General features: G+C 42.8%; 10 protein-coding genes, 3 long non-coding RNA genes and 1 other non-coding gene across 28 annotated transcripts in view; 10 read left to right on the top strand and 4 right to left on the bottom strand.

The window, feature by feature from the left end:
* KPNA2 (karyopherin subunit alpha 2) overlaps nt 1–5761 on the top strand; it is a 7583-nt gene extending 1822 nt beyond the window's left edge. The window contains exons 1-11 of one of the 2 annotated variants that reach the window (XM_018073109.1): nt 207–318; nt 648–760; nt 856–993; nt 1426–1514; nt 2034–2302; nt 3373–3467; nt 3557–3820; nt 4422–4655; nt 4739–4921; nt 5029–5178; nt 5288–5761. In XM_018073109.1, coding sequence (XP_017928598.1) covers nt 689–760; nt 856–993; nt 1426–1514; nt 2034–2302; nt 3373–3467; nt 3557–3820; nt 4422–4655; nt 4739–4921; nt 5029–5178; nt 5288–5380 — 1587 coding nt within the window. In that variant the 5' untranslated portion in view covers nt 207–318; nt 648–688 and the 3' untranslated portion in view covers nt 5381–5761. Of the gene's footprint in view, nt 1–206; nt 319–647; nt 761–855; nt 994–1425; nt 1515–2033; nt 2303–3372; nt 3468–3556; nt 3821–4421; nt 4656–4738; nt 4922–5028; nt 5179–5287 lie in introns of those variants that run through there. The other variant, XM_018073108.2, reaches the window with a different exon arrangement.
* Nucleotides 5762–38927: 33166 nt separating this feature from the next.
* Nucleotides 38928–77625, top strand: SMURF2 (SMAD specific E3 ubiquitin protein ligase 2). Of its 2 annotated transcripts, XM_008921885.4 has the most exons (20): nt 38928–38953; nt 40115–40267; nt 45319–45357; nt 46943–47051; nt 52919–53052; nt 53213–53278; nt 56626–56710; nt 57983–58066; nt 59559–59761; nt 59982–60066; nt 62107–62265; nt 66200–66410; nt 68167–68270; nt 69182–69296; nt 69702–69880; nt 70383–70520; nt 70747–70867; nt 72185–72386; nt 73426–73501; nt 73785–77625. In XM_008921885.4, exons 2-20 carry the CDS (start codon nt 40132–40134, stop codon nt 73882–73884), a joined length of 2346 nt encoding a protein of 781 aa, XP_008920133.2. In that variant the 5' UTR covers nt 38928–38953; nt 40115–40131; the 3' UTR covers nt 73885–77625. The 2 variants fall into 2 exon arrangements, with proteins under 2 accessions (XP_008920133.2, XP_029816001.1); XM_029960141.1 differs by lacking the exons at nt 38928–38953; nt 40115–40267 and adding an exon at nt 43687–43832 and having other exon boundaries at nt 46943–47055.
* Nucleotides 77626–78650: 1025 nt separating this feature from the next.
* On the bottom strand, nt 78651–93299 carry CEP95 (centrosomal protein 95). The gene is made up of 22 exons (XM_018073114.2): nt 93255–93299; nt 91802–91930; nt 91440–91547; nt 90868–90978; nt 89780–89888; nt 89229–89338; nt 88376–88498; nt 87709–87908; nt 87221–87290; nt 86512–86600; nt 85212–85333; nt 84763–84895; nt 84473–84584; nt 83966–84114; nt 83599–83691; nt 83059–83209; nt 81804–81964; nt 81285–81359; nt 80682–80834; nt 79524–79670; nt 79359–79430; nt 78651–79283 (listed from the first exon to the last, which is right to left on the bottom strand). Exons 1-22 carry the CDS (start codon nt 93292–93294, stop codon nt 79107–79109), a joined length of 2634 nt encoding a protein of 877 aa, XP_017928603.2. The 5' UTR covers nt 93295–93299; the 3' UTR covers nt 78651–79106.
* Nucleotides 93300–96577: 3278 nt separating this feature from the next.
* Nucleotides 96578–103961, top strand: DDX5 (DEAD-box helicase 5). Its single transcript, XM_029960030.1, has 13 exons — nt 96578–96618; nt 98106–98271; nt 98419–98515; nt 98612–98745; nt 98869–98934; nt 99378–99519; nt 99597–99757; nt 99938–100110; nt 100299–100409; nt 100619–100680; nt 100771–100830; nt 102084–102308; nt 102796–103961. Exons 1-13 carry the CDS (start codon nt 96611–96613, stop codon nt 103179–103181), a joined length of 1791 nt encoding a protein of 596 aa, XP_029815890.1. The 5' UTR covers nt 96578–96610; the 3' UTR covers nt 103182–103961.
* A 2088-nt stretch (nt 103962–106049) lies between these two features.
* Nucleotides 106050–111655, top strand: POLG2 (DNA polymerase gamma 2, accessory subunit). The gene is given in 10 exon segments (XM_029960093.1): nt 106050–106407; nt 106410–106443; nt 106445–106593; nt 106928–107054; nt 107204–107309; nt 107686–107859; nt 108863–109003; nt 109847–109927; nt 110469–110569; nt 111452–111655. Coding segments are annotated over 10 exon segments (1437 nt in total). The 3' UTR covers nt 111618–111655.
* A 1584-nt stretch (nt 111656–113239) lies between these two features.
* On the bottom strand, nt 113240–117351 carry MILR1 (mast cell immunoglobulin like receptor 1). The gene is made up of 7 exons (XM_018073209.2): nt 117274–117351; nt 116156–116443; nt 115634–115918; nt 115035–115148; nt 114518–114607; nt 113666–113728; nt 113240–113334 (listed from the first exon to the last, which is right to left on the bottom strand). Exons 1-7 carry the CDS (start codon nt 117311–117313, stop codon nt 113282–113284), a joined length of 933 nt encoding a protein of 310 aa, XP_017928698.1. The 5' UTR covers nt 117314–117351; the 3' UTR covers nt 113240–113281.
* Nucleotides 115556–124627, top strand: LOC108639803. Its single transcript, XR_001920743.2, has 4 exons — nt 115556–116464; nt 120617–120809; nt 121194–121360; nt 123206–124627. It is a non-coding gene; the product is annotated as an uncharacterized LOC108639803 (long non-coding RNA).
* A 311-nt stretch (nt 124628–124938) lies between these two features.
* Nucleotides 124939–156737, top strand: PECAM1 (platelet and endothelial cell adhesion molecule 1). Of its 8 annotated transcripts, none has more exons than XM_018073201.2 (16): nt 124939–125219; nt 125362–125388; nt 126509–126802; nt 127502–127801; nt 127914–128183; nt 128567–128827; nt 129741–130022; nt 131522–131803; nt 132210–132317; nt 133105–133132; nt 136653–136723; nt 137409–137465; nt 138660–138728; nt 150007–150213; nt 150433–150455; nt 155184–156737. In XM_018073201.2, exons 1-14 carry the CDS (start codon nt 125186–125188, stop codon nt 150192–150194), a joined length of 2271 nt encoding a protein of 756 aa, XP_017928690.2. In that variant the 5' UTR covers nt 124939–125185; the 3' UTR covers nt 150195–150213; nt 150433–150455; nt 155184–156737. The 8 variants fall into 8 exon arrangements, with proteins under 8 accessions (XP_017928690.2, XP_017928692.2, XP_017928691.2 ...); XM_018073203.2 differs by lacking the exon at nt 150007–150213 and adding an exon at nt 143652–143708 and having other exon boundaries at nt 124940–125219; XM_018073202.2 differs by lacking the exon at nt 137409–137465 and having other exon boundaries at nt 124940–125219.
* Nucleotides 156738–158076: 1339 nt separating this feature from the next.
* Nucleotides 158077–168319, top strand: LOC108639804. Its single transcript, XR_001920744.2, has 4 exons — nt 158077–158232; nt 159386–159651; nt 161334–161459; nt 168152–168319. It is a non-coding gene; the product is annotated as an uncharacterized LOC108639804 (long non-coding RNA).
* Nucleotides 168320–170585: 2266 nt separating this feature from the next.
* Nucleotides 170586–214301, top strand: TEX2 (testis expressed 2). Of its 2 annotated transcripts, none has more exons than XM_008926300.3 (12): nt 170586–170697; nt 187279–188933; nt 194959–195159; nt 196350–196686; nt 197829–198076; nt 199414–199563; nt 200913–201012; nt 204820–204952; nt 208607–208729; nt 210944–211153; nt 211360–211480; nt 212280–214301. In XM_008926300.3, exons 2-12 carry the CDS (start codon nt 187305–187307, stop codon nt 212397–212399), a joined length of 3372 nt encoding a protein of 1123 aa, XP_008924548.2. In that variant the 5' UTR covers nt 170586–170697; nt 187279–187304; the 3' UTR covers nt 212400–214301. The 2 variants fall into 2 exon arrangements, with proteins under 2 accessions (XP_008924548.2, XP_017928732.1); XM_018073243.1 differs by lacking the exon at nt 170586–170697 and adding an exon at nt 175158–175248 and having other exon boundaries at nt 212280–212452.
* Nucleotides 214302–215209: 908 nt separating this feature from the next.
* On the bottom strand, nt 215210–215338 carry LOC112841106. The gene has a single exon (XR_003212744.1). It is a non-coding gene; the product is annotated as a small nucleolar RNA SNORA76 (small nucleolar RNA).
* Nucleotides 215339–225651: 10313 nt separating this feature from the next.
* Nucleotides 225652–247834, top strand: ERN1 (endoplasmic reticulum to nucleus signaling 1). 3 transcript variants are annotated; one of them, XM_008926312.2, is made up of 21 exons: nt 225652–225758; nt 233178–233211; nt 234193–234265; nt 235381–235453; nt 236510–236632; nt 237064–237165; nt 237619–237880; nt 238502–238580; nt 239224–239386; nt 240155–240273; nt 240651–240842; nt 241418–241673; nt 242419–242509; nt 242783–242972; nt 243383–243482; nt 243931–244130; nt 244333–244480; nt 244953–245080; nt 245660–245783; nt 246033–246100; nt 246307–247834. In XM_008926312.2, exons 4-21 carry the CDS (start codon nt 235450–235452, stop codon nt 246511–246513), a joined length of 2556 nt encoding a protein of 851 aa, XP_008924560.2. In that variant the 5' UTR covers nt 225652–225758; nt 233178–233211; nt 234193–234265; nt 235381–235449; the 3' UTR covers nt 246514–247834. The 3 variants fall into 3 exon arrangements, with proteins under 3 accessions (XP_008924560.2, XP_017928651.1, XP_017928652.1); XM_018073162.1 differs by lacking the exons at nt 225652–225758; nt 233178–233211; nt 234193–234265; nt 235381–235453 and adding an exon at nt 236094–236163; XM_018073163.1 differs by lacking the exons at nt 225652–225758; nt 233178–233211; nt 234193–234265; nt 235381–235453 and having other exon boundaries at nt 236528–236632; nt 237045–237165.
* A 701-nt stretch (nt 247835–248535) lies between these two features.
* LOC103759950 (sterile alpha motif domain-containing protein 9-like) lies at nt 248536–256761 on the top strand. Of its 2 annotated transcripts, none has more exons than XM_018073161.2 (4): nt 248536–248805; nt 249963–250098; nt 250541–250585; nt 251127–256761. In XM_018073161.2, exons 3-4 carry the CDS (start codon nt 250582–250584, stop codon nt 255788–255790), a joined length of 4668 nt encoding a protein of 1555 aa, XP_017928650.2. In that variant the 5' UTR covers nt 248536–248805; nt 249963–250098; nt 250541–250581; the 3' UTR covers nt 255791–256761. The 2 variants fall into 2 exon arrangements, with proteins under 2 accessions (XP_017928650.2, XP_029815996.1); XM_029960136.1 differs by having other exon boundaries at nt 249960–250098.
* LOC108639793 lies at nt 249830–260722 on the bottom strand. Of its 2 annotated transcripts, none has more exons than XR_001920732.3 (3): nt 256781–260722; nt 250228–250458; nt 249830–250079 (listed from the first exon to the last, which is right to left on the bottom strand). It is a non-coding gene; the product is annotated as an uncharacterized LOC108639793 (long non-coding RNA). The 2 variants fall into 2 exon arrangements; XR_001920733.3 differs by having other exon boundaries at nt 249830–250000.
* Between the last annotated feature and the right edge of the window lie 3180 nt (nt 260723–263902).

The following is a 263902-nucleotide window of genomic DNA, read 5'->3' as shown; positions in this document are numbered from 1 at the left end:
GTGCTCCGCCGGCAATCCCTGCCGGGGCTCCCTCCGGAGCCTCTAGTGTCTCTGCTATGCTGACAGAGCCGGTGCATCCTGCTGTATCTTTGTGCGGGCTGTTGCTCCGGCGGGGTTGTGGCCGCAGTGGGTCAGGCCGGGGCTGGCCGAGGGGCAGGGGTTTGCCTCGTTACCCGTGTAGCCGTTGCTGTTTGCTGCTGGCTGCACCGGCTTAGCGAACGCCCCTGTGCTCGCTGTGCTCCCTGTGCTGGCCCAAACGCTCGCTATTCTCTCCCAGAAGGGTCGGGGTGGGGCTGGGTGGGATCCTGTGCGGCACGAGTACGTGACACAGCGAAAAAAGCGTTCAAATAGCATTTAAATGTGTGTGTGCTCTCCGAGGGAAGGAAGACCTATCTTGCTCCCAAAAATAACGACTCTGATAATATTTGTGGTTGAAATTGTCTTAACAATGTAAGTGTGTCTTCTGCTTCTGTGTTGATGCTAAAGCTTTGCTGTAACATCGGGCTGTTTAAAGAGGCAGCTGTTGTCCAAGTCAGAGGCTGTTATTGTATCTAATACAAACAAGTGCCTCTCATTCTCGAGTGTTGATCTAAATTTTTAATTTACTTTCGTGGAGTAAACTTGCTGTTTATTTGCTCTGTTTTCAGGCTTGTCTTTATCTGCTCCTCTCAAAAATCTAGCAAGCAAGATGTCTACTAATGAGAATGCCAATACACCTGCTCGACTGAACAGGTTCAAGAACAAAGGAAAGGACAGCACAGTGAGTATTCTGGTGCAATTAGTGCTTTAGCCAGCCATTATCTATTTAAACATGAATTGCAAAAGCCAAGAACTTACTCAATGTGTGTCCTCCAGGAAATGAGAAGGCGGCGCATTGAAGTCAATGTGGAGCTGAGGAAAGCTAAGAAAGACGACCAGATGCTTAAAAGAAGAAATGTGAGCACTTTACCAGACGATGCAACTTCTCCCCTTCAGGAAAACAAGGGCAATCAGGTAAGCAGGTACTTGGAATGGACACACTTGGAGTCTTTCAATATGAGCTCCTGCAGCCAGGCCAGTGTGAATCTCTTCTTGGAGGGGACAGCACTACTACCTGTGTACTAACTACTGGAGTGTCTGTACTATCAACTCTGATGGAAAGCACTCAAACACAACTGGCTGAAGCTACACTTTAAGCTCAGTGTAACTGGTGTGAAACACTTGATTAAGAAAGCTTTCAGCAGTTCAGATAACTTCAGGTGAAGCTGTAGCTAACAGGCTTTTGGAGTATCACATGGTGGTGATAATAAGCAAATTGGTTGTAAACTGGGGCACATTGGTGCCATTGTGTAAAAGCCCTCTGTGACTGGGAATACACATTTCTCTCCCAACAAAGAATTAACTTTTTTTTATTATTAATAAATTTATTATTATTTTATTGTACAGGTTTTGGCACACTGGTCAGTTGAAGAAATAGTCAAAGGAGTTAATAGTAATAATATGGAGCTGCAGCTACAGGCTACTCAAGCTGCCAGGTAAGCAGTTAAGAGGGACCTAACTCAGCTGTGCACACCAGTAACTAGGCAAGGGGAGAGCATTGGCTAAGTGGCTGCATGTGCATATTCCACCTTAGAATACTGTGAACTGTAAGATGACTGGGACTTAAGTATACCAAGTTTCATTTCTCTTTCCAGATCTAAAATATCCTTTAGCAAGCTTGAGTATTGCTGCAGTGCTGCTTCTGGCAGTCATTAACCTCTGCTGAGAAACCTTCAGCAATTCAGATGTATTATGACTCTTGCAGGTCTGCTTTATTTCAGAGTCTGAACGGAACCTCTCAAGTAGTAAAGACATGCCAAATTCTATGTTAGCAGAGTCTTAGGAAGCTGGTGTTCAGCTTCTCTGCATTTCTCCTTTGTGCTGTGCTGTGTTGCCTTCTTTGAATGTTAAGACAGCACTAAACTTTTTTTTTAAATATGCTTCTTTTAAGACTGTTTTGCTAGCAGAGATCTGAACAAGGTAAAATAATGTTTTCTGTTTGCCTTCCTCCCTAGGAAACTCCTCTCAAGAGAGAAGCAGCCCCCAATAGACAACATAATCCGAGCTGGTTTGATTCCCAAGTTCGTGTCCTTCCTGGGCAGAGCAGAGTGCAGCCCCATCCAGTTTGAGTCTGCCTGGGCACTCACCAACATCGCATCCGGCACCTCGGAGCAAACCAAGGCAGTGGTGGATGGAGGGGCCATTCCAGCCTTCATCTCCCTGCTGGCCTCCCCCCACACCCACATCAGTGAGCAGGCTGTGTGGGCACTGGGGAACATCGCAGGTATGTCCATGCACACAGCTCTGATTCATCACCCCTGCTGTGCAGGGCTGAGCTGTTTGGGAGCTCTGCCCCGGTGGTGTTCAAGTAATGACATGCTCTGCTCTTCAGAGCAACTCTTTGTCTTCAGACCTGGTGTGAGATGGCTCATGCAATGCCTGGCAACCTGTGGGCATTGCTTCCAGATCTCAGTCCAGGTTTGAGAGATCTTTAAATGTGCTACAACACAAACCTTTTTCGTGTCTCTCACTTAATGTTTTTGTGATTTATCAATCAGCTGTGCTCTGTGTGTTGACTGGAAGGGGGAAGGGAGGAAGCAGGTGACTCACAATTGTGTATGTAATGGCCAATATTCCTTGCTTTGAAACAGCTGCTTGCTGGTGGGGAAAGTATTTATATCCTGAAGTTTCTCGTGCTCCTCTCAAGATTACTTGATCTGCTAGCATTGGATCCATTCTTCAAAAACAGTCAAAATAAATAATGTAGTTAAATATTGTATTTGCTGTATTGTGGTCTGTAAGGCACAGCTGTTGGACAACAGTGAATCCTCACACAGAGAAAATTAACTTGATTAAAAGACATGTTTGATTGGAGTTTTGTTAAAACTTGTCTTTAAAGCTTTAAACTCAATTGTGAAGTATTTTTTATACCTTGCAATACTGACCTTTCAGTCAAACTGACATTCCATTAGCATTATACTGCAGCAGTCAATCATGCAACAGATGATTATAATGCATTTCAAGTCCCATATTGTGGGGGAAGCTCTGAGCTAGTGGTAGGGCTGAGGTATGTTTCCAAATAACTAAACAGAGATTTACATGTTTATGAACTCCTAAGAAAAGATGTATAGAAAACATTACCTCTTCTTCCTACAGAAAAAAATCAAGCTCAGTGGCTTGATTAGAAAAACACATGCTTGTCATGTGATTTAACCATGGCAGCAGTCCCTTTGTCCTCTTATTTCTTCTAACCTTTCTGAAGCAGGAGAAGAACTATTCCACTAACACATAATGATTGTGTGCACATGTCCCTCTGTTCTGGTCTCCACTTGGCTGTTTTTTGTGTTTTCCCAGGGGATGGCTCTGCCTACAGAGATCTGGTTATTAAATACGGTGCAATTGAGCCGCTGCTGAGTCTCCTCGCTGTTCCTGACCTCTCCTCCCTGGCTGTAAGTGTGCAGTGGGATTCACATTACAACGACTGAAGTCAGTAAAAGCAAATTAAACCATTTCTAACCCTTCCTTTCAACCCCTGCAGTCGGGATATCTGCGCAACGTTACCTGGACCCTCTCAAACCTGTGTCGCAACAAGAACCCTGCCCCTCCCATCGAAGCCATCCAGCAGATCCTGCCCACCCTGGTCCGCCTCCTGCACCACGAGGACCCCGAGGTGCTGGCAGACACCTGCTGGGCCATTTCCTACCTAACAGACGGTTCCAATGACAGGATAGAAGTTGTTGTGAAAACCGGGTTGGTGCCACAACTTGTGAGACTCCTGGGGTGTAGTGAACTGCCAATAATGGTAAGTTGTTGGATGTGCAGGTTGCTGTTGCTTTCATGGATAAATCAAGTAGCATCCACATAACTGAATGATCCTTTTCATACCTAAGTCAGATCCTTGTTCTAGGTTTTGCATTGGTGAGACTTGAGTTCTGCCTTATGTAGAGACTGCTCCACACAGGGCAGCCAGCTTTGTGGTGGTGACTGTCAAACTGCTTTCTGTAATCATGGATTTAACTCAGCCCAGCACAGCAGTCAACATTCTTTAAAGCTTGCCTTCAAACTGCTGTTGCAAATCCGACTTCTAGGGACAGTGTTTACAGTGTGCACAGCACCCACTTGTAATTACAGTATGATAAAGCTGCATTAGTACTTAGCAGGTAGTTTTCCTGAGCTCTGTCCTGGGTGTTTGTTTGCAGATGGGCCTTGGAAGGTGTACAGTCTTAGCATCCTTAATGTCTGCCTGTGTAATGCTAAGTAGGAACCTGAAACTCCTTGTACAGAGCATATCATCTGTTAACTGGGAAGGTTAGAGTGGATGGGCAACAAGTATGGCTGTATCTGGTATAATATAATCTAGTTTTGAATGAGTTTCCTAAGTACTACATTCATCTTTGTTTCAGACTCCTTCATTAAGAGCCATAGGAAATATTGTCACTGGTACTGATGAGCAGACACAGCTTGTTATTGACTCAGGAGCACTTGCTGTCTTTCCAAGTCTCCTTTCCCACCATAAAAACAACATTCAGAAAGAAGCAGCCTGGACCATGTCCAACATCACTGCTGGGCGTCAGGATCAGATCCAGCGAGTGGTGGACCATGGCCTGGTGCCTTATCTCATTGGCATTCTGAGGAAGGTAAGCAAAACCTATATTGACCATTTTTAGGCTTTTTCTCTTACTACTGTCTGTGTTCAAACACTCTGCTTTTACCTCTGCAGGGGGATTTCAAGTCTCAGAAGGAAGCCGCGTGGGCTGTGACGAACTACACGAGCGGTGGGACAATTGACCAGATTGTGTATCTTGTTCAGGCTGGTGTTCTTGAACCACTGCTGAATCTTCTCACAACTAAGGACAGCAAAACTGTGCTGGTTATCCTGGATGCTGTTTCCAATATCTTCCTGGTATGTGGGTGCAGTTTACTTGATTGTTGTCCAAGCTCTTGTTATTGGCTCTCCAGTACTGCTGCCACACGTCCTTCCCGAGGTGATTCCATGCTTTTCTCTCACAGGCTGCTGAGAAGATTAATGAGACTGAAAAACTTTGCCTCATGATTGAGGAGTGTGGGGGTCTAGACAAAATTGAAGCTCTTCAGTCACATGAAAATGAACAAGTGTACAGAGCCTCATCCACCATCATTGAGAAATATTTCTCAGCAGAAGTAAGTGGCTGCAGGGTTGGGTTTTTTTCCACTTTCATTTTCTATTCTAGCACTGGCTACTAGGTTAAAATGCTACTGCTATTTCAACACTCTCTTCTTTTCCTTCTAGGAGGAGGAAGACCAGAATGTTGTACCAGACACTACTGCTGACAGCTACACTTTCCAAATCCAGGGCAACACCCCCAATTCTTTCAACTTCTAGATCTTGTAGATACTGCAGCTGCCTACAAGTGGTTTTAGCACATAAATGACTGCCACCTCTTTGTCTTAATAATTCCTCTTGTTTTTACTGCCTTTTCTGTGTCCTGTAGCACTTTATCCAACTGAAACGTACTTGAACAGTTCAAACTATATATGTCTGTGAATTCCCAACTGTAAATGTCCTTCTCTGAGGTCTGCTTGTAAATACTTCCTCTTTCTGTCCTTGTCAGGAGTAAGAATGCAAGTGGAGCAATACAGGCCTCTGACAGAGCATGAGCCACCACTCTGCAGGCCTCTAACCTTCTACCTGACCTGTTGCTGTACAACACACAACAGGCTTTTAAAGAGGATTTTACTTGAAGTTCAATAAAGTGTTATCAGTACATCCAATTCAGCTGTGTCACTTGCTCTTTCAAGGGCTGATTTTGATAGGGTAAGTAAAACTGGTCAAAAGTAGATAATGGCATGAAGGCAAGTCTTAATTGTGAGAGATTCAATGCTGAAGATGGTGAGTTTAGAACAGCTTGACCACTCCAAGCTCTGACTTCTACATACACCTGCCTTCTATTACTGCAGGACCAAGGAATTGCTGCTTCTCTCCAGATATTTCCTATAGAAATCTGATTCATCTTACCCTGTTCATAACTGAGCTAAATTAGCTCCTGCCTTTTGGAGAAATATTTAAAGACCCAGAAGTGCTACTTAATTGCAGGTAATAGTGTGGAGGAGGGGTAAGTACAGCAGTTTAACCAATTGTACAGATGTTCAGGATAGAGTTTAGGAAGGGCTTTGAAGCTGTTTCCTGCTCTAGAGGGCAAAAATGATGGTATTTTCTTGAAATTTCTTGTCCCTTCATTTGTAAAGTCATTACTCACAGGAACCCATTCTCTCTCTAGAGGTGGTTGTGTGGGGTGGGTGGTGAGTGGAGAGGAAGAACTGTAGTTCTGTTTTCCAGCTTTTTGGAAAAACTTGGATCGAGCTATTTAACTGGAATCTCCCAGGAGTCAAATGCATTAGAATAACTGTATTGTCTCAGCTCTCTGAGCTTCTTTAGCTCCAGTGATGGTGCAGGAGAGGACAGAGTTCAGGGGTAGATGTTTTATAGGCATGACTTAATTGGACCATATCATGCAATTTTATTAATAAAAGGTAGAGGGGGAAAAACCTCATATGTAGACATTTCTCCCAGAATTCCCATTGGCTTCTGTCTTGATGCAGGAGGGGAATAAAAACCCCAAATACAAAACAAAACCCTCTTTTATTCTCCTAAATGCACCTGATGAAAGAATCTGGTTTTGTCTTGTGCATTAGTCACCTGCTGAGTGCTTTGCTTCCAAGTCTGTTTTGAAGTGCACAAGCATAGAAAAGTGGATCTGGGTGTAACTCTTTGGCAATCCATGTAGGATCAGGTGTGCTTCATGAAGGATTCATTCCTGTGTATTGCTAACAAAGGTTTCTTTTGAGTTACTGTGGATGGTGTCACTCCTGCTTTCATTAGTGTGGGGCAGATCTATCCTCTCCCACAACTTGCTCCCTGTCCCACACTTGCTGGCAAATGGCCCCCTCCCTAACTGGAGGCTGGTGATGACATCTGGACCATGTGCCCTCTGTGGATCTTGGCTATTGTTGGACTGTGACAATGTTACAAAGGGCAGCAGATAATTTGTCTGCATCTACAGTCATATAGATCTCTTTGTTAGCAACAGTAGGGTTTTGTGCAGGGCCATCACTTGTGAGTCACTGCCCTAATCATAGTTCTGCTGGGCTATTTAAGGTGTGATCCTCCATCCAGCTCAGAGGGTGGCCTTGGTGACACACACATGGGGGTTGCAGATTTTACCTGTCACAAAGGAGACTGCCTTGCAAAAACCCCACTATCCTGGACTGATTAAAAGTGATCTTTGTACTTTGGACTGTATCATGTTAACTGTTTTTCCTTACACCCCAAAAAAGCTGCAGCTGTCTCTAAAGGGATGGAACTGTGGCTGTGGTGTGTTCCCAGCCCTGCCTGGCCCCTGTACTGAGGGATGAGCTGCCGGTGGCACCCAGAACCTCTGGAAGCAGCTGGACAGTGCCAAAATGAGGAGAATGGTCTGACACCACAGATACTGCAGCATCTTTGGAACTAGGGTTTGGTATTTACACAAGTTCTGCTAAGGGGAAAGATCCACCTTCCTTGCAATGCTTAATCCTTTGATGTTCTGAGAGGAAAAACCCCAAGAAAATCAAATAGGGCATCTACACATCTGCAGTGAAGCCTCCTCTGTCCTTGGCTTTGTTGTCAAACCTCCAGCCCTGACCTAAAATCATCAGCTGTAAAATCATGATTTTCTGTGTAACTGCAGGGAACTGAAAGAATTAACCTATAGAAAACAAATTGTGCAAAGTCAGCTTTAATCAGTGAATCATTCCTTCCCCATGCTTCGTGTTTGTGGGTTTATACGGGCAATGACATAACTGCTTGCGAATTTGGAATTCCCAATTTTTGCAACTGTAAAACACGGCCTGTGCCGGCAGAGGGCGGTGCTGGCGCCTCCCAGTCCCGTTTGCTGCTGGATGAGGTGGGATAATCCCGCCGGGAATACTCAGGTGGGATCTGCTCCCTTTTCCTGTTAAAAACACAGAGGTAAAATCTTTGTAGTCACACAAACATCTATGTGCTAACTTCCAAATATTTAAACAGATTAAATATTGAATATAAGATATAACCTTTTAAAAACCCCTTTAAAGTCAGGGTACTGTTACTTTAAAACTCCAATCCTTGATTTAATTGCTCTTTAGCATATGTGCAGTAACTTTGGCTTTTCTGTCTCTGTGTGTATATATCTGAGAGTGCAGGACACTTGTTCAATAGTATTATCTTTTTTTTTTTCCCCCTGAATTAATTGTTTCAGATTTATCTAATATATTGAGTTAAGAATAGAACATTGCAAATTCTTCTCCAGGTGCCTGGCAACTCAGTGGCTTAATAATTAACTTTCTGGGGACTGAGACACTGTTTTTATCCAAGAAAAATGTGTTCAGCCTGTCCACCAATGAGCCCTGTTGGCAGCACCAATTTCCACAAGCAACAATCTACAGTGATTATGAGTAAGTGACTGGGGTGAGTCACTCCTTATTCTAAGAAAATGCAAACTATTTCTGAGGTTGGGATCACAGTCACCCATGAGGCTGCATCTCGAGCTTTAAAAAAAGTGGTAGGAGCAAAAAAGGGAGAGGAGAATTATTGTAGCTCCTGGTTCTTAGTTTGTTGGGTTTGGGTTTTTTTTTTGGTCAGATTTAAGAGCTTGTGTCCTTCATTTGTCAAATATCTAATTCAGGACAAGGGCTGAAATAAATGTCTGGGGGCCTGTATGTCAGTCTGCCAACTCCTCTGTGCTGAGAGCAACAATAACAGACCCCTGCTGACATCAACTGCCTTGGAATGCAGTTGTTGCTAATGCTGCTTCATCTGTGCAGGGATGGCAAGATTTTAGTCTGAGATCTCAAAGGTAACCACCTCTGAAACTCTGATGCCAGCAGATGCTTCTGGGTGGTTGCTTCCACTTGCTGTTCCCAGAGGTGCCAGGCTTTGGAAGAAGGGCAGAGGCTTTGCAGTCCTGTGGTTCAGTAGCAAGTCTGTTCGTCCACTAGAGGAAGAACAGTTTAAACAGTTAAACTGTTTAAGCCAGAAATGGTTAAATTAGCAGAAATTAGACTGAAATATTCTCTTAAGCAAAGCTGCTTCCTGCTATTCTATCCAGAATGACTTAAATTGCACAGAACTACGGGAATACCAGCAAAAAGGAACAGCTGTAAGTCTGCAGGAGGAGGAATTCACTAGCCAACAACATTTCACAGCTCTCTCCTGTTCCTAAATTTATTTTACAGCGGAGCAAACTGAGACATAAAGTTATCCACAGGCGTTCAGAAAGCAGCTGGCAGAATTCACCTGGAGCCTGGGAATCCTGATGTCCATTCCTCCAGTTAACCCACAGCACCTCTGGTCACAGTTATCCTTTTCCTGACTATAGGATTATCCCAGGAGTATTGAAGCTCTTCTGTGACAAGGTACGATATAGACTTAAGTACAGTCTAAACTTTGGAAGAGCGTGCAATTTGGAGAAGAAGCACTGTTAGTCAAAACAGAAGTAATTAATGAAGGTTAATTGTGTCTGGTGATATTTGACCTATGATGGAAAATGTTGGGACTTTCATTTAAAATCTAATAGGAAACACATTAACCCTTTGGCCTTCAGAGGAACCCAATAGGAGAAAAGTCTAACAGGGAATTAGGGAACCCCTCCTCAGGTTGGGAGGGGTGTACTCCAGGCAATTGGAAATTTCAGAGGACTTCAGAATTTCAGCTACAGGTGTGCAAAGTGGAAAATCTCATTGATTCAGGGAATGGCACTGACATGAGTTAGGTAGAAACTCCTGTGTGGACACAGCTAAGAGAGAATTGATTTGCTGGGAGTTTCGTAGCACTTCCTCTGGATTAGGGGTCACTGGATTCCTGTTTCTGACTGCAGAGCACTGTCTGTCTCAGACTGGCTCCAGGAAATGGACGCTATTCCGCAGAAGCCAGAAGATTTCGTGGAAGAGCCGTGGCCTGTTTCCAGATTGCAGTTCACCCACTGCCCTGGGGAGTGTCATTAGTGGGAGGGAAGTGGAGTTGGGATTTAAAGGCATGAGGAGAGGAAAGAAAAATGACAGCAGGATGGAGAAAAATCCTGTCAGTCCTTACGAAGGTTTGACACTTGCTTGACCACATTAAAACGTTGTGCTGATCATCTAAATAAAACAATGAGCCAGCTCCAGAAGTGATGTGTAAATCACATCAGGGAGGGACTGACACGCTGAAAGCAAAATCAATGGCACTGGTTTCACTGGGGAGGAGGCTGGAGCAACCTATGAGCTCAACAAAAGAGGTGCAGTGTAGTGAGGAATTGTTCTCCTTTATTTCCAGTCTTTCTCTAATTTGCATAGCAATGTGAAATGGAAATCATGGGGTCATCTTTCAAAGGTGGTGTTTATATATTTTTATATATTTATAAGTTGTGGGGTCATACACATAAACACATCTAAAAGAGTGGAAAGCTGCCTAATTTGTCCTCTGTTCCAGGTTGCTTTGTGTGCAGGTTCACAGTGGTGAAATAGCTGTACCAGCAGGAGTGTGTAACAGTGCTCTGTGGGCATGTGGAAGACTGGAGGTACAAAGTTATCAGAAAATCTTGAGAAATCTCCAAAGCACATTTCCACCGTCCCAATCACTTCATTTTTACCCACTATATGAAACAGATGTAAAAATAGCTCTTTCATCAGTGGATTGCTACACATATTTGGGCTGCAGAGGCTCAATTCTGTTCAAAGTAAGGCTGTGAAATCATTTGCAGAATGTGCTGTTAATCAGAAGCAGCAATTTAATGTTATGTATCCGTCTCTCCTCCCACCCCCAGCTCCCCTTCCCAATTCTGAGCAGGAAACGACACTTGGATGGAGCTCAGCACTCTGACTTTCTGGATAGACTCTCTAGGAATGAGGAGGGACTTGAATTCTCTCCATATGTCATTTCCTTTCCCCTAATGACTAAAAAAAAAACCCCATTGCTGCAGTTCGTATAACTTACAATAGAGAGAACATTCCCAATACAGGGAAATCAGGGCAGGGGGATGGGGCAGACAGGACATCCACATTCCACTTCTGAAGAACTGCTTTGGAAAGTTGGACTTGAACTGAGCAGGAATTTTTCTTCCTTGTAGAAATATTGTTTTATGTAGTTCCTAAAATTGAAGCTATTACCCATCTGTACCTAAGAGTATATCAACACCTGCAGTCTGGGGCCAGACGTGGATTAGGGAAGGAAAACATAAGTAGAGGGGGAATGGTAACAACTTTACAAGATGTAAATGAAGTCAGAAAGGAAAAACAGAGGGAATTGAGGAAACCTAACAATGGGGATCTAATAATTTCTAAAAAAACCCCAATTTTAACAGCAAATTATCATAGGACTTACTTAAAAAAAAAAAATCAGTTTAGCCCACTCCTGCAATCAGCTTTTGTCCAGACTACCTTTAAAAACTTTTCTATTTGGTGCAACCAAGAGCATCTGCAGATATCCCACAGTGCTGCAGAACACAAAACTCGATCTGCTGTGTTGCACAGTGGATTTGCAGCTGTCAACAGAGTTCAGTGTGCTGTAGTTACAGACAGAAAAAATACCCCAGGAACAAACATGACAGGAAAAAAAACCAAGAAAACCCATTTTAACTAAATGGAAAGTTTACTTCCTCATAGCCAGCCCACTGTGTATTAGACCCAAATTGGAACATAATGTCTTTCTAACAACATAATCCAAATGTTTGTTAAATTTGTAGCAGCCAAAGTGTGCAATGAGCTTTGCAGAACAAATGAGAGATGACATTTACTCAAAGAAACCCTAAATTTTGCCCTCAGTGAATGAGTTACGTGTGCACAGAGGGGCTGGATGTGTCTGCTTGCAGGATGATTATATCTGATTATACCACATCTTTCATTAGACACATTGCCTAATTAGACATGTTACCCCTCAGTCCTACTGCTAAAAAGAAAAGGAGAAATCCACCTTTCCTCCAGTTCTGTTTTAAAGGGTTTCAAGTGTAGAATAAAAGACTGATTCAAGACATATGGTGACAGATTTTGCTTTAGGTTACTTTTAGCACTTCACTAGACCCGCTAACCTACTTAAATACCTGTGCTGTTCTTATCTGGCATGAAACCTTGCTTTGTAATTTCTAGAATGAAATATTTCAGAGGTATTTTTAGAGAAAACTTTATCTTAAATCCTCCCACATTGATTTCACAGTGGACTCGTTGGTGACTGTTAAAAGAAAGCACAAAAAAAGCCAGTGCAGCCTGTGGACAGGTTAAGTATTTCTGCACTTCAGAAAGTATTAGGAATTAGTGGGGGTTTTTTAAAAGAGAGATTGCTGCGTTTATTGAACCTGCAAACGTTTTTGTGTCGTGATTGAGTTTATTTATGGATTTAGTTTTCACATAGCATGTTTATAAATGTCTCCAGAACTCATGTAAGACAAAGCAGAGTGTTTCCAAAGCCAGATAGCCTGGGCTCCTTTCAGCAATTCCCAGAACTGTGGGGAGATGTGGTTTGCACAGTCTGGGACAGCTCATCTGACTCTGAGTGGCTGCTTCCCCCTGGCAGAAAATAACCATCCCATGGGGTTAAGGCTTTGTGAGCTATTTTTGTCTTTGAACCTTGCAGATTCAGCTACCTGTAGAAGTACATGATATTGCCATAATTTGATAAGTTTCCTGGAATTAATCTTGCCTCTTGAATGGAAACCTTTGGAAGCAACTTGTATGAGACACATGGAAAAACTTCCACTTGCTTGAAAAAACAGAGCAAATCAGCATTACCAGGTGAGGGCTGTTTCAAGTGACTTGTGCTGCCCCAAGGTGCTTTCTCTGCAAACATTATATGGCCAGAGGAGCCTGCTGCTTATCTATATTTGTATTTATCTCTGACAGCCACAGTCCCTGCAACAGATTGGAATGAGATAATTTAGTCCTCTTAAACCTCATCATAACCCCTGACATGTGGAATTCTGTAAAGCTGGAAATGTTAATCCCCGAATATTTAGATAAGTAACGATGGCCAATGAGAACCAGCTAATTGTGCCAAAGTATTAAGGCTTATCAGATAATGCTCTAGGGTTTTTGGGGAGCCAGGAAAGCATCTCTGCTTTCCATGGCTGCGTGGATGGAAGGTGCATCACAGAACATTTTTTACTTCTTCCAAAGCATTAAATACCCTGCTGTGGCCCAAGCAGGGTGTTAACTGGACAAGAGGCTGGTTTAAGAAGGCAGCTAATTCCAGAGTATCCCTGTTGATCAGGTACCTGAGGGGTGAGTTTACAGCAGCAGGACTGAGTCAGCTCCTGGCACCCCTTGCTCTCTGCATCACCACCATAATTAAAACTCAGAGAGACAGTATAGGACATTTTACAGCTCATCTCTGGCAGACTATAAAGTCATAATTTCAAACTGATGCTGGGCCACGGGGGATAAGAAAGATTAGAGAAGGTTTGATATTCCTTTAGTGGCTAAATAATATGGCTTGGTCAAAAACAGTGCTGTCAACTCTCCTAAATACTTGTTTGGGCTGAGAGTCTTCCCAATAACACTTCATTTGTCTGAGCTGTGTTCCACTGGGACAACACACACCGTGACCAGTTGAATCAGGCACTTTCTGCAGACAGATGTTGTAGTACAGCAGTGAAGCAAATTCTTGGTACATGTCACTCAGAGGAGACTGTCTCCAACTGTCTTGTCCTATAAAGTCTTCTAGGAACCTCCTTGTAGCAGCCCAGCAAACCTAAGGATGAGATTCTCCAGTTGCTTCAGTCACAAAGCAACATGAGAAAGTCCTGCAGAGCAATTGCAGGAGGGAACGTGTGGTTCCTCAGGAAACCTTGGCAATTTCAGTTGGAATATTTAGCATGTTGCTCTCAAAGCACTTGACAAAGTCTATTCATGTTGTGTTCAATGCCTGTCTCTAAAATCTGCCTGTTCTTCTTTCTAAAATTGCACTGGGATAGCACTGTCCTGCAGGACATGATGAGGAAACAACGTGGCTAAAGGGACTGCATGGAATATCTGTGCATCAGTTACTAATCCGTTCTGGATGGATGGACTTAGAAGTTATCTTAGTGACTAACCACTGGAAAATCCTGTGATATGGGAGCTCATGCATTTTTCTGTAGCCACAGCTGCAGTCATTTCCCTTCAGAGACACATCATTTCCCCAAGACACATCCTGTCTCAGAGGGCCACGGTGTCTCTGCTCCAAGCTCTGTCCCCTGTCGCAGGAGCCAGAGTATGGGTGGAGATTTCCTTCCTAGTTTCTTCTCCTGAAAAGCTTCATCTCCAGCTCCAGCTTGAGAAATGGGTTGAATCTTGACCTCTTGCATAAACATTGTCTCTGCGTGCCAAAGGGAGCCTTAGTGAGCACCAGAGCCCCTGTCTAGACATGTTTCTTCACCCCAGCACTCCGGTAGGTACGTCTTCCACGGCGGGTGAACTCTCCTGCTCTCAGAGCAGCCACAGGGACAGAGTAAAAGCAGACTTTTAAACATGTGCACCTCAGTGCTTTAGTGCAGTTTGTTCTGTTCACCAGCAGCGCAGACAATGCTCCAGTCTGACGATTTTCATAATCTGCAAAGGGGAAAAAAGGAATCTTGTACAAAGGGAAACTTTCTGTTCCCAGTCTTTATTCCCGAAATGCAGGAGCACTTTATACGTGACCGCAGTGGGGTTTGATCCTTTTGTACAGGGAAGGCAGCAGAAAAGGCATCCCCACAGAGGACAGAATTCCATTCAGGAACAGGACAAAAATGTGATGGATCTGCAATGAGTTTAGGAAGTACTTTAGCCATGGTGAGAAGTTATGATTGGCTTAGAGAAGGCTTAGAATGAAAACCTGTGCCAAAGAGGCAGACTGGGAGAACAATGCCCATTGCAAGCAAAGGTGTTGATGGAGCAGGAAAGGGAATGAGTTAATCAGGCAAATTAAGAAACAGGCAGGGAACACTGGTGGTAAAAATGTTCCTCATTCTTCACAATTTTTTAAAGAATTTATGTCTTGGTTTTGCCACATTAACAAAGCTCTACAAAAAATGTGATAAGAAAGGGAAAATAATTTTGTAAACATTTCAAATGTATTTATTTTTAAATTAAATTGAACCTGTTAGATATATAAATCTTCGTGGGGCTGCTTAGGTGTATTCTGCTGAAACACTTCTCAGAACTACACCATTAGGTGGCAAAATAGGCATTTAGCATTGACAGTTGCACATACAATGGAAAGATGTTGTAGAGAAAAAGAAAATGGAAGTGTAATTCTCTTCTGATCAATTAATCTTTAGCTCCATGATCTCTAGGGGTGGTGTCTATATAATTTCAACCAGGACAGGCTCTGGGAAATTTTAGTAAATGAAGACAAGTAGAATGAAATACAATCCAGGTAATTTTAAATATCTTTATTTTTAAAAACTGCCTCAGGAAAATAGTTTTAATCTTTCAATTTACTCACAAAAGCTTAATAGGGGCAGAACTCTCTTGCTCTCTTGATAACATTACAGAAGCTGGGGAAGAATGTGACATAACACCAGCCAGCTCTCGTTACTGCTGAAGGAATGTGCTGTGATTAAACCTCTATACAGAAAGAAATGGAATGTAATTCTTAAACGTTGATTTGCTTTGAACACATACCACATGCTGAGCAACGAGTTTCCAGTATATTCTTTCAGTTTCTAAAGATGGGGAGGACCTCATCTCCAAAAAATTAACTTCTCCAAAATATTCCTCTTCTGGAAATGAACACTACCTGGTTGAAGGTGTTTATTCACATTTCCCAGCGTCCAAACCCACTAAATCCTTTGAGGACTATCTGTGAGTGCAAAACCTTCTTTTTCTTCCTCTTGGGAAATTCAAGAAATCAAAGCCCTTTTTTTTTGTGCAGCCATAGAAGAAATTCTTGTATTTCTAAACACTTCTTCTTCAGAAGTTTCACTCGTGGGACACCAACTATCACCTTATTTTGTCCTCATGGACTCCTCAGCAGCCCTGTTGGTGTCCTAAAGATGCCTCCACTTGCCCCTTCTCTGTGTTTCCTCCAGTCCTTTAGCTGGAGCCTCAGCTGTGAACTCCTGGCTGAGGAAGGCTGGATGGAATTCCTTCCTGAGCCCAGCAGCAAGGCTGTTATCCAACAGTGAGCTGTGGGGTGATGCAAGGCACTCCCATCCCTCTGGATCCCAGCTGGCTACCTCAGCTTGAAAGGATTTGTTGCTCAGTGATATCAGCCTGGAGTGAAACCTGGAGCACTTGTCAGCAGCTAATGAAGGTTTTTGTTTGTCCCTCTCATAGGATCTCACAGGATGAAACCTCCTCTCACCCCTAGAATGGAACTGCATAAACACAAAATTCACCTTAAGCTCTTGGCTTCTGAAACCTAAAGCAGGATCAGCAACATATTGGGTAATTTGAGAGTATTTTGAGAACTTGGGGGACAGCACTGGCACAAGAACCTGTGGATCATGACATTCCTGTAGAATTCCCTTGGGAAAGCAGCGCTTTGAACCATCAGGTGCTGTCAGCACATTTGGTCCCCCACATCTGCTGCAGTTCCTGGTGCTTTGAGAGGCTTCCTGACCTCTGCTCACTGCAGATCTTGCACTGAATCCCTCATGGAGCTGCTCATCTCAAATCCTGCTTGGCACTTCTACTAAGGGAAGGGGAGCAATGGGTAAAAATCCTCGTTTCCCAACAGGATTGGGACACAAACATCTGTGGGACACCCAAGGCACTGTCATTGTAATGCTGATATAGAGAAGGGAAAAGTGAACTCTTTGCATCTGGTGCCTCTGTGTGTCCAAGTGCAGCCTGACCTAGGTGGTTCTACCCCTGTTAGGACCCAGTCCTGACCTAACTGGGACACAGACCTGCCTGCTGGAGCCCCTCTTCTCTCACCCTGTCAAATACACACCTACTGTACAGGACTGTCACTGATACATCCTGGCTGTATCAGTAAAAACCCTCAAGTCACGTTGGCTGTTTAAAAATAAATAAATAAATAAATAAAAATCAAATATCCTATCTATTAAAAAAAAAAAGAGCCCAGCAGTAGCAGCAATCTTGCAGGCAGCACATTTTGTACAGTGACCCAAATGCAGGGACTGTCAGTTAATGCTTTCACACTTGTAACAAATCACAGTGTTTTCACTCAAAGGTGAGCAGCGTGTCCCAAAATCTCAGAAAAATTTATAGTTCTCTGAAAAGCAGTATGAAACTAAGTGTGCTTCGTGACCTCTAAAACCCACTTTTAATGAAAGCATTAAATGTTCATAAAACTACTGAACAATGAAATACTGTACTTAATCCCAAAGTTGTGTTTTTTTTTTTAATATTGGCATTGCAATTAATGTCTGACACGCTAGTTATCCATTAGAAAGAAATCATTAGCAAGAGTTCTGTGTTTAACATAACATTAAATACTTTTGTCAAATTATATCAGAATTATTGAATGCTGGGTCCAGAGAGCACTGCAAGACCTCAGAAATGAATAATCATCACATGTTAGGAAAAATCTAGAATAACCTAGAAATATGTGAAGTATGTGAAAAGTAGCTTTATATTTTGTTTTTCTATTCAGTTCAGCAGTGGCCAGGTAATGTTGCAATATTTGCAAACCATCAGCCACTTGCTTTATATACTTGGTTTGAGAAAAGGATAATGACCTGTCTATGTGAATTTGTAACAGATTGGAATTTAATAGTATGACCTTCAATTACAAAGGCTGATTTTATTTCTGATTTTTTTTTTCAGTGCAGGAATCAGGACACCTGGAATGTCTTTGAGGTGTGTGTGAATTTACAGAACCACGACAAAGTAACTTTTTAACTGTTTCAGTGCAACATAAAGCCACAAAATCAGTAGACATATTGTGCCTGTGTTTTATACTAAATGAAGTTTAGACTTGGTTTCAAATTCTCTTTTTTTGAAATAGTGGAGAAGCAATGAATCACTGTTTTCTCTTGTGCTCTGTCTGTGCTGTGAAGGAGGTTGGTGTCCAATATTTGCTAGTTTTGTGTTAAGCAGGTGATGGCAAAGGCAACAGACATAGGCCTGGGTGAGGAAAGGATCCCAGGTGCTGATCCCAGGACTGTTTTGCTTCCCAGACATTGGCACCACAGCAGGAAGCTTTGGAAATTTCCACCTGGAAGAACCTGGCCCTTTGGGAAGAAGGGGATGTGAGTCTACATGTACCCACTGTGGGGAGGTGTCCCATTCTATGGAGGAAAAGCTTTAAGAACCACATCCCACTTCGAAGGCCTTCAGTGGGAAAAAAACAGTTCCTCACCCCAGGTTTGAACTAACAAGGCCCAACTCTGAGCTCTGTCAGGATGGGATAACCCCAGACATGTTACAGCTCAGCTTTGTGTCACTGCAGGAAGGAAACCTCCTGGGCTGTGTGGAAGCCACATCACGAGCTGTGTGAAGCACAGGTCATCTCATCCCACATGTGAATCCTGATCCATAGGGTGGATCCTAATCTCTGACTGCCCATGTGATAGTACCTTAGAGGTGACCTCAGCAGGAAGGTGCCAGAGCAGTGACACATCTGAACGACTACAGGTATTAGTGGGGTTGTTCTACAGGTATTAGTGGGGTTGTTCGTAAGGAAAGGTGAGAGGTGTATTAGCTCAGACTCCTAAGGGAACCTTTACTGTGCCAACCTTCCCAGCTTTTCCAGGAGCTTTTCCCAGCCTTGAGGCCCCTCTGGCCCTGCAGAAAGCTGTCCATGACTCTTCTGCAGCGTGGAGCTCCCCTCATTTGAAGTGTGTTGCAGTGCTGGGAAAACTCTGGAAAAGAGTCCCCTTTCCTGCAAGATGGGAGTTAAACTAGGCCACATGGTTACAAGGCATTTTTGTACTTTTTATTATTATTCTGAGACTGGCAGTTCACAGAACCGGGCTGCTGATTTCTACACAGTGCAGATAAGAACTAAATTGGTCCAAAGTTTAACAGTTTCCAGGGCTGGTCTGTCACACCCTGCCCATGTGGAATACTGCCCCAGCTCACAGCACCCGAGTGTGACCACGCATTTCAGCCTGGCTTCGAATTCTGCCCCCATGTCTGTACCCCTGATTCTCCTTGTCCCAACTCCCCACACAACTTCATTGTCGCCCCCCTTTCCCACTCCCTCCTCTCCACCACGGCCATTCTCCTCGTCCTTCCTGACCCCCAGCTCCCCCCCCAGGACATGGTCATTCCCTCTGCCCTCCCTGAACCCCAGGACATGGCCATTCCCTCTGCCCTCCCTGAACCCCAGGACATGGTCATTCCCCCAGTCCTTCCCAACCTCCAGCTCCCCCCCCAGGACATGGCCGTTCCCTCCACCCTTCCTGAAGCCCGGCTCCCCCAGTTCATGGCCGTTCCCCCCATCCTTCCCGACCTCCAGTTCATGGCCGTTCCCCCGCATCCTTCGCGACCTCCAGGTTCATGGCCGTTCCCCCCCATGCCAGTGCCCCGACCTGCCAGCTGCTCCCAGCTGACGCCATTCCACCGATCCTGCCGCCCCGCATCCCTGCCCTGGATCACCCCAATCCCCGCCGCCACATGCCGCGGTTCCGCCCTCCATCCAGCCGGGCCGGCCCGAGGCGGGGCGGGGGCGGGCAGGGCGTCCCCCCGGGCCGGAGGAAGGGCCGGGAGCCTCGCCGGTCCCATGCCCATCCCGCCGTCCGTCCGTGCGGCCCCGTCCCGGCTTTGTTGCGCTCGGGGCCGGGGAAGCGCCGGGAAGCGCAGGGGAGCGGAGGGAAGCGGGGAAGGCTCCCGCTCCTCCTCCGCGGCCCGCCGGCCCCGCTCATGGCGATCGCTGGGCACATGCCGGCTCTCCTCATCCTCCTCTCCTTCCTCCTCCGGCGGGCCGCCGCTGCCCTGAGCGCCCGGCCCGGCTTCCATTGCGCGCCTCCCCCGAGCCCTTGGCGGAGCAGCGGCGGGGGAGCCCCGGCCCGGGGCCATGGTCCAACGCCGGGGGCCCGGCGGAAGCGGGCCCGTCAAGCCTGCGGCTGACAGTGAGGCCGGCGGGGCCGGGCTGGGGCGGCAGCGGCGGCTCCGAGTGGCGTTTGAGTTGAACGCTGGGCCGGAAGCCGCCCCCCGGGCCTCGGGGGGAAAGGGGAGGGAAGGGCATGGGCCGAGGGCTCCCTCGCTTCGCCCGGGCTCGGCGTGTTCCGGGCTCCGCCGCCCGCCCTGGGCCCGGCCCCGCCGCCGCCTGGGCGAACTTCGGGCACCGCACCCCAACTCGGGGGTCACTCTGCCTCCTCTGCGCGGGTGAACTCGGGAGAAACTGTCACGGTCTTTGTTTTGGTCTCTTTGTTGCTGTCGTTGTTGTGCCGTTGGGGATTTTTAACCGATTTGCTGGGCTGAGGTCGCCGGGCACCGAAGAGGCTCCCCAGGGCAGCGGGCACGGCCCCGGGCCTGCCAGATCTCGGGGAGTTTGGGCAGCGCACATGGAGGGGTTTTGGGGTGTCCTGGGCAGGGCCAGGACTTGGGATGGATGATCCTGGTGGGTCCCTTCCAGCTCAGCGTATTCCCCGGTCCTGTGGTGGTTCGCAGTGCCTTGTGCTGCCCTCTTCCACAAGACCACTTGACCCCTGATATTTCAAAATACCATAAAAACGCTTCACCTGCTTGCTGGGGAGGAAAACAGTCTGGTTTTAAATACTTAAAACTGTATCCTTTCCCGGATGAGAACCCAGGGAAATGGGTTTAGAGGAAAAAAAATATTAGAAATCCTGCTAGAGCTTTCTGTATTAAAAATACAGGACACTTTGAACTAGCTCTTTTCTTTAAAGTATTGTAAGTCCTCCAGCAGATAAGCGATATTTTGTGTTCTGAAGCATCAGTACATGAAGGTAAGGAATTAGGAAAGAATAAATAATACTGTAAATACTCATCTCTACATATAGGGCATTTAACCAGCTTGCAAAGCAAATGTTTTTAAAAATACTAAAAGAGTTGATACCTTTACTTTAGGTGAATGAGAAATATCTCCAGTTTAATGCCTAATAAAGAGAGGTGTTTTCATACTGATTTTTCCAAGTGTGTTGTTTTTACAGGGAAAGTAAAATGTGTCTGCCTATGCTTAACTTTGGAAATACTTGGACTAGATTTGTAATCCAGTTTTCAGAGAGATTTGTGAGTGTCTATATATTACAGTTGGAAATAAAACTCTTAAAATGAGCTGCTGCATGAACAGTGGTGCCTTGTTTTTACAGAGTGTTTTGTAGCCTTCTCCTCAGGTTATTGCTGTATTGATGCAGTGCTTTAATACTTTTCTTCCCTGAGCAGTGAGTGCTCAGACTTGCTTATCTTTGGAACATTAAACATGGTCTGTAGCCTTATTTAAGAGCATGGAAAATACTGTCTAGGGAGTTGTCTTTCTCACCTCTGTGTTTTGTGTTCAAATTTGTTTCATATTTCATTTTTATTGAGGATTAAGCATCTAATGAAATCGTGCCTGTGACAATATCAGTGTGCTGTGGGGAGTGGGATTGTACCAGAACTGAGTTTTAGACACTGAGTTTCACTCTGTGGTCGGTCCCCAAACCAGGCAGGTACAATCCTAAGGAATGTTTTTGAGGTTTTTGGCATCTTGAGCTCAGGATGAAGTTAAAATGGTCTTTCTAGGGGCTGTTCCAGGGTCAGCAGCTCTTGCAGTCGCTGAGGACCAGTTCTGTTATTGGAAGTTTATAGGAAACATTGGCCTGTTTCTGGAGCTGAACAGCTCGAGGTGTTTTCTGCTGTAGGTAATTGTGAGTTGTTTCACATAAGGTCATTTGTTGTAAGGAAGCTTTACATGTTTAAGGAAAACACTGAATCTTATTAATTCAGCTTACATGTTGTCACTTCTTGCCTAGGAATAGTTTTAAGTGTTCTGTGTGGTTTTGATTACCCTTTTTGATTGGAAAAGCAGTTTGAGGGCTCTTGAATTCTGAAACTGTTAGGAACTAGAAGAATCTGTATATCCAGTGTTTTTAAAAGTTTATTCTCAAACTGACAAATGCTATTTAATCTTAATTTTCTTTGGCTCTATGAAACCAGCAGTCTTCTGTTTTGGCTCGAATGTTTATAGGATTAATTCTGCAATCATTGTTTTAATGCTTATCTTTTCTGTTCATTATCTCTAAATTAGATGGTATAGATTAAAAAATGGATTTCAAGAACTGGATTCAATTAGCAGTTTTTCAGGACATAAACATTAAAGGTTTAGATGGAAAACATTGTTTTGACTGACTGGATAAATGACAGGGTAATGTTTGATGTGAGTCCAAGAACTGATCTGGAGCTGGTGCCCAACTTCTCAGTCCATCTTGAGGAGCCAAATAAAATATTTAACCTAGGCCTCATTTTGCAAAAAAGGTTGATTCTTTGTTGGGACCTTAAGAAAGTTCTGAGAAATGTTTGGCATACCTTTACACTAAGTGTTTAACAGTTTATTTAGGTCTGGGTTCCATAACAGACACAAACCACAGCGGTGGCACACTTCGAGTAAGTTTTTATTTAGTTTGCGGTGCATCTGTGTTATACATTTCTTCTGAAGGGTTATTCTTCTGCTTTGAGGTTCAGTTGTCTGTTGCAAATATCACCTGACTCTTTAGGGATACACAGGTCAATACATTTGCATTATCTCGAGCTGGAAAATCACTGCATAATTGTTAAAATCCAGATGTTATGGTTTCTGATGATCCTTCTAGCAGAAGGTGTAAATCATTGTTTCTGATTAAAATATAGGCAATGTAAGTTAAATTAGCTGAAGTCTAGTATTGCACCAGTCTTCTTAGCAGCTTGTAATAATAATATCCAGGGAAGCTGTAGTGTAAGGAAAATTCTTCAGCTCTCACATATTTACCCCCACTTGATCTAGTCCTGAGTACATCTGAGTTCTCCAAAAGCTGCAAGTGCTGTCACCTCCTTTCATTCTTGTGATTTTTCTCAGTCTTATGTTGAATTTGTGGATTTGTCAATACCCTGTCAGACAGAACATACCATTATTTCTTCCACATTTTCTCTCAAAATGTTATATTATGTTGATCTCGTATTCTTAAAAAAATCGAGGAGTATTGCTTTCAGTGAACATTTTAAGTCCTAATTTGTGAATTATCTAATGTTAAAAGAGCTGCATTTTATTGCTTTCACTTAGGAGATCAATGGCAGGTGTCTGAATGAAGCCCATGAAGTTGTTTTTGTCAAGGAGATAGTTTTTAAAATCAGTTTGAAGTCTGCAAAGGTGTGAGTGCTACAACATACAGAGCTGGGTAAACAACTCTGGTAAAGTTGGGTAAAAAGTGCAGTTTATTTAGTTCCAGGTGGTGTTTGTGTGAGAATAGTTAACAAGGAAAGATACTTCCACAGCCACAAAGCACAGTCACACTGGGCTGGAAAAAGTGGTAACAAATATCCCAGGGATAAAACTGGAATGAGCTGGAAGAGTTTTGCTGGTGCAGAATGAGAGGTAGGACCAAAGTGGTGTTACATTTGTTTTTCCTCCTTCTCACTGTAGGATTGCAGCTTTCCTGCAGGGTTTGCTGCTCAGGGAAATAAAAGCACTGGGTGTTGTGGTGTAGAAAATGGATCAGCATCTCCTCTGCTGTCCCTCTGTCTTGCTGGTTTGCTGTTTCTTCAGCCCTCACTCTGCCAAGGTGGGACTTTCCAGTAAAGTTACAGTGTTGAAGGAAGAAAGTGCTGCTGTTTTGTCAGTCCACAGAAGCTCTTGTTGGGATGCAAATAATACTTCTTGAGAAACATACGTATTGTTTGGAAAAAGCCAGAATATTCTTGAGTTTTGCAAAACAGTGTGGAATCCTCAGACCTGTTTTTTTGCAGTGGGTGAGTCTACCTGCTAAATTAATAGAATTGAAGACAGCAGTTAACCTGAATCCTAAATTTTCATCAGTTGTAGGATGAAAAATTTTCATCAGGAAGCAGGACTGAAGTTCATGGATAGCAGAGCCTCATAGGAGGAACAGCAGTCTGATTGATTGATTGATCAATAAAGTAGATCCCTATATTTTTAAGGAGCAAGGCAGTGTTTTTATAGTTGACTGAAATCTTAGTGCCATTTTAGGTCAGCTTAAAATCTGAGTGCTGTTTCTTCTTTCTCTTTGTAGTCCCTGGCTTCACTTTCTGGGCCCTCCCTTGTGTTGACTCCAGCAACTCTGAGATGAGCTGAAAGCTAATCCTACCAGGAATAAAAATGGGGTTTTGTATTGGAGAAGAGGGATGCAGACAAGAAGCTGAAAAGAGGGCAGGACTGCCTCTTTTACCAGCAGCCTGTACTTAGATAGGCTTTGGTCAACAATAAAACAATGGGGTTCCTTCATGTAAGGTGTATTTGACTTAAGTACTGGTTTTTAGTGAGCCATGTGTCATTAAGAAGTCCCAATCAATAAATTACATAGTAGGTGGATTAAACTGGTGCAGTCATAACAAAGTCAATAGATGTCTCTGATCAGAGGTGCAGGGATTGATTGATGGCTGCTTGGCCCTCAATATTTTCATCAAAGTATGCAGTGTGTGCGTGTAAATATATGCTTTTTATGTACATAGTATATAGTTATAGATATTTATATACATATAAATCAGTTGTGGAGCATACAGATGCCAAAGGATTGTAATAAACATCTGAGCAGCTGCATGGAGCACTTTCAGCTGTTTGTTTCTATGAAATCAGCTTATGTGACAAAGTTTTATTCATCTGGGTATAAAATTAGGTATGTGTGTTCAAGGGTACAAAATGGGTTATCATGGCAAGGGAAACGAATATCAGAGAGGATTTGGGAGAGGGAGTCATAGTGGGAAAACAGTTCTGTGGGGCCTTCAATGGAAGGATTCAAATTCAATTTAAAAAATCTTCACCTTTGGCTGTACGATCAGGAGAGCATCACATAGGAGAGAGTGGAGGTTTTACATGTGTAGGGAACATGTGGAGCATATCTAGGAGACATATGGGAAATCTACAGGCAGTCCTAATGGTAGTGTTTAAAAAAATAAAGCTCTTGGGTGAAAAAAATAAGAGAAATCCCAGGGGAGGAAAAATAAGGAGCGATGTTTAGAATTGTTCTTTTCAGTCACATTTAAACAGTTTAAGCTGCCCCAGAAGGTCTGTCTGAGAAACTCAGCTAGTGGGGACAAATTATTTTCTGTTTTCTTTGTTAATCACACTGAAAAATCTGATCAGGCCCTAGATGAAGACATTTTGCCTTTATGCCCATAAGGTGAATGGGTTGATGCCTGACAGAAGACAGCTTTTAATGTTTTGTTCTGGTTTGTCTCATGGCCTTTGAAGTGTTTCCTTGCTTTGCCATATCACTTAAAAATGACATCTCACCACTGGGCCAGAGTTTCCTTGCAGTGTTTAGAAAGGTGGGTGATTTCTTTGGGTGTTTTCTCTCCTCACAACAGAACCATTCCCTGGATTCTGACTCTGCTGAATGGCACGAGAAGGTTACTGCACAGTTACTACCCAGCTGTTACATGCAGGTTTAATGTACAGAGTGTAAATGCCCACAGCACGTGCAGTGTCTGACATAATTCTGGTGGCTTCTCAGAGCTGGGAAAGATTCATCTCAGTGATGTCAGACAATGCTTATAAAAGCAGCTCCTGTGTGTGTCTGCTGTTAGCAAAGCATGTTCCGGGTTGGGAAAGAGGATCAGAATCCCAAGGGACATATTCAAGGAAGCAAACTGTTGACTTTTTCTTGCTGCTTAATCTTTAAATACTTTCAATGAAAGCATAGATAAGATTGCTTGTAACTTTAAAGAAATCTTCATGGGTAGGTAACAAAGCTCAGGACAAAACTGGCTGAGCATTATCCTCTGAGGTGAAGGGGGAGGCTGACACAGGATGGAGAATAGACATGCTCAAGATCATAAAAAGGATAAACCAAGTAAAGCTGGGATTTAGAGCCCCTACCTTTTGACTTTCTGCCCGTGGACGTTGTTTCCCTTGAGTTTAAATCCACAGAAAACATGGATCTGTTTTGGGCCTTCTGAGACTGCATTTGAGGTGATTTGGGTTCAGTTATCTCTTACGTGCCAGATTTGCAATATCAGCTGTGCTTCAGCATCCTGCAGGCTCTTGACAATTACCTTTTTTCTACCTCAAAATACTGGTTTTGTTGTTGCTGGGGCAGAGCAGGAGGACTGATACCCCCCCAAATGAGTATGAAGTATTGCTTAGTTGAAGTGTTACTCACATTTTCAAAATTCTGAAAGTGAAAGAAAAAGCAGCAGTCAGGGAGTTTATGTGGCTGTATCCTGGTGGTAATTTTCTGGGATGAGTCTTGGCCAGCACATATTTAACCCAACTTCCAGGGCTTGTTTTCTTGCAGGAAGGGAGAGTGACTCCAGCCATGGCATTGTCAGTGTAATGGGCTCAGTGGGTCCTTTCTGCAGCACACTCATTTGAGTTCTTTCAAATATGCAGAGAATGTCCAGACTATGTAATTTCCAGGTCACAGCAAAACTATGCACCCAGATTCTACCATTCATGCTTAAATTAGTGTGTGTGATGCCATCTTGCCACAAACACTGGAGTGACAATGCCAGGGGAAAGCTTTCCAACCCACAGCACCGTTGTTAGGGATGGACATGTCCCTCTGCTCCATCCTGTGCTGTCACATGAGGGATATATCCAAGTAAAAAATCCACCTCTTCCTCTCATCCCCCTTTTTCAGGTGTGTGCACAACAGAGGGCCCTTGGCTGATCACGTGGAGTAGTTTGAAACAAGTGACATATACTCATTTTCCTTCTGCCTTGACCCAGATTTTGATATTACCAATGGAGTTAAATGGAGTCATAACTAATTATATCTGTCATGATGCTTCTTTTTAACATGCTTAACCATTTGATTTGGAGTTTATATATAGGTAGTACATAAATTCAATTAGAGATGCAGTTGAACTGAACTGAAGGTGGGAATCTGCATTGGTAATATTAGGGGCATTTGCTGAAAACTTGAGCCAATTTGGGGATTTCTTTCTAATGCAGATAAAGACCAGGCTGTGCACTTGTGAAATTACATGTGGCAAAACTGCTTTGTGTGTATCATAGGACATGAGGAAAGTAGATGGAGTGTACTTAGTAATTTAGTGTTTCATTTTAGTGAAATGCAATCTACCAGATGCAGGTATTTTTCATGAAAAATATGTAGATGTACTAAAATTAATCCACTTTTATTACTGGTGGGGGAGGAAAGATGTATCTGGGTTAGAGTACTTATGGACATGGCTGATTTAAAAAAATTAAAATAAAAATGAAAAGGAATGAAACATGTCTGAATAAAATTCATAGAATTACATTCATGCTTAACTGTCTGGGATTAGAAATTCATGGCATTAATTGTACCAAGCATTTAGGTGTCCTTATGACAAAGAGTTCTTCAGTTCAACTCTTACCAGAAAATATTCACTAGATATTGTTCTGAAATTATTAATTTATGATACATAGAATTATTTATTTTCAGAAAAAAGCTCTCACTGTGTTCCCTGATGGATTTATTAAAATAATGATTTATAGCTCTGTACAGAAGACTGTGTGCAGGACTAAATGAGTAATAGAATTGTGCTTAAGTGCAGTAATACTAAGGTGTCCTCTTCTTTGTTTAGCAGCAGAATAAGTACTTCTGTCTGAATTTATAAAAGATGGTATCAGATATGATATAAGAAACTTTGTAGGGTGGAGCTTCTTGGTAATTAAAGCTTGTGAACAACCCTAAGAAGTTGTGCCATCTTTCATAATTTCAGGCAGGTTGTGTATGTGGCATTTCTGAATGTCTAACTAGTAATTCTGGGTGTTTGGTGAAGCACAAGGTGTTGGTGAACAGAATCTTCAAATGTGTGTGTGTGTATATATATATATATACACTGTTATAATAAATTGATGGTCAAGGATGGATGTTTGAATAGGAAAAAACCTCTGTTCAAGCTCATTTATGCTGCTGCCCAGAGGAAGTGCCCCTGCTTCCTTATAGAAGCAAATGCTGTAAATTCCATGCAATAATTCCAGTTTTGCCTTAAATAGTTGGGTATCAGCTTTTTGTTTAAAAGTCAAAGGGGTTAAATCTTTGTGATGGTCCTAATGAGGGGGACAAGGAGGGTGAGACTTACCCTGAAAGCTGTAACACTGTGGCCCTTTCATGAACATCTTCCCTATTTAGGATTTCTACTTTAAAACTGTGTTGAAAGATGATTTAAAATGCTGTTGGCTTCTGCCTCCTCCTGCAGCAGGAAAAGAGAAGGCCTGCAAGGAAAAAGTGACTTGGAGTACTTTTCAGGAGTACGTGCGTCGTGCCTGGCCTGTCATAAAATATTTGTGTGATTCTCCTCTCCCTTCCTTGAGCAGTTCCCACAGTTCATAATGTTCCCTCAGTAGCTCTTACAGGAGGTGGTAAAAGGAGGTTAAAAGTTCTGTAGCCCCATCTGCAAGGACAGACAGTAAAGTTCTTGGTTCCCCTCCCAGCAGCAAGTTATTCTGCCTGGGAGTAGTACTATATATTTATATTTGTCCGTGTCTCCCTTGCTCATGAGGCCAAGAGATGATGAAGAGATTTCAGTTCACGTGTGAGATGTGAATGTGGCATTGTGAATACGTGCCTCGGATTTCCTCATTACAATATTTATCATTTTTCCTGAAAGTTCCTTTCCTCTGGTGGATTGTTCATCCTGTAGAATAAGTCAGCTATTTCCTGTGCATCAGCATAATGTAACTTCATCTGCACTCAGAGGGCTTTGGACCCAGTCAAAAGCTTTATATTTTTGGTAAGTTTATGGAAATTTAGGAACTAAAGTCTCAACATTTCAACAGTTCTTCCCAGTGTGGTCCATGCCTGGAGATGCACTTGTTCTCCACCCCCTCGTGTCACTGTGGTGGAGTGGCAGTGAATGCACAGGAAAATTGTCCCTGGTCTCCTGACCCTTGAGTGTCCCTTTGGCCCTTCAGTGCTGTGGGAGTGCTGGGTCCTGCACTTGCTCCTGCTTCGTGTCGTTTGAACACAGTTTTGAATTGCTTTGTCTGAACATCTTTGCCTTTTATTTGCCACCAGTGGAATTTATAACTCTAGTTGAACTTGGAATACCAAGCTGGAGCTCACAATGCCAGCTCTAGTTAGCACTTCCCATCCTGACACGCTGTTCCGTGCTTTAACAGCCTAACACAGTTTTCATGCTGAGGAGCTAAATCAGACCGAATTTATTTTGGGAACATTCTGTTCAAATTCAACCAATTTCAAGAAGGGGATTAAAAATACATTAGACATCTTTTAGAAATCCTTGGGTCTTGTGAATCCTTTCTTCTCGGGCAGCAGCTCAAGCTGCGACAGGGTAATGGGCAGGTGTGGCTGTGTCTGCCAGGTAAGGATTGGGGCAGGTTTAGTAAATAGGAGGTGATTTCATCCTGTTAATGCTGAGCTCAGTGTGCTCTGGTGTGAAGAGAGGCATTAACTGGAATGCAGAGGGCTCAAAAGCTGGATGAGGGTGGAGGAGAAGGGAGTGACCTGGAACAAGGAACTGTCCGGGGCAAATGGGCGGCTGGTGGAGAACATTTTTTGGCAGGACAAGGTGCTGGGGATCTGTTGGTGCTGGGCTGTGGTGCTGCAGCATTGAACATGGCACAGGGTCATGGAGGCAGCCTGGATTCTCCTCTTCCAGGCTTTTTAACACTTGGATTTGTAACCAGGGAATGTTGCTGGTGCACATGGGATGTTTCATTAGTGAACTGCATGGATTGCTCGAAAGGAGGGTCAGGACAGCAGAGGTGCTTTGTAAGAACTAAAGATGCATAATAAATGCAAAGAATGTAAGTGGTCACAGTTGGAGAGAGGCTACAAGTTTAAGAACAAACAGGAAAAAACACCCTCCCCAGAACTTCTACCATCTGTTCCTTTGCTCCCCATGTTTATCACCTTGATCCTATAGAGAAGAAATAGGGAATTGAGGACTGGCTTCTAAGTGGCCATGATTCATAGCAGAATTCTGAAAAGGCTCTCAGATAAGATCAGGGTTACTCCTTATGTGTAGAACAAAAGGAATTCTTCAGCTTTTAACAAACCTGAGAATTTTTTTCTATAAAAACCCTCGAGTCTAAGAAATTATGTGATATCTTGGTCACTTCATTAATGTTAATATTTTCTTCAGAAAACTGGTTGTTCATTATGATAATTGAATTATGCAGTTGTTAAGTTTCCTTGGCTAATTTACATGCCACCTTTTCACACAGGTTTGGGCATTACAATTAATTTTATTTTCCAGAGAAGTGAAAGGTTTGACCTTTTTTATTTAGAGTCAATGTTAATATGTTAAGTATCGAGTGGACAGAGAAAGCTATGAGCTGTGACAGGCACAATTTGTGTTCTCTGATGGATCTGTGTGAAGATTTCTGTAATTTTACAGTTTGTCCCCACTGGATTTGCACCTTCCTGTGTCAGGGGTGGATATAACACACTGTCCTTTGTTTACGCTGAGTTGCCAGTGGAGTGAAAAACTTTGATCTTCACTCTCTGTGTATATTAAACACACACCCAGGAGCTGCAAAAGAGTTTAAACAGTGAAGAACAAATCAGAAATTCCCTGTACTGGGCAGGTGTAGCTCCAGCACGAGACAGGCAGGTATTTTAAGTGGAGTTTCTTGTAGAGGCCTGTGCAGAAAATCTCTGTGTATGGACAGAGTGAGGAGAAGTTACTGGTGCATTCAGGTGGATGATTTCTTTTTCAGTAAACTAAAAATAAATGAACAACGTGAAACTGCAAGTTTCATTTTAAATAAACTTAGTATTGTCTAACTGTGGGAAAAAAAGAGCTTTTAAAACCGTTTTCACATTTGTACAGTGTTATTTGTTGCTACCTAACAGTGCTTCTCTTTCTCCCCAGTGGTTGGTACAAGGCTGAAGAAAAGTCTGCCCCTGTGGGACTTGTTTTCCAAAAAGCTTTTGGCAATTATAAAGCTGTTAAATAGTTGATTTTGTTCAGCTGATCCCCTTTATCATGATTTAAGGTCTGTGAGAGCCTTGATTGCTTCCCAGGGGGTTGGTCAGGATCAGTTTGGTTTTCAGGCACACACTACACACATCACCTTTGTGCTGAAATAAGGATGAGTTTATCAGCTTATTAATGAGTTGTCAGAGTTTCAGAGGTTGGTGTATCTTTGTTGTTCTAACACTATTAAATAGCTAAAGAATAGAGTACAATTTCCATCAGATATGGTGTTACTGTATTTCATGGAATTACCTCTTTCTAACGAGATGTTTTGTTATTTGCACACATACACACATTTGGTGGTTTGTTTTTATTTGGAGGGCATGCTTTCTTCATTGTGTTTGGCTGTTTTTTTAACTTTTTAATTGAAGCATTTACAATATCGTTATTTTTGTTATAGTGAACCCTTTTATTGTTTCAGAAGTGAATGAATCATATATTCTGGGTTATTTTTTCCTGGCAGATATTTTTCTTTAATGGTTACTCAGGGCTCGCTTAAATTATACAGATGAATAATACTTGAAATGCAATATCTGATTCATCATTCATAATGTTACAATGAAAAACCTTGTGAAATTATATATATAGGTCTCTTTACTTGCTGGAACAGCACCTTTAAAGGGGATATGCTGGCTGGGTAGCTCTTGTAGGGTAAAGATATAGTCCTGAGGTTCTGTTTGCTCTGAGTGCATCTCCATTTCCTAAAATCTTGTTTTATTTCCCAGGTTTCTCTCCTCTGTCCCACCTGGAAGAACAGGTGCTGGCCCTGCAGCAGGGTCCAGATCTGTGCTCCCTTTGCAAGGACAGGGTGTTTTCAGTGGAGTGTTGTGTGGGTATTGTCATGAAAAGGTGTTAGAGGGGATCCTCTGCCAGTCTAAAAGTAGCCAAATATAGTTAAATTTAATTTTGGCAACGAACAGAGCAGGAAATAACCACAGGGTGGTGTGGAACCTGCTCATGGTAAATGGCCTTTGCCTGTCGAATCCCAGTTTCTGTCGAATCCCAGTTTCTGTCGAATCCCAGTTTCTGTCGAATCCCAGTTTCTGTCGAATCCCAGTTTCTGTCGAATCCCGGTTGCGGTTGAATCCCAGTTTCTGTCTGGCCTCCTGGGCCAGTCCCAGGTGGGAGAGTCCAGGTGTACTTTTGGACTGCTCAGCATGAGTTAAACGCCCAGATCTGAGTGATAGGGATGAGTAAGTGGCCCCACATCCCCCTGAGAATGGAAGAGAGGGGTGTCAACGCTCTATATTTTTGTTAGCCGTGTGCATTCACCTAAATTCGTTCATTAAAGGAGTTTTAAAATCTTTAGAAGCGTAAAAGTATCACAAGAGCATCTAATCCGTGGGCGTGTGTTTCTGTGAGCACAGCGTGTGTGAAACCTGGAAAGAGGGAGTCTGGTTTTGTGCATCTGTGTAACTGAGTCACGGCATCTGGAATGTAAAGACTTAATTCTGGTGGATTTTGTTTGGTCATACACAGATTGTTTTTTCATATGCTTCCCAGATTCGCTGCAGGTAGGTTTAAAAAAAAGGCAAAACCGACGGAAATAACACCAAAAAAACCCAAATCTGCCCAACTGCCCCGTATTTTCTCTGTTGCCCCTGCACAGAGCTGCTGTCCACACAAGTATTTATAAACAGCCAGCAATGCAGTTTCTTTTGCATGCACAGAGCCCTGGGGAAAGTGAGGAAATGTTTTAATATGTGTGAGGCCTTCAATACTTTGCTTTGCTCTGCTTTATCTTTCAAAGAGCTGGGGAACCTGCCTAAAAAACTAGAATACACTCCCTGGGAGCTTCTATTACCTTTGTTTGAAACAGTCAAACCTCTGCTGCTGGAACTCGGGAGAATCCACGGACAGAATGACTAGAACAGCAAATATGACTTCAAAAAAATGTGGTTATTGGACGAACTGGTCCGAGTCCAGCTGCGGTGGATAAATTGCTTTTGCTGTTGCTTTAAATCCCCGATGTGTTGGTATTTTGGCGGAGTAAGAAAAACAAGGGTATTAGAAAGTAATTTACTGCGTTGGGATTAACAGCAGAGTGTTGTGTTTGTGAGTGGGGCAGCACAGAGGGCCGAGATGTGTCTGATAAACAGGACGAGGTCTAGTCTGACAGCTGGCAACAATAGCCCCTGCTCGAGTCAGGTGTACTAAATTAGCAAATCTATTACAAGGCACCAGGAGAAATCTCACAGAAGACAAGCCTTGTAGGCAGAAGTGTTGCCAAATGGGAAATGATTCATCGTCTCTGAATGGGATGAGCACTGAGCAGAAGCAGTTTAAACCTCAGACTGCTTTGGCTCATAAACCACCAAATATGTGATTAACACTTTATCTTCCCCAATCCCGTGGGTTTCCTTGTCTCCCGAGTCTGTGTTTAGGGTCAAAATCAGTGAGACTTGTTTGGTCTAATATCTCTTTGTATGTTTGGACGTGTTTAGGTGGATTTTTTTTGACTTTGCATCCTAAAAACATTCCCATCCTGTGACCCTTTGGGAATAGCACCTTTTAGTGAGGGTTGTTCCTTGTCAGGGGTGCAGGCACAACTTCCTGAGCTGGCTTAGTATAGTTTATTTGCTTATATTTAGTGCAAATCCACGATTAGCTGGAGATGCAGTTTAACACAGGATGCCAATTCCAAGGCGCTCGCTGCATTTTGATTTTTAGTATTTAAAAAACTTATACCAATTTAACTTTGGTAATGCCATTTGTAGTTTACAAATGATAAACAACTGAAAGATAAACAGGAAATATATTTGTGAATTCTTAAATTGAGTTAATGCAGAAAGGAGGTACAGTTTACAAAGCCAAATGAGGGAATGTAAAGAGGAAAAAGTTCGTACCATGTTTGTCTCTTCATATATTATCAGAGTTTTAGCGTGTATGTGATCTTATTTCAGTATAAATTGTCCTCTTGGGTCTAAGGTACACAGATTATAGAGACAATAAAGGAATTAAGTCATTGGGAGGTGTTTAGTATTAAGTAATTGAGATTGTTTTACAGTTATAGGAGGTAGTTGTGAGAGGAAAAAATATTGTACTTGGTAAGTTAATTATTTACTAAACAGTATATTATATTTGGGTGCCCTTGGATAGCACTCAGTTAGCACTTGAGATATCCGAGGAGCAGTGTGTCTAGGGAATGAATGTAAAGATTCCTCTGGAAAACTCTGCCTGCTCTTGTCTTGCATGTGCAGCCATGAAAGAAATGGTAGAAATTACAAGTGATATTTAGTGTAACACTTTGTGAGAAGAACTGCAAGAGGCTGAGTGTTTCCAGAGTGAAAGGCTCCAGGGAAATGAGGGCTTTCCATTTGTGTGTCCCCCCAAAATCCCCCTCGTGTCCCCATGGACTGTCTGAAGTTGAGACCTGGTGTTTGAGATCAGTGGAAATACTTCTGTGCTCCTTGTGCTCAACACCCATTCTGCCTTTGGGGGAGCCTGGTAATAAAATGTTCTCTAACTTGTTGGGAATATTCCCCTGGATTTTCACCCATTTGCTGTACTGCTGGGAGTGTTGATTCACAGTGTTACACTTTTTGCATTCATGTATTCAACTTTAGACTCCTCCTTTCTGTCTCATCTCCTTCCCATTATCTTACTTAGTCTTCACTCTGCTGCTTAATATCTTCTACTCTGTGCTCCTCTTTCTTGACAAAATTCTTTTATTTTCCCTGCTTGAGCTTTGCATCTCCCCAAAAGATTTCTGAAGTTTCAGTTTAAATTACATGGTAAATGTAAAATTTAAATGAAATTTAAAATTTAATTTAAATTTTTGCACAAGATCCTTTATTTTCACGTATCAATGAGCTATTTCATCTGAATCTCTTGGTGTTCTGTTTCTTTAAAATCCGTGTTATATTATTTCTTACAGTACAATATAAATTGTACTGATTTGACCAAATAATTTAAGCAACTTGTGTAAGACCAAAGTAAAACAAGAAAAACAAAGCTTTCCTGTAAGTTGAAATAAATAGGATTGTTCATCCAATTATCTCATCTCTGTTCAACAGCAGCAGCTTCTTAAACTGTTTGGATTTGTTCTGTAGGACACATCTGTTTACACAGATATTACACATGTTAAAGGAGTACAATAACTTAGCCAAATCAGTTTATAAATTGTGTAGTCTATTGATACAATAATCTCCTGGAGATGAGGCTTCAGGGGTGTCTGATGGGGAACAAGAGTGGACATGAGAGTGATGTTTGAGTGGTGACATTGCCTTAATTTTCCATAAATGCTGCTTTTAAACAGCTGGCATTTTCCTCCCTGACGTGGTGTTGCATTTCTCAGGTACAGACAGAATTCCATGATCAGGGGCTTAGTAACCAGGAAAGGTGTGTACAGAATCCACACATCTCCCTGCTGACCCTGCTTGATTTTTGGCAGAAGCCAAACCGCCAAGTTCCAGAGAGAGGCAGCTTCCAGAATTGAAAGCATTCCACTCAAACAAAATTTTTCCCCAAAAAAGTAAATCTAGGGACATTGTGTTTGAATGTTTCAACTGTACTAAATGAGAAAAAGGCAGGATCCACAAATTAGCGAGGAGACAGAATGTCTGAGGTTGGGGATGTTGGTGCTCCTGCAGGAGGATGTGAGAGTCCATCACTCATCTGTATTGCCCCACAGAACATGGTTTGAGTACATCAGGTGTGTAAATCGTGCTGAACTGGGAGTTTAGATTAAGGGCAGATGCTGAATTAGTGATTTTTACTAGTGATACTATCAAAATCATGATCCTCCTGAACTCTTTAAGTTTTATTTATTAAGGAACTATTTTTTTTAAATTACTGAAATAATTCAAGTTACAGATTTGAAACGCCAGAATTAATTTTTTTTCCCCTAACAAAAGTTCTCCCGTTTCTGTCGTTGTGTCTTCCTTACAAAGCAGCTGATGATCCTTTTGTTAGTGTTGACAAAACGAATATTTACAACATTTTGCTGAGGAGTGGAAATTACTCAGGGAGGGTGAATGATGCTTGTGCTTTTGGGGGCTTTTTTTTTTTTTTCCTGGTTCTTTTCCTTCTGCCTCTTCCCAGAAAAGCAGTGGCATTCCCCAAGGATCATGTCTGCAGCAGAGACAGAGCTGGGAGAGTTCCTGGTGTAAATGAGGCGTGTGGCTGAGTCCTGCCAGGGACGGCAGCGCTCCTGGAACGCTGCTGGGATCCCCAATCCCGGGCACCCAGGAGTCCCACTGACCTGCAGGTGCCTCTTGTCTGAGCCCTTTTGGAAATCCAGGGCATTTTTGTCTGGTTGGTAATTAGATCATGGCTTTCTTTTGTTGGTGTCTCTACTCAGACTCATTCAGAGGGTGGAGAGTTTTACTGCAGTGAAACAAATCCCAGGGCTCTGCTCCTTGTTGCCATGTTTTCCCCCGGCACCTTTCCAGAGGTGCACAAAACACATCAGGCAGAGCTAGAATTTGTTTCTCCTCTTAGCTTTTCCCCCTCAACTCCTGTTCCTGTCAAAAGAAACTAAGAAATACAAGGGCAGATTTCCATGTTACCTTATTTTTTACCCATCAGAGGAAGGATGCTGTGCTCTCTTAAGTATTTTGCAAGTTGGTAATTCTGGATTGGCTGCTTCTGTTGTGGTTAAAATCTGACTGCTGGGATTGCAAACAAGTCTTTAAGGACTGAGGTAAGATTTTAAGAACAATGATTCTAAGGGTTTGAGATGAATTTGCCTGAGCTCTTCAAAATTATTTTATTCCTGTATTTCTTGGATAATTGAGTTAATGCTTATATTGGAGTTTGCTTTACTCACACTTGAATATAATAACCACCTCTGCAGGTTTGAGATTAGTTAATCTTGGTAATGTTACTTTAAATTAAAGCTTTTTTAACGGACTATGTATTTAATACTGCAGGAGGGTAAAAAAATTGAGAATGGTACAGCAAATACAACAGCAAAGCTGGTGTTTCCCATCCTGATTTTGTTTACTGGAATACAATTTTATACTTGCTACCAATGTGAGAAACAGAAGGGATATATTTGAAATTGGTCTGAAAATTGATCCTTGACTACTGACTCTTGGTTTGAAAGTCTTCTGATGGCTGTTGATTTAAAGCTGTGTTGTTCCCCCCAGCCCAGTTGACCAGCCTGGTCTCTGTGAGTGGTGTCTGGTGATGACTTCATGGCACAGTAGTGGTTTTTCAGATGTTGAAAAATGGGCAAGATGGGAGGGTTAGGCCCTTTTGGAGTAGGGTGGAGAAATGAAATGGAATTTCTAGTGTATGAAAGTTATGCATTAGAAACATCCTGGCTGGTCTGAGAGGCTCCATCCACGCTGAACCAGGAAATGCAAATATTCCCAATAGCCTTTGTTTTCTTTAAGTTTCCCACGTGTTACTTCTGCTCCTTTCTCACTGAGCTGTGGCTGAAACCCTGATTTACACAGAGCCCTGATGGGGATGGTTCATCCTGTATCATTCACCTGTAACATGAACATAATATAACTAAAAAAACCTCCAACCAAACCCAACTATTTTTGCACCTCCTTATTCCATTTAACTGCTTCAAACACGAATCTCCAGAAAAGAAGACTTGCAGACCTTCCTGGGAGGATTTGCTACCTTCACTGCAGAAGTGGCAGCATAATTTCTTGCCTTTACCTCTTGCCAGGCGTGTCAGACACCCTGGACACATGAATAGGGAGGGTGACGTGTGTGGCACCGAGCCCATCGCCGGGCGAACCTGGGAAAGGGGAATGCACCAGTGTCTGGGAGGAGGAATTCAATGGCGTGGGGGGAGCTGGGGGTTTTGTTTTACTTTTGGCTTGGAGTGGAGTAAGGGAGGAGAAGTGGAAAAGGAAGCCTTTTGTTTACAGTAAAACAATACTGTGAAGTAGACATGGTGATGTAAAAGCAGGAGTCTAAACATGGCAAATCCAGGCAGGCTCCATCTGGCCCCGGCCATGAGTCCCCGAGACGTCCCCGGCACAGACTGTTGGAGTCTGGAGTCGCTGCCGTGTCGTCCTTCCTTACGGGAATTTAAAATAGCCTTGGAGACTCTGCCCCAGAATTTTATTATTGCATGAGAGGAATGATTTATTGGCTTAACCGTTTCTGTTCAGTGGTGCAGTGCATCTCTGTGAACCTGAGAAATGTGTGGTGTTTTCGGTTGGAATTTTAATCTCTGTGAGTTGTATCCCAGGCGAGCGATAAGGGTCTAGAATTCTAAATCTGCTCAAAGCACAACCTGTTCTTTTAGGCAGAATTTAATGGAGTGAATCTGTTGGAAAGAAAAAAATGTGCTGTTACTCTGTTAGTTTCTGGCATATTTTGCAGTGGTTTAAATGATATTGTGTTATTAAGGCATTTGTCACTTCTGGATATCCGTGTTGCTGTTTGAATGCAGGTTATTGTGGTTTTGTTTGTTTAGTCCCAGAGGAATAATCTTGGGTTGTTGAGACACAGATTTCTAGCTGACAATGCTTATAAGCAGGTGCATGTGATCCTTGGAAATGGGTTTCATTTTACATGCAGTATATTAAGGATTTAGTGTCTGGCTTGTGTTGGAAGTTGAACTTACAGAAATGTGTTTATGGGACAATTTAGAATTTTAACAATTATTAAAGGAAATTCTTGTTAAAAGTTCTTTTCTAGTACTATGTTTATCCTAATGCATATTTTAATAGAGTTTATTTTAAAGCTGTCTACCTTGTGTTTGGACATAAGCCTAGCAGTGATGCTTTTATATGTCACTTAGAACTAGTGTTTGAATATTTTTTTTCAACCTGTTCATATTAAATAGCACTTTAAAAATCCATTAGTGCTTTTGAATTGTTCTAACACATATTCTTAGTAGAATTAGTACACGATTGTAAATTGGCATTAGGTTTAAATGGGATGTATAATTCTGAAAGAGAATTAGAAATTTGTTTCCTACCACTGAGAGGTCTAAATGTACCTGTGAGGTGGCTGTGCCTGTTGGAGAAGTTGCCATCCCTTCCAAGTTGTCCTGACTCCCACAGCACAGGGACAGAAAGGATCATGTTGTGAGGTTCCTAATTCACATCCAGCCTCTGTGCATGTGTTTTGTACTGACTCTGGTTTAGAGCTCGTTGGGTTATTCTGAATTTCTGGTGCTTTGGGAGCCTGGGGAAGAGCAGCTGTCCCTAAAACAGAGCAGCCTGGCAGCAGTTGTGTGTACACTTGCAAGAGAAATGCTTTTTTGTGGTTTAACTCTGCTCTTTGGGAAATAGAAAACCCGAATGTTTAAGGTGAAGATTGTGTCTCTGAAAGAGGATTAGAAATTAGAGATGTCTCTGAAAACCTGAGGGGTGTTAGCTGGTTATTTTGGTGTCCTGGGGGCAAAATCAAAACAGAGGCAAGAGGAAAAACTATCGGTCTGTATTAAAATGAAAATATTGGGGGGTGTACTTTGTTTTTAGAGCTGAAAAACAATGTAAAGGTATGGGGTGCACCTCTCCAGTGCAGCTGTGTGTTGCCATCAGAAGGGCAGAGTGGCTGATCCTCCCTCCTCTGCAGCTGCACAGGTTTGGGGATGGTGTGACTGCAGGGGAAGTCAGGCAGCTCTTGGAGCCAATGGCCAACTAATCCATCTCCCCAGAAGGTTAATTTTCTGTTAAGCCAGTTCAGCTTCCTGCTCTACCTTGGCATCCCTGGGATTGTGGACCTGCTTGGAGGGAGGAACAGCTGCAGCCCCGTTCCTGGGGGGTGCAATATGAAACCCATCCTGGTTGGGATAACGCTCAGCTGCTGCGTTCTGACCCGTTTCATGCTGCAAACCCTTCTTTACTCAAACCCCTGCACACCTGTAAAACACATATTTGTTAGGTTTACCTGTCTTTGTGTGCCCCTTCTTGACGATAATCCATTGCAATCTTCCAAAATGCAGGAATTTCATTAAGTGAAAGTAAACTTTTAGTTTATGATCGCGTCCTGTCGCTTGTTCTGTCCATCTGCAGAAAAAGCACCTTTCTAAGGAAATGAAACCTTAAAAAAAATGCTCAGAGAGATTAATTGTAAAATAAAACTTAACGTGAATAGTTGGGATAAACATTTTTGTTTCAAAACCTTAATTGAGGAAGTTTTTACCTCAACAGCTGGATTTGCAAATCCGTGTGGTGTTATTTACAGCTCTTTGTTCAATGAACAGTTGAAGACCTCCTGTTTTATATCTTCCCGTGTGGGAATTCAGGCAGGTCCAAGGAGGGAATGCAAGCAGAAAAATATAAGTTTCTCTGGAGCCTGCCAACAATGGAAGAAACCAGTAGGAATTTGTTCGAAACGTTTCAAGTATTGAGCCATCCTGCTGGAACCTGTGCCTGTCACAAATGCTTTTCTGGGAGAAGTAAGTGAATTTACGAAGAGTTTTGCACAATGTGGGGAAAAGTCCGTTGTGTCAGCCATAGGTTCAAACACCCAGGCGGTTTCTGGGTCCCAGGGGCACCCTCCGAAGGCAGGAGGGGGGTGTGTGTGTGTGCCTTCATTTACCTCCCTCCCTCTCCCTCCCCCAAGCAGGCTCATTCCAATCAGCAGTGTAATTGGAATGCAACCACAGTCTGGAGGAGGAAGGGGAATTTTTGGCAAGGAGAGGCAGAGCAGTTGGGAGCTTTATTCAGATTAAAGCATAGACGACCATTCATTATCAGTACAACACACATTAGCAACAGCCCAGCATTGTGTTTCTACAGCTGGGACCGATTTCAGTGATTGTATTGCACTGCACAGAACATGCAAACAACTGGGATCTGATCACAAACCCAGCACTAATGGCTTTCCTTAAAAGATGCTCTTTCTGTAGGGGGAGAAAGACTTGTCTTCCAAGTGAGCTCTTGTGGTAAAAACTGATAGGCAGCCTGTCCTTCTGCTCGCTCTCCCACGTGTTACATATGTTCTGGAACAAGCACTTCTTCTGGGAGAAAAACCCTTGGGGAAAGAAAAAAACCAACAGGAATTATAACGTCAAAACTGTTGGTTGGGTTGGGAAGGCTGAGCTTGTTCTTCTGTGGTGATGACACGTGGAAAGCCAGAAGATTAGTAAACATAATCTTAGCTTTGGAGCGAGTCCTTTCCTTCCCTGGAACCTCAGGGCTGGCTGTTGACACAGTGGTGGTTCTCATGGATGGCTGACATGGGATGGGGGGTTTCCTACTAAGTTGTGTAATTTTAAATGTCTTGATTATGGGTTTCCTTCTGCGCTCGCTTCCATGGACATTTCTGATTGCTTTTTATTTTCTTACCTGTCTTCCCGTTACCTTTCACCGATCATGTCTCAAATATACACACATTTAACAATTATTTACTTAAGATAGCTCAAGCAATGTTATTTTTTAACATAGAAATTTTAAACTCAGTATATTTCTATTGTGCTTGGCTACAGCTGTAGCCCTGAGGTGCTCCTACCTCAAGCACATTTAAACCTGGTCATTTGTCATAAATCAAGAGACATGGTGTTATTGATATACTTACTACTCTGCATACTTTTTAATACTGACATAAAATAGTGGTAATGTATAACATAGGATGCCTTCCACAACAACAGCTTGATGTCATTAAAAATTTGATTTTTCTGTAAAAATGATTCCAAAGTAGAAAACAGTTGTAACAAGAGTTCTTCAAAAAGAGTAAGAAGAGTTCAGAAAATGAGACAAATATTTATCTTTCTGTAAAATTCACCTTTTGAATATTCATAGTTCCTGTCAATTTTTATGTGGGTTTAACTAGTTATTCACACCCCCCTCTGTAATTGCATGTAAATTTTGATAGCTAACACATAGATGGCAGGAATTTGGGGATGTTAAATATTTTACATTTACTTGCAATAGTTAAATAACTTTTCAGTAAACCATTCTTTGTCAGTCACTGGAGTAATAAATCAAAAAAAGGAAATTGGCAAACGTGAATCACTTAATTCTTATTTTTGAGTGTTTTGTAGCAAAGCTGTCACAGAAGGAGACTGGGTAGCTTATAATATAATGCTCTTTTCAAGTTTCTGTGAGCTGACCTGAGTAGCATATGTTAGAATGAGATCATAAAGCACGATAAAAAGATATTTAATGTATGTATAGTATGTACAATTGATGTGCTGTTTGTCTTGGCACGTATGTATTGTTCCTTCATATTGGAATATTAATGTTCTCCTGTCTGTAGACTACCCAGGAAGTCTGCAATAAACACAAAACATAACTATCCACTGACTCACTGATACCCTGTAATAAATACTTTATCTACAGATGTGTGCTAGAAGGCATTAATGTCATTTGATGATGCACTTACAACACAACACTCCCCCTTTTTTTCCCTGAGCCCGTGCCAGTGTATCCAACCATTGATTCGTGTTCTAGTTCCAGTGCAAGTTTAAACAGCTTAACTTCTTGTTTTAAAATAATTTCAATAAAAAGTGCCTTAAAACAAGCACGTACAAATAACAAATAACCCCCTCCTGTGCCCTTGTGCCTCTGGAGGACCTGTTCGTGGTAGATCTGATAATGACGTGGGTTGGGTCCAGAATCGTCAGCGTTTTAACTTGGCTTTGTCCAGGGAAATAAATCTCCTTGTGGCTCTTTCTGCTTTTTGAATCTTTAGCTCAAATGGAACATAGGATGGAGGACTCAGAGATAATGAAGTCCCATGAGTTTTCTGAGAATCATTGCCTGGATAAAGAGGAGACCCAGGCAGGGACCTGGAGGGAGAGGAAAAAGCTGCAGCAGGAGATCCTGAGTTGCCGGAGCACGGGAGGGTCTGTGTGGGAGAGTGTCTGTCTGACTGCTGGGAAAAGCCTCAGCTATAGCTCTCAGTCAACCACAAAACATAAATCCATAGGAAGCCAAACTTCCTTAGTTTTTATTCTCAAGGAACTATTAATCAGTTGGTTATCAGAATATTCAGAATAGGTTGAAATACGGTGTTGAAACTGTTAGAAAAGTGGAGCATAAACTCTGGTGCTTTTCCCACCAGCGTTGTGCAAAAAAAGTCCTGAGCTAGATTAGAGCTCTGTGTGTGGAAGGAGATTGTTTCACTTAAAACTGAGCTGGGACCTGGGCTTTTTCACCTAAAATACCTGGCACAGAGGGTGTTGTTAATGGAAGGCTTCTCAGCATCTCTCCTGTTTTGTTAACCTGACAAAGCCAGAGTGGGTTGACATCTGACTTTCCTTAAATGTGGTTACTAGAGAGGGAAATCTTGAGCCAAAAATATTAGTTTGTTCACTCCTGGCTAATTGCTGGGGGAGCAGTTATTAGTCTGTGTGCTGTGCATGTGCCTGATCTTATAAAAATGGGACTTGGGTTAAACTACACTGGCAGGCTTGCTGTACTTTTGAAAAGGAGTGTTGTAATTAGTTAACCTTGCAATTTGTCTCTCAAAAGATTAGTCAAACCTCTTTTGTCTTGGACATTATACAGTCCCAGGAGCACCCTGTATGGCTCACTGTGCTATGGATGAATTTTGACTTAACTATTGGATTTAAAGCCTTCACCTTCATGTGACACTTCCCATTACTTGTAATGGTTGAAATTGTGACAGTAATTTTATCTTTTTTAGATGTTTAAAAAAAGGGGCCATTTATATAAGCATCTATTTTGCTTGAAGTTTTTCACCACTACCCGAAAGGTTGCTGGTGAGCAATAACCTCTTGCAGTTCTTGGGCAGGTGGTTCTCAGGCTGAGAATATTCTTGTAATTAAATCTTCAGGAGCTGCAAAAGCAGTTTGCTAGGTTTGTCTTATTATCTGTTTCTTCAAATACATTTAAGTTGTTCTCAATGGTATGAATAGAGTAGACTTTAAATTGCTGGACACATGGAATTCTTTAGTAACTGTGGGTTCTTATTACATCATCCTAAGGACTTCATTGGAATGTTCTGTGGAGTAGATGGTGGTGTGACAGTCTTTTCTACATGTGCTTGAACTCCAGGTATCAGAAATACCTAAAACATTTGGCTCTCCATTAGTATTTTACTGCTGTTGACTGTTTGGAATTATTGGGTGGAAATCCTTTAAATGGAGCCCTGCTGCTGAATGGAGAGAAATTCTATTTATTACTTTTACCGTCTTTAAAACAACCCAACAGCTGACAACCTGGAAACAGGCAGGTTTTTTCCTGGTATTATTGTTAGCAGCCCCTTGAATCAAAGTTCCTGGGAACTTGTGTGTGCCTTTCCTGTGGAATATGTCAAAGTGAGAGGATTGTTCTGTGACTACCTGCAGCCATTAATAGGTGTCACCTTCTGTTTTGACTGGAGCATCCAAACTCCTTAGACCTGAGCTGGATTTTGCAGTGCTGAATTCCCATGGAAAAAAGTTCCATTAAAATCTACATCTTTATGGACGTAAAAATGGGGAAAACACGAATTCCATTGATTCAGACTGTTCAGGGGGGTGATTCTGTGCCCTGACCATGGAAATCCCCATGAGGATGTTCATGGACCTCTGCCTGCTTTCACTCGGATGCTGCAAAAGAAATTAGGGAATCAGGAGCCCTTCAGGATCGATGTGGGGATACTCTGGGGGGGAAAGCAGGGCCAGTTCCATTTGGGTTTAGGTGATGTCTTTGGGATGGGATTATTGGATGCACTTTCCTGTCTTTGCATTTCCTGGCAGTAATAAATATTGGCGACCTCATTGGAAAAGCATCCCAGGGAATTGAACAGCGAGGAGCCTCCTGCAGTATCAGTTCCAACCAAATATCTCTCCCCCCTCCCCTGGTTTTAATTTTTTTTTGTACTGGCTGTGGGAATTTGTGCTTTTACTCAATCCCCAAGAATCCTTTTGTGTTATCAGTAAATATTTTAATGTTTCACAGGGGAATCTAATATTTCCTGCTTATTAAACCTGTGATAAGAGATAAGCCTTGAACAGTATTGCAGTTTGTGAGGAGAAGCCTTCATTGTGTGCCTTGGCATCTTCATATGAAAGTTGTCCCCTTTGACCTTTTATTTATTTATTTGTTTATTTAAATTTATTCTCATAGGAGATTGTTTTCCCCTTGGTATTTTTGGTTGACAAATGCAAATGTTCCTCCCCTTTTAAAGCAAAACAAACCAAAAAAAAAAAAAGCCTGAAACAATTATCAACTTCTACAAATAAAAGATATCTTTGGAACCATCAAAACTCTGGCCTTAGAAGTTAGTCTGCTCCACCCAGATATTTTTCAGGTAAAACCTTTTATTTATTACCATGCAGGATAACAGAAAAGCCTTGGCTGCCTAATACTCTCCTTTTAATGATCAGGGAAGCTTTTGCTGGGCTGTAGAACAATATAAATGATGAAGGAGCACAGTTTTCATTTATATTCATTTTATTTTGAGCAGGATTTTCTGGAATGCTGGACAGGTGAAGTAACTTCTTCTTTTCAAGTTGGCAACCAGTAACTTAATTTTGTATTTCTGTTTTTCTTGCAGTACTGTGTGCAAAAAACCTGGTGAAAAAGGATTTTTTCCGTAAGTAGCTGTTAAAGTTTTATACATTTATTTATAGATGGGATAAATATTATGCAGGTGCTGTAGCCCAATGTTTGCACATGATCATTGTATTAAGATAATTTTGCAATAAGGGAGGCGAGGGCTTTGATGTTTTCACACTGTTTTATTTCAGGGCTTCTAATTTTTTCTAAAGTGACACTCACCAGATTCATAATAATAATTAAAACACTGACACACTCTCTCTGGTTTTATGGGAGTGGGAAACAAATGTACCCACTCAGGCAAATGACATGTTTTTCAATTAGTGTCATATATTTATTAAAATGTTTTTCATGTAAGAACTTTTTGTCAGGCAAACAGATGTGCTTCTTAATTATTAATAATCACCTCATAATACCAAGCTACTCTGAAATTATATTTTAATTAATTTTAATAATGTTTTGAAAGAAGTGCTAAGAAGCAGATGAAGGAGGCAGAAAGGAATGTTATTTTCTGTGTCTGCTCACACAGATCACCTGGGAGCAGGAGGAATTCCAAATATCAGACCTGAGCTTGGGAAACAACTTGGAGAGGGGATGATACAGTGATTTGTGATACTTGTCTTTGATCTAGATTTCTGTATTGATTGTATTGGGTGTTTGACAGTTTAATGGTGCCTGAAAATAAACCCAAACCAACTCAAGATTTGAGCTCTGTGATGCTCTTGAGTGCTGAAACACAGATCCCAAGGTCCTGTTCCTCCCCTTCCCCACGTGCCTTGTCGTTATCCCACGTGCTTTCCCTGGCACTTGTCCTGCCCAGCTGCACCTGAGTCACCTGAGGAAGTGGAACTGGGCCTAAATTGCTCTACAGCAAATGGGATTCATGTTTTCCCCCCTCAGTTCCCCCACTGAGTCACTGAGCACTGGGGTGAGGGCAGGAATTAGGATGAGGGGGAACAGGGACAGGATGGGCTGAGCTGGGGGCAGCAGTGGTGGGACCATCCTTGGGGTCAGTGAATCCCTGGGTGGAATCCATCAGTTGGTTGTGCTGATTCTGGGCTACTCCTGCTGCTTTTCCATGCCCAGCTGGGCAGTCCAGCACCATCTTAGCACTGATTTTTGTTGTTCACCTGGTCCTGTGTTCAGTGTTTCTGAGGTGCAGAGCTGGCAGACAATGAAGCAGAAAGCTTAGCAGGAAACCAAGTGCACCTCAAAAGCAACAATAACCTGTTACAGGCAATTTTCTGTGATAGCAATATCAGCCAAAACCATAGTTGTGATTAATCTTAAACATAGGAAGAATGTAAATCTGTTTTCTCTGCCTTTGTATACTGAGATTTTACTCACCCCTGAATTAGGAAGATTTAAGATGTTCAGATTTTTTTCCCCAGTGTGTTTGACTCAGACAACTTTTTCTTGGTCCATATCAGTGAAATAATCTGCTAATTTACCATTCCCTGTACCTAATATGTCATGTTGTTCCCATCCATTAAATATGGTGCTCATTTATTAACAAAAGGCAACTTGAAATAAGAGATTAAAAAGTGAATTGTACAATGATGCAGGTCTTCAAAGCATCCTGAGCCATTTGCCAGTTTTTTTTTTTCTTTTCCTCCCCTCAGGACTTCCTGATCCCTTTGCCAAGGTTGTGGTGGATGGATCTGGCCAATGCCATTCTACAGATACTGTGAAGAATACACTTGATCCCAAATGGAATCAGCATTATGACCTGTAGGTGGTAACAGTGATAACCAAAGGTTTGAAGTGAAATCCTCTAAAGTACCCAGGCACTGTCAGATGTTCATAGAACTGTCCTGTGTCTCTGGGAAGGATCCCAGAGTTTGTTAGTTGGAGTGAAAAATATATGTATCAAAATTCCACTTTCTCATTTCGAAATCTGAACCCTACATTTGTTTTCCTAGTGGTGATTTCTGCAGCGTGCTTCACGTGTACCACAGCGTTATTTCATTGTAATATTTTCATGTTAACACTTCTGTAAAATGAAGCAAATAATTGACAATATTTCCCTCTTCTCTTGGTGCTGTTTTTGTCTGTTGTGGTGCTACAGTGTCTTTTTCTCTGTGTATCAGTTTCCTCTTCTATCATTTTCTGTCCCAAATGTTCTTCTCACCAGGAGTTGTTGTTACCATCACTTGAGCACCTTTGGGTGCTTTTGAGCAATATAATCAGTATGGCATGTACATGTCCTGGTTTTCCTCTGTCTTTCTAAAGCATAGAATATTGTGTATAATACAACTTATTAAAGCTTTTATTTTTATGTAGGTCTCTTTGTGGATGCTTTATTTTCCCTGTCTTTTAGTCTTTTATTCTTTATCTTTTTTCTTGGGGTGGAAGATGAGGAAGAGAAGTGAACTGGTTTAATTCATTATATTCTCCTGTTCTGATCTCTGACTTTATTCCCCTGGCTCCATTCCCTACCCTGTATTATTAGAAACTGTTTGAACATATTTATGTGAGCTTTGACCATCACCAGACCTGCAGCAGATCAATTATTTGTGCACAGAGAATTTCTTGTCCCTCCTTTTCCAAGTGAAGAAAAGCAACTCGATAGGTCTCTCAGCAGAACGTGGAAGGCCTGGTTTAAAGTCATATCTTGATCTACTCTTTATCTGAATATCCAAGACTAAATATGTGAAGTCATTGTTCATAATGTGCAGGATACAGAACATTTTCATTACTGCTTAACAAAATATCGTGGCAGTTTAGTGAAATAATAGAATTATAGTTTTATTATCCAAACTCAGTCCAGGTTTAGGTTCTGCATGTGAGACTGTAATTCATATTCATTAGAAAAATGGATATAAAACAAATTTTTAAGTTCATGTATAAGAAATGGATCTTTATATTTAAAAAATTCTAAGTTATTTTGATTTTTTTTTAATGTTATTAAACCTATCAAAATGTTAATTGGTATAGAACAGAGATTTCAGACCTCTGCCCTTCCATGTCCTCTCCAAAGATCAGTCCAGAGCTGAGGAACAAGCCCTGAAATGGGAGCAGAGGCTTTGATTGGTTTTTGGTTAGGTGGGTCCATTAATGAGCATTACTGCCCAGCTTTACAGGGATAAAAGGTGGGAAGTGCTGCCAAGGTGGCTGAGGGTAAATCCCTGTGTAACCTTTGTCCAGCTGGGAAGGGATACTCCTGCCCAAGGAATGATGGGCATGGTTTGGAGTTAATCTGCTCCAGAACTCTGTGTTGGGAATGTCAGCGATTCCCTGTGTCTTTCCAAGGATCTGTCAGTCCTGTCTGGGGGTTTGGAGTGTGTGGGACAGTGGATTTGACTGGGATGGGTTATAAGGGATGCTCTGTGCTCCATGGGCCAGTGATTTGATTCCCTCCTGCAGAAACTGAGGAGCAGAGGACATGGGAAATGAGGGAGGATGTTGATGTGCAACCAGAGGAATGGAAAAAAATGGTAAAAGCTTTAGAAAAAAATTCCTCTCTGGTTATGATTTTTAAGGAAGGATGAACAGAAGGTATTTTTGGGTTGTTTTACAGAACAAGCCATGGTTGTATCTGGATCCTGTAGTTGTCTCAGCATTGAAGTGAGACACTGATTGCATTATAAAAAGCAGAGATAGCAATGGGGTTTCTGGCAGAATGTTCTCCTCAGGCAGATTTGGGACATCTCTTGCTGGATTGAAGGAATTTAGACCTGCATGAAATATTTTTTGTGGGTGATGGTTTTTTTTCTTGTTTGGGGAAGAACATCCCTTAAAAATTAGATTTTGTTTAATCAGTGTATTATGTCCAATATAAATTACTTGTCAGGTAGGGGAAAACTACTTTGCTTGATTCTGACTTGAATTCCCTGGTGACAGAAGTATATCCAACATTTCTAATCCAAAGTAAAAGTTATGTCAGGCCTTGTAATTTGAAAATAATGCTTTCCCTCTCCAAATTTTCTTCATAATCATTTAACCCTTTCTATAGTCTTGCCTGTTATTCCAATTAAAACAGCAGTAAAAGTTGAGATCTCTTTGGTACCACAACTCACTGCCTGGCTTTTATCTTAAGGTAACTTTTAGTGTGATATACCCAGTGTAAGGTCTCAGCTTCCCATCTGCACCAGATATTAAGATAATTAACTTTTATATTTTGGGGGAAAAAAAAGGGATAGTAACCATCCTACTGCAAAGCACCTGATGACAAACCTCAGGGACTACAGGACTTAAGTCTTCTTCTTATTCTTTGAAAATAACAGGGATTTTAAATGTCTTAATGTTTTCCCTCACAACACAGCATTGCATGGGAACACCAGTCTCTGCCACTGTGTTGGGCTGATTGAAGTGTCCCCAGCCTGGAATTTTTAGCAGGTTAACATGCTAATTAACAGTCTCATCTGTCATGTGGTGGCAGATGCAAATGGCACAGTCAGGTGGAGCTGCTGGGATATATTTATGCAATAATGTCTGAGCTAAGTTGCTAATTCCCATGGAATTTTGTGACTCCTTAACCTGATTCAGCAGAATAGGTGTTCTGTTGTATGAGAATTTTTTTTTAAACACTTCTGCAGTGTTGTAAAGAGAAAAAAAAGGGTTGGCTTTTGCCTGCCGTGGTTCTTAATTCAGATCTTGGTGTGAAAGGAAGTGGTTGGATTAGTTGCTTGGATTCCCCAGCCTCGATGGGTGTGTGTGGAGGGGGGGAATCTGGGAGGCTTTCCAGAAAGAAATTGCCAAATAGTTGCTGTCTGGATGTAGTTTAATGTCAGGAAAATACCATGCTTGCCCTGGATGTATTCCCTTTCCTTATTTTCAGTCTTGTTTGTGTTTTCCCTACTGTGTTCAGGCCTTTCCTCAAAGCTTTGCAATAACCAGGTTTAACATGTTTACAGACTTTCTTGCATTCAGAGCTAAACTACCTAAACCAGCAGGTCAGAAAATGAACAAATCCCCTTTTTCTCTTCCTTCCCCTTCTGTTCAGTGATAGCCTGATCTCTCCAGCAAAGAGAATCTTGTTTAGGCAAAATAACAATTGCCCCTGTGTTTTTAATTTTATTAAAACATTTTAGAGGTTTCCAGTATGGCATGTACTTGAATTTTTTTTTTTAGAAGTGGAAGTGCTAAGAGTAGGGAAATTGAAATTTCTGAACATGCAGTTCTTATCCAAAGCCCTAATTTTACAGATTCAGAAAGTATGGAAGTTAAGAAAATGTCTATGGAAATTGAATGTCTGTGTTTCCACTTCATTAATACTAATGCTGTTATCTCTATTGAAGCACTCAAGCTGTGAAATAGAAATTGCTGATAGGACAGAGGACAAAAAAAAAGAAAAATAAACTCCAAAAACTTTAATTATGAGGAGGAAGAGAGAGTCATCCAACAAAGCAGGGGGGTGTGGTTTTTGTTTCTGGTTTGGTTTGTTGCACTTTTATTTTTTGGAACATTCTTTTTTAATCAAAAATAAAATTCCTAGCTGAGGCTTTTATGTTGGAACTTTATTGCCAGATGATGTAAAACAAATGTAACGTATCCACCAAATGAATTGGAAGTGTCAGCTTGTCCTACTGTCACTCTCTAAATGCAACCATGGGTTTTCATGCCTGAAATTATGCAGAAATGTAGATTATTTTGCTATAAAGCCAACTAGAAGTTACTTAACTATTTCTTTCTTCCTTTATATATATATATACACATATATATATATAAAAGCATTTTTATTTGGAAAAGACAGCTTGTGTTGCTTATTTCCTTTTAAATATGTGAACTAGCCAAATTTTAGGATGCAGAAATCAGAGTAGGTTATAGTAGGATATGGAGTCCTCACCTATTTGGTGTGGATGGCAATTCCCTGCATCCCAACCATGGGAACCTCACCCTGAAACAGGAATTCTTGGAAACTGTGTTGTGTATTCAGCTGTTCTACGTATTATTCAAACTGCTCTGTTATGAAATTGTGTTTAACCATCTACCTTTGACTTTCTTAAAGCAACAAGGAAAACTGGAAAATTCAAGACAGGTCATGATGATAAGTCTCTATTTTTAAGTGCACCTAATTTGTTCTCATAAGAATTTATTTTAAGTACATAAAACATTGTAGACTGCAACTGTGCACGTGAACCCCCATCCTCATCTCGTTTCTTTATGCAAAATTGGCATTGTCAAGGTTGTGAGGCCAAAAATCTGACCTATATTGTACAATCAGTTTACCATTCAAAAAACTTGGGTTTTTTTTTTTAATATGAAGCTTGTGTTTTGTTTGGGTGCTGGGGCGTTTTTGTTGTTGTTGTTGTTTAAATGTGCAGTGGTTATTTGAAACCTTCAGGCTTTTCTGTCTCCTTGGGTCGGTCCGTCTCTGCAGGTGGGGGAAAAAGAAGTTGTCAAAGTTCTGCTTTTTGGAAAAGGAAAAATGGGAGAAGTGTTAACCTGATCACAGCTGGAATTTTAAACCATGACAGTTAGTTCAATTATTTGGTTTGCCAACCTTGACAGTATCATTTCTGTCTTTCTGAAAACATTAAGATGCTTTCAAACCAGTAAAGCCATGGTCAATGGGGAGATGTATTTAGACATGGGTTGAGTGAGTTTGATCACTTTTCATCTAAAAACAAACAAAAAAAAAGCACTTGGAACTAAACTAAGGCCAGAATTTGTGGTCTGGGAAGGGAGAACTACAAGCAGTTCTTGGGATCTAAGCACAGTTACAAATTCATTTCCCTCAACTTGAAACAACTGTAATAATTCAGTATTGGCAATTGCTGATTTATCTGGAGTGTTTTGAAATTGTCCTCTGGAAGTTTTGAAAACAAAAACTAGCTCACAAACGTAATTGCCTCTGAAGAACAAAGCTTCAAACAAAAAAAGAAAAGCACAAGTAAAACAGCCTGCAGTGTCCAGGTTTTCCCAGGCCAGTGGGATGCAGATCCAGGTTTTGCCGTGGGAATGCTGTGAGGAGTCAGTCCCATGTGAGCAGAGACAAGGGGGAAATGTGGCACATGTCAGCTAAACCTTTTGGCATGGTCCTAATATGTGATGTATGTCACAAGCATACATTACTCCCAGTAAATCAGCCCCCCCAGAGCTGTGGGAGCTGCAGGTGTGGCCCCAGGTTTGCCCTGTGTTTTTCCTGCTGCTCAGAAGGGCTCTGACAGAGGGTGGTGCTTCCCTGGGGGTTGGAAGAGCAGCCCCTGAAGTGCTGCAGGAGGATGCTGAGCTGCTGTCCCTGCTCCCACTGCTCCCAGAGCCTGCTGCCACGAGCATTCCATCCCCTGGGGTCGGGCTGAGCAGGGGCATGAGGCTGAGCATGTTTGTAGCTGCTTGGAGAGCTGTGTCAGGGCCAACCTCAGCCTGCTGTGTTGCTGTTTTAGCCAGATTTCACAGACTTTGGGCCACCTGAATGCCTCCTCCCAGAGTCAGGCTTTCAGACCAGTCTGTATTCCAGTGAGCTCCTTCATAAGACATGCTTCCATCCAAGTATGAAGTGTACATCTTACCTGCAGATGACTTGCTCTCTCTTGCCCCGTGTGACATTTTTAATGGAGTGGTTGATAATTCCCCCCCCCCAAAGGTGACTTCTGGAGCCTTGTCCAAGTATTCAGTGAGTGCCATTCACAGGGCTGTTTTCCCACGTTTTTCAGGTACATTGGAAAGTCGGATTCAATAACAATCAGTGTGTGGAATCACAAGAAAATCCATAAAAAGCAAGGAGCTGGTTTTCTGGGCTGTGTGAGGCTTCTTTCAAACGCCATCAACCGCCTTAAAGACACTGGTTGTAAGTAAGCTGAAGACTTGTTTCTTCTCTTTCAGACCAGACTTGCATGTACAGACTTTTGAAGAGTGACAGTTTTTGCTGGATTTTGTGTTCCAACTGGTTTGGTAGTTTGTGGTGGTGGTTTATTGTATAATTTACATTTCGTGTCCTCCTTTTGTAGACCAGAGGTTGGATCTGTGCAAGCTTGGGCCAAATGACAACGATACTGTTAGAGGACAGATAGTAGGTAAGTAAAGGTTTTTATCTTTTAATTCTCTTGGAGCTTAATAGTAGCTGTAGAAATAACCCTTCCTAGATGTCACTTCTCTGTATTGAATTCTTCAGTGTCCACTGCCAGAGCCATTTGGACCTCAGGCTGAAAGTATGTTTGAACAGAATTTAAAAAAAAAAAAAGCACAAACAAAATCCAAACCAAAATGCTCAAACCACACACACAAATAAAAACCAAAACAAAAATATTTTAATAAGTGTTGGGGCAAATAAGACCATAGATGATAAAAAAATTATTGAAAGTTTTTAATTTCACTGTAAAGAATGGTAACATTTTGAGCCTGAACTCCCTGTGGAAAACTGACTGCAAAATCCTTGGCCACTGAGAGCTTCAGAAATCTGTGCTTCTTGGAAAAGGGTGAAGCATCTTGCTGTGACAGGAGGGAATTGCTGTCTGGGGTGACTTGGTCAATTCATTTTGTGTTTTCACGGCTTATTAACAAGTCTGTCACCAACCTCAGTAGCTGGGCTTTGTCATTCTGTGAACTCATAACTTGAGAATTAAAAAGAAGGTGGCAAATTGGAAAACAGGTATCCACAAAAAACTTCAGAAACATTCTGGTGCATTCTCAGTTTTGTGAAGGCAGTGTTTCCAACAGGTCACGTAACTTGGTCAGGATAAGGAAGGTCTTTATTTTCATAAAACAAGGTGCTAATGAGAATGTTCAGGCATGGGGCAAAGGAAAGTGAATTTTCGTGCTCAGTTTTATGTTCAATTCATAATTCAAATGATATCCAAGCAGCACTTTCATCAGCCAGGTAAAAACATTGAAATATCAGCCAGCAAACAGGGGCTTCAGCATGCTTGTTTGCTTTCCTCAGAGTGCTCTATTGAATAATACCTCTGACTTTCCCTCTTTATGTTGCTTTATCCATCTGTCTCATCTGATCTGCCAGGGCTTGCACAGCACTAAGATAAGAGTGTGATGGCACAGGAGGGTGAAATGGTGGTAGAAATGTGGAATTGTCAGTGCACTGCTGATGCTTCAGGCTGTTCTTGAGTGTTAAATTTTCCATGTGAGCTTGCACAGAAGAGTAAAGGATAAACCAGCCTCTTTTGTAGGGTGTGTTCTGTTGTGGGTTTGGTTTGCTTTTTGGGTTTGCTCCAGTGTTCTGGTCCCCTGAGCAGCCAGAGTGGGTGGGTGAGGTTTTGGTTGTGGGGTTGCTTTTGAGAGGGGGCTGAGCCCAGCTGACAGGAGAGCTGGTCCAGGGTGTGTTGGGAGCAGGGAGCTCCTCTGCCCACACCACAGAGCAGGGACTGTGCTCCCATGCTGCCCTCCAGAGTATGGAACACACATCCTGATCATCATCGCTTGGGAATGCTGGCATTCATTAAAGGAAAGAGAAAAACCAAACCAAAAACCCCACCCCAAAGCAGAAAGGTCTCAAGGCTCCTGGGATACCAGATGGGAAGCCTGGGGCAAATGCATTGCAGTGTGCAGTGGCCAAGAGACTTCAGAGAGAACTGGGGAGAGAGAACTGTCAGCAGTGTGGGCATGGACTGGACTGATGGGTTGGCTTAACCTGCTGTGCCCACAGAAGGTGGTGTGGCCAGAGCAGCACTGGCTCTGTAGGAAATCCCTGAGCAGCAGGAGCTGCTCAATCAAGCACTGAACCCAGGGAAAAGCACCTTGTCAGGTTACAGCAGAGACCCAGAGCAAATCTGTGTGTTCTGCTTCCTGCTGTTCTCGTCAGAAAGGTCAGGTTTGCTCAGTCATGGCTCTGGTTTAATTTAATGCATCCTTGGTAAGATTCCAGGGACTCCTGTCTTGTTTTATTTAAGTTGTCATTATTAATCTTCTTATATTTTAATCTTTCTTCATGAATGCAGTTTGTTGAATGGGTGAATTGAGCCTGAGTAAAACTAGATAATTCCGCTGCAGTTGTTAGATGGTGGAGAAATCTAGGTTAAAAATAAGTAAAAATATAGAATAAGTTTTAAATAATACTCTCAGTTCTTCAAAGGATAAACTGTCTTAAGAGACTGTACAAGATTTGAAACCAGTACTGTAATTGATACATTCAGCAGATGATAACCTTGCAAATCAAGTGCTTGCCTACATGCAACCATGTGAACTTGTAATGTGTGGGGTTCTTGCAGAATAAATACATCATCTAAAATTTTGATTTGGTTGAAATTAAATTGTCTTTTTCTCCATTTTGTAATATTAGTATACATGGAAGACTAAGAGTTAATTTGGATTAGGAATGCAGCAGGTACTGCAGGGCTCCCTGGGTTGGTCTCTTGAATTCTAAGCTTCAAAACATGTTGTTGTTGAAAATTTGGAGACTCAGGCAAAAGCTGCCAGTTCTGCTCCAACTTTTGAAACTTTGTGATCTTGACCAAAGTTTGGTTGCATCCAGGTTAAGGCCTGTAAGGTCATTTCACTGCATTTATAAATAGGACTTGAAGACAGTTGTCCAGAGGTACATTAGTGCCTCCTCAAGAAATGTGGGCCACAGCACGTATTGAGCTTTGTAAGCAATTGTTTTATTGTTAAAGGCATAACAAAACATCAAAAAACCACCCCAACCCTGCAGGAACACGAGTGTCATAAATTATCAGATTGGACACTTGCAAATTGTGATATTGGGAACAAAAGCAGCCTAAAAAAAAATAAAAATCTTTGTTTTCATAATTGCAGTACAAAAGCTTCAGGCATAAATATCCATTACAATGAATCATGTAAAAAAAAAATAAAAATTAAATTAAAACCCCAGTGAAGCAGTTTTGCTGAGGGCAGTGAGGGCTTTTTAGGGTGCTTTGTGTGGGTTGCATTTGACTTCTTACTGCTGGTGTTAGAAATAATAAACCAGATATGCAGTGCTTCTAGCAGTTACATTTTGCCTGGTTCTTGTGTTTGCGTGGATGTGGCACACAAAATACGTAAGGAGGAGTCAAAACCAGAGAGAATTCCTTATTTTAGCAGTTCTCCTGACCCTGTCCCAGCCGTGTGTGAGGTGAACCCTCTCCTGCCACCAGTCAGGTGTCAGAGTCCACCTCATATGGAGAAAAGTTAATGACAGCTTCAGATTTCACTTCTTTTTCTGCCTTAACTTGCATTCATATTCTTTCATTTTTAATATTCTGACTTTTTTTTGGAAGTGAGATGTATGTTTTCATGCATGGAATTCTCTCCACTGTTTCTGTATGACTGTCTTTGATTTTTGTGAGAAGGAAAAAAACCATCCAGAGCATGGCTCAGCTTAGTCCTCCCGAGTTGTACCGATTCTCTTTCAAATGTAAACTGTCATTTGCATTCAGATGTCATATCTTTAATAATTCTTTTATTATCTTACTAGTAAGTCTCCAGTCCAGGGACCGAATAGGCACAGGGGGACAAGTTGTGGATTGCAGTCGGTTATTCGACAATGATTTGCCAGATGGGTAAGCAGAGATCACTGTGATGTGAACACAAATACAGCTCATCCAACACACTGCTGCACTAAGGAGAAGTCAGTGTACAAATAAATCACTTTGCTTTTGTTCTTGCCCTGAGAGTTCTGCAGTTTTGCTTTCAGGAGCAGGAGCTAAGCCAGCTGGGACACACGGAACAGTTATCAGTTAATAGGAACGTGGCTTGTGTGAATAAATGCATTGAAAGACACACTCAGCTAAGAAAACATCTTTTCAAGTTTTAAAATTGATAAATTAATATAATGTTAGATCACAGGCAGAGAATTGACTTCTCCATGTAGTAGTTTTCTAGCGAGGAAGTGACCACAGGGCCTGGCTGCCTTCTGTTTATCATATTATACACTGTGATAAACATGGATCACATTTTATTCCATGGGTATCACAGTGAAGAAAACATGATTAGAAAAGGTCTGCACTCAGCCTGAGTTCTCACTGTGTTTACCTGCCAAAGGCTGGGTTTGGGGTTCTGGTTTGTCCCTGTGAGAGTTAATGACATCATTATCACCTAAAACAGTTTTGAGAACGCAGGAAAATGCTCTGGTTTAGGTTCTGGTGCTGTCAGCAACTTCTTCAGAGCAAACACAGGCCTTCTAAATGTGATTCTTGGCAGGTAAAGACAGGAGAAATGGAGTTTTCAGATGATGAATTTTGAAATGCAAATTAGCATCTGAGCATTCTTTTGTTAATTTGGAGTCCAGATAAGTCAAAAACATTTTTGAAAATGCTTCTAAATCACCACTTCAAAATGTTCCTTGCATAAATATTGCTCACTTAATTGTGTGACTGCAAAGCTTCCTGTACAGTCTCATGTGTTTTGGAGTGCAAAATTAATAATAATTAAAAAGTCACATTATTTGAAGCTGACCTTTTAATGAAAGCAAGTGGTGCGTGAAGATGCTGTGAAAGCACTTGTTAGAGTCAGTGGTCAAAACAACTTAAATGCATTATTAAACATGCTGTTTTCAAGAAGTTTCTTTATGTGGCTATTTGGATTTAATTAGAACTCAAGCAGTTATGGAACATGAAGGTGTGATATTGTTAATGATGTGCCTGGTTCCAAGGGAAGAATATGTTAAATCATTTCTGAGTTCAGCTTTCAGTTGTTTCCTGTTACCTTGTTCAGCCACCGTGATTCATAACGGTGCAAGTCTTCCTGAGTTGGCATTTGTGTTGGAAACATTTTGTGCCCTGGTTTCCTGGAAATACCACTCATTGCCTTATCTCTCCGTGCCTGGATTGCAGGTGGGAGGAGCGGAGAACTGCTTCTGGAAGGATCCAGTACTTAAATCACATCACACGGACAACTCAGTGGGAGCGACCGACACGGTGAGGGATTTTCTGGGAGACTGAGGCTGGGATGAGTTTTGCTTGCTGGGCACTGGTGATTCCAGGTGGCTCTAGCAGGGGTATTGGCCATTCCTCCAAGTCACTCTGCACAAGGTTGTGCTTTCCTTCTTTAGCATCCTACTCCTTCAGTCTGCCTAATAGTTAACTCACAAGATCATTCAGAGTTGATTTTTTTTCCTCCTCTAATAGCAGAGCATTTTGGTTTTCTTGAAGAAATGAGATCATGAGTAGCTGTGAGACATTTGCCTCTGTCCATGCCATGACCATGTAACCCAGAATAGTTAGTAGAGCTGATTGTTACAGAGCATGTTTCAAAATCATTTCAGTCACCTTTTTTGATAACTGTAGATGTGTGTTGTTCCTCAGTGTTGTGAAGCTGTTCCTCAAACCACTTCTGCTGTTACCTGAATTGCAGGCAGTGTCATTGCAGATTTTTCAGACTCTTCTGCAGACTCTCTGTTGCCTGCAGTGTCTTTTCCATTCTCAGTGTTACTCTGGTCTCTGCATGGATATGTTTGACTTAAAATAATCTGTACTGTTAACACTGCCAGCTCTCATGCAGTTTTGGAGTGAAGGGATTGAACAGCCTTTTAATTTACCTATTTTTATTTTTCCTGGTATGTTAAAATACCTGCTCTAAGCTCCAGACACATTAACAGTGGAGAAACAAATGTAAAATGTATAATTTGTTTTGGGGATTTCAAGTGACCTTGTCAATCCCCCTTTAACCCATTTTAAATCCTTTTGGGAGCAGCACTGAGAGATGAAATCACACAGTTCAATGTTCCCTCTTGCAGTCGAGCTCTCAAGAGCAACAGCTTTTTCTCTTGCTTAGCCCTTTTTCAGCATCCTCTTCTAATAACCTTCCTTAAAAACTGGAAGGAATAACAAGGCCTGGTCACTTCCTGAGGCATATGAAGGCAAGGTGAGAAAGTTTGGGGGTGAAGAGGAGATTGAGGGGAGACCTCATTGCAGTTACAGCTTCCTTGTGAGGGAAGAGGAGGGGCAGGCCCTGAGCTCTGCTCTGTGGGGACAGGGACAGGACCCCAGGGAATGGCTGGAGCTGTGTCAGGGCAGGGTCAGGTTGGATCTCAGGCAAAGGTTCTTCCCCCAGAGTTGTTTGGGCACTGACCAGGCTCCCCAGGGCAGTGGGCACAGCCCCAAGGTGCCAGAGCTCCAGGAGGGTTTGAATGAACCTCTGGGACACAGATGTGACTCCTGGGGATGGGCCTGTGCAGGGCCAGGAGTTGGACTGGATGGTCTTTGTGGGTCCTTGCAGCTCAGCACATTCTGTGATTCTCAGTGATTGCTCTGGTGAGCCCAGAACAGCAGCTTTGCTCCAGTCCAGGTGTCCTGCTCGGCGAGGCAGCGGCTCCCGCAGAGCTTTCCCGAGAGCCTTGAGGTGAAGCTGCCACCAGGTTTGTCCCGTGGCCCACATCCAGTCAGGGTGCAATGTTCCCCTTTTCCCCAGGCCAGCATCCGAGTACTCCAGCCCGGGCAGGCCCCTGAGCTGCTTTGTGGACGAGAACACTCCGATCACGGGCACCAACGGCGCGACCTGCGGGCAGGCGGCGGACCCTCGGCTGGCTGAGAGGAGGGTCCGGTCCCAGAGGCACAGGAACTACATGAGCAGGACACACTTGCACACTCCTCCTGATCTACCTGAAGGATATGGTATGAAAATCAGAATTCTTTAATGTGGGGGGGTCTCCAGAAACTGGGAAAATGGGACGAGTCTTCTCCTCATACGCGAGATCCTTTTGATTCCTCAGTTTAGGGAAATTGGTCTTTGTGAGCTTTCATACTGCATGTTTTTGTTCTTGCATTGATTAATTCATTAGTTTTCATGTTGTATTTTTGTTCTTACATTTATTAATTTGGCTTGACTTCACAGAACAAAGGACAACTCAGCAAGGTCAGGTCTATTTTCTGCATACTCAGACTGGTGTCAGCACGTGGCACGATCCAAGAGTACCCAGGTAAGAAATGATAGAAGTACCCCTAAGGTTTCACATAAAAATCATTGCTCTCCTCTGTCTAATATTATATTTCTGATTCTTGGCCCTTAATATGTCATTTTAACAAGTCATTCATCAAAATCAATTAATGTCTCTTCCTTGGTTCTTCAAGTTGTTATTTTAATGAAAGATGGAAAATGAAGAAAGAAATTACTGTGGTGTTTTGAAAACAGGTATAGTTCACTGATTCTAGATATTGCATGTGAATTAGAGCCAAGTCCAGATTTTAATACTCTGCAAAATAATGAAACAATAGGTAGAATCTGAACACTTCCAAAAGAAGTTTTATTGAGATACTTCAGTGAAAACTGGGTTGGATTGGAACAGTCAAACTGCTATTCCTGTTGCAGCTCTCTCAACACTTGGGAGAAGATAAATATGAAGTCTTTTTTATTTAATGTCCTTATTTACATGATACACATGTACACATTGGTCATTACTGTGCACGGGATTATTTCTCATGTTTGAAAGGATAATAATGGAAATTATTGATAGCTTCTGATTGTTCTTTATATAACCAAGAAATCCTGTTGAAAACACTTGGCTCTTAAAGCCTGTGGATGGTGGTGTGAGATGTGTGTGGTTTAAAACTGGCAGCCAGTGCTGGCATCTGTGAGAACTGCAGTAACTTTGACAATTGCTGATGTTCCTTCCCATGGAAATGGGTGTCCCAGGAAGGATGAAATGCCTCATGGCCACAACTTCATTGTGTTTGGAATTAGTCTTTTGTTCCTGTTTCTGTGTTAGGAGACTATCCCTTGCTTTGATGTGTTACCTGCAGACCTGAGGCTGCAGTTGTGCCTTAGGAAGCCCATGGCTTGTGTATTATCCAAAACCAGGCGCTGGAAAAAAATATTTGAAGAGTAATCCTTAAGTCTGGGGTGTGATAGTTCTGTGTGCAGCCTAAGTTAGCTCTGCCCTGAGGTGTGGCAGCACAAACTGCGTGAGCGTGTCTGAGAACAAAATTTGGCTGTTTGCATGAGGGTGGAATTGATGTCATTTCTGGGGAATATTGTATTTTTATGCTAATAGCCACAGTCATGTAGTCAACAAAAATGAGCCCTGTGGTCCAGCAGCAGTGTGTTTATGGGGAATAGCAGCAGGAGTTCAGTCCCAGAGCTAATGTTTCCATTAGTGACTTTCCAGTCTCTGGAATCCCTGCAGGTGGCACCTTTTTAGCCATTCTGTCCCTTGGCTGTTTCCTCCCTCAACTCCCAGGACACTGGGAGAGCTGAACCTTTAGAAAGAGCTGCCCTGGACAGTGTGAGGGATCTGAGGTGTGAATTATGTCCATGAATAATCAGTGAGTGGACATTTTTGGAGACCAGTATTTCTTTTCAGTGAAGCTCTGGAATGAATCTGCGTCTTTCTAATTTCAGCAGAATTTTTCTTGAGACCTACTGAGCCACCTCTGCATTGCTTGGGGCAGAGCTGAGTCACTGTTCAGATAATACTTGATTTGAAATACTTTGTTAGAGAGCTGTTTGCTTCCCGCCAGCACTTGGGGTCTGGGGGCAAAATTGCCAGTGCCATAGAGACCCATCCCATGTGTAATTCTTCATGGAAACTGTAACTCTACAGAAATATAGTTTTGTTTTGTAGGAGTTTATTATAAAGTGTGATTCACAGTTCCTTACGTGACTAATGTTGTTTTAAAAATGCTTTCTTGTCAGAACTGGTGCAGAACTGCAATTCCATTTTGACAAATATGGCAATGGTCTTTATTTTTGTTTGAAGCCTGTATTAATTTAACAGCTGAAGTTGGTTTGTAAAAATGAGGGTTATTTGATAAGGACTTTTTTCCCCACGGCACGTGTTCTGGGGCGTGTGTTTTTGCTGTGGTGGGCTTGCACCTTGGGAGTAGAGATTCCAGCTGAACAGCTCAAGTTTCTGAAACAATACATTTTCTCAGACTTCATGGAATTGTTCTGTTACATTTACGCTTGTTTGGCTCGGAGGCCAATTGCTGAGGTATTTTTCATTTTATATTTGTTTTCACAGGGATCTTAGCAACATCAATTGTGAGGAGCTTGGTCCACTGCCTCCTGGATGGGAGATCCGAAATACAGCCACAGGCAGAGTTTATTTTGTTGACCATAACAACAGGACGACGCAGTTCACAGACCCGCGGCTCTCTGCGAACCTGCACTTGGTCTTAAAGTGAGTCTCAGGTCTTAAACTCAGTCTAAAGTCTCTGCACGTGTTGAGTGCAATGGAGAGAAGAAGGTGACACTGAGGGGTGCCGGGTTTATGTCAGGATTCATTCTGCCGTTCCGGGCGATTTAAGGAGTGTTCTTCCACAGCAAAGACCAGTTTGGTTGCTCTTGAAAACAAATCTCAAGGAGCATTCAGGCAGGAATGTGGCTGGTGTGATGCAGAGGGGGAGGGAAGCAAGTCCCGTTGGAAACATTGGCCCGTGGATTTCTTTTTTTCCTAACAGCAAGCGGGACACTTTGTTTTCTTTATTCTTCATTCTATTTCAGTTGTGGAGAACTTGTTTTAAAATATGAAGTTGCATGTGAGCCGGTGGTGTGAAATACCGATGACTTGGTGCACAACTGCCCAACCATCCTCCTGGAATAAAGGAGGAATAATTCAGCTCCTCCCTTCAGATTCAGAGCAGGCCTAGTTGAGATGCTCTCAAAATAAAACCCCAACAATTTAAATCGGGTTTTTTAAGAAAAGAATAAAATAGAATAGGCAGCGCATTTTTTCTGCCTTAGTGGTTCGATATCACGTTTTCATATCTCAGTTTTCAAAAGAGAAGGGGAAACTCAAAAAGAATTCTGGCTCTTGTTTTATTCCCTGGGCACTCGTTACACAGTGGGGATTTTCTACTAAAAATGGAAACCAAAAAGAAACAAACACTTCTCTTTTCTTTTTGCCCAGACGTGGCTATCGGCTTGGCCAAGCTATTTGGGAGTTTTGACTCTTTTGTTTCTCCTGCTGACACCTTTTAATACTCCTGGGAAACACCTGTAAAGTGTTGAGTGGGTGTTAAGTGGAAGAAACAATGAAGAGCTGGTTACGGGGAAAGCCCTGGGCAAGGAGTAAGTAGGAGGAATAGTCCTTTAAGGAAGTGAATCATTGGCAAGAAAAGCTGAAGGAAAGAATAATGGCAACAGGCACTGAAAAGACAAAACCGAGGAATGGAAAGTAATATCCAGGAGTCAACATGTCCTTTATGCATTACACAAAAGCTGTCTGGCCTTTGCCCAATATACACTTGGACTTCCCATTTAGACAGAGTCTAAATATTGACAAATACATATTTTTGTTTAGAGAAATCAGTGGTTATGTATGTGTATGTTACAGGACTTCAGTAAGCTTCCATCATCCAGCCACTCTGGCAATTTTTTTTTAATTGAGAACAAAGAAATCACTACTAATTTAAGCTTAATCCGGACTGGTGGTTTGAAATGAACGTTATCTTGGAAAAAACTTACCACTGGAGGAGCATGTTCATGTTTGAAACGTAGAAAAGTTCCTTAAATCAATTCAGATTTAGATATTTTACTTGAAGAAATCTTCAGACCCTCTTAGCTACAACAGTGCTCTTCTTAAACTGTAGAAAATTCAGCCAGCTGGGCTGTCTTTGACAAACTTCACAGGCAGGTTCATTGGGAAATGACAGAAGGGTCACAGTGGCCAGTTGTACCTGGATGGTGGAGGACGGACACAGAGCTGCCTTTGTCATCTGGAAAATCCAATTTGACTTCTGATTTCCAGACTCACAGAACCATTTTGCATTTATTTAAACTTTAAGTGCTCCTGCAGTGTGCTGAAGTCTTTTCATTTGTCCATCTGTCTTTCATTAGAGGAGGATTTCAGAAACTCACCCATCGTTGTCATCAGCCAAGTTGCTGCCTGATAAATCATCTCGGGTGTTTATTCTTTTATTGCACCAAACAGGATATGTGAAAGCTTCCCCTGCCTTAAACCCACCTCCTTGTTTGTTCTTTAAAAAAAAAAAAAAACAACAACAACAAAAGGAATTTGCCTTGGGCCTGACATTTTGTAAATTTTTTAAGAAATAATGTAGTACTTGGGTGGGATGGTGTTTTAGGTTCAAAGGCATGAGGAAAAGTTTACCCTCAGTGATACCGACTTTTCTACTGAGCTGAGTAAAGCCCTTTGTTCCTCCAGGGATGACATTGTAAGTTATGAAAACAATCAAACTTGTTCTGTTTTACCAGTTGTGTTTTAAAATATGGACCGAGAGAGTTTGTGATAGATTTTGATAGTTGTGGCACCTGAAAAGTATTTAGTTGTATCCTTAAAGCACTGTATGGAATCAAGCAAAGTCATTCAGCTGTGCAAACAAACTGAGAAATGAGGTTTAATGACTTTAAGCACTGCAGATTGTTTAGCTAATACTGCACTAATTATTTGTAGTCTAATATGAAGGATGGCATTTTATTTTTCTCCTCCTTGTATTTCCTTATTTTGGGAAGTACTAGGAGGAGAAACATAATGGTTTAATTTGATCCATAAATCCTAAATTTATGCTCATTTCAGAGATTAGATTTCCTTTAAGACTGACTGGCTTTGTACTTGGGGGACTGTGTCTTTTTACTCTTAAAGGCAGCAGGGATGATGCTCACTTTAGGATAGAAATATGACCTTCTCTGGTAGCCACATCCAAGGAATATTTTCCCATATTCCTCCCTATGGAATTAGAAAGTTCAGAACAGAGAATAAAGATTTGGCTTTAATTTGCCTATCAAGTAAATACAGTTTAAATGAGATTCATATTTAAACCTAATTCCAAGTGAACATTGCCATGCACAAATGACACAGAGCCACAGTCTGGAACCACAGCAAGTGTGTGTCTCTAAATTATTGTAATGACTTGGTTTTTCAGGAAATAAAATTTAAAATAAGTGTAGTTCATTGTTAAGACCAATGTGTTCAGCTTGCAAATAAAGTTGAGGTAGCCTTATGTAAAGAAACAACACCAGAGGCAAACAGAACACTGAAAATAACAACACTGAGCTGACTTTGGAAGTTCTGCATCCCAGGACATGGTAACAAAGTAGGATTTCAGTGTATTGTTCCCTCCTGAGAGCCCAGGATTAAAGAGGTGTTATTATTGCTAAGATGGAGGTGAATTTTGGTTGGCCAGGAGAGTTTTCAGCTAAACCTTGTTTCAAAACAGACAGTAGGCTGAAATTATAAAATATATTCAAACTGTTTGATTCCCTCTAATATTTTTTAGTCTCTGTTGAAAAAAAAAAAGTTCCACTGGAGAGCATTCTGAATTGTAGCATTTCTTATTTATGCAGTAAATTTAGGATATTCTAATGTGCTCCACACAGAGATATTCTTCTCGTGGTTTAAGGAGAATAGAGTTTTTATCCTGTGTTGTTTATGAATGCCATACTAAAAACTGTAAAAATATCCACTCACTGTGTGCAAGACACAGAGAGCACATCTCTGCAACATGATCCATTTACTTTTCCTAGTAAGAAGACAGATTTACAAAATCTCTTCGAATTGCTAGTAAAAATACTTGTTTATCTGTGCCAATTAGTTCCATGTGAACTCCCACATTCCTGTGGTCCAGACTAGGCCAGGTACAAGGGACAAGGTCCTTGCCAAGCTGCCAGTACAAACATCTTTTTGTAAGCTTACTCTTTTCCAGACAAGCCATGTAAAACAGACTATGGTATTGACTGGAGATTAGAGGCAGAGTGTTTGGCAGATCCCTGAATTTTAAAATGGAGGGAGGGAAAACACGCAAAGGAAATATGGAAATGGTATCTGAGAAATTCGGTGTCAGCAGCTCAGTAGTAAAATTGTATGGATAATACCTTATTGTCTGGGCTGTAACCTTTTACATACTTTGCAGAGTAGCACTAAGAGAAATAACAAGCCCTAAAAACAACAGATACTTGCCAAGAAAGACAGAACTACACGTCTTCAGTCAGGATAAAATCTCTCTGAATTGATCCTTTACTGGCCTGGGCGGACGTTTTTAGTGCAATCACCGTAACAATCGCAGTAAATTGAAAGTGTTCAGATACAAAGCTTGCCCTCTGAGAGGAGAGGGGCATGAACTGAGTGTGTGCAGCCAGTGTGTGTGTGTTTGCAGCCGGCAGAACCAGCTGAAGGACCAGCAGCACCAGCAGCAGCAGCAGGTGGTGTCCCTGTGCCAGCTCCCGGACGAGGCCGAGTGCCTGACGGTGCCGCGCTACAAGCGGGACCTGGTGCAGAAGCTGAAGATCCTGAGGCAGGAGCTGTCCCAGCAGCAGCCCCAGGCTGGGCACTGTCGCATCGAGGTCTCCAGGGAGGAGATTTTTGAGGTAACTGGAGGTTTTTGGCCCCTTTCTTACCGCTGAGGGAAGGGCGGGAGGGTCGTTCGTAGCGTTCGCTGGAGTGGAATCTCGAAGGCTGCAGTTGAAGCTGGAATTTTATGAAAGAGGAAGCATTTCTAGGGGATGTGGGTTGTGTAATTAAAGTAAATTTAAGATTAAATAGGGCACCTGGAGAAAAATCTTGGAAATCTGGGAAATCTGTCAGCTGTCATGTGCTATGTGTGGTTACTGAGCCAGTAAAAAACTACTCTGATTTCAGCCTTATCTCAGCATGTTCAGAGATAACTTCCTTCACTTAAACTAACTTCACTTAAACTTGTATTTAAGATTAAAAAAATGAGACTCCATTGCAGAGATTCTCAGTGTAGGAATGCATTGGTCTACAAAGTATGTATTTACCCTATGGAGAAGAAGAAAACCATGGGGTGCTTTCTCTGTGGCTGAAGATGCAGGGCCTGTGGCAGGGACTGAGGAAGGAGTTCAGGCACTTCATGGGTCTGAAGATCCTGCCTCACTTCTTCCTTGGATGTATGTCTGTTCCAGAGGGGATGTTACAAATTGAGCACCAAACAGTTATTAGTGCTCTGTGATATATGGTAACTGAGGTAAAATTACTGTTTAATAGGATTCCTCTTCAGCCTTTGGATTACTTAGTATCAATCTCAATTCTAGTTGATTTTTTTTTTCCTTTTTGTTGTTTTCTCCAGAATCAGACCAGTTATATGAACTGTATGGGCATCTGAATGGCCAGAGGTGCCCACTGTGGGATATCTGCATTCTGGGTTTGGGGCATTATTCAGCAGAATCATTTCTGTTGTCTTGATTAAACACAGTTATAATTCATTGGCCTTTCCTGGAGAACAGTTTGTCCTTTTGAGAACTTTCACCTATCCCACCCATCCCTGTTGCATTTTTACCCCACCCACAGACTTGATCACCCCTCTGTGTTGTCACAGTTTTTCACAGCCAAGAAGGATTTGTGTTGGTCTTCCCTTTGGAGACAGTCAGACCAGTTCATAAGCAACTGAAAAAGCAAGGGAGGGAAGGGGACAGCACTGGGAATTTTGTGTTCTTGTTCAGTCCAATGTGTTGGGTCCCAGCACACCCACCTGCCTCTCCTGTCCTGCAGAGCCAGAGGTTGGAGCTGATACTGGATATAAATAAGAACTCAGCTTTTTTTATTGTTTAATTCCTTTTTAAAAATGAGCATTTGTTCTGCCTTTCAGCTTTGTTTCTGTGTTTTCTTGGTGAGCTCTTACTGATAGAGGAGTAACTGTGTATTTACTGGGATGGCATTGCTGTTCTTAAGGTGCTTCCTGATGGTTGGCACGTGTGTTATGCCCAGAGGAGAAGCTCCTCTGTTACTTTTCAGACTGCAAAAATTACAAGCCTTTATGCAAAACAAAAGGAGTTTACTGACACAGATTTTAATTTTTTTATGAGTTCCATGAGAATGAGAGAGGGAATGTTCTGCCCACTGTTCACCTCTGGATACTGAACAGGGGGTGGATCTTCTCATCTCTCTGTTTTATTTGAAAATTACACTGTCCAATGTTATCACATTTTTAGAAAATGAAGTAACAGCCTGTGATTTGAGAAACTGGTTGGTATTTAGGAAAATAGTGTCCCCTTTAACAGTATCCCTTTCAGACTGATCCTGAGACTCCCTTCACTTCCAATACACAGCAGTAGCTTCCAGCCTGTAAGGAGCAGTTTAATGAAAGGAAGTGTTGTGTGTTTACAGGAGTCCTACAGGCAAGTCATGAAGATGAGGCCAAAAGACCTGTGGAAACGATTAATGATCAAATTCCGTGGGGAGGAAGGCCTTGATTATGGAGGAGTTGCCAGGTAAAGTCACTCCTCTGTCTCTTCCCTGCACCCCAACCCCTCTGACAACCCCTGTGCTTTGAACCCTAAACCAGCCTGGTGTCAGCCCTGGTTCTTTGACATTATCCTTATTTATATTTATTTCTGCAACAGATTGTATTTCAAAGGAATATATAGCTTTAGATAGTCTTTTAAAAGAAAAACTGCATCAAAAAAGCACTGATTTATTGGAAATAAATCAAAACACAAGTTACAGATCACATCAGACATCTGTGACACAGGTTTTGGTATCTGTTGAAATTACTGTCTTTGGTTAGTAAAGTTTGGGTGCCTGAGAATTTATACCACTAAATGTTCAGGTTTGTGGAACAAATTTAACCAAAAAATAGGTTTTCTTGCAAATCATTGCTGCAGTTTGAAGCAAGATGTTAAAAACCAGCAGTTGGTGGGTGATAGTCTGTCAATAGTCTGAGGTTACTTTTCACTTATAAAAAGTGACATTCCCAATTCTCAGACCATTATTTATTGATTTGTGATTATGTAACTAAAACTTGAACTAAATATATTCATTACCTAAAGGTGGTTTATATTAAAGGGTTTGATTCTAAAAATCTGTGTAATATGGTCAAGTGAATACGTGGTGTCTTGTCTTGGTGTGTAATGGATGAAGGAGAATCACAGTCGGAAACTCTTGGAAATAAGTAACCTGGAGAAAAATCTTGGAAAGCTGGCAAATCCATCAGCTGTCAGGTGTTGTGTGGTTACTGAGCCAGTAAAAATAATTCTGATTTCAGCCTAATCTCAGCGTGTTCAGAGATAACTTCCTGCACATTTATGTTTAAGATGAAAAGAGTCAGACTCTGTTGCAGAGATTCTCAGTGTAGGAATGCATTTGTATACAAAGTACCAATAAATTGTTTTCTTTTCTCCAGGGAGTGGCTCTACCTGTTGTCCCATGAGATGTTGAATCCATATTATGGGCTCTTCCAGTATTCCCGAGATGATATTTATACCCTGCAAATCAACCCCGACTCCGCCGTCAACCCGGTACGGCGGGGCCTGTCCTGGGCTGAGGGCTTTGGGACTGAATTAAACACATCTGCAGAGGCTTCCAGGCTCAGGAGCCAAATTCTGACACTGGTGTTGCTGGACACTGGATTTGTGCAATTACATGATAATTCAGTAGTGATCAAAGACACTTCTCAAATCTGTTCCTAATTTTCCGTAAGATGTCGATTTATGTTTCCTTTGGGAGAAATGAAGTCTGTTTTGATTCTTGCTGGTCTGACTTCTGGACTGGGAGCAGGATGTGTGTGAAAACAAAACCAAACGCTCTGGGTTGGGTTTGGAGTGTTTTTTTTTTTTTTTTTTTTTTTTTTTTTATTGAAATTTTACCTCCTGCTCAGCAGCCATGAGCTGGAGGTCTGACTTTGTCCCTCCTGTCCCTTCCAGGAGCACTTGTCCTATTTCCACTTCGTGGGCCGGATCATGGGCATGGCTGTGTTCCACGGGCACTACATCGACGGGGGCTTCACCTTGCCTTTCTACAAGCAGTTGCTTGGGAAGCCAATCACTTTGGATGACATGGAATTGGTTGATCCTGATCTTCACAACAGCTTAGTCTGGATACTGTATGTACTCTGTAGTGACCCTCAGGATGTTGGAATGCTTTCTCAGTTATGTGATCATGGTCTTAAATCCAGTGGAAATGAAGTGTGTTTTAATATCTTGCTCAGGCAGACTTAAGAAATATCTGTCTTGCACAATTCAGCTTCTTTAAGGACAAAAATGATCAAGGCATTCAAATTCGGGGGGCAGGAGGAGAGTTGATAAATTTTAATTTATTAATGTTGCCTATTATTAATTTTACCATTATAAAATGTTATATTTTATTAACAGTAACATGTTATTAAAATATAACACTGAATAACATGTTATTAAAATATAACATTGAAACTCTGATAACGGTTTTAAAATGCAAGACATGAAAACTGCACATTCCCCTTTTGCTTCCATGCAGCGCTTTGAAATGGCATTGAAAAATGAGATTGTGCTTCTGTCAGGTGGATTATGGCTGTGATACATTTGCAGGACGTGTGTTCACTCAGTCCTGTGCTCGTTCCTTCCCCCCAGTGAGAACGACATCACGGGAGTGCTGGACCACACGTTCTGTGTGGAGCACAACGCCTACGGGGAGATCATCCAGCACGAGCTCAAACCCAACGGGAAGAGCATCCCCGTCACAGAGGAGAACAAAAAGGAATATGTCAGGTACAGCAGGGGCTTTCTCCTGGTTTGGTTTTTTTTATATTTCCTGCGGTGGGGAGGAATTTTACTTGTTGCAGTAATAGGTGGTGGTGTTGGTTTTTCCTGAGGGGTTGGGCAGTGCTGGAGTGTGTGATCCTGTCAGCGAGGCCAGGTTTTTTGGGGCTGGATAAGTTGCAGGTTTATTGGATGTGAAACATCTTCCCCCAACCCAATTTGCACTTTTTCACAGACTTTATGTGAACTGGAGGTTTTTACGAGGAATTGAAGCTCAGTTCCTGGCGCTCCAGAAGGGATTTAATGAAGTAATCCCACAACATCTGCTGAAGACATTTGATGAGAAGGAGTTGGAGGTCAGTGCACGATGTTGTCTTGTGTCGTCAAGTGTAACAAGTGAGAGCCTGAGGCACTTGGAGCCTGAGGAACCCAGAGCTGTGATCCCAGTGCTCCTGGGGCTCCAGGTGTGCTCCCACAGGGAACAGGGGCAGTGTAAGGGTGACCAGGTCGGGCAGCCACTGAGGCTGTGTGTCCTTCCCTGAGAGCTGTGGGGTGTTCCTGAAGGTGCAGGTCCCTGCAGTGACCTCTGCTGCTGCAGCAGAGTTCTGGTGCAGAGTTCTCACGGTGCAGTTTTGGGATATTTAATTCAGTGCTGCCAGGAAAACAGTCTGTCCCTGCCTCCCCCCTCCCAGCACTTGCTCCCAGCCCTTCCTGCACTGCCCTCACTGCTGCCAGGCACATGGGGGTTGGCAGAGCTGAGGTTTGGCCCTGTAAATCCAGCAGAAGGAAAGGTGCTGTCACAGACAAATGTGCTTCAAAACATCAGGATTGGCATCTAAACAATATCCTTTGAAGGCAAATCCACAGATCCCAAGCTTGCTTTAAACTGGAATCTCATTACAGTCTGCCAGCTGTGGAGCTGAGGGTTTTGCCATGTAAAGTGGCCACAGGTAAATTATTCACTTGTGCTTCTGTTCCTGGATGTCAGTGATTGCTCCTCCTTTATCCCAAATATTCTCATTCCCAGCAGTGAGCCAGCCATGCCCCTAACCCAGAATCATTTTGCAGCTGCAGAATAAGAAAGGGGAAGGGCCAATGTCCTTAGTCACAAGCAAATGTCTTCAGAATTATAATCACATCCCTGCTGAGTTTAACCTGATCCACTGTGGATCTCCAGGAGCACTGAAGGCTCTGTCAGGAAAGGCTGATCTGTGTCACGTGTGTGCTGTCACAGGAACAAGATTCCTTTGGGGATCCAGAGTGGCACCAGCCAAACTACACCCTGAGCTACACTCAGAAAGAAATACTGAGTTCAAATATGAATTATTCCTGCATTTTCATTCAGGGGTAGAATCCATGCTTCTGTTATTAAACTGACAGGCCAAGGCACTTCTGTTTAAGCTTGAAATGGCTGTTTGGGTTGTTTGTGTTTTTTTAATTTGAATTGAGGCAGTTTCAAAAATAGTTTATGTACAAAGGTAAAATTAAAAAAAAAAAAACCAAAACAAAAAAGTTATATTTCTGCATTGCTTAAGATGAGTGAGAGGTTTGCCTTTGGTATAAAATCTGCCAGCTTTTTCCAATCAGTTCTTCATCATTTGGCTGCCTCCCAACCCATTTTTATACTGATCAGTGGTGAAATACTCTTAATAATTCTCTTTTAAAATTTACAGCTCATCATTTGCGGACTGGGAAAAATTGATGTTAATGACTGGAAGGCAAATACCAGGTTAAAACACTGTACCCCAGACAGCAACATCGTGAAATGGTTCTGGAAAGCTGTGGAGCTCTTCGACGAGGAGAGGAGGGCGAGGCTGCTCCAGTTCGTGACCGGCTCCTCCCGAGTGCCCCTGCAGGGCTTCAAGGCACTGCAAGGTAACACCGGGCACGGCTGCAAACGGGGCTGGGGGGCTGCAACGGCGCTTTTTCAGAGCGATTTTAACGGTCTGATTACAATCACAAACGGTCCTTTTTTGGGTGTCTTTCTGTTACCTTGTTATTCAGGTGTAAATGGCTCTTTTGTTTCAGTTCTGCGCTTCCTTCTCTGGCAGGAGTTCTGAGCAGCTGAGATCTTACAGGGGTTCTCCTTGGGGTTGTTCCACAAGCCTGGTTTTTAATTCCTGACTTCTACAAGCCCTCATCACCTGCACAGCTCTGGGACCAGATAACACCTCCTGCTTCTAACAGACCAGATAATACCACCAGTCTTCTTTTAGGCTGAAATGCAGTCACACAGCACAAGCTCAGACTCTTATTTAACAGCAGAGTCCCCATGAGAAACACAGACCCTGTGAATTGTATTTTTAATGTCTGTCTGCCCGGGCCAGGATTCCTGTTCTGCTCAGGTTGGGGCATTTGTAACCTCTCCTGTCCTTTGTGGCATCTCCAGTGCACACCAAGTGTGAAGGATTGCTGTGCTGCAGTCTTCTTTCTTTAGCAGAGAGATTAAAGGGATCTCTAATGGTCAGATAAATTGAACAAAATTATGAGGAATTGGTGTTGTGGCTCCTCTATGGAATTTCAGTGGAATTGGGTGATATTCAAGACCTCTTGTAAAACAAGGACAGGTACAGCTGTGCAAGTTTTGTTGTCTACAAAGAGTGAGAGAAGTTAAATTAAAAACTTAGAATTGTGCATTGCACAGTGTGAAACATTTGATTTATTCTTCTTATCAGTGCTTTGTTCTTTATCTTTCCATGGTTTAAATAACTGCAGGGCTGTCTGTCTGGGCAGAGGGGAGAGTGTCCCACACCACTGAGGGAGTTTGTTTGGAGTTTTCCTGCCTGTTAATGGTTTCACCTTTCTTTGTGCAGAGCTTCTCTCAGTGTTCTAGTTCCTTTCTTATTGCTGCAGTGCCACAAAGACATTTCATGTTGTGCCTCCCAGTAGTGAGATCTCCTCTCCTGCATTCCAGGTGCTGCAGGCCCACGACTCTTCACAATCCACCAGATCGATGCCAGCACTAACAATTTGCCGAAAGCTCACACCTGGTAAGGCTTTGTCAGGTCTCTCTTGTGATCAGTAGATCCAGACCAATCTGCTGTCTGTTTATTTTGAGCAGTCTTAGTTCTTTTTCCCTTTGTCATCCCCTCCTTTTGTGACATAAACTGTCCCTGAGGCAGCAGAGAGAACTCCACTTGCTGGCGTTGAGCTGGAGGTGCGTTGGCCTCGCTCGGCCCTGCTGCCCCTGTTTGCAGTTAGCTGAGGTGGGACAGACCTTTGCAGGTGGTTTTTGGAGCTCAGGCAGCTGAATCCTGTCTGTTCCCCCCTCAGCTTCAACAGGATCGACATTCCCCCGTACGAGAGCTACGAGAAGCTCTACGAGAAGCTGCTCACGGCCATCGAGGAGACCTGTGGCTTCGCTGTGGAATGACCCTTCCCAGCCTCTCCCAGACTCTATTTATACTCCTGTCAGCCAGACAGCCCTTCCTTCCCTCAGCCAAGACTCAAGAAATGCTTGAAATACAGGAAACTTTCCCTTTTCTACACTAGGACACTGGGAGGGAAAGGACAACCTTGGATTTTTTTTTTTTTAATTTTTTTTTTATTATTATTTTTTATTTCAAGAAAATGGGTTCTGTGGTTCCTGCCATAGGATCATTCAGCTGCTATTAAAAACTAATATCTTGAACATACAGAATGCTGACTTTTCCTACATTTCAACAGTTAAGCAGTATTCTATACTTAAAGACTACTACTATTTTTGTAAGAGGTAATCTATTATATTTGCCTACCTGATTTCTATTCTCAGATACCAAGACACAACTTCAGCAGTCGGTACAAGTCACGTTTCAGCCTGTTTTAAATGTATGATACTGAACAGCATCTATACCTGCTATTTTTGGAAAAAAAAATATTTTGGATTATTCTAACTTTGCATAAAATTGGCTGAAAGAATCATTAACCTTTTTAATTAAAGCCACTTACATGTTAACTGCATTTTCTTATAGTAAAACATTATATTCTGCAATGTAAATTCAAGGTAAATGTTGCCACAAGGGGGTTTTTTATATTTTTCAAGCATGAATTCTGAACGTTTTGGGGTCCTATTTATATCACTTGTCAGATTCCTCCAGCAGAATTTCTAGTGGGAGTGACACAGACTGTGTTTGTACAGTCCTGGTGTTAACATGTGGAATAACCTTTTTTAATGAACAGTAGATGTTTGGATTTTTTTTAAAAACAGCCTTTTTTCTAACGAGTCTGTCAAGAGTATTTTTCGTTGCTTTTGACTTTAAATTGGAACACTGCATTTTTCAGCTCTTGAAGAGCTGCTGGGCTTTGCCAGCAGAAGCCTCTGGGCAGTTCCTTTCAGAACCCACCCTGTCCAGTCAACCAAAGTTTGTTTGAATGCAGCCAAATCATGTTCTGTATTTGTTGATGCTAAAGATTTATCAGGTAAAACACGTTGTAATCTTTGTCCAGCTGCTCATGACACGTGGGTTTAAGTTACAACTAAGGAAAAATGGTGTATTGACTGAAATACGTGTAATGTGCTTCGGAAATGGGGTTGTTAGAGCACATAATTTATTGATTGTAGGGATGGAAGTAAGTATATATATGAATTATAACATGGGTTGATCTCTTCAAAGGGGAATAAAATGCACTACCAGTAGAGGGAACTGAACTTTGATGTTAGTTTGGAAATTCTCAGTTAAGATCTGTCTGACCTGCTCGTGGTGTGTGGATAAAGGAGGCTGCTCAAGAGACGGTGCCATTCTCCTCTCAGCCATGAGGACATTTGGGATAAGCAGAGGGTTTTTTCCCAATCAGCGTTGTGGTTTCGTAATTCAGGTTACAATTCATCACCAAACCTGCACTATTTTTACACGGCCAATGAGAAGAAAGTCAGAGGTGTTGGAAATGCTGAAGGGATGGGATGGAAGCAGCTGTTCCATGTTTGCAGTGGAAGTCACAGTGAACCAGCTCATTTTCTGTTTGTTCTGTGGAGCTTGAGCTCAGTTTTGTTCTGCCAAGTCTGACTGCCACAGTGAGTGCACTACTGCTGGATGTTGTGTATTAGAATAGTGGGCAAGGGACTGCTTTTGTAGACTTGTGGTGAGAATCTGGTGAGCCAAAGCCACATGTTCATTGGATTATTTTTTTTGTACAGCTGTTGCTGGCAGGGTTGTTCTGAGGGACTTGTTTCCCATTCCGGGCTGGCTGCAGGGTGAGGCTACTTAGGGATGTGAACAGAAAGCCAAGAGACTTGGTTTGACAGCCAGGTTTGAGATAGATCAGAACCTTTTTTTTAATGTCAAGGGACTCTTGCACTCCTGTTGAAGGGCTGGTGGTGGTTTTGCATCCACGTTGGGCTCCCTAATTCACAACTTCCAGGTAATTCTGGTACCAGAGAAGCTGCTGCTGTGTCAGTCCAGGGGCCTGGGAGAGCAAAGCAGGTGGTTGTTGCCCGGTGTGTTCCTCACTCACAACTCTGCCTGTGGTTGGGAACAAGCTCCAGACCCTCCCAGAGCCTCTGCTCACCCCCTGCACGTGCTGGGGTGTGATGGAGTCACTTCTGACAGGCATTTTACAGACACAGGTTCCTGTGACTCCCCTTCCCAGGACACTCCAGTGTTGTAGAAGTGAGTTTTGTTTTTATTTTCCCCTGCTCTTGCCGCTCCCTGGTCAGGAGAGACATCATGGCAGATGTAAGATCTGGTTTGCTCCAGCTTTTGGGAGAAGTCGGGGCCCTGTGAGGTGACTCAGGGGATTTGTGCCAGACAGCTCAGCCCTGCTCTGTCCCTGCCCTGTCTCCTGACCCCTCCCAGGATCCTGCTCCCTGTTGGCCCCTGAGCCTGGTGGGTTTATTGGACAGAGTTATGGCCACCCTGATGTCATGAGAGCATTTCTGAGGAGGGAGGAGATGAGCTCTGCAGAACACAGACCCGAGGCCAGCCGATGGTTACGTTCATTTTCACAGCAGCCTTAGCAGTACATCTGTTTTTCTACCAAACGTTTTCTTATGGCACAGAGAATTTTTTTTAACTGCCACAGATAAATATTTTAAATTTAATATATTATAGGCAAAGCTAGACAAATCTACATTGGACTTTCCATAGCTGACAGATGAGGATGAATATACCAAGTATTTTGAGTGCCTTTCTACCTTCATAAAGTCTGAGAGCTTTAACTAAAGCACCTCATCACCCAGTCAGATGTTCATCTGAAAATGGTAAAGGGTCGATTCCTTTGCAAAATTTTGTTTTAAGATCACATCAGCTACTTTCCCCTCAAAAAAGGTGCTAAGCCTAATATTGCATTTTAACCTTGGACTTTCACCCCATGATTAATGTGAATATTTATTTCAATGTGTCCCTCTTACTGGGTTTTACTTTATCCAGTCTTAGTTGTTTTAGAGAGATGTCACATCATGGTTTTATGCTGTTGCTTTTCATGATGAATGTTTAATTATGAACAGTGACTTTTGTAGATTTCAAATATACACAGTTGAGTTTCAGAGGATTTAATTTCTCGGTGTAAAGAGTTTTGTAATGGTGCTTTGTACAGTATGTATTCTAATTTTTTTTTTTTGCACATAGTTTCAGTTTCCCTAAACTGATTTATTTGTACCAAAATTTTTTGTGTTGTACTAAAGTCCAGAGCACACTTTTTTTTTTTTTTTTTAAATTGCTGGTCTCCAACACTACATCTGTATTGAACTTCTGGTGCATTTGAACTGGCTGCATTGATGGAAGTCAAAGCTTTGCTTCTCTGTCATCCTCCAGCTGGATGTAGCATGTTCTGATGGCTTTGGGTTTGAAACAGCACCACACCATTACCAGGTGCCACTGGTTGAACTTTACACTATGTAGTAAGTCCTGGCTCTACCACATCCTCAGAGCTTTGTCTGTAGTTGTAATTAGTTTATCCAAGTGTAATTACTCCTCCACAAACTGACAGTTCTTAGTTTATCATTTCCATTGTATTTATTACCGAGTGTTTTAGCGTTGGTATCATTGTATTTTCACCCAGCTGTTACATGAGCTTTAACAACAACAACAAACAAAATCTGTATAAAATGGTTTTTAAGTACTTAATGTATGTACCCATGCAGAAGTTGAGCAATAAATTGTATGCTGTTTGCACTGTCACAGCATCAATGGTTTTAAAAGTTTGAAGTTTTTATTAATTAAATCTTTCAAATGTAAAATGTCATTTTTAAGTAACTCAACTTTGTTTCAGGGGAAAACATGTAAAACTTGGTGTCTTTCTGTGTGCTGGTACCTACAGAAAGGACTCTCTCAAGAACAAGAATGTTCTAGACTAGAACAAGAACGTTCTAGTCAAGCACAAGGTCTCACTTCTGGCTCTCATGTCCTGGCATTATCTTGGCATTGGTGAACAGATGGCTCCTCTCAAAACTCAGCAAAGCTAAATCACCTTCCTTCAGGGGAAAAAAAAGGTAAATTTGGTAAATACTTGCTAAATTTCATCAGCTTAGTTGGTAAGTGTTGTCCCTTAGAGACTTCAAGTCAGCCAGGCTTAAAGCAACTCCCTGGAAAGGGTTGTAAAAGGCAGGGTTTGTGTTTCTGGGTTTTGCTGTGTGTTTTTTGGGTCTGTATTTTTGAGGTGAAGTATCTCATGCTCTAACTGCTGGCTGGTGTGTTTAATCTGTAAAAGAGGCTTCTCCAGCTGCTGAGGTCTTTTTTTTTCCTGTTTAGTTCTTTTTCCTTTCAGTGCACGAGTCTGAATTCCCTGAGCGTGTTGTCAGTTCCATCAGACACCACCTCATGGCAACCTTCAAATATTGTGAGTATAATGCAATTAATAACTATATCTCTGTCACTTCTCACACAGCAGTTTTAAGCAAGAACTCTCGTGTTTAAAATTAAACTTTAGTACATCCTCATTACCAGGATAAACTACTTAAAAGTCTAAATTTTGTCAGGCAGAGGAGACTGTATCAGTAATGGTCACAGGGTTCAGCTCTTGCAGAAGCTCATCTTTTACTGCTTTAGAAGAATCTTCATTGTTTTCTATTTCAAACTACTTTTCTCCCAATGCATTTGTAGCATGGGGGGAGTATTTTATGTGCCTTTATTTTGTGCAGGCCAGCAACACCAACACTGCAAACACAGTATTGAATGGAAGAAGTAATGGAATAAGAGTCAGTCCTCCCTCACTTAGTGTATCTGAGTCAGGTTTATTGCAGCCATTCTCTAACTTGGCCTTTCACAGGAAACTTGAACCTCTGATGTTCTTTTAAAGATCTTCTTGTTCTTTGTGAGCTTTCCAATCTAGTAACTTCTGGCTAATGGTGTTAGTGTGGCTTAGCAACAACAGCCCCAGCACAGGTGCAGAGGAGGCTCAGCATCCAGCTGTTCCACCAGGATAAAGCACTCTGACTCCATCCCTCTGCCTTTGGGTAGAGCTCAACATTATCCCAGCCTTGCTAAGAAGGTAGAAAGTACTTCAAAAACTTTATTGGTGACCATAAAAGTGCTGTGGGGATCCCAGTTCCCAGCAGCTACACCCCCGACAGGTCAAAATGACAGACCAAATGTTCTGGAGAAAAAAAAAGCTACACATCATCTTCCCATTACAGCAGCTCAGAGAGTTTCATCATCTTAGCCAGTGACATTTACCTAAGTCTTAAAAGAAATGGCCTTGGCTGTACTGGAAGGAAGCCATCTGAAGTCTAGACCTCAGTCTGTCTGCTTCTAGTTCTTGAAAAAAGGTGTCATCATCATTGTGCATGATTGCTGCTTGCAGTTGCTGTATTTCCTTTTCCATCTTTGATCTTAGCTCTCTTTTTGATTTCTGTAGCATCTATAAAAAAACCCCCTGACATTAGCCACAGCATGTAAAAAGAAAACACAACGAGACAAAATTGAGAAGACTTACCTGTGCTTGTGCTTTCTCCCTGGTTTGGATTTTTTGGAATTCTTGAGATATAGCTTCTGCTAGCATGGCAAACTAAGCATAAGACATGTGTGAGTTGAACCAATTAAAGAAAAGAAAGACTTCTGATGTAAAAATATGAGCTGCCTGAGGCAGATCAAGCTTTACCTGACCCTTGTAGTAGTTCTCCATGGACTCCAGCTCGTTCTGGTGTTCCCTCCGTTGCTCATCACGCTTCTCCTGAGCGTATGCTCTCAGGTCCCTCAGTCTTTGCTTCTGAATTTCTAAGCCTTCTTCAAACAAGTTTTTAAATATCTGCCAGCAATTAAGAAAAGCAAACCTGAAACTTTCCCAGAAACCTGTAAGTATACGGTTACAATTTTCAGCTGCTGCATCTCCTGCTGGAATGGTGATCACAGGAGGACAGGCCACTGCCCAGGAAACAGTCCAGTTGTGCAGCTAGGAATGGTGGTGCAGATACAGCTGGGCTGGGTTTGTATTACTCATTTAGCTGAAATTCTGGGAGATAAAATCATTTTTTTGTGTCAGGTTAGTCATATGACCCGACAGCACAAGCCAGGGCCTTTGAACATGCACTGTGATTTACAGCCCACCCTGCATTCTGAGTCTAATTTCAGGACCTTCATCCAGATTTCCAGCAGCAGGAAATCCACTCTGGACTCAGGCTTTCCATTTCTACACAAGAACACTTACCAGCTGTAGCTCACAGCTTGAGGCAAACAGTTCCCAAATCACTAACAGTGGATTATGCACTAAACTTCTAATCTTTTATTTTAAAAGGTGACAGTTTTGTATCTGCTCTTGCAAAGTCTAACAGCTCTCCTTGCTTTCCTTCTCCCTGATGTCCAGCCCTAATTAGAGATCATATCTGTCACAAAGTCCACTTTGTTTAACAAACACAACTGAATAACAAAGTTGCTGTTTGATCATCATCTTAACTGAAGATTTAGATTGTTTTCTTTGGATAGTAACTATAGGAACAACTTCTTAATCCTACTATTTCTGAAAACTCATTTCCCCAATTTCTCACGTTACCAGCCCTGTTTTTCCATACTAATACTTCACCTTCCTCTCCTTTTAACCTGAAGAAGCTTTTCTTATTCCACAGGGATTTGCCCTACACTGTATCCATGTTTCCAGAGGAGGAACTGTGTCATCAGTGACTGACCAACCACTTAATCCTGGCTCTGCTCTGGTCACTTCACTTGTTCTCTACTTGTAGGATTAGTTGAGCTACTGGATGAAGGGTGCTCAGCACTGGGGTGCAAACACAAAGGAATTGCAGAGCAGGAATCTTGTCCTCACCTTCTCCTCCCGTGTCCTGGCTCTCATCAGCTTGGCCCTCAGCTGCACCCTGTAATCCTCGTAGTATCTCCTGGCTCGAGCCACTTGCTGCCGTTTCTCTGTCACTTTGTTCTGAGCCCAGAGCTGGCGGGAGATGCGGGTCTTGAATTCGTGCTAAAAGGAGAACAAGCAGCTGTAAGACCAAACTGCCAACAGGTATTGCTTTGTTAATCATTGCTAATTAATTAGGGTTCTTCCCCACACCCCAGTTTTACACTGCAGTTGTGGTTTAAAGCTTTAGTCACCACTGGTGTAGCACAGTAGAGGCACTACAGAATTTTGGAGTCAGTGCTGCCGTGGGAGCTGCAACACCCAGAGCCTCAAGGTTCTCTTCCTTCTAGAATTTGACCTTTTAAAGCAACAATGCACTGTAATAAAAATAATAGTCCATTCCCATGACCCCAGTAGCCACACAACAAACATCACATGGCATTTGAGACCACAGCTACTCAAAAGGCATAAAACTGTCATAAGATAAAAAGCCACTTTCCTGACCAAGGAATATGCATTCTAGGTAGCTCACCATGAATGTATTATGTAACAAATACCCTCCAAAGAACATACCAGTCTCCTGCTGTGCTCTTGATCTTTTTTAATAATTGCAGCAAGAAGCTGTTGCTTCCTCAGGGCTTGTTGAACCTGGAGGTTTAAAAAAAAAAGCTGATTATTTCCATCATTCTGCAGGACAAGCTGTTGTATATTGGAGGTTTAAACATTGCCCCTCTGCTGTGTTTTGGTCTTTATGTTGGGAGTTACCTCATAGAAGTTAATCAACTTTTGTATCTCACAACTAACCTTTAAACTAAGACTGTTCAGAACTAGCACTTGAAACCACAAAGTGCTTTTAAAAAGGCAGTAGCAACCCCAGGCAGTACTAGAGAAACAAGGATAAAAAAAAGACTATTATATTCCAGTGGCTGATAAGTTGAATCCATGTCTCTAAATTTGTGCATCCCTGTTTAACCCAGCTCAGACATCCAGCCCTTCACGGTGTGCAGGTGCCCTGTCTGTGCTGCACATGGCTGCTGATGTTGTGTCAGGATTTCTCTGCTGACACTCAGCAGGTAAAAGGAGAACACTCACTTCATTTAGGAGTTTGGGTCTAGGTCTGCCAGGAGCTGCCTGCAGGTGCTCTGTCTGTGCAAGCTGCCGCTCCCACATTTTATTCAGGGTGCGGTGGGAAATGTGCAGGGAGGGAAACTCTTCCAGCAGCTTCACCAGGAGGTCATTGTCCCTTATCATCACTGTAAGGTAAAGACAGATGCAAGCAATAAATTCCTGCAGAATACATTTAGTGGTAAATTTGTCCAGACTAAGTTATGAAATATTTTACATTCAATTCTCTATAAAATACCATCCTGCTGTTACAGTGTCAGGCTGAACCCAGCAGGACATAACATCATCCTGCCAGTCCAGCAGCAGAGACTAATCCCAACCTTCTGTTGTTTTTTCTGAAGAATTGCTTTTAGAGCTCAGGTGTTATTTCCCTCCCACCACCACATACATTTAAGACATGTATCCCCCTCTTTCTTCATCTGGTTCTGACCATTACTAATCAGTGATTTCTTCAGCTGTGTCTCTCTCTCTGGTTACAGCAACTTAAAATAATGCCAACACCACAGGAGTAATGACAGATCCAGGTCAAGTAAACAAGTGCAAAATAAACTGGTTTGCAACCAGCTCGTTCCCAGTACATCTTTGATCTTTCTGGCAGGAAAAGATGATGGGGAGATGAAACAAAAGGGTATTTACCAAGTACATGCCCTTTAAAAACTAGAAAAAAAATCAGGCAGCGTAGCTGAGCAACACCCAGGCATGTAGGGGATCCATAAGCACACACAGTGCTGGTTACCAAAACTGAGCCTGGGATTTGCATCCTGGCTGTTCTTGGAGCATCACCTGCCCAGCAAAACCAGTGGCAGCATTAACAGCACAATGGCAGGGTCCTGACAGATCCTCCCCTGTTACCTGCACGTGGCTCAGCTCAAGCCAAAGGCCCAATTTTAAATCTGATACATGCCCAGAAAAAGAACAGAAGGAGAGCTCAGACTGTAGTGGAACAAGCACAGGAGTAGCAGTAATGGAAACAAGCCCTGAAAATAATCCAAAGGATTTTAAGGAAGTAGCAAATGGGTCACAGTTTGATTGTGCATTGATGGCTTACATTTACTTAGAGCATTATCTTCCCTAACAAAAATCCAGACATATAGAGGTCAGAAGAAGGGGAAAATGCTGCAGCTGCCTGGTATATGTTGGACTGGTGCCTTTATTCTTGGAGTTCAACACATGCTTTCAAAAGATGCCAGTTTTCCACCAAGTATAGTTTTGCAGTTCTTACTTGGATCTGCTTGCTTTGGCTTCATGGCCCCTCGTTTTGGAATCCACTGGCTGTATTTGGGAATCCGAGGTGTGGTTTTTCTAGAATAAACTTTCACTGGCTGAGACACTTTTGGAGGTTCTTTAAAGATGTTTTCTTTGTATTCTTGTTCCTTAGGAGCAGATGTAAAACAGATGGAGAACAGGTATGAAAAGGGAAAGACTGATAGAACACAGTTTGGCCTTCAGAGCTTAAATGTCTTTGAAACTTTAGAGTGAGAACTTGGACATATTGCACTGGGTTCTCCAGAAGGCCAGAATTCACCAAATGCAGGTCAGGGTTCAAATAAAGGTTAAATATCATTGTTGCATAACCTCAGCTCTTCTGCAGCACTTAACACTGCTAAGTCACTACTTCAGTAGTACACAGTGCTGTAACTGTGACAAGTTACAAGGGGTTTTTGTACCCAAAAGTGCCTGCACAGATCATCCAGGCAGATTTGAAAGGGAAAAAACTAACCAAACAAAACACAACCAACAATCCCCACAGTGCATCACCTACAATTTCCCTGAGGACTTCTCTGAGCTTGCAAAGTTTAAGCCTCTCCTTGGCTTCATAAATCCTTAGTTCATCTTCATAAGCTTTATTGACCACCTAGAAAATAAAAACAGAAGGACTTGTCAGAGGAAATAATCAGTCCATACAACCAGCTCATTAACTTGTGTGCTGTGTGGGTCAAAGGAGCTTCTTCCACTTTAAACTCTCTTTTTTTGCAAAATTTGGGGTTTAAAGTCTCTTCCTCAGCAGGTACAGATACAACAGCATATGATTACTAAAGGGGTCAGATTCTCCATCAGGTAAGAGCATTTTTCATGGGTTTAGCATAACTGTTGGTAAGAATTACCACAAAGTCTAACCTAGAAATTACCTTTGCTTTCCTTGTTCTTTCGTCCCTTTCTTTTTGCAGCTGGCAGCGGATTGTCTTTATATGTTCATTACCACAAAGTTTATCTTCCTGGTGCTGATATAAACGTGAGGGTGGAGAAAGGGATCGAGGCCTGTTTGGGTACCTTGGAGCTAATTTGAGACCAAAAAAAACAGTGAGGTGTAATTGTGAGCAGGCCCTCATTTCAGAACCACAGTCCTGGGAGCTTGTATTCTGTCCCTCCCCCCACTTGGTGTATGTTTTTTACTGCAGCTGTGTTTGCCTTGTATTTTTGGTACAGTTTTACCATAGCTATTTAAGTGTTAAATAGGAACTTGGTTGTAATTCTGTTAGTGTTGCTCAGGTTTGGATCAGAGACAAAATATAAGTGAACAAACAATACAAAACTTAGTAATCGACTCTGAGTAATTCAGTGTATCAGCTTTACATGGAAAGGGGTTTTTTATATTCTTTTCCACCCCAATACTTAACTGGCATCAGAATGGTTACCTCTCCCAGCTGTCCTGTGGCCATAGTCCATGACACTGTCACTGTGCTGGGACAGGTTGTCTTCATCTGTCAGCTCCTCTCTGCTGCACTCACCCAAAGCTCTCTTTAACATCTAAGGGATACATGTTTTTTTGAGGGGGGTCAGGTTCAACAGACAGTTCTAAATTTTGAATGAACTAAAGCCAGAGTTAGCTGTGGATTTTCATTTCATCCATGTTAAATTTATATTCTTCTCTCCACTGTCATGACTAAAGCCAGCCTGCTCAGCCCAACAAAGAGATTTCACTTACTAAATCCAGTTCGTTGAGCCTGCGAGACAGGTTTTCTGATGCTTCATGAAGCTCTTGCTCAGGAAGCTTCTTCTGTGCTGGTCCCTGGGAAAGGGAATCTTCAAATGAATCTGTGGTAGAATTTTCATATCTGCTAAAAAAAAAACCAAACCAGATTTCAATTCTATACTAAAAACTTGAAGATAAGCATTATCTCACCCAATTCCCATTCACTTTTTGCATAAGCACATTTTTATAGGATTAAGTAGAAGCTGGATGTGTAAGTGCCTATAACTATATTTAAGAACATGAATATATGTCAAGAGAAACAGGAAATCTTTCTATTAACATTAATCTTTCACTGTCACACAGCCAAGGAAGAAGAGATCTTATTCAAAAAGGAGAGTGGGGCTGGATGGCCATGGAAATTAAAGTACTAGTGTGGTTCAAGACCAAAAAATTGAACTTGCCTTGATGTTCTAGGCAGGTACCTGGATTCAGGTCTTGGAATTTGTGTTAATTGTTCAGCATGTAGTGAGGATTTTTCATCTAAAGAGGACACAGATGTAGAAGGCTCAGGTACTAGAGGAACCTAGGAAAAGTAGTAAATTGATATTTTATTAAAATCTTATAGATCACATGAGTAGAGAGATGATACAACAGCTTTTATAGAATCATCTCAAACCCTGTGGATACAGACATATAAAAATAGCTATATTTCCAGGTCCCTGACTGAAGATAGTGTGCTTAAGAGAAATAATGTTTAAAGCAATAGAGCAGCAAAAATGTAGAATATCAGTTCAAGAATCATCTACAGCTCAGCCAGTGAACCAGAACAAGGTCTAGGTTAAGTGGTGAGTACCCCTCATTAGCCTGGGACTGATGCCAGGCAATGGAAATAAGCTGAATTTCACTGAGTACAGACTGAGCTGCAACTCACAGAGAGCCAAAAGAGAACATTTGTGTCCTTGTGCCACTTAGTTACACTGGTTTGGTACTGCCTGGTAACTTCTCTGTTCAAGCAGGAGCAATTTGGGGTTGCCATGCATGGACTTGCACAGGCACCAATGGAAAAAGAGTTTCAAACAGAGACAATGTTTTAAACAGACAATGCAAAAGTAAAAGCTGTTGAAACTATAGGAACAAGTGGAGTCTGTGAGTACCTCTTGTGGTTGCAGAAGGCAAAAATAGTGTTTCCAGAGCAAGAAATTTCCTATGCAGACACATTTCTATGGGCACAGAATGGCATCTGCTGATCCATTTGTGGGCTTTGCATTATTCAGTTTTTGAAAAGCAAAGGACAAAGCAATAAAATGAAATGAAACAATATAACCAGGCAGTACAGTGATCTTTATAAGGGAGTAAATAAATCTAAGTTTTATTGGAGGTTGAACAACCCCAAAATCCTAAAATTCTTACTAATTTAGAATGCTGATACACTTCAGAGAAAGGATGTGACTATACTCTTGTGTTTTGTGTATTTTTGATTAAAAGGCAAGATAACTAGTGACTGGTTGGTTGTGTTAAATTAGAACTCTCTGGGTGTTGGCTCATGCACTTTTTGGAACAAACAGCTCCAGAAAGAACTAAGAACTGATGTGACTTACAAACTGTACATAGTCATAGTCTATCAACACTGATTGTATATTGAGGAAAGCAAGACTAAAGCAGGTTTGAAGCAAGCCCAGAAGTGCCACAAGATACCAGGAGAATTAAGCAGAAATCCAAAAATAGTGAATGAACTTCCATAACTAAAGATGCAACATGTACCTTTATCACACTGTCCTCAGCATCACCTGATCCCACTGCAGCAGATGACAGGTAAGTGTGAGGTGATGCTTCAGGCTGCACTGTGCCTTCTGATGGGGGGAACAAGGTAAAACAAGGTGTGAGCCATGGCCTTTGCACCCAAAGAGATATTCAAAGAGATACTCAAAGAGAAGAGAATGACAAAGCAACAGTGGTGACACAGTTGTGACATTCCTTTTGGTAATCTCTGAGTCCTCAGTGCTCGGTGTCATGGCAGTGCTATGGAAACTGGAAAGGTAAGCAGTGTTTCCCAGGCAACAGAGAAAATGAGTCCTGAAAAAAACCAGCTTCTAAAGCTTTTCTACAATAGCAGTTCATGGGGTTTTTTTGCTTAGAGTTGAAACTGGCTTGTTTGGTCCATGTTTCTCTGCTCAGAATAAGCTCAGCCATGGGAGTTATGTGCTGGAAGAGATTTCTGTAGTGCAGGCCCATCTTAACGGGATTAACTAAGAAAGGAGTTGAACTGAGGACATGGATTACTTTTTTCCAGCACAGGGAAAAGATTAAAAGTAACCTATTTTTGTTTCTCTATAAAACAGAGATAGAAATATGAACTTGTGGCTGCAATGCACTACTAGTTTCAAAACCATGTTTCTTGTGGTGCCAGTAAAAATAAATGCAATGTTTGATACTTAAGAGTTCCCCCATAGGAAGCAAAATTTTCTCTCACCAGGGGTCTTTCTTGATAGAAGGAGACTACCAGAAACAACATCAGATTTTTCAGTAGGTGACTTTTCAAGCTGAAATAAAAAGCAACATGTGTTCTATAAATTCACAGGAGAGTGCTGACAGGAAGGTCATACATTAGGTTTGTCTGCAAATGGAAACCAATGCTGATTTTATAGTAGATAAAAATCATCATAATTATTTTGTTTGCTATATTGTCAACTGTGCAGTTACATTGATTATGGGGATGTGTATGTATATGTGTATAAAATAAGCACACCCCTCAAAATAAATTCCTCTCTGGACACTTAGTGAAGAATGAATCCACAATCCAAAATTCTTTGAACTGAGATAAACTCTGGCACATTCAGAAGTGTTCTTCAGAGACCAACTACTCCCATTCTGCAAGTGAACTAGGTTTTAAAATGAAAGCAGTATTGGTTACTAAAAAAAAAAAATAAAAAAATAATCAAAGGATAGGTTTTTCCTTACAGTAGGAATTTTCACTCCCTGACTGCTTGCCAAAGCTGCTGCCTGTCTGTCTGAGCTGTGGTAATCTCTCCATCCAGGATGTGAAGGCTGGAAGGGGGGGAGCAGAGGAATGGCTTGCTGGATGGGCTCCCCCAGTTTTGTAGCACTGGCACTCAAACCCTCTTTGTGAGGCTCAGCAGCATGAACAGACTCCATCCATCCTGAAGAGACACAAACAAAGAACTTGAGGTGTAATCTGTGAAAGCAGGACATGCTTTTGTGTACTGTCTATAAATTTTAAAGGGAAGTATCTAAATATCTAATGTTAGCTGCCATCTTAGATGGTATAGGACAGTACTGTAACATTTCTATGCCTTTAGAACACGATTTTGGATGTGAGGATCTTCCACTAGGACTTTTTACTTTCAGTATTTTTCTTACTGAACCACAAAAGAAAAAAAATCCCAAGCCACAATTAAAAAAATCCTGGCTGAAGCCAAATCCCAGCTAAGCAGAAATACCCCAGGATAATGAAACTTTGCATGCTCTGGGACACTAAAATATCATATTTCTGAGAAGAATTTAAGTGTTTCTATCCATTACTAAAGTTCTCCTCTGCACTACCTTAGTTCCCTACACCTATAAGTCAAAATCAGGTGTATGAGCTGTCAGAACAATCAATACTCACCATCTTCCTTTCCAATCTCACCTTCAGAGAACTGCCTGGGCAATGTTGCAAAAGCCTCTGAGCTTTTAGATTCTTCCACCCCCTTGTCCTTTTCTGCCAGTAACAGTATAGGAAACTGAAATTCTAGAAGTGAATGTTGAAAAAGATTAAATTAAGATCTATAAAGCATCTTGAGATGGACAATTTTCTTGTCTGCTACATTAATTACTTGGTGTCAGCAATCCATACTATGATCAAAATAGGTCTGTTAAATTCTTACTTGTAATTCCAGTCAATGAAATGTTCACAATTCGTAATATTCCTTTATGCTTCTACTTGAAGAGATTAACCACCAATAAGAATAGGAATATTGTTACAGGAAAATAGGAAATAAGAATGACCTCCCTTCAAGTTGTCTTTATATTTTTTGTTTCAGAGCCACCCACAGTGCTTTGAAGTGGCACCCACACTCCTAACAAGTCTTCTTTGAGAATGAACTTTAGTAAGTCTTTTTACAGTCCTAAATAATCTTATACTGCAATAAATCAAATAAAATCAAGTCTTCAGAATTCTCCTATTCTACTGAACAAGACAAAATGCCTTTGGAGCAGAACTGAACTAGAAATCAAACAACAAACCTTTATCCGAATAATGTGGCTCAGGAGTCATGAAAAATAGTGTCTGGAACACTTACTTTCAGAAATTTTAACTTCAGCAAGATCAACTACAGGTATTATGTTTATTGTGGGTTGGTAAAATAAGAATTTAAAACAGTATTTGCCTGGAAGAAATAACTTTGAAAAAAAGAAACAACAAAAAAAGCCTATAAGTGTTACTAGAGAGTGGTCTTAAATGTTTTTTCACCCAAACTCACCTTCCTCTCTCCTGGAAAATGAATGAGCAGTGTCTCCAAGTCTAATCAATTCACCAGTAGATTCTGAGCCATCTGTATCACAGGTTAGAATGAAATGTTCTGACTGGGACCTAAGGGGAACATAAAGCCATGAAATATTTACTCTCAAAGTCTCTGCCCCTTCAGCCCACGAGATGGAGCTGCAGAAGAGCTGTGACACCAGACAGTGGCTGTGACAGTGTGGGACAGGAGCCCTCCTTCCACAGGACAAACCAAGGTAGGAGTGCCCAAGACAAACCAAATTCAGTGTCACTAAAATACAATTCTTTAGAACTGATTAAAGTTTGTAAAGTAAACTTAAGGGAAACAAAATGCCATCAGCACTCTTCCAAGAAAAGTTCTGGATCTAATTTTAGCCCTCTTGCTGCCTGACCAAAGGAGAGTTACCTCACATTCCATTTGATATATGTAATCAGTGTGTTTCCACACTACTAAAAACTTACTAGTTTCTCTACAGGTACACAAAGATGGTCAATCTCTATGTCAATGCAAATATTCAGATGTGTTCTTACCCTCCAGCTGATGAGACTATTGAATGTTCTGTAAGTTGACCAGCATTGCTTTCCAGCTGCTCTTTAGCTGCAGTTTGAGTTTCATTACTGGACAGCACATTTGCCTCAGCTGTTAATAACCAAGAGGTGATTATTTTCAGGAAAACTACTTCCACCTATAAACTAAGAGCTATTAGTTCCAACATCACTAAAACAGTTTAAAGTAATGAAGCATTACAATGGTAATATCTAAATTGCCACGTAATGCTCCCTCTTGGGAGGGGCACAACTTGCATGGTGAGTTTTGAAAAATTACAGCACTGTCACATATCCTATTGTTCCCATTATAAATAAATCTTCCTTCTTCCTCAAAAGAATTAAGTCCTGTACTTACAGCTAGAAAACTGGAGCCACTAACAGGGTAACAGCAGTGGCAGTCTGAGGGAAGGGAAAAGCAGAAGTACAGGCACTGAAAATTGCTACTGTCCTTTTCCTGCCATCCACTGTGGGACAGGACAGGAGGGAATTGTCTCAGCCACCAAGGGCTCTCCCCTTTTCTCACAGGGTGCAACAGCCAGTGGTGACAGTTCTTATCAGCCCTAAGACAGGGAGACCAGTGCTCAGGCTGCACTAAATGCCTCTGCAGGGCTGAACAGCTTCTCTTCCCATTCAGAATTTTCCTCAAAATAACCCCTGCTCTGGGTTTACTCCCAAGACCCACCTCACTTGTCTGCCAGTAAGTAAAAGAGACATTTGCTCATTGTTCCAATTAAAGCCAACATTTCCCTCCCTGAATCCTAATCCTAAATCATTTGACTGACAGGCTGAAAAGCAGCTAACAGAGGATGAATTGTCTAGAGTAGGTTTCTGCCACAAGAATGAAGCAGAAAGATAACGTACTCCAATTCTTAACAAGTTTTGGGGGAAATTATTTTGTTATTGTTTATGAAAATAAGGAATGCAAACACTCAGTTTGGCCACTGAAATTTCCTCCCTCATGGTCAGTTTGTCTTTCTCCTTTTCTGCATTGTCAAGGTTATAAATAAGGGAAAAACACCAAATAAATCTTTGCTACATTGGAAACACTTTGGGTTTACATGTCTGCTCACCTCCAGTGCCAGAAGAAGATTCACTGGCTTCTGTCAGATACTCTAACAAACCATCAAATATTTCAAGGAGATTTTTGATAGATTCCCTCTCTCCTTTCACAATGTTCTCACCTGAAGAGAAGGTAATGACACATATTAATAATTAGTACTTCACAAAAGAAAAATTCTCTAAGTTTTCTGGAGGAGAGTGCTTGGGAATTCTTGTGAAGGTGTCAGCTCAGAAGACAACTGATCACTTGTTTATGTCTACACATCTAAGCTGGTATCTTTTAGCATCCTAAATTTGCATATTTTCAGTTCTATTAAGTGAAAGTTTATTGATGCAATAACTGCTTCCATGCACAAGAAAAATATTCAGGGAAATTTTCCTCTTATTTATTCTCTGCTTGCTGTTTCAATTTATAACCTGATGTCCAAGGCAAGGGTTCAGTGTTCTGATGACATTCACTATGGGACAAAGACCTTCATGCAAGTATGAAAGCATGCTGTATAACACGTGGTTCTTGTAAATTATTCCAATTAAACCACACAGATACTCAGCTGGTGTTTGTCTCATTAAAACAAATACTTACCAGTGATGTGAGACAAGCTGACCTGCAAATAGTCCAGTGCCAGGGAATCTATTACTGCTTGTACATTATGTGCATCATCCTCTTGGCTCCTGGGAGTAGCTATGAAATCTGTTTTAAGAAATAATAGATTTTAGGCTATCCAAATGGCCAGCTTATTGCAGGTACTTTAATTAAACTACTCTAATTTCTGCTTACAAATTAGTATTTTTTTCAGGACCTGGTACTTGGTGAAAAGCCCAAATATCATATGGTTACATGAAATCTTTCAAAAATACGAAACACAAACTTTTTTCTTTTTTTTTTTTTTCACTACAGAATCCACAGAGACAAAAATAAAAAGATTTAAAAATTATCATTCCTACCTGGTACTTTTTCTCCTAAGATTGACTCGTAAAGACAAACAAACACGTCAGCACCACATTCTGAGAGATGCTTTATGTGCAGGTTTATGTGACAGCTCCTTAAAAGATCATTGGCAACATCAACCCAATCTATTAAGAAGTAAAACATATTAATGTCAGAACTGAAAGACACAGAAATAAGGACATGGTTAGTTAAAGATGGAGCCCCTGTAAATGTCTTTGACTCCACCAGAGGTGGTCAAACTCAGCCAGGCCATTCCAATCACCCAAAATATTGAACATATTGTACAAGCACAGTCACAGCACAACTGGACTTGGGAGCTGAAGGGCACTAAAGTACCACAGGCTGGGCAGGTTATGTTTTTCTTTCATATAATGGAAAACAAATTTGGATGTGGCCTCATAGCCAGGAATTCCAATCCTTGAAGAATTTATGAAGCTTTGATATGCTGTTTATCAATAATCAGAAATGACATGTACTCTCTTGAAAAGCAGGAGCTTCTCTTACAAGCCCAGGTTCTCTAATACTCTTAGGCAATGATATCACTGCGAATGTAAATATTCCCCAGGAAAGCTAGATTCTAGGATTACTTTTATTAGTTTTTTAGGGATTACAAGAACATGGAGCTGGTCCCACCAACTTCATTCTCTGACGAGTACAGTGAGATGTGCATTAACAGCCTGATTTTCCCAAAACTTTGAGTCCTGGATTCAAGGTGCTTTGAGGTACATGTATGCTCTGCTTTCTTCCTTGTCACCCAGTTCAAACATCAGCTTAAAGACTTTAGTTCTTCCATCTCCCTTAGCCTGTGATCTCTTAGAGTTGGATTCCCCCCCCCCCATGCTGCTTTTGCAAATCAGTGTGGTATTTTAGCAAGTATTAAGGACTTTAATTGTTGGAAAAGGGATCTGTCATCTTTGGAAGGAAAAAGTATACAGTTACTACAACAGAGACTAGCTTGTACAGTTTTTTCTCTTCTTTATATAGAGAGTGTTACTTTTCCATCCATTTACTCTTCCATCAGTTCCAGACATCACTTTATTTAAGCATGTTAATAATTTCAGGTGGATGAAAGGTTAAAGTAACATCCCCTACAGTTCAGGCTGATGTCCTGGAAGACTCCACTTATTGTTCATCTCCAGCTTTATTAATTTAAAAGCGCCACCGGGGAGAGGACGGAGAGATTAACATAAAGAGCTTTAAAAACCACAACACAAGGAAAAGACAGCTGCAAGGGACTGAATAAACCAGTGCCAGTGATGCGAGCAGCTGGAGGGCGACGAGGTAGAGAGGAGGCGGCTCCCCGGCGCCGCGGGACCGGGACCCGCCCCATCGCAAGGCCGCGCAGCGAGGGACCGAGCAGGGACACGGCAAGCCCCGGGGAGCAGCAGTCGGTGCCCTCAGGAGCCCTCGGGGAGCGGTGGTCAGTGCCCCGAGGGAGCGCGGCCCTACCTGTGCCCTCAGCGCTGCCCATGGCGGCACCAACGGCCATCCGCCCCCGCCATTTAAATCGCGTCCCGCGCGCTCATTGGGAGGGCGGCGCAGGAAAAGGCGGGGCCACCCGCCACGTATGCCAAGGGAGGGAGCTGTCCCGGTCCCTGGGGTTGTCCTGGTCCCGGTTCCTGTCCTTGTCCCGCTCTGCGGGCGGTGTTTTCAGTCCCCTCACAGCTCCCCCCGATCCCCTCCGGCCGGTGCCGCAGCCCCCTGAGCGCTCTGCGCAGGACCAATCAGCCCCGGGAGCGCCTCTGGCTTCCGAGGGCGCTGCCGCTGTAAAATGGCGGCGGTGCGTGTGGGGGGGGCCCGGGCGGTTCCGCCTCCGTCACCTGAACCGAGGCGGCTGTGGGCGTTTTCTCGGTGAAATAGGTGGGGAGAGGCCGGCCTGGCGAAGGTTCCAGCACTTGACCTTTTGGCCGTGGCCTGGGGCATTTGCCGGCCGGTGTGTCTATTATCGGGATTTGGTGTTAATTGCCAGGTGATCCAGGTTTTCATGGCTTCTGTGCATGGAAAGAGTGTTAAAACCTTTATTAAAAACAAGATTTAGAACGGTTTGCCTAGTGAAACTCACTCTATTAGCTGTTAGCATACAGGTTTTTGGGAAGGCCGGATGGTGAAAATGTGTTATCTTCCTCACTGAGCAACAGTATTCCACATGCTTCTTAAGAATTCTGGAATTTCCGTGTTGCATCAAGTCACGCAAAGCTAGGATAAAACGGTGCCCTTTGTCCTTAAAGTCCTGGAGCATGAGAGAAGCAGCTGAGATCCCAATTATGGCTGTGAGAACAATGACTGGCAGCAAATAAACCTCAGCGATGTGAGCTCCAGCAGCCCCCGGGTGTCATGTGTAGATATAAATCCAAATCCACACATCATCTTAGGAACACAAAAGAGCTTTTGTGCAGGTAAGCAAACACATCAGTGCTATGACGCTAAACTAAACACGGATTGCAGTTTGATACACATACAGCTCTGTGAAGCTCTGTTTTGTTTCCATATATTGGCTCAAATTAGGAAGAGAAAACAGGAAAATCGATGGTGTTTAACTTGGGTGGAACAGAAAAATGAGGAAGTTTTTCACAAAGGAAATCGAAAGGAGTTCCTTGCAGACTAAATGCTTGCAGGCAAGGCAGAGGCGAGGCTTTTGTTTAGTCTTTTCAATTCTTTAAAACCTTAGAAAGATTAAACAGCACAGAAACAGGAGCCACCATTATACACAAACAAAAAAAATCAAATTAGCTGTGTTAAAATAAATGTAATAGAACAAGAAAAACTCAGATAATTTGTTATTTTTGCAGCCTTTGCAAAAACCTTTTTCAGACTCCTCAGAAACAGGAAGTCTGTAGGGTCAGTAGGCATAGAGTGTTAAGCATTTTGGGGAAAAAGTCTTTCAAAAGCCATATTAAATAAGTAAGTCCATACTGAAAAAAATTGGAGAGGTTCCTCTATTAGAAATTTGCAAGGATAGTATTAACAAAACTGGTCAAATTGGAGTGCTACTAAGAGAAAAAGTTAATTACAAGAAAAAGAGGTGGAATTCCAGATTACTGAAGGGCGAACAGCTGTGGCTATTCATAAACAAAGATAAGCCTGACTGAAGTGTTATGTTCGAGGAAGATGTCGTGGAAACATCTAGTCTTTGCAAACCTCGCTCTATTCTCAGCAACAATCAAAAAAAAAAAAAGAAAAAATTGTTAGAAAATAATACAGAACAGATCAAAAACATCTTCATTCTTTCATTATGTAAATCTATATGGGGTCCAGACCATAAATACTGTGAATTTCTTGTCAATAAATAGAAAATGGCAAGGATACTTAGAAGTGTGGAATTGCTTTAAAAAGAGGAAAAATTAGACTACAGCTTTGGTCTGTAGAGAAGGTAACTTGCAAGATATTAATGTCCACAAAGGGTATAAATAAATAGAAAATTATTACCATTTCTAATAACTCATTTTGATTTGTGTCCTTTTTTCTTACGTGGCAATATGTTGAAAATGAAAGTAAATGTTTTTCAGGTTGCGTACAGTCAAACTGTGAAACACATTGTCATGGTATCTTAGAAGCTAAGGGCATAAATAGAACCAAAATGTGAAGAAATGGCCATCGAATGCAGTTATTTTTGTCTCAGAAAAGCCTTATATCACGGATTGCTAGAAGGTGGGAGGATATAAACGGAGAGTGTTGTTATGGCAGTTCTTCCTTATGTTGTTTTGGTTTTCATCCCTCTCTGCCTGGAACAGGTGGCTGCTGGTGTTTATACTTCAGCTTTTGTGTGTGTAAAGCCTGAGGTACCCGGACATTCAGGTTGTTCTTTACCTGGCAAAGCTGGGCAGGTGAAAAACTCAGTGTCCACTGGGAGTATTGGATGTTTTTATCTGCCCTCTGCCCAGCACAGCCTCCCCTCAGCGCAGCACCCCGAGTGACCTTTGAGTCGGGTTACTGGCCCTGCTTGGAATTCGAAAAGATAACACTGTGGTAACTGTTTACAGACACGTATATGTAACATTTATAAACAGCAACGGGTAACAGCCTAAAAGAACTAGGAAGCATTTAATGATCAGTTACTGTGAGTCCAACTCGCCATGGTGAAGATCTGCATATCCAAGTCCTTCCAAGAGAGAAAGTCACAGGTGGGCATGTGGCTTATCTAACATGAAGTATCAGTTATTAGTTAAAAGCCCAGGCTCCTCTCGACCCTGAGCTTTATGTGTGGAAGCCCTTTCAGGATTTTCACAAGCAGTTCACATGGACTGTATATGGATTTATAAGAACTCGAGGAGCTGCACTGCGGGCGGAAGGTTCCAGGTCTGCCCTGTCAAAAACTGCAGGAGGAGCCAAGCGGCGTCGAAAGGCTGTCGAAAGATTGCAATTATGGAGGGGGAAATCTCGATCTTCTCCATCATCTCCTCCATCCCCGACCCCTCAGGCCGGGACCCCTGAGCGAGAACGAGGCTCCCGGGAGGGAGGGGGCGCTGCGGGCAGTGACGTCAGCGCAGGCACCGCCCCCGAGGGGAGGGGAACTTCCGGCCGCGAGCTCAAAGCCGGTCAGTCGGGCGAGCCGAGGCCGCGCCCACGCGGAAAAGGGCGGGGCCTCGGGGCCGCCTCGGGCCACATATACATAACGGCGGGGAGTGGGGCCCCGCGTGACGTCACGCGCGCGGCTTCCCGGCAGCCCCTTCGCACCCCCTATATAACCGGCGTCGCGAAGGGCCGCGCGCCACAGTGAGCGGCCCCCGTCAGCGGCCGCCCCGATCGTAACAACTCTTCGTCACCGCTTAATGACCTGGGATCCGCCTCGCCACCGCACCATCGCCATGCCCGGGTATGTCATGCGACAGGGACAAGAGGGTGAGTCGCGGGGCCCGGCCGGCGCCCAGCCGCCGCCAGCGTCCGGACTCTGAGCCTCGCCCGTGCGGGCTCCAGGGTTGTTTTTCAGCCGTTTAGAGAATGGCGGCGGGGGCGGGGGTTGGGACCCTGAGCTCCTTCCCGTCAGCGCTGCCGCCCGCGAGAGCCGGCGGGGGGAGGGACCGTGCTTTTTTAGTGGCCAACGCGAAGGTGGGCCGGCGGGGCGGTCCTGGGCTCGGTCTCCTCCTACCTCAGCGCAGCAGGCCGCGCCAGTCGTGAGACCCTCGCTGAGGGGGACGCGCGGCCGTGGCGCGGTGAGGGTATGGTTTTTAATTGGTGAATTTCTAGTGTTATTTTTTTTGTTTTTATGTTCGGGGAAGAAGTAACTGGCGACCGCGTCGACTCGTCGGGGACAGACCCACTCGAACACGGATGCCCGCAAGCCCGGTTCACCAGCCCGCGGCAGCGGCGGCGGCGGGAGGTTTGGTGTGGTCAGTGGGTTTGGCGTGTGCCGGAGGCCCCGGGGAAAATATAGCGGGAGCGTGCTCGGGCATGGCGGTCCCCTCGTTCCCTTCCCCCTCCCGAGGCTCGGGCTGTGTGCCGGCCAGGAGTCCGCGGCGTCCGGCTTTTGTGTTGTGTAAGCGGCATGTTAATGGCCGGCCCCGCCATGCGGTGGCTGAGGGGAATCAAAATGCCGGCTGTGCTGCTGCTGCCTTTGTTCCTCCTCCTCCTCCCCCCGCCCAGCCCCGGCTCTAAAATGGCAGCGGCTGGAAAATGTGGCGTAGACAGAAATGAGAGACAAAGGAAACAGCGCTGGCAGGAAGCAGCGGCCGCTCGGGGAGCGCTGTGTTGTGCTGGGAAGGATCTCGCTCCCGGCGGCCGCCCGGCCAAAATTGGGAAGCGATCGGGGCAGGGGAGGGAGCCCCGCGCTCGGATCCAGCGCACGGCTCCGAGCTGCGCCTCGGGGCGTCGGAGATCAGCATGCTTCCAACACAGGGACCGAACCTAAAATGCTAATAAAACGTATGGCCTTATCGTTGTTCAGAGAAGTGTGTCTTCTGGGATACAAAAAAAACGGTCTATGGCAAAGTTATCCCAGTGTTTCATAACTGCCCCTGCCCGCTTTCAGCAAAGGGAGTGTCACCGGGGTGGGAATCCATTTTGATCACGGGGTAATGCAAAGGTTTTATGGCCTTGCTTTACCTGTTGTAACTTGCCTTTCGATTGCATTTTCTGGAAAATGCAAAGACGTGTTACCTTAGCTTTTTAATAAGAATCGTAGCAAGGCAGGTTGTGGCATCTGCAGCTTAAAGTATGTTTTTTAAAGTTTCAGTATATTAAAGTAGGTAGGGATTATACATCCAGGTTGTAAAGTTACAGGGTGAACCACAAAAATGGTGGTTAACTGGTATAAGAAGACCAAAATGTTTCTCTTGGATTCTACATTACATTCTTTCTCCTTAGGTTTGGAGCCCCCCGTTTTGGAGGAAGTAGAGGTGGACCTCTGTCTGGAAAGAAATTTGGAAACCCTGGGGAAAAACTTACAAAAAAGAAATGGAATTTAGATGAGCTGCCCAAATTTGAGAAGAACTTCTATCAAGAACATCCTGATGTAGTTAGACGTACTCAGGTACGTACCTGATCTGACTCCAGCAAAAGTAAACAGAAAGTGCAAACACATTGAGGGTCATGAGGCCCAGCAGGCACACATGGGCTTACTTAAAATATAACCTTGGTGTCAAAGCTGATTTCCAATAATGGGCGTTTTGTTTTGCAGCAAGAAGTTGAACAGTACAGAGCGAGCAAAGAGGTCACTGTTAGGGGCCATAACTGTCCAAAACCAATTATCAACTTTTATGAAGCTAACTTCCCTGGTAAGTGAAGACCAGTTTACTGTTTCACAGAACTTCTTGTTCTTCAGGCTGGATTAGGGCAGCATCTAAGTTAATATTTTCAATTTTCTCTTCAAGCAAATGTTATGGAAGTAATTCAGAGGCAGAACTTCACTGAACCAACTGCTATCCAAGCACAAGGTTGGCCTGTTGCATTGAGTGGATTGGATATGGTCGGAGTGGCACAGACTGGATCAGGGAAAACTCTCTCTGTAAGTTTTGATTGTAGCCTGGAATACTGCTGAATTTCAGCAGTGACAGTGTGGCCTGGCTTTAGTGCAGGCCGAACACTTCTGGGAAGAGACTGTAACGAGACTTTTCTTTCTTCCAAACAGTACTTACTGCCTGCCATTGTGCATATAAATCACCAGCCATTCCTGGAGCGAGGAGATGGGCCCATTGTGAGTATTCCTGAATGAAAGGGGATCTTAACTTCTAGGGAATGTGACTGGTTTTTACAGTCCAAATTGTCCATGCTCATGAGAGTGCATAGCTGCATTGTGTTCCTGTAGGTGACTAAAGTGGTTCCCTGTTATGTTGTCTTCCAAGAAGATTCTATAAGCTCTGATTGGATTGTCCATACAATAGTGTAGAACAGGGCTAGATGTTATATTTTGGAAATTGCTATCCCCTGGAAGCCAGGGACTTTCAACTATCTTTGCACATGGCATAGGTCAGCGTTTGGTGGTGGTTGAGATGCCAGGTAACTTGGCTTGCTGGTTTGGCCTCTTAAATCCAGTCATTCTGGCACTGAAGGAATATGTGACAAACTTTCCACTCAAAACTAGTCAGACTCCCACCTTTCAACGGGTGTTGGACTAAAAGCTGGGCATGTTGTTTCCAGTGTCTCGTGCTGGCCCCGACCCGTGAGCTGGCCCAGCAGGTGCAGCAGGTGGCTGCTGAGTACAGCAGAGCGTGCCGCTTGAAGTCCACGTGTATCTATGGAGGTGCTCCTAAGGGACCACAAATCCGTGACCTGGAGAGAGGTATGGATCAGTCCTGGTGCACATCTGTCTGAGGTCATGTGAAAGCTGCTTCAGCTGACTGGACTGCTTGATTTTAGGTGTGGAAATCTGCATTGCAACACCTGGAAGACTTATAGACTTCTTAGAAGCTGGAAAGACCAATCTCAGGAGGTGTACTTACCTTGTCCTTGATGAAGCTGACAGGATGCTTGACATGGGATTTGAACCTCAAATCAGAAAAATTGTGGATCAGATTAGAGTGAGTATAAATAATTCATGTATTTATCATTATTGCATAAAAAAAAAATGCCCCTGTGCTTATTAAAGTAAGGACAATGCAATTAACTCAATTAACTTTCTCATGCTTGCCTGGGGTTTTTTTTGGTTTGGCATTTGACCCGACTATATGTTGATCTTTACTGACCTAATCCTTCTCCAGCCTGACAGGCAGACTCTGATGTGGAGTGCCACATGGCCCAAGGAAGTGAGGCAGCTGGCTGAAGACTTCTTGAAAGAATACGTGCACATCAACATTGGTGCACTGGAACTCAGTGCAAACCACAACATTCTGCAGATTGTGGATGTGTGCCACGATGTAGAGAAAGATGACAAGTAAGCAGTGTGTGGGGGCAAAGCATTGTGTTTTCTAATGGTCAGTTTTAGTTTATGAACTGTGAAATGAATTTGTCTTGATGGATTTTTGACACCAGTCTGAGACTACTAAAAATCTACAAATCTGACTGTTTAAACTTGCACAGTGCAAATCAATCTGAACTCTAACCATCATCTCTTCATAACAGGCTTATTCGTTTGATGGAGGAAATCATGAGTGAGAAGGAAAACAAAACAATTGTTTTTGTGGAAACCAAAAGACGTTGTGATGATCTCACCAGGAAGATGAGGAGAGATGGGTGAGTAACAGCTGGGACTTCACTGAGCCACCTTGACCGGCCTGAGTGGGCTCTTGATTCCTAACTGTGGTATCAAAACTGTCAAATAGGGACACTGGGTGTTAATTGTGAAGCTCAGATTAACTTTGCAATTTGCCAGTAGCCCTGTCTTTGACTACAGAACCCACGTGAAGGGATGGTCTTGGGTCAATCAAATTCTGTATTTTCAGGTGGCCAGCGATGGGTATTCATGGTGACAAAAGTCAGCAGGAGCGGGACTGGGTTCTAAATGGTGAGTATTTCAGCAATTTCTGCAGAGTTCCTGCAAAGCATCTTCTGTGTGTTACTGAAGGAAGGAACTGATTCATTTCTTGTGTTACAGAATTCAAACATGGGAAAGCACCAATCCTGATTGCTACAGATGTTGCATCCAGAGGTCTAGGTTAGTACAACTCGTAATGCCAGTTGCCCAAAGCTTTTAAAGAAAGTCTATTGCTTTCTTTAACCTCTGCATTTTTCTAAGTTTTCTTCACATAAAGGTGCAGTCTTTGTGGCAAGGCCTAGGCATGACAATCGGAGGACTCGAGGGGGATGGAGGACTAGTGGAAATGATCGGCTGGCTGCTTCCAGTCAAATAGAGAGGTGAAAACTGAGAGCATTGTGTGCCAGTAATCTTCAAAAGGCAAAGATCATCCTTTAAACTACTACCCCATAAACTGTTCTCTCATGAAATAAGCAGTTTCATTCACAGTTCACTTTGCCCTGGTATTTCTCTTCTCTCCATGCTTTGCATGATTTGCCATGGTGCAGTACTGTTAGTTTTGTGCATACTGTTTGCTGTGATCTGTGGGTCTTTGAATTTCAGTGAGTTTTTTTGAAATGTTGAAGGACATAATTTTAAACTTCAATGTTCAATGAAATTTTTTTCAACCATGAAAATGGAGAGAGCAGCTTTAAAACGTACTAAGCCTTGTGCAAATTGGTGAGTACTGGCACATGAAATCTGAGAATAAAAGTCCACCTCTCACTTTAACAAGTGGGGCAGGAAAGCAATGGCTTTTCAATGCCTTTGAAAGTCGGAGTTCCTCCACCTATACATAGTCGTCATGTCGAGACCTGCCAGAGAGAGACACATTCTCAAGTGAACCCTGGCTTCTTGGAAGCGCTTGCCTAGACGAGACACAGTGCATAAAAACAACTTGGTGACTTTGGGGGGACAGGTATGTTTTTCTTGCAGCTGCGGTTCAAAGGTCTTGGCAAGACGAGCAGTGTGGCCCATTTTTTTTTTGAGCTTCTAATGAGTGTGTATGTGAAGGACCTTGTATGTTTTTACTCTAAGGTCCTCAAATGAGCACATGAAGAGGCTGCTGTGAGATTTAGTGGCCCTACTGCAAAGAAGCTTTCAGATGTCACTTGATGATTTGTAAAGGGGACTCTTGAGTTGGGAATGACAAGCAAATGCATACTCCTTATGGTAAGGTTTTGGCTCACAGGGTGGGTGATGAGACGGGATCAGACGGAGTGTGCATTACTTTCTCTTCCACAATACTCTTGCAGAAATGGATGATTCTAACACTGTTCTTTGCAGCCATTATTCCCTTTTAAATACTCTTGTCTAATGTTTATCTTCGATTTGGCTGTTGTGGTGTGCAAAACTTTGTACTTCGCCTTTTGCCACACTGCAACACTTTACAGATGTGGAAGATGTGAAATTTGTCATCAATTATGACTACCCTAACTCCTCAGAGGACTATATCCACCGAATTGGACGAACTGCCCGCAGTACCAAAACAGGCACAGCATACACATTCTTTACTCCTAACAATATTAAGCAAGTAAATGACCTCATCTCTGTGCTTCGGGAGGCTAATCAAGCCATCAACCCCAAATTGCTTCAGCTGATTGAAGACAGAGGGTCAGGTAAGTGCTCTTCTTGATCTAAGTGTGCATAGCTTTCCTCTGAGAACAAAAAGGAAACTCCAATTCCACCTCCAGCCTCTCTCCAAAATGGATGTGGAAGGTGGTTTAGTTACCAGTTATGGTGACCTCAGAAGGTATTTAGAAACAGCAATAACAAAAAACAACACCCAGATGCTCCCAGGTCGTGCTGTGGAGCACTTATGGCTAGCGCTGGCCAAAGAGGCACTTCTGATTTGGTCAGAAATAAAACACTTTTGGGCTCAGTTTTGTGGCCTTCTCTCCCACGGTTTGGAAAGGTGGATGGACCCAAGTGTCCTGCTGGCAAGGTGAAAGTGCCATTTTGCCTGGATGCCACCACTTGTGTTACAGGGAGAGCGTGTGACTGTCCTCAGAGTAGATTTGCATTGCTGGGCCAGAAAAGGAAAGGTGATGAGGTGAACTCGGGCAGCCTCTGTAATCCATGTAACTGTCTTGTCTCTCTCACTAGGTCGCTCCCGAGGGGATCGCCGTGACAGATACTCTGCGGGCAAAAGGGGTGGATTTAGTAGCTTTAGAGAGAGGGAGAACTTTGAGAGAACCTATGGCGCGCTAGGCAAGAGAGACTTCGGAGCCAAAACTCAGAACGGGGCCTACAGTGCCCAGAGTTTCAGCAATGGAACTCCCTTTGGGAATGGCTTTGCAGCTGCAGGGATGCAGGCTGGCTTCAGGGCGGGCGGTAACCCCGCAGGAGCGTACCAGAACGGCTACGAGCAGCAGTACGGCTCCAACATTGCCAACATGCACAATGGCATGAACCAGCAGCAGTACGCCTACCCTGCCACTGGTGCTGCTCCTATGATAGGTTACCCCATGCCCACAAGTTATTCTCAATAACTTAGTGTAATTTAAATGTCTCAGTTTTTCATAATTGCTCTTTATATTGTGTGTTATCAAAACCAGGATAGTTATTTAAGAAAATGGGAAACGCAGAAATGACTGCAGTGCAGCAGTAATTATGGTGCACTTTTTCGCTATTTAAGTTGAATATTTCTCTACATTCCTGAAACAATTTTTAGTTTTTTGTACTAGAAAATGCAGACAGTGTTTTCAAAGTAAATGTACAGTGATTTGAAATACAGTACCAGAAGGCAGTGCATGGCCTTCCAATAAAGATATTTGAAGACCGAATTTTCTTTCAGATGACAATTTTCTCAACATGTGCACAACTTTACATTAATGGAATGTTAAAATGTTTTTATATTAAATTCTAGAAAGGTTTCTCAACTGTGTCTGATTAAACATTTAAGCTTATACAAAAACCAGCCTTGCCTTGATTGGGCTAGATTGCTTAGCATGGCAGGCTCTGCTTCGATGGGGAAGAAAATTTAGGCTGGCTTCTAAGAAAGTGTTGGAAACAGTGTTCTTCCTTGTCTCACTAGCGTAGGGCCAGTTCTTGGAGAAGATCAAAACTCTGTAGTGGTGTTGCTAACGAGCTGCTACGAGCGTAGGAAGCTTCTGCAGCACAGTAACCGTCGCCTTCACACGAGCATATGTGCAGACCAGGCTTGAGTGTCGTGTACCCACAGCTGCCAGGCCTTGTGAGTTAGCATGCAGGCTTCTGAGCTTCAGAGAAACGGGAAGATCTTAGTATTAAAACTTCAAATTATACTTAAACCGGTATTGAGCAGTGATTTCTTTATGGAAGCGGGCGGAGGGAAGTGGGCTGTTGATCCATGAATGTGCCTCATGGATTTTTTTTTTTTAAGACTTTTAATATGTGCAAATGACTCTAATCTCAAAGCACTGCCCATGCTGAGTGAAGCAACAGCGTTTCCTTGATGAGCAGAGCTGGAATAATACTTGATCTCGGGGTTAAAGTGCTTAATGCTTTCAAGTACAGTTATTAAAATTCCAGTTAACACTAACTTTCAGTTCCTTCCTCTCACTTGTTTACCAGTAACAGTGATGAGTTTCAAGTTTAACAATGCTTAATTACAGCTTAATGTGTGCAAGTTGAGTCTACAAGATTCTAGGTTACTTTAAACCCAAGTTAGACTATTTCTTTTACACTTAAAATCTTTTTTGATTAGTCTATGCTTAGCCCTTGGTGATTGTTTCCCTCTGAGGCTCAGCTTGTGATGTTCTTTAATACAGCCTAATCTGCCTCATAATTGTTTCCTCCTTTTCTGTGGAGTTCTGTCTCTTGACAGTATTTTGTGATCGTTTGCTGTTGTGAGAACTTCAGCTGGAGGCTTGAAACTACCCCACCTGACTGCAGTTGGCAATGTGTTGCTTTAGTTTTTTAATTGGCTCTGCAACATTGCCTTTGCCCAGTGCCACCAGTGTCGAAAGACAAGGAAGTAGGTTACTTATCACTGAAGTATGACTTAATCCTTAAGTTTCCAGGTCAGTGGCCTGAAACAAAATGCATTTGAAAGCTTAGTTTTGAAAATTTCAGTATAAAGGTTTTTTAGTATTAAAATAGTAAATTTACAGCTTGTGATTTAAAACTGACAGATTAGGGTCTTTTAACATTGATGCAAAACCTGAACAGCCTCTTTCCACTTGTATTTTTTACTTGTCAAATGACGATCATCTGGGGGAAGTGTCAGGTGGGCACTCATAACATTTGCACATAAAATGATGAAAAGAGACGAGCTCTACTAAACAGCTTTGCTACTCTGGTAGAACTGAGCTCATGGCAAATCTGCCTTAGATATAAAATGCCTTGCAATACTTCTCCACCCAGGAGCAGCAGCTCCTCCGGCTGACCCAGTGCCCTACTAATGCGTCTTTTCAGTCCTGGGTCCTGGGGTGGGGGCTGAGCAGCAGAACCGGCGCGGGGATTATCCCAGCCCGAGCCTTTCATGACTCCAGCCCGCAGAATGGTTCCCGTCTCACGCTCCTCCTCCTGGCGCCGCTGCGAACTCGTGATGCAGCGACTATGGAAATTTCCACTGCGCTGCCTTTGCTCTGCCAGCGTGAACTCGAGAGCCCCGAGGAGCGAAGGGGCCTCACCCGCCCTCTTGGCAGGAGCTCTGCCTTGCTGTGCCTCGGGCCTGTGGCTGCCCCGGGGATGGGCTTTTCCCCTGGAATGTCCCCGGGCAGCTGCCCCGTGTTCCCATCACAGCAGGGTCTTTCCCACCCCACTGCCCCTTCTAACCCCTCCAGAGATTTGGACCTCCGTGTCCGAGAGGGGAAGGTGAGATGTGACCCCGTGGCAGCTGTGGCCTTGTTGCCGATTTTAGGTGCTCTCTAAACACAGACACAGTTTGGTTTAGAAAGAAGACGTTTATTCTGCACAGGGTGCAAGGTGGAGGCTTCCAAAAATATGGTTAAAAAGGGACATCTTCTATACAGTAAAATTTACACCAACCCTCCTACCTGCTACATATGCTCTGCCTACCTAATGCATGTTTATTTGTCTGATTTTGAATGCTCAAAACACAACGTTCTATATTACACAACTTCTATTATAAGTTACCCGACGACATAAGCTACGTTTACAAAAGGCGAGGAAGTCCAGCTTGAAGACACTAATTCCTTTTGTTAAAGCTATACCACAGCACCATTACGTTTACAAAAGGTGCGAAGATCGGGCTGGGCACAGGTAATGAAGTTTGAGGATAGCGCCGAGCTCGGCCCAGGGTCGGGTCCAAGGTCGCTCTAAGGTCGGGGGTCCCCGGCGGGGGCGGGCCGGTGGCGCTGTCACGTGCGCAATGCGCAGCCGCCCGGCCCGCCGCCGTAGGGAGCGGGGAAAGGATGGCAGCTTGGGCGCCCGCCAGGGCTAGGCGGCTGGGCGGCCCGCCGCCGCGTTGGTGGCGGCCCCGAGACCGAGGGCGAACGGGCGCGTCCCGGGGCGGGCGGGAAAGCCGCCGGGGTGCGCAGCGCGGCACCAAGCTACGCGGCGGGCGGCGGCGGGGCGGAGGCGCGGGGCGGGGCGAGGAGCTGCTGGAAGGTCGTGCTGGCGGCGAGGCGGTTCCTTGCTGCGCGCGCGAGAAGGCCGCTGCCTGGCGCCCTAACCTGCCAGCGGGCAGGCACCCGGGGCTTCGCCCGCTGGGCCGCGGCCACTGCGCGCCAACCTGGCGGCGGCAGTGGTGGGACTCGGCCATACCCCCGCGGGGCAGGTGTTCGCCGTGGATGCTCCGCTCCACGGCCCGCTCCGGAGCCCCGCGGGACGATAGCGGGGGCCTGCAGGCTGCTGCAGCCGAACGCTGCCGGGACGCCCTGCAGGGCTGTGGGCACAGCCCGGCCCTGGACCAAGTGCTGGGCACCGCGGGGGTGCTGCGGGAGAGCCTTCTGCCCGGTAGGTCCCGGGCGGCCCCGCACAGCCTGGGTCCTGCTAACGGGGTTCTGGTTGGGAGAGAAACAGCTGCGTTTAAGGGGATTTTCCAGGTCTTTTGGCTGCGTACTCTGAGTTTGTCCTTTTCGAGGACCTGAGCAGCACAGGTGGGCAGGGGGTGCACTCTGTAGTTAAGGGAAAGGCACTAAAAATGAGCCCGTCCCTGCAAAGCATCAGTGCTAGTGAGGCTTCACATACAAACAACACTTGTGTCATGTTCTACGTTTGCTGTTGGTAGACTGAAAATGTAAAAAAACTTCCCAGTGGCCACTAAATTCAGGGATTTACCTTTTGACAGGTGTTCTGGAGCAGTATGTCAGCTGCTTAGAGCTGGTGAACAAAAGACTGCCCTGTGGCCTGGCTCAGATTGGAGTGTGCTTTCATTCTCTTCCAGAAAGTGAACAACCCGAGGAAAACCTTACAAGGTAGAGTAATAGGGGGATTAATCCCTTTCCATGCTTAAAGCAACTGTTAACACCTGTTTCACTTTTGGATCGTTTTTGAATGCTGTCTCTTGCTTTTTCCCCTGTTATTTCCGAAGGTGTTAACTTGCTGCCCTTGCTATTGTTTAAAGAATAGGAGAGAGGACCACGTCCTTGCTTGCATGGTTTAGTTCTCCCAGAACTTCAGGACAGTGGCTCGATTACTGGCTACGCCAGAGGCTCCAGTGGTGGAGAAAGGTAACAGCAGCATATCCCTGGGGAATCTTGGCCTGCTCCTTTCAGAGGGGCAATAGTCACCCTGGTTGGTTTTATGGCCTTACATTACTGGCCGGTTCTAGCCACTGAAATGGGCTTATTTCTCGTGGAAACTGAAAAGCAACTGAAGTTTGTGACAAACCCGATAAGAAGTTTGTCACGTGGCTTACAGAAAGCCAAATGTTTTGTGTTTGTAAGTGATGTGAGATTAAAATGCCGTGAAACAACAGAGAGATTTGGGCTGTAATTTCTAAAAATCTTTTGCTGAAAATCACAGATTTCAGCTTGCATTGCAGACTTGGTTTTTTAGTTAATACAGGATTCACAGTGTTACACCTCTTACACCTTTTATTTTCAGTTTGCAGTAGGCCCATCTAACTTCAGCAGCAGTGACTTTCATGATGAAGAAGGCAGAAGAGGATTTAAGTTACATTACAAGTTTCCTTGGGGGACAGAAACAATAGAAACACTGAAGAACCTTGGTGATACTGAACTGTTACAGATGTATCCAGGGGAAAGTTCAAAATTACTTGTAAGCTTCACTATATTAAAAATCTTTTCTGATAAAGAGGGTAATGTGTGAGAGAAATGGTTTCTTTGCTGGTCCTGTTGCTTAACAGGTGACTGTCTTGTTATTTGTTGGCTGTAAAAGTAGTACAGTTGATACTCTGCAGTCAGACCTCCATTTTCAGAAGATGATAAAATAGTGTTTTGGGACTTTTTTTGCAATAAGTTAATTAACTGTGATTAGAAATGAACTGTATTGACAAGACAGCTGTTATCAGTGCTGTCTTTACCTGTGTCTGTTAAAAGATGTCAAGGGAAATCAGACTGTGCTTTGCAATGTTCAGTTTGCATGAAAAAAAAACCCTGTAAATGTTTTTTTCTTGCTGTAGCTTGTTCACATCCATATATGTGGAATATTATGTAGGTTAATGGGTTATAAACACTGCAAAAGGCTTTATAGAAGTTACCACACTCAAAGAGGGAATGGATTAGAGGGAAACCTCTCCACTGAATGTATTGGAGGGGGACAAACTTCTAGTGAATGGCAATGTTTGAAGTCAGGCTGAACAGTGAAAGTGAGAGTAACTTGGTATTTTACCAGTAAATTGCAACCTTCTCCTTCTCGTGACAGTCCAGTGTTTCCTGGTTTTGCAGTTTATTTCTGTAGAGAAGGTGGAAGACTAACCTACAAAACTGGGGCAGGGATTTCTTGGAACGTGGGGAGAGGTCCTCCTGTTTACTTTGAAATAATCTACACATCTCCAAAGGAAAATGCAATTTCAAGTGTATTCGCCATAGATTTAAATTTATGATCATAGTGGCAGGCAAGAAACTAATTCCATCCTGCTCTGACCTTCTGCTTTCCCCAGTGTTGCAGTGTTACCTGATAACTTTTTAAAATACATGTCTGATTGTGCTTTAAACATTATAAAGGTACTCGACCTCAATGCCTCATTATACATTTAAAGCAAGCAAAAGGCTTTTTGGGTCAATCTTTGATGTTTCCCTTTGTGTTTTTTTCTCTTCAGGGCCGAGATGGAAGGAAGAATGTTATTCCTCATGTTCTGTCTATGAATGGAAACCTGGACCGAGGAGTCTTGGCCTATCTCTTTGATTCCCTGCAGCTGGCTGAGAATCCATTAGCAACAAAGAAAAATTCACAGAGAAAGGTAACTTTCTGTAGAAAGTGTAACAAAAGTCTTAAGTACAAAAGCCACAGACAATATGGTAAATTCAAGCATGGAAATGTCTCCTTTTTCCACCTGGCCATCCTCTTCCCTTCCCAAATGGATGCAGACTGACTGTTCTCACTGGTAGCACCAGGCTGGCCCCATGGCACTGCCCAGCAGGCCTTGTCACCCACATAAGCATTTTTTTCTCTCACTCTGAGGTTCCCTTTCCTGTTTTACCTTTTTCTCTGATGGGCAGGCAGGCTCTTGCCATACAAGCAGTGAAGGAGTTAAGAGAAGTTGGAATGTAGCTGCAGTTTGTGGAAAAGAGGAATTTGTCTCTTCCAGCAGCATTTGAAGGTGGCTGAGAAGAGCAGAAAAAGTGGGTCACAGGTGGTAGTGGGGCATCTTCCCAAGGACCATGGTTATTCCCACTTTTACCCCGTTTCTCTGCAGTTTGAGTGCTGGCTGGCAGACAGGGCTTGTCACCCAAACAGCTGTTTGTTCTTTAAGAACAGGCAGTAGACTGGATGGGAACTGTCTGCTGGGCTGTCTCTGATCACTCTGGCTCCGTTCAAGATGATGGAGCTCTGCTAACAAATCTTCATTTCTTTCCTGGGGCTCAGCCAAAATGGAGTAATTTCTGCCCTGTGAGTCTAGCTGGAGTATGAGTGTGCTAGTTATATAAAATACAGCTTGCTGCTAGTTCAGGAATTTGTGCTATGAGAAAATTTTTGCCTGTTTAGAGCCTTAATTTCAGTTAAAAAAACTTACTATTTCCTAGATCTGTAGAATTGCTGCTAAACAAATTTGGTAATCTGTTGCTTTTTTAAAATTTACAAGGTACTTAAGCTACATCCTTGTTTAGCACCTCTTAAAGTGGCCTTGGATGTAGGAAAAGGTCCAACAACAGAGCTGAGACAGGTATGTGGTAAGACAGTATTTTAATTATGAGCATTGAATCTCCACGTTACAGTTCAGACAGGGTTTGTGTTGGGGAAAATCTTTCTGCTGCTTTGATTCCTGCTGTGCAGCTTGTGAGTCACAGCCAAAGAAGTTCACTGCAGGCAGTTCCCTGTGTGGACACACTGCTTTTGGTGCTGTTAATAGACCTGATACTTGTTCCATGCAACATTAAAGAAAATAAATAACACAGTCCCTCCCAGCTTCTTAATATTTCAGAATTATCTTAACACATGGATTGCATCTTCAGAAGGATTTCTTAAGAGTTTTTATGTCAGTCAGTCATTGTCAGTCCTCACAGAAAGGAGCAAACTTACACTGTTCTTAAACAGAATTGGAGATTTAATTGCCAGGCTGCTTTCCATTTGGAGATTATTTCAGCCAGCAAATTAACACCAGCTAGGAATGTTAATACCACACATGTTAGAGTTCTAATGGTTTCTTTGTTGAGTCTCAGACCCTCAAAGTCTGTCTTTTAACTTCTGTTTTTAAATGATCACAGGTTTGTCAAGGACTGTTCAATGAACTGACAGAAAACAGAATTTCTGTGTGGCCAGGTTATCTTGAAACTGTGCCAGTGTCTCTGGAACAGCTTTATACAAAGTAAGGAGAAACAATCTTTGGTAAATTAAAGTATGAAGGTGAAAGATGACTTTCTGTGGACTAGTGCAAATATGCCTGATTTCAGTAAGAAGTCATTGGGTGCAGTAACCACATGACTGAAGGCATTGATCCCAAACTACAGACTTGGATTTGAGTAGTTTTATTATGAAAAGCATATTGTTCATTTTTTAAATTAAGTATAAGCTTTTCATGTGCTATTGTTATTTCCCTGGAAGTGTGAAATGCCTTTTAGAGACTCTCCTATTGAAAATAAATTTCTTCACATGAGCCAGAAGCTCTCAGAATTGTTTCCCACCCTCAGCCCCATTTTTGCGTCTGCTCTGGTTCTGTGTTTCATTCTTAAGTACTGTTTCAAGTAGCACACTGTGTCTAGTCTTAAAAGTTCTTCCAAATCTGGAACCATTACTGTCAGTGTATGTGATGGAATTATTTGTGGATATAAAAACAGCTATTCCATTTGGGGGCTTCATGTATGAGTTGTTTATCAGGAGTGAATTTGGGGCATATGGCTGCTCATGTCAGTGGATCTTGATATTGATGAATATTTCTTAGAGAAAATAAATACAACTATTTGTTCATGTGCAGTAGTATTCAAAGTAAGTCAGATAAATTCTACTTCTGCAAAAATATTCCTGTAATAGGTCACTAGATAACATTCTTTTATGTACTAAAGTAGCTAAATAATTTAAAGAAATGTAATCAGGAAAGCAAGGAATGGCAACAAGAAAACTGGTGTCGTCATGCTGGACTTGGTGCAGTACAGCAAAAATAAATATTTACAGCTTGTGGTCATTGGCACATAATTTATCTGATTTTTTCCACACACCAAAAGCAGTAACAGGGGGACTCTTTTCTTTTCAGGTACGATGAGATGAGCATTCTCTTCACGATCTTGATAACTGATGCCACTCTGGAGAACGGGGTGGTCCAGCTGAGGAGCAGAGACACCACCATGAAGGAAATGATGCACATTTCTAGGCTGAAGGACTTTCTAACTAAATATGTGACGTCAGCCAAAAATGTGTAAGCTGGAATTCACTGAATAAAGGGATTTTCTTAAACCTCTGTGCCTGGACAGGTTTCAGCGCTGTCATGGTCTTGGTGGTTTCTCTGCAAATAGCTCTGCTAAAGTTTGGTGGTGCATCTCTTTGCTGCCAAGTCTAGGCCATCCAGGTCTTCCAGGTTTCCTTGGAAAAAGGCAAGAGATGCAACTTGTCCTTGGTTAGCAGGGCTAACCATATCCTCATTCATGTCTCTACTGTCAGGTAAAAGTACTCCATCCTAAGCTAAAAATTCAGCTTTCATCTGTGTTGGTAACACAATTATGATCTCTGCTGGAAAATGGGATTTTATATAAAAGACTTCCAAATCTTAAACGTTTTAATAAATCAGTGTCTTTGTACTATCTGTTTGTAGGAATGTGTTTTAATCACGTGGCCCCAGTTCTTCAGCATTCAAGCTACTTCATCTTGCACTTGATAAACATAAAAATCAGAAGTAAGTTATCAAGAGTAACAGAGGAATAGATTTAAATAAATTGTAAAGGTTTTTACAAGTATTTTTTGTGGAAAGAAAAAGTCTTGTGTATATAAGATGCTGGAAAAAGCCTAATGTGTGATCACATTTTTCCTGCTGAGCATAGTGGTTAAAATCAGATACAAGAGTTTGCAGAGATACAGAATTGAGTGTTTCTGATCTTCTGGAGATTTACAGCATGTTCAGAGCTTGTTGAGTCACTGTGTAAAGTGCTTAAAGTGTGTGCAACAAGGTACATGGCCTCTTGATAGTCATCAGTGTCATGAAACACAGGAACTTGCCTTAAAATTTTCTTCTTAACTAAAAATGAGTTATTTGTAACAATAATTGCTACATAGTGTAATTATGTTAGATATAGTCAGCATAGTTAGATAAGGTCAGCATAGTGTGACTTGTTAAACATGTGGAATTCTAAATTAGCTGTGGAATGACATTAGAACAACCCAGGATTATTTAAGAACGGCCCGTAGCAGGATGCAGAATTTGTTTTGGAATTAGCTGTTCCAAAAGTTAATTTTGACATCCTATCCCTACCCTGAGAGCTGAAATAATGTAGAACTGAGAAATTCCCATCCTTACAGGTACTGAGGCCCAACACACATCCTCCAGTGTGTGCCTAAGAGGACACACTTGGGATTGTATGTTTTTTTTAATTTATACTGAACTAAAGCCTTTTGATTATCTTATGTCTGCACACAATCCAGTTTCTGCTTTAGGAGAATTGTTAACTGTACGGGAACTTGGGGCTGGGTGAAAGCTTTAAATAATTTATTCCTTTCTGTTTATTCATCAGATGCCAGTAATGCCAGACTATATATTGTGTCCAGCAGGATGTCATACCTGGCAGTGATTGCATTGCTTTGGTGTGGCTTTTATGGTGCTGTTTGGGCAATAAGCTGCTGTTTATCTTAATGGAATTGCTGTTCAGTATTTCCAGTTGTTATCTGTTCTGCTTTTTCTCTTAAGTTGAAGTCCTTGGATATTATAACTGTGACATTTTGCTTCTATCTGTCTACAAACTGCCTAGGCCAGGAAACTGGTATCTGAACATCATCTCTTTCTGTGAAACTTGCTGGTACTTATCACATTTGGGGACTGAAAAATTCTTTAAAAACATGTGATTAAGTTAACCACAAAAGAGATCATACCTGGTACTCAGTTTCTGATGAGGACCTTTGAATAGACTGTAGTACATTCCCTCTTCCCTGCTAAAAGCCAGAATAGCACAATTCATAATTGCTTTTTTCATACAGATATCCAGTAGAAGAATTAACATTACATCAGCAACATGGTTACTAATAACATCTGCATGGTTTCATAGTGAGGCTGTTGACTTTTTGGGTCATAGGATAGTTGTCTTCTTTTCTTTTTCTTTTTTCCCCCCTAGAGAGGTCTTAAAGTTACTTTAATTTCTCCATGGTAAATAAGCAATTTCATGAGCAACTACAACTATCTAAGCCCTGCCTCCACCCAGCAAAGTCCCCTCAAAACATGGTTGTGAGCATCAGATATTCCAATATTACAGCTTGAGGTTTTCACCTTTTTCATGTTCTCTTCTGATAACAGAAAAGTTGATGTATTCTTCTTCTGGCTTAACAGGCTCTGGATTAAAGATGGTGAACAGCAGTTAATTACAAGCAACTAGATCAGACTTTTTTTTTTCTATAATCTTGAAATAAAGCAGTGAGATTCTCTAGTGAATATAAATCCTGTTTTGTGTAGCATTCCCGGGCCTTATCAGAGCTCTTGTCCCTGTCCTTGCAGGCTGTGGGTGGGATGCTGAGTGATCCCTGGCACGAGCAGCTGCACAGCAGGGCAGTGAGGACCTTACCTGTGTACTGCAGGATCAGGAAGGCAGGTTAGTTTGGAGAGAATGACTCCATTTTGATATTCAGAAATGGGAAACATAATGCCCTTGCTATTGGTTTGGTTTGGGGGTTTCTTTTTCCCCTTCAAAAGAGACATTCACATATAGAGCAAATATAGAAAACTCCCAAGTTCAGAGCATTGTGACTATTGGAGAATGTCTTTGTTACTGTGTATTTTCTGCAGCTGAAGCAGCACAATATTGCTTTGTTGTCACTTCATAATTTAAGTTTGAACTGAGTCTTGTCAAACTTCAGAAACATGGAATAAAGAGCAGAAGCACTGAACAATTTTGAACAGAATGCAGGAGCTATGTAAGTTTTATTTTGCTACAACTCCATATAGCCCTTTGTTGGCTCTTAGTAAATACATAGAACCTCGTTTCATTTAACCAGCTGCAGTTTTGGCTGCATGGCTGACAGGTGATGCCAAATATGCATTCTGAGGGAATCCATATATGAGGCTCCTGCAGTGCCTGAACTGTGCCCATACCATCCTGAGTGCAGGGGGGTGACATGAACTTACCAATCTCTGCATATATGACATCATTTTCAGTCTCCTCCACATTCACTGTTGATGTAAAGCCAGTTGAGGGCCTGGTAGACTTATATTTTTCTGCAAATTGTAAAAGAAAAACATGTGTATACCTGTATCAGTTTTTCTTAAGAGGGAAGTAAACAGTTTCATGATATTTTTTGAATATTTTGAGACCTCAGATAATGTTATTTTCATGATAAATATTGCTCTTTAACCAAGGGCATTTTAATAGATTTTAACAGATTTCCCTTTCCAACGAGATCTAATTCCTTCCAGTGTTTCTGTGTATTACATTAGATGTTGCTTTGTTACTCCCATCCCAGACCTGCCATCCAAAACAGGGTAGAAGTTTTGCCTTTTCAATGTTAAGTTGCCAGTGCTGGTTGAGAGGAGACTTGACAACATCCTAAATCACCAAGAGCTACTCTGCTGGTAAGGTGATTTATATACAGTAAAGTATAATGACAACATAAATGAAAATGAAAGAGACATTCAGATAACTCACTTGCTTTATATGAAGGAATTATGAAAAATGGAATTGCCAGAGCAAATCCTATTATGAGTAGTAGCAGGATCAGCCCAAGAGAAATTATCAGGGCCTGAGAATGGCTTCTCTCTTCTGCCAAAAGGAAGAAAAAGGAAGTGTTTATGCAATGAAATGTTTTGTATTTTAAGTATTTTCTGTGCATTAAAATCAAGGTCTTTGGAATTTCTTTCAGCTTTTGGATTAACTGTGGTTAATGTAAGTGCTCAGGAGAGTGCCAAGGGCACTGTGCCCCAGCTTGCTGGTGCCAGGAGGCTCTTTCCTAGGACCAGAGAGACAAATAAAACCAGACTCTCCCCAAGGTGGACCAGGGGTCTCTTGTAAAAGTGAGTCTTTTACAGTCATTCTTCATGGGCACTTCAACTTCTCCTGTCTAGGCTGCGTGGAATTCTGTGGGTTTGCATGCATTTGAAAAACTAAAATTATTTTTTTGTCGTAAAAAATTATATTTTGAACATGATATTGCAGGAACAAAATATCTAGCTAAAAAACTTGGATCATGGCAGCATTCTGAACTTTATATGGTCCCTGCTTGTCAGTGGTAACTCTTTTATGCTTACCTGCTAATGTGAAGTTGAAACTGTTGCTGTATTTCATACTATTGGGAAAACTATTATTAGCTTTGCATTTATAGGTTCCAGAGTCAGTAGAGGAATTGACAAATAGAAAAATCACAGCTGCTTCCCTCTCATGCATCATCACTGGGGGAGAGATACTTTGTTTTCCCTTGAAGAATATGTAAGTGATGGGAAGAGATCCATTCTCGGAGAAACAAGACAGGGTCACGTTCTGGCCTTTCGTTGTTTGAGAGGTGGGTGAGCTCAGCACTGGTTTGGAAATTGGCTCTGACAAAAGAAAACTGAAAAGGCTCAATCACTGAGTACAGGACAAGCTCCAAGCAAGATTCAGAGTTAAGCAGCAAAATAGGGTGAGCATCAAGGATGGAGGGTTTGGTGAGCCAGGGCAGGGCAGCGCTGCTGACTCCTGAGGGAATAACAGCCATCTGCAGTAAAGGTCAGCTCCTCAGGCAAGACTGTGCCCCTAAAATAAAGAGTGTTGGGAAGGTGCCCAGCCAGACATACCTATAAGGGTGAAGTTGAGGCTGTTGCTGTATTTTCCATCACTGGAGGTGTTGTGCTCAGCTTTGCATTTGTAGGGACCCACGTCGCTGGCAGAGCTGATAGTCAAGGTAAACAATGCAGGGGTCGAGTCTGACCTGTTCAGAGAGGATACCTGCTGGTTGTGTTTGAACAAGGTGTATCTGACAGGTGGAGATCCAGAGGCAGAGCAGCAGCAGAGGGTCACGTTCTGGTTCATCACCACGTTCAAACTCCTCTGAACCAGTTCGAGCTTGGGGTTGGACAGGATCCCTGGAAAGGAGAAACTTCTGAGTGAGTTGACTGCACTTATCACCCAAAAAACTCCCAGATTTTTCCCCAAATACATTGAGAACCAAGCTATATTTATTTCTGTTGAAATAGGGCAATATATACTTTTTTCCACCTCCAATAGCAGGCAACTCAAGTTCATACTTTTTAAAACCAGTATGCAGCTTCACACATGACAAAAAGTGCATGTCTTCATGCAAAAGAGGGCACAGCCACACAAAGCCCACAGATGTGTCCAGGAGAGCCAACAAAAATACTTTTGAACTACAGCTGCAATTAAAATAATAGAAGTACAAAAGATAAATCAAACATTAGGAGTGTTAATGGTAGGAGAGAAAAACCTTATATGCCATATGAAAGGTAGCATGTGAACCTGAAAGCAAAAGCAGTATTTTATTTGTGGCTGTATGTAAAAAGGCAGAATTAACCTTGTGTAAGCAGATTGAACTTTTGAATAGTAGCAGGGACCTTGATGGTCTATCAAATTTGTTTCCTTTTATGATATTATACAAATAAATTTGCAGTAAAAACTTGTCTTTTCATAGAAAATGGCACTAAACTACTCATAACTAAAATAACAACATTTCTAGTGGGAAAAAATATTTTAACAACTTAGAGCAATTTTGACTGTACAGACAGGTCAGCAAAGAGACTGTTAACTTCGTATAGAAACTTGTAAACTGCCTCACTGCACAGACAGGCAAAAGATTTAATTATACATGAACTTTTCGGACATTTTTAAATCCCTTCCCCGCTTTTTGGTTAACAGTCAATTGCAGCACATATCTCAAAATCAACAAAAGTGAACTTACCTTTGCCACTTGCAGTAGTTTTCTGTATCTGCTGAGACATTTGAGCTAAGAGAAGAAAAAGAAAAGCTTTCAGGTGAGAAACAGTGGTTCTGGTTTAGAAAGATTTGGAGTAGGAAAGAAGCATGTCCTTGGCTTACGGTAGGAAAACAGCAGAATTGTGAGAAAAAACATTTTCTTGTACTGGGCAAGAGAGCTGGTGGAGTTACATGACAGATCTTTCTTTCAAAAGAGATCGGGGAGTGGCTCCAGGGCTTGAGGAAGTTCTATATGTGGAAACAGTGCTGATCTCTACTGATGTTTCTGTGAAGAGTTTTTTGTCATGTTCCATGCACATTTAGCCTGTGGCAGGCAGGGTAGTGACAGAGTGAGGAGCAGCAGTTTGGGATGCAGGTAAATGTTGCCTAGAGTTGTTCTAGGACACAATCAGTGGTTTTCTGTGTGAGTTGGGTGGTAGAACCATGCTGCCATGTATGGAATCATAGAATCACTGAGGTTGGAAGAGAACTCTCAGATCATTGAGTCTGACCATTGCCAGGTCCACCACTAAACCATGTCCCCAAGTGCCACATCCCCATGTTTTAAATCCCTCCAGGGTTGGTGATCCCACCACTTCCCAGGGCAGCCTGGGCTTGACAGCCTTTTCCATGAAGAAATTTTTCCTAATATCCAATATAAACCTGCCCTGGTACAACTTGAGTCTGTTTCCTCTTGTCCTATCACTTGTTACTAGGGAGAAGAGACCAACCCCCACCTGGCTACAACCTCCTTTGGGTAGTTTTTCTGGTACTGTTCTTAAAAGGGAATGAGATCAATCACTGATCTGTATCAAAAAGTCAAGTTTGCCACAGATAGTGCAAGTGATCATATGGCTGAGACTAAGGAAGTATGTGGTACTGGGTGTTTTTTAGCAGCAATATAATTTAAAAAAAAAACAGTCCAGAAAAAAGATAGTATCAAATTTATAAAAGTTTTAGGATGCTAATAAATATTTATAGCTAGCCAGCTGGTTTGGAAAATATTTTGGTCAAACTTCAAATGTGAGGCTGTGAGGAAGTGAGACCTTGTATTAGATGCTAGAGATCTCATAAAGAACTTGAGTTCAACAGCACTGCATAAACAAACTTGATGACTAATTTGATGAGCTAATCCGTAATACAAATTACAGTCTTGGCAAGTAGATGTTCTTTCCTTGTCATCCTCTGGACAAAGTAAGTGTGATCATCAGCCATACACGGGCAGTGCCTTCTGAGAGGCTCCAGGCCCTGTTGTATATGAGGAGGTAATTGCTTACACAGAACATGCCTTAAAAGAGTTGTTGTGATCTTCATCTTATTTCCTATTTCTTAGTTTCCAGTCTCTGAAGGCAGCAAGGCAGTCTGGAGGTGTAATACAGGATCTCTCCTAAATCCTCAGCTCTTGCAGCATTGCAAAACTTCCTCACAGAATGTGTGTGCACTTCCTTCCTCCTTGTTTTTCTTTTCTTTTTAATTTTAGGGGTGGAGGGGATTTGTTTTGTTTTGTTTTTTTATTTTCTTCTAAGACAATCTCCACCCTCCCCTCGCAAATGTTTCTGGTTTGGAAACGCTGACAGCAAACCACAAGGGCGGAACATCTTTTCACAGCTGTCAGGAAGCACGTGTGAAAATGCAGCTGTTGGGGGAAGAACTGTTGGGGTACTTGTGCATTTTCCTGTTGTGGGAGCCTGTTTTTGTCAGAAACCCACACACACAGTCCCTGAGACACTGGCGCCCGGGATGGTGTCCCCTCAGAGATGGGTGTGTCCCCTCAGAGGCCCTGGAGGTGCTCACCCACCACCCAGTGCTTTTCTCTTTCTAAGAAGCTGCTTCATGTTGTGTGTGGGCAATGGGGAGTGGTTACAGAGCAAATGAGCTGTGAATTTGGCCATGCCTTTCAAAAAATAAAAGTCTGGTAGTCACCAGGATTTCTCACGTACAGCAGCTTCAGTGGTGTGTGTGCAGGTTCCCTCAGGATGCACAGCCTGGGTGTCCAAAGAGGACGAGTCCAAAGGCCTGGTTTCTGTTTGGAATTGAGTTTACTTCCATGCTGATTGTTTTTCTGGCAGGGCTGACTGTTGACTTTGGACTAAGGTGATGTTGCTTTGTTCAGCATGTACACAGAGAGTTTTATGCCAACAGTGATATTGTGTAAGCTCAGAGTTCCCTTTTTATTAGATGTACAAATTTTCTGCCTGCAATTAATGTGGCTGTACATGTAAGAAGAACTGAATAAATCTAGCGAAGAGTAATGAACATGGCATTACAGAACAGAAGCCATCCAACCAAAACAAGTAAGTTAAAAAGTCAGAAAGGGAAATATGTATCACTTGGTGCTGTGACAATATTCTGCCTCAAGCGAGCAGGTGGAAGAGAATAAAACCCAAACTGAGCTTTCATTCACAAGGTCAGTGAAGACTTGAGAATGTAAATAGTGTGATAGTGTTCTGTAGTAAGGCTGTGAAAGCTTCACACTGTGTCTGTTCTATCACAGGCTTCCAGGGAAATTTGCATTTTTCAGCAGAATTATGAAAGTTATTGCCAGCCCCAGTTTCTCATCCTGAGAGGTTCTGGAGGAGCATCTGCTACAGTAGATATCTGCAGAAGGTTTGCTAGAAATCACCATGTACTGACAGCTATGTCTGGTGATGAATTAAATTAAGGCTCTGTTTTGTCTGCAGAAAGGTTTTAGTGAAATAGCTTGATCCTCACTGAATACCGTATTTTTACACTCCTGTAAAAATAGCTGTGGGAGCCAGTCTGCTGTTTATTTTAACTACTTGATGTTTGTGAGAGGATTGTTTTTCTGGAGGACAATTAAGAGTAGAAGAGGAAATTATCTCTTCTATATGGATATTTAAGGTAGCTTTAAATTTCTTGCAGTGATGCTCAGGTTCTGAATGAGAATTTTGTTGTAGTGACTGGTTTTCAATTAACTGCAGGTTGCAAAGGACATGTCAGCAGGTGAAAGGAACTTTTGGGCACTCAGTTTGATAACCTAGCAGCTCCTACATCTCCCAGAGATGAAATGTGGTATGTCTGCCCTCTGAATCCTCTCCCAAAACTGGAAAAAGAAAGAAAGAATTTGGATGAGACACAGAAAACTGGGGTTACTAATACATTTCTCATGGGATAAATTCAGACATCACTGTATGAAGAGTGTTCCAGAGAAACGTGTTCAGGAATTGCTGTAAGAGTGCTGTGGTTGAAAAATATGGAGTACTCTCTTAGTCAGCTTAATCAGCCTTCTTTACAAACTCATAGTTGTAATTTTAACTTTTTTCTGCTGCCTAACCTCTGATAAAAGTTAACTTTTTTTTTTTCCTTAGAAAACATACTGAATGAAAAGAAAAATGCTAAAAAAAATATTAAATCTGCCAGGACTCTTATCTGGTTTTCGTCCCTTTTCAAACCTCTGTTGGTGTACACTGAGGTGTCTCTGAGGAGTATCTGCCCCTCTGTGCAGTTTAACCAGCAGTTACATGAGTGGCAGCACTGGCTGTGTGTGGGCACCTGCTGCAGGTAAGGAGCAGATCATTCTGCCTCTTGGTTTGTGTTAACTCTGCTGAAAGGTTTCCTGTCAACTTGGACCAGCTTGTTGAGTCACTACCAACTGAATTATACTTATGAAACCTATGTGGAATAATTCTTGGAGAATCACCAAGGAGAAATATTTCCAGATTAATTCCCTCTCCAGCCAGAAGTTTCTGATCTCTTCTCTGTCACTGTCCATCCTCTGTGAGGGGTATTCCTGCAGAGCTTGAAGCTGGTTTTCAGCTGCATCCAGAAATGCTGGATGTTCAACAAAACAAATGCAAATCCTGGTGTAGTGCCAGGGAAGGGCAGTGTGTGACAGTGATACAGGCTGTGTTGTGTGTTTCTAAACGGAGGAATTTGTTAATGCAGGAGTGGACAGCGGTTAAAAATGCCCTCGAGGAGCTGAGTCACTCACAAGCTGCTGGCACAAGGAAAGGTGGTCAAGGTGGTATCACAGGCCACAAAAATAATGGAATCATAAATTGATTTCACATCTCTGAAAGAATGAATTTCTCTCCTTTTATCCAACTGATGAGGTACGTGGAGGTTTGTGTTACATGAAATACAAGTCAAGGTTAGATTTCTAGTGTTCTTCAATGTTGCACCATATCAGTAAGGAAGCATAAAAACCAAATAGCAATAATTAGCTCCTGTTGTATTAAAAAGAAAAATTCCAATGTGGAAGCCTCAGTGACATTCTGTCATTATCAACTCCCTGGTTCCTTCGGTTGCTTTTCCAGGTTTAATTTATGTTGCCCTTTGGAGGAGGTGTTGGATACCAGTAATCACATGTTTAATTGCACTTCACTGCCGTGCTCATCTCCCAGCAGATGGTGCCATTGTGAAATGCAATTTATTCCCAGATGCACAAACTGGCAATCCAGAGTTTCTGTAAATTGTAGAACTTCCAGACTCCTGGAAAAAAAGGCAGGGTTAATTTCTTTCATGTAAATATTCAAATCCATGGAGGAAAATTAATTTTTAATTCTTCTCTGGGGAGGTATAAAGAGACACTTTAAAAAAAAAAAGACTAACGATGCAAGTGTCCCACATTCAAGACAGAACAGTATGCCCTGAAAATATATGTAGAAAGAACTTGTTTCATTCACAGTTCACCAGGGGTTTGTCCAGACTTGTGTAAACAGCAATGTTTGTCATAGTTCTATTATCTATGAGTATACTGAAACAGGAATTTAGAATTGAGCAAAACATCTCACAGCTACAAGAAATCAAAATAATTTAATGATTATCTGTGTCAGGAATTGGAGGATTAGAAATCAGAGCTGCTTTTTTGGTCTTGATTTAGTTACTGGAAAACTTGTGTTGACTTCAGTATAGATGGACCCAGACCTCTGAATTTTTCTAAATTTTAAAATAAAATTTAGAAAAAACCCCAAACATTTGTAGATACACCTCTGTAGCAATTAACTATTTTTAAAATCAGTGAACTTATACAAGAAATTATGTGTAAGGGATGAGATTTCTGACCCCGGAAAAGTTTTTATCGGTGAGATAGAAATTCTTTTCTGAAGAAAGTGAAACTGCCCTCAGGAACAGGCATTTGAGAGCAGGAGGCAGAGTTGAGAGGCCCCAGAATTGGCTGGACTCGTGTGTGCTGTGTGAGGAAGTGAGATGTCAGTGCTGAGCACCAGCACCGCGGCCGCTCTTTGCTGTCACGCCAGCCCGGAGAGCACATGGAAACAAACAGCTGGAATGGGCTGGGAACTCCGAGCTCCCTTTCCTGTCATAAGGGATTGCCTGAAAACACTGTATTTGCAGAGGGAAAAATTTGAAAATCTTATTCAGCATTTTTCCCTTAGTTAGCAAAATAGGCTTTGCCTCTCGTTTCAGCAGAACTCTGTTCAGATGCCAGAGCTGAGGGCTCTTAGGAAATGTCAGATGTAAGCAAGCAGCAGGGGATCCAGCCAGCAGAAACAGAGAATTCCCAGAGGAGGATTTTAATGTTTAAGGGCCCAATTCATTGGCAGTAGATGAAATGTGGTGATTCCCATGGGTTTCAAAGGGCACTCGGTCAGATTACAATGATTTATTCTGTCTGCTTCAGGAGGTGTGTTGCATTTTGGAGGTCAATCCTACTTTTCCCATAAATAGAGATAGGGATTGAATAGAGTTCTTTATATGATGTATATTAGAATAAGTTTGATATTCTGTAACTCAGAAATACATATCTGGAGAGATTACAATAAACTGGCTGTGAGGAAAATCTGCAGCTGTGTTACTGGCACAGGTGCTTTGAAGTTTAAATTCTTTAGGTCAATGTGATTTCCAGTTTAACCAGGGAAGATGGTCTCAAGCCGTTCTTTTGTGTTTGCATTGTTTTTTCCCCAAGTTTCATGTTCTTTTGGCTTGAATTCCTGCAGCTGAATTTACTTCTTGGATTTTGGTCAACACCAGCGGGATTTTCCTCTCCACGACAATGTCTGTCGAGGCTGGGCAGGAATGTGACAGTGTAATCAGCCTGTAAGATCTTCTGGAATGTACTTCTCTTGGGAACGACATCTCCCAACAGCCTCAGGTTTTGGCACCGTTAAACCTTACTCCTGAGCTAGTTCATCCTCAAAGCTGGCCTTCCACCCGAGTCTGAAACCAGCCTGGCTCTGAACTTGTCTCACACTCACTCTCTCCTTCCCTTGCTGGGCTCGGAGAAACCTTTGTCCCTCGTGGGAAAGACTGGTGTGGTTTTGCTGAGCTTTTTATGTTGTGCTAAATTCTTTTCTGGGGAAAGGGGGGAAGGGGAAAATCTCCTTCCTTCCTATTTTTTTGTTACCAATAGCAAAAGTTGATCTACCTTTGTTCTCCACCTGCCATGTGTCCTCCTGCCCTTTTCCTTTACCTGTCCCTGGAGACCATTGTTGGCCACCGGCCAAACCCCCAATCCTTTGTTGGTGGTGTGTTTCCAAGAGCCTGGACTAAGCAGAACAAACACTGTTGGTAGTTAACAGCTTAGTCTTTAGTCATTAATTGCTGTGGCTATTGTGCCATTCTGTAAAACAGCCAGAGAGGTGCTTGTTCATGACCGATGCATTGTTAAACAGATGAGTGTTTTCCTTCTGTTTCCCTTTGCAAAATGCCATTCTTATATGTGTAATACAAGCATTGAAGTACACTTATAGCTTTAAAATATTGATTTTTTTGGGGGAAAAATACAGTTTTCATTGACCCCCAGGAGAAAAAAAAAAGGATTTCATATAAGCGAAGCTCATGAGAACTGTCTGTTTTATAGATTTCTGTGAACATATTTAGTGTTGTTTTACACAGTGTTTTAACAAGCTTGGAATTAAAGGAAAGCATTGACTCTGTCTACAAAGGAGAGAAAGAGATTAAGAGCTGAACACTGAATTTTCAAGAATTACTAAATCACTGCTTGGGGAGGTCTGGGACACACAACTCAAGAAACACTTTTTGAAGGGCATGATTTCAACTCACTTTGTCAAACTGAGTCAGTGTTCAGGATGGGAATGGCTTAAGTCTGGCTTAAAAGTGGGCTGATACAGTGAGAAAGGAATACCCTGAGCAACAGAGAAGTGTGCTGTATTTCACATTGTGCCAGTGCTGCTGCAGATTTTTGCTGAGAACTGAAACTCCAACCGGTTCTTTTTCTTGTGGGGTGTAAGGTTTATGCTTTTGCAGGCTTTGCACTGTCCTAACTACATAAAATAAAATCTGGTGCAGATCCATGTTTCCGATATCTGATGGTGATATGAGAGATCTGCCTGTCCATATTCTGGACTCACACAACAGTAGCTCTGGTTTCTTAGATAATTCGAATTTATTGTGCACTCCACAGCCAAGATGGGACACCTAGAAATGGATGTAAAAGGGAAAAATGTGTAATTATGTACATCTGTTCACCTTGTGAGCATGAAGGGAAATATTTGCCCAAGAATCTGCTGAGTTCAAATAGCAAAGGTGATTCGTGTTCCTAAATGGTTAATCGTGACTTAAAAATACCCATATTGACAGGAACTGCAGGATAAATGTCATTGGAACTTCTTGTTTTTTTAATACACCTTAAGAAATTAAACAAAGCAAATGCATTTGGTGGCGCCCTCAGGAAAAGTCCAGTCACTTCCTGACCAGTAATCTGCCTGGGAGCAGCAGATAGATTCTCATTGTTTGCCGTTTCCAGTTTCCAGTAATGGGAACGATTACTTGATCCAGCCAGTTTCTGTGGGAGATCTGGGATAACTTACAAATTTTCATGGCAAATTTTTATCGGTTTCCATAAAGAGCCAACGGAAAAAAAAGACCATAACCTGGTTTTGGTACCTGGAGACATCACCTCTGATAATGAATATTGTTTGATTTTTGGGGTTAAGTGTCTGTTCTTCAGGAACGAGATGTATCTTGCTCTTCTGGTGATTTTCTTGCAGTGTAAGTTTGATAACTAAGTCTCTGGGTGGGTACCTGTGGTTTTGGTTTGTCTGGGGGGGGGTTTGGGGAGGCTTTTTAAGTTTCACATTGCTGTCTCTCAATCTGCAAGCTTTGAAAATAACATTTCTTTTTTTTTCCCCAGGTTCAGAACTCTACACTCAGGATAAAGGTAGGGAATTATAATTTTGTTGGGTTTTTTTTCACATACAAATTTAAAATAACTAATTTAACTGATTTCTCGGTTGTTGGTGTGCATTTGTAACAGAGTTTATTTGGATTTGCCGTACGATATCTCAGTATGAAATTTGGCCATATGAAAAGAAAAGGTATTGCTTGGTGCTGTTTCTTGATACAGTGTTTAAATGAGAGATGTGCTACTCATATCTTAATAAATGTTTTGGTGAAATCTTTCCCAGAGTAATTTGCTTTCCAGAGGCATAAAAAAGGTGGGAGAGAAAATTAGCATTTTGGTTTAGTATTTAAAAAAGCCTCTCATGCCCACAAGCAAGGAGGGAGGATAAAATTATAGCATCTGAATTAAGGGCACTTTCTCCTGCTCGTGCAAAGGAATTGGTCAATTGAGCAGAGTTCAGAACTCGTGTTCTAAAGGAACTTTTTACCTTTTCATCCTGTGACTCCCAGCACGTACACTCCTCATGCTTCCTTTTTTCCATCACCAGGGACAAAGGTTTGCTTCTTGTTGTCATGTGGTTTATTCACATGCAAAAAAAATTGCAATTTTTGCTCTGGTTTTATGCCCAAAACTCTCTCTAGCAAGGACACATTATAAATATCTGGTAAATGTACAGGGCAAGGGGCTTCTTTAGATGCAGGAAAGTTCTTCTAATAGCAAATTTCTAATACAAATCTTGACCAAAATGGGCATAACCCAAAAAAGTATAAGTTCTAAAGGAAGGGAAGATCAATGAACTGATAGATCTTTCTCTATACTTTATCCTCCATCCGTGTGAATAAAAATATTAAGTATACCAGGATTCTAACAGTTACCACATTTAAGCTACAAATTATTTATCATTGCTGTGGTTATAAACACAGAATATATTTCTAAACATATATACATGTATATATAAGTACTATTATGAACTTTGTTTCTAAATGTGTTTATTATTTTTGTATATAAATTACTTTGTATTTAAATTACAATATTCCTATCAAATAAAATGTAAATTTTGTAATTACTTCTTGGGATTAAAGTATAGCAACTTGAGATAACCGTATTATGTTGGACTAACTGAAAATAAATAAGATTTTTTTTTTTCTCTGTCCAGTTTTTACTTTCAACACAGTTGAAATCAAGGTTGAGCCATCTGTCAAAGTGAGGAATGGAGCTCCCATGTCAATTATCTGCCACGCTGATATCAGCAAAAGTGCTGATTTCCAGCTGAAGTATAATTTTACGATTTTTAAGGACCGCAAGCTCGTGTTTATGACTGTGTCAGACACAGGAGATGCACGGTATGAAGTACCTGTGGCCAAATCTTCAGACACAGGAGACTATCAGTGTGCTGTGAAAGCAGATAAAAAGACAGGATCGAGTGACCCCGTCCACGTTTGGGTAACAGGTGAGTGCTCTTTCAAACATGGCAAAAAACCCCAACCTTCTAGGGGAAGTAATAATAGTCAGTGCTCAGTAGGATATCTTGCAAAGTGATTTTTATCCATTGGCTCACAGTACTTCACCAGAGTTTAGTACCAAACCCTCATGCTCAGGCATGGAAATGAACTTGTGATCTCAGGGCGACATCAGTGACAGTCAGGAACAGTCTGTGCCCTCTGTGCCACCTTCCCCGCTGTCCTGAGCCTCTGTTCCCTAGACTAGGGGAAGTATTAGTTGTGAAAGCTTGTGCCTGTTCCCATAACCTTGATGGAGGGTGGGTAGATTCCTGGAAATGCTGGAAATAAGGTACTGAGATGCTCAGCCTGTGACAGCCACTGCCAAAGGAGTGTCAGCTCTGGGCTGCTTTTGCAGACAGTGTTGTGTCAGTCTTATTCTTTCATTTCTGATGAGAACAAGGGCTACCTCCATCCATACTCTTTCTAGCCTTGTGTTCTTGACTGCAAGTGACATTTTTCCCCTTGGAAAAGCAATTTGGAAAGAATTTGTTCAGCATTAAGTAGGTACTGGGTGGTCTTCAAAAGCTTGGTTTTTGCAAAGTATTTGCATCTGTTAATTAGCATAAATCATTACCACAGTCTTCAGGGATAGTGTTTCTTTCAGGATTATGCAATGTTCTATTTCTTTTCTTGCTTTCTGGTGTAAGGAATGACCAAGCCAACCCTGACTGCTGACAAAAGAGATGTTTTGGAGGGTGAAGTTGTGAAGTTACGTTGTGAGCTGCCTGAAGAAGAACCTCCTTTACAGTTCTGTTTCCGAAAGATAAAGACAAATTCAACGCCTAGAGAAACATGTGTACCTGAACCTTACACAAATTTTTCTGTACTGGAGGTTTCTGTTGAAGAAGGAGATAATATTTTACAATTTGACTGTTTTGGTAGGAGAAATGTAAAACTTGAATGGGAAGACTCAGCACACAGCAACAAAACCCTCGTTACAGTCAGGGGTGAGTTGCTTGGCTTTTCTTTTGACATTTGTTTGCTTGCTACAGTTAAAATTGGGCCATGTATTTATAGTTATATATGTTTATCTGCATGTTGATATGTATTCTCTTGCAGAACCATTTATAAAGCCCACTCTGACCACCGTGCCCTCAAGTAATGTTACAGAAGGAGACCAAATACAATTTGAATGCTCAACTGTAGTAGTTCGAATGCGTGACATTGAAATCATCCTCCAGAAAAACAAATCAATACTGAACAGTGTACAAGATAAGAAGCTTCTGAGATACTCCACAGTAGCTACTCTAGAGGACAGTGGTGAATACTTGTGTAAGGTGGAGCAAGGGGGAGCATCTAAAACCACCAAACTGAATGTTGTCGTGTCAGGTAAAACCTCTGTTCATCTTAGATTTTACTCAGCGTATTGATATTTAAATTTAAATTTGGTAGAACTCAAGATCCAAGTGTAACCTCCAGATCTAAGTGTAAATTTTCTCTAAGTTAAAAGGCTATTTGGATTTTAGTTTCTGATTTTTTCCTACCAATGCTCCCCAACTAAAGTAATGTCCTCAAATAACACATGAAAAGTGGTTTCAAGTGGTTGCTGAGTTTCTGTTTTCCCTGAAAATATAATAATATTAAAATAACATGTTTTTTTCGTTCCCAGATTATAAACCTTCAATATGTCCTTCATTCTGTATATGTTGAGATAAGCAGTCCTGTTCTTTCAGGCTCAATTGGAATGAATTAGTTCTCTTTTTATCTTGCAGAGTTATTTCCCAAGCCAACACTGGTTGCTTCTATGACTAAGCTGGATAAGAATAAAGAATTAATTTTGAATTGCAGCATTAATGGTTTTCAGAAAGCTAACTTCTCTATCCTACGGAAAAACGCCAACGGAGACATCCCACTGAAAAGTTCTCAAACCTTAAAAATGAGAGTTAATGTGAATGATACTGGATCTTATACCTGTAAAGCTGAAGTAAAAGGAATAGTCAAGGAGAGCAAACCTGTAAGGATAAATGTTTATGGTGAGTTGATACAGAGGCTTAGAACCCAATGAGATGAGGGGGGATCTAAACCAGAAGCTTATAAATAAGCACATCTGTTTACAGAATCGGCCTCTAGTCAATGAACTAGGGTGTCTCTTAGTTCTTGCAATATTAATTTCTGTGAGATGTGCTTGTCATCTTCAACTGTAGAGGATTTGGTGTGTCATGATCTAATCAAGTCAGACTTTTCCAGGGCTGGCCCTGGGAGAAGGGAGTTGGCATGGCTTCCTGCTGCTCCCTTGGTTCTGCTGGGTGCCAGATAAATTCTTTCATTACCATTTGCAGGAGCCAGAACTGTTGTGCAAATCTTTCACTCATCCATTTGACCTGAAACTCTGACAGTGTCTGCCTTGGATCCCTCTCCCTGACTCTGCAGGCAGAAACCAGGAGAACCAGAGATCATCTGGTTAGCTCTGCTCCAGAAAAGCTGGTTATTAGCACTCTAGTTCCCTTCCCTCTTATGGAACAATCTCAGGTGGTTCTCCAGTCTGTGAAGGGGATTAACTGGGTTGTGACTCCCTGTGGAACAGAGGGCCCTAATTAGGTGCTGCACGATCCATCTCAGGTCATACCTGCAATGTGACACTTAGTCCTTGGGTCAGAACTAGTTCTGGAGTTTGGATGATCCACAGCTGTGTCACTCAGCCTTTGTTTTCCTTCATATTCCCCCTGCATGCTATTCAATTCAAAGTCACATGTTCTGCTACCTACATTATTGATTTGTTCAAGTCCCCCCATTTCTGTTGTATCGACGAGGAAGAGCTTCCCGAACTAGCGTGTGCAAACTAGATAAATATCGTGCATTTAAATACTTCCTATAAAATAATATCGTGTCTTTTGGCCTTATGCAGTGCAATTTTCAGCAGTTTTTTTTCTTTTATTCCCCTTTTAGCTCCAGTCTCCAAGCCAACTCTTTCCGTCGCCGGCGGTTTGCCGGAGGTGGTGCTGGGGAAGCCTCTGCAGCTGATCTGCCACTCAGTGATGGGAACACCACCAAAAACCTTCAGGTTCTACAAAGGAGATGACGTCGAGAAAATAGTCATTAATGACACATATGCTACGTTCTTGGATGAAAATATCAGACTAAATGACCAAAGAGGATACAGATGTGATACCAGAAATAATCACTCCAGTGGTGTGAAAACCAGCGATGTCCTGAATGTCACAGTAATAGGTAAGTCTGTTCAGTTCTTCTTCTTGTCTGATGTCATGTTTAGAGTTTTGAAACTTCAGCAGCAAATGATGGACTAAGCAAAATGGATGTGAAATGTTTACAGATTTTTGCTCACTTGAATTAAAATGGTTGCTGGTCACAGCACAGTAGTTCAGGACTAGAGCAGGTCTATACTTGACCTTTCAAAAAGAAGAGGTAATTTCTCTCTACTAAGGAGTTTTCAGTTTTGTGTCCTGGCTTGAACCCAAATTGTGTTGGTGTTAAAAAGATAAACTTGTGGTTAATAGGCTGGTTTCTCTGCTGGAACTAGTGTATCCCAGCTGTTAGAGCTGTGGTTCAGGATTTATTGTGGCACTGTTTGGAAGTTCTGAATAGTCATGTTCTAGAGCCTGGTGAGCCAATCTTCCACAGTCTACCACTGCTGAGGTGGTGGCTTTGAATTCTCTGTATTCTGTCCTTTCTGTCTGAAGAAGCACTTAATGTTTTCCAGAGCAATCCTCTCTGTCATAGGCTCAGTCACAGGAACCCATCCATGTCTTATATCTAAATCTGCTCCTTAATACAAAAAGAACTTTCATGATCAGCATCTTCTCATGTCATATCTGGTTTCTCCTTCTGCTTCTGTACCAGTGTTGCCTTAATGATTCCTTCTTTACATCTGCCTTGTGTTATCCATGACACTGCCCCAAACACATTTACAATATTTTCAGAGAAATGTTCTGTAGGGATTTTGGCTTCATATGCCAAACATTTTGCAAAGCTGCTGATACAAGCCTTGTATCACAGAATATGTGTCCATTTCCCCCCCATGTAGTTACAAGGGCTGATGCTCATCTGCTCCTACACTAGTTCTGTATATGCTAAAATACTTAATTCGTAAACTAGCAAACCTAAAAACTGTATTTTGTGTATGCATATTCTTACAATTTGTGCAAATGCAAACTAACTTCCCTCACTGTGTTTGCCATATTCTGTAACCATTGGAATTTGGGACTGGCTTATGCCCTTGGAGAACTCGATCCATTATCTGCTGATACTGACTGTTGTATATTAAAGGGTACAAGAGTACAGTTACCACACAGCATAAAATAGCACAGCTCTAGATAACTATGAAAGCATAGCTACATAAACTGGACCATCATTATTTACACTATGGAACGACTGAGTGTATTATTTCTGGAAATGAAATAATTTGTAGGCTGGGGCTGGAGTGGCATCCAAAGGATTTTAAGGAAAGTGGCTGACTGACCTCTGTGGAATGGATATAATTTCCTCCTGTGTCTGCTTTGTTTCTTTGTCATGCCCTCTCTATTTCTGGGTGTATAAAAATATTTACTAGAGGATGATGTCTTTCAGAGAGTGTTTGGGAAGATTAATACTGTGCATTCAGTCTCTGTTTAACTAAGCATTAAATCAAGCATTTCTACAGCACAATATTTTAGCATCAAAGTTATTCCAAATAGTGCTAATATTTGCTTTCTTTCTGCCTTCCTCTGTAGTGCCAGTCAGGGATGCCAGCTTGGGCAGTTTTCCATATGGAGAAGTGGAAGATGGGAGTGAGATTGCTTTTCTCTGCTCTGTGAAAGAAGGGTCTTTGCCAATCCTGTTCAGGTTTTTTAAAAAAACTGATAATGAGGTTCTTCTGTTTGAAAAAATTGAACATAGAGACAGAGCCATGTGGCACAAGAAAACAATGAAGAGGCAGGACACGGGGACATATTATTGCATGGCCTCGAACCGAGCCAACGTGGACGTGAGGAGCCAGCCCATAACTGTCAGTGGTGAGTCACTGAACTGCCCACCATGTCCTCATGATAGGTGAGGTCATCTCATTTGGGATGTTCCTAAGTGTAACTCCCTTATTTGCTTTTGTTCCACCATTGTCAGAAGCTGAACAGAGAGGTCCCTTTATAAACAGAGATTGTCCAACTTACAGAGAAAAGTTTAGGGGATGCTCAAAAGCCAAAGGAGCCAGATGCAAACTGAAACCAACCCATTGTTGTGCTAAGGTTTTGGTCACAAAGGAGAGGCTCACTAGTGAACTTTGCATGCAGGTCCCTTCAGAGTTCTTCCCTGGGGTGTAAGAAGGCTGATTTGTAGTAAAATGAAAGGTCAGGAACTGCAGAATTTGGTAATGTTGGCCTATCACAGTAAATACTCTCTTAAACATGTTTTTCTTATTTCCAGTCATCTTGGCAGCTTGGAAGAAAGGAGTCATTGCTGCATTGGTCCTGGTAACCATTGCAGGAGCGGGAGCACTTGCCTTATGGTGGTTTTTGCGTAAGAAGAAAAAGAGTAAGGAATGGTTCCCTTCTCTTTGTTTGGCAACAAATGTTTTCCAGTTAAACTTGCATTTGTGTCAGAAGCAAAGGGTTGTGGGGGTGAGGCTTCAGAGATGACCGAACACAATTAAAAAAAACCCTGAAAATCTGCTTAGAAATGCCAGGTGACCCAAACTAAGCTGCAAACGTGCTGAGGCTTTCCAAGTATATTGGGCAGAGGCAGTCCTAGGTCTGGAATTCAGCCCTGTGCAATGAAGAGGCAGACAGGGCCTGAGGAGATTTTTGATGCCTCATAGAGCTATAACAATTTGATTTGGAGTCCTAGCTCAGGTGTAATTGAGGTGCCTCTCTAGTCCTCATGAAATAAATTTAGATTATTAGGTTGTGGGATTGTTTCTTTTTCCTTCCCACACTGTAATATGATTTTGTTTAGGGATTTAACTTTTAAGATATTTTTTCAGATCCTGTTCTTTCAGAATACAAGTAAATCTGGTTTATCCTGTGATATGCAGTACACTGCAAATTATTTGGGAAAATTTGAAGCATCTGGATGTCCCAGACTGCTTAAGTTGGCCAAGGTAAAATCTGGGGTTTAGGATCTTAGGTTCTCTGAAGGAGCCATTTAAGGGACCTCGGAGATAAACAGGACATAATGTGTGAGGTAGTTGGTTTTGTGATCGCCAGGAGAAATTATTCACACATGAGTAAATAATTGCTATATTTTTGTTTTGATCTTTACTTTTAAATTCTTTACTTGTGCAGTCTACTAATAGATGCTTTTTTTTTTTCCCTCTGTCAAGCTAAAGGACCATCCATGGAGATGTCTGGGTAAGATGTCTTACTGTCTTGGTTTCGGCTGGGATAATTTTCTTCTTAGTAGCTGGTACAGTGCTGAGTTTTGGATTTACTGTGAGAATAATGTTGATAACACTGATGTTTTAGTTGCTAGTGCTTACTTTAACCCAAGGACTTTTCAGTTTCCCATGCTCTGCCCATGAGCAGGTGCACAAGCAGCCAGGAGGGAGCATGGCCAGGACTGTTGACCCAAACTGGCCAAAGGGACATTCCACACCATAGAGCATCATGGCCAGTGTAGAAACTGGGGGGAATTGTCTGGGAGACACTGATCAGTGCTGGAGGGTGGGCTGGGCATCGGGCACAGGGTGGGCAGCAATTGTAGTGGGCATCACTTGTTTCTCTTGCGTTTTATTCCTCTCTCTCTTCCTTTATTATTATTGTGGATATTGTTGTTGTTGTTATTATATTTTACTTTATTTCAATCATTAAACTGTTCTTATCTCAACCCATGGGTTTTACCTTTTTCCAGTCCTCTTCCCCATCCCACTGGGGGCAGGGTGGGTTGGGGCAGAATGAGTGAGGTGTTGTGTGGTGCTTAGCTGCCAGCTGGGGTTAAACCATGACAGTCCTTTTTGAAGTCCAGAGTGGGACTCAGAGTTAAAACCAGATCTGACCAGTGCACGTTGAAACAAATTTGTTACAAGCATTCATCAGAGTTTAATAGCCAGTTACCATGATGTTGATTTATTTGCTCTTAGAGTTGTTGTGCTTGTTCTCGGAGCTGTGTCCGAACACCTCACTTGCACTTACAGGGAACACTGTACTCCCTGTTGTGTTTCTTGCCATTGGGGCCTGGGCTGAGGTTATTGTTTTGTTCTGCTTTGTAACACTCATTTATGATACGATGGAATCGCTGGTCATCACTCACCTGATCGTGTCCTCAGCACCTGTGTGCTGGGGAGACACCTATTGGGAATTATCCATAATTACACTTTTCCCTTTCTCCTCGGAGAGCCAGTCTGTGGACACAGCTTCCCACAGCTTCCCTTTCTTCTCCAGGCTAATTACAAAAGCATTTGAGAATTGTGAAGATTTTGAATCGACTTGGGGTGTTGGAACCAGTGTGGTCCTATTGGTAGGAACCAGTATGTGGTTCAGGTCTGTTTAGGGTTAAGCAATTATTTGCAGCTACTCCAACCCCTGTGACAGGCACTGGGGCTGCTCCAACTCCCCCAACAATCACAGTGGCCACGACAGACACTGTGGCTACTCAATCCCTGGCTACTCAAAGCCTGTGAGTACTCACCCACTGATGGGTGATGCAGCTGAATCAGAGGACCAACCCCTTTGTGTGCCAGTTGCCCCTATTCCCAAGGAGAAATGGGCAGGAAAGACAGCTTGTTTAATAAAGGAGGACAAAGCAAGGCCATAACAGGAACAGGAAGAAGAGGCAGAACAAGAAGCAACCCCTCAATCCGTATCTCTGAGTGAGCTGTGGGATATGCAGAAAGATTTCAACCATCATCCAGGTGAGCACATTATTCCCTGGCTGCTCTGATGCTGGGATAATGGGACTAGTGGTGTGGAATTAGAAGGTAGGGAAGCCAAGCAGCTGGGATCATTTTCTAGGGAAAGGTGCACTGACGAGGTGATTGGAAGAGCAACACAAGGCCTCAGCCTCTGGAGGCAACTCTTGTCAAGTGTGAAGGAAAGGTATCCCTTCAAGGAAGATGTTCTGTGTCACCCAGGCAAGTGGACCATGATGGAGAGAGGTACCCAGTACCTGAGGGAATTACAGATAATTTATTGTGACCCAAACAACACAGGGTTACTCAGAGATCCAGGTGAAGTCTGATGTGCACAAACCATGTGTCAGAAACTTGTCCAGAGTGCACCATTGTCATACACCAACTCACTGGCAGTGATGGCCTGGAGAGACAAAGAGGCTCCACTGGTGGATGAAGTGGCTTCACCAACCCAGCAGCACAGAGAAAATCTCTCTTCCTCCCTTGTCTCTGCTGTGGAGAAGCTGGTTGAGCAACTCAAAGCGGGTAGATTCTACTCCCACTTGTACAGGCCAGTATCTCAGCTATTAACAGTAAGTGTCCTTTTGCTCCAGAGAGAGAATGCAGAGGGTTCACAGCACAGGGGACCCTGTGGTTTTACCTGTGAGGACCCCAGAGAGGACGTGAGGAAGCAGGATGGAAATTCTACCTGGACCCTAGAGGGTACATGGATTGCAAGGGAAAATCACAAATGGGGGTTCTTCCAGGGAAGTTGCTGCTCTGGTCTTCAATGAGCAGTTCCTGAGAGTGGAAGGATCTTACTCCTGACTCTATGGAAGGGAATTCTAACCCGTTTTTACAAGAAGCAAATGGATAATCCTATGACAAGGACTAGAGGGTCTCTGCCTGCACCAGGTGGAGAAGAGGGACAGCCTCGTTTACTGGAGCATGTGGATCAGATGCCTGGAACATCAGCCCCCCAGGAGTATAAGGCTCTAGCAGGTACTGGTGCACAGTGTGCCCTGATGTCATCAGGCTGTACAGGGGCAGAACCCAGTTGTATTTCTGGAGAGGGATCCCAGCAGACTGTACTGGGGGCTGAAATCAGCCTGACTGGGAACGTGGGGCAGAAAGCTCCCATTTGAGTAGCCCAGAGGCTCCAGGGGCTTTAACTGTCTCGGGAAAGGGGATTTCAGGGAGCCAAAGGAGTAGTGGTGGGCTTTCAGTACAGCAGCCTTGGAGACAGAGGAAATGAAGTAGCTCCCCTGTCCTGTGTCTCAGAGGACCCTCCTGTTGTGGGGCTGCTGAAGGTTGAAGGACAGCAGGTGCTGAGCCCTGTGACAACGACGCACCGGGGCGGTGCTGTCGCTGCTCGGGGACTGGCTGGGCATCACTTGTTTTTCTTGGGTTTTATTCCTCTCTCTCTCTCTCCTTTTCATTGCTATTATTATTATTATTATTATTTATTTCAGTTATTAAACTGTTCTTATCTCAGCCCATGGGTTTTACCTTTTTCCAGTCCTCCTCCCCATCCCACAGGCAGGGGAGCGGAGTGAGCGAGCAGCCGTGTGATACTGAGCTGCCATCTGGGATTAAACCACGAGCTGTTATGATAATGATGAAGTATTTCTGTTTAAAGGCCTTCCTCCATATGAGTGTAGTTCATTATGGCACACACCTGCAGACAATAGATGGTTCTGCTCCATGTACCACCTGCTTATACAACAACAGGATGAGGAAATACTCTAAAAATAGAAAAAAAGGCCAGCTAAGTGAAATAGGAGAATGTCAGGCCTGTGTTTGAATGCATTTAGACATGGAATGGATTGAAAATACAGAGGTTTAAAGAAGAATAATGCAATAGGGAACATTTTTTGCCTTAAATTTGGTTGGTGCTTCTCTTAAAGACAAAGGCAAAATTTTCAATAGCTTCAGTAGTTAAAAATACATGGCAGTCAGCATAGACAGTGACTGATCTTTGCACAGAATCATGTTATTGACTGATTTGGGATAATTACATCAACTTTTATTGGTTTGTTTTTCAGTTCAGCCTTGGCTGCAAACTTGACAAGTGAAAAACTGGCAAGACAGCCCAATGATGGAGACTATTATTCAGGTAGGACATTTTGCTGTAAGACTGCTAATAAATTGGGTAAATTAAACGTTTTTTGAAAGTTTTGGACTTGCATAGTTGTTGTTTGGATAAGGCCCAATTTTTAGGGGAATACAGAGGGATACCAATAACATTCTCCAAAGTATCTTCTGTCATTTTGTCTTTGTACAGTTTTTATGAGCACGTCTCACACAAAGATTGGTTTATAACTCTGCTCAGACACTTCTCCCAGGCAATCAGTTGACAGTATTACAGATGGAGAAATCATGGTAAAAGAAAATTACTTTCTGGGTTTGACACAGCTGTAAGAAAATTATTGCAGAGAGGAAAATTGGAGTTGTGGCACATGGTCCTGTGATGTGGCCACAGGACAGAGGTGTTAACTTGCCATGACTGGGCACATTTCATTCCAGGATCTCAAAATTCCCACTTTAACAAAATAGGTGGAGATGTTGTTTAGAGTATTGGACATAAACAAAATTACCCCTTGGGTGCTTTTTAGCTGATTACTTAAAAAGCCACATTCTTCCCACCTGTGTTACTTGAATGTCTTAGGTGTGAAACCAAAAGTAGGATGTCTCATATAAAAATACAGATAATGACAGTAGGAATTGCAGCTGTGTAACTCATTTATTTAGTTGGCCTCAATAAACATTTTGTCAGCTCAACTTTGGCTTTAATATTTTAGGATCAGGTTACATTGAAGATAGTGAAAATCACATGAAATCAACAGATGAGAGTAAAGGTAATTTCATACTTAAACAATGGATTTTTAAACTATTTTATAACTGAAAGTCATGATGTTTTCTAATGGTAGCAACAAGGATTGGATATGTCCAGCCCTTTCCTTTTTCTGTTTGATAGTGGGGAAGATTTTCCTTTGCTGAGCTTAGTTCTTTTTCTTATGCACAAAATGACACTGATAGGACCCACTTGCCAACTTGCATTATGAAGTGTAATTAGCTGCGCTGGATTGGTATAAAAATACAACTTAGACTCAAAATTGTAAGTTCTATATAACAAATATTTAGATATTTTCTACAGATTTCTGCTTCTTTTACTTCTCTGTCCTTTCTTCATTTTGGTTGACCTCGAAATACTTAAGCGTTAAATCTAAAAATAAACTGTGAAATCTGAATAAAATAATCTGCCAAGTCAGTTCTGCAGGATGCCAGTCTGGATGACTTGTCATGGTTTCTTCCAACTTTTACAGAAATCTGGTGGAAAACCATCTCCACCCTAAGAAAAAGCCAGAGTAGAAGGCAGCAGCTGTTTCTTGTGTCTGTTGTATCCAGGTAGCCAGGACTTGTCAGGCAGCAGCCTTAGTAGATCCAGCTTTCTGTGGGCATTGTGGCAGAGAAGCATCTTGAGGAGGAAGATGAGTTGCATTCCAGATGTTCTATGGAGAGCTTGGAAGAAAATGTAGGAGGAAAAAAGAAAAGCAGAAATTTGGAGAATGAGAGGTGATGAAGGAGGCCAGGAAAGACTTAAAGATGGGTTTAAATGTGAGGAAAGAATGGGAAGTGTCCTGCCATACCATAGAAAACAAGGAGAAAGTAAGAGCAGGGAGAGAAATAAAGAGGAGCTGGAGGAGGAATATGGGAGAATCTGAGATAATTCCTTGTTCCATTTGTGTTGTGACACTTTTGAAGGTGTTACATTGAAAGTAAGAGTTTTAGGCACAATTTGCATGTCCCCCAGTTTCAGAAATCTGCCTTTAGCTCATCTACTGCCCTTTGGATTGGGATGACCCTTAGGAATGGGTTGGCCTTGAAACTCTTAGCAGAGTAACTCACATCTGTAAGGAGGGCCTGATCCTGCACCTACCAAAGTCAGGGAGGACTTGTCCATTAATTCCAGTGGCAGCAGGATCAGGCCCACAGCTCAAACAAAGCGTGCAGTCCTACAAAGAAACATCTTCTTGATATTTTTGGGGCAGGACCTGACCTTGAGAGTGCTGAGGTGGAGTACACTGAAGTTGAAGTATCAACGCTTGATCCTCACAGAGGTAATAAACTGTCCAAACCTTTTTGGTTTATGTTTGGGAGCAGCTCTGGGAATGTTGCTCCTCCCTGGCACTGGTCTGATATTGGCACCTGGGAGTGTCAGAGCAGGTTGTGCTTTGTATGTGTGACAGTTTCCTGCCAGTGGCTCCTTAACCCAGCTGATGATGCCAACCACGCTGCTGTTCCTGCAGCCCTCCTGCCCCTGGGATCCTCCCATTCCCACCCACAGGAGGTCTATGTGGAGCTGTGGCTCTGAGCAGAAGGCAGCCTGCTGTGAATATCCCTGTTATAGAGCCCAGGTTCCCTGAGAGCCAAGTGAGGTTAGCCCCAGATAATGGAGAGAACAGAGAGCAGTGGAATTTCCTCCTTTATAAAGGAACTGGTTGAAGGGTCAAAGCTGTGATTCACTTGTGATAGAGAAGGAAGAGAGTCCAGCACAGATTTAGTCTCTCAGTCTGGAGAGGCCTGGAGACCATCCTGAATTTTGTGTCCCCTTAAACAGAGAAATGAGGATATTAATGCCCAAATAACTTGGTCATCCTCCCTGCAGTTGTGTGGTTACAGTAACCACACCTCAGGTACATGTCTCTGCAACCTTGAAGGAGAAATATCCAAGTAAATTTATTCCCAACACCCAAATGCACACTGCAATCATTCTGTGTCATCTGGAGAACTCTGATACCGTCATGGCCTTGTGTTGAAAGCTGTTAAACCTCGAAGTTCCAAGTAGCTGGGAGGGAATAAGCCCCACGAGACAGGTTTATGCTCTGCTCCAGCTTCTTTGCTTCAGCTGAACGAGAAGCAGACTGAGGAAGAAACAGATGAATTTCCTTTTTCCTGGTAGGAAGGACTAGTCACTGATTTCAGGGACCAAAGACATGATTGTTTAGTTGGTAAAACAGATGTTTGGGCAAAAGTGCTCACCCTTCAAGCTGTCCCCAAACAGCCAGTCCTCCTCTCCTTTCTCTCACTTCCTGGCATCATTCATCACAGAGTTTTCCTTGTGTCCTAAGCATGCTATTTATCCACCTCTGCTAAATTCTGCTCTGAAGAACCATAGTTGTTGGACTCTTTTTCAGAATAGGGCTAATAATTAGTTGTTCCAACTGTGTTTGAGTGTGCACTACACAATACAGTGGTGTAGAATGGGAAGATACGATGGTGCATGATTATTTAAATTAAAAGCCCTGTTAAATGCAAGATCAGCATCTCCAAGAGTAGACTTTTGCTCCCATTATTTATATATAACACTATTCCTGTATATCAGACTGAGTAATAAGATAGTATCTGTGCTCTGTAGACTGAACACTATTAAACCACAAAATAATATTTAATATACCGTGTAAATGAGATCAGATTATTTTAGCAGAACACTGATTGATTCTGTAAGACTGAACCGTGCTTCAGGTATACAGAGATGTGATAATAGTTCCCTAATCGATTTGCTTTGTTGCCCCAGGGCACAGTTAAACGCTTCCCAAATGAATGCTTTGGTTATGTAAATGGCAACTGCACTGCAAGTATTTAATGTGTTAATCTTTGAGAGCATCTCGAGGATGCTGCTTGAATAGAAGGAGCTGTATGAAGCCATGTTAATCCTTTCAGCTCTGCACTGCCTATCACAATGAAAACAGGATGAGATTTATTCTTGGGAAAAGAGAAACAAAGCCAAGTTTCTTAATATTCCCTTGTAATAATCGTGTACACCCACAGAGAGAATTTGGCCACGGGACTGCCACTGATATTTCTGCTATGTTGGTGTTATTGTAAAGTTTTGTTTCAAAGCATAATATTCTTTCATGTCTGTCTGTGGGTATGACCAGCCCTTCCTAGGGAACAGACCTTTCAGATTATCCCCTTGCTCCAAACCTCTGTTACACCCCTTTTGGTTCCTCCTATTTTCTGAATGAAGACAAAGCAAATCACACCTTTTCTCTGGGCACACATATCTCCTCCAGCAGCTGCACAGAGCATCTGATCCCTTCAGCCTTTTGAGGAACTCCAGATTTCTTTGATCTCTCAGGACTAACCTCAAATTAATTTATCTTCCCAATCGTTTGTTCCTCCTGCCACTGTTGTCCATGTCAGTACTAATGTTCATCTCAGGAGCAGGAGAATCATATTTTGTGTATTGTGAAAGACTACTGCAATTAATGTTGCAGTATCTAAGCTCTAACTCCAGCCTTTATATCACTTTTGGGAAGCAGGAACGATTGAATGTCACTTCAAAACAAGTTTAAATTATTGTAGAAGGATGTATATCTTGTCTTTGTCAGTAGAGAATTGCTTACATTTGAAACCACTGGTTTCACCCTGTTTTTCCAGTCATGTCTGCACTAGCAGTGCATATTCTGGAATACTTTTTAACACAGTGTAATGGTGAATAGGTTAATGCACCAAGAACTTCATATGCACTGTGCTTCTGCAGGATCAAAAACCAGGGTTCATTACAGTGTTACTGGCAGGGAGCGGTCCTGTCACGTGCTAGAAGTAAAATTTCACTGCTTTATTTTAGAACTTCCATGTGGGAAGAACTTGATACCTGCTTTTTGAAGTAGGGGTGAAAAGGCAAGAGAAATAGGAGGTAGAGCTGGGGCTACACAGTCCAGCTCTTATTTGGGATAGCCAGAGTGGAATGGTAATTTGATATTTATAGAGGTGGTAATTCTGAGGAATGATTACATTGAATACTTATGGAGATTATATGCTTGACAAAAATATGGTGCTTGTCTTCTCTAAAGCTTAATTGTGCAAATAGATGGAAAGGTGATTTAGACCCCTTATTATTAATCTGAGCAAAAACAAAGGCTGGGGCTAAAGTAAGGTTAGGAAATATCCCTGAAGTGAGAAGGGAGAAACCTCTAATCATGGCTGAGTTAGAACACGCTCCTTCTTTTACTTTTATATCTGGTTAGTTATCTGCAGGGTGGCAACATTATAAAGCTGGTGGGAACAAAATGTCAAATCGTCCAAGTAATTTCTCCTGGCACATTTTTTCAGTGCTGAGACGACTTTTGGAAGATTAACAAAGGAAATAACATGGGCAGTGGCATTATATCACAATTCAATTAAATGGGTCTGGGAAAAAAAAAGCAAGCTAAGGAAATACCTCCAACCAAATCTTTCCACAGAGTCAATAGGGGTAGATTTAGGACTGTAATCTGCTAAAAAAGAGTCCCAAACAAAATTAAATACCTCTTATTAAAATTCTGACAAGATTACTCCTTACTTCACTGCAAATGAACTGATCATTTAAGCAGTAGCCCATAAGCAGATGAAATGTGCCTGAAGGTCTTCAGATTATTTTGCAAAGAAGGTTCTTGCCAAAGCTGTGAGTTTGAAAGCTGTGATTAAACACTTGGGGAAGTGTAACTCCTCCTGGCATTTGAATTAACAGAAGCTTTGCAACTCAACTCTGATGTGTGAGCTCCCAGCGTTTAAAGGATGCTGAACAGAATTTTACAAAAAATGAAATTAGCTTTGGGAAATCAGAATGTGGTGCCAGAGACACTTGGGTTCTTCAGAGCGATGCAGAACAGTAACAGTCCTGACTGACTGCAGGTCATTATCTGAATTCTTTAAGTGCTGGGGTGTTTTTTAATAGCTGAAGTACAGGATTCTCTGTCCAGAAATGTGAATTTTCTTTCCAGTTTCTTGCAGAGAGAGAACAACCGCTTTTGTTTTTCTTTAACTGGAAAAAAATCTAACCTCTTGGTTTGTTGAAGGTCCACAGAAATTGGAGGTGATATAGATAGAATTCAGAGGCTTTCTAAGAGATTCAGTTTAACTGAAATGAATGAGTGTTTCTGAAACACTTTTAGATCTATGAACAGCAAGCTACTGGTCCCTGCCAGCATAGGCCTTTATAGAAAATGAAGAAAGTTGGTTTTAAATGCACTTTTGTTGCCCAGGGATTTTTAAACTACAGCCATGCAATAAATCCAGGAAATTGTTCTAATCTCCTGCTCGCCTGCAGTTTCTGCTGACCAGAGAGAAACTGAGCTCTTGCTGTTTTCAGGCCTTCAGGGCCTCTGCCCCTTCCCTGTGTGTCTCTAGTTTGGTATCAAACCCTGTGGATAAGTTCTCACAGATGTCAGGAAAAAAAAGAGAGCTTCTTGCTTTCCTTCTCACCCAAGAGCAGAGTTTTATTTGTCAACCCAAGGGTCTGGAAAGACTAACATTGCACTTGTACCCCAGCTGTGTCCTTAGAGGCACAAACCTTCTCTGTCTCCTTTTTGTCTTTACTTCCATTCTTTCCACCAGCCTTGTGAGCCTTCATTCCTGCTGTGTCCATCTGATCTCAGTGCTCTGGTGGAAGAGCCCTCCATGCTGAGGGGAGACCTTTCCCAGATAACCTTAAATAGAAGCTGTGCAGTGTGAAATCTGAAAATACCCTTCTGAGACATTTCACAAACAGCAATTTAGTTGTTTTTTTTTTTTGTGCCCATAAGACTTAATCAGGCTAGTTGCCAAAAAGGAGGTGTAGTTCATCTTCCAAATGACAGATCACCTCAGGTCTTGGATCCTGAAATCCTTGGAAAAACTTGAAGCAGCTCTTCAAAGGGATCCAGGGAAACTGTTCTCTAGTGGTAGATGTCTCTGTAAAATTAAAGCTGTATCGATTTGAGTTCAAAGGAGATTATTAAAATGTTAAATTTAGAAGGGGAAGCAGATTTTTATCATCACTTTTATATAGAGGGAGAGACATCTCCCTCTCAGTTCCTTGCAGGCTGGGTTTGGGGAGGGAGTGTACTTGCTTTTTCACACAGATTCCACAGGCTCATTGCTGCTTGTGTAACTTACTTCCCCTGAAAGTAAAACAGTGTGTTCTGTTGGTTTAAGGAGCTTTTCATAAGACAAATAATAAGAAAAAATAAGAAAGAAAAAAAGAAAATAAATTGATTCTGTGCCAATACATTTTCCAGCTCCTGTACAGAAGGGGACTGAAACACTTTATAGTGAAATCAGAAAAGCTAATAATGGTAAGTAAGCTAGTGAAAAATGAAACACTTAAAGGAAGCATTTGTGAGGAGATTAGGGATAAATTTGTGACTGAATATTTTCCAAGACAATATTTAGCCTGAATATTTAGAAGATAAAGTGCCATAAAAAAAGAGATGCAAGTCACACAGGAACATACTGAAGTGCAGCTACAAAATCACAGGTGTTGATAGATTGTATAACACCTCCATGGTTCCTCATAAATCAGTGATGCTTAATGCAGTGGGATTAATATTTGTAACATCTACTTCATCAGCCCATCTGTTTTGTACCTGCTCAGCATTTGGGCCATACCTCTGGATCTGAATTAGAGCTGAATCCCCAACCCATTAGGGATTAGGGTGATATATTGTGTTATCTCCAAGTGCTCATGAGCAACACTTTGTCTCTTAATTGAGCATGTTTGTCATGTGTTATTAAATAACCATCAAAAATAGCCATCAAAAACTGTCTTAGACTGTAAGTGCCAGCCACTCTGCCCTTCCACCTCCACTAACCCAGCCTTGTGTGAGGGGGCATTACCAGCTTACTGGCAATTACTGGCTATAAATGTTGTGGCAGTCATGAGCTCAGAGGCAGTAGGTCAAAAGCATTTCTTCATAGTTTGTCAAAGACTGAATCAGAAAGGATTTCCTTTCCTCTCTTTGTCTTAGGAAGTCTAGATTTGTAAATATTAGGGCTGCAAAACTGTTCACATCTTGTCCCCATCCATGTTACCAAGTGGCTTTTTTGTGTGCCATTTTTAATTTTTGACTGTTGTGTTATAATTTTCTATTTTTTTTTTCTATTTTATAAGGGATTTCCCACCTGCTCTGACACAGAATTCTGTCTCTAGGGAATCTTTCATGTGAGGGTCTCCAAGTACTTTAGAAAACATTACTTAATTTTCCCTTGCGAGGAGATACACGGCAATTTTTATCTCCATTTTACAGCTGAATAAACAGAGAGATTAGGTCATTCATTTAAGGGAACGTGTTTAGAGAGTGACAGCACTGGGAACAGAGTTTCAGAATCCTTGGTGCTGAGCCTGTGTGCTGTACTCATTTTTCACAGTGAAAATCCAAATACCCTTCACACTAAGGTGGGACGAGGCCCTTCGTGCAGGATCACCTGGCAGCACCATGAGAAAAAAAAAACCAGTTTATTTTAGGGCTGAACCCAAAGGCCACAAACATTCTGGAACAGTGTGAACTGGACCTGTAACAAGCTGCAGAAGCTGCTGCATAAACCCCCTCCTGCCCTGCCCAGGTGTGAAGGGGATTATCACACCTCTCACCATCCCTGGTTTTGACACAACAGAAGGTGTTATGTCCTAGAAGGGTGTTTTGTGAGCTGTGCTGTTAAACTCCAGGTAGGTACAGCAGAGCTGTAATTCAAAGCACTTAAAAGGCTGTAATGCCATAAAGTGGGAACTGCAATAAAGTGAGATATAATTGAAAGGCTGAGCTGAATTAGCCAAATCATCTGCAAGCACCCCTTAATCTTGCAGTCCACCTGCTCTTTTATGCATAACATTCTACAGTTTCAGTTATTCTTGGAAACATAGGACCAGTTTATTGTTTTAATCCCGTCTGTTTTTCCTGACTGATCCACAGGAAAAGTGTTCCAGTGAGATAAGCAGTGCATCCCAGAGCAGTGCAGTGCTCTGGACAGCCACCTTACAGTTAATGTAACATTAACTTGGACTGGTGATAGGCTGTGTGATTGTGAGGTGGCAAAGGATGAATGCAGTGGAGAATCCCTAGGAAATAACTCTGTTCTTCAGAAGTACTTTAATTTATATTAACATGATTATGTTAAATGCCAGTTGTGAAAGATGTTGAACATTACTGCTGGGGGCAGAAGTTGGTTTACCATTCTGATCTTCACCCTGTTTGACTGTTCTTTGAGATTTTTGAGCAAATACCCACAAGTACAATCTATTTCAGGAAGTCAATGGATCAGACAAACGTGTCCTCTGGGGAAATTACAGGAGTTTGGGAATTGGTGTCAGCCACACTGTTTGGCAGATTTAACACCTAAGGCCTATGTAACATTTTATTGTTATTTGTTTGTAGGTAACTATTGTGGTTTGGGGTTTTTTAATTAGAATTTAGTGCTTCATAGGCAATCTTAAGGGGTTGTGTGTGCATTCCAGAAATTGTGGCCACTAGAGAGAGAGCTGAAGCACTGTCAGTAGTTGTTATGTCTGATGCAATTCTTTGTGACTGAGCTAAAACATTTCCCCTCTTCATTTTTTCTGGCAGCTCTCCCTGCTGTCCCCAGTAAGGCAGATGCCACATCAGTAACAAACTCTTGTATTTTGAGTTCCATAGCTACTGCTTGTCCTTATCCCAATTCATGAATCCATGGTGCAGATAATGCTGAGTATCTGTCATTATTCCTTCTCTTTTTATTCTCCTGCTGCTGTCTGTGTTGTCTTCTGTTACTCTCATTTGAGTGCCTCCACCACACTATGGTAGACCCCTCATCCTCTCTGCTGTGCTTTCCTTGTTCTGAGTGCCAGGCCTAAGGAGGTGGTTTTACATTAGAGATTAGACAGAAACAAACTGTCAAATGCACATTTCAAATCCCACAAGACCTGCACATGGTTAACTGCAGTTAACTCATTTGCAGTAGGGAAAGCAGGAAATGTGTGAAATTCAAGTCTAGTCAGGTGTATTTTGATTGAAAATCAAATAATGGTCCTGCAGATAATGTCAGTCTCTAGTTGGATGCTGGGTTTCCTCTGCTGTAATGAGAATTGAAGGAGGGTGCTGATCACTTTGTCTCAGAGATAAGAAATTGTCCTTGCACTGTTATCAAAAGGTTAGTTTAATTCAGTGACATAGTGTTCAGGAAGTTCACCCAGGTATTGATTTAAAGCCTTTTTTAGAGCAATAGGTTGTTACTTTAGTATTTTATGTAAAATACCTAGAGCAGCTTCAAGCCTCAGCTTTAAATCAAACCTTACATCCCCATGGGAATTTGGGGAGTGGTCATAACGAGTGCCAGTCAGGTCAGTAACACCTTTGTCTAAAAGTCCTTTAGACTTACCAGGATAAACTAATTTCCTTCAAATACTGCTTTCTCTGGTTGCTCTATGAAAAGGCCAAAGTTTACTGTGAGCCAGGAATATCCAACCCAGTCCCGGAGTTGTTGCTTTTTGCTCAGAAAGAACTGAGACAGTCCAAAACTTAAGCAAAACAGGCAATTGCCTAAATCAACAGCCTGCCAAGAATGACAGAATGGCTGTGGCCCTGCTGCCCATGTGCCTGTGCTGGAGTCCCAGAGGTGCAGGCTGGCAGCTCTTCCTGAGGGAGGGTCAGGATGTGTCACACACCGAGTGCAGCTCGTGGGTGGAGGCTCTTTTAGACGTGATTTATTTCCATCACACCTTTCATCTTCCCGAGGGGCAGTAGGGGCAGGAAGTCCAAGCATCTCCATACTGGTTCTTTATCTCAGCTCCAGCCCTTCCCTCAACACTGATCCCAGTTCTTGGGGTAGCACAGTTCTGTTCCTATTGCTGGGGAGACAAGAGCCAACTCCAGGTCACAGATTTCCTTACATTTTTCCAGGGCACTTCCTGTGACATACTGGGACGTTCTTGTTCCTTCAGTGAACTCTGCTTTGCTCTGTGTCAGACCCAAAGCTCACAGAAGCTCTGCACTGCTCTGTGTGTGCACTGAATCGAGCTTATAGTGCTTATTGCAAGATAACAATTCCTGATTTCTTATTAGGAAAGTGGGAATCTAGTGAACAAAATGCAGAGCCAGCCTTTATGCTGCTAAGTGTGGAAAAGTGAACTGGTCACTTGGAAGCAGTTGCAGCAGTGAGACAGGAAATTCAAAGAATCCTACAGCAACCAACAATGTACTATGGAAAAATAAATATATCCCAGTGGAAAGAGGCATGAGAAATCCCCATTGCACTCAGTGGTTTGGAACAAACTATTTGAAATCAGCTCTAGCAATCAGGAAATCTGCTCAAATACTTTCCTGCTCCTGAAGCTCAGGCTTAAAACCTCCATGCTTAGCCAGAATTTCCCACTGGGTGCCTTTTCCAGTGTAGAGAAAACTCACAGTGTCTTGGGATTCACTGTGTTATTCAGAACTCAGGCTTTATGAGCACAGGCAGTCCAAAATTATGGAAATGACTTGTCCCTTCTCCAAAATAAAAACTCTTTGGATCTTTAGGTTTCTAGACACATTCTAGACCAAAGCCTGTATCTGTGAGACACTGAGTCCAGAGTCAAATGCTCACAACAGCTCCAGCCAAAAATTAGGCAGAAGCAGATGGTTTCAGTAAGGCACAGATATGCAGGGAGCTTCTGGCCTTGCTTGAACCTCCAATGCAAAGCTGAATTTTGTGCATGCCCTGTGTCAGAGCTGCTCCCAAGCTGCCTGCCAAGATCCTCTGTTAGAAGCTACTGCTCCAGTGAAGGGCTTGGCAGAGAGCAGTGTGTGTGTTCCTGCAGTTCAGCACCTTCAGCTCATGATCTGACAGCTTGGCTTTCACCAGAGTTGGATATGGGTTGGAGATGGATTAAGAATTGCAGCTATTTAGGCTCATATTCTCTTCTCCATCACCTGTAGCAACAAGAAATGATGGAGCAAGTGGAGATGACAGTGTCTTAAATTCCTGCTATTAATGTGCTCCTTTGTAAAAATGTGGCCTTTGAATTTAAAATCCCATCAACTAAAAGCAACAGCAAGGGTTTAAATCTGTCAGAAATCCACAAAAACACCCACCTTTGTTAGACTTGGGAATATTTTAGAAATCATCAGTATCAGACCTTCATCTCCGAGTCTTTTCACAAAATATGCAGCTGCTTGTTTGCCCTTCTTTGTATATGACTAGAACCCAGCATATCTCCTTTCCCTCTTTTTGGTAGTAAGGGAAAGCCAAGTATAATGAAAAATCTCTCTATTTCATCACAGTAAAATCAGTAAAAAAGTGAAAAAACCTCATTAAAAGAAAAGAAACAGAAAGGCTGTGAAAAGATTGGCACAGCAAAGAATCAGAAAAGCACTGTATCACTGTGCTTTTATTAGTGGCTCCCTGCTGGTTTACCTGGTTGGTGCCTGTTAGAAATCCCCCAGGACACAGATCCTGACATTCTTCTGGCACAGATGTGACACTCAGGGAGGAAGCCACCCTAGTTTGGATCTGGGTGACAGGTAACAAGGAGTTGGAATATCTGTCATTGTGACCCAGAAGCTTTGAGCAGCCAACATCCCGTCGTTTGAAGTTGGGAATTTACACAGAATTTCTCATTTCCTCCTTCCTGTGAGCACAATACACTGTGACAGAACTAAATGACAGCTTGTTAATACCTCACTTCATAAACCTGATGTATAGTTTTGTCTACTTAAAGCCAGGCTTTGATGTAGCACTGGGTCAAGGGTGGTTTTGTTCACTTCTGTCGGCTTTCAGGACACAAAAAGCTTTTATGTGTGTTCCACGTAATTTTTTATTTTGTTTCTTATCAAAATGGCTAAACATATATGGATCAATCTTGCCAAACATTGAGATCAATTTTGTACTGAAATTTGGGTTGTTCACTGGTACATGGTGCTGTTGTCACTTCAGTTTTTAATCCTTTGCCTGGACTAATAGTTCTGTGTAGAACTGTCCTGGAGAAAATTCATAATGTACAGTGCCAGAGACCTTCACCTCTGTTTCCTGGTTACTTCTGCTGAAAAGGGAATCTCTAAAACACCTTTATAAAGGTCTGGTTATGGTAGTAATACTCTGCATAATATTAATTTAATGATTTCAGAGAACTTTTCAAAATTCACAGAAGTGTGCTGCCCATGGGAGGGCTGATGTTAGTATTTGCTATTTAAAAACTAAATACTTAGAAAAAAACATAGATTCAGACACTATCCCATATTTACAGAAAAAAATACTGGCAAGATTAACCCAGAGCCCCAGTCCAAACCCTCTGCTTTGAGCATTAGATGAATTTCCTCCACACAACCTTGCTCCACTGAATTTTATATATTTTCCAAGAAAATACCCTTCAAGATTCAGCACTTACTTTTGTCATGTGTGAAGTATCTTAACAGAAAAGCACTTTCAGCAAGACTTGAACTCCTCTCCTAAAACTGGAGTTCCTTTCAGAGGGCAAATATATATTTACTGAATGTATTCTGTGAAACTTCTGAATAGCTAAATACACTTCTTTAAAAAAAACCCCTAAAATCTAATCTTAAGGTCACTGACCCTAAATGGAAAGAGCCTGCTGGCTCTCAGGCTTTATTGGGAACAAGCAACTTTGTATTAATAAAATTTCAGGTACCTTTGCAAGATCTTATTTGGCCCTGAAAATTGTATTCTACACCGGATTTCTGCAGTACGTTATTTTCCTGGCAAGGAATTGGATTAGGAAGTATAATGCTCCTGAGAACTTGCCTCTTAAAGGAAGACTCTCTTGTCCAGTAACAGCTCGTACCCTCGGGAGAGACTTCTGCTCTAACCCATAATCAAAAAGCTGTCAAACAGGTCAGTGTGGTCTTTGACATGTCTGGTCTCACCCCTGTACTTGGGTTAAACTAGAGTTTGGATAATCCTTAGGTCCAGAGCTGGGCTTAGTTGTAGGTAGCAATTTTACATCGTTTCAAGGTGAACAAAAAGGTTGAAGAACATAAACCTGCATTTTCTGGAACACAGAACTCTGCAACGTGCCATTTTGTAATTTGTGTGTTGTGTTTTATTTTGCAGATTCTATGGAAAACAGGCATTCTGTAAGTATATGGTTTATGCAATTAAATGTGGTGACAGATTACTGTGTATCTAGTGAGACAGTGTTCAAGTGTTGCTGTGGTTTCATTGCTTATTTGTTGCCCAGGACCTTTACAGGACAGCTAAGGGGCAATCTCTTCGTGTATATTCTTACTTAATTAGCCTTTCAGTCCCACATTTATAGAATGATCAGCTCTAAAACCCCTGGGAGGGACTGGTGTTTGGTGGTGCTGGTGCAGGAGGGAGATGGCAAATAACGATCTCCCGGGAATTGGGGTTGAACACCTGCACAGCTCTGGATATGTGCCACAGATATTCCTGCTGGCAGGATGGCACAAGGTTGGCATGGCTGCTGCTTCCTTCAGGTTCCTGATGGACCTGAGGAACTCGAGATTTGCATATGAAAACCTGCTGAACTGGTTAATGTGACACTGGGGACAGAGCTGTTGTTCCAGTTCCTGGGTGTTCAGTGCCGGCTGTTCTCCTGGGATGTGCCTGTTCACACACACATCCTGTGACTAGGATATCCAAAAAAGGCAGGTCCTTCCTAAGGTGTGAGGAGTAAAACTAAGGAGGAATCACCCCAACCTGCAGAAGTCACTTCTATTCACTATTTATGACTGTTTCCTCCTGGATGTGTTTCCATCCACTGGTACAGCAGGTGGGGTGGACTCCAAGGGCTGCTGCTAAACTGAGACTGTGTAAGAAATTTTGAAGGCAAACAGTTTTTTATTGCAGAGCACATTGCTGGGTCATGGCTGGGTCAGTTGTGCTGCTCTAACCAAGAACTGAAAATAGTACCATCCATATATGGACCATCTCGGCTAAAAAGCTTTGGAGTTTTGTGAAGGTTCTGTAGGTGGTGAAAAGCTTCATAGTGCTAAGGAGCCAGTGAAAAAATATGGATTTTCTTTAAAAATCCAAGGAATATCTTGAATGAGCTGTTACTCTGCTTTCAAGAGATCCCAGAGGCAGGGAACTTACTTTTCAGGAGTACTTTTATGAATGTTAGAGAAGCTCTCAAATGCAACCTCAGACTATGCAGAACAGGTTTTTTTTTTTCTACCATCCACTTTGTGACTTTGGAACTTGTAGTTCAAAAGAAAAAAGGAGAGACCCATAAATAAGAGTCACAATAGCACAGCCTACGTCAACTTATGGCATCCCTGTGAGTTTTGAAAGGCTCCATCAGCACTCCCATCCCACGGGACACACATTGTATTATTTACAGACACTGGCAGTGCACTGAAGGTCACAGATTGCCTTACAATAAACAGACTCATGTTAAAACAGGCCAGGAGGGTTTATAGTATCATTGTCTTTTTTAGTTTAAGGGTTTGTTTTTATTCTTTGCTCTCGATTTTCTAAAAATACGTTGAGCTGAACCCTCCTCTGGGCTGTACCAGGAATTCCTTGCAGAAGAAAGTTTGTCCCTGTCCAACACAAAGTAAAAAATGGTCAAGAAAGGCTGTGACAGACATCAGTGTAAGCTCAGGGAGGAGATTTTGTTTTCTTTTTTCCACAGCCTACCTAATTTATAATGGACACGGGATAAAAGATAGAAGTTTTATGAAGTTTTTTTTTTGTTCTTTTTTCCTGTGGTCTTAAGTGAGTAAAATCTCTCTCTATGGAACTATAATGGAACAGTCAGTGAAAATGCACTGGCTACCCTGTAAATAACTTTCATAATTATTGGGCTATTAAAGCTTGCTAAACCAGACAATCTATGAGGTAATGGTAGATTCAAGGAAGAAGTGTCAGCTGAGGGCAGTGTTTTCTTTGTGTTTCTTTTATTATTCTCCTGGTAACAGTAGAAAAGTAATAAAACTGTTTTGTGAAACTAATCCCATTTTCAGAAACACCCCAAAGAAAAGTCAGTTTTTTAACACTTCACATCTCTACTTGAGGTTTCCTGGAAGTAGCTTTACTCAGTTCACATCTGAGACATTGTCCCCCCCTTTGCTATACTGTTCATGTACTAACATAGTAACTGTTCCTTTTTTTTAACATGTATTAGTGCTTTAAAGTACACAGCAAAAAACCAGAGCCCTGTTCTATTCACAATATAGCCTGTGCCAAAAAGCAGCACCATGTTGGATGGAGAGATGAATTTTGTTATAGATTTTCCATCCCCTCTATCTGCCTCTCACCACTTTTCAGGCAGCACAGAAGAGGCAGGGAACTACTAATGTGCTTTGTATCATTATTTTCTAGAAGCTATTTTTTTTCTGTAGCTCATTTTCACACAGTACTTGACTGTGATGTCTCTCAGAGGTTTGGTCCAAATGAGGGGTTGTTGATCCTACTCATGAAAAGGAAAATACTTCTTATAAAGTGATCAAGTGGCTTAGACTTCCTCCCCAGCTGTTCTGCTTCTTGATAGTCAAATTAAGTATTTGGCTCAGAGTTGAAGTTGCTTTTGATGTGCTGCTCCCTTACTTTGTGAGTGAAAGGAGGCCTTCAGGTGGTCAGCTGGCATCTTAATCACATGGAATGCCAGATGGATTCCTTAGTATAGTGGCCTGTCAAAAAACCTTGTGGAATTTGACTCTAGGTAGGATATAATAGATGTTCCAGAAGTGTGGGGCAAAGGACACCCCAGCAGAGAGGAGTGTTTTTGTAAGAGCTGTTTTCAGAGATGGGAGGACATGCAGCCTTTTTGTTTCAGTAATGATGGTGGAGGCTCAACATCGGATCCTGATGTCCTTTTTACTCCTAAAATCAAATAATGTGGATTCCACTGCTCAGATAAAGTCTGTTAACGCTCAGTTCTGCATTGCTCTTCCAGAAGTCACGGGCAAAACACTCTTCTCTGTGGAGAAGGAAGATGTAACAAATCATTTTAATGATTGCCAGCCCTGCTTTTGTGCGTTTGCCCCTACACAGTTTCTGCCAAAATAAATATAATCCAGCAGGGAAATCTAGGAAATTTGCTTCATCTTCACTGAGAGACAATCACAAAATTGAGCTCAGGCCTTTAGTAAACACTGTGTACTGACAGCAAGTGTTGTGTTATGCATTCAAAATGTTTGTGTTATGTCAAGAAAGGTTCTAGAAAAGCAACTAGTTTGAATTACTTGAATTGTGTAAAGGCCCAGCTGCAATACAAGTTGTGACTGACTTGCAATCCAGAGTACCTTGAACCTGAATGTCTGGGACTTTTAGGTCATTTAGAAAGGAACCTAAAGTTTTATGTTGGGGGTTGCTTCCCTCCATCTCCTCCGTTTCAGAAATTTGTATCTTAAATGCCATCCATAGGAAGTATTTGCAAAAGAAATGAATTACTTAGAGAGGAACTGGGAGGAGGTTTCCTTCCTGAAATCAGAGCTGGCAATCTTTCTAAGTTATTTAATGGTCCCAGTTTCTGAAAACATATTGAAGGAAATATCTTGACAATGAGATAGCCACTTCGCCAAATCCTAATTGGTATTGTGTCAAATTTACCTCAGCAGAACGTTCTGACTTCATACCTCCTCCTCTCCTGCTCCCTCTTAGCTGTGTGTGTGTGTTTGTGTGATTCTGTCCTGGAGGTGCAGGAGGACTGGCAGCCTTGGCCAGGACATCATGTACTTTTAGCTGCCTGTTTGCTCAGCCTCAGCGTGTGCCCTCTGAGACAGAAACCTGTACAATTTACATCCATTTGGTGCAATTTCTAGGTGTTATTCAGCTACTTTCTCATCTTGCTTGAGTGATCCCAAAAGTATTTTCTCAGTGGTAAAGGAACTCACGTTTCCAGCACAACACAGTCAGTTCTGAAGGAGGAGCTGGCATGTGTTTAACTGTGCACAGTGACATGGCACAGTAGTTTCAGACAGGAAAGGAAGATGAAGGATGTGTCCATTTAGAATTGGGGGGGGGGAGATTTCAGGCAGTCAGGATATGAAAAACAAGGTGATACTCTGAAATAAACACTGAATTATAAACCAGGAATTCCTGCCTCTGAGTCATGGGGCAAATCCTTTGGGGGTAAGTCCACAAAAGGAATGAGGCGCCTCGGTGCTGACAGACTAAACTATTAGGTTAGAGGCCACCATGTACTCTTAGAAATTTCTTGGAGGAAGACTTGCTTTGGCAACCAGTGTCAGGAAAGACTTGACAGTTGTGAATCCCCAGTGGACAGAATTATTTCTGTCATATAATGTGAAAACAATGAAGTTGGGGATCTCTCTCTGCCCATTCCCATTGGCTGGACTGCTCCATCTGCACGCTGCCTGTTGTGGTTCCCAGTGCCAGGTTTCTGTCCCTGCTGTGTGCTGGAGATATCCTCTTCCCAGCAGCCAGGCTCTTGGAGGAACATGGTGTCCCAAAGCTGAACACTGTGTTGCTCCCTGGGAGACACCAGCCTTAGGAAAAGGTTTTCCTTCTCACAAACTGAAGCTGAGGATCTGATTGTGGCAGCTGAACATCTCCTAGTAAATATGGGATCTGACTTCCAGATGTCTTGAGTGCCAGCAATTCCCTTAAAAATCCAACTTTTAAAAGTAAATACCCGCTTGCAGATGTTGGTGATTAACAGCATTACAGTCTAGCCTGTAATTGTTGACCTAAATCTCCCACTGTCTTATTTCCTTTTATATCTGATGAAGATAATACTAATATCTCCCCAGGGAACTGTGAACATCTATTAGCTCATTGTGCAGCATTCTAAGGAATATGTTATGGGGCAAGAGGGTAGGGACACATTTATACTCACACCTTGTTTTCTTCTTTTTTACTCTTGTTGCCAACAGAGAATATCAGGGCATCCTGATGCTACTTAGAACAGTCATCTCAAAGATCAGCTGGGAGAAGAAAACAAGCCAAGATGGAAGATGTTGCAAATGTTTCAAAGGCTCTGCAGCAGTTATTTATGAGTTTGCCAGACTCTTCTTTTCAAAGTTTATTTCCTTAGGGGGAACAATAGAGATGTTCCTAAAGCATTTAATGGAAAAAATTGCGAATAAAAATTCTCATAGGAAAGTGGCTCTAGAAACCACTGACCCAGGTTCTCATTTTTATTTTCTCCTGCTAATGCAATTTTGCCTTTTTTTTGCCTCCAATTCATCATTCTCTGAGGAAACAAAAGGGGAAGTTACAGCTGAGGAAGCACATTTCTACAGTGCAGTGACTACTGGGATGCCAGTAGGACGTAGAAATATCTAAGCTTGCTTTGAACTTGCTACCTTGGTTATCAGTGACACTTCTGTGGCAGAGCAGAGCTCAGCACAGCTTGGCCAGCCATGGATGTACTTTCTGATCCTGCAGCTTGTGCTGAACTCCCTGTGCTGCAGCAGCTGGACTGCTACCAGGCTTGGAGCCAGCTCACTTATAGCCCTGGGGATGCTTCACTGCAGGGAGGGCCTGACAGAAGAGAGAGCTCTGGGTGCTCGAAAAACTTGAATAACTGTTGGGAGATTCAGACTTTACCAAGTGCTTCTATCAGGAGGGGCACAAATAGTCTTTATTCTTTGCTAAACTGCTTTTCCCCTGTAGAAGGTCTGGTGCTTGTTGGTTAGTTTGGTGTGATGGTTCTTCAAGAAATGATTGTCCATCACAGTTGTTTTGGATGATTCTATGATAGGTCTTCAGGGAGTGGATATACTGCACCCAGGTCAGTGAGTTTATACCTGAAAATCCTGTTATGTATAATCCTTATTCCTTTGATTTTAGGAGCGATCTGAAGTCATACTTGTGCCCAGTTTCTCCAGTATGGAACTCCATACCTAACCTTTTTCTGTATAGCATGATAAACCACTAACATGGATCCAGTCTGGACCTGGATCTAATCTCTGCAGCCCATGTTTATCTCAGCTGCATTAGTTTAAAAAAAGAACATAAAACAAACCAGAAAAAATGCTGTCCCTAGCCCCATAACCAGCTGACCTTTGGCACTGCAATTGCTCTCCTTTTCTTACTGCAGATTAAATTACCACAAGATCTGGGCCACAGGTAAGAAGGTTCTCATTTTAATTAGAAAATAGTGAAAGAGAGGCCATGGATTGTGTATACATACATAGTTACTGCTTTAAGCATTGCATCAAGGGTGCAAAACAACCACAAAACACAAAAGGGTTTTATATCCTCATTCCAAGTGTTTAAATTTTCAAGCTCCAGTTACTGGCTAATATCTCTAATTTATTGTTCCCTGTGCAAATGTTGTTTGTATCACAAGCCTGTCACAACTGACTGACTTCACAGCTCTTTCTGTTGACAAATGTTCCTTCAGCATCCCACGAGTGTCCATGCAAATGCCTTAGTATAAGGAATGTGAAAAGGTATTTTAATAAAGAAAACTCTGAATTGAACCTTGCACTGGATCTTGCACATTCATGTTAGTGACCACTTGCAAAGGAATGCCTGTGAGGTTTTTTATTAGTGATGAGCCACACAGATCCATCGTATGGATTTGCATATGGAATTGTCATCTCTGCACCAAGTGATTCTAGGCACTCAGAACTGGAGTTCAGCAGCAGGTAAATACACTAAATTGTTTTAAGAATTCAGTGTGGGAGTTCACATAAGTATTTTACTAAAGTACAAATGTAAAAGCTCCTCCACAAATCCTTCCCAGCCCCTGGCACAGCTTGGGAATGCTCTGGTTTCTGGGAAGTTTCAGAATGTCACTTGGGCATGATGGAGCTGCAGTGGGACAATTCATTGCTCCCTTTCAGCTTGTCTCGTCTGGAATAATCCTAAATTATTTTAGATTTAGTCTAATACAAGTTGTTTGCCCTACTGAAACATATGTGAGCTATCCATTTCTCAGAGTGCTGTGTGCTGCTTAAGCCCTTCTGTTTTGTCTTGCAGATAACAAAAGTAATTCAAAATATGGGACATTAGATCAGCAGATGTCTCCAGTGAAGACAAGGTAAATGGGCCCATGAAGTAAACAGCTACGCAAGGAGACCCAAAGTCCTGATATGAGCACGTGCCAAAAAAAGCCTTATTATCCCATAGGAAACATTTGGGAAGTAAGTCTTGACTCTGCTACTGAAACAGACTGAAGCTCAGATTAGACCTCAAACAGTACGGGATTGAAAACAACCAAACAAAATTCAGATTTCAACGTTGTCACCGAGTTGAGCTCAGCAAATATAAAATGAGGTGTGTGGGTAAATATTTACTTTCTTAGCAGGGCAAAGGGATGGCCCATGCCCAGGCCCTTTGTGCCATGCCATGCCTTGTCCTTTGGGATGGACATCGCCAGGAGCTTTGTGCCATGCCTTGTCCGAGCAATTCCACCAGCAGCACCACATCCTGCTTCCACCCAGCATATTCAGGGAAAGCCTTACCCACCACACGGCCTCACTTGGGTAACTTTGGAATATTTCCACTATGACAGAGCTGAGGCTTTAGCGGTGAGACACAGAAATGCTTCAAACGGACTCTTCCTCCTCGCCACTGTTTGTTTGGGGTTTTTTTTGGTTGTTTGGGGGGTTTTTTAAATTTTTAATTTTTTTTTATTTTTTCATTTCCAGCCGCGTGTTTTCCCGTGCGGAGGGTGCCTCTGTGCTCCTTGGGGGGTGTTTGTGCCGGTCCCTCCCGGGACGTGCCGGGCCCGGGGCAGCGCCCTCAGCGCCGCCGCTCCCGCGCTGACCCCTGGTGGCCGCCGGGGGAACGGCGGGTCCCCGGGCCTGGGGGGTGTGTGAGGGGAAGGCCCCGGTGCTGCGATGGCTTCCCGCGCTTTTAATTAATAAATAGACTGAGCCGCTCTTAAAGAAGGTATTAAGCCATTAGAGAGCGTCCAAAGGAGGGCAGCGAAGATGGTGGAGGGCCTCGAGGGGCGGCTGAGGGCACTTGGTGAGTTCAGTCTGGAGGAGACTGAGGGGAGACCTCATTGCAGTTCCAGCTTCCTCGTGAGGGAAGAGGAGGGGCAGGCCCTGAGCTCTGCTCTGTGGGGACAGGGACAGGACCCCTGTGTCAGGGCAGGGTCAGGTTGGATCTCAGGCAAAGGTTCTTCCCCCAGAGGTGGTTGGGCAGTGACCAGGCTCCCCAGGGCAGTGGGCACAGTACCGAGGCTGCCAGAGCTCCATGAGGGTTTGGGTTATACTCTCAGGCACAGGGTGTGACTCTTGGGGATGGTCCTGTGCAGGGTTAAGAGTTAGGCTTGATGATTCTTGTGGGTCCCTTCCAGCTCAGCACATTCTGTGCTTCTGTGAAGAGTTTCCTAAATGCAGTGTAAACCTCCCAGCCATGGCTCCTTCCCCTCTTTGTAGGTTAGTGAATTGTTTGTAAATGCTGAGGCACTACTTTGAGCAGAGTAAATATCCTGTTCATCGGTGGGTGATAAACCTCACGGTTTATTTACTTTTCTGGGGTGTTATGTGCTTGTTCCACCTGCTGCTTTATGAGATTGGTTCTGTTCAGGTTCTTTATGCTGCAGTTCATCCCTAAGCTTGTCTTGCATCATGAGCCCACAGCTTCTGGGGGCAGGGAAGAGAAGAGGACAAGGAACAAGGAAAGGAGAGGACAGGAACAGGGAAAAGAAACAAAGTTTGAGAAAAACAAAGCTATCACATGTAAAACAACAGCCCCCTCAGTTAAACTAGAAATCAAACTGAAAGTAATAAAGTATCAGTACAGATTTAAAGTGCTAGCACATTCTGTTATTTAGAATGTCAAGGCCTTTCTAAGTAGGCTGGTGAAAGCAAAATAAGCATCACTTTTGCTGTTATTTGGAAGGTAATAAGCAAGTTGTCATGTCTAAAGAATCACAAAGAACGGGGCTTTATTGCCTTCATGCTTTGAAATGCTCCACTCTAAATCACAAGTCTTCCCATTAGAGAGACTTGCTTAATGTAGCTTGCATGGGAAGCTTCAGCTAAATGTGAGCATTTGTATTTATACAGGTAATTTATTTTCTCACCAGCTACAGACATGCTGAGTGGGAAGGCTGAAAAAATTCTCACCATTACAGGCAATAATCACTGTAGTTAAATTTTAAATTTAATAGCAAAAGAAATCACAGTTTCCTCGGGGATGGAGTCACCTGCAAAGCCTGATGACAGAGAAACAGAATAACAGCATGAAGCTGAAATGAAAGATTTAGCACAAAGCAGCAGAAGCCAAGGCAGCCACTGCAAAGGCACTCGGGCTCTGCCCCATCAATCTGGATCTGCAGGAGCGCTGGACTGTGTGAACTTCTAACGGCGTGTTAGAAATGGACCTCACACAGTTCTGACCACACTCCCAAGGCCAAGAGGAATTCAGATCCAACAGGTATTGTTTGAGAGAAATCCCACAACTAAACTGTTACTTACTGTAAAGATGGAATCTGTCTCTGAAATGAATAGAGTAGTAATATATTTCTGTGTAATTCTGAAAGCATGAGGGTGGTAGATGAAATCAGGGTCTCCTTTTGAGCAATGAAAATATGACAGTTTTTTCACTGAACAAAAACCAGAAGTGACCAGTGTGACAGTTCATATTCCTCTGGTTACTGCCCTGATTTTTCTGTAGTTGTCTTTTTGTTTTAGTGTTTTACTCGGGAGATAAAAGGAGATCCTAAAATGAAAGCTTATTACAGTGAAGGAAAAAAATGAAAATAAGATGAAATGAAAGACAGAGAGGAGTGAGCAGAGCTGGGGGTGAGAAATCCTCCAGACTGTGGAAGGTTTGGGTAGAAACAGCCCATCAGTCTGGTCACCTTAACAGATCCACACTTCACGGTGTTGGTGATGCTCTGGGGAATGTGCTGGGACAGAATCAGTGCTGTGGAGGTGGTATGTCACAAACATTCCTGTATTTGTAGTAGCCCTGTGACCACTAGGAGAAGCAGAAAATACATCTGTTAACAAAAAGCCCTGTTGCAGGTAACAAGAAGACAAAGGGTTGATCCAAGAAGACAAAGGGTTCATTTTTGGTGCTGTTGGTGTGTCAGTCCTGTGTGGGGACATGGAGTCAGGAGGCACTGAGGGGCCTGTGATACACAGACTGAGATACTGGCACTGGGAATGTGTGCTTCAAAAGGAAACATCCCATTACACTGGGATTTAGCTGACAGAACCCAAGCCCCCTTCAGTGCTTGCAGAGGAGCTGTGACTGCTGAAATCACCTGTTTCCACAAAGCACTGTCAACACTGCACAGGGAGAGCTAGGCTTTGAATCCTCTGCACTGGCTTCTTGTTTATCCACTGTTTAACTCCAGGCAGAGCCAAGTCTCCACTGTGACTGGCACAGTTTCACTTTGCAAATCAATGAGACAGTGCTACAAGGGCAGAAGAGTCTGGCCTGTGAATGTTGTGTTGCTCAGAGGTGATGAGCTGACAGCCCTGACTGGCTCTGTCCTCATGGAACTAATCTGTGCCAAACCCTGAGCTCCCCAGGGCTCCCACTGCCCTCCCAGGCTCTTTCCAAGTGGGATCTTCTGGAGTGGCTCAAGCTCCAACCAGCAGTAAACTGTGGAACTGTGTCATCTCCCAAGTGAAATCACCACCTTCCAGCCCCACCTTTTCCTTAGGGAACTCTCTGCCTCGTGTGGGGATAAATGCTTCCAAGGCAGTGAAAATGAGAGCTGCTGGTCTTTCCTCAGGAGCAGAGAGATAGAGAAGTTGACATCAGTGGGACAAAGATGAGGGGTTTGTCTTAAATGGGCTGAGTCCTGGTATTACTGGAAGGGGTGAATTTGGTGTCTCTGCTTGATAACAGTCTGTGAGAGTGCAATGGAAGAAAAAATTGTTAGGTCTATTAAGTTGTGGTCAGAGTGTAAGTCAATTAACAAAAATTGCGGCCACCCAGGTTATTAAATTAACATGAGATTGTCAATAGGAAATATAGATTGCTTTTGAATAAATGGTAATGATGAAAATCCCACAGTCTCCCATAATGCAAAGCTTAGTTTTGATTTTATTACTGTTTGAGTTGGTTTTTACATTTTTGTTTCAACTTCATGCACATTAAAGAACGGGAGATTTAAAGAGCAAGACTTTCATATTTAGGAATGCTGAGAGCTGCAATATCTGTTATGAGGCAGAAGCTGGAGATGAGCTGTGATTCTGCAGAGTGATCCACGGCAGAGCTGGAATCAGGTAAAGCCAAGAGTGTCTGAGTGCAGTCCTTGCTTGCAAAATGCCAGATCCCATTTTCCAGCCACTGCCTGTGCCTGTGTCACCCAGGCAGGGAATCAGGACCTGACAGCCTGGATTGCTTCAGTTGCTTTGGCCAGTGCTTCCCATAGTCAGGTGAAATCCTTCATTGACACTCCCAGAACTCTGATTCTGTGGCCTCCAGATAAGGATTTAGTATTTTGCACTGCCCTGGACTCCTGGAAATGTTGGCATAGAGACAAGGAGAACAGCAGAGAACCACCTCAGTGAACCTGGCTCAGGGTATTCCTCAGGGCTGGAAGAACAGCTCTGACTGTACCTACAGCATGTGTTGGCACTGTGGAAAAACTGGTTCCACCTGAGGGTGCTGAGCCTCAAACAACCTCCAGGCAATGTGTCCACCCTGGCTGGGAGTCAGGGACCCTCAGGGAGCAGAGAGGGGAATTATGCAGCCTTCTGAAGAGAGATCCTGCCGGGGCGCTCGGGCACTGGCTGATCTCTGCAGGGGGATGGTATGTTCAGCATGACTGAAGGTATGAGCTGGCTCAGCCCTGCAGCCTCAGAACATTGTGTACGGTGGGTGAGTCCTGGTTAGTCATCGCTGGAGGGAGCCTGGGGCTGGCCTGACACACACCTGTGCTTTGTCGAATGAGGAACCCTGAGAGGGCTGTCTTTAACTGTCGTTATTTTCTTTCCCTTTCTTTTTTAAATCATATTATTTTTCCTGAAGCTAACCTTCTCCCACTGAGTTGGTTCCTCTCTGACCGTTGCAGGATGAATCACCCAGTCCTACGTGTCTATCTGTATTCCCAGTGGGACTGTGGAAAGCAAACCTGACTAATGTCCCCTACAAGGAGACAATGATAATTGATGCTTTTTAATTACAAGTTTCCTGCATTATGCTCTAATTTTTCAGCTTATAATCATTAACAGTATAATGGAGTCTTAAGTAAATTGTTGCCTTTTCCTCTTGTGTAGCATATGTAGGTCAGATTTTCGTGTGTAACAGTTATTATCTCTGACGCATTAATGAGTGCAGTGACTGCCTGACAAAGGTCACATCTGTGTTTCCTTCACTGCCTACAAACACAGAGAGGGCTGTGTGCTCCCACCGACTGATTGTCCTGATTGCTCTGGTTTCTGGAGCCGTTTCCACCGGTGCAAAATCACTTGGTAGCTGCTTTACACCTACTTTGTACTTCTGTCAGTGAAAGCCAAGGTTGAGGGCAGAGAAGTGCCAGCAGCCCTCATGTTCTCAGCACAGCAATCACCTTTCATGCATCCTTGGCTTTTCAGGCTCTGTGCACTTGCAGTCAAAGGGATGAAGGTGTTGCCTTTCCATGAGGAAATGAATGGAGCTTTTATTCCCCATCTTTGACCAAAGCACTTAGATGGTTTTAGGCCCAGCAGATTGTTTCCAATAGCAGGGAAAATTGATCACTTAGGTACTTTGACGCAACCCTTTCATTTACAAAGAAAGTACAAAATTCCATTTCCTTGAACAGAGGAGGAATCAGATGATATTTTCTTTCTCTGCATGCAGTTTCAGTCCTTTCAGCCAGCACTTGTCCAGAAGCACTTCAGCAGCCTTTTTTTGCTCAAGGTCATTCTTGCAGGGTTTATATGGCTCTGCCTGGTTTTGAGGAAGGCTGATCCTGCCAGACCCTGGGACTCACCATCACTCCAAGCACTGCCCTCCTCCTGCATCTTCAAAACCAACCTTTCTCAGCTGGCAGAAACCTTGAATGCATCAGCTTCTCCTCCAGGTTTGCCCTTTTGCCTTGTTTCTCGGGTGGCTGTTCCTTTCAGCTGCCTGCCTGTGTACAACAGCTTGGTTGTTCCTTTCACAAAGGAATAGCCAATGAAAGGCAACCTTAAACCTGTTGGGGTCATAAGCTTTTGCCTGAACTCTGTGTCTGGATGGAATTAGGGTTGGACACTCACCATGTGGCATTGTGCTGGTGAAAAAGTAAGACCTTTGTACATTTATTGTCAGTGACAACAGGAATATGTGAAGGAATTGGGGCAAGATGAGACTCTCACTGCCCAAGTGAAGTTTTTACTCCATGCTCCCCTTCCCACTGCAGAGAAATACCCTGCTGACCAATGAGCAGGATGCATTGCTAATACTCATTTGAGTTTCTTTGCATTCCTTGCCCTACTCATCATATTTAACCTTGGATTAATTTGTAAGGACCTACTCAGAGTTCTATTTAAGAGGGGAAGAAACAGAAAGGAAGCCTGGACATGGCGTGTTTTCTTGCAATATTGTCCTGGACAGTTTCCAACCTGTTAATGGATGCACACTGACATCTAAACAATCCCCAGGGGAGGCTCAAGATCCATCTGACTTGAGTAAGAGATTCCTAAATAGCTGTAACAAGCCCATACTTCAAAAGAAATAAATTTTGCTATTTTTAAAATATGCAAGTCTTGGAAGGCTTTGAATGTCAAGATTGATTCTCTGTCTAAATGCAGTGGAAGGCAGCACTGGTGAGTCTCCCTCAAATCTGGAAGGTTTTAATATTGCCTGGAATCTGGATTTGATGTTCTAGAAGTTTAAGACTGTGTTTAGTTCACTTTTTATTCCAGGGCAGACTATCCATGTACCTATCAGATTCCTGAGTATATTTCCCTGGATTTATGTGAAAAACATACCACATTATCTATCAGCACTTGAAATTTCGACTCGGGCATTCTGGTTTGATAGCTTACTTGATTGAAAGATTTAATGGCACTGAAAAAACCCAAGATCACGTGGAGCCAGATGTTGTCCTGCTCGGTGTGATGCTGTTTGCAGTAGGCAGCAATAGCAGATGGCTGTGGAAGCTGGACAGGGCAACTGGTCAGGTTTGGAGACTGGATTATGCATCAGGTCACTAAAATTGCACAGGAATGGTGAGAGGAGTATTCTCAGTGCCTCTCAGTGGGCACCCACCTGGCATGTCTGAGCTGAGGCTGCTCTGCTCTCCAGTACTGCCACTGAGAGTCCTGTTTGGAACTGCCCTTTGGAGGTGCCTCTCCCTTCCCATTGCCTAAATTAGGTAGCCTCAGGTTAGGAGCATTGGCACATAGGAGCACAGGTTCCTTATTTAGCCACCTGAATGATTAGCATAGTGAGATGTTATTTAATATGTCTCTGTGCAGAGGCTTTCCTCCCAAAGTGTTGTACAGTTAGTGTTGTTGGAGAGGAGGATGTGAAGCCCAGAATGAGAATCCAGCTGTGGAAGCACTGAGAACATTTGGCTTTGGAGGCTGGGTCAGATCTGTTAAAGGAACGGGCCAGGACAGAGCTGCCACTGGTGTTTGGTTGTGGAGAGAGAAGGGAAGGTGGGATCTTGGCTGTGGTGATTCTGTGGGGCTGGACAGGTACTGAAAGCTGTGTCAGAGGCAGTTCTTTAACATGGCAAAACACCAGTCCTGTGTTTGCTTTCAGAGCTGGGCTCTTGTTTGTTCTGTGGTGTGACTGCACCTTCATGTTCTTGTTGTTTAAGCCCAGTCTCCTCAGCAAAGCTCAGTTAGAAGACGACCTTGCCCCTTTATTCCAAAAAGCTGGACTGACTGGCATAGACAGTTGAGTCTGTTCTGTGATGTGCAGATATGGGCCACAACGATGCTGCTGCTCAGTTAAAGGTTACTAACTATGTCACAGAGATTGCAGTTCCTCATACCTCGGTGAAGTTCACGTAAATAAAGGCTCGAAGCAACATTCAGGTTCGAAATTACACTGTCTAGAACTGCATGACAACCTAAGTGATATCAGCTTTATGAAAACAATGCTGTTGTTTACACCTTCAGAACATAGAAATGATCCTGACCATCTATGCCAGTTCTCCATCTCATTTGGAGAAACCAAAGCCAGTGTTTTATCCCTCTTTTGTAACAAAGAATTCACTTCATGCTACAGTTTCTGATTCCATTTCACCAGATATACATTCAGCTCTGGGTTGGATATTAATGCTCTCAGAACAAAGACATCAGAGCAAGATGTGACTATTTTTATGATAGTGATGTTTTGAGTCAGTTTTGACCTCATGCCAACACAATCCAGGAACAATTCCCATTAAGTCTATTGATGTGAGTCTTTCCTCGAAGGGGATACTCAGGAAACCTTAGCTGAATTATATTTTAAAGTAGATTAGTTGAATTCTATTAAACCCTATGCAGGTATTCATATTCAGAATTAAGTGGCATTAATCTGATTTAGTGTACTTCACTTTGAAAAGGAGGAAAGTTAAATCAAATGAAGGCCACTTTAACGCTGAGCAGCAGCACTCACGCAGGACTCCAGTGTAACTTTCAAGTCACGCATGTGATTAATTTGGATTAATTTTTCTGACTTTCCCTGTGAAGACAGAGGACAATGAAATCATCATAGGTGACCTGACCATATGTTCTCCTTCTCCCCCCAGAAAATCATTACGGACCTAGCTCATGCTGTACATTGGACAGTTGGTTTGGAGTTGTGGATCTGAAGCTGCTGTTCATTTCTAGTCTATAGTCAGTGCTCTTTTTTCCCTTTACTAACCATTTAAATTAAGCCCATCAGTGTAGAACCTCAGCATCTGCCAGGCAGGAGCAGGAGGGCACTGCTGGCTCTGTTAATGCTCCTGTGGCAGACCTGTGCATGTGGAAAACTGGCAGCGTGTGTGCCTGATTTAAATATGTATCTTCAGCTGTTCTGCACTGGCAGGACTAAATTTACTTGTAGATTTAAAATAGGTGAATGATTTGACAGCTAAAAGGTCAGGACACCCCACTGTTCATTTTGTGCTTTGCTTTTCCTGATTAATAGAAAATGGTCTGTAGCATCTGCTGTTATTGTCAAGGCTTTGTGGTGTAAGACCTGCCCAGACAAAATGTAGTCCAGTTTCCCCAACCTTCCCCCAGCTTTGTATTTTGTCACAGTTGCTCTCCTGAGGACTCCAGCACTCAGCCAGAATATTCTAACTCACCAAGGTCTCTGTGGAGGGAGGGTTATTGACTTCTCCACCATGTGCAGATCAAATTTCAGGCTTTTAGAGTTTTGTGCATTTGCCAGGTACACTGAAATACAGATACCAGCTCTTCCAACCTTGCTGTGACTTTGGCAGCAGGCACGTGGCTGTTCTGCACAGCACAGGGACTCCCCTCTTCTCCTGTGAGGGGTGGCATCACTGCTCTAGGTGTGCACTGGCCATTCTCCCTGTCTGGATTCAGTGTTGGGGAGAGCTGTGAGAAACATCACGAATGTTTTGCAAGTCTGAGAGAGACCAGTGCAAATTCACAGCACTCAAAGTGTTTGACCCAGTACCTTCCCTGGGAAGATCTCTGCCTCTGGGTGTCACCTTGACAGCATGTTCTACCTCTGCACACCTTGCTGGCCTTGATTCAGCCTGTTCTGTGAACCCACTTCACCTCCTGGCAGCCACCAGAGGCTGTGCTGCTGCTCCCTGTACCTCACCCCCAGCTGCAGAGAGACAGGTGGAAGTTGGAACCTCCTCTGACTCTGGAAATGTGACTTCTCTGATGTGAGGAGCTGCATAAAGCTATTTCTCCACTGATACTTGGCAATTTAGGAGCCTTTAATAATAGAGGATCTATCCTCAGCTCAGTTTTAAAAATGAAGCAGTAATAAAAAAACACCCCAAACCTCAGAATAATATGCTTTAGCACAGGATGCAACAAGAGCTCAGGGTTTCTGCAGTTCCCAGGGGCATTTTAGAAGCAGAGTCAGAGCCAGGCTTGGGGAGCTGGCTGGGGAGGCTCCCTGAGGAGGGCATGACCAGGCTGTGCTCCTTTGTGCCAGGAACTGGGATCAGTGTGAGGAGAAGTGATGGACTGGGGGCCAGGATGGGCAATTTGCAATGTAGAGAATTCAGGTCCAAAGATAGCACAGAAACTGTTGGTGGGGGAGAATTGGGGGATGCTGAGGACACTGTGGTTGTGGAGTGGAAGGAGGGTGGCACTCAGGAAGCTCCAGCTCTCCTCCATACCCACCATCAGGGCCAGCTGAAGCTCCCTGGGAAGCCCCGGCCTTGCCAGCCCTTGTTGGGCTCTGCACACACTGAGTGGGCTGGAGCCTTGTTTGTCTTTTCCATGCTAAGCCTCTTTCCGTTGCATTTAATATTTTACCACTGGCAACCAAACAAACCAAGAGTAAAGCTGTTCTCACACACACACAGAGCCCTGTGTGTGCCAAGATTCCCGCACTCAGGCACAGCTGCTGCCTCATTCCCTTTAAAGCTTCTCAGGATAAAACTGCAAGGCCTGTCCTGCAGCTCCCGGGTCTTCCCCAGCATCTGACTGCAAATGAGATTTGTAAAAACCACGTGGAACCCCAAAGCTCATGTAATGTTCTTTTCTCACAAAAGTAGAAGCTTTAAACTGCCCTGAGCTGTGAAATTCTGATGGGGGCATTACATAGAAGGGAACTGAGCCTCACAGTAGTTCTGGGGAGAAATATTACTTATTATTTTACAGCCTGCTCAAGCAGTGCTTTTTAAGATATTTAAATGTCTCCCTCACATATTCTAAAAGATTAAAGTAATTTTTTTCAAAAGCAGCTCCTGACTGTACATACCTGTTCCTAGAGCCTGCAGGCTGCTGTTTCTCAGAATGACTGTGTATTTATACACAGGATACTGAAATATTAAAATAAATAAGCATTACTTTATTCCGTTGTCTTTTTGTAGGATAGGAAGAAGATAATTATCCAACAAAAGGATTCATTCCTACAGCATTGAGCGATTAGAAAATCCAGAGATTTTTCCTTTTCCCCCTCTTCCACATTTAGAAGAGGATTCCCAAGAGACCATGGAGCCCAGAGGTAGGTACCCTGGTCAGACACAGCTTGTGTCCAGTTCTTCTCAGCACACTATGGAAGAAGCCTCTGCTGAGCACCTCATTTCAGGTGCAAAAATATTTCTCTTGAGGTCAGGCTTTTTACGCCATATGTTGTCTAACTCGTGCACAAAGAGAGGGCAGAAAAAGCTTCAGAAGCTCTAGTGAGTTGCTTATAGTTTAACAAGGCTAAAACCAACCCACCAGTCACAGTTTCAGCCATAGGCTCTGTTCCTGCAGGGAAAAGCTGTTGTTAAGAAAACTACCATTATCTTATCTCCAGACTTTGGAAACATTAACGTCAGTACTGTATAATGATTCAAAGGTCTGCCTATATACAAGGACAGCCATGAACAGAAACCTGTCCTAGGTGATTGAATACACTTGTACATATATTTCAAATAGAATGTTGCCTTTTTAATTAAATAAGACTAAATTAAGGTGATGCAGTGATGCTCACACAATGCAGTCTTTTGTTGGGATCCTGCAGCTCAGGGAGCCTTCAGACTGCTGAATTTAGTGCTCAGACATGGAACAGCTTGAAGGCTCTACCATCCATTTGGTGAGCTCAGACCATTCCTCACTGAAGCAGGTTTTGCCAGGTGCTGACCCCTCTCAGTAACTCTGGTCTTCCAGTTATCTGCAGGAATCCTGGTTTTAAAATCAGAACTCAAAGATGCTGGTGAAAATTCACTTCCACAAGCACTGGATTGTTGCTGCAATGTGAAGAGCAAAGCAGTTTGAGTGCTACCTGCATCTCCTTTTGAACTAGACTGCAAACCCTATCATGAACCATGTATATAATGCCTGATATAAAAGGATGCCAAACCTTGGCTGAACTATAGCTGCAGACAGGAAACTATTTGAAAATTAATATTGTGTATTTAGATCTTCGCATTAGCTAGTTTGGAGTAATTTGAATTCTGCTCACATATCCCACTAAATGTTGGCTAATAAATAAATTACTGTTGTCTCATCACCTTATAAAGTATCACAAATTTGAACACTGGTATGAAATAAAGAGTCTGAAAGATCTCATAGGATTATGTTTTAATTCGAACTGAAATTATTAAGGAGAAGAGAATTGACACAGCCAAATTAACCCAAGGGTGAGCTAAAGGAGCCTGGGCAGCCAAGGCCGGCATGAGTCTGACCCAGTGTAATGTTGTAATGTCATTATGAACTGCCCTCAGAAGCAACAGCAATTAAGTGAAGGGTAAAAGCAGTGGTGAGGCTGTAATTTATTGCAAGACACCATTATTGGGAAAACAACCTTCTGACACAGAATTAATTTTTTTCTCCCTGTGCGCTGCTAATTGGTAAATACGAAGGGTAAATAAAACGACCTCTGCTAGGGCACGTTTCCTGGGTTCGCTGGGTGACAGACGACTTTGGCGAAGCTTTCCTGGCCGCGCACACACATTTCCTGCAGCGGCCGCTCCCTCAGCAGCGAAACCCCGCATGGCGCTGGGAGCACAAACCCGAAACCCTCGTCCTGGAGCGGGCGGGTTTATCGGGGCGGCCCGGCAGGCTCGGCACCGGGGGCGGGGGCAGCGGGAGCGGGAGCAGCGTGATGCGCCGCTGACCCCGGCGGCCGTCGGCAGAGCCGTTCCGCGCCCGTCACGCCACCTGCGCCCCGGGCCGATCGCCCGAGGGGCGAAGCCGCCGCCCGCGGGTCCCCCATCCCCAAGCCCTCCCCGTCCCCGTGCCCGCCCGCATCCGCCCCGTCCCGCCCCCCGGCGGCGCTGCGGCGGCTCGGCCAGGCCCGTCCCCCGCGGGGCCCGGATCGGCGGCGCCGCCGCCCTCCCCCGCCGGCTGCCGCCGCCCGGCGCGGGCTGGAGCCGGCCGGGCGCCCGGGCAGCGGCAGTGCCCATGAGCGCGGCTTAGAGCCGAGGTAGAGGGCAGGGCAGGGCCGGGCCCGCGCGGGGGCTGCGGGCAGGGGGGCGAGCGGAGGGCCGCGGGGGCGTCGGGCGCCGCCGCGGCGGGTCCCGGGCCGGCAGCGATGGCTGGCCGGGTGGAACCCGCGGAGTCGAGGGAGCTGAGCCGGGACGCGGGCTGCTGCTGGCGCTGAGTCTGAAGCTTGTGCTGAGCTGAGCACTGAAGCCTGAGCTGTAGCTGAGCTGGTGGCTAGCTGAAGCTGAGCTGAGCATGAGCTGCAGCCTCGATGCTTGGTAGGGGCACGGGCTGCTGCGGCTGAGCTGGTGGGCTGAGCGCTGAGCTGGGGGCTGGGCTGGGCTGGACTGGAGCGCTGCCCTCGGTGTGCCAGAGCCGGGCTCAGCAGTTGTGCAGCAGCTGCCGGAGTACGAGCGACACCTCCAAAACAAGCGGCGGAGGAAGCGGCGGCCGCGCCTCCTGCTGGAGCAGGGGGAGCATTTCCAGTTGGCTTTTAGTACCAAAGGTTTTCTGTCTCCTGAAATTGTTTTCTCTCCGTGGTCGGCTCCCTGGTTTCTGCTTCTCTTTCCATTCCCAGCGTCGTTTGTGTGTTACCTCTGTTGCAGTTCAGTGGCTGAACCTGTGTGCTGTGTCTCTTCAGCGTGTGCTAAAGTTCCTTTTTAATGTTTGTGCTCAACTTCTTGGTGATTTGTATCTCTCAGCATATGTCTTGAGGAACTGCTGTCCGTAATTTTGGGGAATTAAGTGTACAGCTGAGATTAATTTGAAGTTTTGTATGCGACCTAAGTATTATAACTCGAAGATAAATTAGCGTAAGACTTCAGTGCTGTAAGATTATCTTCTGTTAAGATGCTTTGTCATACTCCTCTTTCAAGATGATATTGCTTGTGTTACTCGGGAAAACAAGGCAGGCTCACAGTTTTAGGGGTGTGCACTTTTACAAGAAGCCTTTTTTTTACTGTTAAAATAACTTCATATTCCTAAACTGAATAAAATTCAGGTGGTGTGAGTACCCTATTTCAGTTTTCTCTGGATTGAAAATGGACTAAATTAGAGATAAAAGCACTTTAATTTAAGCAAAAGAAAGTAATGTTTTTGATGTTAGAATTGACTTTTAAAGACTGACATCGTGTTGGTTTATGATATATGGGAGGTTACTGTTCTGTTTGACTTCAAAGCTGATCCAACAAGCTGCTCTGTTGTGGGTGGCATATTAATTTTACTCCAAATAGGTGCTGAGGCTTGAGGTAGTGTTTCTGAGGCAGGACAGGGTAAGGTGTGTTCTCTCTGGAGTAAAAGACAAATAAGTTAATTCTGTGCTCAGAGATAACCTTGTACTGGGCTCTGCTGGGGTATGGTATCCCCTGGGAATTGTAGTGGTAAGGTGAACATCATCTTTTGGTCCAGGCAAAGAACTTAGTGAGATGACCCATATTGCCTTTATTTTAGAAACAAAAATCAATGAATAAAATTCAAAGTTAAAACTTGAAGAAGGACACAGCCCAGTAAAGTGCATATATTAATTGCATCTTTCTTTTTGCATGAAAACAACTCTTGAGGAGTTTCAGATGTTAATAGTGAATATTTAGTTGTTTCTAACTAAAGAACTTCTAAACCAGCTATTTTTCAAAGTGAAGAATGTGGAGTGGGAAGCCTTGACAGAACATGTAATGTTAATAATTTCTCTGTCGTGGCAGGTGTGTAAACAAAGTAATGAGAGATACAGAAACTTACCTGGTAAATAGAATATTAATATAATTGAAATAAATTGAAAATCAGGTATCTAGAGGACTGAAGATGCACTGTTGCATTCCAGTAGGTTTTTAGTTGATTTGTGACTGTGCTGCTCTAACCTCACCTTTCGGTGCAATTCAACCACATCCCTTAGATGAAGTCGGGAGGTTTCTCTTGTAGCACGTCTGAGAGGCCACCAGAGTGACATTGTGTGGGTGTGCAGGTGACCAGTCACAAGCATGGCACAGGACACACAGGACATGTTTCCTGTGCTGCTGTTCCCTGTGCTGCTCTCAAAGAGCTTTTAACCACTTTTGGCCCACGAGATGAGTAAATTGTGGTGCTGAATGTGCAGAGTGTAACTGCTGCCTGCCCAGGAGCTGAAATAAAATGAAGGCTGTTTATTAGGATAAATTGTGATGAAGGGGAGGGTAAGTAAATTCTGGTCTTAAACACAGTTTTTGGAGCTTGGAAAAGTCCCTCAAAATTAGATTTTTTTTTTTTCTTGGTAAGCTAGAAATTGTGGTATCAGATACCCACAGTAGTAAAGCTAATTCAGTGTGCTCTAAAGCACTTATCTGTGAATAAAGGCCTTCGTGTTCTAGAAACCCTCAATGCCCTAAATGAAACAATCAGATGACAATGTATGTTGGAAAATAAGAGTGTGATGTAGGCTTAGAGATTAGAGAAATAAAGATAAGAGTTAAAACTGTGAGCTGTCATGAGTGTGTGCTTGGTATTAGGAGAGATGTATTCAGACTAGAAATAACACTGGAAATCCATAAGGGTGCCACATGTGCCCAATAAAAGAGATGGACATTGACTTTCTAAGTAGTGTAAAGTGGACATTAGAGAGGATGTGTTGTGCTTTCAAGGGGGAGGATGGTAGAACAGTGAAATACTGAGAGAACAATATTATTGTTGATTAAAAAAAAAAGTGTACCACTCATTATAGTGGAGGATTGTGCTAAATGGTTCAGATCCACCAAGTAAAGGGTTTGGTGGGTTTTTTTGTACTGTAAGTGGTTGAATTAATGTGCTTTTCTGGATGTGTAGGACAAACATCCCAGTTATTGTGTCCTAAAAATACATGATCAGCTGTTCTTGACAGAATTGTGAATTATCTCTTCTTGGACAGTTTAACTTCTTTAAAGCTTCTGCTAACATGGCAAACTCAGAAGTTGGAAGGTAGAAAGTTACTAATAATTGGTCGAGGTCCCATTTCCAGCCTGAGGCAAGAAGATCTGAAGATTGTGCATTGGCTGGGAATGTTTATCCTCACCCAACAGCCTCAGCCTGTGGGGAGCCTTGGGAGGGCTGGGCTTTGACCACCTGCAAAGAGAAGGTGCTGAGTTCTTCACCATCGCCTTTATTCCCTGGGTACTCAGATCTGTTGTCTCTGAAGCCCATTGTTAGTGCCTTTGGAGAGACATGAGAATATAAGGGTAAAAAAGGGTTCATGATCCCATCCTGCCTGTCTTGCCTTCCTGTTCCTCAAAACTCCCACTTTGTTCATATTTTTTCTCTCTGTTTATTTTAACTCTCCAGACAGCAAGGTGTGTTACTCTGCTGTGCAGAGTCCAAAGCAGTTGTTAAGTTGGTGTTCTAGAAGAGAAGGTGACTGATGGACAAAGGATAACAGAAGATCAATAAACACAGTCAACAGTGGTGTTTTCCCATAAAGGTCAGGAGGGCAGAGGAAATGAATTGTGTGTGAACCAGGCTTTAATATTCATTACCCAGTGTCTCAGTGGGTTATAAAGTGTTGTGCTCCCTGACCCTGCTGGTGAGGGATGACAGGGACGTTGCAGGAGGATGTCCCGTAGTGCTGTGAACATATTGCACGGCCTGTCAATGCAGGATTGTTATCCTGAAGCTGTGAGAAGATGGGATGGTCAAACTTAGAATAGGATCTCTTAAAAGGGTATGAAAATGGATATTCAGGAGTTGGGCTGCTCTTCTAGAGGATCTGTTTGAGCCTGTAAAAACTGCTATATTGGGGTTTAGTAGCTTAAATAAAGACAGAGAGCTGTAAGACTCTGGAGCCTACTCTGGATTTCATGTGTTTTGTTTAAATTATATGTCAGTTGTAAAATAGGACTACAAAAATACTGGCACAAACCAAGCTACTGTCTCCTTTGATACTGGGAATTTCAAAACAGGTGGCAAAGGCTGCAATGAAGTTCTGATCAGAAATTACATAGCTGTAAAAATGGCTTTGTTTCACTGGAAGTCAAGATTAAGACTGAGGAAAGAAAAATGTCCAGACAGGCTCAAAGAATGAGTGTTGTGTGAGGGCAGGGAGATGGTCGTGCTCCCACGGGTGTGTTTGGGAGCTGGGTTAGGGAATGTCACTGGGCATGTGACACCAAGAGCAGACAGGGAAAGTTGTCCGACTTTGGCACTTGGAGCTGCAGAATGTTCTGTTTCCTTCACTTCTGAAACTTGGGAGTATCCAGAACCTGCCTGGTGTGGGCTCTGCCAGGATCCAAGAGTTCCTCTGGCTGAGGCCAGGAATGATAACAGCAGAACATTGCAGAGCATTCCCATACCCCTTCCCGACCATCACCTCCCACTTCTTGTTCCAGTCTCCCTGCCCCAGAGTGCCCATGGAAGGTGATTTCTGCTCTGGATGCCTTCCAACCCAGGCATTTCCATTCTTGCTTAATACGTATCCGTCATGGCTGGAGGGGCTCCACTTTCTTTCCTAATACTCTTGTGTAAGGCTTGGGGTTGGTCACATTAATAAATGTATTTTGGTGGTAAATTAAAGTGATCCCTATGATTCTTACCCTGTTTGTAGCTGCTGGGAGGTTTGATAAGGCTTATCTTTGCAAGACCTTCTCAGTAGCAGTTCTTTTTGTCTAATCGCTTTCACACTTCTTCCTTTTCAACTTGACTTGGAGTGTTAAACAAAGGAATTGGGAGAAGGGGAAAGAGCTAAGGGCGAGATAATCCTAAATGTCTGTCAGCTCAAAAATGTGCTGGTTAATAATAAAGGCTTTGCCAGGGCTTTAATAAACCTGAGCAAATGTGTGACAACTTTACAGAAGTATTTTTATAAAAGAGAAAGAAAAAAATTTCTCCTCTTTATATGTTATTTTTAGTGAATAACAAGAGATGTGGATGGAGAAAGGAACAGCTGTGCATACAAACTATCTCCTGTTTTGTAATTCCCTTTATTCCCTGTTATCATTCCCTTTATGACAACAGGCTGAGTTTTCCCAGAAGCCTTAACACTGCTGAGAGGTTGCAGGCAAGCTGAAGAACAGTGCCTACCAGTTCCAGAAAACTCTGAGTGTCTGAAAAGGTGCATTTAGAGGTGTGTTGTGTTTAAGACTATAAACATTTGGCTGTGTGGATCTCCATTTCTTTTGTCACGCAGCTTTGAGATGTGGATTGGCAGTTGGTTTTGAGTATTGAACTGATTGTATGAACCCTTGCTTTTCTGATGAGTTGGGACAACTTTCCAGTCTCATTTTTACTGATCAGCTTAAAAAAAATTCTAGCTAGATATTTATTATTCTTCCTATAAAGTCAAGCTAAAACTTCACAATTAAAATGATAAAAATGAGTAAATCATGGTGCTGCCCCATGAGTTGTTCTAGTGCTTGACTTTCTCTGGATGTAGTTTTTTAAACCTGCTTCTTCCATTCAGCTGCCCTAAGCAGTGCATTTACCAATGAAACCTGCTGTGGGTTGACTGTCTTGTTGAAATTTTTCTGCTCACAGAATGGGTGAGGTGCAAAGAGTGGCTTTTCGAGCCTCCTCCAATACCCCAGGCCAAATGGGTGCTGATTTGCGTGGTCTGTGCAGATCTCAGGCTGTTGAAGAAGGCATTGTCTGTGAGGATCACACTTCTCACTCCTTCCTGGAGAACTTCTGAGAGCTGTGGAGCTGTTCCTCAGTGGAACAGAGAGGAGTTTGGCTCGGGGTGTGGAGACAAGTGTGAGGTGGAAAGATTTCCTTCCATGTCTGGATTTCCACTTGCACTCTTTATTTCAGTTTCCCCCAAAGAGTTGCCAGTGTTTCTCTAAAGCCTTCATTGTACATAGCAGGGCAGAGGCAGCTCCTTAGGGATGGGAGCAGCTTCCTCACCCTTCCATCATCACTGGTTTGTCACCTTATCCTGGAAGACACCCAGAGGTGCCTCCTCTGCCCTGACCTCAGCAATTAAAAGCCTGGTTGGAACACCCCCACCCTGACAATGAGCAGGTGAGTATGAGGTACTCACAAACCTGCTCACAGTATTTGCAATTCAGAGCTTGACTCCCTTTGATAAACAAATGCCTGGTGGATTAATGAAGCATGTATATGGGAACACTGCCCTGTGCCTGAAATGAGCCTTGCCTGCATCGTGCTGTAATTGAAGGAGGCAGGATATGGCTCAAAGACACTTATTTCCCTTTGCTCTTTTGAATCCATCTGGTGGCTTTTGCTGTTCTTTTATCTCCCAGCAAACCAAGACCTTAAAATTGATGACCTAAAATTCATTTCCTTGAAGCTGCTTTAGTGACACTTCCCTTTCTGTGCGTGTGTGTGCACAAAAAGTAACCAGTTTTGCATTCACTCTTACCTATTTTATCGAGTGCTTGAGACTGTAGACATTATTTCTGAGTGCAATAGTAGAAACTTTTATGGTGCTGAAGGCAGTTGCTGGGCAAACATTACACTGATAATACCTGGTTACTGAATAGCAGGTACAGGATGAGAAAGGGAAGACTTTAGCCATTTTTTTACAGGGAAATAACTTCAAAGACTGCCAGTATAGAACTTGCAATAATACTACTTGAATGGAAAGTAGAACTGGGATTCTTAAAAATTCATTAAATTTTTTTAAGCTCTTTTCTTCATATTGCACTATGAATTCAGCTGGCAACTGGTGAGTTTTGGTGTGTGTTCCCACAAGACACCCACCTTTTGACCTTTTACTTTTCAGCCTGTGGGATTGTCAGATGAAATTTCTGGAGGCAACTGAGTTGATTTAATGTTTGCAGAAGTGAGATCCGTGTGTGTGTTTTACAGCTCCATATGTAGCTGGTCAGAATGTAGTATGTGCTTCTGAAATAGAGACCTGGAGGAATTATTTCATTTGCAGATGTCCATTTTACTGCTCTACCTGAGGTCTGCTTTCCACGAGGTTAAAGACCTGTGTCTGCTATGAGTGAATTATAGAGGAACAAATAATTGTTTTCTGAGTTGAGAGAAAATGAGCAGTGGGTGAGAACACTTTTTAAGGAATGCTGAAAAGTTCAGAAAACTCTTAATGAATTTAAACCTTTTAAGGACAATTTGTTTCCCCCTTAATTTCACATTGGTGGCCTGATCATACAGTGAAAGACCATGTTGGGGTAGGTCCATGCCTCCGAGGAAAGAGGAGAGCTCTGCTTGTGTTCTTCCCAATCTTATTTTGTTTACTTTTTTTTGAGTATTCACATGACAAATTATCTTTCTAGGCATGTTATCACTACCCACATTTGGAGAGAGAAAAACAGAGTAGGAAGGATCCTCTCATATTCTTGTTGCTTAAGAGTGTGAAATAAAGTGCTTTAAGGTGCACAAGGACCTCGCTTTGCCATCACACTGTAGTGGTTTTATCCTTCTTTATGAGAAGACATCTATATGATGTCTTTATATCTCCATTTATGTGAAATGATCATTTCAATTAAGAGTGCCAGCAAAGCTGTTTTTCTTTCATGTATCTACCTCCCATGGTTTCTTAGCAATTAGGAATAAAAAGATCTGTTGTGGGAGGTGCTCATCATTTCTGACTCAGTTGGTTTCAATGGAGTCAGGCCTGTAAAGCAGCTGTTCAGGTCAGGGAATCTGTCACTGACCCATCAGATGTTGCAATTAAAATGGATCACAGCTGTCAGAAATAGGAGTTCCCTTCGTTTCTCCTAAAAAAACCAACGCACAGCCCAAAACCCAACCATCAGAAAGCTTTAATGTATTAAACTGCTTCATTAACTACTGCTCTCTTCATGTCTAATGCAAGAAACAGGGGATGCACATCGAGCTGGTGGCTTTGATGTCAGGACTGTTTGTGGCAGGGACCTCTTTCATGTTCTGGATAACAAAGTCCAGGGAATATTCTTACCAACATCTATCAGTTAATAAGTTTACATCCTGAAGTGTTTGAAGCTATAAATACTGTGTGAAAAATAAGAAAATATATTTAAATGAGAACACGTGTGGATGTTTTTGCCACATACTTCTTTTTTTGCCCTAACACTTTCATGGATTTTGTAAATATTTGAATGTACTGTAATAGAATAAATAGGAATTTTATGGTTGCTTCAACCCTGTGCACTTGAGTGGGTGTTTTTGTGTCTGGCTTTCTCACAGTCCAGTATTTCTGGACTATGCTTAAATCACCTTCTAATTCAAAATTAATCTTTTAAGAGACAATACTGAAACGCATATAACAGTTGCAAAGCTCTAGAAGCTTTTGACAAGCTGAAAAACCCCCTTTATGTCATGCTAGTCAGTTGGGAAGCTGGGAAAGTCTGGGTTGTCTGTCCTAATGTTTTTATTTGAGCCTCACTTCATATCTCTGCTCACTGAGGGTTGTCAGTGTTTCTATGTTGTGTGTTTGGTTTTTTTCTTTTAATAAACAAAACCCTCTGTCCTTAGAGTGGTAAAAATTCAGGTTGTTTGGGGCCATCTGAGTTCCATTTGGGTATTTTGGATGTTCTCCTGCCCTTATCACTGCACTTTGTCCTCCTACAGAGCTGCTGAACTTCTGCATTTTAGTTTCTAGGTCTTGGAGGTGAACATAAATCTGAATGAGGTGAGTGCTGCCTCAGGCAGAGAGAGATGTCTGGTACTTGCCAGTTCTTGGTTTGACATTTTCCTGCTATTCTTAGGACAAGGATTCTTCAGAGTTTGCTTTACATTTTGTTAACTTTCTATGGATCCTTCTATGAATTGAAAGTTAAAAGCATTTTAAGCATAGAAGCTGCCATTAGTAGTTTATGATCTCTGCACAGTTCTTGCTAGAATAGGATGTGTGATTCTTGAGCTGCTTTAATGTGGTTCTCAGTCCTTGCTGTTGCAGTTTTAAGAAGTCAGTGGCTTTGTGTGATCTTGTCCCAAGTGCTGTGTGAACATTGCTCTTCAGTGGGAAAAGTTAAAGCAAAATTTTCCTCGCCCTCCTAACAATCCTGAAACTCAAAATAACGTGATTACCTGCTCAGAGCTTTCAGAGAACTCTGGAATTCCAGTCCATTTCCGTCCAAAATTAGATCACAGAGAGCTTTTTTTTTGTTCATGTGGTGCCAGTTTATATTTCTTGCCTTTGCAGTTGCCAGGTAGCATGAAATGCTGGTAATACCTTTCTGCATTAATTTTTCATGGAATCCAGTGGCAGGCAAGACCACTCAGTGCCTGGCATGGAGCATGGGCAGGATTGCCTCTCTCAAGTGCTGGGAGCAATAATTTTGAGGAAACTTTGCAGAACAGTCTGACTTTTGGCTTCAATTGCTTTTGTCCCACCACTTTTCAAACTGCATAGCAACTCTGAAAAGACTTGCATGTTCTGAAGTTCTTTTTTTTGACCTTTTCCTAAGATTTTCTATCCTCTGGACCCTCTGGGGATTGTGCTTGCAGAAGCTTCTGAGAACTGGTCTTTCTAAATGCAATTTCTGCATTTATCAAAGACACTTTTCCTTAGGTAGATGAGGTGCAAGGAAGTAAATAAATATAATAAGGTGCTCTCTAACAGAAGTTTTCTTTGTTAATAGTTGCAGTTTGCTGTGCCTTAGGATAATTAGTTTTTGTGTGTTACATATAACTGCCTCTATAGTTATTTAGGAATACTTTGCTATTTGGATTGAATGTAGCTCTCCTCCTTCCCCTGGACAATTTAAGCTTTCTGAAAATAGCCTTGCTTTGATTAGTTGTTCTTATCTTGTTTTGTGCCAGCTGCTTTGGGAGCCAAAAGTTGAAATTTTTCTAATTTATTTTATTTGAAGAGATATTACCTTGCTGCTTAGGGCTGTGTGCTTGGGCCAAGTATTAAATGCTTTAGTCCTGTTTAGTAATAGCAGAGAATATCCTCTTCTCTAATTTTGAAAACATCTCTTGAGACCTAAAGAACCCTTGATTGTGTCCCATGTTTTGTCCTGGCAGGTTAAAAAACCGTAAAGCACCTTGCCTGCTAATCCTCTGCAGAACATGAAATTAAAATGAAGGTTGTGCATCAGAAATGAGAGATTTGATCAATCATTAAAAATCCTCTGGGAAAAAAAAACCCCTCTTTAGATACCTGTGGGGTATTTTGTAAATCTGTAGATTCTGTTCCTTTTTAAATGATCTTTCATAACTACATTTTACATGAGGACCCAGAATTTGAGGTACTATTTGGTGCTCTGTGTATCTCATGTGGACAAGTTTTTTAATACCTTTTCTGCTGTTTTCATGTGATGGTTGTTTTAACTTTATTAACTTTGCAGGTGCTGTGAATATTGACTGAATTTTTTTGTTGATGAAATGAGCTTTAAATGTCAAAAGAAGTCCTTGAATGCTCTTTGTTACCTGTGGGCACTTCTACCTATTGATGTGCATTTGCATTGCTGGGAAAAATGAGCCTGGAAGGGAACTCTACTGAGCCCTTTTTAATTTGGGATTCAGGGCAGTTTTTTTGGCTCCATTTTGGGAACATGCTTTTCTGTAAGTCACTCGGTCAGAATTTCCCCTGAAGATTTTATAGTGACCTTTCATTTGATCGAGATGTGGGCAACGTTTTCAGCTCTGGACTAATCCAGGCAGGTTTTAGATAAGCTTTTATCAAATTAATGAGGAGTTGAGTTTTTTTTCCCTCCACTGAGATAAGAGGGAGTTAAAATTCTGCACAGTTTTATGTTCTACCTCACCATTTACCCTTTCCACAAGATGTAACTTTTTATGTGTAGGCTTTTCATGGTTTATTATTACAGAAATAAAACATCTTCTGTTGAGATGCACAACTTCTGCAGCACCAGAAGATTCTGATTTAGTCTTTTCTCCCTTTTAGAAGAGAACAAACCCACTAGTTGTATATTTATTGCTCAGAATTTTAAGACCATTGGGTTTTTTAATTTTTGGTTGGTTTTTTTTACTCACCTTTGTCATGCAAGGGTGATTTTGAAGCAAGTGCTTTGGCCAGGCAGTACAGAAGTTTTGGAAACAAAAAGTGGGAAAAGCTGGCTTTAGGCTGGGACAGAAGTTTGCCTCTGATTGCTCTGGTTTTAATGTGTCTGTTCCTGACTCCCTTGCTGCAGGAATTTCACATCTAGGTCTGTAAATCTTTCTTTTTCTGGGGCATTTCTCTTCTCACTCATGGCCAAATTAGGGTTTTTTGGGGGTAATTTTGATGGCAACAAGTAGTTATCTGGGAAAATATGTGTTTGAGTGTACATTTTAAAGACAGCAATATATGATAAAGGAAATGACTAAATCTCCAAAATCTGTGATGAAGGGGGAGAGGAGGGTTTTGTTACTCTTTTGGTTTCTTCTGGGAATTAGTAAAAGGTCTCTTTGAACTGTTCAGTGTTAAATGTTTTGGAAGGAAAAGATTTTGCTTGTTGCTTGCAATGACAAATGATAAAGAAACAATGGAGTTCATAGGAGGAGAACACGTGAATGGAGAAAGTATCATGTACCAGAATTTTTATTTGTTCTCATTGTACCAACTGGGAGTAAATGTTCTTTAATATAATTACACTCTGGTGCTGTTTGAATCTCCTCCAAAGAGCAGAGCTTTGCTTAAAAACTTCTTTTATTTCTTCTCTTAGGGGACGTGTTCAATTCCTTACAAACACTGCTGCACTTCAGCCTGCAGAAAGTCACGAAATAAGAAGAAATTAGATTTTTCTGAGTTTCTAGTCAACCTTTAACTGCTCAGCTTTTTGTGTTTGTCAAAATTAGACCGTAGTGCTGCTTTTAAAGTTTGTGGTGTGAGTGTCATGAAGGAGAATAGGAAAGCATAATAATTATTCTTTTATCAGTAAAGGCAGAGAAACTAATGTGGTGGCTGACCTTTCTCAGGTCTCTGGGGAAAATGTTAACGTAGAATAGACTCGCTTAGCTGACATTAAACAGTTTTTATTTGTTTATTTTTGAAGTGTTGTAAATACAAGCTTGTATTTGGGACCTTATTTTGAAGACTCCTTATTTGCCATTGCAATTTTCCTTGACCTTTCTGTGCTGGACTTAAATCGACACTTATTTGTCCCTTTGATAGGTTTATAGTTCTCATTAAAAGTATCATCTCCTTGAGAAGACTCTAAAATCTTGCTTAAGATCCTTCTTTTAAGTATCACTTAAATGCTGGCTATTTAATGCTGAAATTGTTCTGAACTTAAAAGCATTTACAAAAAAAATGTATTTTTTTTAATGAAGCTCAGAGAATTCCTGCTGGAGATGTTTTAGGTCTTAACCATCTTAGTTGTGATAACCTGGCTCACCTCTCTTAAGAGATGTGTGCTGTGTGTGCATAATATAATCCTTTCTTTGAATACTTTTTGATATTGATACCAACTTTTTCATTTGCCCTTGGATTTAAAACAGGCTTTATTGGGGTTTTGTTCCTCTTTCCCCCCCGCCCTCTGTATCTCAAATCCAGTTGCATGAACTTGAAAGGTGAAGCAAAACTTCCTTCTTCCTGATGGAAAGTGAGGTTTAAAGTCTGGGCTTGCTCCAGGCTGGGTAACTGGATCCCTGACACGAGGGATCCCAGGGCTACTGTGTGATTGTAATTACCAACTCTGGCTCTGTAGTTCATCTAAAAGTAATGACTAATGGATGTGAAAGGAACAATGGATGTTAACCGTGGAATACATTAACTCATGGGGACGCCGAGGGAATTTAATGGGTTGTAATTAAAAATTTGAATGGGGGTAGGAAAGAATGTTGAATTTGGGGGGTTGTATCCTTTTTTTTTGGCTTTTATGGTATAGATCTGCTGGAGGAGATGAAATTCATGTGGCAGGTAATGTCCCAGCAGCTGTGATCTCTGCTTCAGGAAGGGCTTCTGGGCTAGATGGGAATTGGCTTTTCTAGACTGTTTCTGTGGCAAAGGAGTGCTTTCCACTAGTGCTGTGCTTGGTTTTGAAGGACCTGAAATGAAGCCTTCTAGCTCTTTCAAGAGAAGGATTTTTGTCTGCTGCTGAGAGCTCTGTTACTTATTTTAAATAGGTATAAAGAATTGCAACGGTTCTCCCACATATCTCGGTGTTGGAAGGAAGATACTGGTTGAGTCTCTAGTAAATCAAGTGGAATCTAGAATTTCTGGGAGCAGCTATGGATTTCAGAACATGTTGGCCTGCGCAGGTGTTTCCAATCCAGGAAGGATTTAGCATGACGTCACATTGTGGCATTATCAATAATCAAATTAGTGGTTTCCTGAACAGCATTTAGGGCTTGTTCTTCTGGCACAACTGGCAGATACAGGGGAAAGTATTACAGAGCAGTTTAAGAACCTGTAAGGCTTTTCCTTTACTTAGGAGGAAAGGAATTTCTGTTTTGTGGAAAACACATTTTTTTGGTCTGTGTTTAGTAGCAACCAGCAGGGAAAATACAAATGTTGAACCCTGCTGGCCATTTTTGTGAAAGCATTTTGGTAATGCAGTGTGCCCTGTACCCTTTCCCCCTCATGTAGATGTTGCAATAAGTAATAGCAATGTGATTAGAATAGTTGGCTGCTGCAGAGCTTGTGAATTTAGTTACCCAATCTGGGCTGTTTCTCCAACTGAATGATTATGAAAGGCATTGAATTGCTCTGCTGAATATACCTTAATTAGTAAATGTGGCCAAATTGAGCTGTGGGTAAAACAAGCCTGGTGGATGCAACTCTGACCTTTGAAGTTAGTTCCTAGTTTGCTGCTCTGTGTTGGCTGAATCACTTTCTAAATTGTTAATGTGAAAATAATTGCTGTGCTCCATCTATAAAGTTGAATGTATAATTGTCTGAAAGAGGCCCTTCAGTGCACTGGGTGGTTTCTGGGGCTCAGCTGAAGGGTGGGGTGTGTGTTTGTCCACTGCAGGGTTTGCCAGTTCAGGAGAAGTTGGGCAGAAGGACAGACTGCTGAGTGCTCAGCTCTTCCTGTAAACACTCCCAATTAGTCATTCCTGCTGTAGGTGAGGGCACATGTTACTGGAGTGACACTCAGAAAGGTGCCTGACCCACACCAGCCTCTCCCTGGGTGTCCTGTTGGTCTCCAGGTGCTTCCCAGAGTGTTGGAGACGTGTTGTCACCTGGGTAAAAACACATCCTCAGGAAAGGGCTGGGCAGGGAATATTTTCTGTTCCCAGGCAGCTGTGTGCCCTGTTTGCCTGGTTCACTGTTTCCTGCTGTAGCTTTGAAAGCACTGCCTGTAGGTGAGGATTCTGAACTGCTGTGCTGTGGGTGATGGGGATACAGTGCCTCGAGGTCACAAGTGGAAATGGCAGCAGTTGGTTGGCAGCTCTCTCATTCCACCCTGCAAAAGCATCCACTTTGGGGGAAAGGAGTTATTTTCTGAGCAGCCTTCTTCCCTTCCAGGCAAAAGTTCATGTTTTGAGTCATTTGAAGCCTGAGGATCTGAGATTATTATTATTCTTCAGATCTGCCTGCCACATAAATAAAACTGATACCTTGCATCTTCAGAATGAACAACAGGAAAACCCTGAAGAGGCAGCCAGGGGAGGTGGGGACAGCGTGGCCTTCAAAAGAAGGACCAAAGCAAACCTGTGTTTCTGCAAGTACTGATGTGGTTTGGAGTCATGCAACTTCAGATGGGGAGGGAATGTCAGGTCTTCAAACAGGTGGGAGAGGAGCTGAGGAGTAGGAGAAAGGGGAAACAGTGAATGAGGATAATGTAGCCAGAAATCAGTAAGAAGTGAATCTGTTAAAATGATTTAAGGAGTAAAAATGTGCAGTTAGAGAACCTAATGAAATATCTTTGTTATCAAAACCAAACAAAAGTGAAAGAGCTGTGCTGGAAAAGCTTTTCAGCATCTACTTGGACAAAAAAAAAGAAAAATCCAGCAAACAAACAAAACCCCAAATCCTCCACAGCAGAACAGAAGCTGTGCTCAGGAAGGGTTGGAAATATGCTTTTATAAGACATAATTCATGGTATAGTAACATGCTTAGGGTAGGCAAATAGTGGCTAATCGAGAATTTCCTTCCTCTCTGTGTTAGCTAGTTAATCATGATGTTAAAGCCTTGCTTGTTCAGTAAGGAGTGCAATCTCTTTTCAGTGCATTTGGTGTGTGCAAGTAAAGTTCATCTGTTTCAGGTCATTAGCACTGCATTAGCACAGCGTGTTTAAACACGAGGTAATTAACTGCACAGTGCAAACACAGTGTGCTAAAGAGCCATCCAAACCCACCAAGTTCTAGCTGATACAAAATACCACACTGGAAATGCTGTTGGGAGGGGGGAGTTAATATTTTTCACCTGTTTTGCTAAATTATTGATACATGATTAGTGCCAAATGGCAGAAGAGAAGGGGTCAGACTGGTGCCAACAGCATCCTATTGGAGTTTTTTTTGGAGGGGGGGTGTTTGTTTTTTTTTTTCTTCCTGAATGTATAGTGTTGCAGTGGCTCAATGGCATGGAAGATGAGTAGGGTTTTTTTGTATTTGCAAATTTTGGTTTATTTATTTATTGCAATTTCACAACTGGCACAAAATATTAAAGATGTGTGATAGCTGATGGTCCAGCACGAGGGAAATGGAAACGGAGTTGGACAGTAGTAGCCTTTTCACTGTCCAAAATAAATTTGGGTGCATTTGTCTAAAAAATGGGGTGATTTGCAGTTTGAACAACGTGAAATGGAACTGTGTCCAAAGGCAGTGTGGATCCTGGATGCTGGTGGTTCCCAGGTAGCTAATCCAACAGAAAGACCAAATTTCTCACTAACTTCAGCACTCCCCAAGTTATATGTGCACATGACTGATAATATACAACCTGACGGGGAAGCACACAAATGCTCAAAGAAGCAAGGAATAAACTAGTCAACAGTTTAGGAGCCATAAAATGGGCAACTGTAGTGAGTAGGAAGTTGTGGGGAGATATTCCCTCCTGTTCCAACATTACTGGATAAGCTGTGTAGCAGAGCTCTGCTGTTTTAAAATGTTTAACCCAGCTTATTTTACTGACAGGCTAAAAAACATTTACATGAGCAGCTCTGTTGGGAAGTATAAAGGGCTGCAACCTTTAGTGGGGTGATGATGCCAAACAGGTGGCACAGCATTGCTGGATAATACAATCTGATATCACAACTGTTTGTGAAGTGCACATTTCTTCACCACCACATAATCCTTCTCCTGAACTGCTCTTTAAACGTCAGCAAAGGCCTCTCATTAATTCAGCCTGACAGTTTGATTACAGCATTTTAACAGCTCCTGAAAAATAATTCAGTTACTGAAGTGGTAAACTCGCTGTCTTGGCAGTGGAGATAAAGTGCTGCCTCCCAGCTGGAGAGGAGAGCTAATCCTGGAATTCCTGATCCATCTCTGTGCATGGTCACCAGTAGTTTAAATGTGTGGCCTTTCCTCTCCATGTAAATATGTGCAAAGTCCACTTTCTTGGTCAGTAAAATTCTTGAAATAATGTGCTTCCCACACGTGAAGATTTTTACATGTTGCAGACCTTCCTCTGAGTTTCAAATCTGCTTTAGTTGAAAGAAATAGGAAGAATTAATTATTGCCTGTAGAAGGAGCTGAGAGTCAGGAGTGAAGAATTTCAGTGTGGTGGGGTGGGATGGGGCTTCTGGAACTCAGAAGTGCATTTAGTGGGGAAAATATGGAAGTGGTGCTTCAGAGATGAACTGTAATTTCAGAACACTTGGAGATAATTTTAACAGCATGGCACTTGTTAATATTGCCATTTTGTGCTATGTGGAAATATGTAGCAAACAGTAACCTAGATCTGTAAGTCTGAGCAAAAGTGTCTTCTGCTTGGGTTTTCTTGAATTTTTTTCCTACCTAAAATTGTGTCATTCTTCCTTCAAGATCACCTTAAGAGGGTCTAAAATGCTCTCCATACCTATCCATGACTGCCAATTGTCCTAAGCCTGTTTTTCCCCCTGTCTTTCTTTGAATCTGCTCTTGCATTCAATGGTAATAAAAATGAGATATTTAAGCAGATGCAGAGGAAGTGTTAACTAAAATATAGATATGTTTTATGCAGTGAAATAAATGTACAGTAAATTTCTTTAGTGTCAGTCCATAATTTGACCAGACAGCTGTAAATCCAGTGAGATGGGAGTGTCCAGAACATTTTAATTTTCTACTGACTGACCTGTTTGGCTCAACACTTGAAAATAAGGTATTTGAAGGGTGAAAAGAATGCATTTAACATAGTACTACATTTTCTCCACAGACTCTGACACATCTCTGGAACCTGCAATGACAAGTCGGAACAGTAGCCATGCAGAGAAAACTGGTGAAATGTCCTCAAAGCAGTCAACACCAAAAGTGCAGGTCCAACGATCTGTCTCCCAAGAAACCATCACTATTCATTTCTCTGCATTTGGGAAGGAGGAAGAAGAGGAGGAAGAGGAGTTTAAGGAGTTTCTTGATGAGGAACTAGATGACCAAAGCATTGTAACAGCACTTGAAGCCAAGGAAGACCTCTGCTTTGAGCATCCCGGCCATGACCTTTCTGGTCCAGCTACCTCGCTTAACGTGGCCAACTCTGCATCACTGCTGTCCTCATCACCTGCAGTTCTGCCAACTGCAGAGACTGTGACGCTCTTGGATTCTCCTCCTGCATCCCGAGTGTTCAGTGCAGTGCCACTCGTCCTGTCTCCATCGTCACACTCATGTCACACAGTTGACGTATCAGGTGCATCTGTGACGTACCAGGTGGGATCTGTGGAACAGAAATCCAGCCTGTCGTCTTCCCCATCCTCATCCCCTTCCAGATCTACTGGGTCATCCACAATTTCTAGTTCCAAGCCTTTTAAGGGGTTAGTCAAGTCCCTTTCAACAGATGTGGAACCCAAAGAACCCACCCCACCGATGCGACATAGACAGTTAATGAAAACCTTGGTGAAATCTCTGTCTACAGACACTTCTAAACAAGAGTCTGAAGCTGTGTCTTACAGGCCACCTGACTCGAAACTGAACTTGCATCTGTTCAAACAGTTCACTCAACCTCGAGCTACAGGTGGTGATTCTAAAACTGCCCCCTCCTCTCCATTAACATCCCCCTCTGACACTCGGTCCTTTTTTAAAGTACCTGAAATGGAGGCAAAAATTGAAGATACTAAAAGACGCCTTTCTGAGGTAATGTATGAGCCTCTTCAGCTGCTCAGTAAAATAATGGGTGATGAAAGTAGTAGCCACAGGCCCAAAGCCTTATCTTCAAGTGCTTCAGAACTCTCAAACCTTTCCAGTTTGAATGGCCATTTGGAAAGCAATAACAACTACAGCATTAAGGAGGAGGAGTGTGACTCGGAAGGGGACATCTCTGGAGGTGACTCTGTGAGTAAAAGTGATCAGTCAAAGGCTGCTGAGGAACATGGAAAAGACACAGAGACCCCAAGCTCTCAGTCTTCAAGCACAAAGGACGTGAGTTCGAAACCTTCACTCGTACTTGAAAAATGTTCGTTGTCTGCACTAGTGAGCAGGGAGGATGAGGAGTTTTGTGAACTGTATTCTGAGGACTTTCTCTTGCTAGAGGATGAAAGCAAAACTGATAAACCTGCTGAAACTGTGATGGATCCCGAGATGACTGAGGAAACTGTCACTATGCTCAGTAGTGAGGATGAAAACAATCTGGATGTGCAACAGCCTAAACCACCGTTGAAAACTTTGTATGTCTTAACACTGTTAGTCTATGCTTATTTAATTATCCCTCTCCCTGGCTACTTAAGTGGACTCTTACTTGGAATGGCCCTTGGATTTATGGTAGCTATCTGTGTGATTTGGCTTGTTACTCCACGTACTCATGAATATCTCAAATTTCATAAAAGTATGAAAAAGCGATGGAATGCAGGAGCTCTAGACATCAAAGAACCTGACATACTGAAGGTGAGGTCCTGGCATTTCGTGTGTGTTTGTGTGCGTTATTTTGGGTAGAAAGAATAAACTGCATTTATTCTGAGGATGCAAATGAGCTGAATTATCCCCATTTGTAAATACAGTTTCATTTTAGGGTTAGGTGGCTTTGGCAGGGGCACAAATCATTTAGTATCTGAGAATATATAAGATTTCAATGTCTTTAAGGATTAGTAGAAAATGGAATTTCTTCAAAAGTAAAAGGGCAAGTGGTTTTGCTGAGAGATTTGAAATTATCCATCTGAATTACTGAGAGCAAGTAGTGTCAGAGTTTAGTGTGTAAAAGAACATTTGTTCTCAAAGCTGCATTTTGGGAGATGTATTTTGTTTCTGGGATATTTTACTGTCTAGGCAGTAATTTGTCTTGTCTGTTCAGTCTAAGCAGAGTCAGAAGCGTTGTGTTCAAGTGCAGCATAGAGAGTTGGAGAGCATATGGAATTCTCAAACATGAGCTAATTAGGATGGGAGGAGGAATTACAGCTCAGCAAAACATGTGCCTGAGAGCTGGGTTTTAAATGAAGCTCTTAGAAAATTTGTTCTCCCTCCTCTTTGCCCTTCCCCATCTCCACTTCTTGTTCAGATCATGCAAGTTCATATGTCTGGCTGGCTGTCCAGCTGTGATCCACCACTCAGTTCCTTCAGTGGCTTTGTGCTTGTTGGCCCTGCCCTGCCTCTCCCAACCTCCATCTGTGATGAATTAATATTTTCCCAATTGCAGAATTCTGAGCAGTAAAGCACCTGTGCTCCAGAAGCATTTCAGAGTGATAGTGGTACAACCTTCACTTCATATCACTTGCTTAGCAGAGTATTTGTGTAAATATTAAATTGAGCTTTCTGAAGATGCATCTCCAGCTGTGTAACAGCACAAAGGTTGCAGGAATTTAAATTCAGCCAATATTGGGTATATGCTGTAGAATCCATAGTGTATTGATAGCTAATCTCATGTATCTTTAGGTAAACTGAAAAGTTAGGGAAATGAAATACAAAATACAACTTTTGCTGAATAGAGGCACCAATTGCATGTCCAGCCCTCGTGCTCCCTTAGTGTTCCCTTTTTTCCTTGAATGATAGGAGTTGTGGTCTTTATTTGCTGTTGTGAATGCAGACTGGGCACTCCTGGCTGCTCAGTTGATTTATCTGCTGCTCACGTGGACAAATCTTGACAAGCTTTCAGTTCTGTCATAGTTGGGTGCTGAGACCCTGCATATAAATTTGCCTCAATCCTTGGAAGCTGGTAGAGATCCTGATGTTCATTATTGGCTGGTGTTCAGCTGTCTCTGAGGTGCTGCTGTTAGTCAGGAACCTTTAAACTATATATTTTAATGCTTTTATCCAGGAGATACATTTTGTGAGAACGGCCGTAGGCAAGGAATGAACAGCGTGGAGAAGTCTGTATGAATGGAGATTAATGTTTTTTATGACCTGACAAGTATATCTTGTGCTCATTAGCACTCAAAGTAACTGTCTTCAGTATGTAAATGTTTCAGGATTTTAAAACCCAGCTCAGTGCCCATATTGTAGTGGAACATAATGTAATGTGATTTAGCAGATTGCAAGTTATTATTCCCACTTCATACAAGTATTTTCTATTTGCATCTGTCAAAATGAGTACTGGACAGTTTAGATCCTCCGGGAAAAGGAGGTAAAGACTTAATCTGTAGCAAAACTCAGGCAAATATAGGAAAATGAAACTTGATGCTCTTGCATAAAGATGTTTTCTTCAGAACTTGTTGGTCTTGTATTCTGGCCTGGCCTGCTGTCATGCAGTTATGATAAATGCTCTGAGTAAGATCCCTTTATGGGGCTCAAGGAGTTGGGATTCTGCCAAACTGCTGTCAAGCTATTTTTGTCCCAAGTATGTGTGCATTCTCCCCCATGTAAATAATGCTGGAGAAGTTTGCATTTCCCAAGTTTCAAAAACTAGTGGAAAATTCCCCTCAGCAATTGCTGAAATACTTGAACGTTGTTATTGTCTCCCACAAAATTCTTCCTTGGCAATGGGGAAAAAATAAATGACTGTGGTGCTGGTTAGTGTGTGTTTCTCTAGAGTTCTCTACTTCCTTCATGGCTTTGGGTTTGGGGGAGAACATCCCCCCAGCCAGAAAATGCACAAACCCCCTTCATCTTCACTGCATGTTTTCTTAGTCTTCAGTTCTCTGGTTTCCTTTTCCTTTTTTTTTTTTTTTTCTCTGCCCACATATTTTTTTCTCCTTTAATCCATTAGTCTTTCCTAACATCCTTCTTGGCCTTTCAAGTGTGCATTCCCTTGTGTTGCACTGGCTGATACGAAAGGTTTTAAGTAACAGCTAAAAGGGGAATGATAGATTTACCCTTTCCATTAGAAAGAACTTTTAGGAGGACACAGTGGCAGTGCCTGCTGGAGAAATGGAGCTTTTTGAGCCACAGCTCTGCAGAAAGAGGAGGTTTTATATCAGCAGCTGTTCCTGAGCACCATCCAAGGGATCTCATGTTCAACAGTGGCCTCTGACAGATAAATGTGTTTTCCAGTAAAGGTGATGGTTGCTTCTCCCACCTCAGATCTTGCCTTTAGATTCCCTGTCAATAAAGCTCAAAAAGTGCATTACCTTTTTCCTCATTTATCAAGCAAAACACTATTGCAGCATTGTAAAATAGTGGTAACATGAGGGATACGAATAGAATTAGTGTGATTTGAGTGATGATTGTATCATTTAATAAGAATGAACTTTAATCTGTTAAAATCACTAAGAAGCTTTGGGGACAGTTTTCATTCAGATTTGGAATTGTGTTGTAGAAGTGGCTTTTGCTGATTCTTTTATTTATGTCTTTGAGAATATCGTAAGTAATGATTTTAAGTTATTTTTCCTTGCAGACTTGGTCTGTGCCCCAAACCCTCTGGGTCCTTCCTAAGGATCTTTTGCAGTTCCCCCCATCAGCAAGTGCTGACCTTTATAAACGGAGATCACAGGATCAGTGTAAATGCCCAGCAGCTGCAGAGCAGCACATGACTATGGTCATTGTCCTCCCTGAATTACTGAATTTCTTATTTTAACAACTTCACCAGCACAAAAAAGACCCATCATACAGTCACTCCTCTCCTACACAAGGAAATCCTTTGTTGTTTCAGTAGTTTGGGGGAAATTTATCTGTTGTTAGCCCGTTATGGTAACATAACTTCTCTGTTTGGGTGCATTGCAAAATGATTTCCGTGGGCTGGGAATCTTTTGTTGCAGTTTGTTTTTGCAAAAAGAGGGGCGGAGGTGTTTCTGCTAAAGTTGTTCTTGAAATGCCGGAACTTTGTAATGACTTTTAGGGTTTCTTGGATAACCTTCTCAATGTTTTTTAAGCTAAATGAAACAACTTACAAAACTGAAGATCACTGATGTGAGAGGGCAGGTGGTGTCATTACCCCGTGTAACACTGTTAGATAAAATTTCTGCAGCTGCCACACATTTTCAGATTCAGGAATAGAGTGAAGAATCTGCACTTGGTGAAGTATTAACATTTCACTCTCATCAGTGCAGTGTTTCTCTGTAACAAAATAACTTGAATGTCCAGTACAAAAAAGAAATTTCCTTAGAAATTAGGAAACTAAAATTTTACGTACGAGGAGGGTTTGTAGTAATGCAATTTCTCTTTCATCCTGACTGTTTCATCTGAAAATAAAACATTAAATATTTGAATCTAAACTTCTGTATCTCTTGGGTTTTGGGCTATGCCTCAAATCCATGAAGCAGCCAGTCTCCTCCTTGTGCAGAAATCACTGTGTAGGTTGCTGGTTTAAGCAGTAAATGTATTTATCTTGTGTTGGTTCTAGGTTTTGTTCAGTACCTTTGACAGCCAGAAATCATTGTTGAAAGCCTTGGTGAGGTTCTCCAGTTGCTGATAACGTGGTGGTTGTGCTGTGAGAAGCATTTGCACTTCTCTTGGGTGGCTGTGAACAGCGAGCAGGGGAGGTGGCACCACAGGCTGTGAGGACTGTGAGTTTGGCACATTGTAGAGCTAATCCACTTGTTTGAAGAGGAAAGCCTGGGCACATGGTAGGGATCAGAAAAGCAGGAGGGATTATTACTCCTTACTATGGCACATGGCAGTTGAGAGAATGATGTGTTGGAAAACTCCAGCCAGTTCCATGTCAAGCAGGACATTAAAGGAACATCAGGTTTTGGGTTCCACACGTACCCCAGAGGTTTCCAACCCTCCTCCTGAATAACATCACAGCTTATTGGAGTTAGAAAAAGGGCTCGTGGCTAAGCCTCCTACAGAGATCCACTTTCCAAGGAGCCCTTTCTCCCTATGCCAGCTGGTGTGGTGTTTGGCTGAACTGCCTTGCAGAAGGAGGCAATAAACTTCTGAGGCAGCAAACGTCCATCTGTACATTTGCCCATCTGCAGGCTCCAGACCGCGGTGTCTGAGCTCGAAATAGCTCAAGAGTTCTGATCCGGGGGCAGGTGGGAGCTGCTCCAAAGATCTGGGGGCCATATGGATATTCCAGCTCCACACAGAGTGAACGGCTCGTGGTGGCTTTGGGCAACTCATGTGATGTCCTTGTGCTTCAGTAAGTCCAGCTGGAGTTCCTGGCTGAAAATTAATTGCTGTCTGCTCAAAGATATCTTGGCTTAATAATTTCTAGGAAGGAGATGGGATGTGCTCAAAAATGCATCGTCCCTGCTGTGCAGAGCTTGGTGGCTTATAGAAACCTCTGCCTTGTGCATTCTGCTTCCTGTATGTAGTGGTATAGAACCCAGTGTAAGCAAAAAACCCAAACATAAAGCTGCTTCAAAGAGTATGCCCTGATTTCTGTTAATAAAAGAGGTAATCTGCTTTGGAGCTGAGCAAAGATGAATGACTTAATCTTTCCTGAACATAAAAGAAATGCTAATTTATCTAGGTTTTTCAGGGTTTGTAGTGAAACTGGAGCTAGATGGTGGAGTAAGCAAAACACAGATAGCACTGTTACTATGGCACCTAAGAAAGTGTGTGCTGTCTGCTGTAAGGAATTACGGCACTGAAGAAAATGAGCATTCAAATAAATTTTACATTTCTGTGGGTGGGTGGAAACTTTAATAATTTGAAATGTGGCAGTAATCTCTGGGTTGTTTTGCATAAGATAGCTACAACTTATTGTTTTGAGGAATACTGGGGTGCTCATTCAGCTCTCCCCCCTTTCCCCACTGTGCTCAACCAGGTGTTGGTAAAGGTGCCATTTTACTTGCTGTTGACATTGATGAATGTTGAGTGTGCTGAATTTAAGGTTCTGATGTGCAGGTGGAAGCAATTATCAAAACATGTTGTGTGGCAGGTTAGGAGAAGGGAAACTTCTCTCCCTTGAATGACTATTGTCTTCTGCCCCATTTATCATCTTGCATTTCTGTAATCAGATGTCAGAGACAGGAGTAACATCGTGGTCAGAGCCAGCACTTACAGGCCTGTTCCAGCAGGGCTGGCTGGTTTGTTTGCTCTTTCTTTCATTGTGCAGAAATTAATTGAATTTAATCCACATGTAAGACTCCTGTGTTGTAGCAGGGCCGTTACACAACAAGTTAGAGGATCTCCAACAGTGATGGTGCATAAAAGCAAACTCCATTGTGGTCTTCCACTGAGCCCTTAATTGTGGGTGATTGAAATGTCAGAGCTGCCTGTAAGCAGACAGACTGTTTGCTCTGCCTTGGCTGTTGGTGATTAGGATGTCTGTGCTTGCTGGGAGCTGCACAGCTGCACAGCCCTCCTGTGCCTGCCTGGTGGCTCTTCCCAGCATCCTGCACATCCCACTGTGGTTCATGGGGATGAGGTGAGAGCACCCTGTGCTACATATACAAAACAATTGTGTGCTTGACACACCGTCCTCATCTCATGCTCTGTCAGGTCAGTGCCACCTCATTTACTGCCTCGTTCTGTTCCTGCAGTAAGTAAAATAACTTCGGCAAAAGCTTGGATAAGAATTTAAAACTTTTATGTACATGCTGTCCTTGGTTTTCCAACAGCTTAAAAGCCTGTTAACAAGTGTTTTCTTCTCTAGGGATGGATGAATGAAATTTATAATTATGATCCAGAAACATACCATGCCACATTGACTCACTCTGTGTACGTGAGGCTCGAAGGAAGCACCTTGCGACTCTCCAAGCCCAATAAAAACATTTCTAGAAGAGCTCTGTACAATGAGCCAAAGCCTGATGTCACCTATGTCAGCCAGAAGATTTATGAACTGACAGAGAGCAGGGTGAGTGTGCCTTACTTATACCTGATTTTAGCAAAGAACACTTTGCAACCTCTTTTTAACCTTGAAATTTTTTTTCTGCTCCTCTATTTTCATGTTCTGTCGTTATGTAAACAAAACTGTTGTCGTGACTAACTTGCAAAAGGTTGTGCTGGGGAGGAAGATGGAGCAGGATTTAGAAAAAAGCCCATATTTATACAATAAGGGAAAAGCATGGTTTTTCTCTGTCAGTTCAGAGCAGAAGGTAACTCATGGGAGCTCAGAGACTCGCTCCCCACACATGAGATTACTGCAGGACTGTTCTGAGGGTTACACCAAAATTCATCATCTTTGGTGGTTGTCTCTGTCCCAAGGCAGCTCAGACAACATTTGCTTTTACTCAGTGGGGGAACATACATTGTATGGGAATGTGAAAGGGGAGAGCAAGAGGTGGCTGGAAAGCCATGACTTGCTGTAGGTACCCCCTGTCCAGGGAAGGAGATGGGGATTTTTGCAGTTGGAACATTAACAGTAATGCTGGGGCAGTTTCCCTATGTGTTGTCTGCCTCCCTCAAATCTGTGAAGAGTTGCCACATGAAGTTGATTCCATTGGCATTGTATTAAGTAATACATCAATAGCTCATTATTAACAGAATGGATTTTCTTAATGTGCTGCATCAATCGAGGGCCTTGGCAGTGCAGATGTGGGAGGAAACCAGGCTTCAGTTGAGTGTGGAAGGGAAAGGGACAGAGGGACCATGGTGACAGTGAGGAAAACCTCCTTCCATTCCCTTGAGTCCATGTGGGAAAGGACTCCTAATGCTCAATTTCATGAGATGGGCCTGAAAAACTGAGTTTAAAACATAGTTTAGACTCTCATTATCTACCCTGTGCTCACAGAAACAAGGTTCTTGGTTTTTCTGGTTTTTCTCTGTATCTATGAGAACAAGATCTCAATGAAAACAGAGTTTCTAATCCACATGATTGTATAAGCTGCTCAAATGGCCTTTGTTTTAATTCCAAGGCCATGGCTGTCACCAAAGACCTGGTGATAGCAGTGGGTTGGACATCCACCAGCAGTGCTGAGTCAGTTAAACCCAGCAGATCCAGTGTGGGATCTGTATCTCTTGCATTCCTGTGCGAGTATCAAAACATAGAGGATACAACTGAAAAAAAAAAAAAAAGTTAATTTAACCCTTTCATTTATCCTTCAGATTTCCCTGGTTCCCAAGAGTCTGGCACGGAAACGAATCTGGAATAAGAAATACCCAATTTGCATTGAACTCGCTAAACAGGAGGATTTCATGGCTAAGGCCCAGACTGAGAAGGAGAACGCAGAGGAAAAGTCTTCTGCTGAAAAAGTGGACTCAAACAGTGAAGAATCCAAGAAACCTCAGGAGGGGGCAAAGTGCAGTAGCCAAAAGGATCAAGTGCTTTATCTCTTTGGGAGGACAGGGAGGGAGAAGGAGGAGTGGTTCCGCAGGTTCCTCCTCGCCTCGAGGCTCAGGTCTGAAGCGAAGAAGCCACCGAGTCTGTGTGCGAGCAAGTCAGGTACTCACACTTTGTGTTCTGGTGTAAGAGTCTGTTAAAAGAAACAACCCAAAGTTATGTTTTGGTGAACCACAGTGATCTTTTCAGGCAAGTGATACCCAGGACACTCCTCTGCTCCTTATCTTGGTCTCTCATTCCCACCTTCCCACCCTGCCTTTTCCTCTCTTGGCTGTATATTTGGCTATATGCCTTCAACTGTTACTATTTTTAAACTATTTTATATGAATGCACTATTTTTCAGTGACTGTAATAACTCCTGTAGTATTTGTAAGGATGAATTGTTCAAACTACTTGCTTCTCATCAACATTTGCACTATTAGACTCATCTCTTACTACCCATCTTTCCTCCTCCATCCTTCCTTCCACTCTAATCTCCTGTAAATGATAAAGAGCTTTCTCATGGATTAGTGTCACAAGAAAACACATTTTTTTGTTTATGAAGTCCTGCACTAATATATCTATCTGAATATATATATATCTAAACCACCAAATGTGTTAGTCTATAGTATTGATCAAATGTTTGAAAAATTAATTTAAAAGCATCCTCTGATATAATTTTAAACCTAAATGACTCATACTTTTCTGTCTTTCTTCTCTGAGAAGCTTTTAAAAAATTAGTTAACATCATTATTTCTGGCATATAACTTCTTGAAATGCAAATGCAAAATTAAGGACTAATTAAAATTCTAATAGTTACATGCTTTTGATAGTACTTTTAATTGTAACAGCCTATAATTAGATTAGGAAAAAAAAGTTTAGTCATAGGTACATTTTAATCACCTGACTTCTATTTTAGGCATTCCCAGCAGGGCTGTTGGGAATTCTGCCATGTGTTATACATATGTGAGTGTCCATATTTAAATATGCTATTGATCAGCTGACTCCTCCAGTCCCACATCCTGCTGAGTGCTGAATCATCCCAAGGATTGGCTCATTTGGGTTTAGGACCACCTGAGCACACAGGAGTGGGATTTACTTTGAGCCTTCAAAATGAGAAAGCACTACTCTGAATGTTGGGGGTTTTTTTCTGAATAAATTAGATCTGCAAAACAACTTAATTCCTTTAGTGTTTGATCCTACACTCTGCTGTATGGCTGTCAGATTTATTCTCTGTTAAATGGCTATTATTCCTTTTAATTCAGGGATCCTGGCAGCACACAGCAGAGCTGACAGTCAGCCCGGAGCTCTCACGCACAGCCGGAGCGGCAGCAAGGGGAATGCAGAGGAAATCACAGCCCAGCCCAAGCACAAGGACCTGGCTGGCAACGTGAGGCAGAAAATGCTCCTGGACTACAACATTTATATGGCAAAGTGTGTTCCCCAGGAAAAGAAAAGCCCTTCAGGTAGCCCAGTGCTCAGTGCAGACAGCAGCCCTACAGCTGTGAAAAAGGTAATGCTTGTCCTCCAGAGGATACACCAGTAACAATGTCTGCAGCTCCTACTAATCCCTTGGCCTCCTGGAGTGCAGTTGAATCACTCTCAGTAAACAGAACCTTAATATTCAGTACAACACTCTTAATAAATGGGTCCTTAATGTTAAGTCCGATAACCATTCGTTTAAAAATGTAATTCCTCTCATGCATCTTGATTTCCAGACTTTCATACAACGTCCAGAAAGGAGCAGGAGGCTGTGGCATAGCATACAAATAAACACAACTTGTGGTCCCCCAGGAAAGCAGATATTCTAGCCCCCAACAGCCCCTGAAGCAGTGAGGAATTCTCTGCTGGATGTGGCACGTGTCAGAAATCCTTCTATAAATAGATGAGCAGAGCTGGCAGGAAAACCTGCATCACAGCAGAACCTCCTCACCCAGCAGTTCTGGCAGCAGGAGGCTGCAGCCTTGGGGAGCAGGCACTGCCAAGAACTGATGTTCAGAACTGTAGCATCTACCTGCCTGTCTTAGAAAGCACTGCTTTTCTGCTGGCTTCGGGAGCTCTGCCTGGAATAATGAAAGGTGGTGAATTCCTCTGTTGCTGCAGGCACTTGAGAGACATTCAATGTGTTGGGTTTTCTTTCATGGAAACCTCCTGGTTTTAATGCAATACATGGTAGTGTGTGTACACACCCAAAGTTATTTCAGCTGCCTTTGCTTCTGCAGTGATGCAGTATCTGAATGTGTAATATTATGATATTTCCAGGTGTTTCGAGATGGTTCTCAAGTAAACCAAGACATAATCCTCTTAGATTGTAAACAAAACCTTTACTGCAGCAGAGGGAACAATAGTTTCCTGAATCCTGTTTACAAACATTGAAGGGCAGAGTGTGTTTCCCTGCACTGTGTTTGTTTATCGTCTGTTTGTGATGTTTCTGAACTGGATTTAAGGATGTAAGATGGGGTCTTGCTTTCCAATTTTTTGATAAATCAAAGGAAGAGTAGAGATCTGACTGGGAAGAGAGAGTATCTCTTCTGCAGACACATTTACAAGTCTGCCTGCTCTGGGTTTATCTGCTTTTTCTGCCAGGGGTTAAATTACATACAGCTTTCTCATTTCATTGCCAGAGGTCAATCTATATCTGTGTGGTCTCGTTCCCTCTGCTGCATGTCAGGATGATGACAGGCCTGTGGCAGCACAGCTGATGTGTTTGTAAAGCTCCTCTCTCTGCTGAGCATTTTGTGTTCTGAGCTGACCTGGGCTCCAACACTGAACTTCCAGTGTAAAACAGGCCTTTTCTGTCCTTAGTTTATAGAATTTATAGGGCTTAATAACTTGCTCTGTGTTTTCCAGTTGCCAGATGCCCATGAGGAAGCTGAAGAGGAAGAACAGGAGGCCTGGGTGAATGCTCTGCTTGGAAGAATATTTTGGGATTTTTTAGGAGAAAAGTATTGGTCTGATCTAGTGTCAAAGAAGATCCAAATGAAATTAAGCAAAATAAAGGTACCTAATCTGGAGATTTGCCCTACACACTCCTTGTGAGAGAAATGAAACAAACAGTCTTTGAGTTTTAAAACAGTACAAGAAAGACTTACTTCATTCATACTTACATGTAAAAGACAAGTCAATAAATGTGATGCAGAATTCCAGTTCAGTCTCACATGGATCTCAGCATGTTAACTTGGCTGCTTCACTTTGAAATGAGCTACAGCTGGATGAACTATTTGTGTCTGTCGGGTTTTTATGTGAAAAGTAGAAGTATTATTGTATGTACTTCAGGGATAAATAGAACTGCTTATAAATGATGAAACCTGCTTTGGGAAATAGGAGATAAGGGAACCACAGTTCCAGTGTGTTCCTGTGTACCTCAGACATGCCCTGCAGGACAGGTCAGTGGCAGTAACAGTCCTGGGAAGAGCTGTGTGTGGAGTGCCAGGATGCAGCTTCCATGAGCTGCATGAGCTCAGAAGGTGCTTTTGAGTGAGTCCTGTGCCTTCCCCTTGCATTCTGTAACCCTTCTGAGCAGCAGAAGGTAATCACAGGCCTGTTCAGCTCCTGGTATTTGGGGAGGAGTTTGCCTGTTCCTAAAGGCAAAGGAAGATGTTTTCTTGCTGACAAAAGCTCTGGAATGTAGCTGCCAGCACCAGCTGTGAGATAGTGTTGCTTGTGCTTTAGGAACTGAGCAGTAACCCAATTCTGCCCTGTTCCTACTGTTGTGACAGTAGGAGACCCAAACACCTCACTGGAAACATTTTCAGTGGAAAGACTGGAAATGGATATATTTTAATGGGTTAAAGCACTGTCTGTTTACAGAAGATAGATTTCCCATACATTAGAAATTTAAGTAAATAACTACCCAAACCATCATGATTCTGTGCCTCTGTTATTCCAAGACTGTGATACAGATTTACAAGTCAATGTGCTGGGAAAGAATTTGTCAGAAATAAAAAGTGGCCGAGACGTTGATACAACTGCAAGGATAAAATACTTGCCTGAATTTAAAATTCAAAGAAGTCTTTGTTTTTTATTCACAGTGAAATAGGATTTACACTTCGTTCCTGAGCTTTTTACATGCTTTGACTAAAAAGCATGCTGGAGTTTTAAGGTCAGCATTCGAACTTCAGTATAGTTTTAAAAGCATTCCAAGTTCAGATGCCGAATCTCTCCCTAAATTATTTTGAAACTGATAACTGTGAAATTCTAGAATTGGAAGAAATATGTGCAGTTATGTGTGTTCTTTCACTGGTGGCACTTCAGCTCAGTCCATTCCTTTAAGTTTTCCTTTCCTCTCTCAGGAAATGAATGTTTGGTTCCATGACATGTATTTGATTTTTGATCTCCTGTCCTTTCAGCTGCCCTACTTCATGAATGAGCTGACTCTGACTGAGCTGGACATGGGGATAGCAGTGCCCAAGATCCTTCAGGCCTTCAAACCTTCTATTGATCACAGAGGTAAAATACAAGCTTCCTTTTCTGGTTTTGCCAGGTTCCTGCCTTTTTACCTGTGGAGAACAGGATTTTGCTCTGGTTATCTTGTGGATGTTTTAATCAGAGGAAAATACATTTAATAAGAGCTGAGGAGATACTGAGGGGTCTCTATGTGAGGCTTGGTCTAAAGTGATTCTGTAGCTATGGAAGTGTGATCATGTCTTTCCATAGGCAATAACTACTGAACTAAACTAAAATTTGCATGCAACAGAGATGCTGACACATATCTGATCCTCTGCCATGGACTGCAGAGAGCCTTGCACATCTCCTTGAGACAGATCTGATTCTGTACCATAGCACAAAACAGGTTTAGCTCCCCAAGAGAAGTTCCCCTGTTCTGAAAACAGGGATTCAGAAAATATAATAAGTTGGAAAACAAGAATACAGTGTTGCTTTGAAAATAGACTTCAAAATACAGCATCATTTTATGTCCTTACTATAAAATATGGATTGTTTTTAAAGCTGAATCACTTTCATATTGCTGCTTTATGAATCATAACTGTTTGTTTTCTGTTCTTTCTGGCTTGCATATGGTCACAGGAGTATATTTGAGGATCCTCATGTCACTTAAGTAGTCTCACAAGACAGAAAAACTTGGGATAATGCTTTTTAGCTTTAAAAGTATTTATTCCACATACTGAGGAGAGCTAGATGCTGTCTTTTCTCTAAGACATAATCAGAGCAGTTTTTAATTTTAAATTGTGTCTGATTTTCTCCACTCAAGGTGCAGAAATTTCTAATTGGCATAAAGGGAAATATTTCCTTGGAGTACCTGTTGTGGTGCAGCTGTGGATTGTATGGCAAGCAGCTTATTTTTGTTTTAAACTGCTCTTTCAGCTCTTAGGTGAAGTTACCAAGATAATTTCTAAATGGGACTAAAACCAATAAATTGGTAGTGAGGTGGTAAGGGTTTAATGAAGATACTTGGTACAAGTGTTAAAACCCTCTGGAGAGGCTCTAAATTACAGACCAGCAATGAGCCAAACTTCAAGTCTCAGTAGCACATTTGGAACAATAACAAACATGGACAGAGCAAAGTTTGAGTAGATAATGAGCTCTGTGCCACTCAGATCACTGACTGAAAGCATGGGGTGAGTGAGCACTAACCTTTCCCTCATAAAACTGAGAACAAAACAGACTTTGGGGAATTACTAAAATCCTCTTGGCCATACATAACATCAGTTATGTACCCAAATGCTATTGTTTGCCCTTATCTCCTTGAGACGTGCAAGTCTTTGGGGAAAAGCTTTATCTATAAAACACGGGGTACTTTGCTCTCAACTTCTGGAAAGTCTGTTTGCCACTGAGCTTTATAAACAAAGCATGTTTGAAAAGAGCAAAGTGTTTGTTGTTGCCACGAGGAAGAAAATGTGTCTTTTTAAGAGAAATGAAAACTGAATAGATGGAATAAGCTGCAGTGCAATCAGTATTTAGGGAACTAACACATATTGCTGCTGCTTGTCATATGCTCCCTGCGTGGGACAGCAGGTTCTCCAAGTACTGATGAAATCCTCCTGTGTTCCCAGCAGCAAAGTGACTTCACTGTTGGTACAAATTTTATTTTGTGTTACAGAACAAAAAACGTTTTAAACTTGTTACATCTGTGATGCTTGCCAAGTGGTTTCATGGTTTCTTTTTAAACAAGCCTTCATTTCAGGCTTCTTGTCAGAGTGTTTCCCCTTTGCCTGGATTTAAACATTTCTTGAATTCCTTTCTCTGTTCTCATAACTGCAGTTGTAACCAAAGGCTGGAGTTCTAAGTCATGAGATGGGATTTAGGAGACTTGGCTTCCATTAATTGCTGAAACAGCAATGAGATCAATTAACTCCTTCAGTTTGTTGTTCACTTAAATTGTGACAAGGAAGCATTTATGGGAGAATTGCTAATTCTTGTAACTTCTTCCACCCTGTTGGATGACATGTGAACTCTTAGTTTCTAAGAGCTTGCAGTGAATAATTACTGAAATAACTTGTTGTGTAATTATACTTAAAAGGACTTAAATAAGGGTATGATAATTGGAAATGCTTGTTCTCATAAGGATAAATGCATTTGTTGGTAAGTTGACCTATGATAAACCACTTGGTTTATTGGGGAATATGGGGGGGGGAAAGCCCTAAAATTTCAGGGCAGTATCCAGAATGAACATTTCTGAGGTTTTTGGGTTTTTTAAGTGTCTGAGACATTCAGTCATTTGAGGTATTTTTGAGCCATTTGAGCCTTCTGTGAGGCTTTAAAATGCAGTTACTAATTGTGAAGTGCTTTGTTGCATCCAGAGGTTTTTTTTAACCCGTGCTTGATTACAAGGCAAGTATTTTTTGTTATATGGCTTCTCTAAGTAACTCAGTTTGTTAGCGGGCAGTGTTAGAAAAAAAATCTTGTTTGTGTTAATACAGTCCTATTTGGGTGACAGCATATGCTGTGGCATTACTGTAATTCTCTCAAGGCTAGGGAACCAGAAAATTCTGAATAAATTGTACCATCTGCCCAATTCTTCACTCCCTCTCCCTCCTCTCCCTCCCCTTTTCCCTCTGGAAAATGCGTATGAACGTTTTCTGGCCAGAAGGAATTTTCCCTCTCAGTAATGGCATCCTTTGCTTAATTTGATCTGCTGTTAAAACAACATTGATGACTGAATTGTGCCAACTCATTGATTATCCAAAAGGTCTGTTTAGCTGGTTTTCCTTGTTTCTCATGATCTTACTGCTGCTTTGTCATTGTAAAGAGAAAAAAAATATATATAAGCTTGTGTTTGAGTTGTTGTGTTTGGTTTTAGAACAGTGTTAGAAACACTGTGTGAGGGAAAAGAGTGATTTGGGTTAGTAAAGCACCAGCTTGCCTTCATCCTGCTTCCAGCATGGAACCTCACAGAGGGTCAGTGACCTGGCCTTTGGGAGCTGCCTGTATTTCTGTAAACAGAAATGGTGGGATTAGGGACAGTGCTGTTTTTCTGACATGTTTTTGCAGAAAACAGTAGTTCTTCAACTAAAAAAATGTCACTTTTGCAGATGAATCAAACCCAAAGAGTAATTATCATTAATTGCTTCTGAATAAGTAAATGAAAGTAGAAGGTGTCAGTGGTTGATGTGCCAGGTACTGGTTTTGTGCAGCTGCAATGTCTGGAAAAGGAAGATGCATAATCTGTGTTTATTGGCATCTGATTTCTAGTATCTGAATCACAAATACCTCCAGCTTTGTTTAGTCCATGGGGCTGCAGGGGGGGTCACTCAAGAGGCAGGACCTAATCTTGCAGCTATTCCCAAGACAATTCTTTTGGTGAATATTCTGCACAACAATAGGATTTAATGTAATACTGCACATCTAGAGTTGTCAAAGTAATGACCCTGTTTGCTCTGAGTAATGAAAGAATGCCTGTAGCTCAGTTACTGAGGGAACCTTGTCATACTCCTTCAATCCACCACTGGCAAAACAGGAGGCAGCAGGTTGTGATGTGACACAAGCAATATTGCTCTGGGATTTCAAGTTGTGCTTTGTTTGGACAGCGTCAGTAGAGGAGTGTCCCCATTACTGTATGGCTTGGAGCAATGCTGTAAATAGTTTTGAAGTGAATCCCTGATCGTATTCTGTGTTCTTTATCTCATTTCAGATCTCTTAAGCAGTTTAGGTGTGTGTAAATCACACTCCTTCTTTTTAGATTGCTGTTTTTCAGGGTGGCTTTGATTTACATCTGACTTTGTTCCATGAGCTTAATATGAAGAGAAAGCCTGCTTTGTGATTGTTCTTAAAGTGACATCTTTGTGTTGTTTATTTTAGGACTGTGGGTTGATTTGGAAATGTCCTACAATGGATCTTTTCTAATGACCCTGGAGACCAAGATGAACTTGACCAAACTTGGTAAAGAGCCTCTTGGTGAAGCCCTTAAAGTCGGTGAGATCGGCAGAGAAGGGTAAGGGATGGCAGTGATGGAACCAAGCTGGAGCTTTCATTGTGAAAAAGTGGGATTTTCCTTGTGTCTGAGCAGCTCTGGCTCTGCAATAGATTGAAAGGAGCTGGGGGGGTTTCATACACTTGAGTGTAGAACGTGGCCTTTCTGTGCAGCTTTAATGTTTGATTGCACCGTTGATAATCATCTTAATAAAAGGCTTTTGTGATACAACTGTTTTTTTATATATTTTAGTAGGATTTTAAATGTGCAGCAACTAAAATTTAGGTTTGTCTTAGGCTTGATTTGGGGTCTTAGACAGTAAAGCTTGAATACTGGAGAGACACACATGCAGAAATGGAGGTAGACACGTGTAACAGGCTACTACAGCATGGCACAGCTACAGCTGTAAACCGTGGAGTAAACAATGGGGAAGGTAAATAGGCTGTAATTGTTAAGTTGAGACTTTTTCAATAGCTTTATTGCACCATGGGAGTAATCACACCACTGCTTTAGTCTCTATTTTTCCTCATAGCCCACTTCTGTTTCCCTGCTATGTCTAAGTGAAATGCCTTATGTAGATAAACTAATTAAAAACCACTATACAGTAACTTACCTCTCTTGTATTTGTGCCTTCCCTCTCATTTTTGTGATGTTGTTGGAATTTTTGAGTGTCATCAATCTGTCCATTTGTATTAACCTGGTGAGTGACACCTGTCAGATATCCCTCCCATCAGGAGTGTTCATTCTTTCTGTGCTGTGTTCTCTTTGTACTTAGGAAATCTGCAGTCCCTGGACAGTAGGTGGTCTCTGATTTAGTGTGCACAAATCAAGAAAATAGTCTCTAAATCTGGCCATTTGTTTAGCTATGAATAAAACGTTGTGGTCTTTCACAATGAAGATACTGGATGCTTTGTATGCTCATGTCATAGCTCTGACCATTTATTCTGAGATATCTTGAGGTAATACTTACAGCAGCCCTATATTTCAGTGCAGTCATGACAAGAAAATAAATGTGAAAAAAAAACTAATGGCTGAATGATCTCATACACTGGTGGTAGAAATTCAGAGGATTTAAAATCGACCCAGATTCCCATTGTCACTGCTTGAAATAAATATTTCTGAATTTACATCAGTATAACTGGTAGGTGCAAATTTTTCAAAATCCCTTTAATCCTGCCCCTCCCCCCCCAAAAAAACCGGGGGATGGATAAGGAAATGTCTATACAAATCAAATTCTTACTGTCCTTCCCCCATCCCTTCAGGATTTTCTTTGTGCATTTTCATATCTGCTCAGTGCAGAAATGGCCTCAGAAATAATTAGTGAACGCATTGATTTCATATTTAAAAACCAGTTTGCTGCTGGCTGAGCAATGGGCCCCCAGCAAGGCAGATGGAAGTGCCTGTAGCCAAGCAACCGATTGCTTGGAGGTATCAGCATTAACTGCTCTGCTCCCTGCTCGGGGCTGGGATGGTTCAAACCTCAGGGCCAGGTACCAGCTTTACATACAGAGCAGCCTAATGTATTCTAGTTTAAATAAGGGGTTTTTAATTGTTTTTTTCCCTTCAATACAGTGGATATTATAAAAAAATAGGCAAAGACTGAGAAGTACAGAACAGTTTGATTCTCATCCGTGCTTTCCATTGTGTTAGCTAATTTTAATTTTACTGCCTTTTTTAATTATCAGTTGGCAGTTGCTGTGACAAACTGTTCTGCATGTGTTTGCATCCATGATCATGTTGTAAGTGAGGAATGCTGGTTGCTGACACTCATTTGTGTCCCTCGAGAGCCCAGAACAAACCATCTCTTGAGAGGCAGGAACCACAAACTGGTGTAAGAGAGGCACCCAAGAAGGAGGGGGGAAACAGCTCTGGGCTTTAACTGTCCATGGATGTTGTCAGTGTAAAGGAAGACAAACAGGTCTGTGTTGCACTTACTGTTTGAAACAGAAGTGAGACATCCTGAGATAAGTTTGATAATGCCCTCTCAAGAAAATAGAGCTCTCAAAGAGGGTGGGAAACTATTTAATTGCCAATTTCCTAAAATTAATACAGCACAAGGTTCTGCCATACAGGAGATGAGGCAAACTCAGGCAGGTTAACCCAAATTTACCACAGCCTCTCACCCCATCAGTCCTTTTGGCTGTGTTGGACCACATAAAAACAAGCTGACAAATGGCAATTCATAAAATATTGTGCAATCTGCACGGGAACAATACTGTAGCTCCAAAGTGGGTTTATTCTGCCAATGTTTGTGTCGTATAAATGGTCCATTGTATGCAGAGAGCCCCTGAAATCTCACTCAAGCTTATTTATTGTTGCTTTGTTTAATGCGAGGAAATCCTGAGGTCTGAGCCGGTCGTGCTTGTGAGGCACCTTTAACTAGGAAATAAAACACCTTGTTTAAGGTGACACCTTTGAGAGCCCTGAGAATGCTCTGGGCATGCTTTGAGCTGCGTGGTACAGCCTGCACAGGAAAGTGAAGCGAGGTCACACCCTGGTAGAAAACGTGTAGTTTGAGTCTGACCTAAAAACGTGATTTTCTCCCTGAGAACCAGCTCCAGGGTTGCTATTTGGGCCAGTGACAGGAACCATCCACCACCCCCCAGTCCCTGGGGAGGTGGCTCAGTTTGGTGTGTGCCTTCACTCTCTGCAGGTACAAAATGCAGCTCTGGGTAAGAAGAGGTTTGTAGTTCTGATTCCCTACCCTGGATAGGAAATTCTGCAGTGTAGAGAGGTCCTGGGTTTACTCTCCAGTTGGGAAGGAGTCCTGTGCACTGGGAGCTGCATTGAGCTGTCCTTTTTCATTAGGACTTCATGCAGCAACCACCAGTTTGTTCTGTGTACAGAATATCAGGCAGTAGCCTCAGTCCATGCCCTGTGTGAGGTTATTAAATGCTTCAGATACACTTCCAAGAACACACACACGCACACAAAGAAAGAAGACACAGCTATAAACTGTATTCTGAACATGCTGTAGAGAATTACAGTGCTGGGTATAGTCCCCAGGGCTAAAGCCATATGCTTTTGAAGCTTGTGTTGTGTAACTGTTTTAGGCTCTTGCTTTCAGTAGAGATCTGTTCATACTGAAGTGTATCCACTGTATCCTTCCCTCATTTTAATCCGTTTAAAAGATTTGAAATTTTTCCTGTGATTGTACCTAAATTCTTCCACGAGTTTAAGTCTAGGAATTAGTTACTACCAGGTGGTATTTTGTACCCTAAGAGCTGCCCTTGTTTGATTTTATTACTTTACTTTTCCCCCATGACATTCTAAGGTTGTTTTACCTGTCCAGCCTCCGTTCTGCTCAACCCATGGAAAGCCACGAGCAGCAGCAGAGATGCTTTCAATTCGAAATTGAAATTTTTTTTCCAAATTATTTTTTTCAAAAAATAATAATTTCGAATAATCTCCACATTTGATTTGAATATGTAGAACAGCCACCACCCTGCCAACCTCTTTCATGCAGGATTATCTTCCACTGGGGAAAACAGATTTTCTGGTTTGAATGTAGTTCTGCCAGCCTGGCTTCAGAGTGGTTTTGGTTTTGTTCTTTCAGATAGTGCTTACAAAAAAGAGGAGGGGATAGTTCAGAGTCGTGTAATGTCAGCCAAAGCTGTACAGGATGAAAAGCTATTTCAGGATATTACATTTGACCTGGGAATTGCATTGTTTCAGTTTCAGGCCAAGGGCATATTGTCTTGCAGACAGTGATGAGGAATCCTCCAGCGCCGGCTCTTCAGAGGAAGATGATGCTCCTGAGCCGGCAGGAGAGAAGCAGATGACTCCAGGAGCAGAAGGGTGAGCTCTTTAATCCTTCCCTCCCCCATAGACCCAATACCTTGCTCAGTCCTGGAGTGCTCTGTGCCCCACAGAGTGTGAGGATATCCCGGCAGGGAAGCAAACACGACTGCAGAGCAAAGAGTGGAGCCACGTGCTGCCAACAAAGGGAGCTGCTGTGCTGAGTGCTGTGCTGTGCTGGGAGCACTGCTCTCTGCCCAGGGACCTGTCCTGGGAGCACTGCTCACTGCCCAGGGACCTGTCCTGGGAGCACTGCTCTCTGCCCAGGGACCTGTCCTGGGAGCACTGCTCACTGCCCAGGGACCTGTCCTGGCAGCACTGCTCTCTGCCCAGGGACCTGTCCTGGCAGCACTGCTCACTGCCCAGGGACCTGTCCTGGGAGCACTGCCCAGGGACCTGTCCTGGGAGCACTGCCCAGGGACCTGTCCTGGGAGCACTGCTCAGGGACCTGTCCTGGGAGCACTGCTCAGGGACCTGTCCTGGGAGCACTGCTCTCTGCCCAGGGACCTGTCCCGGGCTCCACTGGCCACCTCCCAGGCTCTTCACCATGAGAGCCAAGTCACGGAGCCAGAGCACCTCTGGGGACCTTCCCCAGCATGTCCTGCCTGGTAGCAGAGCCAGGAACAGGATTTTGTGTGTGAACTTGAAACACTGTATGCAGTGTTACACCCATTTCCAGTGTGTTCTTTTCTTAAAGGAAACAACTGTTCTCAAGCCTTGCTTTCTTCTCAGTTTTGTGTTGCTGGCTTTTTTTCTTGTTGGTGGGGTTTTTTTTTATTTTATTTCTGGAGCTCTCTGAGTGTCTGGGCTGTGCAATACTGCCCTCTGATGCTGTGCACGAGTTTCAAAGGATGTTTCCCAACATCAGCGTTGCCACGTCATTCCTTGTTTTGGCTGCTGTTCTGATTTTTGGCTTTCTGCATCTGATTGCAATTGTGCTATGCAGTGAGAAAGCTGTAGTCAGCCAGAAATGTCTCAGACAATCACAATGTTTCCTATGGCTGAACACAACCCTGATTTTTACAGTGAATGTACCAGAAGACTCATGACTTATTCAAAATGTTCCAGGGAGTTTCCTCAGTTTTATTCCTGTACACTTTTGAAAACTTATGTGAAGAGTTGTAGAAATTATTGCATTTGATGCATTTCATATCTTCTAAAAATGCATAGATCATATAGAGAGCTCTTTATCAAGAGGACAAAGAGAGAGAATGAAGAATTTTTATGTAGAATACTGAAAGAAAGAATCTGCATTACTACCACTATAGAATCTGATGACCTGATGAGAGAGTAACTACTTTCTCTGGGTAAAAATACAGCTAGTATAAAATCCAAAAGTTGAAATTAATTCACCCTTTTTATATCAGCTGAGGAGTTTCTTGCCCTGTGTTGTGCTAAGGAGAAAACTCTGTGAAAGTCTGTGTAAGAATGTGGGGGCTTTTGGTTCCCCCCCACCCCAACAGGAAAATGTCATTTCCTTAGGAAGGTTATCTCTGGTACATAAAACATCAGGAGCCATAATTAGCTATGGTATAGTGTGTGGAAAATACCAAATATGCTATTCTTGGAGTGTATATTTCCAACATGAGATAGGGGTGAGAAAAGACAGATTCAGCCCTTAAAGAATCTGTTTTAGAAGCCAGGAATGCCTGACATGTTTGCCAGGAAGAGCCCTCCTCTTGCAGGCATAGTTAACCATTTTGGAATATCATTCCACCCACTGCTAAAACTGTTTTCCTCTTCTTTGTCAACACCTTTATACTCATAAAGGCTACAGTACCTTAAAATGAAAACCTTTCTGTTCAGCACACACTGTTAAATAATTAGACCTGGTAGCTGGGCCTTCTAAGCTGATGATTTGTGCCTGTCTTGGTGCATCAGTGTCTCAACAGTTTTGTTGGAATGGTAGTAGACAAGGTGTCATTTCCCATGCCAGCTTGCTGGCATAAGTGATGGAAGTGTATTTGCAGTGTTAAAAAATGTTGTGTTTCCAATGCCATGTGGGAAGGAGTGTTCAGCCTGAACAGAATTTCTGCCAGGCACTTGTAGCTGGCAGAACACAGCTATTGGGTGCAGGCTCTGTAGGTGCTGCTTGGTCATGCATCTCTTTAGAATTTTTACATCAAAGTGTAATGGTTTAATAGAAAATCCATGGCTGTTTTAGTAGATTAAGAAAATTACCCTATTGTCCTTTTTTCTATTCTCTGTCTAAAGGTATGTTGGAGGATCTCGGACAAGTAAGCTCATGAGAATTGTGGATAAAATTACCAAGTCCAAATACTTTCAGAAAGCAACAGAGACTGAGTTTATTAAGAAGAAAATTGAAGAGGTCTCCAATACTCCATTGCTGCTAACAGTTGAAGTCCAGGAGTGCAGAGGAACACTAGTGATTAACATTCCACCTCCACCCACTGACAGAATATGGTAAGAGGAACTTAGTTGCAGGTTGTGCTATTGAAGGGATTGCAGATGAGAAAGAAGGTAAAGTCTGGCTGAAGTGGGTTCTGGAAGAGAACAGACTAGTTGTAAATGAGGTAGGAATTGCTATTAGGAGGAAATTGAGCTACACATTTAAATATTTGCTTTGCTGGAGTGTCTGTAATAAAACCTGCTCTGTGCTCTCTCCCAAGGTACGGCTTCCGAAGGCCTCCCTACCTGGAGTTAAAAGCACGGCCAAAACTTGGAGAGAGAGAAGTGACTCTGGTTCATGTGACAGACTGGATAGCAAGGAAACTGGAGCAGGAGTTCCAGGTGTGTTTCCTTTACATCCTCATTTCATTGATGATAGTTTTGAACTATTTGATTTGAAGTTGGTTGGTGTCCTCTGCTGCTCCCATTCGTGGGACAGATGAAGGTGAAACTTCTGTGATGGTCTCAAGGCTGTGTGTAGGCCTGGGTGGAAATCTATTTTAGCACTGGTCAGAATAATTTTAGAGATAATAAGCCATTTGTTTGAAATAGGTACCATGATAGAATTTGTAGTACTCAAATAAAACCGTGATCCTTGGTGTTCTTAGATGATAAGAGCACCCAACTGTTTTCAAAAATGAAGAACAGATACTAAGAGAGGTACTAAAGTGTCCTGTCACTACTTCATTGAAAACAATTTTTAATAATTACATTGACTGTAGTGTAAAATAGGAAAAAACCTCCAAATACATGTAGGATGGGAAGACTGACCAGATGGATTCTGGACCCCAACTGTACAATCGACCAGAAGTCAAACCCACTTATTTCACTAAAAGTGCAGTTTGAAAGTACATAGGTAAGAGCTGAGACAGCAACAGAGTGGGGAAAGGTGGTGATTTTTTTCTGTAGTACCTTTTTAATTTAATGGAATTTGCAAAGATACTGATATTTCTGAGCTTCATTTACAAGTGTAACACAACCAAATGGCCTGAATTAATGGGCACTGCACTGACTGGGACAGTGCTGAACTCGAGAATCTTTCGTCTGGAAGTTTGTTGCGTTTTTTAACTAAACAAATTGGAAAACCTAAGGTTTCAAGTGACATATGAAGTTTATTGATTTAATTGTGTCTTTTTCACAGAAAATCTTTGTCATGCCAAACATGGATGATGTCTATATTCCTTTAATGCACTCAGCCATGGATCCCCGCTCGTCCACGTGCCCTCAAGATCTGAGCACGGAGGCCTCTGATCAACCATGACATGTGAAGACTCTTGCAGTTTACAGTATTATAAAAGTTATTCTCATGGGTTTATAAACTGTGCTGTAGTTCTCATCCTTAACTTGTGCCACTTTCCCCCCTCCCCAGGACTGTGCCCATACCTTTGTGCTCACTTGCCTGGTTATTGTTCCCGTGTACTTCAGCTCCACGAAGTTCCATTCCATTAAGCTGTTGATTTATTTTTGTACTGGCTGCCATCAGGATTTTAACTGGGAGGCTGAAATGACCTGTTCTTTGGGGGAGGGAGGAGGAACTGAAATGTAATAGATCAAGGAGCTCGTTGACGCACCTTTTGTTCAGCTTCTGTTTTCGTGCTCTGTTAATGTGCATTAAAGCATTGAAAAGTTGTTTGGCAGCAAAGGAACTGCGTGCCAAATGGGGAAAAAATCCTAAATAAGGAATGAATTTATAAAACTGGAAGAATATTTTTTCTTTCTCAGGCAGTTGGAGGTGTAGAATGAACTGTTTTATGTTCTTTCACTTCTGCAGTCAATAGCTTGTGTCAAGCAATCGAAATATGAAACGCTTTCAGGATAAAAGAATGTAAATTGGATGTATAGGTAATATTGTGATTCAATGGGGTATATACATATTACTTTTTTTCATACAGAACCTGTGCTTTTTTTGGGAAGCAAGTAGCCATAAAACACAACTATCAGTGAAGGTGGGACTGTCAGATCTTTGTCAAACGAGGAGGAAAAAAGTTGGTAAAGCCATGAGACCAAACCACAGCAAGCCGCCTTATAGTGAGGTACAATCACCTTGGTTCCTGATTAATTCTGAATGTTTCTCAAGACATGAGCACACACACAAAATGCCAACACTGCACATTACCAGGAGTAGTTACCTTACTGTGCTTAGAGCCTCTTGCTACGATGAAACACCGAGTTCTTTCTGAGGAGTTTGTTGCTGTGAGTCTTTTCCATTGCACTGTGTTTACACCCAAAGCATGGGCCCAAATCCTCCTGTTACAGCCCCAGACATCAAATCCCTTGGTGTTTGTGGGAACAGCTGTGGCTGACAGATTTTGACCCCCATGCATTGGTTTTTAGGAATTCAAGCGTTGCAGTTGTTCGAGCTGATCATGAGTAAAGACTCTTTCTGCTAATTAATGGCCAAAACTAAGGGGGAAGGGGAAACTGCCTTTTATTTCAGTCAGGTGTAATGATTCAAGGCTAAATGTATGCAGTAAATGCAAAATTTGAACACTACATATCCACTCTTTAACACATGTAATATTTTTCTGATGCTCAGTGTTGCCAACTGTTCATGGATGTCAGAAAACGTTTTAGTTTACAAAGAAGGTGAGTTTTGGCTCTCCTTTTATAACATGATTTGCTTTTTTTTTTTTTTTTTAGAATTTTTTAAGAACTTTTTTGTACGTTGTGTTGTCACATTTGATGTAAATCAAAATTTCCATGTATAACTTGATGATTTACCATCTCTAAATGAAGCTATTATATTGAAGGTTTTTTAAACAGCACCTTGCCTGAAACATAAAAAAAAAGAAAATTAGCATTTAATATATTTAAAATTAATTCTATATTTGAACACCTATTTTGGTTACCTTTAATTGAAATATTAGTAGGTTATATTTGTTACCTGAACTCCTCCTTGACCATTCCAGGCTGTGTATATTCTGGGGTTTGCTGATTCTGTAGGCATTATTTGCCTTTCATGAAGTCTGCATGTCTTGTTACACAGGTCTTTTCTATGAGTTAATTTCTATGTGCAATAACTTAAGTCAAAGGACTAGATGCACTAATGTGTAAACAGATTTAGACTTATTACACGAGATTGTCATATTGCACTTCATAAACTGTGGGTAACTACAATCTGCTTGCTTTGTTTTATTAAATAAATTTATCCCATGTCCAACAATTCAGTTAAATTTTATTTCTACAGCACTTAGCCATGATCCTGTGCAAGTTGTTCAGAAAACTTCATTAGAAAGGCAGCTTGCTGAGTGTGCCATGTGCTTGCAGACTTTTTTATATATACATGTACTTCGTGATTGTCATGATTCCAAGGGTAACCCGTGCTGAGACTGTTATAGCTTTAAAAGCCTAAATTTAATTTTACTGTCCTTAAACTAAATTTAATCACAGTAGTTAGTTACCATATGAGGCATGTGCTTTAAAATCATGTATTTCATAGTTGTGAAAGCCTTGAAAGGATTACCAGCAGTTAAGGAGGGGGTCTGCAGTTCTGTTAACTTCAAGAGCCTCTGTGAGCTTGATCATCTTTTACAGTCTGCCTGGATTCTGCTGCTACTATTTTGTGTCCAATCGTGACATCAGAGTGGTTATATATTATATTTACAGAAAACACTGTACATCTCCACTGTCTGCAGGATACCCTTAGCACCAGTATTAACAGATGGAAAAAACACAGGCCCTTTAAACAGCTGCGGGAGTCAAATTCCTATTTTATTTCAAGTTGGGTTTTTTTCTGTGTGCATAAAGGACCCCCAGCCTTGGATGTGTGTCTCCCGCATATTCACCCAGCTGCTTTACTCCTGCAACAGCTTGGCAGGCATCCCGGGACTCGGGTTGGTTTTTCCAAATCCCTTTTACACCTAAAACCTGAACTACCCCAGGAAAAAATTCCTGCCCCGGGCTATTTTGGGTGAAGTCGCCTTGAACCGTGACAGTGCCCCGGATCTGCTTTCGCTGGCACCGCCCTCTCCAGCAGGGAACGGGCTCCGTCCAGAAGGACAGCAGGGTTTGTACACCCCCTCCCCGAGCCGTGTGTCCCCGCAGGGGTGCCACAGGGCAGCTCTGGCACGCAAATGTCACTTGTTTTTAAAAGCGCCGCCCGGGAGGTGCCGAGCGGCCCCAGTTATGAACAAGCCTTCGCTGTAGCACCGCTGCTTGGCCGGCGGCGCCGAGCGGGCACCGCCGGGGCAAAGGCAGTGCGGGACGCGGGAAGAACCAGCCGGGACACGGATTTGGGGCACATCAGCTTTTTTATTTTGCCGCTGATCCCGATCTCTCCGCGTCTGGGGCAACACAGCCTTTTTTTTTTTTAACCGCCGATCCAATCTCCCAACGGGCCCTGCAAGACACGGAAGGGGAAAAAGGCGGAAGGTTACACACGCGCCTGTCCACCCCGGCCGCCCCGTGGGGGTGGGCGCAAAGCCGGGGGCTCAGTAGTAGTTTTTGCTTCACGTATATTCAGCAGTCTAACCACGTGTCAAGAGACATCACTGCGGCCAGCCCGGCCTGACCCGCCGTCCCAAACCCGATTGCTGCGCTCACCTCCTCTGCCGCAGGGGAAAAGAGGCGCAATCCCTCGCGCTCCCTTTTATAGAGCGGCCGGCCCCGCCCTCCTCGTGTTCTCCAATAGGATTGGAATCTGTGGTCACGTGCTGATCCGGGTGCTGCTGTGCGCGAGGGTGGGCGGGGCCGCGTGAGGGCAGTGGGCGGGAGCTCTGAGGGGCGTTGGTGCCGTGAGGGGGTTTGGTGGTCTGGTGCCGCCCCCCCGCCGTGTGCGGCAGCTTTTTACGCCTTTTCCGAAGCTGTAGTACTTTTCTCTTTGCCCTAGCGCTCTGTTGCTGTGAGGAAATTAAAAACATCAAAGCTCAGGCCCCCGGTCAGAGCTCCCCCCGCACTGAGGGGGTGCTGAGGTGGGTTCCTGAGGGAGGTGCCGGGAGCAGAGGGCGCTCCGGAACGCTCGGCTCTCTGCCCCTCCTCAGCACCTCTTTTGGTCATTTTTCCTGTTTCCACTGGGGAGACACTCATGTTAAATAACTCCAATTTGGAACTAGCACATGCAGCGTTTGTACAGCAACTGAAAAACTCCTCCCGTGATGTAGCAGGATGCCAGGGCAAACACAGTGTGTTCAGTGGTCTGCTTGTTCTCAGCCTGAATGCTTGAAAGCCAAGGCCTCCCTAAAGAAACCCATTGGAGAACTGGAATTACAGCGCTGTTTGTAGCTCTAGCATCTTTTTATGTATTCAGGCTTGCAGGTCAGGTCATCATTAGGACAAGGCTCTGAGGTACATGGTGGGATTGTTGGGGTGTCTTGTGCAGGGCCAGGAATTGGACTTGATCCTTATCAGCCCCTTCCATCTCTGGGTATTCTGTGATTCTGGGTGATAATTACATCTCTGCCCACAATCAAAGAGAGCTGGTGTGTGCACGTGGCATGGCCAGGACCCTGTGTGTTCTGCAGCTCCATTAGTGATATCAGTTTAAAAAGCAAACAATATGTACAAGGAAAAAGTGGCTTTGTTGTATAAATAGGTGGCTGAACGCTGGGCCATTGCCAGGCACTCTAAATTTACTCTTTTTACGGCTTCTTTCATTTGATTCAGTACTTTGTGTTTATTTTTATCGGTTCAGAGGAACCTGGACTGGGTTTTTGGTTCAAAGGGGCACGATGTTTTCTTTTCGCATTTATTTAAGGTATTGCGCAGCACAGGGTCAACAGTGAGTTTGTCAAGACAAAGGCTATGCCAAATAACTTTGGCCTGATCTGCTCTGAAAGTAAGAAACGAGTAGGGAAATTAGAATCACAGGACTATGAAGGTTCGAAGAGGCCTTTAAGATCATCAAGTCCAACTGTCAACCCAGCAGCTGTAAGCCCTAAAGCACTAAAATGATATCACCCGGTGCCAGGTCCAGACGCCTCGTGAACACCTCCGGGGATGGTGACTCCACCACCTCCCTGGGCAGCCTATTCCAGTGCCTGACCACGCCGATTGTCCCGGGGCACGGTGGTTGCAAAATTCGTGCCGCCCTGAATTTCCGGTATCTTCTTGATAAGAAAAAAAGCCAGCAGCACAGCCAGCTGCCATCGCAGCCCTCGGTTGCCCCGGGGCAGCCGCCCGAGCCCCCGGCAGGCGGCGGGTCGGTCGTGGCTCGCTCGAACGGGGCGGCTCCGGCAGCAGCGTCTCTGGCGGCTCCCGGCGCCCCGGGAAGCGCAGCCCCCGGGCCGGGCAGTCCCCCCGAGCGCGGTCCCGTGCCCGTCCGCCCCGCGGGTGACGTGGTGCCCCGGCCGGCGGTCCCCGCCGCGCCGCCCGCCCGCCGCGGGGGAGCGCCGGACGCGCCGGTCCGGAGGCAGCGCCGAGCGGGGCGGAGCGGCGCCCGCGGTGCAGCCATGGAGCGGCTCCGCCGCCGCCTCCTTCTCCTCCTCAGCCGGCCGTGCTGTTTGTTGGCTGCTGGCGCCGAGGCCGCGGTGAGTCCGGGCCCGCCGGGCGGGGGAGGGCAGGGGCGGCCGGGGCACGGGGAGGGCGGGGAGCGGGGCCGGGGGATCCTGCCGGGATTAGCGAAGGATGGCCGTGGGTGCTGAGCCAACACACCGCCCGGGTCACTGCCGGTAGTGCCGAGGGCTCCTGTGTGCGGGGTGAGGGGCTGCAGCCCCACAGCCTCATCCTGCCCCAGAGCCTGACCCAGCCCCACAGCTGTGTACCCGCAGCTGTGTCCTACCTTGCCACCCGCTGTGTCGTTATGGTACAAGTGTCCTAGTCTGAACATATATCTCATAATCCTCGAAATATAAAAATACAAGTAATTTCCCACAAAGTAGTTGGAAAAAGTAGTACAGAGAAACTTTTGAAACAGTAGTACAAAGAAACTTTTAAAAACTGAACCTATGTAGATTGGTATAGGAACCAGGGAGATGCTAGAAGGTCTTTGCTCTGTCTCTTTGTAATTAATGGGGCTTGTTTTCTTTCTGAAAAAAAAACAACAACATTGCATATATATTGATAACCAAATGCAAATGATGGGTTACAGGCCCAGTCATGGCATTTTGGTTGCTCTGTTTCCAGAGCAAACGCAACAATGTGCATTAAATTTACATGTGGTTGGTTGGGATCCAAACCAGGCCACAGTTTTGAATTCAAAGGTGAAAGACAAAGTGCAGGAGTCACTGCCCTACGAAACCTCTTAAGAAATAACCAGGTTGGTTGTAAGGTATTGCAATAGGTGGAGCAATAAAAGTGCATGAAATAGGGAAACTGGTGCAAAGCAGATGGAATGCTGAGCAGATTATTTTTACAGAGGTAATAATTTTAAACAGTGTACTTTACAGTGGGTGCTGTCTGTTGTGTGTGTACTGAGATGGAAAGCTAAGTTCAAAAATTCACTTCTGAAAGGTGCTCTTGTTTGCAAGTGCTCCAGATCAGGAGACAATGAAAAAGGCCACCTGGCATTTACTGTTTTCATTGTACTCAAATGTAGCAGAGGAAAGTTTGAGGTTCTGTTCTTTGATGGATTGTTCATTGTTACCTGAAAATACTGGAGTAAGATAGATATGGGGTTGTAGTTCGGGTTAAGCAAAGCTGAAGGCTTTGTTTTTCACCTGGGATATAATAGCTCCACTCCCCTTCTTTAAAAGTAAAGTAAACACATTAGCAGTGAAGCTGTGTAACATACCTACTGTTGTTACTTTGTTAGGAAACTGAAAAAAATTAAATGCAGGCTGTCAACAAAAATTACTTTAGAATCTTTATTGTACAGTGCTAATGTGTTTGTCTTAGTCTGGACTGTGAGGTTGAACTGAGGTCTCTCCAGATTTGGGCTTCAGATTTTGCAAGGAAAACAATGATTTTTAACTCTTGAATTTTTAAAAACAGTACTCAGTAAAAACAGTAATAAGTATTTTTAAATACTAAGAATACTTTTCAAATCAACAGATATTAATAAATTTTGTATATTTTTACTTGCACAGTCACAAAAAAATAGACTCATACCCTGGTAGAATTCAGTCCTTTTTCCTCTCGATTTCTCTCTCCCCTTGGTCTCCCTGCCCTGCCACCTCAACTCAATATCTGATCTCAGGTTCTCCATTTCTATTTCTTTTCTTGGCTCTCTCCCTGCTCTTTTTGCTCTGCCAGCTGTAGATCCTCACTGTGACTTCAAAGTTGAAATCTATTGCCCAACTCCAGTCCCTTTTCAGAACTAGTTTTAATTTCTGTGAACTCAGTCCCAGTCATCTCACCTGTGATTAACCCGTTTAACAGTGAGGGCTTATTTAAAACTATTCTTCTCACTTGAGTAATAAATTCCCATGGAAAAGACTGGCATACAGTCCTTGGTGTTGAGGTAATGTAAAAACACCAGACTGCCTAAAGACTTTGCAGGTTGTTTTCTTTAGATTTCTTCTAAGAGTAGTGGTGGTGATCTGCTGCTCTGTATTTTCCTTGTCTGATAATTGTACTGTTGGTTACCTGACATCCACATTATGGAAGGGTGAAATCTCAGATACAGCAGTGAGAAATGCAGTAGAGCTGTCAGTAAATAACAGCCACCATCTATATAATACACTAATGATTTACAGCTCCCTTTACATTGAAAAGAACCTTGTTGTTGTGAGCCCTGGACCTTCCAAAATGTGCCTGTTTCTGTTTTAACATGGAGTCAGTGCAACTGGAAAATAACAACCTCTCTGGGATTAAAGTGGCATTTGGAACACCAGCCTGTCCCTCCTGCAGCCGGTGGGACAGGTTTCAGTGCTGGGTTTGTGTGCAGGCAGCACCTGACACGGGAAAATCCCCACCTCAGCCAGGTGTGTTTCCTTCTGGAAAGTTCTTTATCTCAGCACGAGGTGTTTGCCCAGGGAACTGATAGGTGTGAAACCCCGTGAAGGTTTACAGAGGACATGTTCAAGCACTGTGTTAACTAACACTGATGTGTTTTATCTGAGTTGCAGGTCTCCTTGGCTGCTCAAAAAAATAGTCTAATAGGGTCTGGGGATTTTTGAGGGTGGGGGATGTAAATTTGTCTTGCACATTTAAAATTAGCGTGGACAGCTCTGGCCTGGAGTGTAAATGATGTTTATAACTCTGCCCTTGGATTGCTGGTGTTCTTGTGGCTATTGATAAGTTTGGGTTTTACAGAGAGAATCAAGGGTGAAAGCTCATCTGGGAGGAGAGGACAGTTGGGGTGACCTCTTGTAGCCTTCAGTTTTTCCTGTTGCAGTAGGAGTGGGTGTATGAATGAGAACCCCCTGAACTGAACTGGGTTACAGCCTGATGAGAAATAGCTAATTGGAATGTAGTCTAAGATTAAAAGATCTGTACAATCGATTTAGCTTTCCAAAGAAGATAAAGTGTATTTTTGTCAGCTCTCTTTCATATATTAACTTCATTATTAGTTATGCTGGAAAACTCCCCCCAGTAGTTTTCTGAATTTCACAAAGACTTTCTTCATGGCCTGGTTTTATTATGCACAGGGAGTTTTAGGCTTTAGCCTGGCAGTGTAATGAGATAGCTGTCAAAACCAGGGTAATGAATCAGAGGCTATCTGGGATGAATATGCCAAGTGCTCGCAGTGTGTGCTAATGTCTAAAAATATTTTGCTTTGTGTCCTTATTGGTTTTAGTTGTGGCTCCAGTAGCATAAATTATGGTGTAGGCCTTTTGGTTTTGGGAGGAAAGTGTCTGGTGCTGTTAATGCTGAAGTTGGTTTAATGGTTTTTAGTAAAGTGCAAGTGTACAGCCTGATAAATATTAAGCTAATTATGGAGTGAGGAATATAGGGTTTTTTTCCTTGAGTGATTGTATATTTTGTCAATATTTTGGTTTGGTAAGCCAGGCATTGCCAAAGAAATCCTGAAGCTGTAAGTTAAGTTAGCAAACCATCTATCCTTTATCATCCATCAGCCCAGCACATTAAGTTTGGTGCATATGTGTTGCTACTTCAGACTTATAAAAGAGAAAATTATTTCCCTGGTAACACATGGCACTGATTTATTCACTGGTGGGCACTCAGTTACTTCTTTGAGGTCAGTACCAGTTCTTGCAGTCAGCACACACCATCACAGTGTCACTGTGAAGCCTTTTCCTGTTCCTTGTTCATACTTGAGGAACCTCTTGTGGTGTCACCCCCACAGCAAAACACATTTCTGGGTTGCAGAGCTGTGACCTCAAGGAACAGAGTGCCCTGGTTTTGTGTCTGCTCTTCCCACTGACTGCAGCGGGGCTCGTGCCTGCGTGGTGACCTGCATTTCTGAGTGCTGGCTTTAACCAGATGAATTAATGGGGGAAGTTATTGCTGGGGGGGTCTGTTTGCTTCGAAGACAATAAAACAAACTGGGGCATTGCTTTGCTAGCCCTTAGAAAAGTTGGTGCTGTGGGGGTGAAGGAAGATGTTATCACCTGGACACTGAACTGCACCACACACACCAGAACTTGTTCTACAGCTTTCACTGACCTGCCTTTGACTCCACGGGTCCTTCAGAATTGTTTTGAGTAATTTTGTTACTTGGCTTTCTAAAATGTTTTATCTAAAGATATGATGGATCTTGACTGAGAGCAAGGTTCTTATGCAAGGGTTGACAAGTATTTATAAAGTGCATTTCTATTAGACAATATCTTTCAATTCTAGCTTAAAAATTCTATTTTCTGTTTAGTCCCAAATTTTAGGTTGGTATGGATTATTAGCAGTCAGCACTTTAGAGCTTTTAGAGCTTTTGTCAAATTTAAATCCAATGGGAGCTTGAAAATTTGTCTTTTGAATGAAATTATTAAAAATTAATTCTAAAGCAGTCCCCAAGTAATTTCAAAATATTGTAAACCCTTTGCTTAACACGGCTGTTGATGTGGAAGATTGTTATGAGTACAGACTGCCAAGGCAGTAGAAGCTCTCCCTGAATTCCAGAGAAGGCAGTTGTTAAAATAGACCTTATTGCAGTTTCAGATGAAATGAAAGAAGAACCAAACCAGGTTTTCATTCTGTCTCATTTTCTTTGTTCACTAAATTATTTTTGCTTAGTTGTTTCATGTCTTGACATATTTTTCTTGTATTCAGTTGTTGCGTCTTCTCAGACATAAAATTGTAATATGAAATAAAAATCTCTTTCAGGAACTTGCATTGCAACACAAGAGTTGAGACCCCACCCCTGCAGGGAGGGAGGACAGGATGTCTGATACCACTTTGTATAAAGAGTCTGTCTCAGGCCTGAGACTATGATTTTTGTGGTGGACAATGTTCTTACACACACAAAAATGAAAACAAGTTTGGCTTGTACATACAGGGTTTTATAATTTCCATAGCTTTTCATAACAGTGCTAATCCTAGGCTTTAATTAATCAGTTAACCAATTAATTATAAAGGTTTGTGTTCAAAATAAAATCTGTTGGGTATTTGCAACCTTGATACCACAGTCTCCAGCCACTGATAAAAGTCACAAATAAAATCAGGAGAAAGTGGTTTTTTATTTCTGAGTCTGGGTGAAACACATGTAATTATTTAAATAATCTGTTCATTTTTATGGCCATTGTTTGATACAATTTGAAAGAATAAAACCTTTTTTCCATACTAATTCCCTAGCCTTCTCCAAGTGACTGCTGCAGACATTGGTCAAAATAAATGAGTAATATTGCATTGCAAAGTCTACAGTCATTGGTTTTTTTTAAATTTAGGTCATAAGCTTCAGCAGTGTCAGTGTGTTACTGAGCTGGGTGATCTCACTGCATGGTATCATGTGCTTTGAACAGTAGGAGTGAAAGGAAGGGTTTTAATGCATAGTATTTTATGTATTTCACCTGGGTTTAAATACAGCTTTAGAAGTAAGGAAGACCTAATGAAATTTGCCCTGTGTTCAGTCTTTCACCCACAGGAGATGATATCTGTGACACTCAGGGTTGCAGTGACCACATCAATGTGACTTTGATGGTTGAATAGAAGAAAGCCCTTGAGAAGCAGTAAAACTTAAACACAGAGCTCTGGGGGAGGTGAGGGAAAGCACTGGAAATTCGATGTATTTTAAAGGGAAACGATGCACACGTGTGGCAGAACCTTTCTGTGCCTCCTGCTGGTTTCACTGCCAGTGAGACTCCTCGGGCAGGGAGCAGAGCTGAGCCCAGGGCAGGTGGTTTCCCTGGCTTGGTGGACCTCCTGGCTCTTCCAGGGACCATTCCCTTCAGTCCTGCTGCCCCAGGAAAGGTTCACATCTCCCTGCTGTCCATGGAGCGATGTCAGGCACCGTGGGGTGGGAGGTGGGAGTGGTGCTTTTCCCCCACACCAAGGATCTTACTTAAAACAAAGCTTAAAAAAGCTGTTGTGATTTCATGATCTCGGTCATATCTGAGAACTCTCTGGGTCGTTCTGCCCGTGGCAACACTCAGGTGTTCATCTGGTTTTCAACAGGAACTTGCATGATTGGCTTCATCCCTCATGGTTTTCTTTCTTTGTAGTTCAGTTTGTAAGTGACTGAGGGAAGCACAGAAGTTTTCCTACTCAGATTGCAGAGTGTGCAGAGGAACCCTTGGCATGTTCTTACTTTCTGTTCGGTCCCAAATCCTACCAACCTTCTCAAATGTCACTAATCTGGAGCACAATACTGGCTACTGATGTTTTGATGAGAGTTTCAGAGCCCACATGTAATTCCATCATTTCTGTAGCCTTGATGCCACAATAAATAGATATTCAAATGTTAAATCTACACATCTGCAGCAAGTAGTGTTCCATGTGCTACATGTTCCTGATGTGTGATACCCAACCACAATCATGGTGGTTATTTTAGAGATTACTTTTTGTGGAGATGACACACTTTTATTTCTCACTAAGAAGACAGGAAGAGAACATGCTTTGTGGAGAATATGCTGATTCTGTAAGATAAGAAGATAAAAGATAACACTTGTGCAGAGAATAAGGAGTAGCCTAGAAAAACAATCTTAGTCTCTATAAAGAGAAAATGGGGTGAATTTGCTCTGTGTGGTATTTTATTTGCAACTGAACTTCAATACCAGTCATTACATTCTGGGTCAAATTCCCACCTGCAATTTAAAGGAACTTGAATAATTTCAATTTCTTGTCTTTAACAGCTGTATTTTCTTTTTGCCCTTGTTCTTACATCCAGTCAGGTCATTAAGCTTGAGAGATACTCTGAGTTCAGTTCTGCTTTGTAACATCTTGAGCTGCATATTTTGTTGGGCAGCATGAGAGGAACTGGTACTCACTGTCACTGTTTGAACAAAGTTTAATCCCAGTGCAGCTGTAAATATTTTATCTAAGTGCAGATGACTGGTCAGCCTGCATAATTTAACAATGTCAGGTAATGAAAATTATATTTATGTGTTAAGACACTTCTCCCATTTTTTCTGCAGTTATTCCTGATCTGTGGTTTGTGTACTATTGATTTATACTTTCATTTTTTCTGCATTGTGCATTTTACAATTGTCTGTTCTAGCTGATTATGACTGGAAAGAAGCATGTGCAACCTGAACATTGGGTAGTTATTACTGTGTAATATTATCCTTCTGGCTTTGTGCTTTACCTGAAAGTCTAATGCTTTACTTGAATTACACTAAAATGTATAGTTTTTCAAAGAAAGTTACTCTTATGTCCATGCATTTTCATTTAGCAATTAAGTATTTTGCTTTGCAGTAATTCTAACATGACCAATAATTGTTTTTTTACCATTTGAGTCATCAAAGATGTTGTTAGTGATGTAAAATGAATACACTTTTGTTTCATGTGGTAGGTTAAGAATTATATTTAACTGTGAAACTTCTGAACTGTGGCAGGTGGCACGTTTGCAGATGAGCAATGCAGATACAGCCCAAAAATGACAAGTTACTTGAGTGAAAACTTGAGACTTGGGAAGTGGAAATTGGTAATTCTTAGAGTGTATGGGATCATCTTTAGTTAGGAAGAGAAGATAGGCATTAAATTAACATGTTTGTTCTGCTTTGTGTGATGAGACACCTTGCACTTGGCCTTGCTGTTCCCACAAGAACTGCACAGTTCTGAGTCCTCAATGTTTGTGTGATGCCCTTTTAATAAAATTCCACGCTCTGCAGTATCCAGGTCAAAAGCTGTTTGGGCTGGAGAAGGACAGGCAGCACCAAACTGTTCCATATCCCATAAATCCAGAGTGACATGTCCCAGGGTTAGAATGTCAAGTTGAGGTTTGAACCCTCAGCCTGCTGTTCTCTCAGGGGTGTCTGTGGATGTGTTCACACCCATGGACTTCCCTAAACAGTGTTATTTACTCTCTTCTGCAGAAATACAGTGTTGGGAGACACGAGGTGCAAAACTGCAGATGGAGGTGGAGTTAAAGCACGTCCCACTTTGTTTCTAGGGGAACTGAACACAGTAAGATCCACAGTGCTGACAGCAAACTAAACCAAACCAAACATCACCAAATTCAAAAAAAGTTGTTCAGTCTGTGCACTTAAAAGAAGGGAAGTTGTAGCCCATGTGCTGTTTGACAGTTATGAGTAAACTCTGTAGTAAATAATTACATTCAGCATCTGGGTTTTTGTTTTGCAGAACACCAGCTCAGTAACTGTGCCAGAAACACTGCTGTTTGTCTCAACCCTGGATGGCAGTTTGCATGCTGTGAGCAAGAGGACAGGAGCCATCAAGTGGACTTTAAAAGAAGGTGAGCAGGAGGTGTCCTGATGCCCTCAATAGCAGTAATAACAGACAAATTAATGGGTAATTCCAACTGTTGCAGGACCTGGTAAATACTTTCTTTTCTTTCTTAATTTTGCTCTTGTTCCAGAATTAAGCTACAGTGTTTCTGGAGTCATGTTCACCTTCATAATTTCACTTGCAGATATTTTCCAGGTTTGTGTGTGGTTTTTTTAGGTTTGTGGGGTTTTTTGTTTGTTTGTTTTTCCCCCCAGAATGTTTAAGCTGTAATGGTATAATTGGTAGGTAACATGTTTTATGGGAATGAGCACAATAGATGTGTCAGCTTGTGGAGCTGATGGCAAAGGGATTGCATGATCCTGCCTCTGGAATACCCTGCATTCACTGCTACAGTGCATATCTGTAAACCTTGGGGATTTTTCCTATAACAGATGTTTAGGAACAGCACAGATTTTTAAATAAAAGAATTGCACTTGTGTAAAGAAATTTAACATTGCTCAGTGACTGGAATGGATTTTGTAATTTTTGTTACTGAGCAGAGCTGTCTTCATGAAAAATTTGGTAGTTAATACATATTTGGTTTAGTGGGACTCATGACCTATGGCAGAGATGATAGCAGCACTTTCTCTTCACTTCTGAAATAAATTAGATAGAAGGTCAAATGCAAGGAGTCAGTGATTGCATCATTCTGTCCTCTATTTTTAAACCTGCTCTGGGTTCAGCAGGTGAGCTGAAATGGTGGGAAATGGACTGTGCATTTCTGATGTCTGCAGTACAAACCAGCTGCTGTTCTTTGTGAAGCCACTCATATTGGAAAGCAAATCCAGCAGACAAAAAGTTAACTTCTTAAAAGAGCAAAGAAGGCTTTTGTAGCTCCTCTTGGAGTAAAAAGGGGGTGAGCAAGTATTTTCTTGAAGGATCCTGGTTAATAGGTGTGATGACATTTTCTGCCCTGTCTCCTGTTTAAATTTAGACCCCTCCTTTCCCTGACCAGCCTTGCTAAGGCAAGTTATCCATCTCCTGCTTTGTGGCTAGAGGCTACTGCAGTGCTAAGAAAAGCTCATTCCACTGACACAAACATACACTGCTTAGTCCTGGCCTAGAAAGGTGCCACAACTGGCATTAGTTTGCAGTTTTGAGGAAGGAATGATCCCACTTTGGTAACGACAAGGATCAACGAGGATCCTTGTCAGTGTGTTGCTCAAGGAACTTCCCTTGTTTAAAAAAAAAAAAAGAAAGGTTGCAAAACTCTAGTTGGTACAGTAGAACTGCCAGACTGGATTATCCACTTTTATAGCACTCCTTGTGTTCTCTCTGTTGCTAACTATGAATTATTCTGCAACTTATGTTCGTGAAGGGTGTTCACTTGATTTTTGGAAAGCACTTATTGCCCATTACTTTATTTCTGTGCCACAGAGCAACACACAAGGGTCAATGAAAAAAAATTAGTGGTAGCTGTCATTGTTCCAAGATGCCTCCTGAGTTAACTTAGCTAAGTGGACATGGAACAAGGGCCTGTACATATAAATTGGTAAATTAATTTTTAATGGGAGGGGTTTTATTTATTTTTGCAAAACTTGCTATGATTCTGCGTGTGTGGTTGCTCTGTGGGTGGGAAGCCCAACAGCTGGAAACAAATAATTCATGAAAGTCCTCACCAACTTTCTGTGCTAAATCCCTGGAGAGATTTAATAGTGCAGGATTCAGTATTAATATTAGTGTGTGATACAGTTGCTGAGTGCACCCTCTCTGTCACCAATATCTGGCAGTGTTGCAGAGAATTACCAGTAGGAAGCTGCCTGCACTGCAGTGTTCTTGCAGCTGCCATTTTACCCTGATTACCAGAAAAATGAACCATGTGTTGTAGCTCACGTTTGAGGAGGTCACCTGAAGTGCTGCATTGGCATCCACCAGGAAGGGAACATTTTATTACTGCACTTAAGCAGCAAGGTATTTAACAAAGGGCAATTCAGGTACATTTTATTTTCATTGGGGGAAGAAACCAAGGCACTGTTCATTATCGGGCAGTGCTTAAACAAACATGAAAATCTTGCCCTGTGTGGCTTGTTTTAATTTAGTGCTGAAGCTTATCTTAGGTATGCAGAGTAAATGAGCCAGTGCTTATCACCACAATAACGGGTTTGGGTTTCCTGCCTTCACTTAGTGCTGGCAAGAAAGGCACTTGGAGTACTTGTGCTCCCCATGAAGCAAAAAATGGGTCACTTGGGAATAGGACTTTCCACTGAAATAAGGTGTGTCCCTTGTTGAGGGTGCTCAGTACTTTCATTTCCTCTATTGGCTTTGATGGGTCCTGCTCTCTGACAGCTCTCAGGATTTTTCAGTGACCAGGTAACTGCTGCTGCTCATTCCCTGGGCCTTGGAAAGCTGGAATATGGTTGGAAAGATTATAGAAAGAACTCACACCTTGTGTTGAAGGCACTCGTTGGAAAGGGCATTGAAAAACTGTGGCACATTTCAGGTCTGAGACTAAAAAGGCTTTTGGTGCCACCTCTGACCCACACAAGGAGCTGTCAGTGCCAGGTGACAGTGGGACAGGCTCCTGCAGGCTCCCTTGTTTTCTGCACTTGCCTCTAGCAAGATCCTTAGTGAACATCCTCAGTAAGGTTCCTCAGGAGGAAATATCTTCCCCAAAACTGCTGGAAATGAAACAACCTCTGTCATTTCCTATAGACCTCTTTGGAAGCCCTGTTGGCAAGGCAGAATCAGGAGAATGCTCTGGTGTCAGGCTTCATGTTCACAGTTCTGATTTCGGTGTGAGCTTTAAGAGTGTTTAGAGAGTCCTGTTCCCTCACATCTTTGTAAAACTCATCCTGTACGTCTCTGTTAACTCAAGGGCTTAGTTTAATGAATAGCATATTGAACTGGAGATGTTAAAGATGCAGTTGTTCTAAACTGTGCTCCTGGACAGGCTGTTTCTCTGTTCTGAGAGTCACTTCTGTGTGTCCTTCTGTACTGTTCAGAGATCTCTTTTCATTCAGCAGCTCCTTAAAAACTTTTCCCTTGACAACTGATTCAAAGTATTTTGCCAGAAGAATATATAATATATACAGATTTGGATCTAGATTTAGAATCAGCAGAAATTTTGTTACGACTTTCAGTTCTCTGTAGTAATCAAAAATTGATGGCCCACAATCAATTTAGAAGGTTTGGATTTCCAGTACCTTACTTATAACTTGTGGACTTCAGTGAACTCTGTGATAAGATAAAGATAGAAAGACTTTATCTATTAATGGGATGCCACATGTAGATTTTAAAAGGGAAAGTCTGAGATCTGTAGGTCCTGCTTTTGTAACAGTGGTTTTTCCCAGGCAAGAAGGAATATCTTTGTAAATAGTTAGCCCAAATATATGGAAATAGCATAATTGCAAATTAGTAAGGATTGTCAAAGCAAAACAACTGTAGGATAGGATGGTTTTCAGGAATTTCCAGAGCATAGTTTGTACCTCTAACCTCATTTGCTGTGATTGCAACAGCAGGGAAGGCTGACATGGTTTGAAGTTGGCCCGTTAGCCCAAACCTTATGGTGTGGCCTCAGGCCAGGAAACCGTTTTTTCCAGCTCATTCCAACTCACTGTTTCAGAATCTCCCACTTCTCCTTTTGAGTCACTGGGCACGTTACAGTGATGAAAACAGGCAACTTTGTCTTGTACGTTAAAGAACACTCAGATTTCGGTCAAAGGACAAATTTTATCTCATCATGTCTTTGTGAAATATGGAGAAAAGTCAAATGCATTATATTTAGCAGTATGGGTATAGTTTCAGAAATTGTATATTTGGCTTTTTTCCATATGTGTATGCAAAGTGTGGGTTAGAACAACCTGAAACGTGCTCTGCCCACTCACAAATATATTCTGGCCATGATGCAACCAAAACTTGACTGGGACATCTGCTGCTGCCAGGTGAAAACCTTCATTCTGGGGAAGTGTAACAATAATAATTTACCAAATATCTGCACAGTCATTATGTTACCAGGTTCCTAAGAACTGCTTGTAAATAAACTTTTGGAGTTCTAAAATAAATCTTTATAATCTAGGATCAATGTTGTTTTGGCATCTTTGTTTTCTTAGTCGAGAAGGTGGAAAGGTTTTCAGACAGGATTTCATACCAAAATCCATCTGTAGGACATTGCAAGAAGTTGGCTTTTCTGCTGCTACAGGGAATGGAAGCTTGAGGGAGAGAGAAATGCATTTTTATCAGAGTTTTATCATATTTTCTTTGGAAAGCTTTTGTTCTGATGCCGAATAGTTAGTGCTTTGTTCAGGGGTTATCACCCTGCTGGTGGCGTTGGAACAGATGGGGCTGTTGCAGTGACTGTACCTAATTACAGGGAACTGCAGTTCAGGGAAATTTTGAAAGCAGGATGACGTGGTTGCAGTCCCAGCATGTCAACACTTGAGTGGGCAGCAGCTGGAGAGGAGACCAGGCCTCACTCTGACTTTTGCAAGAACTCTGGGTTTGACCCGTTGTGGAGCAGAGGGTGACTTCAGTTCCAGCTCATCCTTTTACTGCTCTGTATTCAGGCATATGAAAACTATTGCAAAACCTGGCAGCAATTAATTAAACTCAAGATTCTCTTTTTATCTCAGAGCGAGTTCTTATTTCAAAACAAACTCTGACATAGGGTTGGAACACAGCCCAACCCACATGAAAGTGAACGTGAAGGGCTCATTGTCTGTCTCAAAGGATCTTTGCAGAGCTACGACCTGAGTTCAGGATCATAAAAGTGTTAAGAAAATGAGAAAATTTGCTTCACCCCAGTAACAAAAAATGTAGAGAAATGGCTCTCCAAGGTCTTTCCAGGTGGAAGGTGCTAGTGAGAGAATTCCTTTCACTTCAGCAAATGAACCCTCCCTGGGTTTGTGTTCACTCCTCGTGAACAGCCCCATGTGATGGAAACGAATCAGATACCAGTAAATGCTTTCTGACAGTTCTTACACGACAGCCAGTGCTGCAGGAAGCCATCACAATAATCAGTATTTTGGTTCCTGGCTAAAAAAATTCCTGCTGCTTTGTAATAATTTCTTAATCTGTTCCATCTCCCTCTTCTTTATCATTGCTCGTAAATCAGATTTCAGTTACTAAGAAAACAAGGAAAAGCAGGATTTTTTTCACTTCTGGTGAAGCACATGATGGTACTAAAGAGAAGTTCAAGGACTTTCTCATGAGAAAGATGCTTCTGTACACACTGAACAGCTTGGGATTTGCCACAAGGCTTTCCTTCATGTCACCTGATATCCAACAGTGCTCCAGAAAAACACACTGGAGGAGTTGAAGAGACATTCATGAGATTTCTGGCATCTTTTATTAGAGGAGACATTGGTTGATGAAATTGGAAATTGTTATAAGTGACATTTTTCCAATACGTTTCAGAAAGATAAGCTTGGGGGTAAGAGATTAATGCAAGTAAATACTGCACATGTGTGTGTGTGTGTTCTTTCACTTTTGTGGTACTATGTGCTCGATAAAACTATGCCAAAATTCTCAGATCTCTGAGATAACTGGAGCAGAGTGGAGCACTTTTTTTGGTAGATAAAAATAGATTGCTCAGTTTTAGAAAATTAAGTGAAAACAAATTATTAGTCCCAAAATGCTTTAGTGTGTTATTATTTTTCAGTGTATTTTTGAGGCAGACAGGGAACTGTAGGAAAGTATTATGAACCAGGCTGTCCTGCAAATGTCACAGACAAACCAGGATCAGTTCCTAGAAATCATAATCTGCTTTTTGAAATTTCCTGTAATTGTTCAGGTTTTCCTGAGCATTCTTTGGAAAAACCCCTGGAATACTGATGAGCTTGAGGAACCCACACTCCTCCTGCTGAGGAGTGAGTTGTGTCAGGGCAGTAACAGAGCAGTGAGGGAGTTTGGGGCTGGATTCACATGGTAGTAGTTTTATACTGTAATTCCATAGAACAACTTCACCCCACCATTTCATTCCGAGAATAAGCAGTCCTTTTATTAAAATGAAAAGTTTCTGAAGTTAATTCCAACAAGAAACTATTTTCTTGTGTTTTGCTGACAAGAAGGTGTTCGAGTGCTCGAGTTCATCCACTTTGTATGATGGTCAGCAAATGCTTCTTTCTTACCTGCTTTTCTTTAGTAACAGAGACATGGATATCATAAAGCTTGTGGAATACTTGGAGCAAACACTGAGAAATAATTGACATTAAGTTTGGAGTGTGGAGTGTCTCTCCCAGCACATCCTGAAACCACTTTCTTCACACAAGGGATAGAAATGAATTGCTTGATGTAGTTAATGGAGTAAAGGTCTGACTAAGCAGCGTGGTCTGTAGAGACACAGAGAGAGCACTGAGTCACTGCTTTGTTTGAATGTTAATTATTCTTAGGGCCTTTGATGTGTGCTTGGGTTCTCAATGAATTCAATGGAGTTTATTTTGACACCTTGGAGAATGTACCTGGAGTGTTTTATAGGCTTAAAGAGAAAAAAATTACATCCATGTAGTTATGTTTTGAACAAAGCTGCTTTGAAAGAGTTTGCTGTTGTAAACAGAAATCAATGAAGTAAGAATAATTGTGCTGTTATCCCTCATAACTTGCTTTCTGTCTCTGATATTCTGTGTATATCTTTGGGTGAGTGCTATTTTCAGCTGTGCTGCAGCCAGGGATCTGGCTGGCTGGGGGGTTCTTACGTGTTTTTAATCTGTTCTGTAAAACCAGGACGTTGTTCTAGGTATTACCATCAAAGCCAGCAGCTGCTGTGGGGCAGAGTGGGACAGACTTTGTAAGTCCTGTGTCATGGACCCTGAATTTCTTGTTCTTGTCTTGCTTAGCTCTGCAAATATCCCAGTGCTCTCTGGCTGCCCAGAATCTGTGCCAGTTTCCCAGTCAAAGGCTCTCAAAACATAGCTGTTTTTGTTCTTATTTCCCTCCTGTTGCATCATGATGTTTGCATGGAGACAGAAGGGGTGAAAAAACAGTGTTTGCCTGATCTTTCATCCTCTTACTCAGGCTTATTCCAGTGTAAGGGTTTGATTTTCCCTGTGGAAGTGCAGATACTTTGAGGATTGCTTCCTCTGGCCTTCTGAGGTACTGCCAATAGGCCCATTTCTCTTGGGAATTGCAGAGTATGTCTTATAAATCAGGGTATTTCTGTGGTGTTGGCATCATGACTCAGGATTTGCTAAGGTCTCAGATATTTTGAGGTGTATATTGTGGGTAAAGCTGAGCAATGACTTTCAGGAGGCTTAAAATTCCTCAGGTGCTTTGTAGTTTCCCGTTTTCTGAACCGAGTTCCAGGAGCACAGAGGCTGCTGAGGTGACACTTCCAAACTGGGCATCAGCCTTTCAAAGAGGAGCAAGGTGTGCCAGTCTTGCCTTAACCCTGTACCTGGTGAGTTCAAGGATTGAATGGCCACTGTTATGACCTTTTCTTTTTCTGTGTGTGCAGATCCTGTGCTCCAGGTGCCGATACATGTGGAGGAGTAAGTGTTCCCTTTATCTCGTTTGCTGCTTGTTTGATTTTCACTGAGGTCTTAAGGTTTGGTTTATTTTGAACCCAGACAATCCGTGTTCTAGAGAAGTTGCCAACTTTGCAGGAGTCAATCTGAGGTGGTTTGGGAGCAGATACAGAAAGGATAGAATTAACTACCTGTAATAGCTAAGAGGAAACATGGTGTCTGCAGCCTGTTCTCTGGAGCCCTTGCTCAGTTTGGGGATCAGGGTGGTGACTGTGCCACAACTGAGAGCTGTGAAATGAGAAACAGCTCGGGAGGGACTCTGGGTTTGTACTTACTCCCCTCAAATAAAGACTAAAAATAGTGAAGCACAGGAAACCAACCACCACCACCACGACCAGAATCTGCAAATAGCACCCTCAAGCTGTAAATTCAGAGTGGTGCCTCCAGCAGTCTCACATTTAGCTTCTAGCTAAAATCCAGGTTTGGGGCTTTAACTTTATGCCTGTGAAGTCAGTGGTGATATCCTTTCTTTTGTGTGGTTTGGTTTTGATCATAGAACCTTAGACATCAGGGTTTGGGTTTATTTGTGTAGTTTGGGAGGGTTTGCCTTTATCTCTCAAATTTACTTAGTTCTGGCAACTCTTTTCTTGTTTCTTGCCTTCCTTATGCTTTCTGGGATTTTTTATTTGGTTTGGTTTTAATTCTGTGGCATTTTAAGAGCATATAAATCTTGTTTAAAAGCTTTCACTCAAGTCATTGCCTGCTGTGTTTGGGTCTTTGAATTTTCAAATGCATTAGTAATCTTAGATTATATCAGTTCTGCAGCTTCTTTATATTTTTAAATTTTCACATTAATAAATGAAACTCCAAAAACTGCATAATAAAAAGTAAAAAATTTAACATTGGATGAACTTGTCTGTAAAGCCAGTACTGACCACAGTTTCTTTCCTGTTCTCTGAGAAGCACAGTACAGTTTATCATTTATAATTGCTGCTTAAATCCCAGGCCAGCGTTCCTCCCGGACCCCAATGATGGCAGTTTGTACACACTCGGGGGCAAGAACAGTGAAGGCCTGACTGTGAGTATTTCAGTTCTCTGCTGGGAAGTGCCCCAGTCAGCCCCTCACCTCTGCAGAATGGAAACACACTGATTTTATTAGAGCAGAATGGGATGGTCAGGAAATGATTTCTGCTTGAAAATACCAACACCACGTCTTGTCCACTCCTGCAACTTTCCTGTAACTTGCTAAAATAAAATCGAGGTGGTATTATTCAAATGTTGAATAATCTCTGTGTGATTTGATGGGAAAGGTGTACCCAAAATAATACCAGATGTGTCACTCTCACCCAAATGCTTCATTTTCTAAAGCCATTTGCCAGAGGCAGGATTAATGTCTGTGCTGTGCTGACTCCTTTAGAAGGTGCCTTTGAAGATCCAGTGAGCAGACAAAAGTGCTGAACCTTTCAGAGTAGTCCCCAGTCCCTGTAGCCCACAGCTACTGGCAAATGTTTGACTTTTGTTTTTAAACTTTGTGGTGACACTCAGATAAAATGTTTGGCTTCCCACAGGTTTTTTTTCTCTGGCAACTGGATGATTTCCCTTCAGAACTTCAGTGTTGTTAAACATTTTAGTAAATATTTATTTACTCCCCATTTCCCCCACCTCCCAGAACAGCCAGATCAGAACTTGCAAAATGATTCCTGGTACCTTTCCTGGGTGAATCCAGGGAGCAGCAATCTCTTTGAATCTATTCCATTATTCTGATAATCTCTCTTTTTGAATTACAGTAATTTCTGCTTAAAATCCCTATTATAAAATAGTTGGAGATTCCTCTTCCCTGTCCCAACAGTTCCTTTTAGTTCCTGCTGAGTCCAAGGGGGAAGCATTTTATGCTCATTGTTGGTGAGGATTTAAACCACCCAGACAGTGTTGGTGCTGATGGGAGACCTTGGACCCCCAGTCTTGGCTCCAGGCAGCTCCTCCCTTCTCCCTGCATTTCTCCTGCTGTGAATTCCCCAGGACAGAATTCCCTCTGCTCTGGGTTTGCAGGGCTTTGACCTGACACTTTGAGTTCTCTGGTACTGCAATAATACAACCAACCAATAAAAACCTGTCACCCTTTTCTGTGAGCAAGTGTGAGGACTGTCACATCAATGTGAAGAAGCTTTTATTGTTTGTTTGTTTTTCCTCTAGAAACTTCCATTTACTATCCCAGAGCTGGTGCAGGCATCTCCCTGTCGCAGTTCTGATGGGATCCTGTACATGGGTGAGCTCACATTTTATCTCCTTTAGACTGTAAGATGTTCAGTGACTACAAAATGTGGAGAATCCCAGACAGGGAAATAGGAAATAGGCTTTATTTTGGGTAGTAATTATGATTTTTCATAAGCCTTTCTGATGACAAAAAAATCTGATTAATACAGAATTCAATTACCCTTTGAAGATTAAAACCCAACTGCTTTTCCTGAAGGAGAAAACAGCTTTTCTAAGCAGTGAATAGCCTGTATGGGGATTTTTGTTTGTTTTTTATGTGACTTCTACTTAAAGTCTTCTTACAATAATAAATGACATTGACTGCCAGACAGTTAGAATTAAATAGAAATCCCATTGCCACACAGTCAGACATCCTCCTTTATCTGAGGCACAGTCACTTCATTTGTGCTACAAATGATAACATTTTGGCTCTCTGCCCTGACTCATTTTAATTGCAGATGGATTTGGGAGGAGAAGAGGAGAAAGAAGGACAGTTATTACTTATCACAACAGTAAAATATGTGAAGATCAGGATGAATTTAGCATTGTTTTTGTGAAATCTCCTAAAGGCCCAGTATTACTTCTGCTTCTCCACTTTGGTGCCTTTCCAGTAAAGGAGTGAAAAATGTGTAAACATGTGTTGGTGTCAAAGACATTCTTAAGCTTGTGGGTGACGGATTCTTGCGTGGGATCTTTGGTTACAATCCTTAATCAATCTGAAAGGTGACCCTCACTTTTTTTTTTCCACCTACTGTCCTTCAGTATGAGCCCTTCAGTCTCCTCTGTGAGCTCGTGGGATCTGCACTCAGAGCTCTCTTAGATTTTATCAGTGTGAAAAATCATTCAGCCAAGTACTTCCTGTTCTAAATGTTGTATTTGGGGGGGTTTTCATCAATATTTGGGATTGGCCAGTGATGAAGCTAAGCCTGACTATGAGAAACTGTTTTTTTAAAAACACTTTATTTGTGCTAAGTTCACGAGGCTGCTAAAGAAAAAAGAAGACTGAAAAGCTGGATGGAAGTGCAGTTTTTCCAACTGAATGGTAACATGGCTTAAATTATGATTTCAGGTAAAAAGCAGGATATTTGGTACGTGGTTGACCTCATGACTGGGGAGAAACAGCAGACCTTGACTTCCTCCTTCACAGAAAGTCTTTGCCCGTCAACATCCCTCCTGTATCTGGGCAGAACAGGTCATATGCTTTTTTTTCCTGTAGCTTATAAGAAAATTGTGTTTGTTAAAGTTTAGGCTTATAACAAATGACCTGATGTTCAGGTTTTCAAGTTTATTTCTTAGGAAAGCTTCTGTAAATTATGATTTTAGACTGTACACAGAAGAATTGGTAATAGATGGAGCATATCCACTGACATTGCAAGTGTGTGCAGTAACTGTTGGAGTTACACCAACACCATGGAGGTGCTGACTGGGAAAAGGGAATAAGTGTTGCAGACTTGTTCTTTAACCCCTCTATCAGTGTGTTCCTTGAGTGAGATAGTGTTGGGAAAATGCAGCGAGAGAGCAGTGGAGGTGTGTGTGGTGACTGAGGAGTGGCTCAGATTTGAGGTGATTGATTCTGTTCTCTCATAGGTTTTTTTGCTTCACAGACTGTATATTTTTTAACAGAGTACACCATCACCATGTACGACACCAAGAAGAAGGAGCTGCGATGGAATGCCACCTATTTTGACTATGCAGCTACTCTGCCTGATGAAGACATAAAATACAGTAAGAATTTGATTGCTGTCTCCCCCTGCACTGGGGTTTTGTGTATAGGCAGAAATATTCTGATTTTTTTCTGTAATTAACCGGTGAGACTGTCTGTCTGATTTCTGTGCAATTCATCTTCTGCCAGTTTTTATCCTTCACATACTGCAATATCTCACCCCTCTTAGGTGGCTCCAGGTTAAGTGAATCTAAGAAGGTGCAGCTCTTGAAGGGGTTTCCTTAAAATGTAGTGAGGAATGGCAGGAGAGGCAGCAGAGCTGAGCTGTGCTGCCCCTGACTGCGGGAGCAGCGGAGTGCAGTGCTCTGGGCCGGCAGCTGAGCTGCTGTCGGCCCCCTCTGACAAATGCTCTCTGATGAGCTGCTCTGCCAGGGAAGGTTCCTGTTAACCTGAGGCATAACTGTTCTGTTGTTGAAGCTGCAGCAGTCCAGGTGCCCTGTGTGTGTGTGTTGCAGAGATGTCCCACTTCGTGTCCAACGGGGACGGGCTGGTGGTGACGGTGGACAGCGAGTCCGGGGACGTGCTGTGGATCCAGAACTACGCCTCCCCCGTGGTGGCCTTTTACATCTGGCAGAGGGAGGGGCTGAGGAAGGTCCTGCACACCAACGTGGGCATCGAGACCCTGCGCTACCTGACCTTCATGTCCGGGGAGGTGGGACACATCACCAAGTGGAAATACCCCTTCCCAAAGGAAACGGAGACCAAGAGCAAGCTGACGTGAGTGTGAAATTCCCGTTGTTCTCACTGGCCATGTGTCACTAAAACCTTGTCTACACACAAGTCAAGGGTTGTGCTCCAAGTTGCAACACAGTGAAAAGAATACATAAAATCAGCTCTAGTTCTTCAGCTGCTATGTCATATAATACTTGATGTGTTACTGTATAAAGTCTGAGACCAAACCAAAAAACTTATCAGAAACTTAGGTTATACACACATGTGTGTATATTCCTAAGTTTTATCAGATGTTCTCTGTTGAGTAGTTTCTCATAATGCGGAATTAAATTGTTTTTCCTAACGTGAAGCCTTTGACATTATAAAAATGGTGCACAACATTTTGGGAAATGCCAGTTATTGAAAAATACAGAACTAGGACATGAGTTACATCAAATGAGTAAGTGCTGGGAGTGATGAACTAACAATGCTTTCATAATTAGAAAGAATGCCTTCATAGTTCAGCAATACCTCAAACAGTTTTACAGATCCTGGCTTTTCAGGGCAACAAATCCTGATGATTTGGGAAAGTCATGCACTTGTTCTGCAGGATTGTGCTGCCCAGGTTTTAGCTAAGATGGTAAAACATCCATTTGCCTGTTGCTAACCCTGCCTGTCTCTCCCCAGCCCAACCCTGTACGTGGGGAAATACTCCACCAGCCTGTACGCGTCGCCCTCCATGGTGCACGAGGGGGTCACTGTCGTGGTGAGTTGGGTGGGCTTGGAAAAAGGGTTGAAATGGAAACACACATAAAAACATATTAAACTAAAAAGGAAAATAAACCACTGAAGACTGTACATCTACAGAAATGTGGGGTTATTGCAGATTGCTATCGAGAAATGCATAGCAAATTCAGTGTGTCCTGAAACAATTGTCAGCGAGCCCGAGGACACATGGCCATGCTTCAGGAATCATTTCAATGCTGCAGAGCAGGAACTGCCAGGCAGGCTCAGCAGGAGAGGACCTGAGGTTACTGCTCTTGGTGGTGCTTTGTGGTTCTTGTTAAAATTGCTGATTTGTTCATCAAAGTGACTCCCCACAGAGAGGAAACTGCATCATAGTTTTGTTTTTCTCACTGTGGCTGAAGAGGTAGGAAATACAGATCCTGTTTAGGAAAAAAAGTAGGGGGAGTAATCTCATCTCCCAGGCAACATATCCCTGAGGAGGTCCAATGTCCAAGGCTGTGGAAGCAGCTGCTGAGGGCAGAGTGGCCGTGTTTGCTCACGGTGATGGTGCTGCCAGTAATCTCTGCCTGCCCCCCCATTTGACCTCCATTTTTTTATTTTGCTGCCTATTTAAATAGTCCAAGGTCACAGGAGCAATAACTGTAACCATAATTTCTCCCCAGCCCCGAGGCAGTGCCATACCCCTGCTGGAGGGGCCAAAAACAGAGGGAGTCACCATCGAGGACAAGGGCGAGTGTGTCATCACCCCCAGCACGGATGTGAAGTTCTCGGGGAGGCTGAAGGACAAGCACAAGCTCAACTACTGGAACGACTGGCTGTTGATAGGTGTGGGAGGCCCTGCCTGGCCTTAATTACCCAGTTCTAGCCATAGTTTCTAATTCATCCTCATTTGCATATGAATTAATGTGTTTAAGTATCCACTGGTCACTGTTTTTCCCAAGGCTCCTGTGACTCAGTGACAGGGTGAAGAGGGCTTAGCTCTGTGTATGGAAAGTTGTTTGTTGTTTGTTTGCCCCCTCCCTCAGAGAGGGGCACAGGTTATTTATTATTTACTGTAAATACTGTATTCTTACTTTCATTCTCACCATATGGATCAGATGGTCATGTGTTCCCCATTTTATAAATGGATTAAAACACAGAAGCTGAAGAATATTAAGTCTCAGCCTGTCTTGTGAGTCCCAAATCTCCAAATTTCGGAATTGACTTTTCATGGTATTTATAGTTTTGCTTCCAAAATGAGGAACTGTCTGAAGTTCAGTTTTTAGTGATGCCTACATGATGTAGGAGCTCTGCTCAGTGTGCAGCTTTCAGCTTCTTTAAGTGCCACCTTTCTCTTCCCATGATCCCTTTCCTTGTTAATACTCTCACTCCTGCAGTACAACAGGCACTTCCTTAGTTTGTATTCCTGTGCAGCCCTCTGTGCTGAGGGACCTCTGCCCTCCATTTTCCCTTTTCCTCTCCTGCATCTTATTTTGTGGTGTTCTGAAACCTTTTGTAAATCAGCTTTATATCTGCTCTTCAGCAAAGATGTTGAAATCAAGGATATCTTTCCTAAAAAAAGGACAACTTTCAACATTTGTATTTTATTTAAAGGGCACCATGAAACACCATTATCTGCCCCTACAAAGATCCTGGAGAAATTCCCAAGCAACTTACCTAAGAGGCCTGAAAATGTGATTCCAGCTGACTCTGAGAAAGCCACTATTGAAGAGGTTTGTGATTAATAATTATATGAGAATAATATATTATATATATGTGACAATAAGATAATATATAATAGTTATATGAGAATAATTATCTTACTGGGTGGTAAAAGAATATAAAGGAGTAGAAGTTGGGGAAGGACATGGAAAGGAAGCTGTATGGAATTACTTCACATTTTTTGTGTCAGATTTCCATGTCCTCAGCACACAGAATCACTGGTGTATGCTGTGTCATTCCTTATTTCACAATTAAGGCTTTCAGCTGCTTTTTTTTCCCCCACATGCAGGGATGACTTCACTTTGACTTTGGCAGGTTTAGAAATGACTAAAAATGATGTGGCAGAAAGGCCAGATGTACTGAGCTAACAGAGCTTTCTTGGCCTCAGGTCATTGGCATCGTGGAAGGTTCCTCCACAGAAGGGCCTCCTGCTGCCCCCCAGGACATCGAGGAGGCTCCTGCCCGGCCCCTCCCGCGGCCGGAGGCTCCGGTGGACTCCATGCTGAAGGACATGGCCACCATCATCCTCAGCACCTTCCTGCTCGTGGGCTGGATGGCTTTTATCATCACCTACCCCATGGTAATGCTGACCTGGCTTCCTGTGCTTTTGGGTGGGGGGAGAGTCGGTAACACTGGACAGCCAAGAAGTGATACAGGAGTTAGTTACCCACTCCAGGGATTTTCCCTCCTCCCAGATGTGCACTGGGGAGCAAAGGCTACAAATCTGACTTAATAGTGATTTCTTTGAGCCAACTCTGGAGAGCTTTCTTCTTTCATCTACCAGTTGTGGTTCTTGTAGGTGTTACTCTTTTTAGATAAGATCTTAACACCATTTGCTTCACTCCTCTCTTCCTCACCTGAACCAGTCAGGTTTTCCAGGTTTTAGATCCAAGCCTTTATCCTTACGTTGTTTAAAGACACCTGGGCAACCTAGTAGCAGCTTTTGCCATAATAACCAACCCCTAGGATTTCTCAGCTTGGCAGTGGAAGTTCAGAATGAGATTGAAACCCTGTGTGAATGTTCCCCAGCCTGCAGGGCTGGCAGGGACATGGCAGGAGAGTGTTGCTCCCACCTTTCAGATGCAGCTCCCCAGTAGCTGTAGGGCTCCCCTGTGTGACCTGACTGTGCAATCTTCACTGAGGTCTCTCTCGCAGAGTGTCCATCACCAGCAGCAGAGGCAGCATCAGCTGGAGGAGAAGATCCAGCTCTTGCAGCAGCAGAAGCTGCCCTTTGGTGCCCCCAGTGACCTCCCCCCCGAGGCGGATTTCCTGGACACGTCGTACGGGCGCACGGAGAGCTCAGCTGGCAGCACCCCAAACCTGTCCCCACGGGCCTCCAACCACTCTGCCTATTCCAGCATCTCCACATCCGACGGCGGGAGCTGCCTCTCCACTGAGCAAGAGGAGGGAGGTAAGGCTGACCCCATGGGGTTTGTTGTGTCTCTGTTTCCCCAGTCTGTGCTGATACACTGAAGTAGTTACTGGTGATATTTTGTAGCTCAGCAAATGAAAAGACCCATCCTCCTCATCCAGCCTGACCCTCTGCACACCCCAGGGCACTGACCCTGTGCAGGATTATTTGCATTACACAAATAGCTGAGAGGTTGTGCTGCCCATGGCAGTGTGTTCCTATAACCTGTAGCCATTCCAAGGAGAGGGGCATTTAAATAAAAACACATATTTATGATGATTGACTGGAATCAAGGACTAAGGATTACACACACTGCCTGCCTTCCTGCCTGGTCTGCCTGTGCACTCACTTGTCCCCTCAAAGGCCGTTCAGGGGAACTGCTACTAAACCCACTTCCATAACTGTCAGTCAGCATTTCCTAAATTCAACATCTATAAACTTTTACAAAGAGCTTGGCTGCTGAGAACCACTCATCTCTCACTGCCCTGAGCCATCATCTTTGCAGACCCTCTGTCAGGTGTTGTGTGTGTGTTTTGACTCTCAGTGTTGGATCATTTGGTCAACAGAGTATTTCCCTCCTCAGGGTGAGTGCCGGTGTGGAGATGCTCATTTGCTTTCATCATCTATGTGTTAAATTTAAACATGAGCAAAGAGACTTTTCCAGACTGGCCCCAAAGGCTGTGCAGTTGTAAAAGGCTGCCTTGCCCCATCCTAAACCGGTCCTTGTTCCTCTTTTCTTGTTCAGATGAAGATGCAAACCGAGTGATGGTTGGCAAGATTTCCTTTAACCCCAAAGATGTACTGGGACACGGAGCTGAAGGGACAATTGTTTACAGGTAGAAGAGAATGTGTGCACTGAACAGACCAATGAATGTTGTGTTTGCATTAGGCCCTTTTAATTTATTTTTTATAAATGCCCTCACATACCTAATGTGAACAGAAGTGAAACTTTCTGCATGTGTCTGGAGTATTTTCACGCATTTTCTTCAGCAGCAAAAACTTTTACTGTACTTCCCTAAGAAGTGTTTAGTGCCCAGACGTCCCTGATTCCTCTGGCCACGCTTTGTGCACAGTGTGAAGGTTGGTGTGGTTTCCCTCTCTGCCTGCAGGGGCACCTTTGACAACCGCGATGTGGCAGTGAAGAGGATCCTCCCCGAGTGCTTCAGCTTCGCAGACCGGGAGGTGCAGCTGCTGCGGGAGTCGGACGAGCACCCGAACGTGATCCGGTACTTCTGCACGGAGCGGGACCGGCAGTTCCAGTACATCGCCATCGAGCTCTGCGCGGCCACGCTGCAGGAGGTGACAACAGGGATGTTCCAGTTACTGCCACCGTCACCTCTGTGACAATTCCACATTCCTGGGACAGGGGTGTTTTCAGACCATCAGGAAGACACCCCTAACCCTGGACTGATTTAAGGACAGACACTGTTGTCTTTTGATTTTTTTTCTAGTCATTCTCCCCCTCCTACCACCCAGACTTTTGAAAGCTCTCTGCCCTTGTTGGTGGAGCACAGTGCTCTACAGAATTCTAGCCCTGAAATGACACTTAGAGATCAGCACCTTCAGCCAAAACAAAGCTCTTTTCCCTGTGTTACCAGCTGGCACAACATACCCAGTTGAATCTTTCTGGGGGGGTGAAGTGCATGGATTTACCATTTATGCAGCTGCTGAGCAGTGTTGGGGCTGACTCTGCTTGTTCTCTGTTGCAGTATGTTGAGCAAAAGGCCTTCAGCCACCATGGCTTACAGCCCATCACTCTCCTGCAGCAGACAACGTCTGGGCTGGCGTACCTGCACTCCCTGAGCATCGGTGAGAGCCTCTCCTGGCAGGGCTGCATGAGGGGGACGTTCTCTGCACTGGAAAAAGAAGAGAAACTGCTCTGGTTCTGGTCTGCCCACCTGGCCTAGTGGCAGGTGGCCCTGCCCATGGCAGGGGGGTTGGAATGAGATGCTCTTTAAAGGTCCCTTGAAACCTAAACCATTCTGTGATTCTGTGATTTGACGCCAGTATTGTCCCTGTAAGATTCTGCTGCCCTGGAGTACTAAAGCTAGTCCTTACTGTTAGTGCAGGGTGCTCCATTTTTTGGATAGAAGTCATATAGAATATGAGGACTAGTGGTGATGGAATAAAAAAGTGATGACAATCCTTTGAAGTCAGCACTTCAGTTTAACAAGCCAAAGTTCAGCCCTGGGAAAGGTTCACTGAAAGAGATGTAAATATTGGGAGTGCCTGAGTGGTAAATGGGTGTTTGTAACAGTCCACAGGGACCTGAAGCCCCACAACATCCTGATCTCGATGCCCAATGCCCACGGGAAGGTCAAGGCCATGATTTCAGACTTCGGGCTGTGCAAGAAGCTGGCGGTGGGTCGGCACAGCTTCAGCCGCCGCTCGGGCGTGCCGGGCACCGAGGGCTGGATCGCTCCAGAGATGCTGAGTGAGGACTGCAAAGAGAACCCTGTAAGTCCTCACCCTTCCCCAGGAGCAACCCAGACCCTGCAATGCACAGGACTTGGTGCTTGGGCCTTCAGGCTCCCTTGCAGCTCAGTGTGCCATTCTGGAAATTTCCTTCTGCTCCGAGATGCAAAATAACCACCCTGTGATGATCAGAGTCTTCAGGGGGAAAAATATGTCCTTGCTCTTAAAGGTTGTTTCTTTGCAGACCTACACCGTGGACATCTTCTCAGCTGGCTGTGTCTTCTATTACGTGGTGTCAGAAGGTGGCCACCCCTTTGGCAAGTCCCTGCAGAGACAAGCCAACATCCTGCTGGGAGCATACAGCCTGGAGGCCCTGGATGCAGGGAGACATGGTAAGGACACACCACAGAGATCAGGGAGTGTCCCACGGTGTTAAGTGCCAACAGAAATGAAAGAAATATGGCTCACAGGATTCCCAGCCTGGCAGCAGTCACAGTTTACTCCTCAGGTACTCCTGAAGTAAAGGGCCTAAAGTTCTCATTTACAGTACCCCACAGCATCTCTGGGATACACATTTGGAATTCTGTGAAGTTATTTCCTGTAGTTAAAGGGTAGGAAGGAGCTGCACTGTGATATTCTTAGTCTCTGAGTCAACCCTTCTGCCTTCCTGCTGTTGCCCAGCATGTCTCTGAGGGCACACCTGAGCTAGCCAGGCAGGAGGAAGTGGAGACCATGATGAATTTGTGAAGTTCAAAATACTGTAAAAGTACAAAATGCTACATTTCCCCACAGCCTAAGAGTGTAGGAAAAATGAAATAAAACCAAAGAAGTACCATAAATTTCCCTGCACCCTTTTCCTTGCAGAAGACATAGTTGCTCGTGATTTAATCGAGCAGATGATAAACATGGACCCTCAGAAACGGCCGTCTGCCAGCTGTGTGCTCAAACACCCCTTCTTCTGGAGTTTAGAGAAACAGCTCCAGTTCTTTCAGGTTTGTGGTGACCTTTTCTCTCCTTGAGTTCTCAGGACTCCTGTAGACTTTGTTCAGGTCTTGAATTCAGAAGCCACAACCTTTCTGTGAGGAGTGAAGAGCCAAGCTGTAATACCTGGGAGTAGCTCCTAAGGAATTGGCTTAGTCACAGAGTCAAGGAGGTTGGAAAAGACCTTTGAGATCGAGTCCAACCTTTTACCCAGTACCACCTTGTCTAGGAGGCCAGAACACGCTGTTATCAACTTCCCTTGGTGTGAGGAAGGTCTCCAGCAGTACAGGACTGAGGATGTGGCCAGGGGGGTTTCAGGAACAGCAGTGAATATGCACTAAGTCCTGATCTGGGGTGGGAACTGGCTGAGGAGCTGAGGCTTTATCTTCTCTATGCTAAAAAGGCTTTGGCAGATGGTGAAACAAATCATCTCAGAAACTTCTGCATCCTATTCCCAAGCACTGTCAAGGAGTGAAGTGTAATTCTAACTTCATTACCAGGATGGGCTGTAATTGGCCAGAAGCAGCAATTTGAAATTGTTGTGAAAAACTCGGAAATAAAACTAGAAATAACCTGACTGTCTCCTCCAGGATGTCAGTGACCGGATAGAGAAAGAATCTTTAGATGGTCCAATAGTCAAGCAATTAGAAAGAGGTGGAAGAGAAGTGGTGAAAATGGACTGGAGAGAGCACATCACTGTTCCTCTTCAGACAGGTAATGGGCAGTGTTTTAACGAGGGGAAGGGAGTTAGATGCTGTTCCCAGTTTGCTGGGATGGGAAAGTAAGGATAACACTGTCTCTGTTTTGGCACATGACCTTTACTTGTCAGTAAAGTATTTCTTCAAGCTCAAGTCCATGTTCATGTACTGAAACAGCCCTACAAGGATCTGTGGTGTGGGGACACACCTCAGCAGCTAAAACTGCATCACAGCACAAGAAGAAATCGTGTCATTTCTCTTGCAGATCTTCGAAAATTCAGATCCTATAAGGGAGGCTCAGTACGGGACCTTCTGAGGGCCATGAGAAATAAGGTAAAGGACTCCTTTCCCTCAGCACCACACCCTCTCAGCACCACACCCCCCTGCTTGGTGCCAGCCTGTGCCATCCCTTGGTTTAGGCCCTGAGCTCCTTCACGACAGAATAGGAGGTTTCCTTGTCCAGGAAGACCAACAGCTCTACTTACAAGAGGCTCCTTGTACATAAACTGAGCTTTCCCATCTTCTCTTTTCCTCCCCAGAAGCACCATTACAGGGAACTGCCTCCCGAAGTGCAGGAGACCCTGGGCTCCATCCCAGAGGACTTTGTGTGTTACTTCACAGCTCGGTTCCCTCGCCTGCTCCTGCACACCTACCACGCCATGCACATCTGCTGCCAGGAGAGACTGTTCCAGCATTACTACCCCGAGGACTCTGCAGAGCTCAGCCTTGCAGGAGACACTGTTTGAGGACAGGGATGGAGCTTTCTTCTCTGGGACCAACATTCCAAGCACAGGCCTACCTTTAGCAGGGAAAAGTGGGATCAAAGAGCTGAATTCTCTCTCTTTGAAGAAACCAAGCTTCCAAAAAGTGCCTTGTCCCTCTGCCTGCGCTGGATCAGGAGGTGGTGGGAGCCCAAGGAGCGAGAGGTAAAGTGGTGAACCCTGGGGATGGAGTTGTACTCCAGGGCAGTGTTCCAGACTGTGGAAGTGGAGAGCAAAAGCTGGATAAAACCATCACCCAACATCCCTGTACTGTATGTGATTTTGTAACTTATGTGTTTTACTACAAACAGAAAAAAAAAAATCAAAATACAGCGATTGAAATCATAATTACCGAGGACTGGGAACTGCAAAAGGAGCCCTTTGGTTGTAGCAAATCATCCAAACCTGCCCTTGCACTGCTGCCCAGTGAGGTACTGGGCACACCAGTGATTGCAAAGGGAATCATCGCTCATCAGCCAAAACCAGTAGGAAAGAACCACTGCTGGTTAATCTGTACTGCCCCAGAAAATTAGTCCCTCGTACTTGAGCAGATACAACTTCTAAAAAATACTGACTTGAAAAATCAGTTCAAGGTTTACCTTCATGGAAAACAAGCCTCACTGTTTAATATCAACCAGTATTCACAGAAGAGCTTGACCAGCCCTCGACTGAAATCACAGGGTCAGAACAGCCCTGCACAAGCCCGTGCAGGAAGCACAGCCCTGGCAGCCCAGAGCTGCTCGTGGTTCATCAGCTGTCCCTCAGCAGCAGGAAAACGCTGCCGAAACGGAGCCAGAGGTGAGAGAGGCCTGGGGAAAAGGAGCTAAAGAGGAAACAAGGAGAGCTGTCAGGAGCAGAGAAACCAGGGCAGTGCTCAAGGGGTGCCATGGAGCTCTTTGTGCGGGCTGGTGATTCCATGCCTGGCAGCCTGGGTGTGTAAGGATGCAGTATTTCTTTTCACTGGCCCTGAAGTTGTGACAAAGCATCATGTGTGCAAAGGATGAAGAAATGCTGAGTTCTGTAATGTAACTGGGGTGTTCTTTTACTATGTATTTATTTAAGGTATTTATATTTATTTAATTTTTACTACAAAGTGGTATCAAATCCAAGTGGCACAGGTATGAAACATGCCAAATCAATCTTAATTGGGTTTGTGTTTGTATTTAATCACCTCATAGCAACTGGAAGAGGAAAGTGATACTGCATCTTTCAATGAACTAATTAAAGGAGAAATTACAGAGTGGGAATTTGTATGACTGTGCCATTGTGTCTTAAACTAATAAATTATTGCCAGTAATGTGTATGATTGGGTGCATACAGCTACTTTAAAGGAAGCTTTTTTCCTAGTTTTATAATGTATGAGAGCAATTTACCTAAGATGCCAAACTGTGCAGGTTACATGTTTCTAAAGCTTGAAAAAAAATAATGGTAATTTTACCTAAGAAGATTCAAAGCCTATTTCATATTTTTGTACTTCTCATGTAAAGTTCTTTTATAAATCTACTAAATAAAGACTTGTACTCAGATTAAAACCCCACAGCTCTTAGTGACAACGTGTGTCTGGGGTCTGCTGCCAGAACTGGGCTGGGGGCAGCGAGGAGGGAAGAGGCTCCTGCCTGAGCAGCCTGTCCTGCCTCCCTGGAAAACAGGCACATGCCTGGTTTGTGAGCCTGCTCCAACCACTGCCTACCTGCTAATCCCAGATGGGGCTCCAGTGCAGGAACCACACCGAGCTGCTGGGGTGGTGAGCACTGAGCCTCCTGGACCTCCTGGGCACCTCACTGTGTTACTGTGACAGGCCCCAGGCACCATCACCTCCTGGAGGCTGAGGCAGGTGAGCAGGTAAGATAAAATGGCTGCAAGAATTTGCACTGCTGTGCAGTCCAGAGATAGCCATAAATTAATTTTTTTGGTGCAACTGAGCTGGTGATCACGTGCTTTCCAGGAAGAAGAAAGCTGGCAAGACAAGGTTGTCTGCCACACACACCCTGACACGTACATGGCAGTGGGGCTCAGCCTGCTTTGCAAAGGTAGTACCACCCAGTAGCACCACCCTGCTCAGAACGGGGTGGAGACTTAGGGGCTCATCAGGACTCTCTCAAAAGTAGTTCCTTTTTTTATTCCTGGCCATCAAACCCACAGGAGCCCTGCAGAACACACACAGTGCTGGAATTGCTGCCCGTGCAGCTGAGACAGGCCCCCCGAGCCTGACACTGCAGCTTGGAGCACCTTCCCTCCCTCCTGTGGAGACGTCCCCTTACCCGCGGGCTCTGCCAGGTAAGCCTCCAGCCCTCCCTGTGCCCAGGGGTCCTGCGGGGGATGGGGTTATTCCCAGCCTGGCAGGTTACCTTCCAGGGAGCAGGCTTTAGGAAAAGCAAGGCTGTCCCTCCAGTGCCCCCAGCTCAGCTTTGCCCCCGACATCCCGCAGGGGTAAGAGCTGCTCGGCAGCACCAAGTGGGACTGTCGGAGCAGCTCAGGGAGGTGGGCACAGAGCCCTCTGCCCCTCGACACCTGCAGCTACATCCCCTCCCTGCCCGCCCAAGCCCCGCTGGAGCACACATGGGCTGCAGGGACCACGAACCCACCGCCGCCCCCGGCTGCTCTTAAACCCGGGGGGGAAGGTCAGGGGCCCGCGGGCCCCTCCGGCCGCGCTCCCGCAGCCCTGCCCCCCCTCCACTCCAGTTTCGATTCCCCGACAAGTTTCGTTTTCGATCCCTGACGTCGCTGTCACAGTGTCGCTGTGGCACAGAGACAGGCAGGGGAAGGGGGGGAGGATTCACCACAAGCCCCGCCCCGGGAGGTGACCAGAGGAACTAAAAGACCCGTATTTCAGGGACACTTTTTGCCCTCTTTCTCGGGGAAGGCTGCACCAAGTATCAATGGAAATGTCTCCCACCATTTTCCCAACCAGCCTGTTCACGCTGACTGAGAGGGATCCCCTCACACCCACAGCACACCAAGGCAGTCCAGTAACAGCCTCCCCTCAGAGCCACCTGCCCACACCAGAGCCTCTGCAGGGCTGACCGGCTAAGTGTGACTCTTTTCTAGCATCCCTTATTCTACCAGACCCAAACCAGCACCTTCTGCCGCACTCACCTTGTGCCAGGCCGCGGTCCCAGGTTCCCTCAGTTACACCTCTGCAGACGAGTGTTGCTTGCACAGCACCGTGCACTGCCTTTGTGCTGCTCCTGCTGCCCCTCCAGAGCTGTGAGTGGCACTGCCATAGTACCATGAGCTGCAGGCAGGGAGCTGGCACAGCTCCTGCACCCGCTGAGCCAGCAGAGCTGAGGTTTCACACTGTGAGAGAAGGAACACCACCACCACCACCACCACCCCCCTTCGCTGTGACCTGTGCTCATGGGTGGCTGTGGCTGACGTGTGAATGTCCCGTGCTGGGATGCTGAGCAGGTGTAATTATCCCTTTCCTCCAGCAGTACAGAGCCAGCTGTCCCTGCTGTCCCTCTCTGAACCCCTGGCAATGGAGGTGAAGTCTCGGGTGAGGACACCGCACTGACCAGAAACCCTTCTGCTGGGTCAGGCACTGAGCTGAACTGCTTCATGGAAGTTTTGGTGAGCACCAGAACATGTGGAAAAAAGAGGGAGAGGGGGAGAGTGTACCAGGAAAAAAAGGGAGTATGAGGGAACAAAAGGTAGGGAAAGGGAGAGTGAGAAAAAGTGCTAGAAAGCAAGGGATGGAACCTGGGGGATGCAGGGCCTCCTCTTTTCCAGTATCCAACAGAAGGAGCTGTCAGAAGGGCTCAGCTGGCAGCACAAGTTTCTCCAGCAGTTCCCATTTCTTTCACACCCACGTGTGTCAGGAGCACCAACAGCTGCCTTCCCACAGAACAGCTGTACAGAGGCAGCACAGCTGGCAAGGCCAGGCTTCCAGAGATACAGAAATTACCTGGGACCAAAAAGGAGGGGAGAAGACTGGGAGAACACCAAAGTCAGCTTGAACTAACACAGGAATGTTAACTGTAAATCTGAAGACAGTTATTTTTTCCCTCTCTAGGGTTTTGTGCATTAACAGCAGGATTTCCCTCACCCAAGACAATGGGTAAGTATTGCTTTCAGAAAAATTTGTACTTTATATGTAGCTATTTGTTTTTTAATATCTGCATTTTAAGGATTCATCTCTACTGGGGAACTAATCAGTACTCTTAACATCATCTTAGGGTTTGTACTGATGCTACCTTCCTTTAACAGAAAATAATCAGCCTCAAGTGGGTAAATGATCTGCCCAAACCTCTCCAGTTAGACAATCCAGCCCTGTCAGTTCCCATAACCTTATCACATCATTCCTTCCCTGCAAAACATTTGGGTTATTTCCATGACTCCCCATCAGGATCACTTCCAAACCTCTTTCATAGTTTCCTGCTTTGCTGATTTATTAGTCTTGTACCATTGCCTAGGACTGCTTCTGATTAAGGTTAAGGATACTTTGTCATCAGAGCTGACAATCTTGAGAAGTTGAGATGTGCTCTCTCACTGACTGGTAGAAAGAAAACAATCTAGCGTTCACTGTGGCCAGTTCTGCCTTGTCAAGCATGTTGACATGTTTTTAGTTTATATTTCTAATACATAATTTCAACTTCTAGATTACCAAACATTACCTGTGAATGACTGGGATGAGAACCATGTCAAATGCTGGCTGGAATCTACTGGAATCAAGAAAGAGTACGTAGAAAAACTATACACAGAGGAAGTGACAGGTCCAGCACTAATGGAACTGGATGAGTCTTTCCTCAAAGACATGGGTATGAAGGGAGGCCAAATCCAGATCTTAATCCGCAAGAGAAACGAACTTAGGCAGCTCCAGGGCAATGCCCAGCAAGCCAAGAATTCCAGCAGCAAAGTGCCGGACAGAGGGGAGGCACAAAGAGCCCCGGTGAGTCCCAGCACTGCCCCTGCTCAGAGCACGGCTGGGGGAGGCAGCTCTGGGGCCACAGGAACAACCAGCACTGCCAACACAGCTCCTGCCTCTGGCAAGAGGCAAAGGAGGCGTGACAAGGCCCAGCTTCAGAGCCCTGAAGAGGTCCTGGAGCTCAGAAACTGCCGACCCTTTAGAAGTCAGGATGCTGACTTCAAGTACGTGAAAGACACAGTTCTTGCTCCAGAATCAGGAGTCACTGATTTAATCATTCCTTGCCATGAATACAAATCTTTGGCCACTGCTGCAGAACTGAACAAAGAGCAACTGCAGTCAAAGTTTGCCTCTGAAGTGATCAGATTTGCTTCAGCCTGCATGAACATTCGAACAAACGGCACCATCCATTTTGGTGTCATGGACAGTGTTGAGGACAAGGGTTGGAAACACGGACAGATCGTTGGCATAAAGGTCAAAAAGCGAGAAGACTATGTTGATGCACTGGATTTATATATAGAAAAATGCTTTTGTGATAATGTACAGGAAACTGCAAGGAAATGCATTCACCCACCTGTTTTTGTTGAAGTGATTTCAAAAGACCCTCAGGAACAAAGGTTTGTGGTGGAGGTTGACATTGAACCAACATACACCTTAGTAAAGAAGAGCTGTTTTGAAGTGTGTTTGCCCAAATACAACGAAAGCAGCCACAAGGTGATCCTGACCAAAGAGCCAGCTCTCTACCAGAGAGTAGGAGCCAAGTCTGAACCTGTGCAGCGCAACAAACTCACTGCCTTTATTCAGGCTGTGCCAGACAGGGATGCTCAGAGAGAAAAAGCTGAGCTCTCCAGCACACAAGTGCACACAGAAATACCTCAAGATTTAGGAAGAAAGTTATCAATCCTGTTAAATGATGGCAAAAGCTATATGGATGATTCCCTGCGGTACATCCTTGTCACAAACAGATGTGAGCAGGATAATCTGAACTATATCAACTTTCTAATGCACCTGAACATTTTCTGTGTCTTTGACTTTGATGAACATTCCAATGTGTCAGGGCTGTGCAGCAAGTACAAAGAGCACCATGAAGCAAGTTCTTACTTTTTACAGGATTTTTTCAATGAAATTAAGACCGATACCCCTCCCTCTCAGAAGCTGTTTGATCAGACCAGCTGGATATTCTGCAATGGGCGCAGTGACTTCCTCGGGGATGAAAAACCTTGTGATGAAAACACATGGATTAGAACGAAAAAAAAATACCTTAAGAAAGTAATTACTTGTATCTGTGAGGAAATCCTGCCACAGAGATCTTTCATTGTGCTTTTCCTATTGCTATCACCAGTGCAAAAACCACTTGTGGACACTTTTCAGGAATTCTATACAGAGATGAATGGCATGGAGTACATCATTTGCATTGCAGAGTCCAGAGAAAATTATGGAAGGTGGGCTAATCTGGCTCAGGCATCCTGCAGCATTGAGACACTGGAACAACGCAGTGTTGTGGGCATGAAACTCAGTCACATCGATGCCACTGTCCAGGCAATGCTGCCTTCCACAGCTCAGCCCAGACACCTGCCTGTGTCCACTGGAGGGGTGTGTATACTCCCCTCGAGGGAAGAAGAGAAACTCTACTCCCTTGAAATCCTTTGTGCTGACCAATGTGATGATATCAAACCAAACCATTGGACTGAAAAACAAATACAAGAAATAGAACAAAATTTTTACCGAGGGAGAAAAATCATCTGGGAAAACTTGTGGCTTGCTGATAAAAGGCTCTGTGGGGACATCATTGAACGGGAAGCGTGCAAGGACGCCAGCAAACTCCTGGATGGTATTTTACGAGGCACTGTCCTGAACTACCCTGTGGCCAAACTAAAGATATTTCACCACCCTGGAAGCGGTGGAAGCACAATAGCACGGCAAGTTCTGTGGAAAAGCAGAAAGCACTTCAGATGTGCTGTTATCAAGACCTTATATCCACCTTCAACTGTTTGTAACCACGTGCTTGCACTTAGAGATTATGAAGAAAGAGAAATCACTCACTGTTTTCCTGTGCTCCTCCTGATCGAAGATTACGATGATGAGTACTTTGAAGAACTACAGACTGTGTTATTGGAGGCTGCAGCAACCAGGAAAATGAACACCCCCAGACCTTACTTCATCCTCGTATGCTGCAGACGATGCAATGACCCTGAAAGTCTCTGCAAGGCTTCTCCACTGGACACAGTTGCTGTCACTCACAAGCTGACAGAGTCAGAGAAAAGTCTGTTCAACACCAAACTTGAGAAACTGAAGCAGAAAGATGTCAAGCCAGAATTCATACTTACATTTGTCCTGATGTGCGAGGAGTTCAACGCCACGTACGTGTCAGACTTGGTAGCACACACACTGCACGGCATAGACCTTCACTCCCGGGACACCTGCCTGATGCGTTACGTGGCTTTGCTCAATTGTTACGTACCCAATTCCTATGTTTCCCTGTCACACTGTGAGGCCTTTCTGGGACTGGGGGCATATACAGAGAGAACATCAAGAGTATATGATTTCAAACATCGCTTGAGTGAACAAGCGAGAATGATTTTTATCGAGCTAAGGGAAAGTACCAGTTATATTTCATCTGTTCGGATAATACACTGCCTGGTTGCCAAAGAAATTCTCCATCAGCTTTCAGGAAATGAATCTCAAAGTCAACTTGCAATGAATCTTATTCAGGAAAAGACACTGTTTGAAAACAGATTTGGACGAGAAGAATTCATAAAGTTTATCAAACATCTCTTTATTCGACGAGATAAAAGAAGCAGAGGTGACAACACCGACACGCTCTTCTCCCCATTCATTGAACACGTCTGCGAAGCTGAAGACTGTGAAAAAGCTATTGCTGTTTTAAAAGCTGCATATGAACTCCTTGGAAAAGATCCTTTTTTTGCCCAGCAGCTTGCCAGGCTAAATTACATCAATGAAAAATTCGAAGATGCAAAACATTGGGCAGAGGTTGCAAAAGGTCATTTGCCAGATGATTCTTTTATTTTAGATACAGAAGGTCAAGTCTACAGGAAATGGTTTAATTTCACTGTGGATAAAATGACAGAGGAGGACACTCCTGAAATGGTCATTGAGAAGATACAGATTGCTCTTAAAGCTATGAAATGCTTCAAGGCTGCACAACAGGCTGCGAAAGCAGAACGTGAAATTATGAACAACGCTGGCTTTCACGGAGAAGTAGAAGTAGGTTGTCGACTCCTCCGGTTCCTGTCCACAGTCCCTGTATTCCGCAGAAGTCCAGAGGGGGAATACACTGAGCTTGTGAAGTACCTCACCACAGATTACATTCCTGAAGAGATAAAAAGAACATGGGGGAGGCTTCACTCCCGCCTGAAGGGCTTGCGCCAGAACCTGTACAATGCCCTGGAATGGATCTCAGAAGAACTAAGTTATTTCCAGACAGATAAAAACCAAGACAAGGATGATGAAAGTGATGAAAAGGAAGAACAAATTTATAATCCTAGAAAATGGCTGAAAAGACAGTCTGAGGTATATGCTAAATACTTCATTTCAGCATCACTTATTGAGGAGAGCAACAACGGCCCTGAAACCGAGCTGATCAGACGCATGAGCATTTACAAGAATGGTGGAGGAAATGTCACCAACATCCTGTCGTTCTTAACAGATAAGAAAGAGAACAGGTCAGCTGAAAAGCTAGAAAGGATCCTCAGTTTGTATCCAGACAACCCACTGAGGGACAGGCTGGAGGACAATGACCTGATCAATTATATTTTGTGCCACATCACCTTAGCCTGCTTAGCACCAGGATCAGCCAAACTTCTTCCACTGCAAACTCTTCGTGAGCTCAGTACAAGATTCTTCAAAGCAAAAAGACCATTTCCAGCAAGTGCCTATTTTTTGCTCACCTTGCTGTACTGGCCAGATGAGGCATTGGACAAAGATCATAATCCAGACAAAGATGAAATTCTAACTTCAGCCCTTCAAACCCTGAAACGTTTATATGACATCAAGATGAAAGATGTCCCTACCAGGAAGAGAAGAATCTACACCCATTTTTTTCTGGGAAAGGGTTATGGCCTAAGTAAGATTGTGCAGAAAGCTAAAATTGATAAATTAATTACAGGGCCCTTAGATGAGAGAAGAATGAAGTGGCTACATGGAACTGTGTGGAATATTCCCAGGATTCGTGACAGTCTCAAAAGAGTTTCTGGCTGGACAGAGGACAGGAATTTGTTTATATATGGCCACAAAAAGAAGCTCCCCATCCTGGCACTCCATCGTGAATCAGTGCCCCTTGGAAATGAAAATGTGACCTTTTATTTAGGCTTTTCATTTAATGGGCTTGTTGCTTTCAATATTGAGGTTGAAAACGATGCAGCCTGCAGCAGAACCTAAGGGGTGTAGCACTGTAACAACAGGCACTGTGCTCTGAGAACATACAGCACTGCAAGTGTCTGCCCTGGCTGAGCACCAGGGAGCAAGAAAACCACAATTAACTCCTTGAAACCTACTAGGAAAGTGTACCTTGAGACAAGCCTTTGACAGTTCTGGAGTCACAGAAAGCAAGATTTCAACCTTAAGACAGCAAGAATTGCTGCCAAAGACTCACTATTTCTCTTCCCCCCAATATCTGGAGAACTGAGCTCTGGAATAAAACAGGTCTAGTGGGATCCCTTTCTTCTCAGCTCACATATTAGGATTTTAAGTTAATTTCTGGGTGGTCTTGATCAGTAACAGAATTTGTCCAGTAACATTTTTCTTCCTGAATCAGCAGCAGAGAAGTGAACTCACACTGGCTCTGGCTGTAACACACTCCACTCACTGACACTGCCGTGGATGAAGTGAGCCACCCATCAACTGCAAAGCCAACACCCAGCAGAGAAGTAGTTTGAAAGCAGACTTTGCAAACATCAGATTTGATAGAAAACAGGCCTCAAATTTTATCTAACTCCACTGCTTCTCTGGGTAAATATTACCTTATTAGATATATCTGTACCTGGGGTGGGGTGCAGACACACGAGCAGTGAAGACGTGGATGACATAAAAGATTATTTGTAAGCACTGTTATGAGTCCATAGTCTAAACAATTCCTGCAGTTGGTGAAATGTTTTTGCATTATCATCCAAGAAATGTATAGAGTACAAGTCTTAAATTTATACCCATTCTTTGAGAAATGCAAGGGAGTTTGTTTTTTACCACTGTTTACAATGATCATGTTACATTCAGTTTCTAATAATAAAGCTGTCTGATATGGCTGGAGTTTGGTATTGTTTGACAGAAGATATTGTGACTACAATTGCCAGAAAATCTGTCATATAACTTTTTTTATCTAATAAACATCCTTTATGAAGAATTACCATATCTACATGAGCTTTATTACCCTACCTGAAGATGTAGTTCTAACAGTAGCAAGGTATGATTTGCTTTTCCAACTTCAGACAAGATCTGGGCTCAGTCAAAAACTGTAAAAGGAATTGCAAGCCACTGTGAATTCAGAAGAAACAGGATGAAAACAAAGATTATTATCTAGTCCAAGCCTTCACCTTCTGGCCTCAGGGAGCAGAAACAATTGGCAGGAGGAAGAGAGCTGGAGGGCCAGAGAAAGCCCCCTCTGCCCCCCAGCCCTGATGCAGGAGACAGGGGTATGTTTGAAAATTTAGTTAGGCCAAGGCAGTTTTTCTAGTCTAGAATGGGGCATAAGGATGGCTTCAACCCAGAGCAGAAACAGGACATGCAAACTTACTGAAAAGTTGCTTAACAGATACACAACCTGCTCAAATGCTGTAGCAGAAGCACAGGTTTTGTTTACAAAAAGAAACTTACTATGATGAAAAATTAACACCAGCTTGTGTCTTGTACCTTGTTTCCTGCCTGCACACACTTAACTCTACTCTGCAGGTAGCAAAGCTTTGCTCTGTAGCCCCACCACTGCACATGCTTGAGTCTCTCCTTTGAGGAAGAAAAGACTTAGAGAAGTCTTTTCAAATATACCCATTTCTACCACAAAGAAACTGAAAGCTTGGATGCAAACTCTTTACCTCACCCCCCACAGCCCACAGAAAAAACAAGATGTAAAGTCTAAACTTACAGATGAACTCTTGGGGTCCCACGTTGCACACACCAGCTGCAGAGGCTCCCAGGGCACCAGGCACAGACCCCTCCTTCCCAGTCACATTCTCACTGGGAGGGCTTTAACCAGCCACACACCACCCCCCTTGCTCCAGTCAGCTTTTAGGACAAAGCAGTTCCCATCTCCCAAATGCCCCCTCAGATTTCCCTGGAGCCAAAAGGGTCAGAGGACAAAAAGAGTTTGTGCAGAGCAGCATCTTCCCTGAAGGCTCCTCTAACTCAGTGCTCGTCACACATCCCCCATTCAAAATGCCATCAATTGTTCCAGGCAGCATTAAAATATGGATTGATCTTCCTTTTAACACTCTCTTAGAAATTAACCTGTGAGTAGAGTGGTAGCTAAATGAGCCCAAACCAGCCCAGCCCAGCAATCCACTACACAAGGTACAAGGACACACACATTCCAAGCTACCTCATCTCTCCAGGGTTTTGCTAGGAAAGGGTTTAGAACAGAGCATCTCACAGAACACCTGCTCCACCAGCTGTTATGAAAAAAATGCTGTTGCAAACTTTTCCTCCACATTCTCCCAACTCTTCCAACTTCAGTAGTCAAATTCCTTGTAAAGTCTGCTCAGCAAGACAGCAAATCAACAGCAAAAGGAAGTTACAGTTAAGAAGTCAGGATTCTCTTGCTTATCTCCATTTTGTTTTAAGATAACACTCACATAAGTGAGTCTTTGCAGCTTACACACATTTAAAAAGCTGGTATCAGGTTATTCACATGATAACATTTTTTGCAATAATAACTTACATAGGTTTGCAAGAGAAAAAATACCACACAGAAACAGTGGTTCACTTCTTTTAATCAGACACTGTTACAAAGTGGTTACACATTACAGATATGTGCAATGATCCATTGCTGAAGCACACAGTTCATAGAAGGTTCCCAGTGGATGCAAATGTTTGCTCCATGTTTTCTTTGAATCTTCTTTGTAAACTGAATGCTATAAAATTAAGCTAGTTATGTTACTATTTGCATGCATTAAAGTGATGCACATACTTACCAGTCTCTCACTTTGTCCAATTAAATTCAACATCAGTATTTTGCCACCACCTGTCTTTTGAAAAAGATCAGTAATCCCAGCCCTTTCACACCACTTACACGAAAGCAGTATCAAGTGACAGAAAAAACCTTCACAACACATTCATTTCTGTGGCTGTACTGCTACTGAGAGGGGACAACCCACTCACGTGCTCTATGAAGGTACTAAAACCAGCTTGGAGTTTGCTCAGTTTGGGTTCACTGCACAGTGTCCAGAAACCCTGAAGGAGCAATTGGGAGTCAGCAAGAAGTCTAAGGAAACAGTGGGAAATGCCAACCTCTTCCATATATACTGTACCAGAACTGGGGAAGAAGAGTGCTGAACCACTTGAGACTGGACATCCCAGAGATGATGTTCCACCAGAGGCCTAGCAGGACCTACCCTGGACAGATGCACTTGGTTTTGGTTAAGACAGTCTGGAACACACTGTACCCGTTAGTTATCCCCATGGACTGCCAGGCTGGGGTACCAGCAGTGCAGGAGGCACCCAAGCACTGTGAAAACCAGGACTTCATGAGGTACCTGAGCAGCCAAGAGCCATCAGTTCCTCACCCCAGCTCAGTACTTAGCACTGAACTAGGGTCACCCCCAGAGGTTACAAGAAAGGTGGATACATCCTGTCACCAGGAGAAGGGCCTCAAGGCAAGGGATCCCTACTGCTCACACACACCTGCCACCAAGGTGAAGCAAATACAGGTAAAGCTAAGTCAGAAATTTCACTATATAGGACTGCCCTATTTTTTTCCTGCTAGGGAGAAGCATCTGTGCAACATTAGTTTTGCAGACAAAGCAGTTTAGTGTGAAGTACTGAGAACTGGTGTAAAGAAGATGCCAGAGATGGGCTGCAAGTGTAACTCCCGTGAGCCTGGGAAGACACAATCCCCTTGAAAGTGTGTGTGGTGGTCTGAATTCTGCAGCACTGTGTAAGATTCCAGAATTCTAAAATAAACAGTACCACTGCAAGTGGTAAGACACTCATAAACCCACTCCAGCCCCTCCAGATGAGCTGCACAACTGAAGTGTCTGTTCAGCTCCCACTTTACTCTGACCCTCCCAGTACCTACTGCCCATGGAATTATCCACCTACAATGTCAAAAGTCCCTCAGAGTGTGATAACATGGCCTTAAAAAGTGAATTAAAGCACAGATCTACAGCCCATCCAGCTGTGGATCTATGCTTGGTGCTACAGCACAGAAAAAGTTTTTATCTTCTGTGCTGATATGTAGAAATGAGATACATAAAGTCTAAATAAAAATAGATGGATGCAGCCATTCTGGAGAAAGGTGCATATTCTATCCCATCACAAAGAACCTCTCCTGTTTTCTTTTAAGGTGTAAAATATTCTATAAAATAAAAATAAAATGCCAGAATATCTGAGAATATGGGATAGGGCAGAAGTAAAATAGAGGCACAGCAGTAACTCTGGAGTAAGATAAAACAGCTGGACAAAACCACATTTGTAGGTAGCCTCTGAAGTGCTGCAATGGACTAACAAAAATAATGATTAAAAAAGGCAGAGAAGAACAAGTTCCTGGCTCACAGGCCTAGCAAAGTAAAAATCTGTTGGTAGGAAATGGTAATTAGTAATAGCTAAAGAAAATCCAAGGATTACATTACTGCTATGGAGTTTACAAACAGAAATGCTTAATCCCCAACACAACAAACACAGGATCCTGTTGGTTTGCTGATAAAAAACAGCCTCATCGATAAAGGCATGTTACTGAAGTGATTTCAAAACTTTCCAGTAACATCAAAGGGTATTTGTTAAGGTTCTGTATTAAATTTTCCTTTAAGGTGCTTGCAGGTATTTATTACCTGCCCACAAGCACAGTTAAATCCATTACAGATCTTCCAAAAAAAAAAAAAATCTAGATGTTCACTCACTACTGAAATCAGTAGTAGATAACAATCACAGTTCAGAGACCAAAATTCCCCTCATGTATTTAAGTGGTATCATTTGAACAAATTAATTCAAATAGGAACATCAGGTACTTACAGATTAAACTAACCTGTACTGGCAGTGCTGTGGAATTTTTCTTCTCTACCAGTAAGTAGCAAATGCTGAAATTCTGCTGCTAGTTAACAGAAACACAAATTGTATTAAACCAAGGTGTTTAACCCATAATTTAGTTTTTTATTTAAAAAAAAAAAAAAAAAGAAAAAGCTGCCAAACTTCAATTATTGCAATTTGTTGCTTAAGAAAAGCATATGAAGTAAAGGCGACTATAAAATTCTTTTCAATTTGCCCTTACTCTTCTGGTATTTTTTCATACATAACCCATAAATTTAACAAGGTCATCCTATTGCCTACCACAAACATAAAGGAAATTACAATACTTACATTGCCAGGTTCCTTCATTTAAGTCTCATAAAGTGTGTTTTCTTATTCTGGACTTTACAAATGAAAGAGCAAAATGTATTTTCTTCCACTTAGATTTATGAGAAAGAAGCTAAAGATTCAGTGCAAGTAACTCAATGAAAAAAGAGAAAGAAAAAAAGCTCTGCATGATACCCTGAACTCAAAGTTTTATGTAATCTTTGAAGTTGGGAGACAGTGAAATAGCTTCCCCTGGTTTTATTGCACTAATTTCTGGTAATTCAAAATTACTGTCACCAAAAAACAGCTACTCATATTGGCTACTAAGGGCAGCAGCAGCTGAAATTCTACACAGCACCCCCACCCCCTTCTGAATAGCACCTGGGAACACGGTTAAGATTTAGACAAAATTCAAGGAAAAAAAATTGAGATATCAGAAGCTTGTATCCCTTCTAAGGCAGTTAGACCTTGTTTAGCTGCCAACAAGAGAATTTTTAAGGAAGCTTTCAAGCTCTCAAAGTTTGTGCTTTCTCACTTTCAGTTAAGATGATACTGGCATTAAAATTCTGTTTTCTTAAAAAACTTTAAGTTCAAGACTGTATTTCTGGAGAAGTTAAATTCCCTGCCACTAAAACAGCCGTGTTGCTGAGTGCAAACAAGCCCCTAAGAATGTCAGAGGTTCCTGAAAGCTTGTTCAGAAGGTGCCAGTGCCTCACTACTCACAGCAGGGACCAGGTATATAAATATAAATACCAACCCTCCAGCTATTTGCACCAGGGTCAGTCAGAACTGCCTCCCAGGATGCCCAGAACAAATCCCAAGGATAACCCCCTGGATCCTGCAGTCAGGACAGGACATGGCTGAGGCTCCAGTGCCCAGCTCCCTTGGGGCACAAAACTAAAGTAAAACTGCATTTCCTCCAGCCCAGCCTTCCCAGGAATGTGGGCTCTGCCAACCAAGGCTGCCCAGAGCTGCTGCTCACAGTGTGCAAGGAAACCCCACGTGTTCCTCAGGACCTCCAAAAGAATGTTATCACATTACACTGTAGAATCACCTGAATTCATCCTGATCCCTTCAACAGCTGCCCCAAAACCTCCCTTCCTCTGAACAACCTCCCCAGCCCAGCTACTGCAGACAATGTGGGAGTCACCAGCACTGCATTCCTACAGAACCCAGGCACTGTTTCACTGCTCTGAGTATTTTGATGGCAAGCACAGATTTTTTTGGAGTCCCTCATGTGTGGTGTGTACTTTATTTACCACATCTCCCATTCACTTCTCTTGTTTAACACGGGTGCAAATGTACCCAGTTTAGCAGAGTATCAGTAACTCCTGCCCCTTGAGTAAAAGTCATGTACTTCTACTTAAGCTTAAAAACCCCCTGAACTCTGAGACCTACCTCTGTTAATATCTATAAAAGTCACTAAAATATTGCCATAATTAGAATATTCACAAACAGCAAGATGTACAAGTTTGTGATACACAAGCTGCTGCAATACTGGAATGCAAGGAGGAGGAACACACTTCATCCCTCAAAATAAAGACTACAAGTTATTTGAACTATCCCCCTTAGATCCACACGAGGAGGCAGGGAGGAAAATATCACTAAGGAAACGTCACAAAAAGAGCAAGACATGAACCATTTACACCAGATGAGACTTTTAGGAGTCATTTCAAAGAGATGAGAGGTCAGCTGGTCTAACAGCTGAGGAGATACTCCCAGCAAAAAGCACTTTATGCCACCCTGGGGACTACAAGGACAGCAGCACTTGCACATGTCACTTAAGGACAAAACACAAAGCAAAGGAAAGTCATTACTGCTGCCAATTTAAGGACAAACATCAGTCTGTGGTAACATCAGAATAACTCCAATGCCATCTGCCAATACTACCAATTCCAAAAGAGGGAAGAAACAGGACCTGTCCCATCCAGTCCTTCAGTGACTTACAGAAAGGACAGGAATGCCCAGGGGAAGTGAAGGGGGTGAACTACCCACCAGAAACCACAAGCAGTGTTTGCAGTGGAGCAGGAAAATCCAGTCAGAAAACCTTTAATTCATACAGTAAAGCCCCACAGAACTGTCTTAATGTCAAATGCATCATTCAAAAGCAGGTAGTGTGAAATTAAACTTCCTGGAATTGCTTAAAAGTACCTTTAAGGAAAAAAATCCCACAGCAACGTGGTGCTGAAAAAATGTCATATTTTGCTCATAAGACATGCCAAAACACAAAGAAATGGTTCATTTGCTCTGAAGGATTAGTATACAGAGGTTAAACAATGACACAGTGAAAACAGGAACTGCATTTTGGAGAACTGATTTGACATGTTCATGGGAAAAAAAATAACTTCAACAAAACCAGATAAAAGCAATCTCCCTGAACTGGGAAACTTTCAGCTCTCACCAGGGTATCAATTTATAAGGCATAACCCCAGTGTGGATCTAAGTGGGTACTTCACTGGACACAAGACAGCACATGTATGTGAATTTTAGCTTTGTGGGCTTGATGACAGGCTGAACATGAGGAGTTGGATAGAGTCCACCTAGTGCTGTATCAGTCTTAAATGGAAACTGGGAAAAAAGTTCAGGATCAGGCATTTGAAATCTGCCTATTTTTCACTTTGAGTCTCCACAAGATTCAGATACTTAAAGTAAGAAGTACAACCCACACTATTATTTTGGGTTAAACAGTTTCCTTGGACATTGTAGGGAAATAAGAATAAACCAAATGCTCCTGTAAACTAAGAAAGTGAAACAAATCCTAGTTGAAGAGTTGTTCTCATCTTCACTGTTATTGGGAGAGCACCACAATGAGAATTAGAAAAGCAAGGCCATGCTCAGTAACCATTTTGGAACAGTCAGAGGACAATTTTCCAGCCAGACTGGGTGACTTGGAGGGGCCTTCTCCAGGAAAAATGCAAAGGGCAGAGTACAAGCAAAGAAGGGCACAACAGGAATGTGCAATCACTCTTCTAACTTAAGAATTACAACTCTGTCCTTGAATTCAAATTACTGAAAATC

The sequence above is a fragment of the Manacus vitellinus genome, unplaced genomic scaffold (genome assembly GCF_001715985.3).
Source record: "Manacus vitellinus isolate BGI_N305 unplaced genomic scaffold, ASM171598v3 scaffold_24_pilon, whole genome shotgun sequence".
In the NCBI taxonomy this organism is placed as follows: domain Eukaryota; kingdom Metazoa; phylum Chordata; class Aves; order Passeriformes; family Pipridae; genus Manacus; species Manacus vitellinus.
Note: the sequence above shows the minus strand (reverse complement) of the source record. Positions and strands in the feature narration are given on the sequence as shown.

What these genes read in the sequence shown, in the direction of transcription:
- TEX2 (XM_008926300.3), top strand. Translation starts at nt 187,305, where the DNA reads ATGACAAGTCGGAACAGTAGCCATGCAGAGAAAACTGGTGAAATGTCC. An exon ending in AAGAACCTGACATACTGAAG is followed by an intron (nt 188,934 to 194,958) that starts GTGAGGTCCTGG and finishes TTTCTTCTCTAG; the next exon opens with GGATGGATGAATGAAATTTA. An exon ending in GCCCTACAGCTGTGAAAAAG is followed by an intron (nt 198,077 to 199,413) that starts GTAATGCTTGTC and finishes TGTGTTTTCCAG; the next exon opens with TTGCCAGATGCCCATGAGGA.
- SMURF2 (XM_008921885.4), top strand. Translation starts at nt 40,132, where the DNA reads ATGCAAGCAGAAAAATATAAGTTTCTCTGGAGCCTGCCAACAATGGAA. An exon ending in CAAATGCTTTTCTGGGAGAA is followed by an intron (nt 40,268 to 45,318) that starts GTAAGTGAATTT and finishes TTTTTCTTGCAG; the next exon opens with TACTGTGTGCAAAAAACCTG. An exon ending in CAGTGGGAGCGACCGACACG is followed by an intron (nt 58,067 to 59,558) that starts GTGAGGGATTTT and finishes CCTTTTCCCCAG; the next exon opens with GCCAGCATCCGAGTACTCCA.
- MILR1 (XM_018073209.2), bottom strand. Translation starts at nt 117,313, where the DNA reads ATGTCTCAGCAGATACAGAAAACTACTGCAAGTGGCAAAG. An exon ending in CCTCAACTTCACCCTTATAG is followed by an intron (nt 115,919 to 116,155) that starts GTATGTCTGGCT and finishes TTCTTTTGTCAG; the next exon opens with AGCCAATTTCCAAACCAGTG. An exon ending in AATTCCTTCATATAAAGCAA is followed by an intron (nt 114,608 to 115,034) that starts GTGAGTTATCTG and finishes TACAATTTGCAG; the next exon opens with AAAAATATAAGTCTACCAGG.
- CEP95 (XM_018073114.2), bottom strand. Translation starts at nt 93,294, where the DNA reads ATGGCCGTTGGTGCCGCCATGGGCAGCGCTGAGGGCACAG. An exon ending in AGAACTACTACAAGGGTCAG is followed by an intron (nt 79,431 to 79,523) that starts GTAAAGCTTGAT and finishes TCTTATGCTTAG; the next exon opens with TTTGCCATGCTAGCAGAAGC. An exon ending in GGGAGAAAGCACAAGCACAG is followed by an intron (nt 79,284 to 79,358) that starts GTAAGTCTTCTC and finishes GTTTTTTTATAG; the next exon opens with ATGCTACAGAAATCAAAAAG.
- DDX5 (XM_029960030.1), top strand. An exon ending in GATCAGGGAAAACTCTCTCT is followed by an intron (nt 98,746 to 98,868) that starts GTAAGTTTTGAT and finishes TCTTCCAAACAG; the next exon opens with TACTTACTGCCTGCCATTGT. An exon ending in GATTGAAGACAGAGGGTCAG is followed by an intron (nt 102,309 to 102,795) that starts GTAAGTGCTCTT and finishes CTCTCTCACTAG; the next exon opens with GTCGCTCCCGAGGGGATCGC.
- ERN1 (XM_008926312.2), top strand. An exon ending in TGATGAAGACATAAAATACA is followed by an intron (nt 237,166 to 237,618) that starts GTAAGAATTTGA and finishes TGTGTGTTGCAG; the next exon opens with AGATGTCCCACTTCGTGTCC. An exon ending in CACTGTTCCTCTTCAGACAG is followed by an intron (nt 245,784 to 246,032) that starts GTAATGGGCAGT and finishes TTTCTCTTGCAG; the next exon opens with ATCTTCGAAAATTCAGATCC.
- PECAM1 (XM_018073201.2), top strand. Translation starts at nt 125,186, where the DNA reads ATGTATCTTGCTCTTCTGGTGATTTTCTTGCAGT. An exon ending in TGTAAGGATAAATGTTTATG is followed by an intron (nt 128,828 to 129,740) that starts GTGAGTTGATAC and finishes TTCCCCTTTTAG; the next exon opens with CTCCAGTCTCCAAGCCAACT. An exon ending in TTTGCGTAAGAAGAAAAAGA is followed by an intron (nt 132,318 to 133,104) that starts GTAAGGAATGGT and finishes CCCTCTGTCAAG; the next exon opens with CTAAAGGACCATCCATGGAG.